At 34.3% G+C, this 287,606-nt stretch overlaps 3 protein-coding genes and 2 long non-coding RNA genes across 15 annotated transcripts; 2 read left to right on the plus strand and 3 right to left on the minus strand.

Annotated features, from left to right (window-relative positions):
* Positions 1–15,480: 15,480 nt before the first annotated feature.
* Positions 15,481–57,752, plus strand: LOC143233349 (retinoblastoma-binding protein 5 homolog). Of its 4 annotated transcripts, none has more exons than XM_076469510.1 (15): positions 15,481–15,550; positions 17,393–17,418; positions 20,260–20,432; positions 24,996–25,136; positions 26,524–26,611; positions 31,404–31,475; positions 32,133–32,242; positions 35,246–35,365; positions 35,847–36,000; positions 43,170–43,241; positions 45,476–45,660; positions 48,515–48,614; positions 49,321–49,432; positions 54,132–54,287; positions 56,248–57,752. In XM_076469510.1, the coding sequence occupies exons 1-15, from the start codon at positions 15,532–15,534 to the stop codon at positions 56,256–56,258; spliced, it is 1,539 nt and encodes a 512-aa protein (XP_076325625.1). In that variant the 5' UTR covers positions 15,481–15,531; the 3' UTR covers positions 56,259–57,752. The 4 variants fall into 4 exon arrangements, with proteins under 4 accessions (XP_076325625.1, XP_076325626.1, XP_076325624.1 ...); XM_076469511.1 differs by having other exon boundaries at positions 54,132–54,260; XM_076469509.1 differs by lacking the exon at positions 15,481–15,550 and adding an exon at positions 15,811–15,909 and having other exon boundaries at positions 54,132–54,260.
* Positions 57,753–79,561: 21,809 nt separating this feature from the next.
* Positions 79,562–211,708, plus strand: LOC143233347 (neural cell adhesion molecule 2-like). The gene is made up of 13 exons (XM_076469506.1): positions 79,562–79,895; positions 153,765–154,091; positions 155,024–155,134; positions 157,910–158,113; positions 172,555–172,851; positions 176,780–177,070; positions 178,113–178,400; positions 184,575–184,877; positions 189,359–189,478; positions 198,572–198,602; positions 202,125–202,198; positions 205,535–205,653; positions 210,975–211,708. Exons 1-13 carry the CDS (start codon positions 79,814–79,816, stop codon positions 211,143–211,145), a joined length of 2,418 nt encoding a protein of 805 aa, XP_076325621.1. The 5' UTR covers positions 79,562–79,813; the 3' UTR covers positions 211,146–211,708.
* LOC143233348 (uncharacterized) lies at positions 172,712–176,871 on the minus strand. Of its 2 annotated transcripts, none has more exons than XR_013018105.1 (3): positions 176,741–176,871; positions 174,180–175,021; positions 172,712–172,849 (listed from the first exon to the last, which is right to left on the minus strand). It is a non-coding gene; the product is annotated as an uncharacterized LOC143233348 (long non-coding RNA). The 2 variants fall into 2 exon arrangements; XR_013018106.1 differs by having other exon boundaries at positions 174,180–174,268; positions 176,741–176,870.
* A 5,059-nt stretch (positions 211,709–216,767) lies between the features above and the next one.
* On the minus strand, positions 216,768–226,971 carry LOC143233336 (uncharacterized). The gene is made up of 2 exons (XR_013018103.1): positions 226,859–226,971; positions 216,768–217,326 (listed from the first exon to the last, which is right to left on the minus strand). It is a non-coding gene; the product is annotated as an uncharacterized LOC143233336 (long non-coding RNA).
* A 44,023-nt stretch (positions 226,972–270,994) lies between these two features.
* Positions 270,995–281,860, minus strand: LOC143233350 (protein C-ets-1-like). 7 transcript variants are annotated; one of them, XM_076469517.1, is made up of 3 exons: positions 281,722–281,860; positions 274,363–274,546; positions 270,995–273,345 (listed from the first exon to the last, which is right to left on the minus strand). In XM_076469517.1, exons 2-3 carry the CDS (start codon positions 274,487–274,489, stop codon positions 273,131–273,133), a joined length of 342 nt encoding a protein of 113 aa, XP_076325632.1. In that variant the 5' UTR covers positions 274,490–274,546; positions 281,722–281,860; the 3' UTR covers positions 270,995–273,130. The 7 variants fall into 7 exon arrangements, with proteins under 7 accessions (XP_076325632.1, XP_076325629.1, XP_076325630.1 ...); XM_076469514.1 differs by having other exon boundaries at positions 281,657–281,786; XM_076469515.1 differs by having other exon boundaries at positions 281,596–281,734.
* Between the last annotated feature and the right edge of the window lie 5,746 nt (positions 281,861–287,606).

The following is a 287,606-nucleotide window of genomic DNA, read 5'->3' on the forward strand; positions in this document are numbered from 1 at the left end:
TTGAAGTAATAGATTCTCAAAAATTGTATGCAACTTGTAACCCTTATTTATCAACTATTTTGATATTGGTTGTCAATTGTATACAACTTGTAACCCTTATTTATCAACTATTTTGATATTGGTTGTCAATTGTATACAATTTGTGACCCTTATTTATCAACTATTTTGATATTGGTTGTCAATTGTATACACTTTGTGACCCTTATTTATCAACTATTTTGATATTGGTTGTCAATTGTATACACTTTGTGACCCTTATTTATCAACTATTTTGATATTGGTTGTCAATTGTATACAACTTGTGACCCTTATTTATCAACTATTTTGATATTGGTTGTCAATTGTATACAATATGTGACCCTTATTTATCAACTATTTTGATATTGGTTGTCAATTGTATACAATTTGTGACCCTTATTTATCAACTATTTTGATATTGGTTGTCAATTGTATACAACTTGTGACCCTTATTTATCAACTATTTTGATATTGGTTGTCAATTGTATACAACTTGTGATCCTTATTTATCAACTATTTTGATATTGGTTGTCAATTGTATACAACTTGTGATCCTTATTTATCAACTATTTTGATATTGGTTGAAGAATATTATAGACAATGATACAGAAGGACAGAGTAAAGCATTTTTAGAAACACATTTCTGGATACTTAGTAAGCTTTACATTTTTGTTTTCCTTTAGGTTTCACTTCTCACCCACTATGTTGTGCACGTGTAATATCTTGGAATAATTAGCAATTTACCATTAGAATTTTTCAACATACACAAATAATACATACATTTTGTATGTGTAAGTTTAATTTTCAAATCTCGTGGTTTCCCTCTGATAATATTCAACATACTGCATTTTATAAAGACTTTATAAGTTCCTCTGTGTATCTACTTAGAATAAGTAGAAGCAATTATTTTAGAGGTATGATTAAAAGTAGAATAAATTCTTTTGTATATATTATTTTGCCATTCTATAAGCTATTTTAGAAACCCATTCACTTGTCAGAGAAAGAAACTAAATTAATTAATCATTTCTGAAAACCAAAATAATCTCAACATTACAAATACACCTAAATGTACTTAAGTGACCATCACCAGAACATTTTGTATATATTATTTTGCCATTCTATAAGCTGTTTTAGAAACCCATTCACTTGTCAGAGAAAGAAACTAAATTAATTAATCATTTCTGAAAACCAAAATAATCTCAACATTACAAATACACCTAAATGTACTTAAGTGACCATCAGCAGAACATTTTGTATATATTATTTTGCCATTCTATAAGCTGTTTTAGAAACCCATTCACTTGTCAGATAAAGAAACTAAATTAATTAATCATTTCTGAAAACCAAAATAATCTCAACATTACAAATACACCTAAATGTACTTAAGTGACCATCAGCAGAACATTTTGTATATATTATTTTGCCATTCTATAAGCTGTTTTAGAAACCCATTCACTTGTCAGAGAAGTTCAGATAAAGAAACTAAATTAATTAATCATTTCTGAAAACCAAAATAATCTCAACATTACAAATACACCTAAATGTACTTAAGTGACCATCAGCAGAACATTTTGTATATATTATTTTGCCATTCTATAAGCTATTTTAGAAACCCATTCACTTGTCAGAGAAGTTCAGATAAAGAAACTAAATTAATTAATCATTTTTGAAAACCAAAATAATCTCAACATTACAAATACACCTAAATGTACTTAAGTGACCATCAGCAGAACATTATGAAAGTTTACTAAAAGCTAAACTTTTCCCTAATATTTAAGAGAAAACACTAACGTAAAATTCAGGTACAACCATAGAAGGCATAATGTAAAATGTACCAGAAGAAGAAAAACATTTGGAGATTAAAAGAATGTCAGCAGGTCAAAAAACCATCAATTGTAAACCCTTGTAGAATACCTCCGTGAAAGAAAAACTAACACAACAGGTCTACCAGCATACATAGGTAATGCCAATGTAATTGTAGACATAAATAATACACCATCAAGTTCAAACCTATTTGAAAGAGATGGCTACTACAGAAAGGCAAAGTATAATCCAATGTATGAAATGGAGATAAAGATTTATTAACATTTTGAGGAACATCAGAAAGAACTTGGAAAAGAAACAGTAAAACAACGGTAAGCCATAACACAACCACATGAACTAGGCCAAGATATCCTTTAGATTTATTATCACCGTTAACAGGTGAAACATCCTTTTATGTTAATAACTCAATCCATACTGTAAAGATTATATAAGCAACCATGCTAACCTCACTAGGACTAATGATCAGTTTTAATGTGCCCTACTTGTTCACTAAAGGTCTTGAAATATTGCAGATACTCAACTAATAGCTTGAAAGTGATATAATTTGTCAAGAAACATGTCTAACAGACAAACAACTTATAAAATGAAGATAAATATTTCCAACAACAAGAGGGCTTAGTCTTGCACTCACTCCTGTCACCAGTAATTGGTAATTTCTATGTGAAATATTGTGAAGATAATGCCCTCAAAACAGTCAGGATTGGGTTAAAATATGTTGACAATAAAGACCTAATATGGCTATGTATCACAGATAAACATCCATAATTCATGAACCATCTGAACAAGCAACATCCAGAAATGCAATTGACACTTTAAATAGATAAAAGATATGAATTTCTTTCTATTGATGTGATTGTTAACAAGTGATAGGTTGTATACCACAGGAAACCTTAATGTCTGTACAATAAATCAAGACATCCCAACAGTATAAGGATGGATTTCACAGGCTCCCTGGTTTCCAGAATTTTAATACAGAAGATGCTAAGAGAATGAAAGAAAAACACCACTACAGTCCTTTTTAACAATGGATGCTCTGAATGCTTGTTTCCTGTATATACCAAGAATATGCAGGAACTAAACTACTAATAAACAGCCATATTTCTGTATGGAGAAACAACGTTCCATAAAAGCTAGAGTCCAAGAGCATGATATATATACAGAGCTTTGTTATACATGGTACACTGCTGTTTCTGTAAGAGCTCATCAAAGACCATACAATAAAACTGAATAATGAAACGTGAACCACAAATGAGTAAAAAATAGCTATCTGTATCCATTTAACTGATAACACAGTCAATCTGATATTGAAAGTAGCAATCTGTATCCACTTAACTGATAACACAGTCAATTTGATATTGAAGGTAACCATCTGCATCCATTTAACTGATAACACAGTCAATCTGATATTAAAGGTAGCCATCTGTATCCATTTAACTGATAACACAGTCAATCTAATATTGAAGGTAGCCATCTGTATCCACTTAACTGATAACACAGTCAATCTAATATTGAAATATTGAAGGTAGCCATCTGTATCCATTTAACTGATAACACAGTCAATCTAATATTGAAGGTAGCCATCTATATCCACTTAACTGATAATGCAGTCAATCTAATATTGAAGGTAATAAAATTTGGATAACCATCCTGAAAGCATCAAATAGTTAGTTGATTCAAAACCTGGGTACCATTCTTAAAGGCATTCAAACAGATGGTTCAGTCTTGTGGTAAAAATCTCGGGACACTGTCACAGTTGTAACAATTATAAATTTTGCCATTTCACAAGTAGATTAGAATAATCTAACAAAGTATATTTAGTTGATCTGTCTAAATTTCGGTTAAGGTGTTCTGAATGTAGGTGTGACATTCTTGTAAACCAAATGTCTAAAGATCACAACATATATTTTTGCATAACTCTACAAAGTTATTTACAATAAGGAATATCCCACAGAAGCTTGTGTCTTTATCAATTTCTTGCAGTGGGGCATATGCAAGTGAGTACAAATTGATGATATTTAGAATAGTTGCTGACAAAGGTAATCTAAAGATTAGACCCTTTCGATTGACTTGAAAGTGTAGGATAGCATTATTTTTTCTATCTTAGCCCATTGTAAGTGTTTTTGGAAGACCTCTTTTACTGAAGGATGTAGTTGAACTTAAAAAACATGAAAAACAATGACAGGTAGCTGATATCTTACACAAATAATTTAGTGAATAAAGATTGTTTGCTTGTTTCTAACTTTGCTGTTTGCATTCAATTTATTTTTTACATCGTATTTTCTGAACCTGCATTTTTGCTGAAATTTTTGGCAAACAATTAGATTTCAGGAATTTAATTATGATAGATTAGTTAAAAGTAGCATTTTGCCATGATCAAAGAATTTGTTATTGTGGAGTTTATATTTAATTAGTGATTATTTATTTATAACATTAGTAGAACATGATTAAGTAAGAGCAGTTTCTGAGTGTGCAAAACTTAAGGCAGGGAGGAGGAAGCTGCAGCTAGAATGAGGACTTAAACCTAGAATTCAGTAAGGATCAGAGGCACTCTCTAAAACTAAGAGCTTTAAGTGACAATACCGAGAGTTTTATCCACATCCTCACTTCATTTCTTAGACGAAGATATTGATGGGTTCCTAGCAGATGCTGTCAAGATGTACTTGAAGTGACATCTGATGGCTGATATATAATGATCTTGAACTTTGGGAGTCACAGGAGTGTTAACATTAAGCAATCTGGATGCCCCAAGACTTAATGATGTGGTCTCTGAAGAACTCAACAGTGTTTGTTAAAACTTACAGGCTTAACAAGATACTGGTTTAGATCATCCGTATACAAGCTGATTGATAAAATCTGTGAGCTGGTCTGCATCTCAAATTTTCATTGTAACACCTGGGGGTGGAAAATGCAGTATCTAGGTATAATTAAGTAAGACAAGAAGTTAGGCAGTAGCCTTTCAAGCCAGAAAAGCATATTGAAGGTGCTCAAAACCCTTGATTGAAGGCCAAAGTTCCTCGGTGTGGATTCCTGTATGAGGTGAGGGGACCTCCTAGGGGAAAGTTCTGTTCTTTCAGTTTATCTCCTCTGTGGTCTAAATATTCATCCATGTGTTTGCCGTGCATTGAAACCCGTGAAGGGGAAGAGCGAATCCTGGTGGTTGAGGGATCCAACCTTAAAACACCACTCTGGCCTTGAATTCCTGTAAACGGGCAGCCTTGGGGTGACCCCCTTTGGTCAATTGCTGGTCGCCTCGGTTTAGGGTCAACCAAGCACCAGTGTTGGATGTTCTTAAAGGTGTTGTGGACATTATATCTGATGATGGTGTTTGGGTATAGTGCTCACGAAACCCTGGCATTGCTGCAGTGTCTTTGTTTGACATTGTAGTGCGTCCCCTCGTAGGGCTACATGGTGGGTGGGGTCAGTGAGCACTAAAATTTCCCTTTCTTTATTACGGATACTCCAATTAAAATTCTTAATAAAATAGTCTATAAATAAACAATCACGTCTTGAAGATTTTGAGCAGTAATCCTCACCATCCGTACCACCTGTTGTACCTCATTTTTTATATTGCACTCACTTTCAGACAAACCTTTAGGGCAAATGTCTCCCTTTTTCATTCAGAAGGGACTAGAGGGACTTGCTGGCTCTCCAAAGTCAGTAAAAAAGCTATCTTGTGGCATATTGGTGGAAACATCGATATCTCAACACAGTGAACTTCTGTTGCATTCAAAGGCGATTGGGAATATACCTATTGAAGTTACATCTTATGCTACTTTGAATTCATCAGGAGGTGTTATTGTTGAGAGGGAGTTGAAGAACATCCCAGAGTCGGAGATTCTCACTGGTTTCTTCACCCAAGGAGTTTCTCCAGTGAGGCATATCTCCAATTGCAAAGATGGAATTATGGTGCCGACAAATGTCTTCATTCTGACATTTACGTAACCACGTCCACCTGCCACCATCAAGACAGGTTATCTTAATTGCAGAGTACAGCCATACACTCTAAACCCTCTAAGATGTTTTCAATGTCAGCAGTTCAGTCACTCAAAGATGTCGTGTCATGGTTCCTTGACGTGTGATTGTTGAGGTGGTAAGGACCATGATGCATTAACTGCAATGACTCTCACCCGTCCTACTTTCATTCTTGCCCTAAATGGTTGGAAGAAAAAGAGGTGCAGCATTTAAACCAATGATTCATAACATTACCTATCCTGAGCCTCGAAAATTGCTGTCCACCACTTCATCTCGGACATATGCTGCTGCACTTCATTCCACAGCTATTGTGGGAGTGCAGACAGATCTCTCTGTGTCTCCTAAAGAATCGTTCTCCAAACAAATGAAAAGTCTTTTGACCTCCATGGTTAAAAAGTTGATGAATCAACTTCAACACTTATCTCTGTCCCTTATATGCATTTCATCAAATCACAAGATCTGCATCCTTTGGTTCCATGTACAGGCATTTCCTTAGATCCATCTTCCTCTTTCACCCCAAGATACAAAACAATCATTCGTTCACATCCTCAGTCTCTGGAATCACCTTCCAACAGCAAAGACCTGCCCAGTCAACCCAGGGCAGAATCCATGGAGGTCGATAGACCTCCCTCAAATAAGGAAGGTAAGAAAAAAAGACGTGGTCGCAAACAGAAGGGTTCTCCACCCAATTCGCCTACACCTAAATAGCATTGGCCACCCTGATACAATGGAAGTATTAGGGTTTATGTTTTAATCTGGATGATATCAAAACACTGATTGCTTCCTATAATCATGTTTGTCTTTCCTTACAGGAAACATTTCTGAAACCTGCTGATACAGTCACCATTCGGCAGTTTTTTTTTATACAGAAATGACAGGCTGTGTGATGAATGAGTGCATGGAGGGGTGTCACTGTTGGTTGATCAACATGTGCCTACCCTGTCTTTGCCACTCGACACACCCATGGAGGCCGTAGCCATCCGTGTTTCTTTGGGTCACACCATCACTGTTTGTTCTCTCTATCTGTCACCTGGAGAGACATATGATCAATCAGACCTTGATGCTCTCGTTGAACAGTTGCCGTTTCCATTTCTAATCCTGGGGGACTTTAATGGACATCCTCCCCTCTGGGGAGGTGCTGATATTGATAGTTAGGGTCGCTCTGTAGAGCATATGCTCTCTGATCACGACCTTTCTCTTTTTAATACTGGTTTTTCTGTTTATTTTCATGCACCTGATCAGTTCTTTACTGCTATTGATCTCTCAAGTTGCTCCCCTTCATTATTTTCCCATTTTTCATGGAGGGTTGACAATAATCCACGAGCCAGTGGTCATTTTCCTATAATCTTGAGAGAGACTGGCCGTGGTCGATGCCACCCGACCCACATGCCCCAGTGGAAGCTGGATCAAGGAAACTGGCCTTCTTTCACTGCTCTTGCAGAACTTGATCTTGCCATTGTCTAAAAGCCATCAAAATACGACTGTGCAGCAGCAGTAACTGACTGTATTATACAAGCAGCTGCTTAATGTATTCCTAAAACCTCGAAACGTATTCCACTATATCCTCGTCCATGGTGGAATCCTACCTGCCACATGGCATGGAGGGCTCATAAACGAGCCTGGGATATTTTCCGTGAATATCCCACACTCTCGAACCTCATCGCTTTCCAGCAAGCCTGTGCACATGCTTGATGGGTAAGATGTCAAAGCCAAAAGGAATCTTAGATTAAGTTCACAACCAGCATATCCTCTACCACCAGTTACAAAGTCATTTGGGACAAGATTCGAAAGGTCAGTGGACAATATCACTCTGTCCCCCTCTCGATTTTGCTCTCTGATGGTCAGGAAGTGGCTGATACCCAGACTATTGCCGATACTCTAGGAGAAAGCTTTTGCCGGGTATCTAGCACTTCTGCTTCTCCTTCCACTTTTTTAACCATCAAGACTCGGGCAGAGCAATCACCTCTTTCCTTTTGAGCTGATTGTCTGTATGACAAAAATCGTCCCTTTACACTGGTGGAACTCAAACTGGCCCTTCATCGGTCTGGTAGTACATTGGTTGGACCTGATGATATACACTATGAGATGCTGTGCCATCTATCTCCTGCTTTTCTTGTTATTTTGGTTGTTTTTAACTGGATCTAGCAGGAAAATGTTTTTCCTAATACCTGGCACCAGGCTATGGTCCTGCCTTTCTCCAAGCCTGGGAAGGATCCCAAGATTCCTTCAAACTACCATCTAATTGCTTTGACGAGCTGTCTCTGTAAGACCTTATAGAGGATAGTTAATCCTCGTTTTGTTTGGTTCCTCGAATCAAACAACCTCCTCTCGCCCACCCAGTGTGAGTTCCGACGACAGTGCTCCACCATTGACCACCTCATTCGACTTGAAACGTCAACCATAGAAGCCTTTCTCAAACGATATCTTCTATCAATATTCTTTGACATTGAGAAGGCTTATGATACAACATGGAGATGTGGCATTTTGCGAGACCTCCATATATATGGGTTACGTGGCCATTTGTCCATTTTTATTAAAATCTTCTCAATGGACAGGAGTTTCCAAGTTTGTGTGGGTTCGACACTTTCCCATTCTTTTCTACAGGAACTTGGATTCCCTCTGGGCTGTGTTTGAATGTCACACTCTTCAGTATAAAAATTAATGTCATCACTGAACAACTCCCTCTCACTGTTGCAAACGGGTTCTATATCAACGACTTTCACATCTCATGTCAGTGGTCAAAGATGAGGTATATTGAGCAGCAGCTACAGACTGTCCTCAATCATTTACTGAAGTGGACGACCTTCTCTCTCTCTAAAACCGTTTGCATGCACTTTTGCTACCAATGGGGAATTCACCCTGATCCTGAACTCCGTATCGGTGAAGTTGTGCTGCCTGTGGTCTCTGAGACTAAGTTCTTGGGACTTATCTTTGACCATAAGCTAACCTTTATACCACACATCAAGCAGCTACGGGTCAAATGTACAAGAGCACTGAGTATCCTCTGTGTTATCTGTTCCACCACTTGGGGAGCAGATCGACATTCTTTGCTTAAGATATATCGTGCTCTCATTCGATCGAAACTTGATTTATGGCTCTGCCAGACCATCGGCCTTAAAGATGCCAGACTTTATTCATCATCAAGGACTTCGACTCTACACTGAGGCTTTCTGCTCTTCTCCAGTTCAGAGCTTATACATAGTCTCATGAACCTTTTTTGCACTTCTGACGTTTGCAACTGTCTTTACTATATGCTTCGAAACTTCGTTCCTCACCAAAGCATCCCACCTGGGGTTGTGTTTTCCTTCCTGGATGGGCCATGCTTTTTCAGACCAGATGGTCTGCCATTGCTCCTTTTGGCCTTCGTATCCAAGCACAGTTGGATGAATTGGGTCTGTCCTTGAATAACATTGCTGCATCCACTGGTCATCTCATCCAACCATGGCTTTTTACAGTGCCCAAATGTGACCTATCTTTAAGTCATCTGAGACAAATAGACACTCCTGATTGGAAATACTGTCTGCTATTTGCTGAACATCTTTCGAATCATTCTTCCATTCCTATTTATACAGATGGTTTGAAATCAGGTGACTGTGTGGGCTCTGCCATGGTTTGTTGTGGTTTGGTGGTTGTGCACAGAATCTCCTCTATAGTTTCTGTGTTCACTGCTGAACTATATGCCATTTCTTTTGCTATGTATCACATAGAAGCTGAGCAGTACTCAAACTGCACGATTTATACTGACTCGCTTAGTTCTTTACTGGCCCTGGAATCGCTCCACGTTGGCTCACACTCTGTTCTCGCTGATATTCAAAACCGACTGGCCCATTTTTCTTTAACATCTACTTCTATCCAGTTTTTCTGGATACTGGGTCACGATGGTATTCGCGAGAAGCAGCACGTCGACACTGCAGCTAAGTCTATCTGCTCTGGCACTATCACCGCTGTGCTTGTCCCATACATGGACTATGGTCCTATATTCCAGGCTCTGCTCCGTGCCAGCTGACAGTCGACAAGGAGTAAGTAACGTGAAAACAAGCTTTTCCAAAAAAAAAACCTATATTGGACTTTGGCCTCTTGCTACCGTAAGGATCGGAAAAAGGAAGCTGTTCTAACTGGACTACACATTTATCACAGTTTTCTAACTCATCGTTTTATTTTATCTGGAACTGATGCACCAGTGTGTAGTTTGTGTAACACTCAGATCACAATAAGCCAGATTTTACTTTCTTTTCATCATTATGATTCACAACGACGGCACCATTTTAAACATGTTCTGTCCCAAGGTTTGTCCATAACGTTAGACAATGTTATTGGTGATGGTGACACTGTCCACCTTGGTAATGTTTCTAGTTTTTTAAAGGCCATTAATCTCTTTAATGCCATTTAAGTTTTTTTAATTTATATATTACACCTTTTTAATGTGGCTCCCTTTTAAAAATCACACTTCATCTAGTTCGAATTGAAATTAGAAACTGGCTGTAACATTAAATAACTCGAAACCAGGACTTAAAAGGCCAACTTCAGGTGACTGACGGTGGCTTATGTACTAACCTGTTAGTCTTCCTAGCGAGTTATGATTATTACAGTGACGCTACAGAAAGTCCTTTACTGTAGTTTTTCTCTTGACGTTGTAGACTAGATGTACACATTAGTTTTATGCTATTTATTTATTATTTTTGTTAACTTTGTTTTGTTCTACCTTAATTTCCTGTTATGAATATTACTGAATTTACTTTTACCTTTTTACCGAACGTTTGGCGCAGATAGCCTAGCTGCTCTGTGCCATAAAACACTAAATCAATCAACCAACCAAGGCCAAAGACAATGTGGAATGAGTTTCATAACACGTTAAAATACAATGGCAAGAACTCCTGTGCAGTTTGCCATCTCATTGTTTTCTTTTTATGAAGTTGTTGGATATTAACAGAATGAATATTCCTGTGTTTCTAGAGAAAGAAAAAGACCTATCTGGAATTTATTGGCAGCAAGACTGTCAGCATCACAATTTGACCTTGCACATACAGACCTTGGCTCTTTTGTGGTAGTAGTGACGGTTTACAATTTTAGACTCATACTTTGATGAAGAAATTTATTATCCGTGATGACGAGAAAACCCACTTGTAGAGAAAAATATATATGTTAAAAGGGCTGGTATGGATAGAGAAAACTCTATGTAGAGGAGCAAACAACATTTTGACCTTCTGGCCACATGTTTGAAGGCGGTTGTGTAATTGAGTGTAGGAAGGTAGAGAGCGTGCTTAAATGTTTGGTTATATTTATTAATATAGGTATAAAGGTGTTCCTTTGTATTGGTTTATTTGGGCTTGAGTTGTTGTATAAGTAAGGCTTCTTTAATTTTGCGTTTATTTATGTTTGTTTCTTTATTTAATGTTTGGGTGTTTTCTATGGTTATGTTATGTTTACTTCATTTGCAATGCTCGAAAATTTGTGAAGGTGACTTTCTGTGTTCTTTGAATCTGGTTTTCATTTTTCTACTTGTTTCTCCAATATAGAAGTCGTGTCAGTTATCACATTGTATTTTATAAATAATGTTGGTGTGGTGTTTGTCAGTGTAGTTTTTACATAGTATAGACCTCAATTTTGTGCCTGGTTTTTGAATAAATTTGGTATTAACTGGAATGTCATATTTTGTTACTAGTTTTTGCCAAATGTTGGTTATTTTTCTGATGATGTCGGAAATATATGGTATGCAGCAGTATATGGTTTTGTGAATTTTTAAATCGTGGGGTATGTTTACTTTTGTCTGTTGACTTTGCTTTTTGTTTAGGTGTGGGCGTACGATGTTTTCTATGGCTTGTAGAGGAAACTTATTGATGTTAATGAAGTATTGTTATGTACTTCATCAACATCAATAAGTTTCCACTGCATACCATATATTCCCGACATCAGCAGAAAAATAACCAACATTTGGCAAAAACTAGTAACAAAACATGACATTCCAGTCAATCCCACTAGTCCATGGTAAAATAGTAGCCCAAGAGTTGACGGTAGGTGGTGATGACTAGCTACCCTCCCTACAGTCTTACACTGCTAAATTAGGGACGGCTAGCGCAGATAATCTTCATATAGAATTGTGCTAAATTCAAAAACAAAACAAACGTAGAAGAATGACAGGATTGCTATATGATAATACCGACTGATTATCTTGCTGTAAAGCAATACTATCCATTTGTTGAAAGCCATACCTTGGATACCATATGTAGGTTAAAGCCATTTCTACTATAGTGACATTACCTTTTAACGTAGGAGATTCCACATGCAACTGCATACCATAATTAATACTTTATGGACTCTGATTAGAGTAATTAAATGACTCAGAACTGGACCTGGCATGGTCAGGTAGTTAGAATACTCCATTCATAATTTGAGTGTCGTGAGTTCGAATAATCGTCATACGAAACATGCTTGCTCTTTCAGCTGTGGGGACATATAATGTGAATGTCAACACCACTATTTGTTGGTAAAAGAGTAGCCCAAGAGTTGGCGAAGAAGTGATGACTAGTTAGCTTTCTTCCTTCTTGTCCTACATTGTTAGATTCGGGACGGACAGCACAGACAGCCCTCGTGCAGCTTTGAGCGAAACTTAAAAAACAAAACAACAACAATGACCCAGAACTAGTGAATATTCTTTGTCATGTGATAAGGTGAAGCATGGCTAGCACAAATTGAGAAATGTAAAAGACATGAACGTAGCTGGGACAGTTGTAAAAATAGTTATAAATACTAGAAAATGTTTCTTACTGCTTTTATCAACTACCAAGACGTCGTTCTCAAGTTGTGTTGGTAGTCGCCACAGCTTTTAAGAAAAAAAATTCCTCAGACATTAAAAAGTGTAAAGGCTGTAAAAATCCCAGTAAGTTATATGTGACTCTGTATGCTAATTTTGTATTCAGAAGAACCAGGAAGTGTCACACACTATTGTTAAATATTTAAATGTATTTTGTTACCATATTCACAGGTAAATTTTGGTCATTGGTATAGAAAATGGACTTCATATGTTTCATAGAAAAAACTGTCCTAATCACTAAAAGCTATAACATTACTATATTATATACAGGCTCCTTGTATATAATATCACCTTGGATATAATTGGTTTTTTGACGAAAACTGTGGTTGGCAATAGAATGTACTTGTCGTTGTTAATCACTTCACAAAGTGAGCTGAAGCTTATCCATTGGCTTACACTTTAGTGCAGGTAGTCACAGATATGTTAGCTAAACAATATATATCATGTAACATATTTTAGCATGTCTGGAGAAATGCACTCATACAATGGAACTAACTCCAACAGCTAGTTGTTTGTAGAGTTGGATGAAGCGTTCAGTGTGATGAAAAACTGAGTTTCACATTCAGTCTGAAGTCTCAGTTGAAAACGCGGTGGAAACAGTGAAGATGAGAACCTACGTATCATATGTCATGTTGGCAAAACATGAAACCAAGCAACAGTTAACTGGTTACTTTCCAAATCTCTTGATGTTCAAGTGATAAATAAACTCTCTGTGTATTCGGTGTATAGCCTTTTATTTAATTCAGAAATATCGAAGTGTACACAGAAGTATGTGAAATAGCTACATTCTGCAATACTCAGCACGTTGTAAAATTAATAAATTGGATGTATATCAAAAGGTATTTGATGCAAATATAATAAAGAACGAAAGTTGGATCCTGGCGGGTGGGTATATTTGTGGTATGCAGATGCACCATAGAAACAATATAGTTAGGGCTAGACTGATCTGTAGCTTATTTGTTAAACAACTTTATAAAGTGATTTATGACTTTCCAAGAATTTGTTGTGTGGTATATATATTTATACGAAAATCTATCAAAAGGCTTAAACCTATACCACTTGAACTCTTCTTCGAGAAACATCATTTTTCACTGTGTTGAATACTATTGTTTGGGACGCGTGGATTTTATCTGCATCTGCAACTGATTTTTTGTTCGTAAACTCTCACCTGTTTCAATATGGTAGGTATTGTTTATCACGGTAGGGTACGAATTTCTGTAGGTCTCTTTTGGATAGTTCTAGTTTCTCGTATTGAATCACAGATATATATTTCAATTTCATTGAGTATAACGGTATACCCATCTTGGAAAATCTAAATATCTTATATTAATACATCTGTACGATCAGAGTGTATGAATATTTTGAATTAAAATCGGTTGGCACCTGTTCTTTCCAAAAATGATTAATTTTCAGTGGCATATCATTAACTTACGAACAATGAAAAAAATAAATATACAGATAAATATATATTTGTAATTCATTCAGTTTCATTGCAAGTTTTGTCGTTTGTGTTTGTTTTGTCATATGGATGTCTGAGCTGCATATTCAAAATCATTGTACTAAATCATAACCAGCCAGTAAATGAATTGCATTACATTTGTAAAATAGTAGAAATATCTTGCTTGCTTTCGAGTCCTCACCTCGTACGAGGTCTGTTAAAAAATACGCGGACTGTTTGAATTGCGCGGCTCCAGTTGATTCCAGGAGAATCCGCTTGGTGTCGCTAGGTTCGCACAGATCAGCTGATTACGACGCCATTTCCCCGATTGCAGATATCTTCATTTGTATATTAGCTACGCGGTTTTAAGTGAAGTGCGATTTTTTCGTTTGGCGGATTTCAGAATGAATGACCTGAAGGAGCAACGACTTGCTGCGAAATTTTGTGTTAAACTTGGAAAATCTGCGACTGAAACTTTTGCCATGCTTAACACGGCTTACGGTGATGTTGCTATGAAGCGTGGCATGAACGTTTTAAGGATGGTCGACAGTCCATTGAAGATGATGAGCGTCCTGGACGTCCTTCCACGTCAACTGACGACCCACACGTCGACAAAATCAACACCTTGGTGCGGGCAAATCGACGTCTGACTGTCAGGGAGCTTGCTGAATTGTGTGGGATATCAGTTGGATCTTGTTACGAGATTTTGACCGAAAAATTGAAGATGCACCGCGTTGCTGCGAAATTTGTGCCTCAGAACTCGTGAGTTTTTGGCCAAATACTCGATCACTGTTCTTCCCCACCCACGTACTCACCTGACCTTGCTCCTTGCGATTTTTCTTGTTCCCCAAACTCAAAAGACCCTTGAAAGGAAGAAGATTTGAGACGATTCCCGAGATTAAAGCAAACGCGACGAAGGAGCTGGAGGACATTACAAAAAGAAGCGTACCAGGACTGTTTCAACAAGTGGAAACACCGTTGGGATAAGTGTGTGCGTTGGGGAGGAGAGTACTTTGAAGGAGTTCCAGACCTGTAACTTCTAAGTAAAGTACATTTTGATTTATGACGTCAGTCCGCGTATTTTTTTGAACAGCCCTCGTATACACGTACCCATACTAGCTAAACGGTCAGTCTGGAGGTTTATAACGTTAAAAACTGACCTTCGATACCTGTGATGATCTTATTGTGTAGCTTTACACCTAACAACAAACCAAATAGCTGAAGAATACTGGAATAATTAATTGTAAAAATAAATACATTTAACTTTAAGTTTTTGCTGATAATAAAACAAATGTATTTTAAAATAAATCAAATATTGAATTAAATCGTATAAAAATCATATAAAATAATACCGTCTTTGGTTCTAAATATGAATCACATTTTATTGGTATTGCTGATTTAGTGTTATGCAGTAGAAAATTACACACGAGATGGCGATAGGTTCGCGTGATATGTTTGAAAGAGGATCATGAATTTGGAATTGCTTGGTAAAGTTTAGTTCCTAACTCAATTACTTTTGTTGAATATCATAATTAAGTTTAAATACATTAGAGTTTTTATTTGCTGTTTAATTTCAAAATGTAAATTATCTTGAACACTGTAGAGTTGTTAGAATGTGTTACTTTTTACAGTTCGAAGCTAATAGTAATAATTAATATACACCAAATGTATTATGAAATTAATAATATAAATACAGTTTTTATAATTATGTTAATACAAGTACTAATAGTCATCAGCACTTCATATTCTTATGGGGTTGTTGTCGTACTAATGAAAAGTAAATGCGTTTATTTAAGATTTGGTTACAGGAGAGATTTATCTGTTAGAATTGCGTGTTGTTTAAATAGTAAGTAGATACAAGTTATAGCCTTTTAAACTTAGAAGTTTAATTGAATCTGCTAAAATAAATTAACAACAAAGGTTAAAAAAATTATTTTCATCAGAATACAAATTAAATTAATTTGCTTTATTAGCACACAATTTTTACAAAACCTAGAAATGTTGAAAACTTTGTCATGTATATTGTTTATTAGTATTTAGACTAATTGCAAGATTAATTACGTTAATGACATGATTGATGAAACCTTAAATTGTACCCATTGTTAGAGTACAGAAAGATTACACTCTGAATGCAAAGTTTTAAAATGTAAAATGTATAAAATGATGAATTAGATACAGAATCAAATATAAAAGTAATTAGTATTGCATCTATATCTGTTGTATGGACACCTGAATATCTTTTACTTTTGTTAATGTTTGTAAATTTAGGAGAAAAACCTTGAGCCATCACTTAATTACAGTATTAAATTTTTCAGTTGAAATATTCTTAAAGTAACAGGGATATTTTGAGTTATTGTGCAGTTTAGTTTTGAAAGTAATAGCCAAGAATAATTACAATACATTTAATAAACCTACAACCACTGCTAATAGTGTAAGTTTATCGTTTATTTTGAGTTATAAATCTTAATACTGCTATTTTTGTGTGTGTGATGAATGTACTCCAAAAGAGTAAGTAATTTATGTAACAGTGCAATGAATACAAATAATAATTAACAGAGGTTGCCAAATATCTAGGATAGTAGCTTAACTTTAAGGGGTAAGTGTGTTTATAAGTTGAGTGTTTGAGACATAAACTACAAACATGGCTTTTTTCTGCAGTGTGATATTGAAGATAAAAGATGCATTATTTTTTGCATGATACATAAAGAGATTCAAAATGCTTGTGAAAAGCTTCATATTTTAGTAAAATCCACACATTTTGTTACTTTGGTGACATTGTTATGTTTTCAATGTTTCAAAATATGAAGCTTCTCATAGTAAATCAAAATTAAATTGTTTCAATATTTATTCATTAATGTGTATAAACCTAGTTTTGTGTTCATTGTTTGAAGTTGTATTGAAATGACTTCTGTAAAGAATTTCTGTTGGAATTAAAATTGTAATGTTAATTATTCACATCAATCTGAAGTATATATTTTTATTTTACTTTTTTAGTGGCTCAATGCTAAGCCAATGGACTTTTGAGGCTAAAAATTGTTTTTTTTTTTTATATCGTAATAAGCAGATCATTGTGTAGCTTTGGAATTTTCAACAAGCAAATCTTACTGAAGCTCTGAATTTGATTAATCAAGCAAGCAAGCAAAAATATGTTCTAAGAAATCTCATGTTGATAGATTTAGAAGTTGTATTAGTATGAAGTTAGATAATTATATATGTATCATGTTAATAAGCACTGTGAGTTCACACATAATCAAATAAAATAACATGTTTTATAAAGTATAGTTTGTTTTCAGCAGTACAATGAATATTTTGATTTTTTTGAATTTCAGAATCTTTTGGCCAGAATTTTCCAGAGGTAAGAAATTAATGATTCTTAAACAAAAACTTGAATTTAAACCAAGGTGCTGTTATTCGTCTATACAGTGACTAACTGGACTTATAATAATTTTAAAGTATTAAGCTTTATCATTGAAATTTTTGGTGAGAATTTCAGTAATACTTTACAGCATTTAGTCTGCTTAAGTATAAGATTAACTATCTCTGGAATTTATCTGTTGTTTATTATTACATATAACTTAACCTTGGAATAAACACATTATTTACATTGTCTTCAAATTAAAAATTTTAAACAATGTTCTAAAGTGTACATGATGGTTTTAAATCTTAATTTTGTAATGAACAAAAAATAAGGTTTCAAAATATAATTTTTTTCAGCCATGCATTATGTAAGATAAAGATTTTTTTTTTCTTTCTGATAAATGTGTTTTACTTTGAGATATGACATATTTGTATTTTATATTAGCATTATAATATTTTTCCTACATCTTTTATATTATGGGTGTTACTTATGCACTCATAAGTAAAAATAAAAGCGTTATTAAGCTGACCTAAAGTGAAGATATAGGTGTGGTCAACTTCGTTTTATCTTTGCATTTTGCTTGAGCACTGTGATGTTGCATGCAAATTATATTGTGAGTTTATGGGTGACAATTTTTCTAATCTTCTCTAATCTTATTTCATTATGTAAAAGACTGTTTGTAATAGTAAGTTTTTCTTAACTACACCACGCTGTTATTAATTTTTAGATTTGACATTTTGTTTAACTCCTATTTTTATTTTGGTAAATGATGTTTATACTTTAAAGCCAACTTTTAAGTCTGATTGTGTTTATTTAACATGGCTTTGAGGGCAAATGTACAATGAATGTAACCGTTTCACTTTGTGTTAGTATAACTTCCCATGTGATTGTTTGCACTTTTCTGATCACGTCTGACTGAAAGAGCTTTTTTTTTTTTAGGATTTTAGGGCAACACAAATAAGAGTTACATAAATTCACTAGTATTCAAAAGTAGTGATTTTAGCTTATGGTAAATCACTGAGTTTCATTCGTTAGATAAAGGTAAATAAATTATAATAATGGTGCAAAACAAATTATACAACAACATGTGATAGGCTTTATCAATATGGATTTTGTTTAGCAACAGTGGGGTCACGGGTTGAGAAAATTAGTAAGTGAAAAGTTAAGAGAGGCATAATTAAAAAATATGGACTTTTCAGTGAAAAAAAAGAAAACTGCACAAATTTTAAAATATTTTTTGAAAGGTTAAGAATTTATTGTAGACCTGTTATGATTCATTGATGTATTACAGTACTAAGGTTTTGAGATGCATATTGATACAGGAAACCTGAATTTGTGAATAGTGGTATTGATCTGTAATAGTTTGTTCTTTACTTTAGGCTCAAAAAATTTAAAGTTAATAATTCAGTTATTATATTCTGATTCTCCTTCTTTCATAGAAGTCTACAAATATTTAAGAAATTGAATGTGGCTTTTCTGGTCAGTTTCTGTGTTTTTCTTGAAAGACGGTTGTGTTATCTGAGGGCTGTTCAAAAAATACGCTGACTGTTTGAATTGTGCGGCTCCAGTTGGTTCCAGGGGAATCCACTTGGTGTCGCTAGGTTCACAGATCAGCTGATTACGACGCCATTTCCGATTGCAGATATCTTCATTTGTGTATTAGCTACGCAGTTTTAAGTGAAGTGCAATTTTTTCGTTTGGCGGATTTCAGAATGAATGACCTGAAGGAGTAACGACTTGCTGTGAAATTTTGTGTTAAACTTGGAAAATCTGTGACTGAAACTTTAGCTATGCTTAACACGGCTTACGGTGATGTTGCTATGAAGCGTACGGCATGTTTCAAGTGGCATGAACGTTTTAAGAATGGTCGACAGTCCATTGAAGATGATGAGCGTCCTAGACGTCCTTCCACGTCAACTGACGACCCACACGTCGACAAAATCAACACCTTGGTGCAGGCAAATCGACGTCTAACTGTCAGGGAGCTTGCTGAAGAGTGTGGGATATCAGTTGGATCTTGTTACGAGATTTTGATTGAAAAATTGAAGATGCACCGCATTGCTGCAAATTCAGCTCTCAGAACTCGTAAGTTTTGGCCAAACACTCGATCACTGTTCTTCCCCACCCTCCCTACTCACCTGACCTTGCTCCTTGCGATTTTTTCTTGTTCCCCAAACTCAAAAGACCCTTGAAAGGAAGAAGATTTGAGACGATTCCCGAGATTAAGGCAAATGCGACGAAAGAGCTGGAGGACATTACAAAAGAAGCGTACCAGGACTGTTTCAACAAGTGGAAACACCGTTGGGATAAGTGTGTGCGTTGGGGAGGAGAGTACTTTGAAGGAGTCCCAGACCTGTAACTTCTAAATAAAGTACATTTTGTTTTATGACGTCAGTCCAGCGTATTTTAGAACAGACCTCAGATAGAGTATCAGATTATGACTGAGGTCGTGGTATCATACTTTGCCAGTGTATATTGTAAATCAGGGCAAGGAGCAAGCAACAAAATTGTTTTAAATTTTTATTAACATGATTGTGTGGTGATAAGAGACAAAAAGTACTTGAATGTATTACTAATCTGTAGTTCCATAAAGCACAAAAAAACCCCAACAAATTCCAGAAACATCAAAAAACTTGTATCTGATGGCAACATACAAACATGGAATAATGAACTGTTACTACAGTCTTTACAGTTTACGCTGCTGTTTGTAAAACATTTATTTGTATTATTAAGATAATACAGTACAGAATTTTTGTAAGCTGTATTTAGTTTTCTGCAAAAGTTTGCTATAAAGTTGACAAAAAAATTTTGAATGGAAACTTTTACATTTATTTTCAGGAGTTTGATGGAGCCTTAGACTGTATCAGTCTGGCTGTTACTTGTGCCTTCAACAAACGGGGGACTCTACTGGCTGTTGGTTGCAATGATGGCCGTGTTGTTATTTGGGATTTTCTAACAAGAGGAATAGCCAAAATAGTTAGTGCTCATGTCCATCCAGTTTGTTCCCTGAGGTCAGTACAATTAGGTCAAATAAGGTGTTGCTCTATTTCCAACATCAACCAGTTGTGAAACTATGCTCCGTGATACTCACATACAAAATTCTGATAAAACAATTACATGTTAATTTATAGCATGTACATGAAATGTATAATTTTCCATAGCTAGATATGGAGAGTACAAACGTAATTGTTAAATAAATTATCTAATTATATGAACCGTATCTCAATGGGTCATGGACTACAGACCATTGCATTGTTGACTTGCATTCAAAATGTAACTACTATTCTATGAATTTACATCAATACGTTTTATATCAAATTATAGAGTATAATTCAAATTATTGTATTATATATTAACTGATTTCTTAATTTATAAATAAATATTAGAAAAACACTTAAATACAGAGTTTTTTTTTCTGCATGTCATAAGATATTTTTAATGCACCACTAGTTGCAGTTAGATGTTTGTGATGTCAAAATACAAAATTTGTAGTTCTTTAGGAAGTACGAATCAAATTGCTAATATTGTCAAGCTGAAATGTAAGAACTCTATTTTTCCTATATGCTGAGATATTTCTTACGTACTGAATCAATTACAGTGGCCCCATTTATCTCTTTCTGTTTTTGGAAATAGTCCCTTATATAAAGTACTTTAATATATGACATGTCAATAGCCAGTCAGAAACTCAGAAAGTCCCTGTAGACACTTTCTCAATGATTTGAAAGTGCTTGAAAGCCATCTTCTTTTAAAGTAAGATTTCAAGCAAGTAGGTTGTATCTTTAGTCTGCTCAAATTACATATTGTTTTAGACAAAAGACAGGTTTATTATTAAGCTTGATTAACTATTGTGGAATTTTATGGTATTGATACAGTTATTTATGATATTTTTAGTTATTTCAAGATGTGAGGTTTAGCAACCTACAGCAAGTAGCAAATGAATACAAAGGTTATCGTAACTACAGGGTGTTCGGAAAGTCACTGTGCACTTATATATTTATTAACAGACATGTTTCAATATAGAATACAGGAGGTAAATATGAATGACAATTATAAACAATGTTGAAAGTGACCCCCATTGGCATCAGTACAGGCTTGGATCCTTCTTATTTTGTTTCTAAACACCGCTATCACTTGCTGGCTTGAAATAGACTGAACAGACATATGATTACAAAACTGCACAGTGACTTTCCGAACACCCTGTATTAGATGTAATTGTTTGCTACATTTATTAACTTTTCTGTGTTTTAATAAAAATTAATTTAAGACCTTATTTGTGAATTTAATAATTTATATACATAAACAATGTATAATAATTGAAATGTGACTGTATATTACAAAATACTAGTCCATTGTAACATAGCCAAGATTGGTCACTTTATAAAGACTAAAGTTCAGTTTTATATTATTGGATATGGTAACATGAGTGCAAATGCAACTCGTCAATACAAGTTATGTAATTTTAACCAAACATGACTGGAAGGTTAATATAATAAAAATAATAAATTTATAATGTTATGAGATTTAAGTTATTGATATTAAATGTATGTATTTTTGTGTTATAATATGTGGTCATTCTAGAACAAAAATAGCAAAGTTTGTTAATTTTTTTATGATGGTTACAAGATTGGTCAAATTTACAGACCCCATAGAGTTAGGGTAAAGAAAATAACAGACAAAATATGAAGTATAATTGAAAACAAACAGCTGAAATGTATTTAGGAGGATTTAGAGATTGATTGCACAAATAATATTTGAGCTTGTTTGGATGAAGAATGGATTTTTAATCACAACATTAAAATCAGTTCATACTCTGACTAGAAACAGACTCAATAGTTTTATAAACAAATCTTCAGTAAAAAGTTCTGTGTTAAAAAATTTTATTTTTTATGCACAACAGACTTGCTATCTTTTCAAAAAGCCTAAAACATTTATGAAGGTACACATATTGCATCAAAAGTTACAGTATAAATACTTAATTTATGTATATTATGCCGAGCTCATTGGGAAACAGTTAACTTGTGATTACAAGTAAAGTTATCACTGAATAACATTTGCCTTTTTCCGTAAAATCAAACTCTAAAGTAGAGCATAGTATTTACAACTTAGTATTAAGACTGTTACGTTATATTAAAGTTATTGCTACTTGTAAATAAACAGTTGGTAAATTTAAAAATTCTTGTTAGTGCTGTTTCATGTATTATTTGTATTGTTATACACATTGACTTGGCTACAACATTACAAAGGAGTTAAAACACGTGGGCTGTTGCTTTACATGTGAAACATACTGTATGTGGTAAAGAAAAGTTACCAGTACATCTTAAACAGAACAGATATATTTTCATATTTGCAACTTTCACAATTGATTTGTGTACCGAGCATCTAAGTGTATGAAGTGTTTACAACCACTAGACCTTAATGATCGGTTCTTTACTATCTAGATTGCCATCCATTGCTCAGAAAAATCTTTGTAGTGTCCACCTGTTCAATTTGATTAGTAAATACTGTATTTGAGCCTTAATAATGAATGCTCTCTTGCATCTCAGAATAGCTCGTATGGTTGTTAACCTGAAGATGACCTAAGGAGGTTGAAATGTTCTCTGCTTTATGAGTAAAAGTGTTAATACCCATACCAGCCATCCTGAGATACATTTTTACTTCAAGTGGGTTTCTGGACATCATGAATCTCTTGTATATTGTCTACCAAATACATATTGCAGGCTTAGTGATGCTGAGTCAAAACCCCAAATTCAGTTTAGCACATGCAGGGTAAAAACAAATCAAAACACTCGTTTACAGTGTATGTGTAATTTAAAAAAATACACCAAAATAGTGTAAATCATACATATGGGGTAAGTATCTGCAGCTATTCTATTATGATTGTAATTCAACAATTTATGTGAGCATAGTCTGTATGAATGACAAAAATTTATACAAGGTAATGTTTCATCAATTGAATACAGTCATTTCTTGTTATTTGAGATTATTTGTATAATCTTAATGAAATGTATAGGGTCTTTAGATGTTCAATGTACAGCTGTTTTTATCTGCTGTAATTACAGACTGATGATTCTACACTGTGATGTACTTTTACCAAGCATGAACATTACAGTGATCATAAGAAAGTTAAACAGTGAATTTAACTACCGTGTTTCTCCGAAAATAAGACAGGGCTTATATTAATTTTCACTCCAAAATATGACACTAGGGCTTATTTTCGGGGGATGTCTTATTTTGATATATTAAAAAAATGAAGTTATAAAGTAAAACTATTAAACTAACCATTTAAAATAAACTATTATTAAACTATTAAACTAACTGATTAATACTTAAACAAACTAATTAACTAACTATTAAACTAATTAATAAATTAATTTTTTTTATTTCTTTCCTCTTCCTGCCACTCTTAACTAGGGCTTATATTGAAACTATCCCCAAAAATCACACTAGGTCTTATTTTATGGGTAGGTCTTATTATCGGAGAAACATGGTATTAAAAATTCATAATTATCTGTAGGTGTGTATATGTATAAAAAAAATTCATGTAATTTACCTAAATATATGTATAAAGAGGGTTAATAATTACTTGTTATATATTTTAATTCTTATAGACATGACAGAGTTCACCTGCACGTTAGTATTTGTTTTGCATTAGACATTTTGATAATCTCATAGTTTGTGATATTTGAGAAAGTTCTGGAAATATAAAGTATTTTTAGTAAGTTTCAAATACATAATGTATTTCTATAAAGAATTTACAAGATTATTAACCAAATTTCATTATCAAAGTTACTGTTCATGTAATATCTTGGTGAAATACATAGAACCAATGGCATTGTTTGATACCAGTTTTTGTTTTATAAAATTGTTAATTCCGTGGGACAATTCTGTTCCTGGACAGTGGGTACACTTCTTCAGTTGCCACAGCACGAAATTCTGAATTTCATTTGTACAGAAAGTACTGTATTGTGCTACCACATTATGTTGAGACAAGTTATTTTATCTTTGGCCCTTGTATTGTGGTCCTCTTCAGCTCAGTTTGTGTTTTCCAGGTATGTAACATGTCAAGTATTGTATAAATGTGTTTTTTTTATTGAAGACTAGTCAGAACACTCGAGGATGGGATTTGGCATTTTGATTAGAAAATTCTGGCATTTGGTTTTACCTTTTTAATAGTAGCTTTTGCTTTGCTATTTTTTTTTCAAGAAATAAAATACTGTAAAAAATCAAAATATTCAAATATAATCACAATTTGTATGAAATTCTCTTATAGCTAAAGTGTTCAAACAAGATAAAGTGACATTTTAAAATACTTTTACTTGGGCATGAAGAATATTTTTTGTAAAAAGCACCACTCTCTCAGTACAAAACATGAATGTCCATTTTGTTTTTATTGACCCAATGGAGTTGATATTAATGTTTAAAAAAGTGAATACTTTTCTGTGTATTTCAGTGAGATATATTTTTGGATATTATCTTTTAACAGTGATTTTTGATTAATAATCTTTTCTGGTGTCTTCTGTATATTTTTTTTATGTGGTTAAATAAAAATAAATCTTGAAGTATTTGTTTAACAGCTGGAATCGTAGTGGACATAAGTTATTAAGTGCTTCTACAGATAACACTGTCTGCATATGGGATATCATGACTGGAGAGTCAGAATACAGATATCGCTTTCCATCCCCTATATTGAAAGTCCAGTTTAATCCACGGAATGAGTAAGTAAAAAAAACTTAAGGTTTGATGTCAGTGTTTGTTTTTTTCAATTTTGCGCAAAGCTATACGAGGGCTATTTGCACCAGCCGTCCCTTATTTAGCAGTGTAAGACTAGAGGGAAGGCAGCTAGTCATCACCACCAACTACCAACTCTTGGGCTACTCTTTTACTAACAAATAGTTGGATTGACCATCACATTATAATTCCTCCATGGCTAAAAGGGCAAGCATGCTTGGTGCAATAGGATGAACCCACGGCCCTTAAATTACCAGTTGAATGCCTTAACCCACGTGACCATGCTGGGCCTAATGTCGGTGATCAAAATTGAAAATTGAACAGAAATCTCAGTTGTATGCTTTAAAATTTTGAAAACATAAGGTGACTTATCTCTTAAAATATAAGCTTGACAATTTTAAAAGGGCAGCATCATTCTTTTTAAACTGTAAGTTAAAAAGTTTAAGTTTTCTAGCAAATATCACAAAGAACCACTGTAGTAAACACATTTCTTATCAGGACTTGTAGGCATGATTAAATATTTGAAATATTCATAGACATTTTTATTCATATTACTTAGTTTATTTTCTTTTAGGATGACACTTCAGTTGAACCATAAAATATAAAACAATTATCTGGTGATGATATTTTTATATGTAACTTTATTATGTTTGAATTTATGGGTAGAACTTAATTTACAATTTTCAGGTAATTTTTCAAATACTCTTTGTGTCACTAACAAAATGAACATTGTGGATATACAACTCATTTCATTCAATAAAATACTCTTTGTGTCACTAACAAAATGAACATTGTGGATATACAACTCATTTCATTCAATAAAATACTCTTTGTGTCACTAACAAAATGAACATTGTGGATATACAACTCATTTCATTCAATAAAGTACTCTTTGTGTCACTAACAAAATGAACATTGTGGATATACAACTCGTTTCATTCAATATACGAAACTCATTATGTTTACATTTTTTCATGTAGAAAGTGTTGTAATTTTTAATACTATTTGAAGTGTCCCCTGTTGGCTCAGAGGTAAGTTTGAGGGCTTATTATGTTGAAATTGGGTTTAGATAGTCATTTTGGACAGATTACAGATAATCTGTAGTGTAGCCTTGTGTTTAACAACAAACAAATATTTGATATCCACGTATCTAGAACCCTTCCATTTTAATAGTGCATGTTGGTATATTTTGTAATTGTTTTGTCATATGATGTTTTTCTTGTGGTCGTTAGGAATGTTGATGATTTTTCCATTATATTTATACAGTTAGCTCCATGCTATAAATTATTTCTTTTTCTGATTGTTTTGAGCAGATGTTTTTTTTACATTTTTCGTAATACTGATACATTTTTTCTATGTAAAACTGCATTGTAGGAACATGTTTTTGGTTTGTCCAATGAAACATGCTGCTGTCCTAGTCAGTGTCGAGGGGAGTCATTCTGTTGTTCCTTTGGATGATGAGGTAAACAGCTGTTCTGTTCTGAGTTTTAGTAATTCAAAAAGTTTATATTTTTTGTCTCTTTTAGTTTATGTTTTAAAACAATCTGCTTGAATCAGTGATATCGAGAAAACCCACTTGTAGAGAGATATATATGTAAAAATGGCTCGTTTGGGTTGAGAAAATATTTTGCGTAGAGTAGTGAACAACGTTTCGACCTCCTTCGGTCATCATCAGGTTCACAAAGAAAGTGAGAGGTAACTGACCGGAAGCTGACCACATGTTTGAAAGGGGTTGTGTAACTGAGTGTTGGAATGTAGAGGGCAGGCTTAGATGTTTGAATATATAATTTTATATTATTTATTTTATTCTTTATTATGTTATTTTTTAATATAGATATAGAGGTGTTCCTTTGTATTGGTTTATTTTGGGTTTAAGTTGTTGTATAAGTAAGGCTTCTTTAATTTTGCATTTGTTTATGTTTGATTCTTTATTTAGTATTTGAGTGTTTTCTATGGTTATGTTGTGTTTATTTGATTTGCAGTGTTCGAAAACGTGTGAAGGTAACTTTTCGTGTTCTTTGAATCTGGTTTCCATTTATTTACTTGTTTCTCCAATATAGAAGTCGTGGCAGTTATTACATTGTATTTTATAAATAATGTTGGTATGATGTTGATCAGTGTAGTTTTTACATAGTATAGACCTCAGTTTTGTGCCTGGTTTTTGAATAAATTTAGTATTAACTGGAATGTCATATTTTGTTACTAGTTTTTGCCAAATGTTGGTTATTTGTCTGCTGATGTCGGGAATATATGGTATGCAGCAGTATACGGTTTTGTGATTTTTTGATTCGTAAGATATATTTAATTTTGTTGGTTGATTTTGCTTTATGTCTAGGTGTGTGTATAATGTTTTTATGGTTTGTGGAGGAAACTTATTGATGTTGATGAAGTATTGTTTTATTTTGTCTAATTCATCGTTAATTTTATCTGGTGAGCATAGTTTTATGGCTGTGTTTATTTAGTTCCTTAGTATGTTGAGTTTGTGTTATGTTTCATGTGCTGAGTCCCAAGGAATATATAGTCCAGTATGGGTGATTTTTCAGTGGATTTCTGTATTAAATTGTGTATCGGTTCTCGTAATTTTGAGGTTAAGAAAAGTTATTTGGTTGCTTTCTTCCTGTTCACATGTGAAGTTGATGTTGGGATGTAAAACTTTTCTCAACCCAAACAAGCCATTGTTACATATATAAATCTGCTTGAATGCAAAATCCAGCAAAGCATGAACCATTTGAAACCTGAAGTGTGATAATATAGATCAGTATGACTGTCTTGATACATTTCATTATCTTCTGGTCTTGATTAATTGGATCAGTAAGTTATAAATAATATGTAATACAAACTCAAATAATTAGCTCAACAACTGGCTAACGCATTGAATTGGATTAAGAATTATGTGTTTTCTGAAATATGTTTTTGACTTCTTATAACTGTAAGTGTTAATACAAATAGTAGAAATAACATTTTTGGACATCATGGGACCTGTTGGTTCCTCTCAGTTGTTTCATCCTTTAAAGTAAATTAAAATACTTTAAAAAAGATCGCAAAGCCAGTACTTGTCATTCATATAATTATGAAGTCTTTTAATAAACTCACTTAAATTCACTGCCTCTAAAACATCCAAAGGCCAATCACCCTGATTAAAAAATGAAACTTTCGTAGTTGAAGATGATTCCTACATTGTTAAAACTTGTATTCGTGACCCCTAGCCCAACTATCTTTATTATTAAATATGAAAAAAGATGTTGCATCAACACTGTCAGTTCCCTTCACAAACTTAAACACTTCAACAGATCCCCCTAACTCTGCTTTTCTCAAGTGAGAAGAGAAATTTCAACCTCTGCTCGTATGACAACCCCTCCATTTCAGGCACTGTACATGTACATATTTGTTATAGTCTCTTTTTATTTTTAGACTTAAAAGAACCTCAATCTGCATCGAATAAACTCTAATTTTTTGGATTTTTGAATCTGTTTCTTTGGCATTCAGTTTCTGTATTTTTCTTTATTTGTTTCTAAATTTACCAACAAGCAGATCTTGAGGTAATATTCCTTATTGTTTAGATATTATGGTCATGTCATTCACCTTTTTCCTTTATCACAATGCCAACACTGGATGGCATCAAGCCTTTTACACATCACATGTAGCTTTGGGACAAAGCTATCACCACCATCAGTTTCCTTTACAATCTTAACTATCTCAACCAGTTCTCTAACCATTTTTATCAAAATAAAACATTTTAAGAGTTCTCATCCTCCTCATATGACAACCCCTTCATCCCAGGCACTATTCTATTTACCCATTTCTGAATTCATTTCAACAATTCAAGGTTTTTTCTAAGTTAAGGAACCCAATATTCCAAATGTGGCCGAACCAGTGACATTACAATGAAATTATTACGTCTTTATATTTGTATTCAATTTTTCAGTAGATACAACTTAAAATCCTTTTTACCCTACCACAATTAACAGAACACTGCTTAGATGGCTTTCGAGATTGATTTATTATTATACCAAGATCTGTCCTTCATAACAATGGTTTGGTTACATTACCTTGCATTTATTATAATCAAAACACATCTTCCATTTATTTATCCAACTCACTAAATGATCTAAATCGTTTTGTAAATCAGCAGGATCCTCTTCAAACCTCAAGATCTTAATAATATCATCTGCCAATTCTTTCATTTGTGTCATTGATGTATATCAGAAAGAGCAAAGTTCCAAATACTGAAGCCTGAGGTACCTCACTTGTGACACTAATCCAGTTTTACTGAACTCCATTTCAAACACTGCTTTCTTCAATGCAGCCACTCTTCTGTCCAATTTGCTAACCTATCCCCCACACATATTGAGATAATTGTTTTACAAGCTTTTTATGTGTTGCCTTGTCAAATGCTTTCTGAAAATGCAGATGTACCAAAACTACACTGTAATCCTCATCTCCATATGCAGCAAAACATCAAACCTAATGGAGCAATAATCACTTGCACCCATGTATTCCCCTTTTCCCACACCCTCAATCATTTCTATGTTTGAAGTTAACAACATCAAACCTAATGGAGCAATAATCACTTGCACCCATGTATTCCCCTTTTCCCACACTCTCAATCATTTCTATGTTTGAAGTTAACAACATCAAACCTAATGGAGCAATAATCACTTGCACCGACGTGTTCCCCTTTTCCCACACTCTCAATCATTTCTATGTTTGAAGTTAACAACATCAAACCTAATGGAGCAATAATCACTTGCACCGACGTGTTCCCCTTTTCCCACACTCTCAATCATTTCTATGTTTGAAGTTAACAACATCAAACCTAATGGAGCAATAATCATTTGCACCCACGTGTTCCCCTTTTCCCACACTCTCAATCATTTCTATGTTTGAAGTTAACAGTAAATCTAAAACAGTATTAGTACTTGTAGGTTCCTTAACTAATTTGTGAAGAAAGTCATACCGAATAGCTTCCAAAAACCTTTTTCCCTGATAGTTTGACTCTAGCATTTCCCATTTTATGTGTGAAATTAAAACTACCCATAATTATGACTTCATTTACAGCTAAAGTCTTAATCTCATTGCAAAGATTCTCACTAATTTCTTTTACCATAGGCATATGTAACCAAATTACTTGAAACTAAATACAAGTTGCTAAACTTAAAATTCATATAACTTTAGTTTTCTGTAGTTGTTTGTCTAAAAACTTTGTTGTGAGAGACTGTATTGAAACAAAACATTAAAAACACTTTTTCATAGAACTTATAATTATTTTTTGTTAATCAGAATGTTTCATTTTATGCATTCAGTTAGTTTCAATGTAATTGATTTTCATTAGCATACTTCTGTTAATATTCTGGTTAAATGATTGTCACAGCCACCTCTTCCACCCATAAATAAAGAGGGCATCAAATCAGGTATATTTACTTACAATATTCTTGGCGGAAATCAACTTATGTCTGACAAGTATAGTTTATTTTCAATAAATAGTTGTTTGTGTACTGTTTGAATATGATAAATTTGACAATAATGTTAACATGTCTTGTCATAGAAGAAGATGTAATTTAAGATGAAAACATTTTCAGAAAAGAAAATAATATTTAAAGAGATTATACAGAATTGCCAGATCTGTGATTGTTTTTCAAAATATTCCAAAATTCCAATTAGATTTTAATACTCTTTTCAGCAGTAGCTGTGACTTTTCATTTTCTCACAAATTTGTAAATCACTTAACCACCTTGTTTACTTTATGTTGACATATATAACTTATCTGTTTTTACATTGTATGAAATGTTACCAAATTAACACAGTATGATTCATAAAACATCTTTGCATTAACAATTTTGAAATAGTTAGATTTTTGTTATTTTGAGTTAGATTTTGATATCTGGTGTGCAGATGTGTATTCAACATCTAAACGGTGTGCTTTGGCCTCGAAATGGTTAAAGCTGCTTTTAAAGTACAATAAATTTTTTTGTAAATTCCACAAGTCTTTTCTAATATTGAATTACAATGAACATGTACTCAAGATATTACTGTCAGATAAACACAATATTTTAACTGTTTGGTTGAATAACATTCATTAAAAGTATTCTGAGCAGCCTGAAACTTCATTTTTACATGTGTTTTATTAAAAATAATTTATGGTTTTTCATAATTTTTTTGTTCTTTATTAAATGCTGTTCAATTCTGTAAACTTATGTTTTTATTTTGTTTTGTAGATTTTTAGTAGAGTAAAATATATGTGTATGTTTTTGTAGTCTGATGTCAACATAGTTGCTGCTTTTGATAGACGTGGAAAATATGTTTATACTGGAAATGCCAAGGGAAAGGTATTTATTCATGTTGTTTTGTCTCAGAATTTGAAATTAGATGTAATTTCCCATATTTTCTGAATTAATTTAGTAATTATCAATTTGTGTTTTCATAAATTCGCATGTTTACAGTATTGTAAGTGAGTATATGGATTCGTGTTTTGGTCAGTCAGTTTGTTGTTCCTTTGACGTTGCTAATGAAAGATGTATGAAAAAATTCATTAAATGTTTATGTAGTGCATTATTTTAGTTAAGATGTGTGAGCAGCGAGCTGAGAGAATGAAATGGTTTACTGATTTCAAGTGTTTAATTATGTTCTAACACGTGTTGTTCTCTTACATCTGATTTTTTACTTAAAAAAACATTGAAATTGTAACGTCCATAAGTAACAAAATAATCTTTATTAATATTACCAAAAAAGTATAATTCTTTCATATACTCATACAATACTGTGTGTTGTGTAAAATGTTGTTTGTTTACCTTACAGTCAGCTGTACCATTCTGCAAACTAAGTGCACATTTGTGCAGAGTAATTAGAATATGTTTAGACACACTGAAATGTGAGGTTAAGCTTACCATAAAACAGTGAGTAGGATCCATTCATTGCTGGCACTCATGTATGTTATTTTGTGTGATTTTTAGCTATGTTTAAAACCTGCTGTGCATTTCACATAGATCCTTGTTCTATCAGTTGACAATTTGGAACTGGCTGCATCATTTCGAGTGACAACAGGTACTTCCAACACAACAGCTATCAAATCTATTGAATTTGCCAGACGTGGAGAGTAAGTAATAGTTGTTGCTTTTTGAATACATGTTCAAATGTTATCTGTAGTTACTTTTGTTAACCACATGCATTGCATATTATTAAATCTTGCTTGATGTTTGCATCTGGTGTGATTATTTTTACAAGTAGTTAGAAGTAAAAACCTTTCAAATTATTGTTATTCTTTGTAATGACATGCTAACATATGACTGCATTTGTGATGCATTTAATCAAAGCTGTCTTTTACTTATCAGATGGTAAGTGAAAAGTGATATTGTGTAAAATCACTTAAGGAACTTTTGTCAAACATATTAGAAAAATGTACCTCTAGTTAGTAATGTTTCTGTTGACACTATGGTGTACAGTAACTTCAGGTTTATGAACATTATTAGCTTCCAAGAATGTATCTCAGAATGGCTGGAATGACTATTGACACTTTTACTGATAAGCAGTGAATAACCTTTTGACCTTCCTAGGTCGTCTTATTGGTTAACCTGAAGGTGACCTAGGAAGGTTGAAATGTTGTTCACCGTTTATCAGTTAAAGTGTTAGCCATACCAGCCGTTCTGAGATACATTTTTATGTCAAGTGGGTTTCTTGTCATTAAGAGCTTCCAGGAATAATCATTTTGAGTAAAGATGCCCCAAGAAAAGAACCTACAAACAGTGTTTTGTTAGTTAAAATTAGGCTTATGTGTGTGCCATATAAATATTCTATTTCAACTTTATTCTAGTTTGTTATTTGGTTTAGAAAGAGGAAATTCTGCTGCATCAAGTTTTAAATAAAGAACCTTGAAATAAAAATTGTAGACAAGGACAAATGGATGTGATATAAATGAATATTTTGCCAGTTGACAGTCAGCATTGAAAAGTTAGCTTTTGTGACAGATTTGTTGTAGAATTAGTAAACACACAATAATGGTCAACATTTTAGTTAACTTTAATACCATTGTGGTGTCTTGTGTTTCAAGAATTTTCTCATTATTTTCTTTAAAATAAACTTAAAGTGTGGTCTAGATAATTAACACCATTCATCTGGGCTCTTAATCTAAACATGCCATAAAGATTATACATTGTAGCCAAACTTTTGGACTGTGTAATGTAGGTTGATAAAATGTAAAGTATTTTGCTTTCCTATAGTTTTTTTTCAGGTTGAGAGTTGTTAAAAGTATAGATACTGATGTTTACTTGCAACAGGGTTATAAATGATAGAAGAACTTGTATTCTGTAACCATTATTAAAAGTGACAGTCACATCTAGAAATAGTACCACATGTCAGAGTAGGTAATACAAAATATTTTTTGTTTAATCAAATCACAAATGAGTTGTTTCATTTTTATCAGTACACTATACTTACAATAAAAGGTAAAATATATTAGCTTAATAAACCACAGCTCACAGCATATGTGCTTCTATAACTGAAGCCATGTTTTTTTTTGGTTATTGCTCACCAAATGTACCAATCATGTACATGTATCTAGAAGATGTTTTGTTTATTAGCTTTTCTTAAATTTACCCAAGATCACGTTTTCATACATTTAAGAATGTTGTGAGTTAGGCCAGTTATTAGCAGATCAGCTAAATGAACCATTGTAACTACCACCATCCTTAACTGGTCAACATATTTTTTTTAATTGAGTGGTCTACATTTGTACTCAACTTTGATTCCATTTGTTCAATCAAGTGCATCCAGACATTAAAGTTTTCTTTGAAAGAACTGTTTTTGGATGAGTGGGCGAGGATACTTTAAAATCTTATGAGCACATTAATTTTAAGTATGAAACACCTGTGCTATACTGATTTCAAAATCAAATGGTTATGTGTCTGGAAGTGCTGAATGACCAATTATTTGTTTTTCTGAATAAGTTACAAATCATCATATGCCTGATTTGCATACTACAAATCTTGGAAAGTTTACTGACATCATTTTAAAATGGTAATTTTGGCTTGTAGCAGCTAGATTTTTATAAACTTCAGTTGTTTCCAAACATTTTCTGCAGTGCGTGCACCCAGGATAAAACATCATGAAAGTTTGTACATGGACTTACTGTATGAAACTCATGCTTAAAGTTCTGTTTGTTTTCACTTAAAGGTTGTACTAGAATATGAAATGTTTTTATGTTATGCTCGGAAAGATAACAGAATTATTAACAAGGGTAAAATTTGGATGGACATACAGTAAATAGTTGTTTTTGCATCATAGTTTGTTTTTAACACCACATAGTGTAACAATTTAGAAGTATTATTCCTAAGATTGGCATCTGTGAAATTAATTTCTACTGGCTTTGACTTAAGTTATAAAGAAAATACTTTTTGTTTCTTTGTTTGTTAAGGCTGAGTTTTAACGTTTTGTAAAGGCAATTTTATATTGTTGCGTCTAACTTGTATTCTTGAAACAACCAGCAAACAATAAGGCTTTAAGTTATGGATTGACTTAATAAAATGAAAATTACTTATTTCAGTAACCAAGGAAATATCTGATAATTAATGGGAACATAAATATTAATAAAAATGTATGAACTTGTCATTTTACTGAAATTTAATTTTTTTAAAATCTTAACATGAATAGGCCAAAAACAATATATAGTTTAATATTTGACACAAAAATCAGACATTGCTGTGGGTTAAGGTTTCTGAACATTGAGTGGTTTTAAGTTTATTAGTTTCTTTATGATTGTAGGAGCATGTACTGTTCATAGTGGTGTGAGGTATGTTAGTTCAGACATAATGGTTACATAGATAAGTACAAATACAAATTTTATACCTATATTACTAAATATAATCAAACATGTAAGCATGCCCTCTACATTCCTACACTCAGTAACACAACCTCCTTTAAACATGTGGTCAGCTATCGGTCAGTTACCTTTTTCTTTCTTTGTGAACCTGAAGATGACCGAAGAAGATTGAAACATTGTTTGCTCCTGTACATAAAAAATTTTCTCCACGCAAACAGCTGTTTTTACACACAAATTGAGTTGTTTTGTTTTTATATAAATGGCTTGATTTTTAACTTCTTTTAGCTGTTTTCTGGTGAATACAGCAGACAGAGTGATTAGAGTGTATGAAAGTGGAGAAGTCTTAGCTTGTGGTAAGGATGGAGAACCAGAACCAATACAAAGACTACAAGACTTGGTCAACAAGTATGCTTAATTAAAGACTTTTATTTCTTTACATTTCAGAACTAGAATATTACAAGCAATATGGTATATCAGTTTTAAACATGTTACAAACAAAACTAAAAAAAAAAAGATTGTCAAATAAACGGCTTTTTTTTTTAACTAATGTCGTAGGAAATTCTGATAAGTAGATCGTGTATAGGATTTCATTCAAGAATCTTAATGTGATATTTCTGGAATCTAAATCGTAAAGAAAATTTTGAAATAATAATTATTTATAAAGTATCAGGGTGGTTAGTTACTTGACTGTAACTTTTAACAAGAATCTTGCTTTTGTAGTGCTGATAAATGTTTTTTCTTTTTTCTAAATATAGTAGCACAATTTCTTTGAAGAAAAGTATTAATGTGTTAGTTGTATCAAGAAGAATAGCATTATGTGTAGAAAAGTATGTTATGTCTTGTGGTGCTAAAACACGTTTCTAAAAGCCTTTGTTTAACCACCCAGGACAATGTGGAAAAAATGTTGTTTCTCTGGAGATGGTGAGTTCATCTGTGCTGGTTCAGCGAGACAACACGCTTTATACATCTGGGAAAAAGGTGTGGGAAACTTGGTGAAAATTCTCCATGGAACAAAAGGAGAATTATTACTCGATGTTGTGGTGAGTACAATATATATTATATACATAACTGAACTCATAATTTTAAAGTACTGACACTCATGTTTTCTTGAAAAATTGCTTAAGTGTTATTTTGGTGTTCATATTTAAAATTTTTCAATTGTAGAAGTGTTATAACTGTGATTTTTAATTTTCTGTTTGATTGAGAGTAACTTGTAAGGTGCTAGGTGCTACTGACTGGCTGCACTTCTGGTCAGTGGCTTTAAATGTAATGTAGTTATGCCTAGGACACTCAGTTTCTCTGACTGAGCTGTTTATCTCTTGTGTTGTGTTAGATACCATTTAGGTTGTAAATACCTTCACCCACAGCTTTATGATTCTTTAAAATTGACATGGATTAGTGTCTCTTTTGCAACATTAATTTAACCATCTCACAAGTTCCCCTCGGTGTGGATTCCTATACGTGGGAAGGGGATCTCCCAGGGAAGGTTCTGTTTTACAGTTTACCTCCTCTACGATCTAAATATCCACCCATGTGTTTGCCATGTGTGATGATCTGTGAAGGGAAGGAGAGGATCCTGATGGTTGAGGGTTCCAACCTTAACACAACACTTTGGCCTTGAATTCCTGTAGATAGGGGGGCCTAGGGGTGGCCCCCCTTGGGTCAGTCGGCTGATTCACCTGGGTTATGGTCAGCCAAGTACCAGTGTTGGATGTTCTCAACAGGTATTGTGGACATTGTATCTGATGCTGGTGTTTGGGTATAGTGCTCATGAAACCCTGGCATTGCTGCAGTGTCTTTGCTTGACATTGTAGTGTGTCCCCTCATAGGGCTCCATGGTGGGTGGGGTCAGTTGGCACCAAAATGCCATTTTTTTATGGATCCTCCAAATAAAAACTCAAATAAAATAGTAAAAAAACAGTTCATAGGTAAACGGCCACATCTTGAAGAGACTGAGCAGCAATCTTCAACATCTGTAACACCTGTACCTTGTTTTCTTACACTTTTTTATTCAGAAGGGACTAGAGGGACTCACTGGTTCTCCAAAGTAGGTAAAGAAGCTTCGATCTGGTGACATATTGGTGGAAACATCCACATCTCAACACAGTTAACTCCTTGCATTCAAGAGCAGTTGGGGATATACCTATTGAGGTTATACCTCATGCTACTTTAAATTTATCATGAGGAGTTATTGTTGAGAGTGATTTGAAGAACATCTCCAAGTCAGAGATTCTTGTTGGTTTTTCCACCCAAGGAGTTTCTGGACTGAAGTGTATCTCCACTCGTAAAGATGGAATTACAATGCTGATTAGTGTCCTCACTTCTGACATTTACATCACCATGTTCACCTTCTACCATCAAGGCAGGTTATCTTAATTGCAGGGTTCAGCCGTACATTCCAAACCCTCTCAGATGTTTCCAGTGTCAGCAGTTCAGTCACTTGAAGATGTCATATCGTGTTTCCTTGACGTGTGCTCATTGCATTGGCAAGTACCATGATGCCTATGAGTGTGAAACGAACCCTCATTGCATCAACTACAATGGCTCTCACCCGTCCTACTTTCTTTCTTGCCGTAAATGGTTGGAAGAAGAAGAGATGCAGCATTTGAAAATGATTAAAAGCATTACTTATCCCGAGGCTTGAAAATTGCGGTCCACCATTTCATCTTGGACATATGCTTCTGCACTTTGTTCCACAACTACAGTGGGAATGAAGACAGATCTCTCTGTGCCTACAAAAAAATCGTTCTCAAAACAAATGAAAAGGCTTTTGACCTCCATGGTGTAAAAGGTTGATGAATCAACATCACCCATCTCTGTCCATTACATACATTCCAGCAAATCCCAAGATCCACTTCCTTTGGTTCCGGGTGTGAGCATTTCCTTGGATACATTTTCTTCTCCCACATCAAATTGCAAAACGATCATTCATTTATGTCCTCAGTCACTGGAATCCTCTTCCAACAGCAAAGACCTGCCCTATCAACCCATGGAAAGTTCCATTGAGGTTGATAGACCCCCCCCTCAAATAAAGACAGTAATGAAAAAAAGACATTGTAGTAAACAGAGGGTTCTCCACCCAGTTCACCTACATATAAATAAAAATGGCCACTTTGATACAATGGAACTGTCGAGGTTTACGTTCTAATCTGGATGATATCAAAACACTGATTGCTTACTACCATCCTGTGTATCTCTCCATATAGGAAACATTTCTGAAACCTGCCAATACAGTCACCTTTTGGCAGTTTCTTTGAACAAAAAGGACAGGCTGTGTGATGGACAAGTGCACTAAATCAGTCATCCAACCAACCTCACAAGTTTTCAGTATGTCTGACATCAGGAAGGTGACCATTTCATTATTGTGAGGAAATTCATAGTCAGAACCAGTTATGTGTTGTCTGTTGGTTATGGACAAGGGTATTGTGGTACTATTTTTTACTTTATCCTAATGAAATTCAAAACCAGAACTAATTATGTGTTGTCTGTTGGACAAGGGTATTGTGGTACTATTTTTTTACTTTATCCTGGTGAAATTTAAAACCAGAACTAATTATGTGTTGTCTGTTGGACAAGGGTATTGTGGTACTTATTTTTACTTTATCCTGGTGAAATTCAAAACCAGAACTAATTATGTGTTGTCTGTTGGACAAGGGTATTGTGGTTCTATTTTTTTACTTTATCCTGGTGAAATTCAAAACCAGAACTAATTGTGTTGTCTGTTGGACAAGGGTATTGTGGTACTTTTTTTTTACTTTATCCTGGTGAAATTCAAACCCAGAACTAATTGTGTTGTCTGTTGGACAAGGGTATTGTGGTACTATTTTTTACTTTATTCTGGTGAAATTCAAAACTAGAACTAATTATGTGTTGTCTGTTGGACAAGGGTATTGTGGTACTATTTTTTTACTTTATCCTGGTGAAATTCAAACCCAGAACTAATTATGTGTTGTCTGTTGGACAAGGGTATTGTGGTACTATTTTTTTACTTTATCCTGGTGAAATTCAAAACCAGAACTAATTGTGTTGTCTGTTGGACAAGGGTATTGTGGTACTTTTTTTTTACTTTATCCTGGTGAAATTCAAAACCAGAACTAATTTTGTGTTGTCTGTTGGACAAGGGTATTGTGGTACTATTTTTTTACTTTATCCTGGTGAAATTCAAACCCAGAACTAATGTGTTGTCTGTTGGACAAAGGTATTGTGATACTATTTTTTTACTTTATCCTGGTGAAATTCAAAACCAGAACTAATTATGTGTTGTCTGTTGGACAAGGGTATTGTGGTACACTTTTTTTACTTTATCCTGGTGAAATTTAAACCCAGACCTAATTATGTGTTGTCTGTTGGACAAGGGTATTGTGGTACACTTTTTTTACTTTATCCTGGTGAAATTCAAACCCAGAACTAATTGTGTTGTCTGTTGGACAAGGGTATTGTGGTACTATTTTTTTACTTTATCCTGGTGAAATTCAAACCCAGAACTAATTGTGTTGTCTGTTGGACAAGGGTATTGTGGTACTATTTTTTTACTTTATTTTTGTGAAATTCAAAACCAGAACTAATTGTGTTGTCTGTTGGACAAGGGTATTGTGGTACACTTTTTTTTTACTTTATCCTGGTGAAATTCAAACCCAGACCTAATTATGTGTTGTCTGTTGGATAAGGGTATTGTGGTACTATTTTTTTACTTTATCCTGGTGAAATTCAAAAGCAGAACTAATTATGTGTTGGCTATGGACAAGGGTATTGTGGTACTTATTTTTACTTTATCCTGGTGAAATTCAAACCCAGAACTAATTATGTGTCGTCTGTTGGATAAGGGTATTGTGGTACTCTTTTTTACTTTATCCTGGTGAAATTCAAAACCAGAACTAATTATGTGTTGGCTATGGACAAGGGTATTGTGGTACTTATTTTTACTTTATCCTGGTGAAATTCAAACCCAGAACTAATTATGTGTCGTCTGTTGGATAAGGGTATTGTGGTACTCTTTTTTACTTTATCCTGGTGAAATTCAAAACCAGAACTAATTATGTGTTGTCTGTTGGACAAGGGTATTGTGGTTCTATTTTTTTCCTTTATCCTGGTGAAATTCAAATCCAGAACTAATTGTGTTGTCTGTTGGACAAGGGTATTATGGTACTATTTTTTTTTACTTTATCCTGGTGAAATTCAAACTCAGAACTAATTGTGTTGTCTGTTGGATAAGGGTATTGTGGTACTATCTTTTTACTTTATCCTGGTGAAATTCAAACCCAGAACTAATTGTGTTGTCTGTTGGACAAGGATATTGTGGTACATTTTTTACTTTATTTTGGTGAAATTCAAACCCAGAACTAATTGTGTGTTGTGTGTTGGACAAGGGTATTGTGGTACTATTTTTTTACTTTATCCTGGTGAAATTCAAAACCAGAACTAATTGTGTTGTCTGTTGGACAAGGGTATTGTGGTACTATTTTTTTACTTTATCCTGGTGAAATTCAAAAATTGAACTAATTATGTGTTGTCTGTTGGACAAGGGTATTGTGGTACTATTTTTTTTACTTTTTCCTGGTGAAATTCAAACCCAGAACTAATGTGTTGTCTGTTGGATAAGGGTATTGTGGTACTATTTTTTTACTTTATCCTGGTGAAATTCAAAACCAGAACTAATAATGTGTTGTCTGTTGGACAAGGGTATTGTGGTACTTTTTTTTACTTTATCCTGGTGAAATTCAAACCCAGAACCAATTGTGTTGTCTGTTGGACAAGGGTATTGTGGTACTATTTTTTTACTTTATCCTGGTGAAATTCAAAACCAGAACTAATAATGTGTTGTCTGTTGGACAAGGGTATTGTGGTACACTTTTTTTACTTTATCCTGGTGAAATTCAAAACCAGAACTAATTGTGTTGTCTGTTGGACAAGGGTATTGTGGTACTTTTTTTTTTACTTTATCCTGGTGAAATTCAAACCCAAAACTAATTGTGTTGTCTGTTGGACAAGGGTATTGTGGTACTATTTTTTTACTTTATCCTGGTGAAATTCAAAACCAGAACTAATTATGTGTTGTCTGTTGGACAACGGTATTGTGGTACACTTTTTTACTTGATCCTGGTGAAATTCAAACCCAGACCTAATTATGTGTTGTCTGTTGGACAAGGGTATTGTGGTACTATTTTTTTACTTTATCCTGGTGAAATTCAAACCCAGAACCAATTGTGTTGTCTGTTGGACAAGGGTATTGTGGTACTATTTTTTTACTTTATCCTGGTGAAATTCAAACCCAAAACTAATGTGTTGTCTGTTTGATAAAGGTATTGTGGTACACTTTTTTTACTTTATCCTGGTGAAATTCAAAACCAGAACTAATTGTGTTGTCTGTTGGACAATTGTATTGTGGTACACTGTTTTTACTTTATCCTGGTGAAATTCAAAACCAGAACTAATTATGTGTTGTCTGTTGGACAAGGGTATTGTGGTACACTTTTTTTACTTTATCCTGGTGAAATTCAAACCCAGACCTAATTATGTGTTGTCTGTTGGACAAGGGTATTGTGGTACGTTTTTTTACTTTATCTTGGTGAAATTCAAAACCAGAACTAATTGTGTTGTCTGTTTGATAAGGGTATTATGGTACTTTTTTTTTTTTACTTTATCCTGGTGAAACTCAAACGCAGAACTAATTATGTGTTGTCTGTTGGATAAGGGTATTATGGTACTTTTTTTTTTTACTTTATCCTGGTGAAACTCAAACGCAGAACTAATTATGTGTTGTCTGTTGGATAAGGGTATTATGGTACTTTTTTTTTTACTTTATCCTGGTGAAATTCAAAACCAGAACTAATTATGTGTTGTCTGTTGGATAAGGGTATTATGGTACTGTTACTTGTTTTTATGATGTCAGTTTTTTTACTGGAGCAACCAAATATTCCCACACTGTTATACATTTGTTACCATATTTCATTGTTTTGTTTAAACCTCTGTTGGTCACATACAGTTTAAAAGTAGTCCTGGAGTTTCCTGAAATGTTTATAGTTTGCTTCATGGCAAGTTATCCATTCTCCATTGTCTGTTTTAATTAGTCTTTATTAAATCATGAAAGGTTATGCTTTTTGGCTGCAATTTTTCCAAGGTGACTAGATTTTTAATAAAATGTTAGTATGTTTTTTATTAGATATGGAATTTTTACACATATCCATGCTTTAAATACAGTTGTATATATTTTTTAACTTAAATTTTCTACTAAATGTTGATGCAATGTTTATTTATCAGTTTTTTTCTAACAGATTTTTAATGCACTTTAAAAATGATGTTTTTGTTATGACTAATAAAGTTTGATAATAATAGTTTGGATAATTAATGAATATTTTTAGTTTTATTATGTTATATTTGTAGAGTATGAGACTGCATGGTAATCTTTTTATCTTTATAAAAAGGGAAATACATATAAATTAAATATATTCTAATGTACTTAAAAATACATACGTTATGGTAAGTATATCATATGCAATATTTGCTCTAAACTTGAAGTTATAAAGCAAAGTAGTCAATTTAGGGTGTGGAAACCCAAGCAAGTATAGTAAATAACATTATAGTATTAGATTGGTTGTGAAAAATCAGAAACCATGATTATGTCTTACACTGTTATAAGGTTTAAGGCAGTGTTTCTCTAATAATGGATAGTTGGATGCACGGTTATGGGCTGCCTCTGGTCTGGACACCTGTGAATGCCCTAAATTAATTAAATTAATAAGAGATAAGCTGTATGCATGAGCCTTTATTACTGTGCCACTAAACTAGCTGGGCCTTGACATGCAAAAGCTTGAGAAACTCTGATTTAAAAAATGTTTTCCAACCAAATTTAAATGTTAAATAAACTTTGAAGAACTTGATTTGATTACTAGTTTGTATATCAATTAGTATTTTGTTTCTGACTTAGTGTGTTCTAGTATTTGTTTCCAGTCAGTGTCAACATCTGTAATCGTTTAAGAGTTCTATGAAGTTATGTATGTATTCTATTTTCAAAATTACCTTAAATAAACACGTATGATTTTGATATACCTTTCTAGCAACAAAATTGATCATAAGGTTTTGATTAAATTCAACAATAATTTAATTATTAAAGCAAATTTATTATTTTTTATTAGTTCTTTAAGAATGATTTTTAAGTTAGAATCTGCACTGAAATATCCATATGTGTGTATATATCTTTGTACATGTTTAGTGGCATCCAGTTCGTCCGATCATTGCTTCAATATCCAGTGGTGTGGTATCTATCTGGGCACAGCCTCAAGTTGTAAGATTCATATATTTCTACAATAAATAATTGCTTGATGTCTTATTGTGTTTATTATATTTCCATAGCTGTTTTAATATATATTATTGAATTAAGATGTCTTAATATTAGGAAAAGTAGCTTTATTAAAGATTATAATCTAATCAAAAACACCTTTGGTGTGAAAAAATGATTCAGCCAGAAAAGAATTGAGCAGTATTTTGTTTTATGCACTATAGTGTCCCAAGTTGGACACAAAATACAGATTAAATAACTACTGAATGAATATTTGCTGTAAAATTCTACCAGTGCTATAAGTGGTAGCTGTTAATTTGTCCATCAGTTTTGGTTTAATTTCTTTATGTTGCATGGCCAGTCCCTTGTTCCTTAAACTAATATCATGTGATGCTGATTGTTCTTTAATTAGAAGAATTTCTTAAAATTTAGTTAATTTGTGCTTAAAAGTTGGCAGTGGATAATAACTGTCCATCCATGATTCTTTTGAAAACTTGAGCTAGAAACTGCTTATCTAGTTTGCTTGGCCTAACCAATACCTTTATGTATCTGCACATGCTTTGACCTTATAGTTTTGCTGCTGTAAATCAGGTATCTTTAATCCAAATGAGCAAAAAAAACTAAGAACTATCTACTTTTACTCTTAGGTGAAGTGATAATAAAAAGTTCAGACTGATAGCTCACATGACTGTGTGTACATATGTGAAAAGATTTTGGTCAAAACTGAATGCTTTTTTGTTGAATAATTTTTAACATGTGGCTTATATTTAGACTAAATTTGACGTATAATTGTAGATTACGAAGATCTATAATGTTCCAAAATAAAAAAAACTATAAAAGTTAAGTGTGGTTTTTATCATATGAAGTTTTCATAATTTTGGTGCAAAGAAATAGGGGAAAGATGTTTAATCACAATTGGAAACTTTAGATACAGATTTTTTAATGAATTATCTTGAAATTTGGTACATATAGAAAGAGTTCACTGAAAATGTGATAATTTGGTTTACCACAGTCTGAGTTACAGAAAGTGGAAAAAAATCACTGAACTGTCACTTCTCAAAATAACACTGTGTTTTGATTGCAGAACACACTACCAAGTGTCTGGATTGTTTTTTTTTGTGACGTACAGTGATGGAAATAATGGTGGAAGTCTAAAAGAAATAGACACACAGGAGCTACAAGCAATGAACAGTTAAAACTAGATGGTACAAAACTTTATTACAAAACTACAGAAGAAAAGTGAGGAAGTTGTATAGTGCACTAGTATCTTTAAGATTGTTGTCTTACTCAAACATCAATTCCCTTCAAATGAGTTGTGCATGTGAGTGAATAGCATCGTGAATCAAACCTTGCCTGTACTTATCAGCAGACAGTGTGCCATCAGTTAGTTACCTGTGGATTATTGGCACTGTTTGTTGAGATGTAGTCCCAAACTTTTACTGATGAAACTTTACATTTCATTGTAGATATTTTACATTGAGTACGATAGTATTGTCACAATCCTCTCTTTACCATTGAACAAAGTGTTAATAGTAATGGTGGTTGAGGTTTTGTATTCTGCTCGCTTGCTATATGATTATTTAGTCCCGTTCACTGTTACTACTGCACATAGTGAACTGCCACTGTATTTTATAGGCCTTACTCTGATTTAGTCATTTTTAACTTGTTGGATGACAACCAATCACAATGTATATCATCAACAATTCACTCTGCTCTGGTACAGTTTATGATAAAGTGATGACATTTGCATTTATTTATTTCTGTACCTTTTTCCCTCACCATTTTCATGATTATTTCTAGTACTTTGACTTGTGTTTGACATCTGGAAGCTAAAGCCAGCATTGATATGTGTGGTTGGTGGTTAAAAATTCCAACTTGTAGGTTATAATATATTGAATGACTTATATTTTGGGATTTAAAATGCTTAGAAAGTAGTAGGTGAATTAACATTTATTAATAAGACAGGTCTAGACTGCAAGAGAAATGAAACTTACTATTTAATTGAAGATTAATGTAATTGAATTTTGGTATTTTAAATTGTAAGTGATTGAACTGTAACATTAAGTAATGCTTTGGATTGATGAAAAGCTATAGGTTGATGATCCAATCAGATGTTTTCATTACATCACAGGAATTATATAAAAGGACAAGTAATTATAAGAGAATATGACTTGGGTTCAGAATGAATTGCTTCTTAATGAATCAAAGAAATATCCATTTATTTGATGTTGCATTAATAGGAAAATTGGAGCGCTTTTGCTCCAGACTTCAAAGAACTTGATGAAAATGTTGAGTACGAAGAACGTGAAAGTGAATTTGATCAAGAAGACGAAGATTGCAGCCCACAACTTCATCCGGAAACTCAGGAAGATGATGAGGAGGTTGATGTTGTCACAGTGGAACCAATAGCTGCCTTCTGCAGCAGGTAAGGTTTCAAAGTAACTGTACAACAGCCAAATATTTGTGTCTGTCGTGCTTTATATCTCTGTATGTGTAACTTGTGATGAATTGATGGTTGAGAAAAATTGGCCTATACAACCACCTAAGTATTGCTAACTTAGTAACTTATTAATTTTGTTGTAACTTTTACAAACTAATTATTAACTAGCATCAATTCATCATTCTGTTGTATGTGTTGAATGGTCATTCTGAGAAAAAACTTATTAAGAATGGAAATGTTTCTTTTCTGCGAGGGAATTTCAAAACAAAATGCAATTTTGTCCATTGACTGATTGAAAGGAATGTTTTGAAAATGGTAGCATGAATAGAAAGAAATACTTTGAGAGGAACATATTTGAGTACATATTTGTTGTTTTTTGGTTTATATTATTTTTTTTATGTAGGTATTACATGCATGAATTATTTTATTGTATTATGCTAAGATGTTGGTTTGATAAGCTCCTCTGTGACTTTTCATAAAGGAACAACAACAGTCAAAATGTGCTTACTTCTTTAGTGGTTTTTCCTTGCTCTAAGTGAAACGACAAGGATGGTGGCATCTAGGAAAACAAGCAATTCCTGTGGATACTTAGTAAGCCTCATTGCCCTAAGTGTGCTGGATGTACCCATTGCTTCAAGAAACAAATATCTCTGACAGTGATGTAGTTGTTCAGTCTCCTTTGCTTAAAAAATCAAATGCAGTATAATTTTCTTTATTGAAATAAGATGCAGAAAGACAAAAGAGGGTTGTAAACAGATTTGCTCAAATCTGAGGGTTAATTACACACTTTATTTATCACTGTTTTTAAGAAAATTTCTGTTGAAATGTTTCAGTAGTTATCTGTGAGTAAATAAATACAGCTAGATAAAATCATGTAGTGCTTTGTTCAGATTGCACTCACATATTTTTTGTATTTTTAATCAAACATTGAAATTTAACTAGCTAACAAACAACTTATAATAAAAAAAATCAAAGAATCAAGTCTCATTTGGGTAAAGTTTCATTACTTGAGTAAGTTTATGACTAAATAAATTGATGGCCTTGTGAGAATAGCTGTACCGAGGATTTGATAAGTACAGTTGTTTAGTACTGCTTCTACAGAGTTGTTGAAGCTAGAGACATAAACTGCTATGACCATTTACAGAGTGCATGCACATCTTTGAAAGTCCATGAAAAATGGCCTCTTTTGCAAAAGCACTTTTAAATATTATAATAGCAGAATACATTGATATTTCTTACTCTAATTCATGTTCCAGAGTTGAGAACAATAAATGTTCCTTCTTTTCTTTTTGGTCTACATTTATGTGTTGAACAAATAAATAGGAACTTTATAAAATTTCAGTAGAATCTGATTTATTTTGAGGTAGATCTTACCTTTCAAAAAGTGCTTTAAAAACACCAAGAGTACTTAGAAAGTTCTTAAAAAGTGTTTGAAATTGATCCTCGCAATTCACAATGAACTGTTTCTTCAGGAAACACATTCCTGGTGCATTATTGATAATAATCTGGGCAATGATATAAATGCAACAAAATGAGAAATTCCTGATATGTTAAAAAAATGTCTTTAAGCCTGATTTCTGTAATATGTATTGCAAGCTGAGGTACTTGTTCTTCATTTCGGGTTATGAACTTGAGAAAAAAAAATTGTGAACGGATGTTATGATAAATAACACAGAAATCCTAACTTTAACTTTTACACAGTTTATTTATGACATATTATTACAGTATTCATTACTACATCACCAAACGTTTTGTATGAGCTTTAATAAATCAAAACATTGATGGTCAGGGTGACTTTTAAGGAAGAGGTAGTGACCAAAATAGAAGTGGTAGGGTTGCTTTCTTTTACCTGCTTCCAATGCTCAGTTCTTAATGTCCTCCAACAGTACTTCACGTGATTAATTAACAGATGGTCATTGGCTGCAGAAGTAACTTACAGGTCAAAGTTGAAAGGTTATAGCTAAAAAGTTGGTATAACTCATAGAAACAGATCTTTGTATCAACCTTATGGCTGTTGTTGGTGTATAAATTTCATCTTCATTTATGTATCAGTTGAAATAGTGTTGGCAGTTTTGTTTTATTGTATTCTTCCAAAAAGAGTGACACAGCACTCTCTGAGATACTTGTATGCCCTTCCCACACACTGTGTATGTGTAGTGTTATAGAGAATTTTAACAGTTTTCGTTGTTTTTTTGTGTATTGATGTGGCATGTAGTTAACTTGCATTAAAAATAATAAATGCTCAACAACAGCAATAATATCAACTGTAAGGGAATTTGAATCCCCTATTAACGTACTCCTTGTTTCAAACTATCATCCCACAAAATTTGGTTGAAATTGGCCTAGTGACCTAAGAGTAGTTAAATAATGAACAAACGGAGAGATGCACAGGTTTTTGTTCTTTATAGGTAGATATGTGCAAAGAATAAAGATTGTCACTGTTTTTAAGTTTTTTAGGTATTTCTGCTTCTCATATTTCTTATCCATTGCTGGATGAACTACCTTTGAATCATTTCTTCTTTTTGAGTATAAGCATCTAGTGTTTGAAATGAATAATAATAATAATAAAAAAAGTAAACTGTTACTTGATGATTTTCCAGCCTTTTGTAGGTTGCTTGGGAGAGCAAAAGCATCTCCATCCCAGTTGTAAAATACTTTGACTCATGTAATCAAAGCTCACTTTATTTTTTATTTATTTCTCTTTAGTGTTAAACTAAGTGCATTATAGCATTTATGTGAACAATTAATGATTTGTGGTGGTAAGCATCTTACAATTATGAGTACAGAGTTTCAACAAGTGACAAGGTTCTAGAAAATTACTCGATTATCTATTTATCAGTGATGAAGATGAAGCGGACGATGAAGAGGCCTTAATGTATCTACCAATTTCTCCAGAGATTGATGAGCCAGAAGAAGGCTGGGGACCTTTACATGACCAGGTATTAATAAGAGAGTTTTGTTATGCATTTTTCTTAACAAATTAAATATTGTCACTCAATTTTTTGTTTCTTAAATGAGAGATTTTTTTTGTGTTACATGATGCTGTATTTCCAACCTTTTGGTATATAGTTGAATTAAAACTTTTTCTTCAAAAATAACACAAATGTAAGCTAAGAGGAGAATATTATAAGGCTGTGTCTATATATAAATAAAGATGATTTTATTGTTCACAAGCTTTAACATTGTATTGGTACAAACTTTATTTTTACATTAATTTATCTTTGTGTTTTTAAAATTACTTTTAAGTGCCTTAATAATTTGTTTGTTTAAATTGCTAGTGTTGTTATCTCATACAGGAATTTCTGTATGATTTTATAACACATCTACTTTTCAATAATTCATACTTTTTAGTGAAAAATTGTGTAGTTACAGATGACATTATATATTGTTAGTGCTAAGGTCCATGAGTACAACATAAACATTAACTGCTTTGATTTCAAGGTACCTTTATCATAACAGAATAATTTATAATTAACCCCTGAAAAAATTAATCACAGTGTAATGTTGGGCACCCAAGTAAAGTGTCTGGAGTTTTTGGTTTTGTAATGAACCCTAAAAAGGTTCAGTGTAATATTTGGAGTTTGTAGTTATGTAATATATCTTAGCATAATTTCTATTAAATGTGTATATTTTTTTATCTTGTAGCCTCTAGAAGAGTCTAACTTAAAGCGACCACCATCATCAACAGATCATCACAGCACCAAAAAGAAGAAATTAAAGACAGTAGAAATTGAGTTAAAAGATGCCCCTAAAGATGGCAAGTTTTTTTAACTATTTTTTTTTCCATTTGAGCATTTTGCTTACTTGTTTGAATTAAATTTATTGTAGAAAATATATTTTTTTCCAACACGTTTCAAAAATTAGGATTTGAATATCAGTCAGTGAAATTTTTAACTGCTCTTATTGTGTACATAAATTTATGACCCAGAGATTTTTTTTTATGTAGATTCTCTGAAAATATATAATAAAATGAAACAGTTAAACATGTATATCTTTCTTTCTCTCTCCTGTTCCATGGTGGCTTAGTGGTAAGTCAGCAAGCTTATCAACCTAAATGTTGGATATCAATACCAATTGTAGTCACAGCACAGATAACTCCTCGCATAACACACAGAATCTTTCTTTTTTTGATAAATTTATCGGAGTGTTTGATACATCAGTATTCCTTTTTGACACCTGAGGTAGTGGATTACTTGTGACGCACTTAACACGTGTAACAACTAACACTGGGCTGATTGTTTCTGTAACTAAGTTACGATGTCCTTTTCTCTCATTTCTTATTGACTTTACTATCATTTTGGTTAATTCAGTCATGCAAATGGAACTTTTATGCTTTTTAAGTTTGTGAGTGACTAATTTACAGACATTTTTTTAATAGGTAGAGTAAATTAGAATGCTAATATTAATTTAAACAAACAGTTATGTATTTATTGCACATGCACAGGTGTTTGTGTAACTTACTGAGTTGTTTTTTTCAATAGTTGCTGGTTTCTTTTTGGTTCTACACCTGAAAGTAACATACATGAAGAATGTACAAAACTATTTGTAAATAACTTAAAAATAAAAGCAAGTTTTTAATTTTCTGTTTGCTTTTTGATTGTCAAAAAAATTAAAGCTTGGTTAAGTTTCTTTCTGTAATTTATTTGGTGTAATACCAAGTTCATACCACAGAGAGAATTAGGTTACAGTTATTGTAATACATTTTCTGATTAGTAAGTCTTTGTAATTCGCTGTATTTAGTATCACAAAGTAATAATGGTTTAGAGATACTTTTAAAAATGAGTCACCTGAAAGTTATATATAAGGTATAAAAACTTAGTGTGTTTTTAAAGTGACGTTATTGTATCTGTACAGTTGCTTCTGTTCACTGTCAAATTGATTTTGAAGTAGTTTGGTTACTGTTAGTTGTACATATTAACACAATTAAAATTATTTTAAAATATGTGGTTTTCTGTGTTGTTAAGATAATGCTTATTTATCTTGTATGAAACTCATTTTACAAGGTGCAAAATTAAGATATGTGGTTGTTATTCTTTCATTTGTTAGTGTGTATTGAATCATTAAACAACACATATATTACAATATGTAGATGATTCTGCTGTTTCTTTTAATTGTAAAACATTTCACTGTTTACTTCTTACGTTATAAAATTGTCTCTTTCTTTACTTATTTGCAGAGTGTCATCCTTTATTAACATTTCACTGTTTACTTCTTACATTATAAAATTGTCTCTTTCTTTACTTATTTACAGAGTGTCATCCTTTATTAACATTTCACTGTTTACTTCTTACGTTATAAAATTGTCTTTTTCTTTACTTATTTACATACTGTCATCCTTTACTAACATTTCACTGTTTACTTCTTACGTTATAAAATTGTCTCTTTCTTTACTTATTTACAGAGTGTCATCCTTTATTAACATTTCACTGTTTATTTCTTACGTTATAAAATTGTCTCTTTCTTTCCTTATTTACAGAGTGTCATCCTTTATTAACATTTCACTGTTTACTTCTTACGTTATAAAATTGTCTTTTTCTTTACTTATTTACATACTGTCATCCTTTACTAACATTTCACTGTTTACTTCTTACGTTATAAAGTTGTCTCTTTCTTTACTTATTTACAGAGTGTCATCCTTTATTAACATTTCACTGTTTACTTCTTACGTTATAAAATTGTCTCTTTCTTTCCTTATTTACAGAGTGTCATCCTTTATTAACATTTCACTGTTTACTTCTTACGTTATAAAATTGTCTCTTTCTTTACTTATTTACAGAGTGTCATCCTTTATTAACATTTCACTGTTTACTTCTTACATTATAAAATTGTCTCTTTCTTTACTTATTTACAGAGTGTCATCCTTTATTAACATTTCACTGTTTACTTCTTACGTTATAAAATTGTCTTTTTCTTTACTTATTTACAGACTGTCATCCTTTACTAACATTTCACTGTTTACTTCTTACGTTATAAAATTGTCTCTTTCTTTACTTATTTACAGAGTGTCATCCTTTATTAACATTTCACTGTTTACTTCTTACGTTATAAAATTGTCTCTTTCTTTCCTTATTTACAGAGTGTCATCCTTTATTAACATTTCACTGTTTACTTCTTACGTTATAAAATTGTCTCTTTCTTTACTTATTTACAGAGTGTCATCCTTATTAACATTTCACTGTTTACTTCTTACGTTATAAAATTGTCTCTTTCTTTACTTATTTACAGAGTGTCATCCTTTACTAACATTTCACTGTTTACTTCTTACATTATAAAATTGTCTCTTTCTTTCCTTATTTACAGAGTGTCATCCTTTATTAACATTTCACTGTTTACTTCTTACGTTATAAAATTGTCTCTTTCTTTACTTATATACAGAGTGTCATCCTTTATTAACATTTCACTGTTTACTTCTTACATTATAAAATTGTCTCTTTCTTTACTTATTTACAGAGTGTCATCCTTTATTAACATTTCACTGTTTACTTCTTACGTTATAAAATTGTCTCTTTCTTTACTTATTTACAGAGTGTCATCCTTATTAACATTTCACTGTTTACTTCTTACGTTATAAAATTGTCTCTTTCTTTACTTATTTACAGAGTGTCATCCTTATTAACATTTCACTGTTTACTTCTTATGTTATAAAATTGTCTCTTTCTTTACTTATTTACAGAGTGTCATCCTTTACTAACATTTCACTGTTTACTTCTTACGTTATAAAATTGTCTCTTTCTTTACTTATTTACAGAGTGTCATCCTTATTAACATTTCACTGTTTACTTCTTACGTTATAAAATTGTCTCTTTCTTTACTTATATACAGAGTGTCATCCTTATTAACATTTCACTGTTTACTTCTTACGTTATAAAATTGTCTCTTTCTTTACTTATTTACAGAGTGTCATCCTTATTAACATTTCACTGTTTACTTCTTACGTTATAAAATTGTCTCTTTCTTTACTTATTTACAGAGTGTCATCCTTATTAACATTTCACTGTTTACTTCTTACGTTATAAAATTGTCTCTTTCTTTACTTATTTACAGAGTGTCATCCTTATTAACATTTCACTGTTTACTTCTTACGTTATAAAATTGTCTCTTTCTTTACTTATTTACAGAGTGTCATCCTTTACTAACATTTCACTGTTTACTTCTTACGTTATAAAATTGTCTCTTTCTTTACTTATTTACAGAGTGTCATCCTTATTAACATTTCACTGTTTACTTCTTATGTTATAAAATTGTCTCTTTCTTTACTTATTTACAGAGTGTCATCCTTTACTAACATTTCACTGTTTACTTCTTACGTTATAAAATTGTCTCTTTCTTTACTTATTTACAGAGTGTCATCCTTTATTAACATTTCACTGTTTACTTCTTACGTTATAAAATTGTCTCTTTCTTTACTTATATACGGAGTGTCATCCTTATTAACATTTCACTGTTTACTTCTTACGTTATAAAATTGTCTCTTTCTTTACTTATTTACAGAGTGTCATCCTTATTAACATTTCACTGTTTACTTCTTACGTTATAAAATTGTCTCTTTCTTTACTTATTTACAGAGTGTCATCCTTATTAACATTTCACTGTTTACTTCTTACGTTATAAAATTGTCTCTTTCTTTACTTATTTACAGAGTGTCATCCTTATTAACATTTCACTGTTTACTTCTTACGTTATAAAATTGTCTCTTTCTTTACTTATTTACAGAGTGTCATCCTTTACTAACATTTCACTGTTTACTTCTTACGTTATAAAATTGTCTCTTTCTTTACTTATTTACAGAGTGTCATCCTTTATTAACATTTCACTGTTTACTTCTTACGTTATAAAATTGTCTCTTTCTTTACTTATATACAGTGTCATCCTTATTAACATTTCACTGTTTACTTCTTACGTTATAAAATTCTCTTTCTTTACTTATTTACAGTGTCATCCTTTACTAACATTTCACTGTTTACTTCTTACATTATAAAATTATCTCTTTCTTTACTTATTTACAGAGTGTCATCTCTTACTAACATTTCACTGTTTACTTCTTACATTATAAAATTGTCTCTTTCTTTACTTATTTACAGAGTGTCATCCTTTATTAACATTTCACTGTTTACTTCTTACATTATAAAATTGTCTCTTTCTTTACTTATTTACAGAGTGTCATCCTTTACTAACATTTCACTGTTTACTTCTTACATTATAAAATTGTCTCTTTCTTTACTTATTTACAGAGTGTCACCCTTTACTAACATTTCACTGTTTACTTCTTACGTTATAAAATTGTCTCTTTCTTTACTTATTTACAGAGTGTCACCCTTTACTAACATTTCACTGTTTACTTCTTACGTTATAAAATTGTCTCTTTCTTTACTTATTTACAGAGTGTCATCCTTTACTAACATTTCACTGTTTACTTCTTACGTTATAAAATTGTCTCTTTCTTTACTTATTTACAGAGTGTCATCCTTTACTGAATCCTCGTTCAAAAGAAAAACCTCAACAACCAAAAAAAGCAGGTCGTCAGAAAACCCACAAAAGTGGAGCAGGATCTGAAGGAAAATTTCATCACAGGTCAAAACACAGAGGTGATAAAATGAGAGAAAAGTACCATGGTAATAACTAGACCTCATGTCACAAACTACATATGTATTGAAGGTTTTAGTTTCAGAAATTGACTATTTTGTTTCAATTATATGAAAATTTTATATGTAAAATAAATGTGTCTTATGTAAATAAACAGAATAAAATGTAATTATGTAGGAGATTGGTGTCAGACAGTTTTTTTGTGATTATTATTTTGTAAATTAATTTTTGTTTTTTGAGGAGCCACTTTGAAGGAAACAAGCAAAAGAATGTGAAATTGTGAAAAAAAAAATCGTATATCAATGTTGAATGAAACTTTTTTAGTGTTTGATTTTTGGGAAAAGTTTTTCCATTCTTGATTTTGGTAATGTTACTTCTAATATTAACTCCTCACAATTAAATATTGATTGGCTACGGAGAACATCCATGAAAACTTTGCCAATATGTTTAATTTTTTTGCTTGCTTTATATAATGGTGTTTTCAGTTGGTGTACGAACTAATAAATTTCTATATTTAACCCTTCATCCATAAAACATTTGCCGTGTAAGAAGTCTTCATGGTGTCACCGTGATGTTTTTCAAACTTTTTGGGTTCCTTGAAGCTGGTACTTGCATTATCAAACTTCAGAATAACTTTTAAAAGTCATTTCATCAGATGCAATGTACGTTGTTTATTATCAGATATTATTTTAAACTTTTTGGTGGAGAGTTTCAAAATGGAGTGTGACAGCTCTTAAATTCGTTTTATTAAATGCAAAGTTTGAAAGTGGAGTCTGAAATTTGGTTTTGAAGAAATATATCTTATTTCTCATTGGATGGTTCAAACAGAAGACAATTTGAGTAATTGGGTTAATATTCCATAAGTTCATTATTACCATTACATCTGTATCTGTATTGGTCTGTCCTTGTTACTGCTTTTGAGTGATAAACATTTACAACAATTTTTGAGGGAAATGATTTGTTATCCTAAGTTATTTTATTGTGTTTTCATCTTATTCAGTTTTTTTTAATCTTTCATGACTCTTTTATCCATTGATTCTTTTCTCATTTAAAGTTTCCTTAATACATCATTCTGTAAAATGAGGAAATACTAATGTAATGTTCACATCTGTATTTGTGTATTTTTATGTATGTATTATAAAGCATCCAGAATTGAACTGCAAATCTTGACAGTTTCAATCTGAAATTTAGAAACATACAAAGTATTTATTTCTGACTCCTGGCTAATTAACATGAAACTAAAATCAATGGTATCCATTGTTAACTTAATTTTTACTTTTTGAGACTTACGATAGACTTGCGACTTTCATAAAGTTATTACTTTGTTATTAATATGAGAGAAAATAAAACTAAATACAATGAAAGAAATCTAAGCCTATCCAATAATATATCATATTTTTCAATTTCATCATAACTCTGATTATAATATTGATTGTATTTAGTAAAATCCAAATTAATGTTCATAATGTAGTATCTTAACTTCAGTTTCATTTAGATATTAAATTGTAGGTTGCCAATCTATGTGTGGGCCTACATATATTGTTAATTATTAACAGAACTAATCAGGTTTCAAAACAGAATAAAAAATTATATCTGGCCTTTAATTCCTCTTTGGGATTAGGAAAAAGCCTGTTTCTTTCCACTGTGATGTGCTGATTAGTGCAATTAAAAGAAGAACAGTAAGCATCACTGTGATTGTGTTAATTATTAACAGGAACATCTATCTTTTTTTTTTTTAAACCAGCTCAGCAAATTTTGAAGTTAATAACATGAAGAGAAAATAGTATCTTTTATTATGAACTCATAAGAGTGATATTTATAAGTTAGTATATGCATAAACAACACATACATTAGATTATTAATTTTATGTATTTAAAGGTGAGGAAACTGTAAATATGTCGTACTGGGTCTGTCACTTTAAATATTTGAAACATTAATATTTATATATATATGTGTGTTTAACTTTTTTTTTCTTTTTCTCAAATCTAGAGATACTGTAACATTAACACTGTGCCATGTTTCATTGGAGTTCACCTGGAATCCCATGGAGTTGAACAAAATGTTGGGAAAACTGGAACCTGCTAAGTATGAAATTCCAGGCTCCTAAGTATTTTCACTGCAGTTTAACTTGCAGGTTTTGTTTTGTTATTCATAAAAATTGTAAACTTAGGTACTGCTTGCAGAAGCTGTATGGTGTACATTTGGTGTAATTTCTAATATGAGATTCAACATTAAATATAAAAGAAGTACTGAGAAATGGGTAGATTCAAGGTTTATGAAATATAACTCTTCACAACATTATTTGTTATTGTTCAACTTACGCTGTTGATATTTTCAAGTGTGATATGTATGACAACACTCAGTCCAAATACCTCTGGAATAGAGGGTGACACTTTGTGTGTAGTTTCAGTCCAAATACCTCTGGAATAGAGGGTGACACTTTGTGTGTAGTTCATCCAACTATTCATTTCTCATGAGATTAATTTCAAGGCTGTTAGAAATATCCACCTTATATTCTTGAGGTATGGTTTTAATTAATGTTTTTAGTCCTGTTTTATCTCTACTTTTGAAGAAAAATGAATTATGTACACACACACACACATGTATATATACACACTGTTGTTAATTTCAACTATTTGAGACTGCTAAATGCAAAATGTATAATTTTCTCACCTCTTAAATACTTAAAATTAACAATTTAATTTTTTATGGTAATGCTTTGAATTCTGTTTGTTAATTAATATTACAAGTGCATAAAGGACATCATTTTTTATTCACATAACCAACTTTGTTTAACATGTAACAGTAAAATAACTTTTATGGTCCAACATAGGCTCGGCATGGCCAGGTGGATAAGGCATTCGTCTTGTAATGCGAGGGTCGCGGGTTTGAATCCTCGTTGCACCAAACATGCTCACCCTTTCAGCTGTGGGGCATTATATGTGACAGTCAATCCCACTATTCCTTGGTAAAAGAGTAGCCCAAGAGAGTTGGCGGTGGGTGGTGATGACTAGTTGCCTTCCCTCTAGTCTTACACTGCAAAATTAGGGACGGCTAGCACAGATAGCCCTCGAGTAGCTTTGTGCGAAATTCAGAACAAAACCAAACCAATGTTCCCACATTTTTTTCACTCTTGCGGTTATTGATGTAAAACCCTAAACTGGCCATAGCCAGGGTTAAGTAATAACCAAAGGGAATAATTTATTATTATGATTTTTGTTTCTGCTTTATTAATGTACTTTAATTTTAGTACTTTCTCACCACTCAAACCAGCAAAACTCCATGTGGTTTTGTACGTGTATTTTTTAAAGAACTATAGCTGGCTCTATGTGGTTTTGTACATGTATTTTTAAAGCACAATAGCTGGATCGTATGAATTGGTACATTAAAAATAAAATGAAACTATATACAGCTGTAAATGGTTTTTGGTTATACATTTTTGAGTGTGTTTTGATTTTCAAGTAAAAATAAATTTGTACTTAAAATGTGTTTCACTCTGTTTGATTGAGCATTTAATTCAGCAACGAAAAAAAAATCTTAAAAGTAAGAAGCGAATGTTTGAAATGTAAATATAAACTGATTGATAAGGTTAACACACACTGCACGTTTCAGTGACGCAGCACTGAACGTTCCAGTAGTCTTACATTGATGTCATCTATGAAACTATTCACCTGTAGAGTTATTGTTTTGGCTAAAAGAACAGCAGCTGGATTAACTCTAAAGTAATACAGAATAATATTTTTAGAACAGATCTTGGTAATTACGAAAAATATCTGAACAGTCACACAGTGGTAACATTTATGTATGTGTAACTCTACTTGTACAGATACAGTGTTAGCTGAAGAACTAAAATAGTTTGGAAAAAGATTTTTCCATGCCGTGTATTGTTATCTAAAGGTAAATTGAAGGTATTAACATGAACAATATTAGGCCAACTTTAGATACCTGCATGCTAAGAAATTTAATAGAATACAAGTTTAAAAAATATCTGGCAATGTGTGGAATAAGTTGTGTAAGATCTCATGATGAATTTGTCATAAAAAACAAAGGGATTTGCTTAAATCTAAGAATAAATTACCTTACAACATCAAATTTCTTGTATTTCTTTAATTGGACACCACAGAATTTGATAGTAGTACTTGTTTAATTTTGCCATGACTAGTGTGGTTGTGGCAGAGGGGTTTCTCAAATGTACATTTTTAGTTTACCTGAATCATAGAACTCTGAGCATCTACAGGTCTAATTATTAAGTTCAGGTCAAAAGTGAGATAATTATATACCTTATGATTAAAATGTAGTGTAGTAATGTAGAATACTGAAAACCAAAATCATTGAAAAATGTAAGAATAAAAAAATTGTCACAGCATACAATAGTACATAAAACACCTGTAAGACGAGTAGTAAAATGTTTATTTGCTATCCAGTTGAAAGATTTGTTCTGTTTAACCTTGTGTAATCATTTTTAAGTAATTTATTTTAAGATTAGACCAGTCCTTTAATTACATGTATGAATAAGTTAGTGAAAAGCTCTTGAAAGTAAAGATATTGTTTTATCTAGTTATGCACCAGTTCTGCAATTTGTTATAAATTAGGCAGCCTGTTTGTAAATAAAGACCTAAATGTTTAATGAACAGGCACTTTCGAGCTTTTGTATCACAATGGCTCAGCATGGCCAGGTGGCTAAGGCACTTAACTCGTAATCTGAGGATCATGGGTTCGAATTCCCATTGCACCAAACTTGCTTGCTACCTTTCAGCAATGGGGGAATTATAATGTAACAGTCAATCTCACTATTCCTTGGTAAAAGAGTAGCACAAGAGCTGGCAGTGCACGCTAATGATTAGCTGCATTCCTTCTAGTCTTACACTGCTAAATTAGGGACGTGTAGCACAAATAACCCTTGTGTAGCTTTACTCAACATTTAAGAAAAAACAAACGTTACAATATTTGTTTTATTACTACGTAGTTATCAGGCATTTTTAAGAAACCATTTTGTGATTTTGCAAAAAGTTTTATAAATATAAGAACTGATAAAAATCAACTTTTTATGTTGTAAATTTTTGATACTTTTAAAGGTGACACAATAGCATGTGTTAGTAAAAAGGAAAAGTGCTATTTATTGAGTATGACCAGCGCTGATAATGATATATGTACAAAGTCAAAATTTATAAAATCTTTTGTTTGTAATAACCCTCTGAACTCTGAAACATGGCACATTATCAAGATTTCTTTTATTTTGTGGAAATTAGGGTTAAATTTTGACACCCCATGATTTTACTGAAGTGGCACCACTGGTTGATAAAGTCATAGATTCCAAAAACGTACTCTTCAGCATCATTGAATTGAAAATCCAAACACTAGCTTTCCCATGTTTTTTTGATCTTGTAATGAATGCAAATTAAGTTCTGAAGTCTTATCCTGGTGGTTGATGTGCATGTTCAAATTCACATCAACCGTTGAATTTCTCATAAAACTACACGAGACCTATAAGTACCAATTGTTCTAAATTTAGCGGTTGATGTGAATTTGAACATCAACCTTTTTATAAAGTACTGGTCTCTGTTATTTAAACTTTGCAGTCCGAGATGTATTTATTTTTCAGTTACAGAAATATTTCTAGCAAATGGAAAACTTAATGAATGTAAACAGAAGTAGTTCTGTAGGTATGGATGGCATAATACCTCAGACCCTGGTGCCAGCCCAAAAACTCGGGAGTCATGTGCACCTCACTGAACTCCACTACTATTTGTTCTGAGAAATGGGGGATACGAATATTTATTTACGTTCATAGCAACTAGTGAATGTAACTATCACATGATATCAACAACCGCTTGATAGTATTGCCTGAACTAACTGTCTTTGGTCCCATGTGAATCTAAATACGAGCACTAATTAGTTGACTTGAGAGAATAAGAAAAACAAAATGATCTGAAGTTGTTTTGTGTAACTGCAGCTCTTCGTTTCTGAAAAAGAATATGAAATGTTGAATTTGTCATTAAAATCCGAGAAACAGAGTTGGATTTAGGATTCAAAGAACATGAAGATAGTTCCAAACTTCCAAGAATCCAAAACTGTTCTAGATTCGAATTCTATTTAGCATAGCCCTACGAGAGAATAGAATGAGAAAAAAAAATACTAGACGCCATAATAAAATTGTTAGTCGCCATGGCTACATGGTGTCTGGGATTTGTCTACGAACGAATAAAATGATGAATCCTTTCTAATAGGGTAATTACAAGATTAATGTGTTAAATATCTGGTTTACACTTTATTATGTGGTTTGTCATAGGAATGAGAGTTGTAAAGCTATAATGCCTACTGAAGTTTATTATATTCATTTCATTTTTATTATATCTTCACATAATTCCAGGTTCTAAATGTATATGTGGGATACAGCAAATAATATATATTGAACACAGCCGTATTTATTATTGGACTATTTAATTAATTATGATTTCAGTTTGGCAACTACTATTTACTGTAAAGAAAAATTAAATGATCATATCATTGCTTTCAAAGCAAAATGCTATAATTATTCTGTAACATTTTAGTAACAAACACTATATAATTATTTCTAAGGCCTGTAACAACAGCATGTAGTGTGTACGGCAGTGGAATGTCACTTGTAACAACAACATGTAGTGTGTACGGCAGTAGAATGTCACTTGAGAATACTTGCGGTGTTGTCTTGGTTTACATTAATGCTTTGTTTTGTATTTTAAATACAAAATTTATTTGAAGACTATTTAATATTAGTTGCTTGTAACGATAATGAAAAGGAACTGTTTAATGAACTAGAAATCTACTTGGTCAGATGTAAAATTCGTCAAAGATTTGATCTTTATAAATTATTTATATGTTAAATGGTTTGTGATGAAAACGGTTTTAACATTGAAATTGGTGCATGTTTCTGATTTGACCTACAGATGCTGGAAAAATAACGGATTTAACTTTCAAATGATTAGCAAGTTGAGCATTTTTGAAATAAAATATAAAACATTTTAAAACATTTTAAATATAAAGAAAAGAACCCTTTCTTTGCTTATATATTTTTCAAATTTTTTTTTCTGTTAAATATTTATTTAATGGAACAACTTAAGTTGTTTTTTAAACAATATTTCACGCCTTTATAACACCAACTACACTAACTTAAAGTACTTAATAAAAATGCTAAGTCATGAGATCACGAAAGTAAGTCTAGCCGTTTGATATTTTACAAGTAATTTCTGTAGTGCAGCTTCTCAGTGGTACGCAAAATTGCTTTTATTGGAAAACTAATAAAATTATGCAGGCGTGCTGGCAATCATTAGAGTTTTATCGAAATTTGCTCTATTTATATGAACGGTTTAATGGATAGAGCCGTGTAAAGTTTGAGAGATTTTTTAAGGTGTCTAATAATATATATATATATATATATCCCTTTCACACAAAAAACCTACTATTATTTAGCGAAATACGAAGCAATTGTTAAGAAGGTAAAGCAGGTCGCATCTGGATGTTTAAATGCATTTTTAAATGATCCGCGGCGGCTGAGTGTTAATTAAGTTTGAAAAACTAATCAGGTAACAACAACAACTTGGATATTTCGATATCCGCAGTGGAACTGCGCTGATAGCCCACGTTGCATTTAAAAAAACGAAACAAAAACACAGTAAAACGTCACAGATTTATGAAGTAGTACAAATCTGATAAATTTAGGGAGGGGCCCGGCATGGCCAGGTGGGTTACGACGCTCAACTCATATACCGAGGGTCATGGGTTCTAATCCCCGTCGCATCAACCATGTTTGGCCTTTTAGCAGTGGGGTCGTTATAAAGTGACGGGCAATCCCACTATTCATTAGTAAAAGAGTAGTCCAAGAGTTGGCGGCGGGTGGTGATGATTAGCTGCCTTCTCTCTAGTCTGTGAAATTATGGACGGCTAGCGCAGACAGCCCTCTTGTAGCTTTGTGCAAAAACAAAACTTCCGAGAAAAATAAAAGAATATATATGTTACACCCAGTAGCACAGCGATAAGTCTGCGGACGCAAACTTTAGAAACCGGGCTTCGATACCTGTGATGAGCAGAACTCAGATAATCCATTGCGTAGTTTTGTGCTTAACTTCAAATATTTTTTTTTCGTTTTGGAAATAAAGTTAGGGTATTAATTTTTATCCAAGTTTTCATATATCACACATGAAAAGGTTTTTTACTGTGTACACTGTGATCTGTTATTAACCGTATTTATTTACATTGTTAATTGCGATTGTTTTTATATATTTTTTTATTATTCATATATTTTACAACAATTTAGTTTGTTTAGAATTTCGCGCAAAGCTACACCGGGGCTACGTGCACGAGCCGTCCCTAATTTTGCAGTGTAAGACTAGAGCGAAGGCAGCACAGTCATCACCACCTACCGCCAACTCTTATACCAACGAACAGTGGGATTGACAGTTACATAATAACGCCCCCACGGCTGAAAGGGCGAGCATATTTGGTGTGACGGAGATTCGAACCCGCGCCCCTCGAATTACGAGTCGAGTGCCTTAACCACCTGGCCAACAAGTTCATAAAGAAAAAAAAAACAACTAAATAATGTTTAATCAATAGTATTTATTTATTGATATATACGGTATTTCCGCGTCTTAGCTATTATCATTATTTGTACGTGATGTATCACTTCTCGTCGTCCTATGCTGAATCAACAATGCTAACATCTGGGATTATTTAATGAGTTATTGGATGTCAACTTACTAACTTATTTCTCTCGTATGTATGTATGTATGTTTAGTCGGTGGGAAGTAATATCACAAGCTAGGAAACTTTTTGAAAATATTTGAAACGTATATTTTGGGGATGGAGGGGGGTAATTGCATCAGAAAAGCAGGGCCTTCGAGAGTCATTACGGGCTCTGGGGCAGTAAACATTTAGGGTCTTTCCCCACATCAAGTGGTAAAGCATTATATATATATTCTCCCGGACCCCGGGACATTGGGCACCCGATCCCACCTCGTCGGGCCTACAACAAAGGGATTATATTTCCTGTTTTTACAGGAATCTTTCATCACAACTTGAAAATTTCCGAAATAAGTTATCGTATGTCTGTTTCATCCTTACCTTTGCTTTATGAAATAAACTATATTTGTTATGCAAAAAAAATTATTCTATCTTGTCATGCTAGATGTAAATTTTACACTTTCATAGTTTCTTCCCACGTGCATGGCACGGTACCCATACATATAAAATGGAATAGTCAGTGATGGTAACGTTAAAAAAGTACGAATTCTTCAACACGCATTTTTTATCTTTTGTTCCAATTATTTCAATTTCAAAGCCGTATTTGCATCATTAGGATGATATATTATCTTTGACACAACGTGTAAAAAAATGGTAACGCCTTTCAGCAGTAATGGGCCCTCTTCCCTCTTACTGGCAACAACTAAATTAGTAGAGCAAATCCTCTTTTTTTTCTCTTTTTTTTTTTTTACAGTCTATGCCTGGAAACATTTACAATATCGGCAAAAGGCAGCGAATGAAATAAGTCCTCAATGAAAATTTTAACCATAGATGTTATTCTTCGAAAGAATTCTATTGGTTGCACAATAAACAAGGCTTAAGATAATAACGTTTTCTTTTTATGTCTTATGATTAATGAAATGAAATGAGAACTTATGTAAATTTTATAGAAGTCTGAACCACGCTAATCTTCGAGTTTTTTAAATCTTAAGATTCTACTCACTCAATTGAACACAGTTAAAAGGAGGAATTAATATGAGCTTTGAATAGATAAGTTCTATGTCTCTCCTTTCGTATCCATTTCTATGAATATTTAACGTGTTTTTTTTTCAGAAAAAAAAACTTTTACGGGCTTCAACAAGATGGGAATAAAAACAATTAAATAAAGGAAATGAATTCTAGTACCATTTCGATTATGTGCCGTGCGTAATGACTTTATGTTTTTTCTCTTCCAGGTAGAGCTAATCTAGTTCTTTAGTAAGACGTCTCGTTCGAAAACGTCGCTGGTATGTTTGGTCCAGATGAAGAAAAATCGATCTTCATAAACATTCCGGAATTTCTCATAGTTAGCGAAAGCGTTATGAAAACAGAAATTATAGGTTATCGAAATTTAGGACGTAATAGAAATGATGGTTAATTGGATTGGATTTGTGCAAAATGTACTGGGTATATTTCAACAGACGTGTGCTTAATTTAAAATATTATACATGTTATTCACTAAATCGAAGTAGCCAAGCGAACAGTTTTAATGCATGTATTAAACTTGTTGTTAACACAGATTCTTGAGCGAAGTAAGTCAGAGTTACAGAAGTGTTATTTCCGTTAGATGAAAAGTAATAAACTTGATTTAATCACTCAAGAACCTAAATTTTTTAGAATAACGTTAATTGGGTTTGGTCTGAACGTCGATAGAATAAAGTTTTCATTTTGTCTACTTCTGTAAGACATATCATAACTTTTTTGTGTATATAGTCAACCTAATTAGAAAGTGGATATCACATATGCATTTCAAAAACCCTTTGGAGTGTAAGCCATTCCACTTGCTTTCCAATATCTAGCATTAAATTTTAATGACGTGAGGTGGTCGTATTATAAGACACTATTCAATTGTAGAAGCCAAAGAATTTGTGGTGGATGCTATTGACTGGCTGTTTTCCTGCTAACTTATTAGTTCAAAATTAGTGAAGACAAACGAAGAAAGCCATTGTATAGTCCTGTGTAAATTTCTAAAACAAACGTTCATGTCAGTCTGTACGTCTATCATTCCATCGAAAATTATCAAGGAAACGCGAAAACTATGGTTACATTGATAAAGCATCTGTGATAACACTTACTAGGCTTCAAGTTTAATTAAACCTGAATAAACGAAAGATCAGAGGATCGAAACTTCGTCGCTTTGAGATCAAAAATTAATGTACACCGTATTTGCTTTCTTCAGTGAATTCAGACATTTTGCAGTGGTCGTAGCAACCGTTTCCCACTGGCTCAGTGGCAAGGTTGAGGACTTATAACGCTAAAAACCGAGCTTCGATACCTGTGGTAGGCATACCATGATTATTCCATTTTATAGCTTTGTGATTAAGAACAAACAAAGACTGCGGAGAAAAATGTCTTCTTTTTTTTTTCTGATCGTGAAATAGGAAATTTGGTAACTCGTGAATTTTTATGTACCTCATGAAATGAGTTTGATTAAAAACTCAACTGAGTGCATTTTTAAAATGCGTAGTTAAGTGCTTCATAAAAACTAAAATATAACTTATTTACCACAGAAAACAAGTCAGTTACGAAGATAAAACAATAAATGGATACGTATCAGTACGAAATTAATGTGTGTGCTGTGGGCTCAGCAAAACAACAATTCATTTTACACGTTTTTTATTCCACACTTAGTGCACTTATATTTGAAGCATCAATATTCAATATCTGATATTACGTCTAAAATATTCAAACGTCAAAACCTGTTCAGTAATTCTTTGACACTGGTGATTACTACAACTTCATACTGAAACTGAAAACAAATTCTCGTCAGAATTTTTATCAAATATTCATCACACACTCACATCAATATTCATTTATGATTAATTCAGCAAGAACACAATATAATGTACACGCTATGCATAAAGAAATTTTAGGAAGATACTCAATTTGCAGATTAGGAGCAAGTCTCAGCAGGGAAAAAAACATCAGACAAGAAAATTTTGTGGAAAATTGTTTGAGGAAAGAACATGTAAAAATATCTAATTATTACGTTAACTAAGGTAAGCCTACATGTTTCCGCTATTATTTTTAGAACTATAGAGCAACTCTCAGTATTCGAGAGACCCTTAGCACAAAGGTAATTAGATAGCACAGCCCATCGTTGACAGAAGACTTGTGACCCTAAGAAGATGTTTTAAAGTAAGGCTTAATTAGGTACGTAACTGTCTTGAATTAGAATAAGCAAAAACAAAATATGTTCTTTCTTATTTTTGTTTTTAATAGTGCGAAAACCTAAATTCAGTCTTGTTTTATTTGTGTTGGTCATGATTATCTTTCTACTAGAAGGAAGATCTGTCGTAATAATTTATATGTTAAATTTCTAAGTTAGGTGGCGTTAAATGTTTTTGTTTCTTACACATGTATGCTTTATTTGAGCAATTTAATAATAGTATAAAACAGTACGAAACATAAAAACGGTTCTTTAGTTTATCGAGTTATAAAATATATGATAAAACATTGGCACTTTGGGCAAGTGAAACTGTCGTTTCTTATGTAACCATGAACGAAATAGGACTACTTATCTGAAGTACTACTGTATCCCTGGGTTTCTCTGAATTTGATTTATTAAGTTTTATTACGGGACAAAACTCATGAGAGAACGTGTTATGAAATTTGATTCTCTTTTTTGAACACGACTGAGTTTAGTACAAACATAAAGACTGAAAACAAATGGTACGTAGTACAACAATATTCACTTCAACATACAAACAAACAACAATGTTACAGGCAAGTATAAAATATGGAATTTTTTTAAAAAGTTAAATGTGGTTTTAGGAAAAGTGTTCTGGTCCTTATAAGTTCTGAAAAGTTATTCGAGGCTGATATAGCATGGTATTATTTATGAAAAACAACAATGTTATGTGTTATTCTCAGAGAGCAGGCGCTACCCACGTGTCTGGCGGTTACTTTCGCTTCAAAACAAGAAATGTTTTATCTTAGGGACATTACTTATCTTACGAGTGGAAAAGAAAATTTCCGATTTATATGCAGAATGTTTGACATTACAGTAGTCGTTCGTATAAGAAAGTGCACGTGACATCCTATTTGATTCACCTATTTCTGTGAGTAATTAGAGTTAATAGAGCATAGTGTCGTCCCTGAAAGATTTTCTACATTAAGAATAAATACACGATATTTTAAAATATATATATATATATATTAACTAAGGAGTTAGGAAACATATGGTATGATTAACTACCACAGTTATAAAGTATATTTTGCCAACTTCTCAGTATAACCATGATGACGTATAACAAACACTAGGAAACATTTTCAGCACCATATAAGACCTGTAGAGAACTAACAAAGTTCTATGCTTCACAGAGGTACATTTAAAATGAGTAGTAAAAAAACGATATCAAATTTACAGAATGATGAAATGGAAAATGATGGAACTAATTACTGTTCTGTCGATCGAGTTTTCGCGTGTAAATAAAAACGTTTTTCTGTTTTTCAGGTTAACGGTTTTTATTCTATCGAGATTTGTCATTATGAATACAAACGAAGTTCCAGATTAAAGTCACCTTAGATATGTTCTCTTTATATCGTGCTTGCGTGCATAATTTATGAAAGTTAAAAGTAAGAAAAGGGTTGAATATTTTCTTCTTTTTAACACTTGGTGGATATTAATATTAATAAATTAAAAATATCGGGCTGGAAGGTAAATACGTTTGTTTTTTTTTATAAAGGGCATGGCTATTTTATATTTCCCAATAGTTCATATATAGTATATAATAATACTATATTAAATCCAGATGATCAAGGTGGGATAACGAAATTAATTATGTACAATTTACATATAACATGTCAGCTATTCGGGAACTACCAACTTGTAATCGTAATGGTCTTGTAATTAACTGCACACAAAATATCCTCAGCATTTCTGGATAAATTAAGCAACAAGAATGTTTGTATAACGTTCGTAGAAAGTCATGTAAAAAATGTACTTGTAAATTTTCTGTTTCAACTCGGCCTAAAGCCCAGATTTAACAAGCACTACATTGTTGAAAAAACAAATATAAATTATTTATATTAAATATTAGAAAAAGGTCCATAGAAGTTTGTTGTATAGAGAACTTATATGTAAAATAATTACATAGAATTTTAATAAGAGAAATAGCTAATGCAATAAGATGACCACTGAATAAAATAATAAAAAAACAACATTATTAACGAACTCAATAGTACAGTAATAATGGAAAAATTATCTTGGAATATGCAGTTTTTTTCTTTTTTATTAACATTGAGCGTTTTAGCAAATATTGGAGAAATAATGCATTCCAACAATTTTGGAAAGTTTTAATTACAGGTAGGTTCTAAAGAAAATATTACTATAAACATTCTTTGTACTTGTTACTCGAGAATGCATATATGTTTTTGGCTTTAATAATTAAAGTCGTTTTTACTTCCTACAGAATTATCTCTCAAGTTTTATCTTGTCATCTCTCAGACGTGCATGCTCCATTATTTTTTAATTTTATTTTGTTTGTTTAAATAAAGTTTTGACATCCTGGACTTTAAAAGTTTTAGGTTATACAAGCTGGTTTGGCCACGTTGCCTTCCGTTTTTTTTTTCTTCTGTCTATACTTTGCACAAATGTTATCTCATCGTATATGTTATGAGCACGCATGAGTTAGTTTTCAAAATCACGTTTAGGCTAAGAAAAAACTCCATTGGAGCTGATTAGGAGGTTTGACGTGTATGTGGTCAAACTAAACTGTTGTGTCACCAGCTTCTGTTGTCTTTCTCACGAAAAACAAGCAAACAAAGAAGACACGTTCCAGATGTGACTGGAATATAGTGTATTCGTAGCTTTAACTCATAGCTTGTTACCTTGCTAAAAACACTTGAAGCTACCCACCTTTACTAAAATAGCATTTTGGTTTGAAAGATTCAGTTTTAGTGGTTTACAACATTCACTTTATGGATGAAATGTTATTCCCGGTTGTTCAGACGAAATACTTCTCAATGAATCGTAAAATATCAAAGCTTAATAAACAGTACGGCGCGTGTTTATAAACTGAAACATTTTGTTTGTTACAAATACTTTTCTCACTCGTAAAACCAATAATTCTGGGTAATGTCAATGACTGTTTATGTGACATTTCGAATACTGTAAATTCTAGCGCCTGACATACAAGAAACAAAAAATCGTAATTTGTTTTTTTATAAAATTAAAACATAAGAGAACCTAATCCATGTTTGATCTTTATAAAACCATATAATTTATACATAATTGATTACAAATACGAAGATAAAAATATGGTCAGGGTTGTTTGTATGTATTCTTATTGCAGACCGAATTAATTCGATAAATGAACAAATAAAATTTCAAAGAAAAACCTGCACAACGAAGATGCTTGTAAATTGCACCTAAAATAACATAAGTAGAACAGCCCCATCTTATTCCAAGCATGCTTTTGAGTTGAAAGTTGCAGCTTGTCTGGAAAATTTCAACTGGTGTTATCTGATGTTTACCTCTGCATAATTTCGTTGCTAGTCAAGTTAGCATGTAATTACAGATGACTTCTATCATGGTAGGGCAGTGTTTCAAGAATCGTTTAGTAGAGAGCCACGAACAATGAATGTATCTTCAAAGGAATTTTTTAGAACGATTCGGTTTGTTTTGAATTTCTCGCAAAGCTACTCGAGGGCTAGCGCAGATGGTCTTACACTGCTAAATTAGGAAAGGCAGCTAGTCATCACCACCCACCGCCAACTCTTGAGCTACTCTTTTAACAAAGAATAGTGGGATTGACCATCACATTATAACGCCCTCACACCTGAAAGGGTGAGCAGGTTTAACATGACGAGGATTCGAACCCTCGAGCTTCGGATTAAAAGTCGAGTGCTTTAACCATTTGGCCATATCGGGCTCTTTTTACAATGACGTCAGTAAATAAACCATTGCTACTATAATCACTATTTCAGTTTCCTTAAAGCGCAGATTGTTTAACAAAATAGGGGTAGACTTCGTAACTATTAATTAATAGCAAAGCTACATCGGGCTACCTGCTGAGTTCACCGGGCTATTAATATAAGTTAAAAATGAAATTGTTCATACCTTTAGTATGAAGTCCTGTTTTTAGGCTCCGCTTACATTTGTGACTTAGGTTTTAATTAAGTCTTTAATTCCTTTTGGGCCAATCTATTATCAAAATCAGTGGATCCTGTCACTTTTCCCAAGCCCGTCCTTGCAACAGAGTGTCAGAATATTTATTTAGAATAATAAATAGTCACGTCTTTCAAAATTATACAAGTTATGTCATGTTGTTTTGGTTGAATTACGCGAAAGGTTACTTATGACAAATTTATGTTGATTCTTATTTGTTCGTTAAGCACAAAACTTTAAACAAATCAATATAAACAATTAGTTGTTATTTAGTAAAGTTTGAAATGTATTAAAATTACGCAGAATAAATAAATAGCAAACTGTAAGAAAAAAAGTTAATGAATATTCACGTTTGGTTTGTTTTAAATTTCGCGCAAAGCTGCTCGAGGGCTATCTGCGCTAGCCGTCCCTAATTTAGCAGTGTAAGACTGGAGGGAAGGCAGCTAGTCATCACCACGCACCGCCAACTCTTGGACTACTCTTTTACCAACGAATAGTGGGATTTACCGTAACATTACAACGCCCCCACAGCTTAGAGGGCGAGCATGTTTAGTGCGACGGGGAGAATATACACAGAATAGAGATGATTGTTTGTATTACAAGCGCTTAAGTTTGTGTTAAATTACACAAAGTGTATCTCTATGTGCACTTCTTGACTATATATACATATTTAAATACTATATTGAAGTTTAAAACACTTACAAAGGTATTCTTTATCGTTTCACCGACTTTCGTATGAGGCCGGTGACATTATAAAGTTTTTATGTTTACATAAACCTTAGCGTTGATATCAACGACTAAAACAGTCTTATTTTAAATCAAGCAAATTGAGTTTACTTTGTGCTAGTAAAGTCATTTGGAAGCTCATAAACAAGGTACACTAGGGACTCTGTAGATTATTCATGACCGAACCGAATTTATTTTGAAAAAAGAAATTTTTTTTTGCTTCTTCCATACCACAAATTTCCACCTCGTCGAATGGAACTACCCAAGAATAAGCAAACAAAAAACCATTAGGGTCCAAGTCAATAATGAAGGATATTTATACTCGTTTTAAACTGAACTAGGACATTTCTATAATATTTGAGTTTCTCTGAAGAGCCGAAACCAGAAGTTGGAGAGATGGATTGAAATGTAGAATGTTTAAGAGCAGCAAACCGTTCTATATTGTTAAGTTTTATCTGAACATCAGAAAAGAGAGTTCTATCTAGACTAGAACGAACGAATTAATTCGTGGATTAAACACGTTTATTTACAACTAAGCTACTAAGTAAATGGAATTAGTATGATTCACGTCTATATTTTTTCTTAATTGACAGAAATTTTGAGAGGACGCTTATGGTTTTTCTCTGAACGATTGCTAGATGCGTCTAAACTAGTATAGAGTTAAGTATAACTCACTTCTTTTGCACCATTGTCTCTCGTCCAATTGAAATTTAACTACGTATTCAAGTAAAGATCCTTTATGGGTGTTTTAATAAAATTTTGAGAGATCAGGTAACAAAACTTGTTTAAAAAAAAACATACTTTCACCATACTTTTGGGAAACTGTCATCCTCTTCTTTTTGTGGCTCAGTGGTAAGCTTACGGGCTTATAACGTAATAATTCAGGTTCGGTATTTTGTGTGGGTATAGGACAAATAGTCCATAGTTTAACACTTCTACGAAAAGTGGGGCCTAATAGGCCCCAGAGCTACTTGAAAGGTTATTAATATTAGGCTAATAATTTTGTATTTAAATGAAATTGCCATTTAAATCCATTAATGAATGGATTAACGAGATTCCCACTGTCCCTATCTACTATCTAGCGAAACCACAGCCAGGGGAACGGGCTTGGAGAAATCAGGACTAGAAACGACTTTTCGTAGGAGTGTTAACTTTGGGCTTAACGTCTAACAAAATCGATATGAATGTGTTACCAAACCTGCGCCCTCTATTGAGAAATTATTCAACTTCATTCTTTAGAAAAAGAGAACTTCTCTTGTCAAAAGGTTTTATTTTGCATTTTTAAGTTTATAATCCTGTTCTTAGCCAACCTAACCTATTCATTATCTGCCGATCTTAATGTGGCCTTCAGGTAACGTTATAAACACTAACATTTCAGAATCACTTCCGTGAAGCAAATTTATAAATCTAAATCCGAAACTAAATTTAAACTTTTTTTTTTATCGAACTTTTTATTTTATTAAAAGTATTGTGATTGCCGGTGTTTATTTTATATACGCCATGTTAAGATTATTCAAAACTAATACGAGTTGAATTACATTGCTGCTATCCAAAGTAAAACCCTTTCAAACTTACTGGCGGTAAGTATGAAGAGCAACCCCAGCTACGAAAGCAAACTTGCTTATTTTCGACTCTTTCACTGTTTTTTTTTCTAACTTGGAAACAACACCTAAATTACACTTTTCGCCTGTGAACAATTAACTTATTTGCTCTAGAACAGGGTTTCTCCATCATTTTGCATCTCAAGGCATGCTGATTTGGCACAATAATAAAGGCCTAATTCGTTAGCTTAGTGCAATCACTGTCGTCTCATGGTGGGGCCCGGCATGGCCAGGTGGTTAAGGCACTCGAATCGTAATCCGAGTGTAGTGGGCTTAAATCCCCATCACACCAAAGATGCTCGCCCTTTCAGCTGTGGGGGCGTTATAATTTGACGGTCAATCCAACTGTTCGTCGGTAAAAGAGTAGTCCAAGAGATTGCGGTGTGTAGTGATAACTAGTTGCTTTCCCTTTAGTCTTACATTGCAAAATTAAGAACTGCTAGCTCAGATAGCCCTCGTGTAGCTTTGCGCGAAATTCAAAACAAAACAAACTCATGGAGGTTTATAACTGCACATATCACGGCCCACCAATTAAGAATTACTATATTAGTGTACGTGATGACTGTCTTTAGAAATAATGAAAATAATCACCACTAGGAGATACCTCAATAAAATTCACTATCTTTACCTCGATGACAAAATAATACCGAATATACAACATTGTATTCTACACATCTTTGTACACTCCTACAAAGGACTCACCTGAGCTAAGTTTCAATGTAACGAAAGGAAAGAAAACATTTTACACTGATGAAACCTATTGACGTTTAAGCTTGGGTTAGATAAACCCTTAATTAATTACAGTCTTGATGGATTTTTAAAGATACTTGTTATTAAAGATACTAGTTAAGTTAACTATATATACAACATTAAGATTGTTTGCTTGTCTTTTTGAATTTCGCGCAAAGATACACGAGGGTTATCTGCGTTAGCCGTCCTTAATTTAGCAGGGTAAAACTAGAGGGAGCGCAGATAGCCCTCGTGTAGCTTTGCGCGAAATTCAAAAACAAACAAACAATACTAGAGGAAAAGCAGAAACAAAAACAAGATAAATGGAACAACTACTGCTCAAAACTAAATGATAAAACTGACCCGAAAAAATTCTGGTCACATCTTAAAAGACTCACCAATGAAAATACAGACACAAAGAAATATCCTTCACTTGAACATAATAATACTATAGCACACACGAATAAAGAAATAGCCGAAGCTTCCAAAGATCAACTTCAAAATACTTTTAAAACCCACACTGATCCAGATATGGATACATATTTCTACAATAAAGTCACTAATCACATATCAAACAATAAACATCAATTTAAACCAATTTTCCCAATACACATAACTGAGACAAACACAAGACCTATCACAAACTATAAGAACACGATAATAACGAAAGAAATATCCCTACAAGAACTACTTGAAGCAATAAAAAACACAAAAACAAATCTCCGTGTGAAGATGAAATACAAGCTATCCTTCTAAAAATGGGCACTCCAAAATTGTTTGACCACCTAAAAACACTTATTAACCTACCTCTATCCTCAGGATACATCCCAGTTTCTTGGAAGCTTGCAAATATGTTAATGTTCAATAAGGAAGGAAAGCCAGCCAATAAACCTAATAGCTACCGACCAATCAGCCTGACCAGCTGTGTAGGCAAAATTCTTGAAAGAATAATCAGTAATAGACTCTCCACATTCTTGGAGATAACATCAAAATTTCCAAAAGAACAAAATGGATTCAGGAAATTTAGACAAACGAAAGACCACCTAATCAGATTAACCGAAACCATAATAGATAGCTTCAATAAGAAAGAATGTACTGTCGCTTGCTTCCTTGATATCGAGAAAGCATTCGACACTGTATGGTACGATGGTCTAAGGTTCCGAATGAATGAAATGGAACTACCGCGAGGAATTATTCGCTGGTTATCTAACTTTTTGAAAATAGAAAATGTAGAATAAATGTTGAAGGAACATTTTCTGAATACTTTACTCCACCAGCCGGTGTCCCTCAGGGAGGGGTGGTTAGCCCTATACTCTTCATCATGTATGTAAACAATATGCCAATCAGGGATCCAAATCATGGATTCTCTTCACAGTTCGCAGATGATGTGGCAGTCTGGAAAAGTGCCGCAACACCCACGATAGCAGCCACTAACATACAACCACAACTAAATAGAATAAGTGAATACAGTAGAAAATATAGAATAAAAATAAACACAGCAAAAACACAACTCGTGTATATAAAAATAAATAAAATATATATATATATATATTAAATAATAAAAATAATAATAAAAGAATAAATATATATATACATATATGTATTAAATAATAATAAAAAAAAATGCCACCAACAAACTTGACATTCTGCTGATAGAATAAAATAATCACTATATACGAGCCACAATACATGGACATTGCCCTGAAAAGGATCAAAATAATATTCAGTTCTACAATTATAAATACCAATCCGTCAAGAACATAAGTACGTGCAGGAGGAAGAGGTCACAGAGAACCTGACCCTCCAGGGTATGAACTTTTCCCAAACATCGACAGACATTCAGGAAAGGCAGTTACTCATCACTATCCACTGCCAGCTCTTGAGCTACGAATAGTGGGATTAACTGTAACATATATCGACCCCACGGCTGAATGGACGAGCATGATTGTTGTGACGCGTATTAAAACCCACAACCGTCAGATTACAAGTTGAGCGCTATGACCAACTACCCTCTAGGAATATAATTTTAGAGCAACTATTTCATTATTCCACTGCATTGTTAGGCATTTTGTTAATTATTCTAGGTTTGGTTTGGTGGTTTGAATTTCGCGCAAAGCTACACGATGCCTATCTGCGCTAGCCGTCCCTAATTTAGCAGAGTAAGAACAGAGTGAAGGCAGTTAGTCATCACCACCTACTGCCAGCTCTTGGGCTACTCTTTTACCAACGAAATAGTAAAATTGACCGTCACATTATAACGTCCCCGCGACTGAAAGGGGAACATGTTTGGTGTAACGGGGATTCGAACCCGCGATCCCTGGTAAATGCATATGTTATAATTATGTTACATTTTGAAATATGTGATTAATTCCTAACAAGTTAGTGTATAATATTCTGCTTGCTAAATCAAATTTGACATTAACGTTACTCAAGCCTGTTCTACCGTCATTTCAAAAGTGAATGTTGGGCTTTGTCTCCGTGCACAGCTTTTCAAACGAAAAACAAATGCATGCTCGGACATACACCACTCACTGTTCGCAATATACATATATATGACAAGGAATCGAATTTGGTAGAAATTTTTAAACTATGCCAACAATGTTATAAATCTCAGATAACTTAAATAAAAAAATAACTAATCTGTAATTTAAAAAAAAATAATAAAAAGACAGTGAACTGATTCCAAATTTAACAAGCCAAGTTTCTTCTCTAATTTTATTTCAAATTTGTAATTTTTCACTGTATTCTAATATCAAAAGTATTATTACTAGTCGAATGATTTCCAATCAAATCGGCCCGGCATGGCCAAGCGTGTTAAGGCGTGCGACTCGTAATCTGAGGGTCGCGGGTTCGTATCCCGGTCGCGCCAAACATGCTCGCCCTTTCAGCCGTGGAGGCGTTATAATTTGACGGTCAATCCCACTATTCGTTGGTAAAAGAGTAGCCCAAAAGTTAGCGGTGGGTGGTGATGACTAGCTGTCTTCCCTCTAGTCTTACACTGCTAAATTGGGGACGGCTAGCACAGATAGCCCTCGAGTAGCTTTGTGCGAAATTCAAAAAACAAACAAACAAACAAACAAACAATCCAATCAAAACTGCCTCCAATGAACGAAACAAACTACCAGATTGATGATAAAGTGCAACAAGAATTTGCACAAATACACAGATGTCGCTCTCTCATCACTAAAACTGTTTCACCGAAGAGGATTTTCTAGAACTGTATAGCTGGAGGGGTTAGGTATTAAGCACAAATCGACATAATGGTTGTTTGTGCTGTGTTTATTGCAAGTATTAAAACCCTTACAATCCTACCAGGCTTACAGCTGAACCACCTGAGAGGAGGATACGGCGCCCTATTTTTTCTTGCGGAATGAAGAGTTACGTTGTTAGTGGCATATGTTCCTCTGCACACAGACTTTCTCACTCAAGAATAGACTGACTTGGGATACGTCTTGACCTGATTGAGGATTGTTTGTTCATTTATCGAACGTTAGTGTCTTGTGTCTTTGTACATTCGTTCTTCACACTTTCTTTTACACTCATTCAGTCAGAAATTCAGTTTAATTCCATGATACGATTTGTGTTTTCCCTCTCGTGATTTGCGCTTACTATTCTTTTACAGTGAAATCATTTTACCTGAGAACATCACGACCACACTGTGTAGGATCTTATATTTTTATGCTTACCTCTAATTTTATTTTTACTTTTTATCAAGACGTAGGAAGTATATAGTAATTTGTTAAATAGTTTTAAATGGACTGTCTTCAGGCGAAATGTTTTAATACTTCTTTGTTTGCCGACAGGGGGAAAAAAACGCTACATAGTGAGCTCTGTTGTGTGTACCATCGGTATCAAAACCTAGTTTTTAGAACTATGTCTTCACACGTAACCCTGAGCAACTGGTTTGGAGGGACGTGTTTCGATACAGTGAAGTCTTTTTAGCTACATCCTATGTGCCATTAGTGAACGTCAGTTATTCAAAAACGTTAAACTGTGGTGCGCTACAGTTTCGCAAAGTGACAATTTAACTCATTTAATATTATATAAAATGTTTGTTTTCAACAGAAACCAAACATTTATCATAACACAATATAGTTGTAAAATAGTAACAAACATTTATAGCACGATGAATATTGGAATTAAAATGTGTGACCTGTAAATGTCTTACTTTTTCTTTCCAAGGTTTATAAAAAAAATACAAAAGCATCACAAAAAGAAAAGGTCTTAGAAAACAAATTGTCTTTTATGCTCACGTAAATACGAAGTAATTCTAACATTGTTCGTAGTTAGTCAAAGTTTGTGTTGATAGCGAAAAATTTCCTTAGAGACTTGAAACACGAAATGACTAGTAGGGTAATATTTCATCCTATATTATGTTCACTTATTTAGTTTGCTAAAATAAAAACATTATAGTTCGAGTGTGTATAGAGAGTATTCTCACCAAGGGTGTTTGTGAAATTGGTTTGCCGTTTTAACAACTCAAACATCTTGTGTTTTTTTTTAAGAAACAAAATGAAATTCCATTCGATCGTTACCTGTACTTGAATGAGTTTGTTTGAATTTCGCGCAAAGCTACACGAGGGCTATCTGCGCTAGCCGTCCCTAATTTAGCAGAGTAATACTAGAGGGAAGGCAGCTAGTTATCACCACCAACCGCCAACTCTTAGGCTACTCTTTTACCAACGAATAGTGGGATTGATCATCACATTATAACGTCCCCATGGCTGAAAGTGTGAGCATGTTCAGTGTGAATTCGAGCCCGTGACCCTTAGCTTACGACTCGAGTGCCTTAACCACCTGGCCATGCCGGGGCCTGAATGAAAGTGAAATAAAGTATTTTTAATCAACATACATACATGAGATTAATGCTAGAGTACAATCTTCTCTTCTATATATTTAAAGGTAAGGGATTGCAATTACATAATTTCGTTCGTAAGTGCATTGCCAATGGAAAATGACTTGTGCTTCAACAAAAATAATAGTATTGTTTTACCATAAGGCAAACAAAGTAAAGGCTGAAACATTTTATGAACAAGATGTATACAATTTGCACATTCACAAAAGTTTAAGTACTATTGTATGTGAGAGTTTTAACAGGCGTTAAACGGAAACACATAAACTTCACTTAAAGGTAAATCGTAAAGCTAGGAAATGTATTTGTTTCTTCAAATGTCCTTCCTTGTATTTATAAAAGTAGTGATAAAGAAATAATATACTCATTACAGTATTTCAATTAATTTCACAAATGTTTACTTTTCAATTACCCAATGTCTCACGAATTTTGTGAATTAATCCGTTATCATTTATTATTCCTAACGACAATATGTTTAGAAGTAACTGATTATGACGTGTTTTATTTGTGTGAATCTAAACAATAAGCTATCTACTCTATTTCTTGTTCCCTGTTGGGACAGCGGTAAGCCTTTGGATTTACAACGCTAAAATCAGGGGTTCGATTGCTCTAGGTGGACACAGCAAATAACCCTATGTGGCTTTGCTATAAGAAAACACGCTTACACAGGCACTCTTTCTATCGAAGAAAACGAACCTCGTATTTTTGTGTTATAAGTCTGTAGGCTTACGGTTGACTCTCCTGTAGACCACATTTCGCGATGGTAAAAAAGAAATTCTATTATTTTGATCTGTTAAGATGGCTTATGTTTTATATAAAAATTCATGTGGCCTAAATAATAATAATAATAAAAGATAAATATGATAATGTCATGATGTAAATTAATTAAAGTGTTTCTTGTTTCATGAAAATTTCACTAATTATATAATTAATTAATTTCAGTTATCCACACCGTATTGAGTTCAAAAATCGGTACATGTATATATTTCCTGTCTTCGTATTTTAATATTGATGAATTTTGCAATAAATGGATTTATTTTTTATATCTTGGATATTTAAGAATTACTTCTTCCACTTTCCTGAATAACTGGAAATAAATATAAAGTTTTATTGTGGATATTTATTGCACTGAGTTTAATTACAGTGTTTGAGTAAAATGCGTGACTCAGTTGCCTGGAATACCTGACAATATAGATTTTGTGTAGGGCACTGAGTTTATCTATTTATTGCCTTGTGTTTTCGACCTGAGTTCACACGATGTGAAGAAAAGATATTCATTCGTTTATCATTTGATCGATCCTTTTTAAACGTTCTAAGAAACGAAACTTTTAAATATCCGAAAAGAGTAACAATAATTAATTTCAAAATTTCGTAAACCAACCAACAATATAAATTTTGCTCTCAAATGATTCAAGCTTCTAGTCATAGGTGTCCAACATATACACACTTGCGTGCGATATCGACGAATTTTTAATAATGCCGGGAATGTTGGTAGAGGGCGCTTAAGTACTTAAAGTGGTGAGCGCGGCGGTAACACAGTTTATCAGCTTGGGATCATAGGCCTACGCAAGGAACACGAGGAGCTTCCTGAGATGATAAAATTTGATGGTTTGAGCCATTGATGGGTACTTCTATATTGTAGTTGAGCTTACCATTCGCACTTTATGACTTTCACTCCGTCATAAATTAAAGAGCAACTTTTTATGGATTGCTTTGGAGTTGGCTCACTTTTGAAAGTTAGTATCACGATATGTGTGTAGCATAAGAAGCAAGTCAATCATGGGAAGACTAAACACAGCCTTTTTATGCTTTGGGTATATTTTAGGATATGTTGCCGGAAACTGGATTGAAGGTGGACGAGGTAAGCTCGTGCCCTGTAATTTTATATCTTCTGAGACAACCATATGTTTGAATACCAATCTGGTCGTATACAATTTTTTTATCATACAGAATTATACATATGATCTTAGTTACAAAAATATTTTCCCTCTGAAGTCGAAACCAGAAAGACAGCTTCTTTTTGTTTTCGATTCAAGTGTTTTTTTTTTCTATTTTCAAAGATAATGTTTTCCAATATTTGAGATTGAAGTGGCAGTATATACCGACCATTAGTTTTAATTTATATAAAATAATTGATGAGTCACTTATAATAAACGACCGCTTGTAAAAAATTGGTTAATAGCATCTAGCCCATTGAGCTGGATAACTTATACTAATTGTTGCCATTATTCTATGTGTTTTTAAATAAATAAAAGTGTACAAGATGTGTTTTGTAGTGCATGGTTAGTGTCATTAAAATCAAACTTGGATTGTTGAATGAGACTCACACAGTTTACGATAAACTCAAAGTTACTTAAACTTTAGAAACGAAGCTTTCCTTGCAATCAGTCGATTGCTGTAAGACGGTGTTTCTGAAACGGTGGGTTGTGAGCCATGCGACTAGCGGGTCATCGAGAGATACACATATTACCTTTGTTGTGCACTCTTTTATATTCTCATTGAGGTAAGGGGGAGGGAGTCGTGACATTCAAATCTGGCAAATCCAGCTGAGAAACACTGTTATAGGGGATTTGTTTAGCAGTTACTCGTTACCTTTACAGCAGAAACGAGGGGGTTAGAGACATAGAGAAAACTAAAAGAATGTTTTACGAAAAATATGAATATATAAAGAAACCTTGACTGTAAGTTTGCACTAAGGACATCGTGCGTGTTAAATGCATGCGATAGGAATTTAGTACTGCTTATAGGGGTTGTTAATGATTATGAAATGTCCTCGCACTGACAAACCAAATACAATTCATAAAACGTATTCGTCTTTCAGAAGTATTTGAAAGATGCTTATTAGGTTTAAGTTACGATAAAGTAAAAGATGATAAGAGAAACGTTATTGGCTGCCGCAAACAACAACAACAACATATATATCTTTAAATATATGTTATATGGAAAAGGGAACGTATGATCGAAAGCATCGCCTAAACGAGGGTGAAATAACTGTAAATTAATTATTTTTCACACTTAAACTTCATCACATTTCCAAGGCAAGACAAAAGTAACCTAAGCTAGCTCTCTGGATTAGAGTGCGTTGACCAAGTGGTTTAGTTTTAGTATTTTGCCTGCATTGCTTGCGAGATACACAAAGTCCCAGAATTCAATATTCAAAATATAAAACATGAATTAAAATGAACTTATTTGTTATATTATTAAACTATTAATTTAATAAGAGTTTCCTTTTTATATTTTGTATTTAAAATAATATTGTAAAATCATATAAATTAAGTTTGATTCCAGAAATTCAAGTAGTGCATAACAAATATAATGCATAACAAAAAATAGTGCATAAGATGAATTACTTAAGAATGACTAGAATATTAACTACAGCAGATTAAACTGTACGATTCGTGGGATTCAAAAATACGATACAAATGTATAGGCCCGACATGGTTAAGTGTGTTAAGGTGTTCGACTCGTAATCCGAGGGTCGCGGGTTCGAATCTCCGTCGCACCAAACATGCTCGCTCCATTCAGCCGTGGGAACGTTATAATTTTACGGTCAATCCCACTATTTGTTGGTAAAAGAGTAGCCCAAGAGTTGGCGGTGGGTGGTGATGACTAGCTGCCTTCTCTCTAGCGCAGATGGCCATCGAGTAGCTTTGCGCGAAATTCAAAACACACAAACATACAAATGTATATAAGGTACTAGGTATATTTAACTTTGAGATTTTTATTCTCCTGCTTAATAGAAGAAATTTGAGCTCTATGCCAAATTAATTATAACTATAATAATAATTATTATGTTCTTGCTGCTGTGAATATCCTACACGTATAGGACATAAAGTACAATAATCCTATCTTGAACTCGTATTGTCATTCGTAATAATCACCGAAAGAATAGAAGCCTTGTCATCCACAATTCATTTAATTACACATTTACTTTAGTGTTTTAATAAAGGGTATTTTAAAAGTAAAATAGAAATTCTTCGTATTAGTTCACCGCCTCTCATTCAGCGTTATATAGGAAAACTATTCCGGCTAGCGCTGTTTTAGAAACCTCAGCTTTTCTCTCACCTTTAAAACCGGCATAGTATCGGTAAAATGTTCGAGTCCCTCTTAATGTAAGATCGTTTTAACAAAGGATTTCTTTTATTCTTGTCACCGCTATTGAAATCTAACGAACAGGAAGAAGCAATTAATCGTGTGTCTTATGCAATTTAATACATAAGAGGTTTTAACGATTAACTATAAGAAATAAATTAATATTTTCGGTACAAATCATACCTCATTTCCCTAAATATTGACTCACTCTATTGATTAAGTCATTAGTTGTATTATATTGATCATATATAGTGAGACACACTTCTTACTGCAGTTGTAGATCAGGTTGTAATATTCTGTGACTTTCAAATGTTAACCATTTATATTTTCCGTTGTGTGTCTCGTGTTTTTCTATCTCGTGTTTACTTAAAACACTAGTGTCGTAACGACTGCGGGTGAGCTTTAATAATTATTGTCCTGGAGGCAGGTTTATTTGTATAGTATTTTTAAAAAATGCGAGCACGAACTGTTTAACATACGGTTGTTACAAGACAGTAGAACGTCAGTTAGAAATATCGATGTTAAACGTATTGGAACACTGTGTGTATAAACAGTTGATAATTTCAAGCTGTTTAGGTGATAACGTCTTTTGGGATTTGTTATTAAGTGTTTTTTTCAGTCGTTATCGAATGAAATGTATGAACGATCAAAACCAATTTAACATAACTTGATAGTTTCGATTAGAGTAAGATTAATATTAGATTCTTTCTGTGTTCTGACTATGCATTGTATGTTAAAATGCGTGTGTGTCTGTGCACGTTTGAGTTTGTTTGTTTTGAATTTCGCGCAGAGCTACTCAAGGGCTATATGCGCTAGCCTTCCCTAATTTAACAGTGTAAGAATAGAGGGAAGGCAGCTTGTCATCACCACCCACCGCCAACTCTCGTGCTACTATTTCACCAAAGTGGGGTTGACCGTTACATTATAACACTCCCATGGCTGAAATGGCGAGCATGTTTGGTGTGACGTGGAGTCGAACCTGTAACGCTCGGATTACGAGTCTAGTGTTTTAATCACCTGGCCATGCCGGGTTTCCCTAATTTTGAAGAGATGGAATACAGGAAGGGCATCCAGTGAACAATACTCATCTCCAACTCTTGGATTACTTTTCACCAACGAATAGTGGAATTGACCATAGCATTATAACAACTTAAATTTGAAAAGTGGAGCATTTTCGTTGACGGGTTTCGAACTCGCGATTTGTGGACTAAGAACGCCCTAAGCACCAAGGCAAGCCAGGCCCATGGCAATCACAATTCGAAGCAAATATTTTTATTTTTATTCAAGTATAAAATTAAAATAATGTAATTTTTGTAAACACTGTTCAGAAAAAAGGTAAAAGGACGATTAATGTTCTTAAGTAAGTATCAGATAATGGAATCACTTGGAAATGGATTTCATTTTCCGAGACATAATGAGTGAATAATAGTTGTTGCTAGGTAACACTGTAATTAGAAAGCTTTGCATACTGGGAAGTTTGGTAACTGAAAATTTAAGCCTGTAGTGCGACAACTGAACCATACACACGTGCAACGAGCGGTAATTCTTTTCTCACGTTATTGTATATCGGGGTCCTGTGCACTTACCGTTAAAACTCTGCGATATGTGGTCACATGATTACATTAAGAACAGTTATTAATAAAAATCAGAGCGGGAACGAGAATATGAACAGGTTAATTGAGAACGTTAATTATAAAGTAACGTTATCCAGTGACAATGATAACGTTATCCAGTGACAATGAGAAAGAAGGGTGTAAAATGAGTGTATCAAAAACTGTAAAAAAAACTATTTAAACAGATTAAAATATTAGTTATGTTTATTACGTTTATGTTTCTTTGTATTATGATGCTTAATAAAGGAAAACAAACTTTTTGAACATTGTACATATGTTATCCATTTGCAAGTTTATCACTGGATATAGTTAAGCGCATAGTTTGTTTGCTTTGAATTTCGCGCATAGCTACACGAGGGTTATCTGCGCTCACCGTCCCTAATTTAACAGTGTAAGAATAGAGGGAAGGCAGCTAGTCATCACCACATATCGCCAACTCTTGGACTACTCTTTTACCAACGAATAGTGGGATTGACCGTAATGTTATAACGCCCCCACGGCTGAAAGGGCGAGCATGTTTGGTACGACGGGGATTCGGACCAGCGACCCTCAGACTACGAGTCGAAAAGCGCATGGATTCCAAACATACACGTCGAATGTTAAAATATACTTATTTGTCTGTCTACTCTTTTCTTTGTTAATGCCTAATGAAAAACTAGTTCAAGCAAAAACATAATTAACGTTTTAAGAATCTGACGTGGCCTAGACCACTTAGCGTGTGGGCTGCATATCGGAAGGTTCATGGTATGCCCCTCAACAAACCAATTTGAGTTTTCCTGTATTCTGAACAAACCACTGTAGTAATATTTTACAAACGACGAAAATAATAAACAACATAAATCGTGCACTTTTAAAAGGTATTTTTTTTTTATGAAGAGCAAAGCAGGTCTGACAAGGCTTAGTAAAAAATGTGAGAAAACGGAAGTGACGTCATGGTAGACTATCATGGCAACTCGGAAGTTTTCTGCTTATCTGGCGATGGAATATTGCAGAATGGACTTAATTTCCGTTATGCAATACAACAAGAGTAAATCGAAAATGAAAGTGTCAGATATTAAGAGTCTTTCAAACAAGTAATCCTTAACAGGGAAACTCTAATGAGAATTAATAGATGAAATAAAAATATATGAAAATCGAGTAGCTTGAAAAAAATTAAAAAGAAAGAACTCAAAAGATATGAAAAGATTATGGGTAATAGTAAATAAGCTACCCTTCACATGAGAAGTAGTAATTTTTCATTTATTTGACAAACGGAGAGCGTCAAAAAAGTTAATCTGAGTGGGGAAGCAACTGCGTTTGTTTTTTTTTTTAATTTCGCGCAAAGCTACACGAGGGTTATCTGCGCTAGCCGTCCCTAATTTAGCAATGTAAGACTAGAGGGAAGGCAGCTAGTCATCACCACCCACCGCCAACTCATGGGCTACTCTTTTACCAACGAATAGTGGGATTGACGGGACATTATAACGCCCCCACGGCTGAAAGGGCGAGCATGTTTGGTGCGACAGGGATTCGAGTCCCTGACCCGCGGATTACGAGTCAAACGCCTTAACCCACCTGGCCATGCCAGCGCCTGATCCTATCAATTACATGGGCCTTATACCACTTTCTTTCAATCCATAAATTGTTAGAGTAATATCCATATGATTGAAATAATCCATTACTATGGACACCATGTTACGATTTCAGTTATGGACCAAGGTTTCTATTCGTGTATATGAAAACATTGGTATTTTTATTCGGCTTAGTTTAGCTAAACGTTTCAGCCCCGTATTACCGTATCGATTTGCAAACAGAACATTTTTCTATCTCCATGTTTTTTAGGTCGGTTTTATAAGTCTAAATTGTGTTTTCTTTCAAGAGTGGATGTTTTATCAACGGTGTGCAAATGGTTACGTGATACATGACGCCTTTATCAGCTGCACAGCATATTTTAGTTAATATTTTATCATGTATTACACTGGACGTTTGCTGGTCTCTTCACTTTGGCCACATTATTTTATTCTATGAATAATGACTTATTGACCTTTATTTTGAATAGTTCACAGGAAAGTATTAGCCTTTTGCTCAGCCTGTATTTCTGAGCTGCATGCAATATTTTAATGAAACAGTATATGTGCAAACATCTAAAGGAAAAGTAAAAACACAATCTTAATATTTACTTAAAATAACATGTATTAAGTGGTTAAAATCAAAATATTCTTATCTCTAAAACGAAGGCTTGTGAGCAGGCAAGGTTACACTGTTAACTTTGGAAACACTATCCACTGTCTTATGTGATTAGAACGTTCTGTGTTGTTTAATGGCGAAACGCAAGCCAAACATCATTATTTTCCGAACACACGAACGACTAAGTCTACAGTTGTTAAAAAAAAAAAAAGTTTGAAGATGTCACCGTCACCTTTCTGCCTCTTTCTTCAGTTCCTGGTCAAAAGTTATCTTAAACTATTAGAATATTTATTGGCTTATTGAGCCATGATCGACATTTGTTTTGAAGTAAACTCATATTAAGAGTGAGTATATGGGTAATAATTGATTTTGTGTTGGTGCAATATACATACAACAAATACTTCCAAGTGAACATAAATGCTTTCGATATGTTTTTCGTTGATCAAATAAGATAACAAATCGGTTCGTGTCTAAATTAAATGAACAATATATTGTTCATTTGAAGTTTCAAATAAGTAATTTGTTCGAGAAGTGCATTTTCACTCGAAGATTTCTTTTCAGTAGATCCAATGTACAATGTATACCAGTGGCGACCGTAATGTAAATACCACGAACAGCTGCAACGTAATAATAGCTCTGTAACCAACAGTGGGCTTAATAAGTTGGTGATGTGTTTTATCGAATTTGTTAGGCAAAATCCACGACTTGATGATATAGTAGGAAATTAGAATATTTGAACTTCAATAACTTGCTTAGTCAAAATTGCTTTGTACTTGGATAAATCTTTTATAATTGCTGTTTTCCACTGTCCAGAATCTCTTCTAGACTGTTTACAAGAGTGGTAAATCTTCAAAAAATTAAAAAAAAAAGACATATATTAAAGCTTTGTTGGCATGATCTTTTACACAGCATTGCAAAGGAATTTACAAACCTTTTTCATATATTTCTTGAAAATAGTTCGATATTCGCGTAAGAATAATCTCCTAAACATCCCATTTTCGTGGGTAAATACATCTTAAACAGTTTACACTCTCGTTTCGATACTTGGTTAATACGATAAAAATATTTTCAGGTTTACACTTAAAAGGATAGACTTTAAAAGTATAAGCTTGTACAACTTAATTTATTCAACCTCACATGTAGGTGCTTGTGATTATCATATTAATTTAAAATGATAGTTTAATCAATAATTTTATTAAGATGCTTCAAGGAAGAAGGAGATTTTGTTTTTAAGTAAAAAACAAATTTAAACTTGATTACAAAAGCATCCTTGTACACGATTAACTTAAAAATTCATAGTTAAAGATAGAAAAAAAGTTTATCGGCTTGATAAGAAAGGTAAGTTAATGCATATAATTAGTTTTCAAAATAACACGAAACTAAAACACCAGGGTTTACTGTTATTTTCAATTGCTCTGAATGTCGAATATTAAATAAAACATGAATTTTATTTCGATGTCGTTATTTCTTCTTTTCCTTCTCAGAAATCGTTTATTTCTCCACAGGATGATTACTATTATATTTAGTTATATTACTGAATAAATCCCGTGACGGTGAATGGAAAGGCTTGTAATCCACTTAAGTGCAACATAAAACAGAACTCAAGGGGTAAAACTTATGCACTGTGAATTTTAGTTTATAAATTTTTTTTGCACTTTTGCACCGGATTGTGTTGCATTTTGCAACAGAAAAAAAAATTAAAACTGGAATTCTCCAAGTTATAAAATAAGAAGTCTTTTTAACTAACTCTTTAGTTTACTAACGTTCCTTTCTACTTCGGACCGACATGACCAGGTGGTTAAGGCACTCGACTAGTAATCTGAAGGTCGAGGATTCGAATCCCAGTCACACCAAACATGCTCGTCCTTTCAACCGTGGGGGCGTTATAATGAGACGGTCAATTCCACTGTTCGTTGGTAATAGAGTAGCCCAAGAGTTGGCGGTGGGTGGTGATGACTAGCAGCCTTCCTCTAGTCTTACACTGCCACATTAGGGACGGCTAGCGCAGATAGCCCTCTTGCAGCTTTGCTCGAAATTCAAAACCAAACTTTTCTAATTTTGTGCTACTCAGTGGTTCAGCGATGTCTTTGGACTCCCACAGTTAGAAACGGGGTTTCGATACGTGTGATGGGTAGAGCACTGTATAGCTTTGTGCTTAATTTCAAAACATACGGATTTCTAAATTTGCATTGGACAACTTTTGTTTTGCTGAAACTGGCGAAGCATAAACTTTATAGATACCACAATTTATTTTGTTCAATTGCAACTTCTTCGTGTGTATTGTTGCATGTAAGTGTTAACTTTTTGGCTTTGTTTTTGAGTGTAAAGATACAAAATCTTTTTTGATATCACCATGGGTATTAAGCCTATATTTTAAACACATAAGCCTTCAAGTTTAGAGCTGGGCCACGAGGGTTTAAAGGTTCTACTAATTTATTATTACTGTGTTTGTTTGTTTTTTGGAATTTCGCACAAAGCTACTCGAGGGCTATCTATGCTAGCCGTCCCTAATTTAGCAGTGTAAGACTGGAGGGAAGGCAGCTCGTCATCACCACCCACCGCCAACTCTTGGGCTACTCTTTTACCAACGAATAGTGGGATTGACCGTAACATTATAACGCCCCCACGGCTGGGAGGGCGACATGTTTGGCGCGAACCTGCGACCCTCAGATTACAAAGCGCACGCCTTAACGCGCTAGGCCACGCCAGGCCTATTATTACTGTGACACATGAAACACCAAAGTTGATCACGTGCTTATATATGCAAAAACTGCTCGTTTGGGTTGAGAAAATATTTTACATAGAACCCAAACGAGCCGTTTTTGCATATATATTTCTCTCTACAAGTGGGTTTTCTCGACATCACTGATCACGTGCTTAGTTAAATTGAGAATCATTGACTGCGCAGGAGAAGAAAGATATCTAATGGTTCGTTTTGAATTTCGCGCAAAGCTACACGAGGGCTATCTGCGCTACATATCCCTAACTTAACAGTGCAAGACTAGAGGGAAGGCAGATAGTCACCACTACCCACCGCTAACTCTTGGGCTACTCTTTTACCAACGAATAGTGGGATTGACTCTAACATTTATGACGTCCACACGGCTGAAAGGGCGAGCATTTGGTGTGACTTGGATTCGAATCCTTGACCCTCAGATTACGAGTCGAGTGCCTTAACCACCTGGCCATGCCGGGGCTTTATCTAATGTCACTGTATCAGTGCGAATGAAAGCTTATTATCATCTTTGAAGAGGCATCGCCAGTCAGGGTGCAACACTGCCACATCATTGACAAAAAGTGTTCATGTTAAGTCCCTTCTTAAGGAATAAGGTTCTCTAAACTCTGTTTTCAATATTGAAATAACACGAACAGGATCAAGTGTCTCATGTGATTATTCTCACACTTTCACTTTTCCGTCAAATAAAACAAATATTTTTGGACAGATTTTCAGATGCAATATCGCGAGTTTTGCATGGTATTGTTTGAAATATTCGAATCCTACCCACTGTGAAAGAAATCGATAAACTGGAACACATTGTGTTGTATCTTAAAACCCTTTCACTTTGGTCAGTAACTACTTGTTGTTGGCCACAGTTTTAATATGTGGCAGCCATATTCTGTTGCTATTAACCATGGTAATAGACTCTGATTATAAAAGTTTTTGGACAGCCAGGCGTAGAAACGGTACTTAAAAACAACGTTCATGTTAGATAAGCTATGCTCTACCCTTTGCGGGTATTAAAATCCGAATTTTAGCGTTAAATATCCTTAAGCTTACCGCTGAGTCAAGGGTGGTTACTAGAAGAAATGTAGAAGTCCTTGGTTATCTTGGATTATCCATGATATGACTACGTCGCTTCATCTATTGAGTTCAAAAAGTCACTTAACACATCACATCACCAATATGTTTTACGTATGTAAATAGCTGAGCTCGCTACAGTTGTGTGGGCGATTTCCTAGCAAAGTGGTTACTTACTGTAGGCCTGGCATGGCCTAGCGCGTTAAGGCATGCGCTTCGTAATCTGAGGGTCGCGGGTTCGCGCCCGAGTCGCGCCAAACATGCTCGCCCTCCCAGCCGTGGGGGCGTTATAATGTTGCGGTCAATCCCACTTTTCGTTGGTAAAAGAGTAGCCCAAGAGTTGGCGGTGGGTGGTGATGACTAGCTGCCTTCTCTCTAGTCTTACACTGCTAAATTAGGGACGGCTAGCACAGATAGCCCTCGAGTAGCTTTGTGCGAAATTCCAAAACAAACAATACTTACTGTAAATGCTATGAAATTATTTTTTTTTGCTGTTACAGTCAGATAGCGCATATTTTGCGATACATCAGTTTTTAGTTTGTTACTAAGCATGCGCGTCAGTGTACTTTCTATATTTTACGTTGAAGAGTACTGGTATTTATAGTAGTGCAGTTTTGGGCTGTGTTACAAGGAGCCCTGGAGTGTTACGAAGTACGTACAGTGATGTACTTGAAGCTATAAAATTAAATTTGTTATACTACAAAATGGATGTCGTGATGTACTTTTTGCAAACCTCCCAAAAAGTTAAACTGTTAGCATACAGGCCAGTTACATTTACCCATTTCAGCTATTTTAGTACTAGAGTCACATTCAAGATCCAGCTTGTTTGTTTTTACGCTAATGGTGTATGTGTATTTTGATACTTTTTCTGTTGTTCTTGTAGTACAGTCCTATTAATGTCATTTTCTCATTATAATTTCCTTTTCTGTTTGATTTTATTATTGTTCTTTTCACTTTTAACTTCATACAATATTGATTTTTTATTACTTTTATTATTTTTACGAGTGTTATTTATAAATAATTTGTTGTGGTATATTGTATCTTGATGTTTGATATCGTTAGACAAAAGTAACTTGACCTTTCATATTGTTAGACAAAATTATTTTGATGCTTGATATTTTTAGACAAAATTATCTTTATGTTTCTTATTGTTAGACAAAAGTAAATTGACATTTCATATTGTTAGACAAAAGTATTTTTATGTTTCATATTGTTAGACAAAAGTAACTTTATGTTTCATCCCTCGATATGGATTCCTATACATGGTGAAGGGACCTGCCAGAGAAAGTTCTGTTCTTTCAGTTTGCTTCCTCTGGGATCTAAACATCTACCCACGTGTTTGTTGTGCGTGGCCACTCGTGAAGGGGAGGAGAGGACCTTGGTGGTTTAGAGGTCCAACCTTAACACACCACTTTGGTCTTGAATTCCTGTAGACGTGCGGCCTTGGGGTGGCCCCCACAGGGTTACGCGGGTGGTCCACTTGGACTAGGGTCAACCAAGTACCAGTGCTAGATATTCTCAACGGGTGTTGTGGACATTGCTTCTGATGCTGGTGTTTGGGAAAAGTGCTTACGACACTTTAGCAGTGTCCTTGTTTGGCACAGTAGGGCGTCTTCTTGTAGGGCTTCATGGTGGGTGGGGTCAATGGGCACCAAAACATTATTTCTTTATAATGGATCCCCCTCATCAAATTAAAAAAATTGTGAAAAACAGGCCATTGGTAAACGACCACGTCTTGAAGATTCTGATTAGCAATCTTCAACTTTTTCAACACCTACACCTCATTTTTTGATATTACACTCTTTATTAGACAAATCTTTTGGGCAAATGTCTCCCGTTTTTATTCAGAAGGTACTAGAGGAACTTGCTGGCTCTCCTTAGTCAGTCAAAGAGCTTCGTTATGGTGACATATTGGTGGAAACATCTACTCCTAAACACAATGAACTCCTCTTGCATTCATAGGCCATTGGGGATATACTCATTGAGGTTACTCTCCGTGCTACTTTGAATTCGTCACGAGGAGTTATTGTTGAGAGGGATTTGAAGAACATCCCCTAGTCAGAGATTCTTGCTGGTTTCTCCACCTAAGGAGTTTCTGCAATGAGGCGTATCTCTACTTGTAGAGATGGAATTATAATACTGACCAATATCCTAATTTTGACGTTTGCATCACTTTTTACCTGCCACCGTCAAGGCAGGTCATCTTAATTGCAAGGTATAGTCATATATTCCAAGCTCTCTCAGATGTTTCCAATGTCAGTGGTTCGGTCATTCAAAGACATAATGTTGTAGTTCCTTGACGTGTGCTCGTTGAGATGGGAAGGATCACGACGCCTATTAGTGTGAAATAGACCCTCATTGCGTTAATTGTAGTGACTCTCATCCATCTTACTTTCATTCATCAAAAAGAGGTACAGCATTTAGAAACGATTCGCAACATTTCTTACCCCGAGGCTCGAATGTTGCTGTCCACCACTCCATCTCGGACGTATGCTGCTATGCTTCACTCCACTGCTACAGTGGATGTGCATAAGGATCTATCCGTGCCTTCCTCGAATAGAGAAGAAACGCGTAGTCGAAAAGAGAAGAGAAGAGCTCTCCACCCAGTTTGCCTACACATAAGTAAAAATGGCCACTTTGATGCAGTGGAACTGTCGAGGTTTACGTTCTTATCTGCATGACATCAAAACTCTGATTGCTTCCTACCATCATGTATGTCTTTTCTTACAGGAAACATTTCTAAAACCTGCCAATACAGTCACCGTTTGGCAGTTTTCTTTGTACAGAAGTGAGAGGTTTTGTGATGGACGAGTGCATGGAGGTGTGGCACTACTGGTTTATCAGCATGTGCCCACCCTGCCTTTGCCACTCGACACACCCTTGGAGACCGTAGCCATCCGTGTTTCCTTGGGTCGTACCATCACTATTTGTCCTCTCTATCTGGCTCGTGGACAGACATATGATCAATCAGATATTGATGGTCTCGTTGAATAGTTTCCATCTCCATTTTTAATCCTGGAGGACTTTAATGGATATAGTCCCCTTTGGGAAGGTGGTAATATTGATGGGAGGGGTCATTTTTTGGCATGTATTTCACAGATGACCACCATTCTCTTTTCAATACTGGTTCTTATACTTATTTTCATGCACCTGGTCAGTCTTTTACTGCTATTGATCTCTTAATCTGCTCTCCTTCACTATTCTTCCACTTTTCATGGAGGGTTGATAGTATCCTACGGGACAGTGGTCATTTTCCTTTAATTTTGAGAGAGACAGGCCGTGATCGACGCCACCCAACCCGCGGGCCCCGGTGGAAGCTGAATCAAACAAACTGGATCTCTTTCACTGCTCTCGCAGAATATGATCCTGCTATCGTCTGCAAGCCATCAATAGATGTCTGCGTGGCAGCAGTGACTGACTCTGTTATACAGGGAACTGCTCAGTGTATTCCTAAAACCTAGATACATTTTCCATGATATTCTCGTTCGTGGTGGGATCCTTCATGCCACTTGGCACGGAAGGCTAAAAAAATGGGCCTGGAGTACCTTTCATATGTGTCCCACATTTTCGAACCGCATTGCTCTTTAGCGGGCCCGTGCACATTCTTGGCATGAAAGACTTCAAACCCAGAAGGAATCTCGGATTAAATTCACAACCAGCATCTCTTCTACCACCAGTTTCAAAGTCATGGGACAATATTCGGGAGGTCAGTGAGAAGTATAATTTTGTCCCCCTTCTGCTTCATCCTTCATCTTCTTAGCCATCAAGACTCGGGCAGAGCGATCACCTCTTTTCTTTAGGGCTGATCGTCCCTGTGACTATAATCACCCCTTTACATTGATCGGACCTGATGATATACATTACGAGATTCTGCGTCATCTCTCTCCTGCTTCTCTTGCTATTCTTTTGATTGTTTTAAACCTGATCTGACAGGAGAATGTTTTTCTTGATGCATGGCGCCAGGTTATTGTCCTACCTTTTTCTAAGCTTGGGAAGGATCCCAAGATCCCTTCAAACTACCGTCCGATTTCTTTGACGAGTTGTCTCTGTAAGACCTTAGAGAGGATGGTTAATGCTCGACTTGTTTGGTTACTCGAGTCAAAGAACCTCATTTCCCTCACCCAGTGTGAGTTTCAACGACAGCGCTCCACCGTGGACCACCTGATTCGACTTGAAACGTCGATCAGAGAAGCTATTCTCAAGCGACAACATCTTGTGTCAGTATTCTTCCATCTTCAAAAGGATTATGATACTACGTGGAAGTATGATATTTTACGAGACCTCCACTTATATGAGTTGCGTGGCCACTTACCTGTTTTTAGTAAAAATATTTTAATGGGCAGACGATTCTAAATTTGTGTTGGTTCGACACTTTCCCGTTCTTTCTTACAGGAATGCCACACTTTTAGTATAAAGATTAATACCATCACTGGACAACGCCCTCTTACTGTTGCAAAAGTGGTCTATGTCGACGACTTCCACATAAGTCGTTGAACATGAGGTTTATTGAGCGGCAGTTACAGACTGCCCTCAAGCGTTTACTGAAGTTGACCAGAGCAAACGATTTTAACTTTTCTCTCTCTAAAACCGTTTGCATGCACTTTTGCTGCCAGTCGGTTATTTCACGATCCTGAACTCCGTGTAGGTGAAGTTGTCTTCCCATGATCTCTGAGGCAATGTTCTTGGGGTTTATCTTTGACTATAAGCTGAGCTTTATACCACACATCAAGCAGCTACGAATCAAATGTAAAAGAGCGCTGAACATTTTTCGTGTCCTCTCTACCACCACATGGGGAGCAGATTGATCTTCTATGCTAAAGAGATATCGTACTCTTAGTTGACAGAAACTGGACAATGGGTCTCTGGCCTATGACTCTGTCAGGACCTCGGCCTTCAAGATGCTGGACTCTGTTCATTATCAGGGGCTTTCCACACTTTTCCAGTATAGAGTTTTTACATAGAGTCTTATGAACCTCCTATACACCTCCGCCGTTTGCAACTTTCTTTACTATATGTTTCGAAACTTCGTGCCTTACCAAAGCATCCCACCTGGGGTTGTGATTTCCTTCCTCAGTGGGCCATACTTTTTCAGAACAGATGATCTGTCATTTATCCTTTTAGCCTTCGTATCTAGGTGCAGTTGGATAAATTGGGTCTGTCCTTGGATAAGACTGCTGTATCCATTGGTCAGCCCTTCTCACCATAGTTTATTACAGTCCCCAAATGTTACCTTTCTTTAAGTCATCTGAGAAAAGCAGATACTCCCGATTGGAAGTACCATCTTTCGAATCATCCTTCCATTTCTATTTATACAGATGGTTCGAAATCAGGTGACTATGTGGGATCTGCCATGGTTTGTTGTGGTTCGGTTGTTGCACACATAATCCTTTCTGCAGCTTCCGCCATTTCTCTTGCCCTGGATCACATAGTAGCTAAGCAATACTATTTATACCGAGTCACTTAGTTCTCGACTGGCCCTAGAATCGCTTCTCGTTAGTTCTCACCGTGTTCTCGCCGATATTCAAAACCTACTAGCCCATTTCTCTTTAACATATACTTCTATCCAGTTCTTCTGGATGCGAGGCCACGTTGGTATATTGCTGGAATGAGCTCGCTGATACCGCAGCTAAGTCAGTCTGCTTTGGCACTATCACCGCTGTGCCTGTTTCATACATAGACTATGGTCCTGTATTTAAGGCTCGGCTCTGTGCCAGTTGGCAGTCGACTTGGATTGAGCAAAGTGCAAACAAGCTTTTCCAGATAAAACTCTTTATTGGACTTTGGCCGTCTTGTTTCCGTAAGGAACGGAAACAGGAAGTTGTCCTAACTACACTAGGCATTGGTCACAGATTTTAACTCATCGTTTTCTTTTATCTAGGACTTTTGCACCAATGTGTGGTGTGTGTGACACTCAGATCACAATAGTCCACATTTTACTGTCATGCCGTCGTTACGACTCTCAACGGTGGCATTATTTTAGACATATTTTGTCCCAAGGTTTACCTTTGACGCTGGACAGTGTCATTGGCGATAGTGTCAGTGCTCACCTTACAGATGTTTTAGTTTTTCAGAGTCACTGGTCTTTCTAACGATATTTAAGTTTTTAATTCAAAGATTATACTTTGTTTTGTTTTAATATGATTCATTTTCAGGAATTTTGATAATTTTACTTTATTTTTAATTTGTTTACCGGTTGTTTGGCGCAGATAGCCTAGTTGCGTTGCGCCATAGAACGCCAACCAACCAATCAGCTAACATTATGTTTCATATTACTAGATAAAAGTATCTTGATGTTTGATGTTGTCAAGCAAAAGTAACTTGATGTTTCACATTGTTAGAAAAAATATCTTGATATTTGATATTGCTAGACAAAAGTAACTTGATTTTTTTATTGTTAGACAAAATTATCTTGATGCTTGATATTGTCAGAGAAAAGTATCTTTATATTTGATATTGTTTGACAAAAGTATCTTTATGTTTGATATTGTTAGATAAAAGTATATTGATGTTTGATATTGTTAGATAAAAGTTTCTTGATGTTTGATATTGTTAGATAAAAGTTTCTTGATGTTTGATACTGTTAGACAAAAGTAACTTGATGTTTGATATTGTTAGACAAAAATAACTTGATGTTTGATTTTGTTGGACAAAATATCTTTATGTTTTAAAAGGTTTAAGAAAATTTTTATTAGTTAAATAGCTTTAACCAAATAGAAACTACCATCGAACAATATTCTAACTATATTTTTCGCTCTGGACCCAAATATCATCAAGGAAAGTTTCTTTGTTTGTTGGAAAACACAAAGCTACACAATGGGCTATATGTGGTGTGCCCATCCCTAGTGTCGAAATCAGGTTTGTTAGTATTATAAGCCTTCAGACTTACCTATGATCCAAAATGGGGCGTACCAAGGTAAGACAGTGGCTTTTTACATAAGAGTATTTAAAAAGAAAATGGTTATTTCTCTAGTCAGTTGCAGTTAAATTATCTTTGGTTTTCTGTATTTTTTCTGTGATCAAGTGAAATGGTTTAAAGAACGACACCTGAAGGATAAATTTTCTGTAATCATGTTAGATAGTGCGATTAATCAGTGATCCAAAGTTTACCAATGGAGGTGCCATGGTGTTTCGTGTTCTTTAACTGCTCTTCCAAGCGGACAATTTCTGAAACAAAACCCAAGATTGTGAACAACATGACTTACGTTTAATGTGACATAAACTTTATTTATGAGTCACGCTTAAAGCTTAAATAATTATTTAATGTGACACTTGATTTAATCGCTTGAACACTCCCGAGTTATTAGCTAATTATTTTATTCTCGTACGATTCAGGGTAGGTTGTATCAACAATAAAACCCATGGTGACCCGCATAAAGGGATATTGTAATAAGATTAGAGATCAGATAACTCCTTTTTTATATTTCAAAACTGCCTTTTAAGCTTCCTTGTTTAAAACATAGAAGGTGCGGATGGAGGATAGTTCTAGACTACAATAATTAAACAGATGTTTACCTTTCGTGTTCAGAGAGTTTCTTTCATTTTCACTTCATATTAGAAGTGACAAACATTGAGTAAGATATAAAACAGTAAAATCAAAAATAACCCAGATCTAACACACACTAACTGGAGGATCTGGTAACCTTTTCCGGACTGTGAACCTCAAGATTCATGGTTTGCGACCTGTTGCTATAAAATCGAGATTCACACTTTCAAGTCGTGGCTGCGTCACAGAAGGTTGAGTACGTTATAACAAAACGATATTTGAACCTCACCACGTTGTTACGGTCTATGTTGCCGTGTCCGCTCATACTCTATCTGACGACTCTGCATCGTTACTGTAGCCATGAAAGATAGATTCAATTACAAAAACTTTGTTGTAGAGTTGTTATATCTAAATCATACTATTCATTTCTTTTTCGCTTTTCATAATATCATCTAGTATGGAAACATAAATACTTATTTCATTTTCCAGTTCCTTGAGGTATGAAATAGTTGAATGGATATGTCGTGGAAACAACTTATGTAAACTGAAGAACACATGGACAGATTTTACCATTGATTTTTGTGTTTGTGGATTCTTATCTGTTACTAAACACTGCACTTTGTTTATTACGATTGGATTATGACCTAATGCAGATCTCTTTATGGTTGGTTTTGGTGACCGAACTTGATCCATATTCCTTTGTTTTCCAATTACATTACGCACGAAGGATATCTTAATCTTGCACTCCAAATTTTCATTATAAACATATCTTTATGGCCTGAGTAGACCTCTGATAGTACAGCGGTAAGTCTACGGATTTACAACGCTAAAATCATGGGTTCAATTTCCCTCGGTGGGCTCAGCAGATTGCCCAATGTGGCTTTGCCCTAAGAAAACACACACATGATCTGAGCGTACAAATTTTTTATGTTGAAAAGAGGTGTTACATATCCTATCCAACTAACGATTAATTTCCGGTGACGTTCTATTACGCAAGCTAAATAAAACGTCAAAATTAAGTTCTTATACATTCTTTCCACGTGACTTTATATCGGCTGTGCTCGTCACATGACATGTTCAATTGCATATTCAAATTCCTGTATAAGAGTGGCGGCCATGTTATACTTATCAATCAGACAAGAGTAGCCCAAGATTTGACGGATGGTGCTGTTGTCCAGCGACATTTTTTTCAGACTGTCCATTCACAATTAGGGATGGTTATGCGCAAACAGATTTTATATAATGATACAACCTGAATCATTAACCCGAGAGCACGAGTGTCTCGTGTAAAGTGTTTTATAAATTTGGGATTAAATTCCACGCGGTAGACAGAGTGCAAAGAGCCCATTGTGTAGCCTTACGCTAGGAAAATAACAATAATAATATTGTTCTGAATGAAGAACCACGATTTAGTTTAAAAAAGAAACATTAATTGATTTTTTGGTCTACATTTTATCATTCAGTAGTATTTTGAAACGTTGAATTTTACCTTTTGTTTTCTGACCACTCAAAAATGAAGCTGTACATTATTACACTGTTTGTTCAAGCTACTGAAACTTTAAACAAACTCACTTACTAGCCTTTGACAGCATGAACGACCGGACATCAGCTGCGTCTATGACTGATACATTCTTCTTGAAAATACTTTGAAATTCTCATTTTACATAATTTTAGAACCAGTTTATATAGCATTATATAACAATGTCAAACGAGAACCCTTCCCTCTTATAGTAAACAATAGGAAACAAGTAAGTTGAAACATATAACAATCTCTGGTTTTGTATTATTTAACAATGGTAAACAATTACCCCTCTTGTAGTAAACAATGGGAAAATAGTGAAAAACGAACACCTCTCTTATAGTAAACAATAGGAAACAAGTAAGTTTAAATATGTCACAATATCTGCTTTTGTATTATTTAACAATGGTAAACTATTACCTCCCTAGTAAAGAATAGGAAACAAGTATGCTTGAGATATAATGCAATCGCATCCGTAGAACGTTACGTGTTTAATTTTAACTGTAAACTTCTCGTTTGTTTTGTATTATTATTGTTTTAACGCAAAGCTACGATGGTATATTTGTGCTGTTTACTGGGGGGAATAAAGCCTCGGAACTCAGCATGGTAAGTCCGCAAACTTACTGCTGATCAACCAGGGTGGCAAAATTTCCAACTGCCTGCTTCATTTTTTATTGTCATTGTGTTAGTGTTATATTTAATCTACTGATATATTGTAAAATCCAACTGAAGAATTAGTTAGCATCCTTTGTTATAGCTTGATATCAAGCGATTTGTTATTTACGTGTAAATACCCTCAGTAATTCATGTCCTGGTAACTCAGGAAGATGATGAATTTTCATGTTGTTTTTATTTGCATATTTGTATTCCTAAACTCGTCGTCAGAATAAGGAAAGCTAGTTAATGGGTTGAAAACACAAGTTGAATTATTAGTTGTAATATCATGTAACAAATTTAAAAAAATATATCGTTGCATGACAAGAGGAAAGAAAGAAATTTTTGACCAGTCAAGAAACATTACGGCAAGACTCCCTGTTTAGTGGATGTTGCACGTTTGACTCTGAAGAGAGTACGTTAAACAATCATTGATAATAACAATAATAATAAAACATTTAAGGTGGAAAACCAAATCGAAACTTTCCATAGGTTAAGAGTCTCAGAACATGTTCTTTACCAGACAGACGATGGTGAGGCACAGAACTCGCCATTGACCATGTAGTAAATAGAGGTGTGAAGGTTATCTTGACAACTGTGAGATATATGATAGCGTGAAATGGTTGTGATGGGTCTGTGCCAACTCTTAAATCGATACTAAAACTATATAAACACATCAGAAGGTCGAAATGAGCATCAGACCATAACCAATGGAATGAACAAAGTTTTAATTGTATGGCAACTATCAAAGACAATATGTTTGATGACAGAGAGGAGAGTCAATTTGCAATGTTTTCAGTGGAGAATCAGAACAAGTTTGTTTGATGACAGAGAGGAGAGTCAATTTGCAATGTTTTCAGTGGAGAATCAGAACAAGTTTGTTTGATGACAGAGAGGAGAGTCAATTTGCAATGTTTTCAGTGGAGAATCAGAACAAGTTTGTTTGATGACAGAGAGGAGAGTCAATTTGCAATGTTTTCAGTGGAGAATCAGAACAAGTTTATTTGATGACAGAGAGGAGAGTCAATATGCAATGTTTTTAGTGGAGAATCAGAACAAGTTTGTTTGATGACAGAGAGGAGAGTCAATTTGCAATGTTTTTAGTGGAGAATCAAAACAAGTTTGTTTGATGACAGAGAGGAGAGTCAATTTGCAATGTTTTCAGTGGAGAATCAGAACAAGTTTATTTGATGACAGAGAGGAGAGTCAATTTGCAATGTTTTCAGTGGAGAATCAGAACAAGTTTGTTTGATAACAGAGAGGAGAGTCAATTTGCAATGTTTTTAGTGGAGAATCAGAACAAGTTTGTTTGATGACAGAGAGGAGAGTCAATTTGCAATGTTTTCAGTGGAGAATCAGAACAAGTTTGTTTGATGACAGAGAGGAGAGTCAATTTGCAATGTTTTCAGTGGAGAATCAGAACAAGTTTATTTGATGACAGAGAGGAGAGTCAATTTGCAATGTTTTCAGTGGAGAATCAGAACAAGTTTGTTTGATGACAGAGAGGAGAGTCAATTTGCAATGTTTTCAGTGGAGAATCAGAACAAGTTTGTTTGATGACAGAGAGGAGAGTCAATTTGCAATGTTTTCAGTGGAGAATCAAAACAAGTTTGTTTGATGACAGAGAGGAGAGTCAATTTGCAATGTTTTCAGTGGAGAATCAGAACAAGTTTATTTGATGACAGAGAGGAGAGTCAATTTGCAATGTTTTCAGTGGAGAATCAGAACAAGTTTATTTGATGACAGAAAGAGAGAGTCAATTTGCAATGTTTTCAGTGGAGAATCAGAACAAGTTTGTTCGATGAGAGAAAGAAGAATCAGTGTGTAATATTTACAGTGGAGAATCAGAACACATTTGGGCTGTGTCTCAGTCAACTGTATTAGTGATCTTTACGAAATTGATGACACTCTGACTACTGACTGATACATGTATATCCGAACACGACTCACTGGACGTGGATTCTCAATCAACAAGACAATGATCTCAGGCATAGAACAAGTATAGTGAAACAGTATATCGATGATGTAGATGCAGATAAAACACTAACAAACATTGTATTGTGGCACGAAAACCGTGTATAAAATAGAAGGCTCACGTACAGAATAGTGGTGAATTGAACGAATCATTTTTTCTGTATTTTGTTTTGTAATCATAATGATTTGTACCATTAACCTATGTGTTAACCGTGTAGTATAAGGTCCGCCTCCGGCAATTGGAATGCAGTTCTGGGACCAAAAGTTATCCAGAGTCACCATCATTTGCGGACCGAGGTCCGATTGGCCTTGGATGTTTAGGCCAGGAAGTAACCGCCAAAGCGGACCCCCTGTCTAGAACTGAGATCCAACTACGAGCTTTTTAACCGCAACAACTTTAATATACGCTATTGGAGCTGGAATTACCGCGGCTGCTGGCACCAGACTTGCCCTCCAATAGATCCTCGTTAAAGGATTTAGAGTGTACAAATAATTTGTACAAATTATTTGTACAAATGATTTGATCTGAACTTGAATGAATTACATTCATGTTCACATCTACCCAACTTTTTCTTTTCGAGACAGGTCCCGACCTTTCCTTCTTTCCACTGCTACCTTTGCCTCCACCCAAAAGACCATTTAGTGAGACATTCCCCACCCAAAAAGTCAAGAATAATAACGATAATTAATTTATTAAAATAATAATAAAAAAAAAAAAACCACCACTTAATCCTAATAACAATCCACGAAAGGGGACGAAGAGGAACTACAAAGTTCCTGAACACCCCAGTTGGAGAGAGAACTCTTCGGATTTCTCTCTCTCTAAACTGAACCCCTGCCACGTTAGTTTAGTTTAGTTAGTCATGCCTCCACAACAAGCGTCAGGGAGTTTTTGGGGACCTGAGCTAGCCACCGAGCAAGTCAGACGTGCCAATATGCTATTCAAAACGAAACGTTCATCCTCGCCAGTCAGGCCGTTAGTGCCGCCTGTAATCGTCGACGGCTTACCGCCGAACCTCACGCCGTACCAAGTCGCCACGTTGATCGCCCGAGCCAAGCCTGGGGCAACCATCGAACCGTCCAGGACCCGTATTTTACGCCGGGGAGGAATCCTCATCCAACCAGCCACTATTGCAGACCAAACCTATCTGTGCCAGCCATGGAACACTGAATTTAAAGTAAGTTGTTCCCCAACGAAAAGTCCAGTCAATCTTTTTTCTGTATTCCTCAGGGGCGTCGACCCATCAATTCAACCAGAAGAAATTAGACAAACCATAGAACCCCAAATACAAGCCAAGGTATACGCAGTTCATCGAATTTATTCTAAGAACAGTAATCATCCCACACACTTCATGAAGATAGTGACAACATCGAAGTACAGTGCCGACTGTATTTTACGAGATGGCTGCTATTATCATATATTTCATTTTAGAGCCGAACGCCCACATCGACGACCACTCAAGAATGGTTCAAACCAAGCACCCAGATATCGTAAACAACCAACGGAAATCTTCCAACAGGAAAATACCAAAATACCGCCGATTCCAGACCGTATTAGAAGAAACACGAAGACGGATTCAGACAACCCGACTCAGAAGAAGACAACACCCATTGTTGGCAACACGCCAAGTTGCAGTAATTCAAGAAAGAAAAAGGACAGTTCCTGCCAGACTTCAATCCCAGTTCCACAGAACTCAACGACCAGCCAGACTCAAACCATTACGAAGATAACCATCGACGCGACAGCACAAACTGAAAAACAATCTACCTCCACGCAGAAATTTCAAACCAAAATCTCGAGAAGAAACAAAGCATCACAGACCAGCGAAGAACAACTCACCGAAGAACAGCCAGTAGTTCCACCACCAAGGCCACGTTTCTCAGTTGCACCAATGGGCTTCAAGTGTGGAAACAAGTTCATGATGAAGTTGCCACCCGATCTACAAGACTGCAGCTAACAGTTTTCATGTACACCATCAACGTAGTTCATCAGTTTTTTTTTGTTTGTTTTTTTATTAATTTTGTGTTGTTGTTTTTTTTTGTTGTTTTTTTTCTTTCCCAGCTACTTCCGGGCACGGTCTGGGTAGACTATTCGGCGCCCAGGCCGTGAAAGTGGGTTTTCTCGGGGTACTCCCGTTTCCCCCCACAGCAAAATCTCTGGCATCGGACCTGTAGGTCCCAGCCTCATTCTGAAAAGGGCCGTTTACCCAGTCAAGGGTATCTAATCAATTACAGTAAATTTTAAAAAACCAATTCGCCAGCCGCTAGGGTTCTCCATCCTCGAGCCAAAGTCTGGCTCACTTCACTTTCGCTGCTTTCGTCCAGTTCTCCCGTCCTTCCTCTCACTCACAAATATTTTTGAAATGTTAAAAATAAAGTAAAAACTCCATGGATATTTTAAAACATTTCTCACGTAAGGGGACGAAGAGGAACTATAAAGTTCCTGAACACCCCAGTTGGAGAGAGAACTCTTCTGATTTCTCTCTCTCTAAACTGAACCCCTGCCACGTTAGTTTAGTTTAGTTTAGGAATGCAGTGGTAATGTGTGCAGTGTACAACTAGCAACATTTCTGCTCCAGTTCAAATCAACCGCAGTCAAAGGGCTAATAAACTCACCACCTGGTTGCCATTTTTCGTTCCTTGTTGTTTTTGTAATTGTGTCACTTGTGCTTTTCTATACTTATTTCCACAAGCAAGTTGCCAAATTTCTTAACTGAACAGACATCTAAGCTATCATTAAAGTTGTTAAAGTTGAAATAAGGAAACAGTCGTTGTATAGAGTATCTTTAAATAGTCCACATGAGCTGACCTTGATGAGATTTAATTAAACTGTAGAAGAGAAGAAGACCTTGGAAATGTTGGTTTTGAAACCACTCTTGCCAAATAACAAGATGCTTTATCAGAGAAGTCCTATCTGTTGATTTCCGTATTCAACCACAGCAGTCAGAGAATATAAATACATTCGTTTTGCGAAGATGTATTCTGTATATGATATTTATCACTGAGTTTATTAGAAACCATAAAATGTTCACGAAGCTTCATTCAGACCAGTATTGAGGTGTGTAAGAATTTGGAACTGGTGACATATATAGTGAATTATACAGATCGTAATATAACGAAACACCTGTACCTTTCACTTGGTAACTCCAACATATCCTAGGAAACAGCCTAATAATCGTCGCTAAATGTCGTTCTATGAAAAAAGTTTAAATCATGCATCAAGCAAATAACGAGGAAATGACCTTTGACGTGACCTCTAACAGTAAATCTTAAGCATATCCATCAAAACTTCAGCATAAGGGGAAAATATTCAGTGGAGAAGGTACTTAAAGCATTTTAAAACTGATAAATAAAATATCCAAATGCTGTTATAATTTTGAATACAATAATGTCTTTCTTGTTTGTTTGTTTGTTTGTTTTTTGGAATTTCGCCCAAAATTACTCGAGGGCTATCTGTGCTAGCCGTCCCTAATTTAGCAGTGTAAGACTAGAGGGAAGGCAGCTAGTCATCACCACCCACCGCCAACTCTTGGGCTACTCTTTTACCAACGAATAGTGGGATTGACCGTCACATTATAACGCTTCCACGGCTGGGAAGGCGATCACGTTTGGCGCGACGGGGATGCGAACCCGCGACCCTCAGATTACGAGTCGCACGTCTTAACACTTTTGGCCATGCCAGGCCAAATGTCTTTCTACGACAAATTTAATCCAGAAGAGAAAATATGATTATGAATTAGAAGCTACAAAATGTAAAAAAAATTATAATATTTCTTCAAAATACTTTGTGTTTTTTTTTGGGGGGGGGGAGGGAGAAGTATTTTTATCAAAAAGTAGTATATCAAATTGTGACTATGTAAAAACTGTTACATTGCCAAACGCGATTCTTTCTTTTTTATGATCTACAAACTTACTGAATAAGTTTCTAAATGTGTGTTGAAAGTTGTAAGCAGAGAGCATACGACGAATACACTGGAATGGATTGATTGATTATTTGGAATTAAACGCAAGGCTATACAATGGGCTATTTGTGCCCTGCCCACCACGGGTATCGAAATCCGGTTTATAGCAGAGTGAGTCCGTAGACATAGCACTGTGTCACCAGGGGTGGGGAGCATTGGAATGAAAGGCAACTAACTGCTCATTGTGGAAAAAAGAAAACACTTGTATAACAGGGAGATGCCGCTCATTGCAAAACACTTGTATAACAGGGAGATGCCGCTCGTCATGAATATTCTCCTTAAACAGTTTATCAAATAATAGAGTGAGGCATAATTTTGTGTCATATTTTGTTTGTTACGTACAAGGCTACACAATGAGCAATCCGTGCTCTAACGCTGTACCATGATGTGGCTATATGATGCTTTTCGTTAACTTAACTAGAAACTTTTCACCAGTTGTTAATAAAATTTTGTGCGAGACTCAAATGATGTATATCAAAGTCTTAAAGAGATGATGATGAAGATAAGTTTAATTATGAACTACAGTGTTTAGAACGTTATCAGTAAATTAATTCACGAGACACGCTGAAATCCGCGTGTCTTATGTTTGGTAATTCGATTACTTGTTGTTCAGGGTGAGGGCTGTTAAAATTGCTTGTTTGCTAATAATAATTGTGTTAGATTAAGAGACGTTGGTGAGCGAAGAAATGTAAATATATGTAGTGCTATATTTTCTGTACAGACACATTAAGTTTGCCATCTGCAAATAGCTTATTAATCAACCCTCGATAATAGAACATTTACTACGAAGAAAGAGCAAATGAGTTCGTAAGAATATAAACAGAAGAACTGTAAGGAACTACTGGTCATTTGTTTAGTATTCTTTTATTTTTTTGACAAATGTCTTTTTAAATAGCTAAAGTAACAGAAATCTGCTGGTAACCTAGCGCTGATTTACAAGGAATGAGCTGTGTCTGTTTCACATAAAAACAACAACTATTGATAATCCAATACAACAACGTTTGTTTTGTTTTTTTTAATTTCGTGCAAAGCTACACGAGGGCTACCTGCGCTAACCGTCCCTTATTTAGCGGTGTAAGACTAGAGGGAAGGCAGCTATTTATCACCACTTACTGCCAACTGTTGGGCTACTCTTTTACCAACGAATATCGGGATTGGCCGTCACATTGTAACGCTCCAACGGCAGAAAGGGCGAGAATGTTTGGTGTGACGGGGATGGATTCGAATCCGCGACCCTCAGATGACAAGTCGAATGCCTTAACCCACCTGGCCATGCCGGACCTATACAACAACGAAAACTAAAATGATAACTAAATATAACGCTATTAAAGTGCTAAATATGTACATGTGCATTTTAAAAATACGAACACGATGTATAAATTTACATGATCACTATGATTTGATCTTGGATACTTTGAGCCCTCACAAACCCCCAATCTCCAATGACAGTGTAGTAATGCTACTGGCTTATAACACTAAAAACCGGGTTTCCGTACTTTACAACACAAAACATGATAGAAAGTCCTTCCTTGATGGTTCACTGTTAAGTTTGAGAAATATAATTCCGTGGGGGCGTTATAATGTTACGGTCAATCCCACTATTCGTTGGTAAAAGAGTTGGCGGTGGGTGGTGATGACAAGCTGCCTTCTCTCTAGTCTTACACTGCTAAATTAGGGACGGCTAGCGCAGATAGCCCTTGAGTAGCTTTGCGCGAAATTAAAAAAAAGATAAATATTGTAGTTTGATACTCGAGGTGGACAAAGTTCAGATAAGGTCTTGTGTATATTTATGTTTAATAACAAGAGAAAGAAACACTATGAAGGCTTCCTTCAAATTTTTCCCCTTAAAATAAAAATGTATCGATCATTTTCTTGCATATCAGTTAGTATCCCAAATCTTTTGAAATATACTCTTGGGGCAGATTCGTTTTATAAGCTCACATTTGTTTTAAATTTTTTTATAATATAAAGGATATATATTAACCACTTTAAAAACTGAGTAAAATTATAGCCAGAACATATATTTTTTCGATGAATTATTGTCCTAATAGAACACTTAATTTTCCACCGCTGTTCTTAAGTTATATATTCATGTAACTGGTCATAACTTATTACATTAAATTTTGTGACAAAATGATGTATTTTTAAAGTTTTTCTGAAGTTGTTAAATGTTGAGCTATTATCAAAACTATTACTTTAAACTTATGGTTTTTTATGGGACTAATAAGTTACGCTTGGGGTATCGGGAGTGATCCAGAGGTTTAAATTTTTCAATTGGGCGATTTATTTTCATTTTGATTATTTGCTTCTTACTCGTTCTGAGAGAGGTTAGCAGTAAGTTTGAGGTTTAAATCATGCGATGGACGAAACGTAAAGAGCCTATTGGGTAATTTTGGATAACAAACAAATGAAAGATGGAATGTGATATTCGAGCATGAATATTAGCATTTCTAAATAATTATATATATATCAAGCTATATTTTTAGAAATGTTTTATAATTTAGAATCGTTTGATCTTTAAATTCTCGAACTTGACATAGAATAACAATGAAACGTGGTAAATTCATCAGAAGTACATCTTAAGTGATTCGAAGTTTAGCTATATGTAATAAAAGTAATTTTGAAGACATTTTTTTTTACTTTATGTTTACATCATAATTCTGCATTTCTACAAACATAAAAATCTATAATTCTTTAAAAGTGCAACCATAATTTCGACTGAATTTTCTAGATCGTTGCATAATTTTGTTTATACTATCAACCATTTTCCCTGGATCAAAATATTTGCTCATTAGGTTGCATTATTACACAAATACGTAAAGAAACAATTAACGCTGTATTAACAAAGATTTCTGACGTGAGTTAAGTTTTTAAATTTAAAGGTGAACATATGATTCAAAGTGTGATAAAATGTTTTACAGCCTGGTTTCCTTCTTTATTCTGAAAATCTGAATTTTCTATATTATATTCTGAAATGTAAGAGAAAATAAATATAAGAGAATTTAATATTGAATGTAGAGGAACATTTTATGATAATGTAAGTTAATCTGAACAAATGTTTTATATCTCAAGAAGATTCATTCAGTGAACAAAACTTTTTAATGTGTTTGGTGTTGATATATCAAAAGAGAATCAAAGGCTTGTAATTCAAGAAAAATCTCTTTTCGCTCTAATTAATACGGTGTCTGTACATGTTTCTATTGTGCTTTTGTATCCAAACAGCGAGTTGTGTTCGTCAAATTATTCTGATAACGAAATTAAAATTGGTTGATTATAATACAGAGAGTGAGTCGAATTTTATTTTACCAATTTGTTTATGTTAATGCAGTGTTTTATGTCCATGGAGCTTCAAAGGATAAATTTAACACCGATACATTTAATTCCTCTGAGTTCCAGACCACTTAATAGCAAAATGCCACTTCGTGAGAACGTGTGAATAAATGTTTATCGTACAGTTTTATTTTCAAAAAAGAAATGAAATATCCGTACAAAAAGATTTTTAAACGATAAAGAGCCAAAAGACTCAACATTTCGAATAAAGGAGACTCCATAGAAGCGAAAAAGAAAATTTAGCATAACAGAAAGTTCGAGGGACTCTAGAACCACAAATCAACTCAACCATCATCTGCAAAATAAAGGTTATGATGATGAAAGGAAATTTTCCCATCTAATAAATCATCATTATGAATATAACGAAAGAGAATCTTCCCACCCAAAATATCATTGTGAGGAATATAACGAAAGAGAATCTTCTCACCCAAATTTTAATTGTGAAGAATATAACGAAAGAGAATCTTTTCACCCAAAATATCATTGTGAGGAATATAACGAAAGAGAATCTTCCCACCCAAAATCAAAATTAAAGATTTGAGATTTACTAAGGCTCACTTGTTTCTGGTTATAACTCGAGATCAGGATATTTCCCAAGAAAGATAGCCGTTGAATGGAGGAGTCTTATATGTCCACAGTTCAATCAAGATATATCTGTTGGACTTTTATGTCTTTGGTCTTCTTAAGTGTGACCTTCGTAACCTACGTTCAAGTGCGATGTAGAGTTTTTAGAAAGTTTGTCAAGACATGTGGTCTATAACTGACCAAAGTATTCTTTGTAGAAGATTGATAGAGTGGAAATTACTGCATGATGTAATTATACTCTATCAGCTCAAAATTAACAGAGACTATCGTACGAATATCCAAAACTTTCAAACGAAAACCAATTATATAGCATGCCTACACACCTCAAAGGCCCGACATGGCTGGGTGGGTTAAGACGTTCGCCTCGTGATTTGAGGGTCACGAGTTTGAATCCCCATCGCACCAAACATGCTCGTCCATTCAGCCGTGGGGTCGTTATAATGTGACGGTCAATCCCACTATTCGTTGGTAAAAGAGTAGCTCAAGAGTTGGCGGTGGGTCGTGATGACTAGCTGCCTTCCCCCTAGTCTTACACTGCTAAATTAGGGACGGCTAGCGCAGATAGCCCTTGTATAGCTTTGCGTGAAATTCAAAAAAAACAAACAAACAAACCTCGAAACTTCCCAATTTTAAAAAAATTGTGATAAAAATTGCAAAATTATTGAGTTTCACTTTTATGTTTATAACATTTATAAATTTTTATTTTTTGGGAAGGGTTTCCGACGCATGAGCGGCAGGTTTTTGGCCTCAGTAAAATTCTGGGTTCGAGTATTTGCAGAAGACAATGAGCGGGCAACCTATTGTGCAGTTTTACTCTAAAACCACGTAGAAAAAACAAACAAATTTTACGAAGAAAGGGTTCCCTCCTGGTACCGATTTACAACACTAAAATCAGGGGTTCGATTCCCCTAGGTGGACTCAGCAGATAGCCCGATGCGGCTTTACTGTAAGGAAAACACACACGAAGAAACGACTTATAAATTAATGATTGAAACGTACCTTGAAAAACAACTGTTCATCCTGTGAGGCGATATAATAGAAAACCATAAAGACAGAATTTAATCCAGAGAATAGAAACATAGCAAAGGAAGTGAACATACTAACATAATGAAGATGGAAAGTGAGACATGTCTTACTAAAAAAACAACAACATAAAAACATTTTTATTGCTGACGTGAGACTTATATGTATTCTATATTGGAACAGAGAAATTAGATATTTTTATAACTAATGTGAGACTTTTTGTATCACATATTGTGATAGAGAAACAAGACGTTTATTTTAGGTCACGTGTGACTTATCTCTATTACATATTGTGACAGAGAAACATGACGTTTATTATAGTTAAAGTGTGACTTATCTCTATTACATATTGGGACAGAGAAACTGGTATAAAAAGTAAAAGAGGACGCATGAATTTGGCATCAGTTTTTGATGTAAAAATGTCAAGGCAGAACCCTTGTATGTCTATATATTAAGTTTTCTAACTTAATGAATTATTTCTTACCCAAAGTTTGTATGCAGCTGACAACATAGCACGAACAGAAGTTGCTGATAAAATGTCGTATGAACTGCTAATAGATATTATGCACGAAAGGCACATTTTGTTTTACGTGTATCTTATCCTTATTTATATCCTTTATAAATATAACAGCACTACTGACTGTTGTATGTCCACGGAACTACTTCGCAGGGTGTGAATGGATATTTACCAGTATTAACACTGAGGATAATTAGGTCCATGTAGTGGTGCATACAAATCTTCAATTTTGTATTTTGCGTTTTGCATGTTTTTATATGTATTTTTTTTACCAATACTTCGTTCCATTTTTAATGACCTTCACCGTGACATGAAGGTTTCCTAGGTCCATGTGAAGATATATGTAAGTATGTGGTTTAACATTTTTGTATTTTGTAGTTTTTATAACCGTTTTTGCGTTTTTTACAATAACATAATAGGGAATCAATTCATGCCCTAAGATAACCTTTCATTAATCGTGAATCTACAGAACTGCCGTCTAGGGGACGAGTACTCTAGCTAATATGAAAAAAAAAGAATTCTTTTTTAAAAGTCTCATACAGTGCATTTAGTTGATTAACCTAGATTTTTTATCCTAATTGTTTTTATAATAGGGTTTCTCTCGGAGCAGGACAATCTACTGGTAAGATAAATGGGACGAACATCCGGCTGGTTTCTAAAACAAACTTGATGTTGCATACATTTTTTTGTTTGTTTGTCTGTTGGGCTCTGTCCACCGTTGGGTCTCGAACAGTATGAAAGATATAAACGAATATTTTTTGTTAAGTAAAGTAATCAACTTATCAAGTACATAACACTTCTTTAATTATTGTATGGATTGGTTTGGTTTTTTTTAATCTCGCGCAAAGCTACACGAGGGCTATCTGCGCTAGCCGTGTCTAATTTAGCAGTGTAAGACTAGAGGGAAGGCGGCTAGTCATCACCACCCACCGCCAACTCTTGGGCTACTCTTTTACTAACGAATAGTGGGATTGACCGTCACATTATAACGTCCCCACGGCTGAAAGGGCGAGCATATTTGGTGCGGCCGCGATTCGAACCTGCGACCCTCAGATTACGAGTCGAACGCCTTAACCCACCTGGCCATGCCGGGCCCAAGCTTAAATTACACTGTGTAACACATATTTTGTTCCTGAATAGTATATGTTATTTCTTAATTGCTTATGTTATAAAAGTACAGAAAATGGCCATTATTCCCTTCAAACTTTGCTTTTGTGACCTGGATAATGAAATTTAGACATTAATCTATTTTTTATGTAAAACCGAGCAAATTTGCACATTTTCATTTACATAAGGTCTGAATAAAAGAACATATGAATGAAGATTTTTATGTATTTATACTAAAGTTATACAAAAATGAACAAAAGTGTTTAGAAGTGAGTGGTTTCTCGCGATTTGCGACTGTAATGTAAATCAATTTCATGTATCAGCCCCCATATATAATATTGGCATTCGACTTTGTAAGATCAAGATCTCTGATCAAGTCATTAAGGTCTTCTTTGTTTGGGTAGTGTGGGTTTTCCTCACTAGCTGCACCTCTGAAATTGTAATCTGGATCTTCAACATCTACCTCCTCTTCTGATTTGCTGCTCTCTTCTGAGGATGGCTGCTTTCTCTCTGGCAGAGTGGGTACAGAGATGCCAACCATTACGACTTGAGCGTAATCATTACGATTTTGGTGTATACATTACGACTATACTCTCATACAGACAAATATTACGACTTCTTGCAACTTCCAAATTATTATATATTATATAGGCCTATACAATACAGTGTTAAATTGTTTCCCCCCGGGCTTGAAAGGGGTGAAAAGAAAATTTCTAGTGAGATACAAATAAATTTTGATAATAAATAAAAGACATAGTCCACATGGCTACTTGCGATAATCATGTTTGTACTTGAAATAATAAAAAATATTTGTATCTCCGACGTCTTCCAATAGTTTGAGTGCAGTGCTTCTCCATACTGGGTATGTGGGGGTATCCATAGTTACGTCATCAGTGCTTTTCAGCCAATCAGCGCCATCGTAAATGGGTATTTCTCGTATTCTAAGCGGCATAGAAACATCAATGCGATCGTTCACAAGATGGAAAAACGAGGCCTCGTTCACCAAATCGTCTCGTTTCTGGCAAATCTAAAAGGACTAAAACTGTGAATCAAAAATATAGGAAAGAGTATAGTGCAAAAATCCGATCATTGCACCAAATGTCAGTGACAGTCATGCGTTTTGTACAGTTTGTCACATCGATTTTTCTGTGGCACATGGCGGGATAAACGATTGTTACAGACATACAAAATCGCCATCTCACCAACGAAAGGCTGAGGCGAAGACAAAAACGATGCAGATAACGACATTTATGAGTAAGAATTCAGAATATGAAACCATAAATGCAGAAGTGATGTTCACGCAATTCGTCATTGCTCATAATTTACCCCTATATGTAGCTGATCATGCAGGACATCTATTCAGAAAAATGTTCCCAGACTCTGATATGGCTATGCTAGAACCAAAACTACAGCCATTGTACCAATGTTGGGTTGTGAAGATGACAAAATGATTTCAAGCATTTTTTATAACAGTGTTTACAGTTTAGCCACAGATGGATCCACAGACATGGATGACTCAAAACTGTATCCAGTGGTTGTACGATATCTTGACCCTTTGCTTGGAAAAATTGTTTGTTCTATTTTGATAATGGTGGAATGGAAAGAAGCTTCAACGGAAGGGAATATTTTCAAGCTTTTGGACCACAAACTGACAAAGAGGAAAATTCCATGGGAAAACTATCTTAGTTTTTCTTCAGACAATGCCTCAGTTATGTCTAGTATAGGTAAAGGTGTGATGGGACACATCTCAAGACGACAGCCTAGCATTTACTTCATGGGCTGTGCCTGTCACCTCATGAATATTGCTGTCCAGAAAGCTTCCAGAGAACTGCCCTGCGCAGTTTCTGATATATTGATAGATATCTATTATTTTCTGGACAAACGTGCTAGCAGAAAACAACATTTCAAAGAGTTTCAAGGATTGTGTGACAAAGAAACAAGAAAAATTCTACAACTTGTTAACACAAGATGGCTATCACTTGGGGTGTGCCTCAACAGAATATTGGACATGTGGAAGCCATTGAAGAAGTATTTTCACTGTGAAAAGGAAAAACTAGTTTCAAAAGGATCTAAATGTGCAGCTCAGTCAGGCAGCAAGACTTTAATAGTCAGGATATCCTCTCAGCCACACAGGGACACAGTCAAGACACCCTCTCAGCCACACAGGGACACAGTCAAGACACTCTCTCAGCCACACAGGCACACAGTTAAGACATCCACTCAGCCACACAGGGACACAAGACAACAGTCTCCAAAAGCAGACAAAGAAACATTTGATATAATTCAATATATGTTTAGGCAGTCTGACCTTGAACTAAAAAAGAGAAGAAAACGAAAGCTAGTAAGGAAGTAACCAAGAAAAGTTATGCGCAGAGCAAGTTAGATAAGTTAACAGTTTTCTTGGACAACGTAATTAACTTGTTATTTTATCTTTTTCTTCAGTCTGCAATTCCTTTATTTGAGCAAGCCAATTTGATATTGTAAAGAGAAGAACCTTGCATACACATTATGCATAGAACTCTGATTACACAAGTTAAAAATATACTTGTCAGATACATCAAGCCAGTGAAGGCAACATCACTGAACTTGACTACAACAATGAATCCTTACACAAATCTGATGAGGTAGTTTCTATTGGAAATGCTGCCAAGGAATACATTGTTAAATATGAAAAGGACCTGGACCTGATCAGCTTCTACACCAATGTCAAGAAATACTATATTGCAGTTACAAATTACATGATGAAACATTTCCCTCTAAATGATGAACTTTTGATTCACGCAGAGGTTGCTGATCCAAAACTGAAAGTCAGCAAAGATTTTTCTTCTCTACGCTTCTTCACAGACAGGTGTCCTGTCCTTGTCAATACACATGAGCACGACACTATTGACAAGTTGGAATGGCAATATTTGAACTATCAAATTGATACTTTCTCAGAAACTGTCCTTCAGTTGAATGTTGACAAGTTTTGGGTTCAGCTGTCTGCAGTTAAGGATAGAAATGGCAACCAGAAGTATAACATTCTGTGTAGGGTTATGCTTGGAATTCTTACAATCTTCCATTCTAATGCAGACAGTGAAATAATATTTAGTTTAGTGACTAAAAACAAAAGCAAGTTTAGACCAAACTTGAGCACCTCAGTTTTGAGCAGTATTATAATATGCAGTCAAATGGACAATGTTGTTATAACTCCCAACCATCCAGAGACATGCTTATGAAAGCAAAGGCTGCAACAGCTGCAAAATTATTACAATAAGCATCATAAACATGATATAAACTAGTCCTTACACAAAGGCTTTTTCTGCTTACTGTTTGTGCATGTTCAATGTTGTTTTACCGGTATGTTACTCTGAACTAAATGAAAGACATAATTTTAAAATAAGTTTTTAAATTTATTTATCAAATACACAAAACACAGTAATAAATTAGCAATCTATAGTAGTAATAAATAATAATAGTTATAATAATAATTTTATAATAAACAACTTAGAGTCATTGGTCAGGCCTAGTAGTCGCAAATGATAAAGGGCTCTGTCTACAATCATTACGTTCAATCATTTGAAATAGTTGGCATCTCTGGGAATGTTCTGGAAAATGGGTAAATTTGAAAATGTCATTACCCAGGTCACAAAAGCAAAGTTTGAAGACAAAAACAGGTCTTTTCCATTTACTTTAGACATAAGCAATTGGGAAATAACAACACTTTCTGCCGAGGAACAAGAAAAAGTAAAAATTTTGTTACATTGTGTAATTTGGATGTTGTCTGTTTAATAGAAATCAAGAGATTTGATCTAAATAAAGATTAGTGAGGTTTATTGTTTAACATATTCTTTACTTGTTAAATCTGTTTTTGTTTTAACAGACAAATGTTAAAGAGAGAATGTTATATAATTATAAACGTTATTGACCAAATTAGGTCTTAACGTTTAGAGCAAATCAGAGATATACAAGGTCTTGCATTTTAATGAATTAATTTTACACGGCAATCTAATTTACCTGAAAGAAAGATAGATCGTGTAATGGATATTACGAGGAAATATGCCAAAACATCTATACCAAACCTACGCGTACTAATGGAATACTTTATTATATCACATCTTATTGATTATAAAACTGTGAAATCCTAAATCGATTGCGATCATAATCTTAACGTGTTTTTTTTTCCCCCAATTTTCTTGTAATTAAAGGATAACTTACCCCAATTAAGATAAACTTATTGTCCTGTCCAAAGGTTTGTCTTACACCCTTACCGAAAAGCATCTTAAAATATGCATTGCTGATAAATCTTAACTTCCGTTATTGGAATTAGTGGTCGCTTAACTTCAATAAAATCATGAAGTAACTTTTACTTGAATATCACTTTGTATTTCGTGTATCACTGCAAAGCACCACAATGCCAAACCTTCAAGACACAAGTTTCAAATGACTGTGCCTACTGTTGCTCTGTCCACCGCTGGTATCGATATATGATTTTTAACGTTATAAGCCCTGAGATTTATTGGTAAGTTACTGGTGGGAGGGGATTGCGGAGAGGGGCTTATTTTAGTGTTTAAAAACATCTTTATTCTGTCTTGGAAATAAACAGCATATTTTATGCATAGTACGTAAATATAAACGTCTTTCAACATCTCATGGAGGACAATAGACATATTAATATGCAAACAACTGTTATTGTTCGAATATTCACGGAATATTCTTGTAAGAATTATATCAGTGGAAGGTATTTATTTTCATCGTCGGAGTAAACATTCAGAGAAAGATTTGAAATCTTCTGAATAACCATAGAGTTCACTGGTGTCAATTGAAGCTTTTTAAGTGTGGTCAAACCTAATTAAGATGGTCCGGCATGGCCAGGTGGTTAAGGCACTCTACTCGTAAGCTGAGGTCGCGGGTTCGAATCCCCGTTACACCAAACATCCTCGCCCTTTCAGCCGTGGGGGCGTTATAATGTGACGGTCAATCCACCCATTCCTTGGTAAAAGAGTAGCCCAACAGTTGGTGGTGGGTGGTGATGACTAGCTGCCTTCCCTCTAGTCTTACACTGCTAAATTAGGGACGGCTAGCGCAGATAGCCCTCGAGTAGCTTTGCACGAAATTCAAAATAAACCAAACCTAATTAGGATAAAATGACAACAGAAGAAGACAACGAAATAAGTGCATTAATATATTTTATTTTAAATAAAATATATAACGTCTGTTGAACGTGCTTTTAAACTAAGCCTTGATAATTAATTTAGTCGCAAATATAAATATATTACTATTGATTCATAAATCAAGATTTAACCCCGAGAGAGAAATTCAAGTTAAATTGCAAACCTCTTCCGTTAAGGAGTTATTTATGATTAGCCACCCTATGCTTTTGACTTCAAAGAAATTCTTATTTAGAGCCATAGCAGTAATGTCAGTTGTTTTCCTAATTCAATTTAACGGCATCGAAAATCTTGAGTTAACGTCTTCTATTGCTGACACTCCTGGTGATAGTCTGCGAAATGTTAATGTACACATTCGCTAATGGTTATGTATTACATATTCCAGAAGTCTCTTATTTTACTGCTGCTGAGTGTTAATCTGATGACATTTGTTGCTTTTGATTTGGATTTTCGCGCAAAGCTAAACGAGGGCTATCTGCGCTAGCCGTCCCTAATTTAGCAGAGTAATACTAGAGGGAAGGCAGCTAGTTATCACCACCAACCGCCAACTCTTGAGCTACTACTCTTTTACCAACGAATAGTGGGATTGATCATAACATTATAACGCACCCACGGCTGAATAGGCAATTGTGTTTGATGCGACGGGGATGCGAACCTGCGACCCTCAGATTACGATTTAGGCTTTGAGATCATATTTGAACAGACCTCGTCTGGTATGTTCTGAAAACATATAGTTTTACATGTTTTTATCTTATATCTTTTATTATATATATATCGATCGTGAATTTTTTCCTCACCTTATTTATGTACTAAATTGTATACAGTAAACCTGTATAGCATCGAAACATTTGTATACAACCAAATCTTGCAAAATTTATAAAATTATGTAACGTCTTTGTTTCCTCTTTTTGTAAAACGAATAATTTCAATACATGAAGAGGTTTGAACAGTTTCACACTTAAATATTTTTGTAATATATATGTTAAATAAATATTGTAAACTGAAAGGTGAGAGGAAAGCAAACAATATCACTTATAGATCCACAGATAACATAACACAATAGCCATATTTACCGATAAGACTAAATAATTGTAATTCTTAGAAATAGAGCGTAGAGTTCTAAAAGTTTCAAATTGAATTTGCAGAATGTACAATTTAGGATATTATCTGAATGTTTAGTTTTCACGAATCAATAATACGTCACTCGACACGTCACTTGTTAAAATAAGTGTCTTTGTGTTTTTTTAGCAGTGATTTTTCATCTTATTGCATAAGTTTTGTTTGTTTTAAATTTCGCGCAAAGGTACACGAGGGTTATCTGCGCTAGCCGTCTCTAATTTTGTAGTGTAAGACTAGAGGGAGGGCAGCTAGTCATCACTCACTGCCAACTATTGAAGAAGACTTATCACTAAAATGTTTTTCACAATATAATAAAATTTACTACGAAAAAAAAAGACACAAAGTGTTTTATTTCGCAAGGTAATTTTACTCATAGTGCTCTGCTGTATATGCAATTACTGTTATAGCGCTATTCAGCAACGAAACTGGAATATATTTGCTTGTATCATTAAGTTTATATTTGCTTAGCTTCTTCATCATTCCTTGATAATGTAAAAATTACTGTATTCACATGTTATTATAAATTACAACCTTCACTGAGTATCCTTGTATGTGTCTCGGCGGGTTTATAACCCAGGAGAAACTGGTGATATGTAATTTGTAATAAAATAGAGTAAGCTGTTTCTTCTTGCTTTAATTTTTCAGATTTTGTTTAAGTAGTCTGATGTACGTGACTTAAAATAGTAAGTGTTAAAGAAGAAAATGGAGGTTTGTGTTTGCAGCTGATATACATCGCTTTGACATCTGAGATCTGGTACAGATGTTCTTCTATAAAAACGTATCACGAAGATGTTTACGTATTGAAACCTAAGTCAACTTAATCAGTTTTCTCGAATATGGTTGAAACCGTTGAAATTTATTATTTTTCTTGTACGTTTAGTATAAAAGTGATTTGGAACTTTATAGCTAATAAAAAGGCGCAGGCAGTAGAATTATAAGTCTGTGATAGGAGTCCCTCAAGAAAAGCTATATATATATGAAGTAGTAAAGTGGAACGAACGTACAATATAAGACCAAAGTTAAGTAGACACAATAATACTGCAGTCTTTCAACAGTAAAGCCTTCATCTCAAGGAACTAAAACTATAATACTGTTTCACATTTTCAATTGTTCATTTGATGAAATAGCAAAAAATGTTTCTTTATTTTTATTAAATTTTGTTAGATATTTGTTAAAATTACCTTCAGTCCATATGCCCAAATTCCGAATAATATCGAAACAATAAATTGAGGAAACTATCTTAACCTTTTGTTTGTGGCATTAACTTCATGCAGGTATAAGTTGTTGTTATTATTTCTTAATGTGACAACAGTTTTCTCTTGACTTTATATTTCGACCGATTTGTCATTTTGGAAACGACTTACTTTTCTATTCCAATTTATATAAGGTGTATTTTTTTTTTACGAATACGAACCAACAGTAACAAATGAATAATGGGCAGAAGAAATGATCTAAATCTTATACAAAATACATGGAATTTGTTGAGGACGTTCTTCTAGAACAAGACGGGCTATTAATGTTTCCATTCAAGGAAAACTTCATATTTTTGTGAGTGAGTGTGAAAATCTCTTTCTTCAACAGTATTGTGTATTTAAAGGTCTAAATACAAAACTTTTGTATACGTTTTTGTACGGGTAATGTTAAGCCTTCTTAATTTTGAGTAATTCGTCATAGGCGATCATAAGAATATCGACTAAGTTCTAGAGTCTGATATCAAATATTTAGTTTTTATTAAATTTAAGATTGAAAATATAAGATAATCTACATCAGATGAATCTACGCCTAGTACCTGTAAATATATTTATGACTAATGTGTAAAGTTATGGTAGTAAACTAATCGGTATAACTGGATGAAACTTGGAAAATAATGTGCCGTAATAAAGAAACTAAATTCATGTGAAGCTCTCTAGAACATCGTAAGTAAGCTTACCTCAAACTATGTTGATAACATTTGTTTGTTCTTGAATTTCGCGCAAAGCTACTCGAGGGCTATCTGCGCTAGCCGTCCCTAATTTAGCAGTGTAAGACTAGAGAGAAGGCAGTTAGTCATCACCACCCATCGTCAAATAGTGGGATTGACCATTACATTATAACGTCCCCACAGCTGAAAGGACGAGCATGTTTGGTGCGATCGGGATTCGAACCCGCGACGCTCGGATTACGAGTCGAACGCCTTAATGCGCTTGGCTATGCCGGGCTGTGTTGATAACGTCAACGATATAATGTAAAATCTCTCAGTAGTATGGGACCTTAAGAATTGTTTGTTTTTTTTGAATTTTGAACAAAGCTACTCGAGGGCTATCTGTGCTAGCCGTCCCTAATTTAGCAGTGTAAGACTAGAGGGAAGGCAGCTAGTCATCACCACCCACCGCCAACTCTTGGGCTACTCTTTTACCAACGAATAGTGGGATTGACCGTCACATTATAACGCCCCCACGGCTGACCTTAAGAAAACAGAATTAGTGTTAAGTGTTGTACAACATAACAACTGATGATCTTTGGTCTTGTGTTTTATGAAAATAAAATTTAATAACAGTGATGTCGAGAAAACCCACTTTTAGAGAAAAATATATATGTAAAAACGGCTCGTTTGGGTTGAGAAAACTTACCTCTCTCTTTCTTTGTGAGGCCTGGCATGGCCAAGCGCGTAAGGCGTGCGACTCGTAATCCGAGGGTCGCGAGTTCGCGCCCGCGTCGCGCTAAACATGCTCGTCCTCCCAGCCGTGGGGGCGTTATAATGTGACGGTCAATCCCACTATTCGTTGGTAAAAGAGTAGCCCAAGAGTTGGCGGTGGGTGGTGATGACTAGCTGCCTTCCCTCTAGTCTTACACTGCTAAATTAGGGACGGCTAGCACAGATAGCCCTCGTGTAGCTTTGTGCGAAATTCCAAAACAAACAAACAAATTTTCTTTGTGAACCTGACGACGACCGAAGAAGGTCGAAATGTTGTTCGCTCCTCTACGTAAAAAAATTTTTCAACCCAAACGAACCGTTTTTAGATATATAAAATTTAGTAGCGCTCGTCTAACTATAGTATATATAAAAACAACTTGAATGTGCAAAATCAGCAAGTCACGTGACAACCACAGTCAATATAAAGTTGCGGTGGAAGGATATGTTTTAAAATTATCTGTTGCCATCAAATAATGAGCACTTTTGAAATGGGTATGTAACATTTCTTTCCGATGCAAAATATTCACACACTCAAATAATAAAGATGTGTTTAAAAAGGGTATTTATAATTTCAAAGACGGCGATATCTTTTATATTTAATTGTTTTGAGAAACGAAAGAATATGGATCAACTTTGGGTACCAGAACTATCCAAAAAGGTATCTGCAACAAGTCGTACCTTCGCCGTGGTAAGCATGGCGCAGTTTCTGGTAACAGATTATAATCCAAGAACATAAAAGGTCAGTGGTGAAAACCGTCCACGTGTCCTTCCAGGTAACACTACGCCACATAATCAATAAAGATCTCCTTCTGGAAAAGCGACACAAGCCATGTGCAAACAAGTTGCTTCCACGACATATTTATACAGTTTTCGAATACTTTAAACAACTGGTGAATGAAATGGACCTTCGTACTATTCTACATGATGACATACCGATGAAACCGTGGAAACAACTCCTATGAATTTCTTTGCGATCAAACTGTTGAAGAAAACTGTTAGGAAACCGTCGTACGTATACATTAGGTGAATTTTGGAAAGCCCACAAAGAGATGTGGTGTGCATTGGACATGACACACTTAAAACTTGGCCTTTTGTAAGGCTAGTGTGGCGATATGACGTCATGGACAGTAATGATGTGATGAGGCTTTAAACCCATTTTCCTATAACGTAATTTAGTTATACACTGCTGGCCAAAATCTTAAGGCCAATGAACATAAAGACAAAATGTGCATTTTGCGTTGTTAGACTCAACCACTTATTTAAGTAGAGCTTGGAAAGATGAAAATAAGAAAAGGAAAAATAAAAGACTTTTTAGCATTTAATAGGGAAAATGTGAACACTATGAGATTAGCCTAAATACTAGCTGGTCAAAAGTTTAAGACCATACTGAAACGAAACGTTAATCGGTAAACACGTAACGAAATTTAGTCATTTGTGTTCAAGCATTAGCGTTGTCAATATCTCCCACTGACATCTCCTGTGTTACATTGGGTAAAAACATGACAAAGGCTTAAAAGTTGACAGAGTTTGAACGTGGCAGAATTGTCGAGCTGCGAAAGCAAGGTCTCTCTCAACGTGCCATCGCTGGTGAGATTGGGTGCAGTAAAACTGATGTTGGAAATTTCTTAAAAGACCCTGAGGGATACGGAGCGAGAATTTCAAGTTGTTGGCCCAAGAAAATTTCACCAGCGTTGAGTAGGAGAATTCAACGGATTGTCCGGCAAGACAGCAGCCGATCGTCGAATCAGATTAAGGCCCTTACGGACGCAGAATGCAGCTCAAGAACGATAAGATGGCATTTACGAGAGAAAGGCTTTAAAAACCGTAAACGTCTTCAAAGGCCACGCCTCCTTCCACACCACGAAACAGCTCGGTTAAACTTTGCTGAGAAGCACCAAACATGGGACGTAGAAAAGTAGAAGAAGATTTTGTTCTGTGGTGAGAAACAATTTAACTTGGACGGTTCAGATGGCTTCCAACGTTACTGGCAGGATAAGGATATCCAACTGGAGACATTTTCTACACGACACAGTGGAGGAGGTTCCATCATGATCTGGGGTACTTTCTCCTTCCATGGAACAATGGAACTTCAGGTTATACAGGGGCGTCAAACAGCAGCTGGTTACATTGGCATGTTGAAGAGAGCATCTTTATTGACTGAAGACCCTCGCTTGTGTAGAAATGACTGAATCTTTCAGCAGGACAACGCTGTAATCCACAATGCCGGCAGGACAAAGGACTTTTTTCTGACGAATAACGTGATATTTTGTACCATCCAACGTGTTTGCCCGCACTGAACCCCATTGAAAATGTTTGGGGGTGGATGGCAAGGGAAGTCTATAGAAATGGACGTCAATTCCAAACAAGGCATGATCTTCGTGAAGCCATCTTTAACATTTGGAATAACATTCCAGCCAGCTTTCTGCAAACACTTATATCGACCATTCCAAAATGAATGTTTGCGGTTATTCGCAATGACGGCCGTGCAGCTCACTACTGAGACCTCTTGTTGGGCATTTCCTACCCTGTTTAGAACTTCTTTTTGGTTAGGTCTTAAACTTTTGACCAGCTAGTATTTAGGCTAATTTCATAGTGTTCACATTTTCCCCATTAAATGTTGAAATGTTTTTTATTTTTATTTTCCCTTTTCTTATTTTCATTTTTCGAAGCTCTACTCAGATAAGTGGTTGAGTCTAACAACGCAAAATGCATATTTTGTCTTTATGTTCATTGGCCAGCAGTGTATATCATTCCGTTTACGTTAACATTTCAATTATGTTCAGGTAGTAATTTAATTTAATAAAATATAAGAAGAGTAACTAAACAGTATTTTACATTATGAAGATGAATAATTAGGCTTTAATATTATCCAGTAATATAATATGAGATTTCAAATGTATTTTTGTTTCAAAAAACAAAATTGTAGTTTTCAAAAAGTAAGAATTTTATAATACTCAAGAAACTTTTGCTGTTAGAATCTTGTCACTATGGAAAACTTAGAAACTTCATTGTACTAATACTTTGTCTGTTTGGGAGACAATATCAATATATGGATTATAAAATGAGATTTTAAATCATTTATTTTCAAAGTTTTAGAAAGTTTTTATAATCGGCCAAGCGTGTTAAGGCGCTCGATTCATAATCCGAGGGTCGCGGGTTAGAATCCCGGTTGCACCAAACATGCTCGCTCTCCCAGCCGTGGGGGCGTTATAATATGACGGTCAATCCCACTATTCTCTGGTAAAAGAGTAGCCCAAAAGTTGGCGGTGAGTGGTGATGACTAGCTGCCTTCCCTCTAGTCTTACACTGCTAAATTAGGGACGGCTAGCACAGATAGCCCTCGAGTAGCTTTGAGCGAAATTCAAAAACAAAACAATTATAATCCGCAGTTTAGTCACTAACTCACCCCGTAAAATTATGTTAGTTTTTTTAAACATTAAGCACAAAGCTACACGGTGCTGTGCTAACTACGGGTATCGAAAACCGATTTTTAGCGCTGAAAAACTGTGGGGTCAATACTGGTAAAATAAAAAGAAGAAATTGACCACATAAAAGCATGATACGCATGAAAAAACACAACATAAACGAGTTTGCAACATTCGAGGTTTTTCTATTACGACAACATAAAATTGTATTAAATCCGGATAATGTTATACTGAAAACCAGAAAACGTTTCTCGTAGTAGAGAGAGAGAGAAAAAAAAAAGAGAGAAAATTAAGTAGTTATCAGCGATGCACTCACTTTCAAGTACAAGCTATAAGAACGCCCGTGTGTTGCATAGAATCCAATACCAAGAAACCGTCTCTATTGTACTCAGTTTTAGCAATCAAGTGAAATCCAGACACTGGGCATAAGAAACACAATGCGAAATGCAGTATGCATAGAATAAAGTGAAACTTTATTTATTACCGTGAATGTAGAGTATACGTCTTATCAGATTCAGTGAAAACTTCAAAATATTCATTCTTAAATAAAAGAACAAAATAGCTTTATTATTTCCTTGAATGCCCGCTTTACGTAGCGTCGGAACATATTCTTGTCTTATGGTCTATGTCTTCCATTTTCATTCTAAATAAAACTACTTACACTGTCTGTCAGCGTTATGATACACAATATTCTATTGGTGCTGTGGTGATACAGGGTGCTGTTTACATTGTTTGGTTACGTAGCAGTTGAAACACGAGATTCGTTATTAAGAATCTAACGATTGTATATCTCAGAACAGCTGGTATGGGTATTAACACTTTTATTGATAAGGAGAGAACAACGTTTTGACCTTCCTTTTTAACCTGATGGTGACCTAGGAAGGTCAAAACGTTGTTCTCTCCTTATCAGTAAAAGTGTTAATACCCATACTAGCCGTTCTCAGATACATTTTTATATCAAGTGGGTTTCTCGTCATCAAGAATTTAACGATTGCTTCTACTCCATATTATAAATAGATGGTATATTTATAACAAGTGTTATTACAACCAAATTATGTTTGTTTGTTTCTGAATTTTGCTCAAAGCTACACGAGGGCTGTCTGCACTAGCCGTCCCTAATTTAGCACTGTAAAACTAGAGGGAAGGCAGCTATTCATCACCACCCACCGCCAACTATTGGGCTACCCCTTTGCCAACGAATAGTGGGATTGACCGTCACATTATAACGCTCTCACGGCTGAAAGGATGAGCATGTTTGGTGTGACTGGCCAAATTAAGTAGAGAGTTCTATAAAATGCAACACTTCAATTATTAGCTATAATCAGCCCCCTAGTGGCACAGCGGGGTTTCGATAACAGTGGTGGGTTGAACACAGACAGCCCATTGTGCAGCTTTGTGCTTCATTCCAAATGTTACAAACAAACGTTATAATCAATCTAATTTTGACCCCCAGTGGCTCAGCGGTATGTCTGCGGACTTACCACACTAAAAACCGGCTTTCGATACCTGTGGTGGGCAGAGCACAGATAGCCCATTGTGTAGCTTTGTGCTTAATGCAAAGCAACAACTTTCCTTCCTTGATTCCTACCGACTAAAGGTCTTCGGTCGGTGTTTTTTATTATAATTACGGTATATGCACGGACGTCCGCAGGGGGCTTGTGGGATAAGGGAGACATGCCTTCTAGAAAAAGTTGAGAAACGTAATTTTTTCTCAATTTATCCAGCATATTTGTATGCATTTACAACTTTTCTATGCATTTCACAATTATGGCCCGGCATGGCCAGGTGTGTTAAGGCGTTCGAATCGTAATCCGAGGGTCGTGGGTTCGAATCCCGGTCGCACCAGACATGCTCGCCCTTTCAGCCGTGGGGGCGTTATAATGTTACGGTCAATCCCACTATTCGTTGGTAAAAGAGTAGCCCAAGAGTTGGCGGTGGGTGGTGATGACTAGCTGCCTTCCCTCTGGTCTTACACTGCTAAATTAGGGACGGCTAGCGCAGATAGCCCTCGAGTAGTTTTGCGCGAAATTCCAAAAACAAACAAACATTTCACAATTTCGCACCACTTTGCTTTACTTTTTGAAAACATTTCCGGTGACACCCACGGGTATATATACTCTTCAAAAAAAGAAACGCAAAAGGGATATTTTTGTTATTTTAAAGAGAAATATATGTAATAACGTGACAAGCTCAGAGTATGTGATGTTACACGTGTTAAGGCACTGATTGTCAGACCAAAATGACAATAAAAGTTGTGCACTTTGAAAACGGAGGAAAACATCGGATTTTTTGCCAAAACGCATTCGTGTTCAATAAATTTGTTTGAGAGATCTGCATGTTCTCTAAGTGCTACATGTGCAAAATCCCTATAAAAGTGACGGGTTCTCGGTTTCTACAGCTCAGTGTTAAGCCACCGACACGCAATAAAGTTACGCCAAGACTGACTGAAGCTCAACGCAACAACGCCATTAGTCGCTATGAAGCAGGCGAATCTCGATCAGATGTTGCCAGAGCTGTGAATGTCCACCCAAGCACCATCACAAGGCTATGGAATCTTCACCAACAACATGGATCAATTTGTGACCGTCCACGATCTGGCAGACCTCGTGTGACCACGCCCGCACAAGATCGCTACATCCGGTTACGTCACATTCGGGATAGGACCACCACTGCGACGTCTACTGCCTCAACCATACCAGGGCTGCATAGGATTTCCGGTCAGACTGTACGCAACCGTCGACGAGATTCTTAGGCCCCATGTGCAACCCATCATGGTGAACGTCAACGACGTTTTTCAACATGACAACGCCCGTCCTCATACAGCCCGACTCACCACTGTCTTCTTGGGACACCACAACATCAACGTTCTTCCCTGGCCCTCCAGATCAAAAGATTTAAACCCCATCGAACATCTTTGGGACGAGTTGGACCAACGTCTGCGACGGCGACAACCTCAACCGCAGGCTCTACCTCAGCTTGCAGCAGCTTTGCAGGCTGAGTGGACAGCCATTCCACAGGATGTGATTCGTCATCTCATTGCTTCCACGGGCAGGAGATGCCAAACAGTTATTGATGCTCACGGGGTCATGATCGTTATTGACGTTGAGTGACGTTAAACTTCAACAAGTGAGCGTGGACTTCGCCTTTGCAGACTTTGGATGTTCAACAGTGAATGTGCGAAGTTTCACACATGTCATACAAAACTACCCGGAATAATCTTGTTTACAATATGTCTCAAATTTTGCCTTTTGCGTTTCTTTTTTTGAAGAGTATATTTGCTGAACAATTTTATTGCTAAACAACTATCATGGTTCAGCTAAAAGAAATTCTCGCGCGATTTTTATTAGTGAACTAAGATTAAATTAATACTTCAGGGAGAAATAGTTTAAATAGAACGTTTATTGTCGTTGCGTACAACGATTATTTACGTTAATCCAGAATCATAAAAGGAAAATAAATCCACATAAAACCTCTTATTCTGTTTAACTTACAAACTGATTGACTGAGCGAATAGCGATCTGCTCCAGCTGAATGTAACTTGTGAAAGAATATAACAATATTTGTCACGCTTTCGCCATCTTGGATTAACTGTTCATCTATGTTTATCGTTAATTATCCTTATTTTAATATTAGTTATCAGTAACTCAGGTTGCTCTTAGTGTTTTAGGGCTTTTTACACTAAAACCTAGGGCTCGATGTCTGCGGTGGTCACTGCAGATAGCTCATGAAACTTAAATCAGCCAACTAACCAACCGAAAAAATATTTTGTCGTAACTTCTAAACGAATAAAACTCGTACATAATAAGCACAACAATAAAAGATTCAATTTTACATATCTTAATTTTTTTTTTGTTTGTCTGAGTTTCGCGCAAAACTATTCGTCGGCTATTTGCACTAGCCGTCCCTAATTTATCAGTGATTGAATAGAGGGAAGGCAGCTAGTAAACACCACCCACCTTATATTCTTGGTCTGGTTTTTGTTTGTCAAAAGAAAGTGACCTCACGATATGATGTTTCCATGGTTAAAAGGGCGAGAATGTTTGGTAATCAAATTCGAAACCACAACCCGTAGATTGCAAACGAAACGTCCTAAACAGCTGGAAATACCACGCCCTCCCATTTAACTTAAAATTTACTTCAACCCGTGCTACATACTGACTATGAAATGTAAATCGATACAAGACGAAATGTTTTTACACCTATTTCAATCGCTATGTAAATTCTGTGTTTATGGTAGGCAAGCAAGAAGATAGCATTTCGGAAAGTTATGCTCTTCAGTTGCCGATCACCAATCTATTGGTAAGTTTGTTTAGCTTGCTTTGAATTTCGCGCAAAGCTACACGAGGGCTATCTGCGCTGGCCGTCCCTAATTTAGCAGTGTAAGACTAGAAGGAAGGCAGCTTGTCATCACCACCCACCGCCAACTCTTGGGCTATTCTTGTACCAACGAATAGTAGGATTGACCGTAACGTTATAACGCTCCCACGGCTGAAAGGGCGATCATGTTTGGTGCAACGGGGATTCCAACCCGCGACCTTCAGGTCATGAGTCAAACGCTTTAACACACTTAGCCATGCCGGGCTTTTGAGGTTTGTAGGCATACTATACAATTGCTTTGCGCTCAACAATAACCAATCGGTTATCTATAATAGTTGTTTTGAATTATTTTTAATTGCTGAAAGTGAAAAATTTTCGATGATATACTGGTGTATCCGAAAACTGTTAAAGAAACAATTACTAAATCGACAGTTTCTTCACTGATTTTTTAAAATTAACTGGCACATTAATTAAATAAGGAAAATTAATTGATTCTATGCCATAAAATAATTTCTAGTACGGGAATTTAATTACTTCATTGTAGAATAACAAAAGTCAACAAAGCAGCAGATATTTCGACACATTTTGTATCATAAGAATATACAACAAAATAGGGTAAAAAATACTAAAAATACCTATTAGTTGTGGCCAGGTGGTTAAAGCACTGGACTCGTAATCCGAGGGTCGCGGGTTTCAATCCCAGTCACACCAAACATGCTTGCCCCTTTCAGCCGTGGGGGCGTTATAATGTGACGATCAATCCACTATTCATTGGTAAAAGAGTAGTCCTAGAGTTGGCGGTGGGTGATGATGACTAGCTGCGTTTCCTCTAGTCTTACACTGCTAAATTAGGGACGGCTACCGCAGATAACCCTGGTGTAGGTTTGCGCGAAATTCGAAACAAACCAAACCAAAACCTATTAGTTGTCGGCGAAGCGACTTTTGACGCAAATTAACAACAGTTGTTTAAACTGGTCCATTGCTTTCTAGTAAGAAAACGTAAGTTATGCGAATAAGATGTTAATGCGACATTTCTACCCAAGAAGCTGGCATGGTTCCACAATTTCACTAGATGTTGATTTGATGAATAGAAAGTCTTCATAGCCTGTCCGTAACTGTTCTGCTATTTCAGAGACATTATTGGCGTAGGCTTTTCAGTAATAAATTGCGCAAAATGATGTTATATGGACAATTATCAGTTAAACATTCCGTTGTTTTTGTTAAATACTAAAGTACCAGGTTTAACATGGAACAGTATGATGTATCTTATTGAATAACGAAGTCTTGTAGTTTCGGTTATCTAATGCTTGATTTTCATTACGATTCTATTGAATGTATTCAGTAGGAACAACCTTTCGCAAATGCGCGTCACGAAAAAATTATAATGGCCCCGCATGAAGAGAAGGTTAAGGCACTCGACTCATAATCCGAGGGTCGCGGGTTCGAATCCCCGTCACACCAAACATGTTCGCCCTTTCACCCATGGAGGCGTTATAATATGACGGTCAATCCAACTATTCATTGGTAAAAGAGTAGCCCAGAAGTTGGCGGTAGGTGGTGATGACTAGCTGCCTTCCCTCTGGTCTCTATACTGCTAAATTAGGGTCGGCTAGCGCAGATAGCCCTCGTGTAGCTTGGCGCGAAATTTAAACAAAACCAGTAAATTAGGTTTGGAAGTAGAGGTAAAACGGAGGGATGGGGGAACAAATCATGTTAATACGTTGTATTTTGGACTAAAATACAGCTGGGATTTTAACATACCTTTAATAGGAAAGCTTACTCTGTGTTACTATTATTTATAGAGCACGCAATACTATAGTTATATTATATTTTAGAATACTGGAGGCTTCCAAAATAAACCCGTACAAGTTCTCTTAGAAGTATTCGAAGAAACACAAACACATTTTGTGGGTTTCTTAGAAATTAACCAGCATTGTTCTAAATAATCGAGTGGATAATGCAGAAGGACTTGATAAAGCTGTTGAACGAAAACATTTCTATACCAATTTAATCTGACAAGGTAGATCGCTCAACCAAAGATTCGTTTATTTTCAGGACTAACGTGCATTTTTACGAACACACAGTCTGTATTCTGAAATTCGATTACATTCAACTATAATCTTTGTTGTTGTTGTTGTTTTTTTGTAAACTAACCTAGCCTTTATGATTAATGCCAAAACAGTATTCGAGACACGAAAGGTTTCGAATTTTTAAAAAATTTCTGTAGGGGTCTAATGAGTTGATGTAGTTCTGGTTTTATTTTTCTTTATAATTTTTGTTTAGATGCAATGCCCTCCACAGTGGCTCAGCGGTATGTCTGCGGACTTACAACGCCAAAATCCGGGTTTCGATACCCGTAGCGTGCAAAGCACGGATAGCCCATTGAGTAGTTTTGTGCTTAATTCAAAACAAGAATTACAATTTTTATATGTAATGCTCTTAACATACATCGATACTGACTGTGTTTCGAGGTTTGTAAAGTGAGTCACTGATAATACAATTGTCATACTGTGGACATGATATAAAGATAAGATAAACATATAACATAAGAAAGTAATATACGTGTTTGCTATTGGCCTGGCATGGCGAGGTGGGCTTAAGGCGTTCGAGTCGCAATCTGAGTCCCTGTCGCACCAAATATGCTCGCCCTTTTAGCCATGGGGGCGTTACAATATGGCTGTAAATCCCACTATTCGTTGGTAAAAGAGTAGCCCAAGAGTTGGCAGTGGGTGGTGATGACTAGCTGCCTTCCCTCTAGTCTTACACTGCTAAATTAGGGATGGCTAGTGCAGATAGCCCCCGTGTAGCTTTGTGCGAAATTCAAAACAAACAAACAAGTGTTTGATTTATTTATATTTCTGATTATTTTAATGTAAGATAGTGTTTAGATGATACTTAATGTACCTAAAAATATCGAGATTTTGGTAACTAAAACCCGTTAGTGACTGAATACGTTAACAAACATGAGTTAAGCAAGGGAAAATAATAATTAGAATAATGTGATTTAGACAAGATGATTGTTTGTCTGTTTGTTTTTGAATTTCACACAAAGCTACTCGAGGACTATCTGTGCTAGCCGTTCCTAATTTAGCAGTGAAAGACGAGAGGGAAGGCAACCAGTCATCATCACCCACCGCCAACTCTTGGCCTACTCTTTTACTAACGAATATTGGGATTGACCGTCACATTATAACGCCCCCACGGTTGAAAGGGCGAACATGTTTGGCGCGACGTGGATGCGAACCCGCGACCTTCAGATTATAAGTCGCACGCCTTAACGCGCTTGGCCATGCCAGGCCCGAGACAAGATGATTTGAAAACAGAGAATGTATGATTTCGGTGGTTAAGAAATAAATATGAACGTGAAGAAAATGCACAGAACATAAATCTGAATTACAAACATGTATTTAATTCGTATGATATTTTTAAAAAGGGAAATTTCAAATGAAATAACATTATTTATTAAAGCTCCCCGGGATTAAATAAGCTGTTGAACTTAACAACTTGGTCTAGAGAGACTCGTGCATATAAAGCATTCAAACGAATTGGACCGATGATTTAATGGTGTAAGCGCAATCTGCTGACCGTCTATATTTATGTTTATGAAACCGATCTTGGCTCATTGACCAATGGGCCGTACTGAACTTCTGCTTAAGAGTTCCTAGTGAGCACTATTGACTTGATGCCTTCCTTCTAATCTGTTAGTTTAAAATTAGAAAGAGCTAACGCAAATAGATCTCTAATAACTTACCGCGAGCATCTGAAAACAAACGAACGGTTTTACGTTTAAATTTCAAACTTTTTGTTATTAGTGTCTCGATGTCACCCAGTGGCACAGCGGAATGTCTGCGGACTTACAAGTCTATGAACGGGGTTTCGATAGGCGTGGTGAACTGAGCACAAATAGCACATTGTGTAGGCTCCAGATGGACAGGTGGATAAGGCTCTTGATTTGCAATGTGAGGGTCGCGGGCTCGAATTCCCATTTTACTAAACATGTTCGCTCTGTCAGCCGTGGTGAACTTACAATCAATCCCACTATTTGTTGGTAAAAGAGTAGCCCAAGAGTTGGCGGTGGGTTGTGATCACTAGCTGCCTTCCCTCTAGTCTTACACTGTTAAATCGGGAACCGTATTTAAATGCTTTCGTTTCATAGCAAAGCCACACTTGGCAATCTGCTGAGTCCACCGAGGGAAACAGTATTTATATAAACAGAAAAACAATATTTTCCAATTCTTTGTTTTTTCAAAGCTTCTGACAGATTTTTCAGAAGTCCCTGTATAACAAGTCTGGTTGCTGCTATCGATGATTTGTTACTTTTAGAAGACGAAAATTGTTATCTTTAAAACGAAGTTTCATAACTCCTACAGTTTAATTTTCTTACTTACACGAAAATTAAATGTATTGTCGTTAGTTTTTACTATCCTTTTAAGGGCTATATCTCTCTTTTTAGGCCTGGCATGGCCTAGCGCGTTGAGGCGTGCGCTTCGTAATCTGAGGGTCGCGGGTTTGCGCCCGAGTCGCGCCAAACATGCTCGCCCTCCCAGCCGTCGGGGCGTTATAATGTAACGGCCAATCCCACTTTTCGTTGGTAAAAGAGTAGCCCAAGAGTTGGCGGTGGCTGGTGATGACTAGCTGCCTTCCCTCTAGTCTTACACTGCTAAATTAGGGACGGCTCGGTGCAGTGGGCTTACAACCTATTTAAATACCTGTTCATGAAACCGCAAGTGATTGCGGTCCTATGTTCCTTTTTATATAGAGAGACCTGGAGAAGATATTAGATTTTTTTGTCACCTTGATACTGACTGTTTAGGGAAGTTTGTTGTTTTACTTACTATTTTATGCGAAAATTATATCTGTCTATTGAACGGAAACCGATTAACCTACTAAACCAGAATCTGGATTAAAGGAAGGCTTTCCTTCTGAAAAGTATGTTCTAAGATGTTCATTATTTGTTTGTGAATTTGTATCTGGATTAAAGGAAGGCTTTCCTTCTGAAAAGTTTGTTCTAAGATGGTCATTATTTGTTTGTGAATTTGTATCTGGATTAAAGGAAGGCTTTCCTTCTGAAAAGTATGTTCTAAGATGGTTATTATTTGTTTGTGAATCTGTTTGCTTGTAATTAAACACAAAGCTCAAAAATAGGATATCTGTTCTCTGCCCACCGTGGCTATCGAAACCCGGTTCCTATCGTTCTATGTCCGAAGATATACCAACTGTGCCTCCCCAGGGGGGCTGTTGGTGAATTGGTTTGGTTTGTTTTGAATTTCGTACAAAGCTACTCTAGGGCTATCTGTGCTAACCGTCCCTAATTTATCAGTGTAAGACTAGAGGGAAGGCAGCTTGTCATCACCACCCACCACCAACTCTTGGGCTACTCTTTTAACAACAAATGGTGGGATTGACCGTCACATTATAATGCTCCCGCATCTGAAAGGGCGAGCATGTTTATTATGGTGAGGATCTGTTGGTGAAGAATTTTTCGAGAATAACCATGTAAAAACCGTCTTTCATTGTATTGAAAATTGTAAAAATACATTATTATTCATGTCAAGTTATCGTTCCACGTTATGCCAAAATGTGATAAGGTTTTAAAGAACTCTGTTTAACATCTTGAAATGTAATGCTCAACAGAACTATAAAATTCCATTATATGTTTTATAATTATATGGCTGTGATTTGTGATGCACAATGAAATCTTTCCAATGAGAAAAAGGCCCGGCATGGCCAGGGGCTTAAGGCGCTCGACCCGTAATCTGAGGGTCGCAGTTTTGAATCGCCATCACACCAAACATGCTCGCCCTTTCAGCCGTGGAGGCATTATAAGTGACGGTCAATTTCACTATTCGTTGGTTAAAGAGTAGCCCAAGACTTAGTGGTAGGTGGTGATGACTAGCTGTCTTCTCTCTAGTCTTGCACTTCTAAATTATGGACGGCTAGCGTAGATAGCCCTCGAGTAGCTTTGCGCAAAATTCAAAACAATCTTCCATGAAGAAAACGTATTTCGCAGCATGTACAACCACAATCGAACGGAATACACATTGAAAGGTGTGTTAAAGAAAAACCGTTTTTTTTTAATGTAAGAAAAATGGTAAACTACTCTAATCGATTCAAACGAACACCCAGTCTAAACATTCCGAGTAGGATATTACATATAATTACTCAGAAAACTGTTAGATAATTGTATGTTGATCTTATAATCAATAACGTGCACAAACACCCGAAGCAGATGACGGACGTGTTTACTGATTTGTAAAAACTTGTTGCTGAAATAAATGTTTAAATCGTATTACTGTAACTACTTCTGCGAAACTGATGATTTGGTTTTCCTTATTTTACTGTTTTCTTAGCGTGCTGATAAATGTGCCTTTTTGTGTCTGGGGATTGAAGTGTACTAAGTCGAAAATTCGAAGCACTAACTTCCAATCATTAACATAAACACAGTAATAATATATGGTTAGGCCAAACATGGCCAGGGGGGTTAAGGCATTCAACTCGTAACCTGAGTTTGAATTCCTGTCACACCAAATATGCTTGCTTTTTCAGCAGTGAGAGCGTTTTATAATGTGACGGTCAATCCCTTTATTTGTTGGTAAAAGAGTAGCCCAAGAGTTGCTAGTGGGTGGTGATGACTAGTTGCCTTCCGTCTAGTCTTACACTGCTAAATTAGGGACGGCCAGCGCAGATAGCCTTCGTGTAGCTTTGGGCGAAATTCAAACAAACAAGACATTGTTATAATGTAAGTAATAATAAATTTTGTCAAAAATAGTGTAACTCTTAGCGAGTTTGTTTCAAGATGTTGTTATTATAGGCCGATGACGTGGAAATGTGTGTACACACAGAATTTGTTTGTTTTGAATTTTTGCGCAAAGCTACACAACGGCTATCTGCGTTAGCTGTCCTTAATTTAACAGTGTAAGACTAGAGGGAAGGCAACTACTCATCACCACCCACCGCCAACGCTTTAGCTACTCTTTTACCAACGAAAAGGGGGGCTGACCGAACGTTATAATGCCCACACGGCAGAAAGGACAAGCTTGTTTGATGTAATGGGAATTCGAACCCGCGACCCTCCTATTACGAGTCGAGTGCCCTAACTACACAGAGGAGGGCTGGTGTTTTTAAAAGTGAGATTTGCTTTTTAGTTAGCACTGATGCATCATTTAGGAATTTTGAGAGATTTAACAATATAATTTTGTCTTGGAAGCAGTTTTATGTTTGAAACTCATTAGACTTTCATAATTTTGATAAGTATAAATATAGTGACTCTTACGCTCAACTTATCATTTAACTGTATTTGTTTTTGTTGTATTTTAAACTCTCAGTGAGATATTTTCTACCTCATGTTAGTCATTCGAATTCAGCTCTTTTTCCACTTTCTCGACGCCAATAATTTAAGATTTTTATTTTATTTAACAATACCTGTCTACAAAGGTTCCGTAAGTTATATTAAAACGATTTTGTAGACTCAAAACGTTGTCATGGTCCACGTCGCCACGTTCAGCTTATTTTCCATTGCAAAATACTCCATGATAAGACTATGTGACGTCCAAAGCACACACTCTCTTTCCTGTCTGCTTTCCATAAGCTACTTAGTATACAAGAATGACGGACTTTCGTCATTTCAACAATCTGATGGCAAATAAATCTTAAGGTGCTTTATATGATGGGTTCACCGTCCTGTGACTTGAGCGATATATCTTCTTATAGAATAGAATGAATGCCTGTTTCATTATTTAACTTCTTGAGGAACGTGATAGTTGTGGAAGAAGCTTTTGTACACGTCTCTTTTGCTTTCTTCTAGAGATATATCCTTCTTGATTGTGTTTCGTAAAGTTACTTCGGACATATGGACAGCCTTTTACATCAATCCCTGTGTCTGGGGATTCTCACTTTGCTTACCACGGCTAGGGGAATGCTTATTGTAGCCCTTTTTCTGGATGGTTCTGATTCCCCAAGTAGATCGACATTTCTTTGTTTTTCATTTCCATTAAGCACAAGAGTTATTTTTGTCTTGGAAATACCAAATCTCCAAATTAAACACATTATTATGATCTCAATATGTGAATATTTGACTTCGGAAAAGGCTGTTCCATACCCTATGGAAACACGATCAGTTTTCGGTGACATCACACTACCTGTTAAATACTAGACAGGTTGAATTGTGGTTCTGATAGATTACGTTTCTCTGAAACTTTGTAACATCTATGGTTATCACGTGACTTACTGATAAGGATATTCGCAATCGTTCTAATATATCGTATTCAGCCCTGTGTACACCCGTAATTTTCTTTTAACTGGATAGCACTTTTCTACTTCTATAATCATTTCACAGCTACTTCCTTGACATTGTTTCTGTCTGCTCATTCTCACTGAATCTATTAGCTGACACTGTATTAATTTGATCTAAGTACAGTATTGTGCTTGCAATCTTTGCTTGTCCTTGGATGATATGGTTCTTCCTGTTGTCAGCAGGGATAAGTCGTTCACTTGACATTCTATCACTTGTCTACACCATTCTTAGTGACATATTCTGCACGTTCAGTAATTATTTTTAACTTTATAACAGGTTTATACTTTGAATTCCTCTAGTCTTTACGCAGTTCTTCTGTTCTTAATAAACCACTTGTAACTACTACTTGACATTTTATGAATTATTTGGCATCAAATTACTACTTTATACGTGACATTATTGTTGACACTCTAACTTTACACGTACCATTATTGTTGACATTCTAACTTTATATGTGGACACTCTATCTTTATATGTGGCATTATTGGTGACACTCTAACTTTATATGTGGCGTTATTGTTGACACTCTAACTTTATATCTGTCATTATTGTTGACACCCTAACTTTATACGTGGCATTACTGTTGACAGTCTAACTTTTAAGTGCCATTATTGTTGACATTCTAACTTTATACGTGACATTATTGGTGACACTCTAACTTTATACCTGTCATTATTGTTGACATCCTAACTTTATACGTGGTATTATTGTTGACACTCTAACCTTTTACGTGACATTATTGTTGACACCCTAACTTTATACGTGGCATTATTGTTGACACTCTAACCTTTTACGTGACATTATTGTTGACACTCTAACTTTATACGTGGCATTATTGTTGACACTCTAACCTTATACGTGGCATTATTGTTGACACTCTATCCTTTTACGTGACATTATTGTTTACACCCTAACTTTATACGTGGCATTATTGTTGACACTCTAACCTTATACGTGACATTATTGTTCACACTCTAACTTTATACGTGGCATTCGTTTTGTCTTTCAACAACAACGAAATTATCTTGGGACCACGTTTTACCACTTGATACCCTTTTTGTAATTCAGTATTTTTCTACCCGAATTTTGCATTGTACATTTTATTGATAAATACCATTCTTATTATTTTAAAACATCTTACATCATGATATTGTTATTATTATTACACAACATCTTACTACTTGATATTGTTATAGTTATAACTCATCTAACTACTTGATATTGTTATTGTCATTACACATCTTACTACTTGATATTGTTATTGTCATTACACATCTTACTACTTGATATTGTTATTATTACACAACATCTTACTACTTGATATTGTTATTGTTATTACACATCTTACTACTTGATATTGTTGTTGTTATTACACATCTTACTACTTGATATTGTTGTTGTTATTACACATCTTACTACTTGATATTGTTGTTGTTATTACACAACATCTTACTACTTGATATTGTTGTTGTTATTACACATCTTACTACTTGATATTGTTATTGTTATTACACATCTTACTACTTGATATTGTTGTTGTTATTACACATCTTACTACTTGATATTGTTGTTGTTATTACACATCTTACTACTTGATATTGTTGTTGTTATTACACATCTTACTACTTGATATTGTTGTTGTTATTACACATCTTACTACTTGATATTGTTGTTGTTATTACACATCTTACTACTTGATATTGTTGTTGTTATTACACATCTTACTACTTGATATTGTTATTGTTATTACACATCTTACTACTTGATATTGTTGTTGTTATTACACATCTTACTACTTGATATTGTTGTTGTTATTACACATCTTACTACTTGATATTGTTATTACACAACATCTTACTACTTGATGTTGTTGTTGTTATTACACATCTTACTACTTGATATTGTTGTTGTTATTACACATCTTACTACTTGATATTGTTGTTGTTATTACACATCTTACTACTTGATATTGTTGTTGTTATTACACATCTTACTACTTTATTACACATCTTACTATATTGTTGTTGTTATTACACATCTTACTACTTGATATTGTTGTTGTTATTACACATCTTACTACTTGATATTGTTGTTGTTATTACACAACATCTTACTACTTGATATTGTTGTTGTTATTACACATCTTACTACTTGATATTGTTGTTGTTATTACACATCTTACTACTTGATATTGTTGTTGTTATTACACATCTTACTACTTGATATTGTTGTTGTTATTACACATCTTACTACTTGATATTGTTGTTGTTATTACACATCTTACTACTTGATATTGTTGTTGTTACACACATCTTACTACTTGATATTGTTGTTGTTATTACACATCTTACTACTTGATATTGTTGTTGTTATTACACATCTTACTACTTGATATTGTTGTTGTTATTACACATCTTACTACTTGATATTGTTGTTGTTATTACACATCTTACTACTTGATATTGTTGTTGTTATTACACATCTTACTACTTGATATTGTTATTGTTATTACACATCTTACTACTTGATATTGTTGTTGTTATTACACAACATCTTACTACTTGATATTGTTGTTGTTATTACACATCTTACTCTTGATATTGTTATTGTTATTACACATCTTACTACTTGATATTGTTATTGTTATTACACATCTTACTACTTGATATTGTTGTTGTTATTACACATCTTACTACTTGATATTGTTGTTGTTATTACACATCTTACTACTTGATATTGTTGTTGTTATTACACATCTTACTACTTGATATTGTTGTTGTTATTACACATCTTACTACTTGATATTGTTGTTGTTATTACACATCTTACTACTTGATATTGTTGTTGTTATTACACATCTTACTACTTGATATTGTTATTGTTATTACACATCTTACTACTTGATATTGTTATTGTTATTACACATCTTACTACTTGATATTGTTGTTGTTATTACACATCTTACTACTTGATATTGTTGTTGTTATTACACATCTTACTACTTGATATTGTTATTGTTATTACACATCTTACTACTTGATATTGTTGTTGTTACTACATCTTATACTTGTTTGTTGTTGTTATTACACATCTTACTACTTGATATTGTTGTTGTTATTACACATCTTACTACTTGATATTGTTGTTGTTATTACACATCTTACTACTTGATATTGTTGTTGTTATTACACATCTTACTACTTGATATTGTTGTTGTTATTACACATCTTACTACTTGATATTGTTGTTGTTATTACACATCTTACTACTTGATATTGTTGTTGTTATTACACATCTTACTACTTGATATTGTTGTTGTTATTACACATCTTACTACTTGATATTGTTGTTGTTATTACACATCTTACTACTTGATATTGTTGTTGTTATTACACATCTTACTACTTGATATTGTTGTTGTTATTACACATCTTACTACTTGATATTGTTGTTGTTATTACACATCTTACTACTTGATATTGTTGTTGTTATTACACATCTTACTACTTGATATTGTTGTTGTTATTACACATCTTACTACTTGATATTGTTGTTGTTATTACACATCTTACTACTTGATATTGTTGTTGTTATTACACATCTTACTACTTGATATTGTTGTTGTTATTACACATCTTACTACTTGATATTGTTGTTGTTATTACACATCTTACTACTTGATATTGTTGTTGTTATTACACATCTTACTACTTGATATTGTTGTTGTTATTACACATCTTACTACTTGATATTGTTGTTGTTATTACACATCTTACTACTTGATATTGTTGTTGTTATTACACATCTTACTACTTGATATTGTTGTTGTTATTACACATCTTACTACTTGATATTGTTGTTGTTATTACACATCTTACTACTTGATATTGTTGTTGTTATTACACATCTTACTACTTGATATTGTTGTTGTTATTACACATCTTACTACTTGATATTGTTGTTGTTATTACACATCTTACTACTTGATATTGTTGTTGTTATTACACATCTTACTACTTGATATTGTTGTTGTTATTACACAACATCTTACTACTTGATATTGTTGTTGTTATTACACATCTTACTACTTGATATTGTTGTTGTTATTACACATCTTACTACTTGATATTGTTGTTGTTATTACACATCTTACTACTTGATATTGTTGTTGTTATTACACATCTTACTACTTGATATTGTTGTTGTTATTACACATCTTACTACTTGATATTGTTGTTGTTATTACACATCTTACTACTTGATATTGTTGTTGTTATTACACATCTTACTACTTGATATTGTTATTGTTATTACACATCTTACTACTTGATTGTTGTTGTACACATCTTACTACTTGATATTGTTGTTGTTATTACACATCTTACTACTTGATATTGTTGTTGTTATTACACATCTTACTACTTGATATTGTTGTTGTTATTACACATCTTACTACTTGATATTGTTGTTGTTATTACACATCTTACTACTTGATATTGTTGTTGTTATTACACATCTTACTACTTGATATTGTTGTTGTTATTACACATCTTACTACTTGATATTGTTGTTGTTATTACACATCTTACTACTTGATATTGTTGTTGTTATTACACATCTTACTACTTGATATTGTTGTTGTTATTACACATCTTACTACTTGATATTGTTGTTGTTATTACACATCTTACTACTTGATATTGTTGTTGTTATTACACAACATCTTACTACTTGATATTGTTATTACACATCTTACTACTTGATATTGTTATTGTTATTACACATCTTACTACTTGATATTGTTATTGTTATTACACATCTTACTACTTGATATTGTTGTTGTTATTACACATCTTACTACTTGATATTGTTGTTGTTATTACACATCTTACTACTTGATATTGTTATTGTTATTACACATCTTTTACTTGACTTTGTTATTGTTATTACACATCTTACTACTTGATATTGTTGTTGTTATTACACATCTTACTACTTGATATTGTTGTTGTTATTACACATCTTACTACTTGATATTGTTGTTGTTATTACACATCTTACTACTTGATATTGTTATTACACATCTTACTACTTGATATTGTTGTTGTTATTACACATCTTACTACTTGATATTGTTATTGTTATTACACATCTTACTACTTGATATTGTTGTTGTTATTACACATCTTACTACTTGATGATTACACATCTTACTACTTGATATTGTTGTTGTTATTACACATCTTACTACTTGATATTGTTGTTGTTATTACACATCTTACTACTTGATATTGTTGTTGTTATTACACATCTTACTACTTGATATTGTTATTGTTATTACACATCTTACTACTTGATATTGTTGTTGTTATTACACATCTTACTACTTGATATTGTTATTACACATCTTACTACTTGATATTGTTATTGTTATTACACATCTTACTACTTGATATTGTTGTTGTTATTACACAACATCTTACTACTTGATATTGTTGTTGTTATTACACATCTTACTACTTGATATTGTTATTGTTATTACACATCTTACTACTTGATATTGTTATTGTCATTACACATCTTACTACTTGATATTGTTATTACACATCTTACTACTTGATATTGTTATTGTCATTACACATCTTACTACTTGATATTGTTATTGTTATTACACAACATCTTACTACTTGATATTGTTATTGTTATTACACATCTTACTACTTGATATTGTTGTTGTTATTACACATCTTACTACTTGATATTGTTGTTGTCATTACACATCTTACTACTTGATATTGTTATTACACATCTTACTACTTGATATTGTTATTGTCATTACACATCTTACTACTTGATATTGTTGTTGTTATTACACATCTTACTACTTGATATTGTTGTTGTTATTACACATCTTACTACTTGATATTGTTATTGTTATTACACATCTTACTACTTGATATTGTTGTTGTTATTACACGTCTTACTACTTGATATTGTTATTGTTATTACACAACATCTTACTACTTGATATTGTTATTGTTATTACACATCTTACTACTTGATATTGTTATTGTCATTACACATCTTACTACTTGATATTGTTATTACACATCTTACTACTTGATATTGTTATTGTCATTACACATCTTACTACTTGATATTGTTGTTGTTATTACACATCTTACTTCTTGATATTGTTATTGTTATTACACATCTTACTACTTGATATTGTTGTTGTTATTACACATATTACTACTTGATATTGTTATTGTAATTACACAACATCTTACTACTTGATATTGTTATTGTTATTACACATCTTACTACTTGATATTGTTATTGTCATTACACATGTTACTACTTGATATTGTAATTACACATCTTACTACTTGATATTGTTATTGTCATTACACATCTTACTACTTGATATTGTTATTGTTATTACACATCTTACTACTTGATATTCTTATTGTCATTAGACATCTTACTACTTGATATTGTTATTACACCTCTTACTACTTGATATTGTTATTGTTATTACACATCTTACTACTTGATATTGTAATTGTTATTACACATCTTACTACTTGATATTGTTATTGTTATTACACATCTTACTACTTGATATTGTTATTGTTATTACACATCTTACTACTTGATATTGTTATTACACATCTTACTACTTGATATTGTTATTGTCATTACACATCTTACAACTTGATATTGTTATTGTTATTACACAACATCTTACTACTTGATATTGTTATTGTCATTACACATCTTACTACTTGATATTGTTATTGTTATTACACATCTTACTACTTGATATTGTTGTTGTAATTACACATCTTACTACTTGATATTGTTATTGTTATTACACAACATCTTACTACTTGATATTGTTATTGTTATTACACATCTTACTACTTGATATTGTTGTTGTTGTTACACATATTACTACTTGATATTGTAATTACACATCTTACTACTTGATATTGTTATTGTCATTACACATCTTACTACTTGATATTGTTATTGTTATTACACATCTTACTACTTGATATTGTTATTGTCATTAGACATCTTACTACTTGATATTGTTATTACACCTCTTACTACTTGATATTGTTATTGTTATTACACATCTTACTACTTGATATTGTAATTGTTATTACACATCTTACTACTTGATATTGTTATTGTTATTACACATCTTACTACTTGATATTGTTATTACACATCTTACTACTTGATATTGTTATTGTCATTACACATCTTACAACTTGATATTGTTGTTGTTATTACACAACATCTTACTACTTGATATTGTTATTGTCATTACACATCTTACTACTTGATATTGTTATTGTTATTACACATCTTACTACTTGATATTGTTATTGTTATTACACATCTTACTACTTGATATTGTTATTGTTATTACACATCTTACTACTTGATATTGTTATTGTTGTTACACATCTTACTACTTGATATTGTTATTGTTATTACACAACATCTTACTACTTGATATTGTTATTGTTATTACACATCTTACTACTTGATATTGTTGTTGTTATTACACATCTTACTACTTGATATTGTTATTGTCATTACAGATCTTACTACTTGATATTGTTTTTACACATCTTACTACTTGATATTGTTATTGTCATTACACATCTTACTACTTGATATTGTTGTTGTTATTACACATCTTACTACTTGATATTGTTATTGTTATTACACATCTTACTACTTGATATTGTTGTTGTTATTACACATCTTACTACTTGATATTGTTATTGTTATTACACAACATCTTACTACTTGATATTGTTATTGTTATTACACATCTTACTACTTGATATTGTTATTGTCATTACACATCTTACTACTTGATATTGTTATTACACATCTTACTACTTGATATTGTTATTACACATCTTACTACTAGATATTGTTATTGTTATTACACAACATCTTACTACTTGTTATTGTCATTACACATCTTACTACTTGACATTGTTATTGTCATTACACATCTTACTACTTGATATTGTTATTACACATCTTACTACTTGATATTGTTATTGTCATTACACATCTTACTACTTGATATTGTTGTTGTTATTACACATCTTACTACTTGATATTGTTATTGTTATTACACATCTTACTACTTGATATTGTTGTTGTTATTACACATCTTACTACTTGATATTGTTATTGTTATTACACATCTTACTACTTGATATTGTTGTTGTTATTACACATCTTACTACTTGATATTGTTATTGTTATTACACAACATCTTACTACTTGATATTGTTATTGTTATTACACATCTTACTATTTGATATTGTTATTGTCATTACACATCTTACTACTTGATATTGTTATTACACATCTTACTACTTGATATTGTTATTGTTATTACACATCTTACTACTTGATATTGTTATTGTCATTACACATCTTACTACTTGATATTGTTATTGTTATTACACATCTTACTACTTGATATTGTTATTGTCATTACACATCTTACTACTTGATATTGTTATTGTCATTACACATCTTACTACTTGATATTGTTATTACACCTCTTACTACTTGATATTGTTATTGTTATTACACATCTTACTACTTGATATTGTAATTGTTATTACACATCTTACTACTTGATATTGTTATTGTTATTACACATCTTACTACTTGATATTGTTATTACACATCTTACTACTTGATATTGTTATTGTTATTACAAATCTTACTACTTGATATTGTTATTACACATCTTACTATTTGATATTGTTATTGTCATTACACATCTTACTACTTGATATTGTTATTGTTATTACACAACATTTTACTACTTGATATTGTTATTGTCATTACACATCTTACTACTTGATATTGTTATTGTTATTACACATCTTACTACTTGATATTGTTATTGTCATTACATATCTTACTACTTGATATTGTTATTACACATCTTACTACTTGATATTGTTATTACACATCTTACTACTTGATATTGTTATTGTTATTACACATCTTACTACTTGATATTGTTATTACACATATTAATACTTGATATTGTTATTGTCATTACACATCTTACTACTTGATATTGTTATTGTTATTACACATCTTACTACTTGATATTGTTGTTGTTATTACACATCTTACTACTTGATATTGTTATTGTTATTACACATCTTACTACTTGATATTGTTGTTGTTATTACACATCTTACTACTTGATATTGTTATTGTTATTACACATCTTACTACTTGATATTGTTATTGTTATTACACATCTTACTACTTGATATTGTTATTGTTATTACACATCGTACTACTTGATATTGTTATTGTTATTACACAACATCTTACTACTTGATATTGTTGTTGTTATTACACATCTTACTACTTGATATTGTTGTTGTTATTACACATCTTACTACTTGATATTGTTGTTGTTATTACACATCTTACTACTTGATATTGTTGTTGTTATTACACATCTTGATGTTGTGTTTTTCGTTACACACCTTTCTACTTTACATGATATTTTACCATCAACAACAGTTTTCAGCTTGTTGTTTCGTGATATACTTTATTTTTAAAAGATTTCTTGTCATTTAACCTAGATTCCTTCCATTCTCTGTCCACTAGAATACCTCATTATATAACACTTGGTATCCATTTTGTTACTACATCTTTCATTTCCTAATCACCAGTTGGTCACAATATTTTTGATATTTTTGCTGTTGCTCCTCTACGTTTTATACCTTATTGCTCTACATATATTTTTAATCTGTTTATTTTTACCCTAGTTTAACTTTGACGTCTCTCTCCTTTATATCGCTTAATAAAGAAATATTACCGTATAAAAATTGTTTGACTTTTTGTATTTTCCCTACACTTTATCTTCTTCCTTCATCATGGTTTAATCATTGACGTTTTTTGTTTATTTTCACATTATCTTTGATATCTTATGTTCCTCAGTGGCTCAGCGTTACATCTGTAGTAACTTTGTTTTCTTCTTCAGATTATATTTGATATCTAATGTCTCTCAGTGTCTCGGTGATACACCTGTACTGACGTATGTTTTCTTCACATTAGTGTTTAGTTAGTTTTCTAAACAGATTAAATATATTATTGGCTATTTTTCTGGGGGCGGACATGGTGCGTGATTGGTGTACCGAAGTGTGAATCGTGAAGAGACCACGATTGCCACAAAATTGCACTTCTCATTTTGAGGCAAGAGATGTGTTATAAGAGGGCCCGGCATGGCCAAGCGTGTTAAGGCGAGCGACTCGTAATCTGAGGGTCGCGGGTTCGCATCCCGGTCGCGCCAAACATTCTCGACCTTTTAGCCGTGGGGGCGTTATAATGTGACGGTCAATCCCACTAGTCGTTGGTAAAAGAGTAGCCCAAGAGTTGGCGGTGGGTGATATGACTAGCTGCCTTCCCTCTAGCCTTACATTGCGAAATTAGGGACGGCTAGCACAGATAGCCCTCGAGTAGCTTTGTACGAAATTCCAAAACAAACAAACAAACGTGTTATAAGAGTGAGGATCTAATTTCAATATGCGATTAAAGATTATAAAGAGTCAGCGGTGGGTGAATTTTTTACCGGTTATTTCTCCTCTGGTTTATCAATTGAAGTTTAAGGGCATCTTACAAAGAAAGCGTGAAAATAGTAAATAAATATACCTTTTATTCAAATAACTGCTCGCCTATAGTACATACTTTTTTAAGATAGCATTTAAGAGTGGGCTAACTTCTACGACTATGCTTGAAGTAACTGTGTTCTACAGTTTTCAGTGAATCTCGTATTTCTAAGCTAATTCATTATTTCTTATAAGCACCCGTCTAATGGTTTATACGTAAAATTACTTTTCAATGGTTTTTATAATATATTATAATTTTAAGACAAAGTACAACTTCACGTTTTCCAATTTCATAAAATCTATGAATGTAGCGTTGTAACACCCTTAATATTTTTTTCACGACCAAGTGTTGTCAATTTTGAGGCGTAGTTGCCACATTTCTCAATATTCCATCTCCACGTGGGTAGCCACAAATACAATGTGGTACTAATCTTAAGTACACTCATTCTTGAACGTATGCTCTTATTTAAATTTGTCATTAACGTTACGAGTTTAAGCGTTGACAACGATGGCCGTACATTATGAAGTTACATGTCAAACTCATATTCCGAACTTTTAATAAAACTAAACTTCTAATGAAGTAAAATTAATACAAAACTACTCTGAACATTAATACCATTATCATTTCAATATTTCATATTAATCCCTACCATCTTACTCAAAATATTTTGTAATAGTAAATTCAGAAACTTCATCAGTATGTTAGATGCATAATGTTAATAACAATTAATGAGGACTTTATGAATTATAATCTTTCAAAACAAGTTCTCGTAACAATTTAAAGGTTCACAAAGTGACCAACGCTTAAATTAAATTTCAAAATTTCTTTTCCATTAGGACCAGGAAAAAACAAACACCCTAAAAAAAAACAGCAAATGAAAGTCAGAGTCACTTAAACAGTTGTGTTTTTAGACTACAAAAAGCGCGAGAAACTTTTGAAAATGAACAGATGGTCCAAAATTATGAATGAATTTTTTTTTTTGCTGGAGCAAAACGTACTTGAAAGTGCTGTGCAGGCAATGAACCATCTTTGTTCAAACGTTTGCTATGAGAATGTTTTTAGTAACGGCTTTGTGTTCAGCGCTGTAATCCAATTATACATTAAGTTAGCGAAATAGAGCGAATGATTCTTTTACCGATGGACGAGGATGGATAAATGTAAAGTGTTACAACATTATGGTTAATTCCCTACACATAAGAATAGCACATGCTCTAACTAGAGGTTCGACAACATATGTATTGTGTGGTTAAGTCTGATTTCCCCACTTGACCGAAATGGAATAAAGCTGGAAATAAGTAAATAAGTTCAATATCCAAAGATGGATGAAGAGGTCCAGCAAAACATGTATACACAGGACGAAAAAAAAGGTATTTTTCTAATCGTTGTGAGTCCAAAATAAATTTGAATAAGATTGAAAGAGTTAATCTTTATATACATATTACCATAATATTAACTCCACCAGAGTGCTTTTGTCACCTAGGTCACTTGGTCAATACATGAGTATAGGTAAGGACGTATTCTCTAGGTAATTTTTTTATTTCTTCAGTATTACTGATACAAGAGAATATTTCTTTTAAATTTCTAATAGTAGAGAAGTCTATACATTCAAAAACTAAACGTTAATTGTACTGTACACGTTGACGTAAATGTGTAAAGTCTGGTGAATAAGCCCGTTAACCTATGATCCAAAGACAATGTAGCTATTCGACATGTACAAATGTCCTTGTTCTACCTGTGCTGTTGTATATTTGTTTTAAAAACATAAAAATCCAGGTGGACAAGACATGTATTTAGTCAAAAGTAATTGTTTTGATTCAGTTTTTTTAAAATGACCAGTGATGTTGAACTTTTGTAAACTCTTGACCTATGATCTTTTACCAAAGTCTTGGTGTTGTTTATTTTTACCTCGAAGCTCAGCGGCAAATCAAGAACTTTATAAAGGTAAAAAACTGGGTTTTGATACTCTTGGTGAGAACAGTACAGATAGCCCGCAGTGCTTGATAGAAAGCAAACAACAACAATCTTGTTAAAAAGGCCAACAGACATTCTCTTTTTTGTCAAAATGTTTTTTTGAGTACTATGGTTCTCTATCGTAACGACAATTTCATTTTGTCCACGATGACGTTACTACCGATTGGATTGAGTTATGGCTAATGATTTCTGTGGTGTCTTAAATGCTTTATTATACAAATATTTCCACTTCCATGAAGGCTTCATTCTTCAAAATGGTATGATTTTGATTCGCCATCATTTACAATTTTGCTCGTAACTTTGGTGACATGGTACTGCATTGTTTGTTTTGTTTTAGAATTTCGCACAAAGCTACTCGAGGGCTATCTGTGCTAGCCGTCCCTAATTTAGTGTAAGACTAGAGGGAAGGCAGCTAGTCATCACCACCCACCGCCAACTCTTGGGCTACTCTTTTACCAACGAATAGTGGGATTGACCGTTACATTATAACACCCCCACGGCTGAAAGGGCGAGCATGTTTGGCGCGACTGGGATGCAAACCCGCGACCTTTGGATTACGAGTCGCACGCCTTAACACGCTTGGCCATGCCGGGCCGGTACTGCATTAACAAACGCAAGTCATTTTCACACGGTGCGATTAAATTCATATACTTATTAGTTCAAAGTAGCTAAAATATTTTGACTACCTTTCTCTCCATATAGAATCAAAGCCAGTAGTGGCCTAGTGGTCAGCATGCCGAACTGTGAATCCTCTAGCCATGATAACGTACTCTGAGACCATAGATGTGCTATATGGGTGACGATCAAAGATCATAGATGTAATATATGTGCAAATTGCCAAGACGTACATTAAGAACTGGCAGTGGTTCATTTTGCCTCAATGCCTTTTCTTTGATCTATCAGTTCACAGTCAGGGTGTATGGGCGTGTTTGGCGTTTTATGGCGCAAAGTGACTAGGCTACCTGCGTCAAACATCCGGCACAGTTCGGGACAGCCAGCACTTGTATTGATGTATATTTGGAATAATTTTATTTGTTCAAAGTATTGTATTTCTGAACTCTCAAACAACTTTATTTACAAATCGTCTTAATAAATTACCAGTTTCCTGTTATTGTATGAGAGGTAACGTGATTTGGTTGTTTACATATTTTTTTGGTTTCGCATACATTGTGGTTTACAGCGCATTTACTCGAAAAAATGATGCTATAATATGTAAGTACTAAGTGAGATTGGAAAAAAATAGGAAGCTTGCCATAATCCTAGAAAACTGGATCAGGAGTTTTGTGTATATGATGGACTTTTTTTATGGAATAGTTGTTGTTGTTTAACAAACTATTTATCAGATAAATGTTTTATTTTGATTACACAGTTAAAAAAGTTCACACATACTTTTAATTCTATAAATAAAAACGTTTGCAAGAATAGAGTCTGTAAGACAGACACGTTTGTTTGTTGTTTTAAGTACCATAGAAATGGAGTTTATAAGCTCTCGAGATTACTACCGTTACACCGAGAGGCCATTTATCAGGAGAATATATGATTTTTAATCTTTAACCCAGGGTTTTTATAGGGGGTAATATTAACATGGGAAAAATTTAAGGACTATGAGTGTGAGAATTGTGTTTTATCTGTTCATGGTATAGTGTGCGTTTGTTTGTTTTGAATTTCGCGCAAAGTTACACGTGAGCTATCTGCGCTAACAGTTCTTTACTTATAGCAAAGCCACATCGGGCTATTTGCTGGGTCCATCGAGGGGAATCGAACCCCTGATTTTAGCATTATAAAGCTGAAGACATACCGCTGTACTAGCGGGGGGACTATCTGCGCTAACCGTCCCTATCTTAGCAGTATAAGACTAGAGGGAAGGCAACTAGTCATCATCACCCACCGCCAACTCTTGGGCTACTCTTTTACCAACGCATAGTGGGATTGACCATCACATCATCCTGGATTCTGATGCATCCTTGGCAATTCTTCGGCATATTTAGCTGGTGACACCCATCTCTTCTCTAGGCTGAAAGGCGGATTGCGAGGATGTTTGGTGTGTTCCGCGGAGGCCATGATGCCTTGAGGTATATTTATAATACATTCGTGTTAACCTGGTTTCTTTGTTTGTTTTGAATTTCACGCAAAGCTACACCAGGGCGCGTTACCCTAATTTAGCAGATTACATCACCATCCACTCCCAACTCTTGGGCTAGTCGAATGCCTTAACCATCTGGCCATGCTGGGCCTAAAACTGAACTGGAAACGCGTTTTGTTTACGTGAAAGTTTGTTGCTTTGATGAACATGTAACGTATGCTTAGATTTATTTCTATTTTAACTCAACCATCTGTAACATACGTCAGCGGTAAACCGGGTTTGTGCTACTGTGTGATATTAATTAAGCCTTGACGTACTTTTAATATTATTAATCATTATTTCCGCTAGGTCAGTTCGACTTAAACTCCGTTTACAAATGAGCGGATGATAATTATCAAATTTCAAAATATTTCCTGAATTAAAAATTGACTGTCAGTATATTTCAACAGTCCAGCAAAAGAAAGTTCTATGATTGTTGTGTTGCTAACGGTACTCAAGGGCGTCTATGTAGGAATACCTTTTGCTAGTGAATACCTTATTAAACATGAAAAACACGCATTAAATATTAAATTAATTTAATATTGTTCAATTTTTGTCTCTCTTTTATTTAATGCTCAAATTATTTAGCATTTGTTTTCGTATATTTAAATGGATTTTTTTTTTTCGTCATACTTGGAGCAAATGAGGTAAATATTAACACATACATAAAATATTTAACTATTGTCTCTGCTCTGTAGTTAATCTGTAGTACCCCAAAATAATTTTGGTAAATATAAATGCGAAGAGAGACATGACAAGATACCTGAATATTAGTTCATATGCTTCAGTTACTCAGCAATGAGAGAGGGCTTGTGTAACTTATTTGTTTTTCTTTGTTGTTGTTTTTTTTATTTTGCGCAAAGCTACACGAGGACTATCTGCGCTAGCCGTCCCTAATTTAGCAGTGTAAGACTACGGGGAAGGCAGCTAGTCTCCATCCACCCACCGCCAAGTCTTGGGCTACTTTTTTACCAACGAATAGTGGGATTGACCGTCATATTGTAACGCCCTCACGGCTGAAAGGGCGAGCATGTTTGGATTCGAACCCTCAACCCTCAGATTACGAGTCGAACACCGTAACCACAAGCCATGCCGGGCCAAAAAGGGGCAAAGGAAGAGAAAGATGAAATAACTCCCAAAGAATGTTTGTTTGTTTGTTTTCTGAATTTCGCGCAAAGCTACTCGAGGTCTATCTGCGCTAGCCGTCCCTAATTTAGCAGTGTAAGACTAGAGGGAAGGCAGCTAGTCATCACCACCCACCGCCAACTCTTGGGCTACTCTTTTACCAACGCATAGTGGGATTGACCGTCACATTATAACGTCCCCACGGCTGAAAGGGCGAGCATGTTTAGCGCGACGGGGATGCGAACCCGCGACCCTCAGATTACGAGTCGCACGCCTTAACACGCTTGGCCATGCCGGGCCATGATGAAATGAGTAAAATGACTTTGTTTTCCACAATCAGAGATTAAATTCTGCGACATTGACGTGGTGACTAAGAAGTGCATGTGGGAAACGGTCATAGTAATGTAGACACAGGAAGATGTGTAAAGATAAATACACAATGAATAAAAACGTGAAGGACATTAAAGGGTTTTAAATAAGTTTTAATCCAGACAGTTATGGTTTGGGGAACAACAATATATATGTTAAATATTGAGCTGTCCATTGGAATACCTTATGTATGCCCACCGCAATAATTTAGCCCCGAACTTTCCATAAGTCCTCGAGCTCACCACTGGGCCACTGAGGAGTAATGTCGCGAAAAACTATGTACGTGAATTATAACACCATAAAATAAAATTAACTTTAATGAGGGATATATGTCATAAAATGTTATAATAGAGAAAAACTACAATAGAAAATAAAATTCTTGATACTTTCTTCTTTTTTTTGTAATTTTACGTCATAATATGAAAGCTAAAAATAATTCTTTAGTGTTGTTCTCAATTATATGTTCGTTGTTAAAGCTGACATTTCGTCTATTATATGTTTCACTAGTTTATTTTTAATCATTCTGTCACGGGTCATATTTTAAGATATGATCAACTGAAAACATTCTGACATATTAAGTGATAATCAATTATGATTTATCAATTGTCAATTTATACATTGCGTTTTCCTGCCTTTTAACATGCCTTTTTAGAAAACGTTGCAGTTGCCGGTGGAAAGATGACTCTACCTTGTAATATTACACCCATATTATCAGATGACAGAGCCGTTTTGGTCCTCTGGTATAAAGACGACTTTTCTAAGCCAGTTTACAGCTTAGATTCGAGAAAAGGAGAGATATCCCAGGCACGACATGCCACAAGTGAGACCTTCACTGGACGAGCCTATTTCAGTACAGTCGACAGACCAGCAGTTCTTGTCTTGGAGCCTTTGGTGCCAGAGGACGAGGGCCGCTATAGATGTAGAGTAGACTTTGAGCGGGAGAGGACTAGACATAGCGAATTTTATCTTGTGGTGATTGGTTGGTAGCTGAAGTGTATTGTTTTCATTTGTTTCTGCTTCTATAATGTCATATGTTCTTCATTTGGCTGGTAACCACAATTAATGACATTCATAATTTAAGCAAGGGCAATTTAAGACAAGAAGTAACTAAAGCTCATCAGAGCTGGTCATAAAATTCGTGAAATCATTGTTTAGGTAAATAAAGTAGCAGAAACGTACATTATTGTTTTTTTTTCTGTACTTACACTAGAATTAAAAGAATTTATGTGTCATTTCCACAGAATGTTTAATATGATACAAGCAACATCTGAGACTGTCTTCTAATATCAAAACCAATTCTAACTCTTAAATAATCATTTATACTGCAGACTGTTGAATACAAATACACTAAATATTACGAAACAGAATAAAAATGACAAGTATTTTGTTTTACTCAGTAATCGTTAAACAGAGATAAACGAGAGAGAGAGAGGGTACAAAACGTCATTAAAGACGAGAAAAGTTGTTTTAATTTGTTATGTTTGTCCTTTCATTTCTTATTGCTGACGAAAAGGAATCACGCTTTGAGTCATGTTGTAGGATGTTCACATGTTCCTTCCAAACCGTTTTGTCAGTTCGTATCTTGAACACGAAATGACATTCTGTTCCTTATATCTGTGTTTGTTGTTTACTGCTACTCTTTTAACTCTTTAATACTCTCACTTTTAACTCTTAAAACATCCTTTTTTTTTTTTTTTTACAGTCATTTACAAGATGTTTTCATTAAAATAAGTACTTGTTATATTTATTGTCTTAATTAGTGTTTACTGTAATTCCACCGGGGATTAAAAGTAACGTGCTAATAATTGAAAATTCGTGTCTTGATGATAATAAAAGTTTTTGCTTAATTTATCAAAAATATTATTCAGGAGTGTGATATCAAAGACACTTTTTTGTTTGTTTCTGGTTCAGTGCCTCCTAAAAGACTACAGATTACAGACGAGCGAGGCGATAGTGTTCAGAGTCTAATAGGTCCTTACAACGAAGGAGATCGTCTCACGTTGACGTGTCATGTTGAAGGAGGTATGGAGAACTATATGACATTAAAGCTGAAACTTAACAAGTTTGAATTACTGATTGCAATCTTATGAAAGCTGATGAGAGGAAAACTCGACACAACTGTGACGTCACAAGGTTGAAAAATTGTTGTCGTGATTTGCAAAATATAATGACTTTTATTATCACATAATTAAAAATTTACCAAATGAAATAAGAATTTTCAAACATTTTCTAATTTGCTAAAAATAAGATTATTGCACCGATGGCTCATCCTATAGGCATATAACACTAAAATTCTGAGCTCGATCCAGGTGATGAGCAAGACAGAGATAGCCCGTTGTGTAGCTTTCTGTTTAACAGCATGTAAACAAATGACAATAATAGAATTAGAAAAATATTATTTATCCGTACATAAACATTCCTTTTTTTAACATTTATTATTTCAAAACTGGGAATATTTTCCTATTACTTGGCACGACTTTGCTTAGTAAAAAGGGAAGACCAATTAATGTTGGGTTTAATATAGTAATGTTTATTAGATTACATTTTAACTAATATATTACAATAGTTTACAAGAACAATAGATTTCCAACCATCAATTAGCTAAACAAAGTATTAAAGTACTTTGGCAACCTGAAATTAATTAAATTAGACTTTTGGTAATTAAAGGTGTTTCGCGTGACTGTGCACACGAACTCTTTTTTAAACTTCTTGTTTTAACAGGTAAGTAGTTAACTTCTGGCAGCATTATGGTAAGTAATCGTGCAGCAACTCAGCATCCAGTTTTTCTCAGTTCATTAGAAATAAGTTGGTATCACCTGGACGTGACATTATCTTCAGTGTTGGTTTTTATATGTATAAAACCAAGTTTGTATTAGTAATGTCTTGGTTTGTTTTGGATTGGAAATCTGAAATCACAAAACGTAATAAAGAAATGATCAAAATAGTACTGCCTCTTATAGCTAGCCCTCTCTGTAGCTTCATTTGTTTTGAATTTCGCGCAAAGCTACACGAGGTCTATCGGCGGTAGCCGTCCATAATTTAGCAGTGTAAGACTAGAGGGAAGGCAGCTAGTCATCACCAACCACTGGTCCAACTCTCGGGCTACTCTTTTACCACCGAATAGTGGGATTTACCGTAACATTATAACGCCCCCACGGCTGAAAGGGCGATTATGTTTGGTGTGACGGGGATTCGAACCCGCGACCCTCGGATTACGAATCGAGTGCCGTAACCATCCAGCTATGCCGGGCCGATAGTAATGTCTTATGACATTGTTTTCATTGATTATCCAATAGGTTCTATTTGTGGTTTATGCGTAAGTTTACAAATTAACGATATTAAAAAGCAGTTTAATGACCTAAGGATATTTAATTGTTGTATTTGCTAAGTAGTGGTATCACCAAGCCGATTTTGTGATGTGTTTTAATATAAAAAGTATGCTATATAAACACTGTTAATAAGTATGCATATATAGGATAAAATTATCATAGATATTCATTAGACATTAATTAATTAAATAAATAAACAATGGGATACGCCAAATTCTTCAACATAAAGACGGACTAACCCATTTATTTAAGGACGTGACATGATATTTTGAGATAAATCTGCTTGTCAAAGCGATAGAAATAAGATAGTTTGATACTGAACAACTTTTGTGTCTGTAAGAAACATCTTTATCTAGATAAAATGAAAATTGATAAATCAAATAATGTAAATGTTTTATCAAGAATTCTTGGAAAAACGACTTCTAAGAAGTACAACATTATTAAACGAATGTGGGAAAATATGGCGGAATATAGGTTTCTTTGTTTTTGTCTATTGTCACGAAGCGTTTTCTTTTTAGCTACCTCAGTTGGCTAACGTGATGCTAATATGATGAAACTGAATAAATAATAAGGCTTACATTCTACAACTTCTACTCACACAGGTCAGTTGCATATGAATGATTAAATAGTAAATGTAGTTGTAATCACGCAGCAGGGAGAGAAAAACGTATTCTTCTACTATTAAGTAAATTCTTAATCTGTAAGATCCACGTGTAGAAATAGGTACAGGGTATGAATAGTTTTTATCTTTGAGATGAAAATGAACATGATTTAAAGTCTAAACTCATTATATTACTTGCTAAGTTTCTGTAGACACATTAAGCTTGATATTGGAATTAGAAAACTTTATGCAGGCACAAAGATTGTTTGTTTGTTTTTGAATTTTGCACAAAGCTACTCGAGGGCTATCTGTGCTAGCCGTCCCTAATTTAGCAGTGTAAGACTAGAGGGAAGGCAGCTACTAATCATCACCACCCACCGCCAACTCTTGGGCTACTCTTTTACCAACGAATAGTGGGATTGACCGTCATATTATAACGCCCCCCACGGCTGGGAGGGCGAGCATGTTTGGCGCGACGGGGATGCGAATCCGCGACCCTCAGATTACAAGTCGCACGCCTTAACACGCTTGGCCATGCCGGGCCGGTTGGATTGACAGTCACTACATAACGCCCACACGGCTGGGAGGGCGAGCATGTTGTTTGGCGCGACGGGGATGCGAACCCGCGACCCTCAGATTACGAGTCTCACGCCTTAACACGTTTGGCCATGCCGGCCCTGGCACAAAGAGAAAGAAAAGAGTGGAGAACCACAGCTTTTGACCATCAGGAATAAATATGACACCATGGTTGATTGAAAAATTTGATTCGTGTTTAAATATAGTTATGTAGGCGATTTATATGTGCATAAGATTCAGCATGCAACCCAAATTTGTTATTAACGTTGCATTAGCATGTTTCTTTGCCAGGTAAACCTACACCATCGGTCACCTGGTGGCGAGAGTCTGTACTACTGGATGACAGTTACGATACCACAATTTTCGGTGAAGTTCGAAACAAGCTGGATATCAAACATCTTCAGAGACATGACCTTATGGCGACGTTCACGTGTCAGGCCTCTAATAACAACATTTCTCTTCCAATAACTTCAACCGTTACGATAGACATGAATTGTGAGTACCAGTTCAATATATAAATTTGATTCCACAATAATTAACTTCTAAGTGTTACCGTTCTTATTAGTGGAAATATTTTCCCAAAAATAATTAATGTATAAGCATTATTACTAGCAGGTATTTGTTATCTAATGGAGATATTTCTCAAAGATAAAAATGTTTCCTTTGTATTATACATTTTTTATTCTTAGTTTATTTCTTACAGAGGTAATGGCATATGAATAATTATCTTTTATTATTTCCGCAATGCAAAACTTTACATAAACAGATGACCATTTATTATGTGGTTTTAGTGTGAAGATAGCATTGTCTGACATCAGTACAAAAATGTTTCCACAGTATTAAGAGTATGGATTATTCAGTACTAACGTGTTACCAAGTGCACGAAAGGTATTACCATAAGGTATTGTGAACGATCCGTCATGGAAATGCTTCTCGTATTATCCTTCTTGGAACAAGGTCATTAAATACCAATTGCTAACTCTAACGATACTTCACCAAAATCCATTTTTCAGAGTTTACACCTGTTTGTTTGTCTGTTTTTCAATTTCGCGCAAAGCTACACGAGGGCTATCTGCGCTAGCCGTCCCTAATTTAGCAGTGTAAGACTAGATGGAAGGCAGCTAGCTAGTCATCACCACCCACCGCCACCTCTTGGGCTACTCTTTTACCAACGAATAGTGGGATTGACCGTCACATTATAACGCTCCCACGGCTTAAAGGGAGAGGATGTTTGGTGTGAGGAGGATTGGAACCCGCGACCCTCCGATTAGGAGTTGAGCACCTTAACCCATCTGGCCATGCCGGGCCAGTTTACATATGAGCTTGCTCTATGTTTAATTACGTAATTCACAATATAATTACTTATTATTATTGTAATATTTTATTTTAATAAAGGCAGGTTTAAGTTCAGAGAATTAGCTCTACTAAGTGCATTATTTATGATGAGAAGGTTACCATCTAAAATAATACTTTGTGTTACACCTAATTCTTGACTGATATCTCTAAATATTTAGAACAAAGATGGTTCGCACTGAAACCTGTAATGTTCAATATTCAGTCTTCTGATATGTTTGTTTGTTTTTAATTTCATTCAAAGCTACACGATGGCTATCTGCGCTTGCCGTCTCTAATAATAAGAATGATAATGAAAAACTAGAAGAAAGACAGCTAGTTATCACCACCAAACGCCAACTACTGGTCTACTTTTGTACCATCGAATATTGGGATTGACTATATCATTATAACGTACTCAAGGCTGAAAGGGCGAGCATGTTTGGTGAACCCGCAACCCTCAGATTTGGAGTGAAGCTTCCTAATCACTGATACGTATTATTCGTATGTTGTAAAGAGAAGAGGTTTATATGTAGCCTACTTGTAATGGATAAATCTTTATTTTTACACGCATTTGACATTGAACGATTTATTTCTGATATTTGAACGTACAACAAACGAGTTCAACCACTTCTACTGTGTAACTGGAATTGTCCGTATCTTTTAAGAAAAACCCTAAATAAAATACTCTTCATCCACTGAAAGTGGAAGATATTGCAATTATATTGCATAATTTATGATGAATTATAATTTCAATAATAGCCCCGGAAATTTAATAACTTGAAATATTTTTTTTGGAACAAACTCGATTATTGTAAGTGCATTAGACACTATAAAGAGTCGAGTGTTCTCTACGTTGCAGTTTCAAAACTGTTCAGCTACATCGAGTAAATCCGATCTCGGGGAAAAGAAAAACGCGCTGTGAGTAATGAACTAATACTGCTGGGATATTGTCTGTCTTATTTCTACCCACTTTTAACGTAACTTACGAGGTAGCAGTAGGCACTTGACCGTACTACACGTAGAGCTACAGACGCGGCCCAGTATGGCACAATTGTGCGAGAGAATAAACACGTTGTTTATCAATCACACGTCTTCTTTTTGTGTCTGAGTTTATTATAATGTTATCCTAAGAATACTCTCACTGAGCAAACTCAGTCTGAATGTTTCCGATTATTCAGACTTGCAGAAAGGCGACAGATGAGGTAATTAAACGAGGTATTTTATGATATGAACGTGAAGGATGTTTACCAAATGGATTAACCTCATCTTTATGCTACTGTTCTCGGTTCTACAGAGGCAGTGTCTGCAAGTTCGTTCGTTTGTTTGTTTTGTTTTGGAATTTCGCACAAAGCTACTCGAGGGCTATCTGTGCTAGCCGTCCCTAATTTAGCAGTGTAAGACTAGAGGGAAGGCAGCTAGTCATCACCACCCACCGCCAACTCTTGGGCTACTCTTTTACCAACGAAAAGTGGGATTGACCGTCACATTATAACGCCCCCACGGCTGGGAGGGCGAGCATGTTTAGCGCGACGCGGGCGCGAACCCGCGACCCTCGGATTACGAGTCGCGCGCCTTACGCGCTTGGCCATGCAGGGCCAAAGTTCGTTCGTAAACTTTTTAAAGCGTCTGAGAATTGTAGAATTTCTCAGAATCAAACTTAAACACATCGGTGTATTGAGCCGTTTTAACACGAAAACAAAGACGTGCTTTATTGGACGCAATTTTGATATATGTGTCTGTCACATCAGGCGTTGTATATGTTGAAACAAAACTTCGTTAATCTCTTGGTGTGTTAGTGAAAACTAATTCAGTGTTTTACATTTAAAACGAAATAATATAAGTGTTACATGGCACCGGCGTGGTAGGCGGCCTCCAATTCTCTGTATTTGTTCCAAAAACATACGTTTACGTGTTAAACGAGAACATTCCAGATTCAAGTTTGTGCTTGTTTTTGGTAACAGTTATAGATTAGAAACGTATGGTGATCCTAATGATTCGAAACAAAAGCTAAAATAAAGCTCTGTTAGTGTGGAAAGTACAATTACATCAATAGTGTTATCGAAAATACGATATCAAAGTGAAAAGGCTGTTAGAACGATTGTATTATATAATCTTAAATTTTGGATTACACAATAAACATTCCTTCTCGTGTACACGTAACAATTAAATGAAATTCTATATTTCAGTTTAATAGGAAGAGTAATAATAATAACTTGAAAAGACAAAGTCGTAGTTTTGTTTAATTCTGCTTTTGATTATGGTTATTTTGGTTAATAATTAAACAGTCTATATGTTCTTCTACAAGCAAAACAGTTAAAGGTAAAAGTAATTTATTGGATTATACTCTGACAATGCAAAAAATCACTGTTATAAAAATATTTTTTTTATAAATAAAGCAAAATAGTTAAAGGTAAAAATAATTTGTTGGATTATACTGTAACAATGTAAAAATCACTGTTATAAAGATATATGTTTTTACAAATAAAGTAAAATAGTTAAAGAGAAAAGTAATTGTTGGATTTTACTGTGACAATGTAAAAAAATCACTGTTATAAATTAACCTTCTTCAGTTCACTGTTTTGTAAATCGGTCATTTAATGACCATTCATGTAACCTGCAGTGCAAATGATTCGTCATTCACTTCATGAAACCTACTGTGGCTTTCAGGTAGTTCATGGAATTTAAAATACTACAAGTTATTCGTATGTTTTATTATGTTGAAAGCCAACAGACAAATGGAAGCCGGCTAATTGTTGATAGCTCATAACGATTCTTTCAAGCGTCAATTGTCGCGTATGGGACCAAATAACACTGCACAACAATTTTTTAAAAACGTTTCGCTTCCTGAAAAGTTTTTGCTGATTGTGACAGGTACCTGGTGGGTATGCACAAATATAGTTTTGGTTTTGCTTCATTACCTAGGAACTCTGAGAAATAGACAGTTAACTGTTTACCGGCAATAACGTATTTAATTGCGTTTATGTTTCTAATACGCTATTAAGTTCAACATAATTAAACGTGTTTTGCTCCTGATTTTCGTTTGTATTTAATGTCCGGTGCATCACGTTGTAGTGTCCAACAGTAGTCAGCAAGCACTAACGGATTCCAGTTACCCTGATATCGTTTTTCCATTGTAGCAATATCCTGGTGAAACTGAAGATTCCGATGAAACGGTACATGATGGGCAAATTTGGATGTGATTTGCATGATCAGCAGCCAAATATCTATAAGGAACACCTAACAGTGTTCAAGAAGCAAAAACTTTGTTGTGCATTGATATTAAAGAATATACCTTATTGCGCAAAACGTAAAACATTCCTTTGTTGTCCGAAACGAAATCATTTTCATATCCATAATACGGTTGCAAGAACACCTGAACTAAATAGTCCACCTTGTACGGTCCATGTAAACAACTGTTATTGATTCTGGCTTATTAAAGTTACAAGGTATCTGTTACGAGGTTGAATCAAGTATTGGCAAAAAATAAGCATTTGTAGACATACAAATACGTACATTCTCAGATCGAATGTAACACAATGTCTAGTAACAAAGACCTCAATCCTTCCATGTTCTTCATGCACAGTGTCTGCACGAATACGTGCGACGGATGAAATCTGTATTAGTAGAGAGCTTGTGGTATTAATCTCTTATGCGAGGAATCAGTGAGCTGAGCTTTGGTTAGTGATTAGAATGCTTGAATTGTGTATATAATTTTTAATGGTTTTCCTACTGTTACCATAAAATACAAAATGCACTGTACTTATTAGTCAGACAGGAGTAGTCCTAGAGTTGGCGGTGGGTACTGTTGGCTAGTTGTGTGTTCTTTAGCTAATCGGCTCAAAATTAAAGATGGTTATATTTACGTGCTAATAGCCCTAGCATAGTTCTAAAACAAATAAGGTCTCAAAAATACAAACATTGTCACGAAATCTGAAAATTACATAATAAATTGTAGCAACCTGCAAATTGAGAATTAATAATAATTAGCTTTAATTACGATTCAGGGGTTTATTTGTTTTTGAATTTCGCGCAAAACTACACGAGGGCTATTTGCGCTAGCCGTCCCTAATTTAGCAGTGTAAGATTAGATGGAAGGCAGCTAGTCTTCACCACCCACCGCCAACTATTGGGCTACTCTTTTACCAACGAATAGTGGGATTGACCTCACACATTATGATGCCCCCAAGACTGAAAGGGTGAGCATGTTTGATGCGAAAGGGGTTTGAACCTGCGACCCTCGGATTATGAGTCGAGCACCTTAACCACCTGGCCATGCCGGGCCAGGGTTCACGGAAAGACCACAGAATGCTTTTATGACATCTTTACTATAGACCATCAATTGGGTTTCATCGCTGTTAGCAGTGTTTTCGACACATATACTTGCTCCGGTGGTACAGCGGTACGTCTGCGGACTTACAACGCTAGAAATCAGATTTCGATACCCGTGGTGGGCAGAGCACAGATAGCCCATTGTGTAGCTTTGTGCTTAACTTCAAACAAACGATACCCATACCAAATGCTCATTTATAGATTAATTGGTTCACAGTTATTTGAATTTAAACTAATATCATGCGATCAGATACTCGATAATAACAGTTTTAACTTGTACTAGCTAAAATATATATTCCCATCATCCTTTGCGAGAAATTGAACAAAAAACAACAAGAAAATGCTCTAGGCAACAACACGAAACACGAAGTTTCAAGATGCAAGCGAAGATTGTCTCTCCTCTGATGAACATAAGTTCGAAACTTTGTCCGACACTTCTCTAAAATAATAAAAGGGTTAACAGAAAGGTAACTGACTGTTTGGAATGTAGCACAAAGCTACAGAATGGGCCATCTATGTTCTGCCCACTATAGGTATAGAAATCCGGTTTCTAGCAATGTGAGTCTGCAGACGTACCGCTGTGTCACTGTGGGCGAAAAGAAAAAGAAAGTTAACATTAAATGTTAATATAATTAAACCAACTTTAATAAATCATGTAATTCGTGTAAAAGTTAAGATTTCTTTATATGATACACAGTTTTCTAGAGATATACGGTTTTTAAAGCACATTGCAGTCAGACCCCTGACTGTAATGTTTCAAAACAACTAAAAGGTAACTGCCTCTCTTCACGAAAGCTGTCAAGTTTATTTCTCATTGTTTGTAGTTTTGTTTATAATCAGTAAATGTTTCTTTTAACGTTCTATTCCCCGAGAACAGCAAAAGCTAGTTGTTGTTTTTTCTAGTTGGTCCGATGGCATCTTTATTTACCCACGAGACCAAATGGCCGAATGGTTAAAAGACAGTGTAAGAGTCCAGTCACGCTATTTTGAGAAATATAGTAACATAGATGATGGCTGTTGCTAGCTGGTTACCATCGTTTGGGTAGCAATTCTGAATTAGGAAAGGCTATTTCTAAACCATAAGGGACTATGGCCGTTTTACCCAAGCAGTTAAAATCACACACACACACAAAAAGTACAAAATTATTCAATGGTAAGCAGTAGAAAATACAGTTGTGTAGTCCTGCCTATGCCTGCTGAGAAAGTTCACTTACTGACAAGTAAAATGCAATGTTTCAAATATCGCATCATCTAGGGGTCCCAAAATACCCATTGTTCCTTCCTCAACAATGAGACCATAGAAACGACTCCATATACTAATAATAGTCTAGTCTAGACTAATAATAATAAAAAGATTTTTTTCACTATTTCAGCTTAGAAAAATTACATCACATAGAGTGAAAATCAATCTTTATAACAAGCGGAACATGTAAATCAACGGCCTACAAAATGTATATTGTTCACTAAACTACAGTGAGTTACGTTTTAGTGTTTTTTACTTGTACGAAATGGAAGGCTCGAGCATTAAAAAAACAAAACGAAATCTTGAAATAATTAGAAATCACGTTCGTTGTCCGAGCTAAGTGTAAAAACCCCGATCAGAACACCTATAACAATAATACTAAAATATTTGAAAGCTGAACGAACCGCATCGTTTTAGTCTTCTGCTATCGCGAAACGATTCAAAGTATTGGAACTTAATTAGCAATGCTGCAATTTGAAACAAAAATTGAGATAATTAACTTGTAACTTTTAATTACCCAATAATAATGATAAAACCATCATTAAAAAAGGGACATTGATACACTATCATTGGATATGAATGATTATAAGTAATACACACACATCCATTTATATCATACCCTGTTATTTTAATCAGTTTTTAAATAAATTGAACATTTATCATGGAGATCTCTATGGTGACCAACACGGTTGCAAAGTAATGATTGTTTGTTTGTTTTTTTGAATTTCGCACAAAGCTACACGAGGGCTATCTATGCTAGCCGTCCCTAATTTAGCAGTGTAAGACCAGAGGGAAGGCAGTTAGTCATCACCACCCACCGCTAGCTCTTGGGTTACTCTTTTACCAACGATTAGTGGGATTGACCGTCACATTATAACTTCCATACGGCTGAAAGGGCAAGCATGTATGGTGCGACGGGGATTCGAACCCGCGACCCTCAGATTACGGGTTGAATGCCTTAACCCACCTGGCCATGCCGACCCCACGCACAAAGCTACACAAGGGCTATCTGCTCTATCCGTCTCTAATTTAGCAGTGTAAGACTAGAGGAAAGGCAGTTAGTATTCACCACCCACCGCCAACTTTTGGGTTGCTCTTTTACCGATATTATAACGCCCCTACGGCTGAAAGGGCAAGCATGTTTGGTATGATGGAGATTCGAATCTGCGACCCTCAGATTACGAGTTAAGTGCTCTAACAACCTGGCAATGCTGGGCTATTGTGATAAGTTTTAATACAAAAGCTCGAAAGTGCCTGTTCATTAAACATTGAAGTCTTTTTTTTTACAAACAGGCTGTCTAATTTATAACAAATTGCAGAACCAGATAAAACAATATCTTTTCAATTGCTTTTCGTATATTTCATATAGTCATTTTCTGACGGAAACACAGTCATAATGAAGAACGGAAAAGACTTTTTGACTAAAGTTACGAAGTGCGTGCTGTTTATAGATACATATATTCTCCAGTTCTGATTCCATCTATTATTCACTAAAGTACCTTTGATCAAAGAAATCTCAATCACTCAATTTAAATTTGAAACCTATTCCTCTGTTCAATAAAGTTAATTCCAGAACTCTGATAGAAAGAAAATATTTAGCAAATAAACGATGGAATAGTTGGAAGCTCTTCTTAAATGTCTATAGCACGTGAGCTTTCAATTCGGGAACTAAAAAACAAGTGTACAGTTTTCTACTGCATATGAACTTCTATGCGAGACTTGGACACATCTTTGACGTCTGCTATGGTGAAAAAGGAAAAACCTTAACGTATTATTCAGGCATTTAAACAATCGGTCTTCGTCAAGTCAGTTTATTTCACAAACACGGGATAAAGGAAAACCAGCACACCTTGAAACACTAGTGACCAAAGACAGACATCGTCTTTTCCGAACAAAAACAAAACTTTTGAGTAAGTACGACTGGTAATCACTCCCAACTTACTGGAGCTGAACGACAATTTTTGAAGAGGAAGAGTCCTAAAAGCACGTGAATCTTAGTTTAACAATGTTGAGAAAGAGAGAAACGTGTTAGAACAGTCTAGATTTTTAACATCTAACACTAAATCCGCCACAAACAACAGGACTGTTTAAAGAAAAAAACAAATTTGGTGATGGCGTTATATTTTGCAGTCCAACCTGAAACATACTTGCAAAAATAGTGACATGAAAAAAATTACACTACACAACAAAGTGTTTGCTTCTTGAACACTGTTGGGTCTTCCTTATAGATTTTTAGCTGCTGATCACGAAAATCACATCCAAATTTTCCCATCACGTACCGTTTCATCGAAATCATTGGTTTCATCGGGATATTGCTACAATGGAAAAACGATATCAGGGCAACTGGAATCCGGCAATCCTTGCTGACTACTGTTGGACATTGCAACGTGATTCACCGGACATTGAATACAAATGAAAATCATGAGCAAAACACTTTTAATTATGTTGAACTTAACAGCGTATTAAAAACATAATCGCAATTAAATACGTTATTGCCGGTAAACAGTTAACTGTCTATTTCTCAGAGTTCCTGCGTGATGAAGCAAAACCAAAACCATATTTGTGCATACCCACCAGGTACCTATCACAATCAGCAAAAACTTTTCAGGAAGCGAAACGTTTTTAAAAAAATTGTTGTGCAGTATTATCGAAGGGAATAGTACAGTTAGAAAACATTTTATACGAGTTAATAAGAATCTGCAACAAAACAGGTACATGGAAGAATAGGCCCCAGCATGGCCAGGTGGGTTAAGTCGTTCGACTTCTAATCCGACGGTCGCGGATTCAAATACACGTCACACCAAACATGATCGATCTTTCAGCCATGGGGGCGTCATAATGTGACGGTCAATCCAACTATTCGTTAGTAAAAGACTAGCCCAAGAGTTGGTGGTGGGTGGTGATGACTAGCTGCCTTCCCTCTAGTCTTACACTGCTAAATTAGGGACGGCTAGCGCAGATAGCCCTCGAATAATTTTGTGTGAAGTTCAAAAACAAACATGGAAGAATATATTTATTACACCGCTGACGTAATGTCTGTGTTGGCAAATGAAAGAAACAACAACAACAACAAAAACTGCCAGTGAAACGAAAAGATCATTGCAAAAATATTGATTACATAATGATTATCAGAGAATAACTACACCCTAGATTATTGGAATCATGAAATCATTCATGGGTATCAAAATATTAGTCAGCTTTTCATGGCTGAAAGAAAAAAAAACAGTTTCTAGTTTCCACTGGTGCATATCGTCAGTGTGTTTTACATGACTGCTATCCAGTTTGTAGAAGACAAAAATAAGAAATTCATCATAATGTGCAATTTTAAATGTAAGCCTTTATTCACCAGGGGTATCGATAAATAAAGGTTCACATTTCGAAAAAGCTTCAGCAATAGGGTTTCTTATTTCTATTTTTCGTTGAATTTTTGAACTGAATATTTTTCTTAACGATATCATTTTATAGAAATGGAAGTTTCTCAAAGAAGAATTTGTTTGATGTCATTGTTGTTTTTTAATTAAAAGCCGGAAAAAATACATGGAAGAATAGGCCCCGGCATGGCTAGGAGGGTTAAGGCGTGCGACTTGTAATCTGAGGGTCGCGGGGTCGCATCCCCATCGCACCAAACATGCTCGCCCTTTCAGCCGTGGGGGGCGTTATAATGTGACGGTCAATCCAACTATTCGTTGGTAAAAGAGTAGCCCAAGAGTTGGCGGTGGGCGGTGAGTACTTGCTGCTTTCCCTCTGGACTTACGCTGCTAAATTAGGGACGGCTAGTGCAGATAGCCCTCGAATAGCTTTGCGCAAACTTCAAAAAAGAAACAAACAGTATTACTTCTAAGGCCCCTTGTAAATCAGCAGTGAGCTTAAGGACGTACAACGTTAAATTCCTTGGCTCGATTCCCCATGGTAGAGTGCGCAGATGGCTTCTTGTGTAAGTTTGAGTTGAAACAAAACGATAACCTTACTTTGCAATGAGTTGAAACGTGAGAAAGTATAAAGAAACTATATGAAGCAGGTTTATATCGTACTAAAACTAGTTTAATAACAAGCTTCTAGGTTCATTTTAAGGAACTAAAGTTTGATATCAAAACTGTATTGAAATGGTGTTAACCCCTTTTGTAAAAGGTTGTTTTTTTTTTTGGAATTTCGCACAAAGCTACTCGAGGGCTATCTGTCCCTAATTTAGTAGTGTAAGACTAGAGGGAAGGCAGCTAGTCATCACCACCCACCGCCAACTCTTGGGCTACTCTTTTACCAACGAATAGTGGGATTGACCGTCACATTATAACGCCCCCACGGCTGGGAGGGCGAGCAAGTTTAGCGCGACGCGGACGCGAACCCGCGACCCTCGGATTACGAGCCGCGCGCCTTACGCGCTTGGCCATGCCGGGCCGTTTGTAAAAGGTGTTACTACAGTTAAACTTAATGTGCCAAATTTATACGTAAGGGAATTTACTGATTTTGTACCTTATACGAAGTAGAAGTTCATGAAAATATTCAAAATGCTTAGAAATTATACGTTTTTTTATCGAATTAATGTAATTGTATTAAGATAACGTTAATTTCCTCAATTGTTGTTAACTTACGTGTACCTTTTTCCACATCTTTTGGTGTAGCCGACAATTTAAATATTTGGAAATTAACACATAAATTAACGTACGTTACTGACTTAATGGTAACGCATTAGTCTTTCAGTAGGAAAAAAAAACTATTACAGTACGCTACTTAACATCAATTTCGATATAATTTAATAATTCCAAAGCCTTGTTTCGTCACTGTTACCAAATATCTTTTCTTGGCGTATCTAAAAGTCTAATACGCATACTTTGTTATGCACAATCATCTTAATTAATCTTAAAAAAGATTCTGATCATGAACTAAAACATCTTTCACCCTTGTTTATCATTTCAAGAAAATATTTCAGAATTAATTATTTTGTTTTTCTTTTGAATGTCTAGAAATTACAAGTAAAGACAATAAGTTGTAATTAAAACAGAGGCCTTGACAAAAATTGTTTGTTTGTTTGCTTTAGAATTTCGTACAAAGCTACTCCAGGGCTATCTGCGCTAGCCGTCCCTAATTTAGCAGCGTAAGACTAGAGGGAAGGCAGCTAGTCATCACCACCCACCGCCAACTCTTGGGCTACTCTTTTACCAACGAATAGTGGGATTGATCGTCACTTTATAACGCCCCGACGGCTGAAAGGGCGAGCATGTTTGGTGAGACGGGGATTCGAACCCGCGACTCTCAAATTACGAGTCGAACGCCTTAACCCACTTGGTCGTGCCGGGCCTTTGAAAAAATTGCCAAACTGTATTTGAGAAGTTTCGACTACGGGAAATAAATTATTTTTCAATTGTTTGTGCGACAAGAAACATATTTTATAAAGTTAATTTCGTTCAGTGCATTTTTAATAAAACAAACTTATTTTTGCAACTGGCGTCAAGTGAGTCAGCAACACGCTTTCGGACTTACTAAAATCCGTGTTCGATTCTACACTGTGGACAAAGTGCAGATATCTCACTGTAAAAGTTTGCGCTAAGACAATATATATATATTTTTTTTTTACATCAAAAACCATTTAGTATATTGTGATTTATGAATTATCGTTTGTACTTGTAGTTAACTTTCAGGTTTCGTTACACAGAATTTAAATCTACCGTCGTATGTACGTAATGTATATCACGAGTTGAAGAAACAGCACTACATTCTAGTGTTCTTGTACGTCTTAGGTAGTCATTTCTAATAAGAAAATTTCTACACGCTTGACAGATGAACGTATGTGGCCGAGTCATTCTTCATTTCTTTGAGTGCTCGAATGAAGTGGTAGAGCAAATTCCCACAAAAACGAAAAATCGTTTTGGCTACCAACTCTGGACTTATCCCATCTTTAACTATGTTCATCATCATGGATCTTAGAATTTTTTTTATGTATATTTTCTTTCCAAAAAAGAATGAAGGATACCTTCTGTTTGAATAATGTAATTTGATATCATGATAAAGTTGTTGTTGTTTGGCATTAAACACAAAACCACACAAAGGGGTATCTATGCTCTGCCTACCACTGGTATAAAAACCTGGTTTTTAGCGGTATAAGTTCGTAGGCATACCACTGTGCTGCGCAATAATAAAGAACGAAACTAAAGAAAAATACGCCTGGAGAAAAGAGACAGTCCATTTTTTTTACGTTTTTAACCAATAGGAAAACTACGTTGTTTCCAATCACATTTCATATGTAGGAATTACCAATTTGAAAACACAATACTAACTTAGAATACAGTGCATTTTGGTGGAGTTAGTCTGCATATATATATATATATATATGTGTGTGTTGTATTTTAACAAGGAACCAATAAAGTACGACATTGCGTGGTGCACGTAACAACAGAGGGATGAGTACATCAAATGTGAAAACGAGTTTGAATACGTAAATAAGTAAGTCTTGTGGTATCGACAACAAATATACGGTTATGTGGAATGGCATATATCAGAAGCGAGTTTAGACATTGTTTATATATAATGCGGTGCCACCGAAAATTCGGCGCTTTTGAAAAGTATATGTAACAGCTCTTCCGATCATAAAGATATAATCATATATGGAGTTTATAATTTTCAAGATTGGGATATCCTTCGTGCTTAATGTCATTGGAAAAGAAAGAATATGTATCAACTTAGGGCACCAGGAACAACCAGAAATAGAGAATGGTCATTTTCAAAAGTCGTCAATGTACCCCAGACATCATTATTTAATACAATTAAGAAAAATCTGAGACTGGGGGAAAAATAAAAGAGAGACAAAATAAAACAAATCTAGAGGCACTGGTCACATGTACATAAGTTATTTTTATGACATGTCTGTTTAATTGTTGTATATTTCAAACACCGGAGAATAGAATGGGTATTCATTCTACTCCATGTAAATATATATTAGTCAAACAGCCACTCACAGAACCTATCGCTATTTGTGCGATCAGACTGTTGAAGGGCCCGGCATGGTCAAGCGTGTTAAGGCGTTCGACTCATAATCCAAGGGTCACGGGTTTGAATCCCGGTAGCACCAAACATGCCCGCCCTTTCAGTCGCGGGGGCGTTATAATGTTATGATCAATCCCACTATTCGTTCGTAAAAGAGTAGCTCAAGAATTGGCGGTGGGTGATGGTGATTAGCTGCCTTCCCTCTAGTCTTACACTGCTAAATTAGGAACGGCTAGCACAGATAGCCCTCGAGTAGCTTTGCGCGAAATCCAAAAACAAACAAATAAACAGACTGTTGAAACAGGTGTTGGAGAACCGTCATTCTCATATATTAGATAAAAACAAACATGAAGAATGCAGGGAACATTTAGGACTTACTAGCATAACAAACTAACAACAGCCTTTTGGAATAAAATACACGTTACAGGGCTATTGTTAAGAAGTGATCAAATATGACTGGACTTGGCGACGTAGCATGTAACGATGTGGGAGACTCCAAAGTCATTTTGTTAAACTGCACTTTGTGTTATGTGGAAGCTGTACCAGTTCAGAACGTTCAATTTATGGGCTCTTATGTAGATTATGTAATTCACAAACACTTTTCGAACAGTATATTAAAATTTTTTTAATATATCTTGAAGCTCCATTTTAGCACTAAAGTTTTAATGCGTTTCGTTAGTACCATAATTATTTAGCATCCTTTCTTGGATTCTTAAGTTTTTATATGATATAAAAAGGCAGAAAACGCCCTTACTGTTAGAGCTTTAACAAGGAAATAAAATTGGTAGAATACTATAACTGTGAACAAAGATCAGAATACTTATTGCCGATATAAATTAATAAAATGAACAATAGCTAAATTAAGTTTTAACTGAATATAATTTAAATTTTAACATTATTTGTATAGACGTATGTTAAAAATCTCAGTTTAAAAAAATATGTTATCTTTTATTAATAAAATTCGTCAACTGCATCTTAATTTTCGTTCTTTTCGAGTCAAATTGCAAGTAAAAACTTGTTTCCACCAATGTAATTCTTGAACCACTTCTAGTTAGACCTCTGACCGTTAGGATACAAAACGATCGGAAACCCCTTTCCACTGGTGATACGATTCGGTTTGAATGTGTGACAATGGGCTCGCGCCCTCCTGCTGAAATTACTTGGTGGAAAGGAAACACTCAACTTCGAAGAACCAAGACCAGGTCTTCTGGTGATGGTAACTACACATCTAGTGTACTTACCATGAAGCCGTCTAGTGAAGATAGCGGAAAGTTACTAACGTGTAGAGGTGTCAATCCGCTGATGCCAAATAGTGCAGTTGAAGACAACTTGAAACTTGAAGTACACTGTAAGTAAAAACTAATAAGTAAACAAAAGTTAAAATGTTTAAATTACGTTTGTTCCAGTAAACTAGTTGCTTTATCCAGTCTGTAAAAAATTCATTTTGGAAATGAAATGTTTATCATAACTAAAATTAATGTAATTCTTTTAGCAGCAAAGAGAAGACTAAAGTGTTTGAGTTGCAATAACAGCTAGTCCTTAAAGATTTAGTAAATGTCTGATAGGGACACTAGGGTTCCTTCTGTTTGATTTATAAACTTTACATGTGTACTATGCAGAAATAGTATTCTTTACAACTTTTATAGCTAAAACTTGAAAATAATATGATTTAGCTCGTCTCCAGCGTCCCTCGATAGTTTGCAAAGCTACTCGAGGTCTATCTGTGCTAGCCGTCCCTAATTTAGCAGTGTAAGACTAGAGGGAAGGCAGCTAGTCATCACCACCCACCGCCAACTCTTGGGCTACTCTTTTACCAGCGAATAGTTGGATTTACCGCTACAATATAACGCCCCCATGGCTGAAAGGGCGAGCATGTTTGGTGCGACCTGGATTCGAACCCGCGACCCCCAGATTACGAGTCGAACGCCTCAACCCACCTGACCATGCCAGGCCTACAAAAATTCTCGGTGGTACAGCGTTAAATTTACAGACTTACAACTCCAAAATCCAGATTTCGACTCCCGCAAAGATCACAGCAGATAGCTCAATGTGGCTTTTTTCGCGGACGGTTTTCATTTCTTCGGTAGATTGGTACGGTAAAGTACGACACCTTGTTGCTTTTTAGCAAAACGTTCGATCATAAAATATGTGTAAATATTTTGTAAATAAACTGGTGGTTCTGGAGGTTGCCACAGTACCAATTTTCCATATTGTTAACTGGTTTGAAAAACTCAGTCAATCGCATAGAAATTTATTGGGTTTGCTTCATGAAGTAATACGTTCAAAGGACAAGAAGAAAACCTTTTTTGTTACATAATCCGTAAAACCAAAAAGAACGAATTTGGCTAGCATGTTCGCTCGTGGTGAAACACTTACAGAAACAAAATGATTTAAGTTGTTAAGATAACGTATCCATCATATTGCTACATACATTTTAAAACAAAGTTTCCTTCAAGAACAGCTAGATGAGGAAACGCTAAAGTTTCCCGGATTTACAACGCTAAAATGAGCGGTTCGATTCCCCTTCCACGACCACAGCAGATAATCCGATGTGGCTTTGCTATAAGAAAGTCCACAATTTAGTAAAACAAGAAAACATTATTGTTAATTGTCCTACTTAAACAACACGTAATATAAAATATTCTAAATATTAAATTAGAAAAAAAAAGTGTTTACCTTGATTAGTGCTTTAAACAGTCAACTCTGTTGTTATAATATTCCGATAACTCTGAAGGAACATGGTGCCAAACATTGGGTTTCGATACCTGTGGTGGTCAGAGTACACACAGTCTATTGTGTAACTTTATTCGTTATAACAAACAAACCTATAGATTATTGTGAGAATATAATTGGAACCTATAGTGCGCTTAAATAAATCATTAGAGGCTTATCCAAATATTTCAAAATAAGAGCGCACGAAATATAACCCATATATTACATACGTGTGTGTTTTTTTTATAGTAAACCCACACGAAGTTATCTTGACTGTGTTCACTGAAGGGAATCGAACCCCTAATTTTGGCAGTATAAATTCGACGACTTAGCGCTGTCCTAGCTGTGTTACGATAAGCACCTTAAAACCAGATGTTTTCATAGAAAAAGAAGAAATTCCCTAAGTTCTACTGAGATTTATTAACTTCAGCGATTTGCTGAGATCATAAAAACACAAAAACTCTGTTTTCTTAACATATTTACTCTCTAATTCTAAAACAAAAACAAAAATAATCAAATAAATAAATAAGCCAATCGACGCTTGTTGTTGTACCACATCTGCCATTTACTGGAACAGTATTTTATTGTATGGATGGTATATTACTTGGTATTTGCATTTAATAGACTTCAAATAAAAACGTTTGATATATATTTTGAGAAAATTTATTTATAAAAGAAGTTGTTGTTGTTTTGAATTAAGCACAAAGCTACACAATGGGCTATATATGCTCTGCCCACCACGAGTATCGAAACGCGGTTTTTAGCGTTGTAAGTCCGCAGACATACCGCTGAGCCACTAGGGGGGGCTATAAAAGAAGAAAAATGTTTCCAGTTAGAACACTGTGCAGCCAATGACGTAAAGCGCTGTGGATCAGAATACTGAGTGTGGTTGTGATTAAATTTGTAAATATTTGGATCATTATTGGTCCAGAAGTTTTTCAATTAAACTTCCCTATTTTTACAATGATTTAAAATAAAAAACAAACATGAAAGACGTTCTTTCTTAACGCTTGAACAAGTTAGGTTAATTATTTCTGTCACATAGAAAATGGATTGAACGTATTCGCACTTTTATTATAATTACATTTTAGCGGAAGACTTTATCGTGTATATCAAGCAGAATAATCTAAAATTATTGTAAATCATTTATCCGATATCTTAATTTTTAATTATAATTTTTAATGAATCAACTCGTTTGCAATTTTATTATTACGTGTCAATTCTAAACATGTATTTTTATGAACCCTAAGTTCACAGGGAAATGTGTCAAAACCTTTGCATTAGATTATTGTTCGTTTGTTTGTTTTTGGATTTCGTACAAAGCTACACGAAGGCTATCTTCGCTAGCCGTCCCTAATTTAGCAGTGTAAGACGAGAGAGAAGGCAGCTTGTCATCATTACCCATCGCCAATTCTTGGGCTACTCTTTTGCCAACGAATAGTGGGATTGACCGTCACATTATAACGCATTATTGTTCGATTTATGCTTAATATTTATTTTCTAAGATCTTACACTTTGTGATACACAAGTAATAAACATAATTTCCAAAATTCATTAGGTCAGTAATTATGTATACGTTTCATGCGTCCTGTTTTTGGTGCACGTATAATTTATCAGGCCTGAAAAAACAGCTGCCCCATTGCATTTTTAAATATAGTCACTTGCTAATTTAGTGTTTTTACGTGATTATTTTCCTTTATTTCACGACAACTTTCACATGTTAGTGGTGGCGTTTTGATTTTAACAGAAGCATAGACTTTCGGAGTTCTTCAAAGGTCAGTTGATACACGATCTGTCTACAGCTGTATGGACTAGACAACCTGAGAAAGGTCACAAAAGGCCAACTATGCTATTTAATAATCAAACATTAACATTTGAGGAGATTATCAGTGACCAGATTTCACATCTTGTTTTAATAACCAGAAGACTCGTTTCAAATCTGTAGTTCATATTATAACGTTTGTACTTCTCTGTTCGTTTCATATTTGTGGTTGATATAACACGTAACTCGTTTCTACTTCTGTTCATTTGCAATTCTCTCAAAATACCAGAATTGACTTTGGGCGCATGCGCTCTTCACGCACGAGAAACTTTTTTTTTCTTTTTTCACGAGTTCGCGTCTCGAGCAAGAGGTGAATAAACACAGTTAGAGCAACATCACTGAATATGAAAGTTCTGATGGTTGTTTATTTAATAAATATATAGTTCTGTGGCTTGGCTACAGTCATATGTTTCCACACACACATTTTTTTTAAGCCAAGTTATGTTAAATTTTTCACCTTTATCAGATGTCGTTTGTAAACGTTGGCAACTTATGACTAGGTAGCGTTAATAATTACACTCGAGGCAGCTTATTTCATGCTAACCAGCTGGGCTGAATAAACCTTGTTGCAGAATGTCTCACGTAACTAATCGATTTTCAGTTATACAAACACGAAGACTTATTAAACTTATCCATAACTTATATTGCACGGCCACTAATGATGGATGTTTCATCAGTCAGGTGTATTTTAAAAGTGACTTACCTCGAATACTACTTCCTACAAACTTATTTATTTTTTCAGATCCTCCTCAACTCAGCCTGAGGCTCGGCAGCAAACTTCGCCACACTCACATTCAGGAAAATAATGACGTTTATCTGGAATGTAAAGTTCGGGCCAACCCATGGATTACAGAAGTCACGTGGAAGTTCGAAAGGAAAGACTTAGTAACAAACACATCAGCTGGTATCATAGTCAGCAATCAGTCTTTGGTATTGCAAAAAGTTAAACGGTCCAGTAGAGGGCACTACCTCTGCGCAGCAATAAATCCAGAAGGGTACGGAGAGAGCAATTCCATTTTTCTTCGAGTGCAGTGTAAGAATTATACATATTTTTTGTTCTGAAAGCAGTAAACATTCTCATCAAGTGTTAATGGTTAATAACAATGCGCGTAGATTTTTATTGACACTTGTAAATGTGACGTTAGATTTAAATATCATTTATACCGAACTAAATATATTTATATTTTATTGAAAACAGTCATCAACCCTCAATATTTAGTTGCATTTAAACAAAAATGTGCTAAACTCTAATAAACGTTTCTAAAGTTTCGTAATATTTGTGAGACGGGAAACATGGCTAACGAATCCATAAAGTTAGGTCTGAATAACTGTTTCCCACTGTTAGCTTAACCATAAATAGACTTAATTCAATAGAAAGACCTTAATACACGTAATTCATTTTTGAGATAAGTAATTCTGAGTAATTTATAATGGCCTGTAATTTACTACTAATAACACGCTTAGGCTGCTATCAATCTTAATCTGAGTCTTATGACTTTTCATTAAAGTTTAAGAAACTATATATAAAATGTTGCATATACACCTAACTTAGGATGCCCTGAGTGCCATTCAAATTATTTTCAAACTAAAAATAAAATCCACAGACAAATAACATACAAATATTGGTATATACTTTCAAAATAAAATCATAACAAGTAAATCAACAACGATGTTGCGTGATTGATATAGAACCACGAACTTGCAATCTTTCTAATCCCCTAGTCAGTGACATTTTTGTATTTTTTTTTTGTTATATACAAATAATTTGTTTTTCAAGTAACATGCCAGAAAATATGAAAAATATGGTGACACAGAACAACGATAGTGCTAATAATTTATGATATTTCTTGATGGACACTCCTTGGGCACCAAAGTAGAACAAAGTTTCGTTGAAAAACGATTAATGCAGTTTTTATTTCTAAGAACTAGTGATGTGTGAGCTAAGAGGTTTTGAGTCTTATTGTGTTTAGCTATTTCACTTTTCGATGATGTTTTATGAAAAGGATAGGGGAAGACAAATAAAAAGGGAAGTTAACTTATCGGTCAATTTCGTCTTTTGTTGTTCTTGATGCTAGACGCTCCAGTCTGCAAACCTAATCAGAAGTTAACGTATGGGGTTCCTCAATACAACAACGTTAGGGTTCTGTGCCAGGTAGAAGCTGACCCCCCGGAGGTCACGTTTCGCTGGAATTTTAACAACTCTTTGGACAAATTAGAAATCTTCACCTTCGAAAATAGCGGTTTATCAAGTATGGCCACTTTTACTCCCAGGAATAACCAAGACTTCGGTTCTTTGCTCTGCTGGGCAACCAATGATGTGGGAACACAGCGAGAACCTTGTGTCTACACAGTGATTCCCGCAGGTGGGCTGTTATATCATGAAATTGTGTTTTATTTTCTTTTTATCTTTTAATAAAGCTGAAATGTTAAGTATGTTTTTGTTACTAAGAGTTACACGTGGATAACTGCAAATTAAAATGGTTTCAAAGAGGTACATTAGGTACTCAGGTTGATTTAAATAATCCCAAATGAATCACATGTAGAATTATGACCGAGTAAATGTTTTTTTTTTTGTACATACGGGCATAAAATATTTTGTAAAAAGGTTTTCCGGTATCATATAGAGTATCAAAATCAGTATGGTCATAGTTACTATTGTTGAGCAAAATCTACAACCTACAGAACTCTGACATCACCTAAATCAGTAAAGAGAAAACTGTTAATAGTTTCGTTGCTGTCAGCAAATATTTCTTACGATTTCGATATTAAAGGGCAATGCTTAAATGAATTTTCAGCGGACATTACGGATGTATATATGTGTGTGTATTTAAATAGCTCTGCAGCATGGTTTTCATTGCAAAAAACTCTGTCATAAAGCTAAATCTGTCACGTCAAAAGCATACCATTTCTTCCTTCATGGTTTCCATAAGCCATTTATTGAAGAAGAAAATACTTTTCTAGTGTCTATTTCAACTGTACGACCACACAGAACTCTATAGGCGTTACGTTCAGCGATTTGACCAGTATGTCTCTGTTTGTAATAATAGGAATACCAGTTTCATTTTATTTTTACCACTGAATTTTGTGTTACAAGATAACACACTTTGCTCACCACCGCTGTGGTGCGACTTGTTAAGTGTTTTTTTTTTCTGCAGGTTTTTGGTGCCCCAAGTTGATCCATATTCCTTTGTTTTCCAATGCAATATATTCCATTTTGGAAATTCCAAATTTCCGATATGAGCACATGCTTATGGTCTGTTTGTTCACCAGTGTGCTTCTATAAAAAGCAGTTACGAAATCGACCAGCTTTTAGTAGCAACACTCTATGTATGCAACGGAAAACAACGTCAAGAGACAGATGCAGTGTATTCTGTCCTATCGCTATTTTATATTAACTGTGTTTGTCACACGACTTTCTGATTTTCTTATTTAAAATCGTTTTATTATAAGTTACTCAACCCTCTGCAAAACAAAATAACAATGTTTGCTTGATACTGACTTTATAATAAACTACTGAATCACGTGCAGTAAAGGGACCTCTCAGGGTGTCTCGCACTGTGTTCGATTGGATCTATTTCCAGTAAGCATACTGGCCAGTATGTTTAACCAAAAGTTGCTAATCTGTTCTACACGTTATCTATTAGGGGGAAGTCTTAACCAGTTGTTTCTGCATATAACAACATTAATGATTCTAAGTTTGCATCCATTTACCTTTCGTCACTACCTGTCATATTACGTTGCACATGAGAATGACTGTGGCCTCTAGCACTAATTCCTGTCTAGATCAGAATGTCAACACCGCCACATACGTGTTTTCTTTCGTAAAATTGGAAACTGGATATTGCTCCAGCTACTTTCCAAAGGCGTAGTGAAAAGCTTGATTCATTTATGAGCAAGATGTTCACTGTTTGGATAATGCACGTGTTCCTTACACCCCTGAGGCTCACCGGTTGTTTGGAGTCCATACTGTAGTCGCGCGGAATTTTCAACATCGGTCTGATCTGTCTAAATCTCCAGTCAACTATAATGAAAGCTAGTTCCTACTCTGTGAGACTTTTAGCTGTATTTTCCAATGGCTGCCCAATTATTCTTCTTATCATGAAAATGTCTGGATATACGCTTTATCTGGATTGCTTTACACGGTTTGATGTTGTCCAAACTATGAAATGTGAAATATCGTTTTCCTCCGCTCTTTTGTGCCACGGAAATTTATGTGATCACACGACTATTCACTTAAATCTTATTTTGCGTAAAAATGAACACATGTTGTTATATATAACTTATGTGAATAAAATAATGTGTTCTTACGTTTAAGATGGTTTGAAATTATCAAGCATTAGAAATGACTTTTACTGTACATTTTGAATATTCCTAAATATTTTGTCTTCACTAGAAATAGTCAGCATGTAACTAGAAATGTCCGGCTGACTTGCATTTCACTCGGGCTTCATGAAATTATTTTTGAATTTCTTACGAACATTTCAAGCACATTATCATAATAAGCAGGAAGCTTTCATGAGTTTCAATGGTTTTATTGTTTTCGTTTATGTTGAATTATCAGAAGTTTTGACTAACTATACAGAGTAGAAATATTTTCCATAGCTTGTTTCTCCTGTTAGTAAACTGTGAGCAAGTTCTTGGTATTATTCTGCTGGTTAATATCCAACTATATTTCTAAGCATCTACTGTATTTAATAAATATTCCTATAGACGTTAATCACTATAAATAACTTATTTAAGTTTTCTTTTGCCAAAAATGAAATTTGATATCAATATTTTTCTGAGAATAATTATTTTGTTTGTTTTGAATTTTGCGCAAAGCTACATGGGGGTTATCTGCGCCAGCCGTCCCTAATTTAGCAGTGTAAGACTAGAGGGAAGGCAGCTAGTCATCACCGTCCACTGCCAATTCTGGGGTTACTTTTTTTTATTAAAGCGACCGTATCATCATAACACCCACACAAGTGAAAAGACGATCATGTTTTGTGGGATGGGATTCGAACCCGGGACTCCCGAATCGCGAGCCTTAACCATCTGGCCATGCCATGTGTAAAGCTATTAGATAATCTGTTTTAACCTTGTGTAGGAATTTTTAACAATATACGTCAAATAAAAACAGATCGCTATATTTCACAGACTGTTTATATCAAATAGATAAAAAGCTGTAGTGCACTAGAACAAAATTAATTTTCTTCGAATATTTAGTAGTTTATAACCATTAATATGTAGATTAGATCCCAAAGAATTCTGAAATTTAAATTATAATAAGAAACAAGTTTCTTAATTTTCAAATCATCTACAGTGCTTCACACTTCAAATATAAACTATTAAAAGTTAGACTAAAAGAAAAGCATTAGGGCTCATTTATCAGTATTACTCTCTTCGCACGATATTATTTTCATAATTTAAATTACGCGTTAAATAAAACATTATTCTTATGATAATAAAGGTTCGCTTGTTCTGATCAAATATTTTTTTCTTATTTACCAAGCATAATAGCTTTTACTAATTAAAGGGCCCGGCATGGCCAAACGTGTTAAGGCGTTCGATTCATAATGTGAGGGTCGCGGGTTCGAAACCCCTCGTACTAAACATGCTCGTCCTTTCAACGGGGGGGGAGGTTGGGGGCGTTATAATGTTACGGTCAATCCCATTATTCGTTGGTAAAAGAGTAGCCCAAAAGTTGGTGGTGGGTGGTGATGACTAGCTGCCTTCCCTCTAGTCTTACACTGCTAAATTACGGACGGCTAGCGCAGATAGTCTTCGTGTAGCTTTGCGCGAAATTCAAAAACAAAATCAAACTAGTTAAAGACAAGCCAAAAGAAAAAAAAAACGGTAACGTAACCCACTTGCGGTCTAACTTATTGTTAACCCAGTTTCAAGTGTCGAAAATCAAATGCCAGGATTAATGTCACTCCGCTCCGTGTAAGTTGGGTTCAACACAAAGAATTTTCTAGAGTGTTACGAGCGTGTACATCTACATCACCCTAACGTGATCTTGCACTTGTTTCTTGCATGCTCTACTTAAGTTAGCTGAGAACCCTAAATTCTGCATACAGTAAATGAAGGAACGTTTTTTGTAGCACCAGTTTTGGTATAATCTCTTTTCTTTCCTAAGATTTATACAGTATAAAATTTATTTATATATGACAGTCCAGAAGAATTTTTGTGAATATAGAGCAAATGTATTTTATGTGTTCTACTAAGAAGCTCGGTAACACGATTACACTTTATTACACGTAGTTCTATAACAAGTTAATTATTTATATGTATAACAAAACAGTTCTATAACATTATTACGGCCCGACATGACCAGGTGGTTAAGGCACTCGACTCGAAATCCGCTGGTTTGAATCCCCGTCATACTAAACATGCTCGTTCTTTCAGCTGTGTGGGCGTTATAATGTGACGATCAATCCCACTATTCGTTGGTAAAAGAGTAGTCCAAGAGTTGACGGTGGGTGGTGATGACTAGCTGCCTTCCTTCTAGTCCTACACTGCTAAATTAGGGACGGCTAGCGCAGATAGCCCTCGAGTAGCTTTGCGCGAAATTCAAACAAACAAACAGAAGCTAATGTATAGTGGCTAAATGTTTCTAGAAATTCGTATCTACCCGATTCTGCAATATCTGGAAACCCATTACTCAAAACCGTTCTTATGCCGTTAAGTTAAACATTTCCTGCAAACTACGAAGACAAGTGAATCTGAAGCGAGTATATTACACTTTGGATAATACGTTGCTGCAAGTTTTATGAACACGAACTAGAAACTATACAGTGGGAATCACAAGCCCTAACAGTTTTAAATCTTTATTTCCATTGCATTTTAAAATTGTGGATACCGTATTATAATAATGATAATTTTAAATAAATATTTAACAATATACATGTATTTTTTCTACTTTTAGAACAATATATCAAACCCCTATTATTTGATTCTAAACTTTATTATTGTTTTGTCTTTAGAATTTCGTGCAAAGCTATACGAGGGCTATCTGAACTATCCGTCCCTAATTTAGCAGTGTAAGACTAGAGGGAAGGCAGCTAGTCATCACCACCCACCGCCAACTCTTGGATTCTCTTTTACCAATGAATAGTTGGATTGACCGCCACATATAACGCCTCCACGGCTGAAAGGGCGAGCATGTTTGGTGTAACGGGAATTTGAACCCGTGACCCTCAGATTACGAGTCGAACGCTTTAACCCACCTGGCCATGCCAGGGCCTATACACTTTATTAAAAAAAAAAGCATCATATCTGAGCTTGTGCTACATTTATGTTTGATTTTATGTTGGAAACATGTAATGTACTAATAACTTTTTAATTATTATTGGTTTTATATGTTGTTGTTTTTTTACTTTTTACTTGGAGGCACCGGAGTTGCGTTAATATAAATAAGTTGGATTACTTTTATATTATAAATAGACTCTTACTAACTTAAACACAGTAGGTATATGATGTAACCAATTAGTAGAGTACGAACGCACATTAGGCTAAAATAATAATACCTAAGGAAACAACGATTCATCAATGTTTCAAGTTAAGCACAAAGTTAACATAATGGGCTATCTGCGCTCTGCCCACCACGTGTATTGGAGCCCGGTTTCTTGCATTGTAAGTCCGGAGACATAACACTGTGCCGCTAAGTTCTTCCTCACAATAAATCACTTCATTGTACTTACAAATCGTTGTTTGCCAACTTATTATTATAACCCAATGGCCATGAAAAATCATGGACTAGCTAGTGGCATTCTTAAATTTTCTGCAACAATTCATTAATTTGTTTGTTTGTTTTGAATTTCGTGCAAAGTTACTCGAGGGCTATTTGCGCTAGCCGTCCCTAATTTAGCAGTATAAGACTAGAGGAAAAGCAGCTAGTCATCACCACCCACCGCCAACTCTCGGGCTACTCTTTTACCAATGAATAGTGGGATTGACCATCACATCATAACGCCCCCACGGCTGAAAGGGCGAGTATGTTTGGTGCGACCGGGATTCGAACCCTCGACCCTCGGATTACGAGTCGAACGCTTTAACACGCTTGGCCATGCCGGGCTGCTCATTAATTTGAAAAGCAATCTATGATTCATAATTTGTATCAATGACTGCCCTTTTGAAATTTGGAGAACAGTTAACCCTTCTACAAGGTTAAATAATCTTCCAAGAAATTTAAACAAATATAATATTTTGTTTCACGTATACTTTACAATTAAAAACAATTAAACAATTAAAATAGAACTAGTTATGTTACTTACGTACAGGTTTGTGTACAACGCGAAACTTAAAATGATTCTAGTCTAAGCGTATATTTATTATAAAACAAGAATAAACTGTTACGTGTTTTGTTACTTTACAAAGTAGATCAGTAATTTTGTTTGTTCCAAATCAAAACTGATATAATAAAATGTTTTTAAATTTTATTCAGTGAAAATGCTGGTAAGTCGATAGACCAGTATCGAACACTCGGCTATTTGTATCACTCACAGTGGAGTTCCTGCAGTGCGCTCGTTTAATCTCGTGTATTTAACTTGTTCTAGGTGTGCCTGACCCAGTGACCAGCTGTGTCGTCTTCAATCAAACAGATCACAGTTTTTATGTTCGGTGCGAACCTGGTTATGATGGTGGTCTCCAACAACATTTTGTTATGGAAGTGCACGATATGGCTTACCAACGGCTACGAGCTAATATGACAGCAACAGTTTCACTTTTTCTGGCTCGTGATCTTCCAGCATCATCAAGTTTTCTTGTGGTGGTCTATGCTGTGAACTCTAAAGGAAGAAGTCAGACTAAGGTCCTTACAGCCAAAACCTCACACAACCCAGAGACTCAACCTCACAATGGTACGCTATTCAACACATAAATCTCGAACCGTTAGTAATATCTGACATTTTGAGTCAATACATGAAACTGAACAGTTAGTAATAACTGACATTTTAAGGCAATGCGTGAAACCGAACCGTTAGTGATAACTGACATTTTAAGTCAATACATGAAACCGAACTGTTAGTAATAACTGACCTTTTAAGTCAATACATGAAACCGAACCGTTAGTAATAACTGACCTTTTAAATCAATACATGAAACCGAACCGTTAGTGATAACTGACATTTTAAGGCAATACATGAAACCGAACCGTTAGTAATAACTGACATTTTGAGTCAGTACATAAAACCGAACCGTAAGTAATAACTGACATTTTGTTTAATTCTTTAAAAAAGGAAGGATATACACATTTTGATAACTAGTTTAGAAAAAAAAGACCATTACACTCCAGATATGTATAAAAGAATGTGTTCTTTTTTTGTATTAACCAACGTTTCGCCAAATTCGTTTATATATATATCTGAAGTGTAATGTTCGTTTTTTTTCTAAACTTTTTATCAAAATGCATAAGTCCCTCCAGTATTCACTATAAATTTTGAAATAAGTAAACAAAATGTCAGTTATTGCTAGGCCAGGCATAGTCAGGTGGTTAAGGCACTTGACTCGTAATCTGAGGGTTGCGGGTTCAAGGCCCCATCACACTAAACATGCTTGCCATTTCAGTCGTGGTGGTGTTAAGATGTTACGATCAATCCCACTTTCCGTTGGTAAAAGAGCAGCCCAAGAGTTGGCGGTCGCTGGAGATGACTAGCTGCCTTCCCTTTAGTCTTACACTGCTAAATTAGGGACGGCTAGCGCAGATAGCCCTCGAGTTGCTTTGCGCGAAATTCAAAACAAACCAAACCAGTTATTGCTAAAGGTTCGGTTTCATGTGTTGAGTTGTATATATCAACCGTGATGTTGCCGCAAAGGCGAAACGTTGGTTAAATATGATATATATATATATCTGGACTATAAAGGCAGCTTTTTAAAACTTTTTATCGAAAATTTTTGAATGTTTTTCGCTATTTTATAGTAAAGAAGTGAGGTTGTGAGTTCCTATTTTGTTTTAATAACATTTTTTTTTAGTTAACTTATATCAGGGAACATTGCTTTTGTTAAGAGACACGTACGTTAAAATTAGTTAGATACTCCGAAGATAAAACTATACTGTGAATCTCAAATGCCATTAAGTTTTTATATCCAGTAACTTAATTACTGCATTAACTGGCCGTGTTGTTAGGCTAGTTGATTGTAGCTAAGCACAAAACTACGCAGTGTGCTCACTGTGCTATTTCACTACAGGTATCAAAACCCGATTTTTAGTGTTTAAACCTGCAGATTTGCTGCTAAGCTACTGGGGGGGGGGTGTACTTTGTTAGAACAAACGCATATAATCGGTTTGACGTTTGATAATAGCTGTGCCATGTGGCTTATTAGATTGTAACCCATTCGTTAAGGTGAGTGACGTATTGTACTTCATCGTGTCTGTAGAGGGATAAAGTGGCGAACTGACGTTCATATTAATAAACAAAGGAAAATCCTCAATAGACGCGACATTTGAGATTTGTTATTAGACGAAGTTAGAGTAAATTAATTTATAGGGCCTTCACCCCTCCCTATTTATTAGGCAAGTATTTATGCGCCAGCGCAATAATACCAAGTGTGGAATGTGCACATACCCGATTTGATTTTATTACTCATCACTATCTCTACAAACCTACCCTCAACTTGAAATTTTCTTGGGAAAGATTAGAATAAATTAATCTATGAGACCTTTTGCATGATCATGTACACCAGTCGAAAGGGTTTGAGTTCCTGAGTCCAAAACTGTAATCTGACCTCAAATCGCTCAATAGATGACGGAGCAATGAGGTAAAAGTTTGCACTTGAAACAAACAAAGTCACATGGATATGATGGTTGTGCTTACCAAGGAAGTTACGGTTGTCAGAATGTATTCTCAAGACGGCTGGTGAAGGTATTAAAACTTTAATTAAAATAAAGTACAGAACAACGTTTCGACTTTCTTAGGTCATCTCGTTACAAGGTATTAAAACTTTAATTAAAATAAAGTACAGAACAACGTTTCGACTTTCTTAGGTCATCTCGTTACAAGGTATTAAAACTTTAATTAAAATAAAGTACAGAACAACGTTTCGACTTTCTTAGGTCATCTCGTTACAAGGTATTAAAACTTTAATTAAAATAAAGTACAGAACAACGTTTCGACTTTCTTAGGTCATCTCGTTACAAGGTATTAAAACTTTAATTAAAATAAAGTACAGAACAACGTTTCGACTTTCTTAGGTCATCTCGTTACAAGGTATTAAAACTTTAATTAAAATAAAGTACAGAACAACGTTTCGACCTTCCTAGGTCATCTTCACGTTAACAAAGATTATTTTCAGGTTAACTTGAAGATGGCCTAAAAGGTATTGAAACTAATTAAAATAAAGTATAAAACAACGTTTCGACCTTCCTAGGTCATCTTCAGGTTAACAAAGATTTTCTTCAGATTAACCTGAAGATGCCCTAAGAAGGTATTAAAACTTTAATTAAAATAGCGTACAGAACAACATTTCGACCTTCTCAGGCCGTCTTCAGGTTAAAAAAGGTTATGTTAATATATTATGTCATGTAAAAGTTTTAATACCCTCAACAGTCGTTTTAAGAATGCATTTTTACTTCACGAATTACTTCACAGTCATAAAGTGTTTGAAAATACCTCCTTGTCTCTAGGGTAGATACGCAGCATTTTAGGGGTAGGCATACTCGGAACCGACGTTTATATTCACTTTCTAAAAGAATCAAAGGATCCAACCCAAACTACGAGAATGCTCCACACGCCATTGGATTACCACCTCCACATTACATTAGATTACCATATCCACACGCCATTGGATTACCATCTCCACACACCATATTCACATTGGATTACCACCTCCACACGCCATTGGATTACCACCTCCACACGCCATTAGATTACCACCTCCACACACCATTAGATTACCATATTCACACACCATTGGATTACCACCTCCACACACCATTGGATTACCATATCCACATGCCATTGGATTACCACCTCCACACACCATTGGATTACCACCTCCACACGCCATTGGATTACCACCTCCACACACCATTGGATTACCACCTCCACACGCCATTGGATTACCACCTCCACACGCCATTAGATTACCATATCCACACGCCATTGGATTACCATCTCCACACACCATTGGATTACCATCTCCACACGCCATTGGATTACCACCTCCACACACCATTAAATTACCACCTTCACACACCATTAGATAACCGCAAGCAATTTGCACAATCGGAAGAACCAGGAGGTAGAAGTCCTTCGTGTGGCTTTCTACGTTTTACTCTATTCGTTTTAGGGAAGAAGGTAAAATGCCACTTAATGTAATTATTTCTTTAATAATAAGAAATATTTATATCTTTTGTTTGGGGTTTTCCACTTCACGCTGTTTGATAGGAAGAAACATTCTCCATATTTCTTTGTTATTTTCCGAATTTAACAAAACCTTTCATTTAAGTAACTGAAACGCAGTTTCGCGTAGTCAAGAAACATAGGCTCCTCAAGTGGCACAGCGGCATGTCTGCGGACTTACAACGTTAGAAACCAGGTTTCGATACCCGTGATAGGTAGAACACAGGTGTAGCTTTGTGCTCAACTTCAAAGAAACAAATAATTCTAGAGAAAATAAGTGACAATATTGTAAAAGACGTGGTTCAAATGGAAAGTTTAAATTCTACAGTCAAAACAACAATTTTTATTTAGAACAGCTTTGACGAAGACGATAATTTCTCTATTGTGCAATTCCTTTGCATTCCATCTCATTATTACAGTATTTAAAAACTAACTGAAGGAAAGTGGCAACCCACGAAAACATGAGACACAGAACGTTTATGTAAATTTTATTGTAATAATGGTAGGCAGTGACGCAGTTCTGGAATAACAATTTAAACGTGGGAGTCAAAATAGAAATTAACAAAAATGAATTTAGGTCACTTGTATAATACTTTAATTATAATTACTGATGTGGTACAGGCAAGTTTTCACATGGTATTACTTCAGATATCACACATGTGTACATTTATATCAAATAAATAAAACAATGTTTGCGTTTAATAAAACTATTTCGAGGAGTTTAATACAAATAGAATACCCTATATATGAATTATTTTGTAAAGAACTACATTGAAAATAATTTTTTATAGTGTTTTGATCTGTTAGTTTCTTGTTAAAGGCAAAATGTACAATGGGCTACCACCACAGATCTCAAAACGCAGTTTTTAGCGTATAATCCTTTCAGATTTACCTTTGAACCGCTGGAGGATACTTTTTATAAACAGTCGATTTTTGTAGGTTTTTATTTTGTCATAAACACTGAGGATAGATAACTATTTATTGTGGGATTTTCTTTCCAGATAAAAGTAGTTGGAAACCGACCTTCAGTCCAGTCCTGGTGGTGCTAATATCTGTGACATTGGGACTCATTATTATATCTGTAGTTATTGTCCTGGTGGTCAAATGTAGGAGAAGAAGAGGTAATGTTTTCATAAGAATTAATATTTTATACGTACTACAGGGTGACCCGTAAGTACCTACCCATCCATATATCTTATGTATCCAGTGTATCTGTGTGCTGTCCCTCATTCTTGCTGCATAATATTATGCGACGCCATGTTCTGTGAGACGTTTTCCTCAACATGGGCTTACATCGGCTATATTTCTCTGAAGAAAAAGAAACAACTTTATAATACATGCGTAATTGAATAAAACATAATAACATATGGACGGGTGGGGACTTACGGGCCACTCTGTACATAAGGTGGAGACGCATTCCGTTACATTCGGGTCGTAAATTATTTTTCTCCATTTGCCTAACTTTCTTTCTTGGAAGTACCTCATTAAGTGTTGCATGTTTTTTTTTATTTTAGTAGTTTTAAGAAGCCCGAAAAATATTATCTTAAAAATGGGTTGTATTTATAAGAGGTTTGAAGGTAATAAGAAACGTAATGTATCAACCATTTGTGTGGCAGGGAAATATGTTTGATATTCACTGGTATAATATATACATATATTTATTCAGTACGTAACAAGTAGTAAAACACATTATAAAACATGAATTTTAAGTTTTATTATAGCAATGCCTACTGTTTCTTGATGGGCGTTTAGAAACAAGTATGTTATAGTACACGTGCTTTTTGTTTGTTTGTTTTCTTATAGCAAAGCCACGTCGGGCTATCTGCTGAGCCCACCGAGGGGAATCGAACCCCTGATTTTGCGTTGTAAGTCCGAAGACATACCGCTGTACTAGCGGGGGGCTCCCACGTGCTTTTATTCACTCATTTAAAATTCTGCAGGACCGAGGAATAATTTGAAATGTCTGGATCTGATATTTTCTTATAGCCTGTTGAATGCAATAGAATTATATTAATTAGTATCAAGTTAAGCATTTCATCAATTGACAACGTAATAGCTGTATCTTATTCTTAGAGACAAGTGGTTTAAGTTTTGTCTGTTTTAACATTTTTGAAAATCTGTAATATTTTAAAATATGGCTTATAGAAGAAAATATAATTCTCTTTTAGATAATTACTGAGTTATTTATACCATTCTCTGATGTAATTAGGAAGGGTTCACAGTCGTGAACTTTAATAGAAGCTATTAGAATAGAAACTTTCAACCATCAACATATTGTATGGTAAAATTAGTAGTTCTGTCCCAGCGGTACACTTTGAGTTTGTTGATTACTTAATTTAGTGAAATACGTTGTAAGATTTTATAAACATATTTTAATTTTCATTAACAGATTGGTATGTTTTAAAATTAATATATGTACATATATAACAGTGTTGTATTTTTGCCATCTTACATAATACATACATATATGTCAGCTAAACTTTTCCTAAGTAGGTACTGATTTAGTGTTTGCTTTATTTGCTTGAAGCCTATATAAAGTAAACTTTTGTTTTGATTATAGCTCGTAAACTCTTAATGGTCTGTACTGCAAAATACAAATCATACATATCAGAAATGTCTGGCATGGCCAGTTATTAGCGAACTCTATTCGTAATCTGAGGGTCGCATGTTAGAATTCCCATCCCACCGTATACCATGGGGTGCTGTAAGGTGACAGCCAATCCCACTATTGGTTGGTAAAAAGAGTATCCCAATGAATAAAATGCAAGGGCAATTTTGACCCCAAAAACTTAACGATAGAGCAAGGAAAACAGTTTACACCAACAGGCGAAGACATTCCATGTAGAGTGATTTATACCTATCTCTACCTGTTCCTTTCAGAGAACATTGCAACAAAATATGATGCCAGTAGGATATTATTGGATAAACCACTAGCCTTGATTACCAACTATAAAAAAAATTCATCTCGTGTGACCACAACTGTCTCAGACCTCTGATGGTGAAGTCATGGTTTGAGCCGCATTTTCCTGGCTTACCTTAAGCCACAGCTGACTTAAGTATAATTTCTGATCAGGTACATTTATGTATACCCTGATGGGGAGGACTACTTCAAATAAGACCATCCAGAGGCACGCATGGTTGAGGAGTATGACCTATGATCATTGTTATTCACGAATCTCAATCCAATTGAGGAACTTAGGATGACTTTGAAATATGCATTTGAAACAAAAATTTTCTTCACTACATGAATTGAATACAATATCATAAATGAGTAAAGGTTAAAAAAATCCCTCAAAGTTTAACCATGGAAATTTTTCTGGCAAATATATGGATCAATCAGTTATTATATTTAGCTTCTAATAAAGTGGATAGCCAGTGTACTTCTTATATGTTAGGGCCCGGCATGGCCAAGCGTGTTAAGGCGTTCAACTCGTAATCCGAGGGTTGCGGGTTCGAATCCCGGTCGCACCGAACATGCCCTTTCAGCCGTGTGGGCGTTACAATGTTACGGTCAATCCCATTATTCGTTGGTAAAAGAGTAACCCTAGAGTTGGCGGTGGGTGGTGATGACTAGCTGCCTTCCCTCTGGTCTTACACTGCTAAATTAGGAACGGCTAGCGCAGATAGCCCTCGAGTAGCTTTGCGCGAAATTCAAAACAAACAAATCTTATGGGTTCTTAATCTACGCGCTCTGAACAAGACATTTAAACACCAAATTCAGGAGGATATAGAACACTTGTTACGTTGTCTTGGTTACACTTCAAAACTTTTGTACTATACTACAAATTTATAGTTTTCGACGGCTGGATTTTAATATTATCTTTTTTGTTCATTTTACTCAAAGGTAACAAGTAACCTACCGAAATGATTTTGTGAAGTAACTATTTATGTTTTGGTGTGTGTTAATCTTCCTAAAACGTTACTAACTGTACAATTGCGTGCATTTATGTGCTGATAATTTCAAGAACGTGCTGTTTTGATTTTACTCTTACAAAATTACAATAATTAAAATAAGATGTCTACAAACCTAACAATTTCGAAATCGATTCTTAACGAGACCATGATTTAATTGCACGAATCAACATCAAACAACGCTTGTATGATATTGGGTTTTTATGTTGTTTTAATGTCGAATATATGGTTCAAAACCCTCGTAAAAACTAACTAGATAACTATTAGGGAATTTATAGGGTGATTGCAAATGAAACCTCGTGCTTAATGTAATCATTTCTTTGAAACAAAACTATTTGTAACTGGGAATGTTGAGAATGGCAGATTTTAATCGGAAAGATATGGAAATAGTTTGCAGTATGTTTTTCGTCTCCGTAAGTCCGTAACTGACCTCACTACAAGCATCGTCTGTTCTTGGTGCGTCTATTGATTCTTGGCGTATGCTACATATTAACACACACTTTACTGGAATAACAATCTCGTGTTGTTAAGAAAAACAAACAAAAACCTCCAGGGTAAACAAAATTAGGCTCATTTACGAGAAAATCATTGTGTAAGGCAATATAATACGGTTTTAGAATACGGGTTGCTAAATGCAATATTTATTGAATAAAACTTATGATTGTCAATGTGTTTCTTGTGAAATTGTGTTCCTCTCAGATGAGAAGTTTTTTAAGGTATAATCTTTCAAAATACGAAGTTTTATTCGTGACCATCGTGTATATTGTTTGAAGGTAATAAACTTACTTAAACTTAAGAATGCAATGCAACAGGGTTTAAGCCTTTCTTGATTGAAACTTAAGACTGTCGATGCACATTTGGTGAAATATTGTTCCTCTAAAACAGACCCGGCATGGCCAGGAGGCTAAGGTACTCAACTCGTAATCCAAGGGTAGCGGTTTCGAACCTTCGTCACACCAAACATGCTCGCCCTTTCAGCCGTGGGGGCGTTATAATGTTACGGTCAATCCTACTATTTGTTGGCAAAAGAGTAGCCTAAGAGTTCGCAGTGGGTGGTGTTGACTAGCTGCCTTCCCTCTAGTCTTACACTGCTAAATTAGGGAAAGCTAGCGCAGATAGCCCTCGTATAGCTTCGCGCGAGATTCAAAACAGACCAAATCTCTACAAGAGCTTTTTTAACGTGTAATCAGTTTTGTTTATTAGAGTTTCTTTACAATTATCGCGTCTGTTACATAACACACTGGTTAATTTTACTTGTTCTCACTTGATGTTATAGAAATCGTATTAGAAGAAACTTCTAAAATGTGTATTTATTTTGGAATTAATATAATTCTAAAGATTTCAACACTTCGTTTACAGATTCACGAGTCGGTTGTTGTATTGCACGAAGTTTTCTTTACTTTATTAATGATTTTCTAAAGCACGTTCGACGAAACTTGTTCTTTCAATGTATATCACAGAACGTTCTTTCTTTCTGCCTTTCACTAATCTATATTGCTGGCTGTGTTTGTAATCCATTTTGACCGTCTGGTCACGTGTGTTGATGTGAACAAATAGTATGGTTACAACACTGGCAGGTTTGCATGACGTAGTGTGAACATTAGCTGTTATACTGAGAAAAAGACATTACAGTAGAAATGGGAACACTTCTACCGACAGTAATGTTAGCGAGTGCTTAACGTAGTCATCAAAGCTGAATAATAGTCATAAAATTGACAATGATTCTACCTCGTGGTGGACGTTTTAAAAGTTGTCTGAGACAATAGAGGGCATCGTCACTATGTCCATTCGTAAAAGTGTGGAAAACTAACACGACAGTTGACCATTTAAATAAGATGAAAACTTACTTACTGTCAAATTGTTTCAAGGAAGACAGCTTTAAGCCATTGTTGATTATACTGAACTTGTATCAATAAATATAATTTCTTTGAAGTATGCGGTATCTTGTGGTAACACGTGGTAAGAAAAGAGTTTTTTTTACAACCAGTTTCTGATGTCGCGGAAGGAAACTCCATAGAGTAAGACCTAATTATTCAGAAACACATAAAACGATAGAAAACATATCAAATTGTTACTTTCATGTTAAGATGAACAAAAATTAGTTTCATAAACAAGCTAGAATTATTCTTCAATTTCATAAATCAATATCATATTTAATAGAACATGCAGCACATTAATATATGCTAGATAAAATCTAAACCGTTTTATGATATGGCTATTTGATTGTGTGACCGTTGAAAGTAACAACATACATAAAGCTGTTGCATATTAACGGTAAACACGGTAATATAAATGCCTGTTTATTTTTTTCTAACCAGTAATGGATTATAAATAATTATATGTGCAAACTCTCCAGCGAACCTTTAATAATCAACAGTAATATATATATACGTGTGTGTGTTAGAAATGCAACTCTCTGCCACAAATAATTAACGCTGATACGTTCTTAAAGTACATTCAAGTACCGATTCATGTACGTGTTTAAGTGGCATGTCTTTCGTTGTTGCTCAAGTTGCTGGCTTGTTCTGTCACCTGAAGCAGAAGGAATATCGTCTAATCGTTGTTTTAGGTTTTAGTTTCACATGATTAGACTTTGGCTGAACAAATTTAGATCGTACGACATGATTCCACACCGATCATGTCACTTTTAGTGTAATGTGAACGAAGAGACTTGAAACTCATGTTTATGGGCTTGATTGTAGATTGACTGTTGACAGCTATGTATATACATATATCCAAATGTTCACTGTAAGTTGGCCCGGCATGGCCAAGCGTGTTAAGGCGTGCGACTCGTAAGGTGAGGGTCGCGGGGTCGCATCCCCGTCGCGCCAAACATGCTCGCCCTTTCAGCTGTGGGGGCGTTATAATGTGACGGTCAATCCCACTATTCGTTGGTGAAAGAGTAGCCCAAGAGTTGGCGGTGGGTGGTGATGACTAGCTGTCTTCCCTCTAGTATTACACTGCTAAATTAAGGACGGCTAGCACAGATAGCCCTCGAGTAGCTTTGTGTTAAATTCACAACAACAAACAAACAAACAGTGTAAGTTGACAACATCAAAACATACGAATAATTTAACTATTTAGAAATTTTGGAAAAATAATTTCATTGATAACTGTTTTTTGGTTACATAATTCAAATAACTAGCTAATAGAATCTATATCTTAATTTAATATGCATCAACTATTATGCATAGGTCTGTAACAGTGCTTCCTGTGCAATCTACTGCGCAAAAGGTTACGCTTCCGTTTCTCATTGCGACACCTCACCGTTTGAAACTAATGGATTTTAATGGGAATTGCAATGACTGGAATGGAAAGTTCGTTAACTCCGGAAGATGTTTTTTTCTTCTTTGCATTCACGTTTCATATCCAGATAAAGGTGTGTGTGTACATGTAATAAAACAGCATAGAGAACAGCATTTACACTATTTTCAATGTGTTTGTTGAGAGTCAAAAAATTACCTTTATGGGTATGTTCCACACTACGAAATAAGTAGCTATTTTATTCAAAAGAAGTTCTATACTTTGATCAATTAATGATCATAGACAAAGATTCACAATTCTTAATAGGTAAGAACGGATGATGCAAAATTAAGCTAATGAGTAAGAGTAGAATAAGAACACAAAAATTAAAGATAGAAAAATGTGTAATATTAAAATAATGAATAAAGATAAATGACTGTGAGAATAAACATAGACGGTGATTCAACATTCAATTAGAATAGAAGGATACATTTCTATCGGATCCAAACAAGGTGATAAAGGGAACATAAGTTATACGTGAGAAATAAAAAGACAAGAGGTCGTCAAATGTAGTAAAATCGTTTGACCAATTAATGACCAAAGAAGCTTGTGTTTGTCCCTTTATTGTGACCGTGGTATTGCTGTCCTTTAATATAAAATTACAACCATAAAAATGAAGAATATTAAGTTACATACGTTTTATATGTAAATAAGAAGAGATAAAATATATAAGATAGAAGTGTAAAATATATCAAAATAACATTCTCTTTAATTTGAAGTTCCGGAACTAGCCACCAGGATAAAAAAGTTAATCTCAAAACTGCGTATATGTAACAAGAGATAGTCCCCTGATGGGTCAGCGATAAATTCACTGATTTACTTCTATAAAAGCGTGGTTCGATTCTCCGCACCTGACAGAGTGCAGCCAGATCGTTGTGCTAAAAAAATGATAGCAACACGAGCATTTTTATCTTTTAATACTTGACTGGCGGGTAAGAAAAGCAACTAATATTGGTTCTCAAGATCAACTATAGATGACAGATATCTTGTAAACTTTTTTAACCAAACTGAAAAACAAGAAGCCCCCCCCCCCGGTGGCTCAGCGGTATGTCTGCGGACTTACAACGCTAAAAACCGGGTTTCGATACCCGTTGTGGGCAGAGCACAGATAGCCCATTGAGTAGCTTTGTACTTAATTCAAAACAAGAAAAAGAGAGACAGAACAAGATAAGATAGAAATATACGGAACTATCAAATAAAGTAGTGATTATTCTTTCTCAGTACAAACTCTCTGTAATAAATCCATTTCTTTCTTTTAACTTTAAGATCATTGAATGTTTATTTAATTTTTCAGGGGTTTTCTTTATGTTCTATTTCCATTGAAAATAGTGTTCCAACCCAAAGGAATGGAAAAAAATAGGTCAAGTCTGGCTCTCACTGAATAGTAGCCCCCGCTAGTACAGCGGTAAGTCTACGGATTTATAATGCTAAAATCAGGGATTCGATTCCCCTCGGTGAGCTCAGCAGATAGCCCGATGTGGCTTTGCTATAAGAAAACACACAGACACTGAATACCAGTAAACAGAGCACAACTTTACTGTCACGTCTCCAAACTGACGCTTAAATTCCGTAATTCAAAAAAACACACAAAAAACATGGATCTGAGTTAACAGTAAGGTAGTCCAAAGAAGGTGAGCTCTGTCTCAGTCTCGTTCGTTAAGGTATTGGTTTACATTTTAGCCAAATTTCTCAGATGACGTATACACGACAGTTTAGTGTTAAAGAAAAAAAAACAACTCATGTTTTACTGTAGGTTTTACTTTAAAATAGAACGTTTTGTGACTCTTGACAAGGTATGGGCTGTCGTTAGTATAGAAAACGGCGAATGAGAAAGTCCAGTGTTCGAGCAGCGATATACCGCTGAAAACTTGTTATTGTACAGCTGATTGAGGTACTTAGCGATTGAACTGAGAATGTGGGTAGAAGCTTAAAATGTGTTCTCAAGACGGCTGATATAGATATTAGCACTTTAAATAAAGCAAAGTACAGAACAACGTTTCGACAGGTTAACAAAAAGGAATTATCTTACTGAACATAAATCTGGCTGATCTCCTTGATTATGTTGCGTACTGGAGATTGGGACACGTGTACGGCTTTTGCTACTGACCTTTGTGTTTATGACGTTCCACTTATTACAAGATTACTTATTACACTTTATTAACCAGATTTGGAGTATGATATTTTGTCATTCTCTTTCTGGGTGTCCATGATGCCCCAAGCTAATCCATATTTCTTTGCTTACCACTTACGTTACAAACAAGGGTTATATTCATCTGGAGGTTTATAAATTTATGATCTAAGTGTTTGAAAATTTATATCTGAAAAGGTTGTCACACAGACAATTCAAAAGCAACCAGTTTTCGGTAGCACCACGCTGTAAACCCCCCCCCCTAAAAAAAAAAAAAGTCAAAATGTAGTTGTAATGCGTACCTTCCCATCGTAACTGTATATCGGCTGTGGCTGTCACGTGAATTGCTGACATACGTGTTCAAAATGGTTTCAGTAACGCATATTCAACCAGTTGTAAATAACAAAAATGGAAACTTAACAAAACAAGGTTATACGTTAGTACTTCAACCACTGAAGAGAAGAATTATTTGTTCATCTGTTTGAAAATTATCCATAACCCTGTTTAGTAATTGTGAAAAACTATGGCTGAATTAACCATCTCGTGTGTGTTTTCCTATAGCAAAGTCATAGCAGGCTATCCGCTGTGTTCACCGAGGGGAACTGACCCCCCATTGATATTAGCTTTGTAAATCTGTAGAATTAAAGCTGTTCCAGCTGGGGACTAACTGTCTCGACCCGTACTGTGTCTATATATAATATTTTTATTTATTTAGGTTCTCAGTAACGTCAGCGTTATCACAAGAAATATATTGATGTAATACACTCCAGTTATATATATATTTCGAAGCACAGACAATATGTATATACGTAGAGAAAGAAAGTCATATATATATATATATGTATAATTAATTATTTAATATCTTCTCCAGGCACAACCCAAAAGCTTGAACCTACTTCAAGGTAAGAACATGTCACTATACAAATAGTTAATTTTAAATTCAACTAAAATATTGCATGTCAACGACATAAAGAATCTTTCAGTGTAAGTTTCAATGTTTTCTGTCAAACAATTAATTTTAAAATCATTATCATTGAATATATACGATCATGAAGGGAGGTAAAAAAGTTCCATCTTTTAATTTAACACTCGCTGAAAATTTGTTCTATCGTATAATAGAAATGTAGTGCATATGAACTTCGGTGTTATATATATATACATATATTGTTGATGTCTGAATATTTGCTACATACTGAATACAACAATAGCTACAACAACACACTGTTCACACAATATGGTCAATGAATTATTAATAAAAGCTATAATTAAGATTCTTGAAAAAGTTTGTATATTCCTCACATGTATATATATTAAATTGTTGGAAATAAATAAGTATCTTGATATAAGCAAGTTTACGTTTTCTCTACCACTAAGTAAATTGTCCAGGGCTTTGTGAAAATAGTTCTGTACTGACATCTGGTACTGTGTTCCGAGTTGTCTTTCTCAAAATATTTACCGAAATTACCACCAGGTAATTTTTTTTTTTTTTACTTTAGCAAGCACCAATAAAACAACGTGTTTTTTTTTAATTTGGCAAGCACCAATGATCCACATTTTTCTTAATTTGGCAATCACCAATGATCCACATTTTTTTAATTTGGCGAGCACCAATGATCCACATTTTTATTAATTTCCCGAGCACCAATGATCCACATTTTTTTTTAATTTGACGAGCACCAATGAACCATGTATTGTTTTATTTTGGCAAACAAAGTGACACATGTATTTTAATTTGACAAGCACCAATGATCCACATTTTTTTAATTTAACGAGCACCAATGATCCACATTTTTTTTATTTGACGAGCACCAGTGATCCACATTTTTATTAATTTCACGAGCACCAATGATCCACATTTTTGTTAATTTGACGAGCACCAATGAACCATGTATTGTTTTATTTTGGCAAACAAAGTGACACGTGTATTTTTAATTTGACAAGCACCAATGATCCACATTTTTTTAATTTGACGAGCACCAATGAACCATGTATTGTTTTATTTTGCAAACAAAGTGATATATGTATTTGTTAGCTTGAGAAGCACCAGTGATCCACGTGTTTTTTATTTTGACGAGCACCAATGATCCACATTTTTTTAATTTGACGAGCACCAATGAACCATGTATTGTTTTATTTTGCAAACAAAGTGATACATGTATTTGTTAGCTTGACAAGCACCAGTGATCCACGTGTTTTTTATTTTGACGAGCACCAATGATCCACATTTTTGTTAATTTGACGAGCACCAATGAACCATGTATTGTTTTATTTTGCAAACAAAGTGATACATGTATTTGTTAGCTTGACAAGCACCAGTGATCCACGTGTTTTTTATTTTGACAAACAAAGTGATACACGTATGTTTAATTTGGCAAGCACTAGTGATACACGCATTCTTTCAAAAAAGGTATGGCAGTGTTTTCAGTATATTTTATAACGACCCCTAGTAACTATCTTAATATGAAGATTTCTATTATTGTATTCAGTACGATTTTATTGTAGCCCCTGAAGAAAAAAAAATAATGTTTTATCTGACAAGTCATGTTTTAGCGCCATAAACGTATTTTGAGACCAACTTCGGCATTGTATTTTTGCCTTCTTGTCCACAATTTAGACTGTTAATAAATTTAAAACTATCTTAACAAGAATTCCCAATAAACGTGTACAAAATATTCGTAGGGAGTTATAGTAATCTAACGTGTATGTATTTACAAGTACATAATTGTGAATATATACGCGCACAGGGTAATATATTTGTTTCTCGAGCGTAGACTAAGTTACTGATCACCTACTTACCACATATTTGTGTAATACTTTAAGCTCACGATTGTCCTATAATTCACTTACTCGTGGCTACGATGATTTTTATAAATAATAATAACTTCCGATCAGAGTAAACTACGTAATCAGAGCGAAACTAAAAATCAAATTAGACACAAGAAAAAAACTAAACAAATATACCGTTCTTACGTTTATACTTGTAGATATTAGAATACATTGTTTCTTTAGTATTGTACTTTTCGTGTTAACAATATTTTGGCCGTAAATCCAATAACAACTCGCGATGTTCGTCCAGCCTATGAGATTTAGGTTATTCCTAACTAGAAACTAACAATGCAAAATAATGTTTACAATAAAACTATAATAATCAGTGACAGATGAAAATAGAAAATAATGGCATTCAGTATATTAACTAGTTTAACCAATTAACGTGGCTACTTGAGCTAATTCTCCACAATATATGTAAGAAACTTAAAAGGAACAAGTAAAATGTTATCATTAACCAAGATATATTATTTAGGTTGTTTAAGTTTCGGAGTTATGGATGAATCAGTACGCCATGCTTTCCACAGTTAATTTCTTGTTTTATTAAACATACGAACACGTTCCTTGTTCCTACACATAGTTCTCAACGAATGATGTTTATTTATTGTAATATTTCAGTTAATGTGATGTTTTAAAACATCTCTGTTTTATGATAATTAGTTTCAAACTTGGACACTAAGAAAATTTATTATATATTCTGCCTTTATTATATGAAGCAAAATCCGTGGACGTAGAGATGTTATATGTGTAGTCCAAACTCATAAACTTTGTTTCATTTCATTTGTTTATTGTTTCACATGCAATTTCAGTTAATGCAAATTTCGAATTATCTGGTAAAGTGAGCCCTATTTTCTATGTTTTTCTTTAAACATATATTAGGGTAAATTTAAAATGGTAGCATCACAAAGCGAGACTATGTATGTGAAAACATAAGCTCGTACGTATTGATGAAACCGTTTACAGTTATATTACAGCAGAGCTCTCAGTAGTACAACACAAAGTGACCTTTCAGCGAGACTATGTATGTGAAAACATAAGCTCGTACGTATTGATGAAACCGTTTACAGTTATATTACAGCAAAACTCTCAGTAGTTCAACACGAAGTGACCTTTCAGCGAGGCTATGTATGTGAAAACATAAGCTCGTACGTATTGATGAAACCGTTTACAGTTATATTACAGCAGAACCCTCAGTAGTTCAACACAAAGTGACCTTTCAGCGAGACTATGTATGTGAAAACATAAGCTCGTACGTATTGATGAAACCGTTTACAGTTATATTACAGCAGAGCTCTCAGTAGTTCAACACAAAGTGACCTTTCAGCGAGACTATGTATGTGAAAACATAAGCTCGTACGTATTGATGAAACCGTTTACAGTTATATTACAGCAGAGCTCTCAGTAGTTCACATACTCTTTTTGCTGCCTCTAACGTTCTTTTTTCGTATAATTACTTTTTATTCAGGTAATTTACTTCGACAAAATGGATTTAGATTTTTTTGTTGCTGAAGTAAAAATCTGCATAAACTTAAAAAAAATATATCTCGTGTAAGGAACTGAAACATTTTAATCGGAGTTATTATCTATTCTTTTTATAGAACAGAAAAATACGAATCTCCACGTGATCAAATGATGACGTTACCTGAAGAAAAATGCCCGGATATTATTCCAGGTATGAAAAGTTTCACAAGTACAGCTGGCGGACTGTTTGTTTTGTTTCTTTTATTTCGCGCAAAGCTACACGAGGGCTATCTGCGCTAATTTAGCAGTGTAAGACCAGAGGGAAGGCAGCTAGTCATCACCACCCACCGCCAACTCTTGGGCTACTCTTTTACCAATGAATAGTGGGATTTACCGTCACATTATAATGCCCCCTGTCTGAAAGGGCGAACATATTTTGTGCGATGGGGATTCGAACCCGTGACCCTCAAATTACGAGGCGAACGCCTTAATCCACCTGGCCATGCCGAGCCCTGGCGGGCTGAATTTAAGTATAGTTTTATCATCTACATTTTTTAAATCTCTCTCTCGCGAGGGAGCAAATATTCAAATTATGATAAAAATATAATTATTGTAATATATTATCCGAATATAAAGAGATACAAACAGACATAGAAATAGTTACGTCTTTAAATTTTTACTTTTGTTTTATTATTATGCATGTCGTCAAGGCAACATTAAATCCCACCTTCTCTAATTATCTATAACGGCAAACAATTTTCGTTAAGTATTATTTCATTAGAAGGTACAACTTTTACAGTTAATAAAAATTAACAACAATTATAAACTGATTTTATTATGTCAATTTAACGTTGGGATGTATTGTTTATGTTGTAATAATGAATGCCTACAATATTCGAACGTAACAACGAAGAATGTTAATATTCTTACAATTATCACTCGGAAACAGGGTTCAGATCCAACATTACAATCCAACAAGATCTGGTATATGTACCTATAAAAGAGTGTAACTGGAAAAGATCATGACATTAAATCAAACTAGGCTCCTAGGCTTGACGACTTGGTTACAGGAGGAAATATTACATAGGATCGCGCATGCACACTTTTTCAAATACAGCAGTCTTTCTTATAGAGCGAGATAAAATAATCATTTTTTTATGTTTTTAGACAGATGTGAATAAAGAAAAAGGTAGGAGATGGATAGATATTGTACTAAAATCTTATAAAAATTGTATACAGTGTTGCATGTATGTTGAATATCGGATTGAGCGCTTCCATTCTAAAACACTGGTTCGCAAGGTGACCGTTTTCGTAAAATGAAGAAAAAAGATACCAGATGTATTAAACACGATTTCTATCGCTACGTGGAATATCGATAAAACAACAGAATTTCACTGAAAATTGAAAATCCAACATAAGAAGTAACTTATAATGGATAAAGCCATCATAGAAAGAATGGTTTGGTTTCTTTTGAATTTCGCGCAAAGCTACTCGAGGGCTATCTGCGCTGGCCGTCAATAATTAGCAGTGTAAGATTAGAGGGAAGGCAACTAGTTATCGCCACCCACCGCCAACTCGTGAGCTACTCTTTTACCAACGAATAGTGGGACTGACATTATAACGCCCCCACGGCTGAAAGGGCAAGCATGTTTGGTGTTACGGAGATTCGAACCCGCAACCATCTGATTACGAGCCGAGTACCTTAACCGCCTTGCCATGCCGGACCCATAGAAAGAATGAGGGCAAGCTTCTGCAGATAATTAACACGCAAGCTCCAAGTGGCAGTTTGATAGGTTCCCTTCAGCCAAATTGTCAAAATCCTTTTGCATTCAAGAGACAAAGAAACGAGTGGTAACTCGCAGTTTTCACATTCTCAACTCTAGAACTATATACAATAAGCACAATACAGATTTACGATTAAGTATAACAGTATTTTTTAATACATTCATAAGATTATGGCAAAATTGTATTGTGTATAATAAGGCACGTTATTCAACTGGTTCTCATGATTTCACCAAATAAGTGTCACTTGAAAACGAACAATGTTCTTATAGGAACCAGAAATTAACCTGAGCACGCCTTATTGTTATTGTGTTTATTTTTTAAAGGTCACTAAATAACTAAACGTAGAAAGTTAAACCAGAGATTTGGATAACACGATCTCTTGAGGATAAAACTTGGGGGATAGGGTGTATGAAAACTAACTTGCAACTGACCGATGTAATTTTATCTTTGCTAAAAACTCAAAACAACAGATAACAATTGTTTTCTGCCCCACTTGGTTATTTTCCGAGTCAATCAGAGACAAATTTATTTGACGTGAGCTGTTAAATCGAGAGGTTAAAAACAAACTACTTTCACCTCTTAATTAATTAAACACAGAAATATGTAATATTCTTGCGTAGAGAAACCTAATATAATATGGACTAAGGTTATAGAAGTAATTTATTGAACAAAAAGATCGCTAAGAGTAAAAATAGTGGATGGATCAATAGGTTATCTATATGGGGCAGTATTTAAACTATAGAGGTGTAAAATTCTTTCTGGGGAGAGAATGTGTACGTCATTAATGAGTTTTACAGAAATAGACTCAAACTTTCTGTGATGTCGAGAAAACCCACTTGTAGAGAAATATATATGTAAAAACGGCTCGTTTGGGTTGAGAAAATATTTTACGTAGAAGAGCGAACAACGTTTCGACCTTCTTCGGTCATCGTCAGGTTCACAAAAAAAGAAAGAGGTAACTGACCGCGAGCTGGCCACATGTTTGAAAGGGGTTGTGTAACTGAGTGTAGGAATGTAGAGGGCGGTGTTAGATGTTTGAATATATAATTTTATATTATGTATTTTATTAATTTTAATATAAGTATAAAGGTGTTCCTTTGTTTTAACTTAAACCCAAAATAAACCAATACAGGGTACGACAATTTTAAGTTTATGAAACAAGGTATGGAACCGGGCATAGAGAGCGGTTATCGCGCCCGGACTGTAAATCCAAAGATTCAAGATTCACGACCCACTATAACAAACACTGGCCTCACACTTTTGGGCCGTGGGAACGCTTTTAGATGAAGTTCTAATACTTGATTAGACCAATGATTTTTGCTTATCTGTTAGAACATGGACGTGATTAGTATATATATATACACACAGTGTTCCTCAATAAGATGTTTTTTATTCCTGTTTATCAAACAGTTTACTTCGCATACACAAGAATGGTGGTTAAAACGATTCGAAATAAAATGTGACACGTAATTTTTGTACTAGACATAAAAAAAGTTTTCAAAATACGTTTTCTAAATTCTTTGTTGTGAGGAGAGAAAAACCACTATAGACGGTCGTCAGTTTCCTGACGATAGCCACACGAGTAGTCGAAACGTTGTGATTACGTTAAACAAATAAAAAATAAACCAACGCACTCGAAAGATGTATGTCTGGAGTTGGACTTTTAGTTAAAGTTTATTCATTTGTTAAAAGTATAGAAATTTTGTTCGACATAATGATTAAAGAAAAATCGAGTTTGAATTTGAGATTTCGGGAATTTTAGGGAATAGTGTAAAAATGAAGCCAACGATTTCGCTTCCATTTCAAGACTACGAAATTGAGGAATACAAGATTCCAGATTCGCCCTTGGATTCTCAGTTCTCTTCTACGTCTCCCACAAATGTAAGTTTGAGCCTTTGCGACTTTTCTGTTTGGTATTAAATAAACGAACCAATTTTATATCAACATACACATAACTACATTTATAACTATGTAACACTAAGTTTACCCTTGCTGTTTGTGGAAGGGTGAAACATGTTAACATGCTAGCGAAATACAATTGGAAAGGATATTTTTTACAACAAACCTACAATCCCGTTCCATAGTTTTATACTAACACTAACAAACTTTTAAATGCATTCTGTTTGTTTTTTCTTTCCCAGGTCAAAAAATTAATTAATTGCAATAACTGTGTGTTAGAATAACATACGGTATTTTTTATCAACAGATAACAAAATAAACGTTTCAGTTATGTGTTTTCTACAAGAAAGTAAGTGTATTTAATAATTAATTATTTTACATGAAATTTAATTAATGTATTGTTAGTTAATATATTCACACTAATACAATTAAATTTCTTAAGCAATCAACTATTAAAATAGACTTAGATTCTTTGGAGTTTCTAGTTTACTACATTTCTGTATCTAAGTTATGATGTCAACTGTTAGATATGTTTTCCTTATACACTACATGGCCATAAGTATGTGGACTCCCCTTCCAATCAGTGGGTTCGACTATTTCAGCTAAACCCCTTGCTAACAGGTTGGTAATATCAAACATACAGCCATGCATTCTCCATAGACAAATATTGGCAGTGGAATGGGTTATACTGAAGAGCTCAGTGACTTTCAAGGTGGCACTGTCGCAGGATGCCACCTTTCCAACAGATCAGTTTGCCAAGTTTCTGCCCAATTTTGATGAGTTACAGCCCCGGTCAACTGTAAATACTGTTATTGTGAAGTGAAAACGTCTGAGAGCGACAACAGCTCAACTAAGAAGCAGTAGGCTGCACAAACTCACAGAACTGGACCGCCGAGTGCTCAAGCCCGTAACAATCGTCTATCCACAATTGCAATACCCACTACCAAGTTCCAAACTGCTTCTGGAAGCAGCGTCAGTACAAGAACTGTTCGTCGGGAGCTTCATGAAATGGGTTTCCATGGCCGAACAGCCACACACAAGCCTAAGATCACCATGCACAACGTCAAGCATCAGCTGGAATGATATAAAGCACACCGCCTTTAGACCCTGGAGCAGTAGAACCGCGTTCTCTGGAGTGATGAATCACGCTTCACTATCTGGCAGTATGACGGACGAAACTGGGGTTGGCGGGTGCCAGGAGAACGCTACCTGCCTGAATGCACTTGCCAACTATAAAGTTTTGTGGAGGATGAACATGGTCTTGGGCTGTTTATTTATGGTTTGGTTTAGGCTCTAAAGTTCCAGTGAAAGGAAATCTTAATGCTACAGCATACGACATTCTAGAGAATTGTGTGCTTTCAACTTTGTGTCAACAGTTTGAGGAAGGTCCGTTTTTGTTTCAGCATGACAATGCCTCCGTGCACAAAGCGAATTTCATAAAGACATGATTTACCAAGGTTGGTGTGGAAGAATTTGACTGGTCTGCACAGAGCCCTGACCTCAACCCCGTCGAACACCTTTGGGATGAATTGCCCGACCTCACTGATGCTCTTGTGGCTGAAGAGGAGCCAATCCCAGCAGCCATGTTCCAAAATCTAACGCCCATAGTTTTGGAGTGAGATGTTCAACAAACACATATGGGTCGGGTGTCCACATTTTTTTTCGGCCATGTAGTGTATCTCAATATAGAAATTAAAACCGATGTTGCTAGTTGTATTTGAATGTTCTTCACTCTATAGCTTCCATATATGGTGTGACATCGATAAATGTTTGTGTCAGTAAATGTTCTCGAAGCATCTTGTTTAGCAGTTTGGTTTCGCTGTTCGTCTATGCTAATGTCAAGGTAAATTAAATAATAAAGTACATACGTTTCGTGAAATTAATGGTACGAATTCACACCTCAGTACTATTATTTGCGAACAATATTTCTATCGAATTAATTCCACTTTTAACGTAGACGAAACGTCTTTATGTAATATATTTTTATATTAGCCACAAACTATAGAAATGTTTCTAACTGTACCAGTATCTCCTCATAATTAGTTATGAAATAATAACAGTAAACAAAGTATTATTCAGAATAAAGTGTATACGTAGTACTTGTTATAGATTATACTTCTAAAACGCAGAATTTTGTTTTCAGTTAAGGTCATTCTTTGTCTGAAAATTATTCAAATAACTTTGTGACGAAGGTGATGTTACAGAAAGGATTGGTTTGTTTTGAATTTCGCTACACGAGAACTATCTGCGCTAACCGTCCCTAATTTAGCACTGTAAGACTAGAGGGAAGGTAGCTAGTCATCACCACCCACCGCCAACGCTTGAGCTATTCTTTTACCAACGAATAGTGGGATTGGCCGTAATATTATAACGCCCCACGGCTGAAAGGGCGAGCATGTTTGGTGCGACGGGGATTCCAACCCACGACCCTCGGATTACGAGTTGAGTGCCTTAACCGCCTGGCCATGTGCGACATCAACGAAGGTTTCTATAACAACATCAAACAAAATATCCATTTACAAGAAAACCAAACGTAATTACATAAATAGCATTTCAAACATTTGTTGTTTGTTGTTGGCCAAGCGTGTTAAGGCGTTCGACTCGTAATCCGAGGGTCGCGGGTTCGAATCCAGCTCGTACCAAACAGCTCGCCCTTTCAGCCGTGGGGGCGTTATAATATTATGGCAAATCCCACTATTCGTTGGTAAAAGAATAGCTCAAGCGTTGGCGGTGGGTGGTAGTGACTAGCTGCCTTCCCTCTAGTCTTACACTGCTAAATTAGGGACGGCTAGCACAGATAGCCCTCGAGTAGCTTTGTGCGAAATTCCAAAAAAAACAAAAACAAAACAAACAAACGAAATTAAAAAAAACAACAGTGTCAATTTCTTTTTCTGGAAATGAACTTAAAAAAGGTTTTTTTTTTAATTTCGCGTTTTGATAGCGTAACGTAATACATGATAACATGTTAATAAGTTTGGGCAATTAATTAAAAATACAAAGTGAAATATTTTGCCCGAATAAGTCGAGAAAATATATTTTTGTAACATAGAGAACACTCTGGTCGACTCGAGTGGATCAATGAAACAACTGAAATGACCTTCCCGGGTGTTACAGTTTGGCGGGTGTTTTGGATACGCAAGTTTCCTACAAATTTTCTTTTCACATATTTTCTAGTTTTATATATAAAAATAAAATAAGCTGGCGATGTAATTATTACGCAAGCAAAATTTGGACTGAAGAAGACACGTGAAAGCGTCGAACCTTGTGTTCCATAAAAACGAATATTAACTTAATTTCAGACTACTTTACGCGGTACTTTGTATTTAGTTACTGTATGATATTTGGTGTTACATGTCTAAGCTGGCGAAAATAATGACTCTTTTTAGTCTTGACGAAAATTAATATGGTCATGCTTGGCTGCAGACGTGTCTTGTCACATTTCAATTAGTTACATCAGGTATGTATTTCAAGTTATAGGTTTGTAAAAACAGCATTTCACACCTGTCTTTTATCCACGAGTGCCTTGTGACTCTTGGCAAACAAAAGCTGAATCTGAAATATTAAATTTACTCAGTTAGGATTCGAACCAAAAAACACGATTTTAATGTATAAAAGAATCACTGTTCCCGTCCTTATGGAATATTAAATCTATAGACCTTAGGTGACACTTATAGTAGGCTCACATGTTTTTATATTATATCCTATGATACGAAATAAATCAAGGTATTAATAAGATAGTGTTAAAAATGTCTTTAAAACAAAGATCCACATTAATATACAGTGAAAGATACGTACAATAGGATTGAAAAAATAATGAAATAAAAGAAGTGATACGAAATTTATATAATATTTGGAACATTATAAATATAGATCAACTTACATATAATTAAAGTTCTATCTGATGAGAGAGACCAGTTACGCAGGTATGTCAATGGTAAATGACATATAATCCATCCGCTCAACTTGTCATCAGCTTACGTTCTCTTTCATTGTCTCTAAGATCTTGATAGATTAATTACTAAGTTAATAGGTACTATTAGAACATTAGTACAGTAACTTTAACTGGTGAGAAGCGATATAACTAAAATTAACACTTTCTCAGTTTCCATTTTCATTGGTTTGTTTTGAGTTTTCGCGCAAAGCTACACGAGGGCTATCTGCGCTATCCGTCCCTAATTTAGCAGTGTAAGACTAGAAGGAAAGCAGCTAGTCATCACCACCCACCGCCAACTCTTGGGCTACTCTTTTCCCAATTAATAGTGGGATTGACTGTAACATTATAACGCCCCCACCGCTGCATCCATTTCTATTGTCCTAATGCCTTATATGGCAAGAAATCGACTCTACATGTAAATATTTTATTGCTTCATTTTACAAGTTCTATAAAAGAAAGAAAATACAGTTAACTACATAGGCGTCAGATACACAGAAATAAATAAATAGTTCATAAATCGCCAAAAGCGTTTTCTATAAGGTGAAGTTTCGAATTAGCGCTTTTGATTTTAAGCTTTACGATTTGACAAAGAGCGCTAACTCGATTTTCTTTTGGGTTTTTCTTTTGTTACTAAGCACAAAGCTACACAATGGGCTATATATGATCTGCGGACAGCGTGTAAAAAAACCCGATATTTTAGCATTTCATATTCTCAGGGGGTGCACTTCCTTGAAACGTCTCTATTTAGGAATAAATATATATATATATATATTTTTTGGCGATCTGTGACCCATTCATATATAACTGAAAGGAAGTTTTGAATGAAATACATCTTTTTTGTAAAAGCGGTATTCTACAAAAACAGGTTTGTTTTCTTGCACACTTATATAAAACTGGCTTTAGCTAGTTATTGCTCTGATAATGAGCTATCTGTTTTCTCTCACGGTTGACAGAACCCTGAATTCTAGAGTAGACTTATCAATAACTCACTGGAAATTTTTACGAGTGATATCAAGTTGTTTTTCACCATTATTTTGGGTCTCTCACATTTATCTTTTTTTTTATTCCATCAAGCTCCCAGTGACATAGCGAAATGTCTTCGGACTTACAGTGCCAGAAACAGGATTTCGATACTCGTGGTGGCCAGATCACAGATAGCCCATCGCATAGCTTTGTGCTTAAGTCCAAACAGACAAACGAAACTCCTCCATCAAAATTACAACATAAAAAATAAAAATACATTTTCTCCCATGTCTTTTAAGCTCTCTCTTTAAACTCTTGTTTAAACAACAACAAATGTTTGAAATGCTATTCGTGTAATTACGTTTCGTTTTCTTGTAAATGGATATTTTGTTTGATGTTGTTATAGAAACCTTCGTTGATGTCTTACGGAAAATACAGTCAACAAGATAAAGAAATGTATCCTCCAGCACAGCAAGATTTCTCTAATAAAAGTTGCCAGCGACTAATCAAGGTGCTACCAACTAATCTACCAGGGCGGTGCCATCGAGAGCCGATTTGTGATGACACTGACGTGTGAAAACGTCAATGTAATCGTAAAAGTTAACCACACCCTCTAAAAGGAAGAGTCAAAAAACAGAAACAATGCTCCTAGGCAAGTTTACGTAAATTCATTTGTTCCCTCCATAACAATATCGAGAACAATTTCCACGTTTTTCTATAAATTTTAAAACTTAAGGAAAACCACGCTATCAATTCGTTGAAACTTTCAATAAACCCTTTGTATTATTTTGATTTATACGTAACCGTCGACAAGAAGAGTATCCGACAACAAAGAGAATTGGGACTCGACTGTTCTACCTCAGTTTTCAAGAATTACTTCCACATCAAATTGCTATTTTACGACAACGTTGCTTTAACGTTTCGCTTCTTTTCTCTTTCTCCACATTCCTGGTATCACTATTTTTTAATAATACACTGATCTGATGAATATTCGTCTATTAATAGTGTTTTTTTGTGTGAAAGTATTCTCAGTAATAATGGTATTTATTTCCATCACGTTGGCGTATTTCGATATTATATGTAAAACAAATAAAACTGTGTAATTTTCAATTAATAAATACTGACGTTATCCCTATTCATCACACACCGTATTTGTTATAGTATTAACATAACAGGAATTATTTACGTGGTATGGCCAAAAGACAAGGCGAGTGTAATATAACGTAAGTAATTATAGGAAGAAGCATTTAATTCGGTTTTGAAAATCACGTGTTATTGCATTAAAGAAAAACGTTCTTTGTATTTCATTTATCGTCATGCAATCATTTGAAATTCATAACACAATGTAACACAAATTTTGTTCCTGGATAGTATGTGTTGTTTCTTAATTGCTTATGTTGTAAAAGTACAGAAAACGGCCATTATTCCCTTCAAACGTTGCTTTTGTAACCTGGATAATGAAATTTAGAAATTAACCTATTTTATATGTAAAAACGGGCAAATTTGCACATTTTCATTTACATGAGGTCTCAATAAAACAACATATGAATCAAGATTTACATATATTTATACTAAAGTTACACAAAAATGTTTAGAAGTGAGTAGTTTTTCGAGATTTGCGACTGTAATCTAAATCACTTTCACGTATCAGTCCCCAAATATAGTCTCCCATCATGTTTTCGTTATACGCTGCTAGGTCACAAAAGCAAAGTTTGAAGAGAAAAATAGGTTTTTCCATTTACTTTAGGCGTAATCGACTGGGAAATAACACTTGCTGCCCAGGAAAAAACTAAGTAACATTTTTTTTACATAGTGTGATAAATATGACACAGTGGCATGTCTGCGGACTCTCAAAATTAAAAATCGGGTTTCAATATCCGTGTTTTGCAGAGAGCAGATAGGTCTTTACGTAGTAGCTTTGTGCTACTAATCTGTCCAATTAACAGTTGAAATATTTCTACCTCTAACGTTTTATTGTACGAACTTTATCACGTGATTCATTTCCTTTATCATATTATAAAATGAATAATGCAGTAAGTGGATATGGCTGGTAAAGCAAAACGTGGGAAACAAACAAAGGAAACGTATATGATTGCTATCCGTATTTATTGCGTTTCATATGTTGTTGTTTGTGTGTTACGTTTCGCATGTCCTGTCCTGAACAAGTTTAGTGTCTTTCGCACTCATTACCTGCACCTCATTCCATGTTCTGATTTGACTGATTATCGGTTTCGCTGTTTTGCGAATCGCTTTATTTCGATTGCCTTTTTTGTATAACTGTAGGGGAGGGGAGCAGAAATCTTAATAGAAGTACAGATTTAGAGAGTTTTGATGCCAGACTAACTATTGTTCAGATGAGTGACAAGATGTTAGGCACACTAGACAGTCTGTATTAAGCCATAGAACATTAAGTACACTTAATGATGACTCCATATGCATAACACCGCTGTTAGGAATCACCAGTTCACGACTCGGAATTTTATATGACATCAGTAGCGAAACGACAAGAAAGGGGACTTCATGAATAAGGCTTCAAATTAAAAAGGCCTTTTACTATCTTGCAGCTGACTGAAAGTCATTCACCCATCGTTTAGACATCTGTTGGCCTTTCTGAATCGACGGTAATGCCTTTTTCTCTCTTCGCGTATGAGTCAAGGTTTCATTCCTTTATTGACAATCAATGTGTTTCTATCGGGAAAGCTAAAGATAAGCGATGTGGCTCGGTTCAATATAGTTGAATATATCAATTTTGATTGAAGTCAGGCCATAAAGTCGAAAGACAACAGTGTAAATAAACGTATAAACCTCAATGTGCTTACTAGGCATGCGACGCTATTTTGACGTGTTTTGGACTCGGTTGTGTGGCCTTTTGCTGGCGTAATCGAGTCGTATTCTTTTGATGCACGATCCTGTTTAATGTCAGGATTTCGATGAGCTATGTACATTGTCGAATCAAGAGGACACAGTCTTCAACGCTTTAACTCTATTTATGACCAGATCAGAAAGCTCAACGTTGCACTGATAGAGTAGAGATACAAGACCTAACATAAAGTCTTTGTCGATTAGTATGCACTGCAGATGTAACAGTCAGTAACTTTTTTGTCCTTACAAAATTTGACACTTCTAGTCCTTTGAATTTGAAAATGCTCTTGCTTCAAGCGGTGTATTGTCAATGAAACTGATTCTTGGTAGTTTAAAACATGGCGATTTTCGTCTATGTTACTGACTTGGTTGTAAAGTATTTTCACAAACAGTCTTATCTTTAAAGTAATTTATCTTTACATTAAGTGAATACACTTTATTTAAACTATTATTACAATGTTAGAAGAAATACTTTTCTGATTATAATATTTATAATTGAACTTGACAAAATGGAGTAAATTACAAATTTCCTGACACATATTTTTTTTTCCAACAAAACGTTTCATTAATTCTTAAGACACCCAAAAAGTGCAACGTTTAATGTACAAACCAGTATTTCCATTTTAAAAGACACAATGAAAAGTGTTACTATGGGAAAGAAAAAATATAATTAACTTGCTAGTATCAAACTTTTTCTTAGGTCGGTCTCGTCCATTAAACGTATAGATATAATGCTAGAGCCATAAAAATGTCACAGACTCAGTCCGCTCACGTAACCCGGCAAATTAGAGTTAAAATTGAATTATAAATATCTGAATCGACATGCTTTGCAGACAAAGTAAAAATAAAACATCAAGCTAAAAGTCGAAAAACATTTTAGCAAGTAGAAGCCACTAGCAGGTTTGGTTTAATAGACAATTAATACAGAGAACCAGCTATGAATACAAACAAGCATTAGTGTCCTTGATTCTTAATGACGAGAAAGTATCGGTGTCCTCCTAGTCAATTTTTCAGTAAGAGGTTTTCATCGATGCCTTCCATGTAACTGTAAGGCCTGAAAAACAAGAGAATTACAGCGTGTAAGTTCTTTGAAGAAGAAGTATTTATTTACTTGCACTAAAATTTAAAGCTATCGACAGAAAGTTTTAGTGATAAATGTCTTACGAATCACACTCATGGACCACATATCAAACAAAGTCTATAAAAAAATACATCCGTTAACCACTTCATTAACCAAGAGGGTAACGTCTTCAAACACACTTAATAGAAACCAATGTACGAGGGTAGAGTTATTCAGCTAAAGAATAATAAAAAAAAAAACGTTGTAATATCTTTATATCATTTTTTCCGTCTGTTTATTACTTTGCAAAAAACAAAATATCTCGCCGACTGCACTTACCAGTCCTAACCCGCATTTGTTCTCTCATATGGTTTCTGCTGTGGCGTTGAGCATTAGTGGCTTGTGTTTGAAACCAGTGGGCGTAGTATCATAGTTGTGAGAAGCGTTGCACTAATCATACAAGAAGCCAAAAATATCCATTAGTTTTAATAAATCGGACTGTTTACAGAGAGTTTGTTTATTTCTTTGCTTCGAGAAGTCGTACAAAATTGCGTAAGTTATCTGTACATCGTTTATTTATAATCTTGAACTGATAGCTTAGAATAGCTATTGTCAACTTCTGAGCAACTGAACGAGCAGCCTGGTTTGTTCTTTAGTTGGAGCTGAGCGTGTTTTTACAGACGTAAGACACGAATCATGGATCATACAACACCTATGAGACAATCTAACTGTCATGTTATGCCTGTTTCAGCTGGTAGAAATGAAACAGAACTGTAATAAAATGATTTCGTCTGATTGTAACAGCATAGATTAAAATTCGTTAAGTAATTAATAGTAACAAGGAACCAATGTTGTCTAATGACAACAACAGAAATCAGTACTTGCAGCCTTGTTACAGTAGCGAAAAATGAATAAGAATCAAACTCTGTCGTGTCATGATAAAAATAAAACTATATATTTTTAAGACGGTTGGTATGGGTATTAGAACTTTAATTAAAATAAAGTACGGAACAACGTTTTGACTTTTTTAGGTCATCTTCACGTTAACTGATCGTTTCAAACTCTCTTTGTTAACCTGAAGATGACGAAAGAAAGCCAAAACGTTGTTCTGTACTTTATTTTAATTAAATTTTTAACACCCATACCAACCGTCTTGAAAATACATTTTAAACTCTACCGTTCAGTTGTCAAAGAAAAATTAATTCGAGTTAAACTATACCGCTTGGAGTTAGTAATGAAAAATCACTTAATACCAAATTGTGCCGTTGGTGGTAATAAGGAAAAGAGCAACAAGAGTGAAGGAAACCGTTTAGTGAAATATCACGTGAGGCCATTAGAAGAGAACGAAGCAAGTCTTCATAAGTTACGTAAGTCATTCTTAAGGACAAGGAGATAAGAGAGGTGGGGCCAAATTTTGTCACTTAATGGTAGAAAAATGGCATTGTAGTTATGTAAGATCATTTAGAATTAAACAAGAATACTTGATGATAAAAATCTTTGTTCAACTAGAACAAAAAACGATGTCAAAATAGGATGTATTCTTCACTCGAGTGGAAACCGTTGAATATTGAAACAAAACCTAAAATCCCAATAAAAGAAGTTTACAGCAAATCAACTAGAACGAATCTATACACCCTGGTGTAAAGACGGTGAAGTCGATTAGAGTTAATTCTTGACAAACTAAAGACGGAAAAGAGTTATGATCCCAGTAAGAACGTGTGGTGGTAGAAATGTTAGGTACGACTAGCTGACAATAGTCTGTTTACTCGACTGAGTCAATAATTCCATTTAATAATAGAAAATAGAGAATGCAAAATAATGAGATGAAATCATAGAATATTCTATGCCAGTAAAGTGAAATTGAATCGTCAGGTTTTTGTGTTGAATTTCACGTAAAACTATAAAACTGTACCCATAACTTTGTTTGTTTGTTTTTGAATTTTGCGCAAAGCTACTCGAGAGCTATCTACGCTAGCCGTTCCTAATTTAGCAGTGTAAGACTAGAGGGAAGGCAGCTAGCCATCACCACCCACCGCCAACTCTTGGGCTACTCTTGTACCAACCAATAGTGGAATTGACCGTCACATTATAACGCCCTCACAACTAAAAGGGCGAGCATATTTGGCGCGACGGGGATGCGAACCTGCGATCCTCAGATTACGAGTCGCACGCCTTAACCCACTTGGTCATCCCGGGCCTATCCCTAACTTTGAAGTGATGGACTAGAGGAAAGACAGCTAGTAAACATCACCCATCGACAACTCTTGGGCTACTCTTGCCAAACAGAATATTTGGATTTGACAGTCTCTCTTATAATGCATAAACAACACCAAAGTAACAGGACTCGAAAGAGGAGGCCTGCTCTCAGTCCGGTCTGTTAACCATTGTACCACACTCAGTACAGTCACACTAGATAGTCCAATGTTAACAAAGCGAAACAAAATTAAATTCATGTAAAATTCTTTATTTACACCATAAAACATTAAGAACTAAGTGACATAAGTTGCATAAAATAGTCTAAAAATAGTATACCATCTAGTGCGACAAATTAAGTCAATTACAGCACACAATGGTACCTAGTGACGACAAAGCAGAGTTGTGTATCATGTTTCATTAGACCTTAATCTACTTGCATTGTTGTATAATATAGTCACACATCTATCTCACGTTCCTTGTTTAATGCAACTGTTTTATGTTTGAATGTTGTTTTTTTCCCGCGCTTAATAGAATGTCTTCTCGTATGTTCTTCTTTTCTATGCTGAAATTGTTGTAGATCACCGAAGTTTCTCTAACTTCTTCATGGGTAAGGTTATGCAAGTAATCCTGGCAAACGTTCCTGGAGAAAAATGAAAAAGGTGAGATTAAGGAGAGTAGAAAAACGAATCATTTATTTAAAAAAAAAAAAAGACATCTCTCATCTCCTACACGTTACATCGTCTGAAGAAATGAAATGAATTGCCTGATAAAAGAGAGCGGGTGAGTTTTAACATAAGTTAACAACAAGAAGCGTGGTTAGAAATGGTAGTTTCAGATTAAAACTATTGGCAAAATAAGACGTTCATGGACGCAGATTATTTCTAATTGTGTCCGAGATTAAAGCTTCGATAATCACCAATCTACAAAGAATGAATGGAACAAGATTATCTGAAGGAACTCCACTTCTTAAAAGACGTAAATTTTAAAATTTTGATTTCTGCTGTTGTGGTGTTATTTTCAGAATTTTCACTACTTAAGCCATGGTCTACTCATGTCTTCAGCCTATCATATTTCTTCAAGGAGGTTGAATACATATATTTTGTGTTTAGAACGCTCAACTTGTAAGTTAGAGGGTTCAATTCCCATTGCTGAAAATTCCCGTCTTTTTAGCCGGAAGTACGTGTCATAATGTTACGGTCAATCACATTCTTCGTTAGTAAACAATGTATCTCAAGAGTTGGCGGTAAGTGTGTTAAATACCTGCTATTTGTTTAGTCTATCACTTCTATATTAGAGACCTAATGCAGACAGTTCTCGAGTAGTTTCCCGCGAAATGCAACCGATCAAACAATTAAGAGAAAAGGATCATGGAGTTTTACCATTACAGTCAGTGGGAAAAAACCTAGAATCACCTGTTTAAGCCTTCTGTTTATTTTTTCTTAATCAGTTGACTGATTATTTCTACAACCCAATAAAAAATAGTTATGTGAACGAACACAACTTGCAGAAGTCCTACCATAATGAAATAAACTAGTGGTTCTTACAGTCAATGAATGAACAATACGTTAGTAGGCTGATTCCATTGGTTATCCGAATATGTTTGTCTAGTTCTGTGCGTTATTGTTGGATAGTATTCAACCAATAATACCAACGAAACCTTTGCTTAATAACGTTACTCGTTGGACAGAAAGAACCATGTAAGAAGAAAGGTTGAGCAGTTTTTATCAGGTTTAAATACCCCAAACTTTTATATAAAAAAAAAAAAGGCGTTAGCTCTATGAGTTCCTTGATCTTATAAGATTTTCAACAAAATTATTTTTTCACTCTAGCTCATTTCAGTCTGTATAATATAGATAAATACCAGTATATGACTGATAAAAGTCTTTTATTAAAATGTATTATTGAGATATGTCACGTAAAAGCAGAAATTAATTTTGTTTTAATTTGAGAAGAAATATTTGGAAAATATTTATGTAAACAATTTAACATTTCGAAGCAACAAGGGTATTCATTTCGTGCGAATAGTTTGCAATTGCATTTCGAAAAAAAACTACTTAATTTTGGTGAATTCATATTGGGTGTTTATTCTTTGTTTATAAGTCAAAAAATGACTTTATATTAATAACTTGATTTTAAAGAGTAATTATAACGATTATTATTTTAAATTTAAGCGTGACAGATTCGTTAAAATATACAGTTGAGGTTTCAAGACCTTTTGTTTTTTAAATTAGTGATTTTTAAAACGGTTATGAACATAACACTACTTGTTAGAGTTGATTGAAGACGATTTGCGAACAAAGAACCATTTGTAATATAGCACTAAATGTTTATAGTGAATGGTTTATAGTGGAGTAGTAGTTTGGTGAGGAATAATAATAATTCTGGTTGTAATCTCAGTAATATCTGCACAAAAAGCCAAAAATACAGAATTATCTATGTAAGTATCATTTTGTTGTCTATCAGTAGGTTTTACTTTCGCTGGAACCTCCAAAACCTAGGGTACATTTTATATCCCATATTATAGCCTGTACCCTGAGATCATTTCAACTTGTGCAGCATTTTTGATATTTGTTTCAGCTTCTTTATAACAAAGTAACATTAGTCAGAGGTTTGGATTTGCTCTTTTTAACGCAGTCCTTGCTTTTTATCTTAATTTATTCTACTTGATTGTCCAGTATTAAAATTCTATGTATAAGTATTCTTTTATATATATTTTAACAAGTATAGTGTTGGTCCAGATTATTGGTGTTTGTAGACGAAAGAAAACACCATTGTAACTAGGATGCAATTAGGTTGTACAGAAATAAATGTCGTTTTTGATTTTTGAAGTTTGGAAAAGTGTAAACCAGTTTTGTAAAACATGCTTTAATCAAAGTAAGCACCATTTACACTAGCACACTTTTGCCAACTTCTAATGGTGCTGTTTACGCCTCTCTTGTAAAAATTACAGTTTCTATGGTCAATGAACCCCCTGAAAGCTTTTTCTGTGTCTGCCTTGTTTTGAAAGCGATTATTGTTCAAAAAGTTGTCAAAGTGCTTTGAAAAATGAAAATCTGTAGGGGAATTTGTTCAATTTTTGGAGCGTCATCCTTGATAGGTCCCATAATGCCGATTTCGTTGATCTTCAGTCAGCTCACGCAGAACCCACTTATCCAACTTTTTCATCTTTACAATCACACTCAGGTGGTTGACAATACTTGATTTGTTTGTGCCTAATTTTTCTACAAGCTCACGTACTGTTGTACGAGGGCCTGTATCAACTGCTTCCCTTAATCTGTTTTCATTTAAAACGGCTTCTTTCCACGACTTTCATCTCCATGTTGTTACCTTTAGAACCAACAATGAACTGTACGTTCAGTAACAGATCCGTGGCTGATGTTCCGTGTAGTTTCGGTAGCTTTTTGTCCAAGTTTAAAGTCGTAGAACAAAATTAGACGAAAGTTTTTCTCGTCCGTGTTGTCTTGAGGGTTGCGAAACTTACTCAGCAGAGAATTGAGACACCTTAGAAGTGACAAACGTTGGATTTAAACCAACAAACGATAAGTGACTCAATATTTAGCTTCTAAATGTCATCGTGAGAATTCCTACATCTATTTCTGGACAACCTAATACTTAGTTACATTAAAAGGAAAAGGTACTTGTACTATTCTGAAAACTAACATCAGTTCGAGCTCAATGATATTTTAAATAAAGGTTGTGAATCTTTGTTTGGAGACAGGGAGTGAAGACGTTAAAGCTATGAGTAGAACCGTACACAGTATTTCAGATTTAATTTGAAAAATATACAAATGTTTAGTGCAAAAGTTAAGGTTTTGTCTTGAAACGAAATTCAGGACTATAGAATGTCAAACTTTCAAAAACTTCCTGCTAAAACCACAAGCAGTAATAGCATTTTTATTGTATATGAAACAAATATGAACCTCAAGACGGCTGGTATGGGTATTAAATCTTTTATTAAAGTAAAGTAGAGAACAACGTTTTGACCTTCTTAGGTCATCTTGAGGTTAACAAAGTTGCAAACTCTCTTTGTTAACGTGAAGATGACCTAAGAAATCGAAATGTTGTTTTCTACTTTATTTTAATAAAAGTTTAAATACTCATACCAGCCGTATTGAGATACATTTTTATTTCAAGTTGGTTTCTCGTCATCACGAAATACCAGCCTCTAGCAATATGTAAACTATGGGTATTTTCTTTCCTTTCGATACATACAACTTTTTATTCCTTACCAAACTTTTCGATTCGTAAAATACTGTGGGAATTTCCGTCAGTGTCAATAAGGCTGCTAATACTTATTTCACTGAAGAACAAGGTAGTATTTATTTATAAACTGTTACATTGATTTAATATTGATGTGACAACAATTTAGTAAAATGGAATCTCACCGATATATCGAATTCAGAAGTTCTATAAACACAATTCTTTAATTATTCAAGATGACATAAAAATATCAGAATAATTTATTTATTGTTATTTCATGAACCTGTTTGCAAAATCTTTATTGCCTCCATAGAATACATTAGCATGTGAGCACAAAAAATAATTCAGTATTTTGTTTTGGTATTTCTATTGGGTTAAGACTTTCTATTACACATATTTTTTTAACAATCGATGTTTTGATAACAAAGGATAATAAAGAAACATTAATAAAATAATTCATCATAATGAAATAATGACAATGTTGAAGTTTGGTATCTATCTTTGATTCGTATCTGGCAAACATATTGTTATAATATATTATATCAAGCAGGCTGAGCCTCTAAAGAATCTGTTAAAAAATAACGAGAAAAATATAAATTACTAATAAAATAATAGATAAAATTTGACATTGTGTGATTTGATTGCATAATAATATATGTGTTTAAGAATACAAATGGACTTATTTAGAACCCCAAGAAACATGACCAATGTATATAATAATCCACCGGTTTTTATTTGCTGACTAATTTTGTCAGCAACTAAGCCTTTCTGGTCCGTTATTAATACTTAATTTTATCCATACATACTGTGGACTCGAATTCTCTTGGTGGAACCAGAGCCTAACAAACGTGTCTGGAAACAACATTCAAGCACAGATTTGACTATTTACATTAATGACAACACTAAATGAAATAAAGGTTATTGTAACCGTTACTATATTAAGATACTAGAGCTGTGTCATCAAAACAGAGCCATTCGGATCACTTTACTATGTGGTTTGACCAAACAAGGGGCAAATTTATAAGTCCAAACGAATGTCATATACATTTTTTTAGGGGAGTTGGTTTTCGTTGTACATTACACATCCTTTTAATATTAATAAGTTTAGACAGTGTTTCTATTTACCAACAGCGTATGTTTTGCACTTTTATTGAGATATTTATGTGTTAGAATTCAACCTGATTACCGAGAAACAAGGTGCTAACTTCCCACATTTATGTTTCTAGCGGGTGTAATAGCGATAGCGTCCTTGAGTGTTGTGCAACCTGGTTGTTCACAAGAGTACATGTTTCAGGCAACTAAAAATAAAATTGTTAGCTCCTAGTACAATTTACAAACTTATCTCCCTCTCTTGTTCTATTTGTCGCTTTATTCTTTTGTTTTCAAACAATGCATCGTGTATTTATTTAACACTATGTTTCACGCAGTTTTCGTGTATTCTTTAATGTATTATACAGAATATTTAGTTTCATCTTTAATAAATAATATGAAAAAAAGCAAACCATATATTCCAAGGTAAACATTAATTATTATTATCCGATAAATTTGTAAATGTATTCTAAGATACATCTTCAATATATGATGTCTTATCTTATAGGATACTATTCTACTGATACCTATTTAGGGAGGTAGGATTAACCATTATCAGATATTCAACGATCAGATTCGTTCATGTGCTTGGATAGTTACCGTTCTAATGGAAGAAGAATGTGAGGTTACTCTGTTATATCTCGCATATGGAACACAAAAAATACTTGAAACCATTATGTTTACTTAAGTTGTGGATACATAAGGCGTCACTGAATACTTTCTAGTTTTCTGAAGGATATTACTAGGGCAAAAAACACACAACAAAATGTCCTTTTAATACTCTCGAATACATACACATATATATATATATAGCGAGACAGAGAGAGAAAGGATATTAATATGCTGTATTATAGAAGAGCTTACTTGTATATACATCTGCACAATTTGTTACACCAGGTTTTAGCTATCTTGGTGATATGTTTTGTTATGTTCCTAGTAGTGGTATTTTTTGTTATGTTTCTTGTAATATAGTTTTTATAACTTTCCTAGTGAAAATATACCTGTGTTTTTAGTGGTACTATTTTGTTACGTTCCATGTGATGTTATTTTACTACGTTCCTAGTGGTAATATTGTTATTGCTTTTCTAGAAAAATTATTTATATGATTTTAGTGGCACTATTTTGTTATGTTCCGTGTAATATTATATTATTATGTTCTGTGTAGTATTATATTATTATGTTCCATGTAGTATTATATTATTATGTTTCGTGTGGTATTATATTATTATGTTTCGTGTGGTATTATATTATCATATTCCTAGTAGAAGTATTTTATGTCGCTTTTGTGATAATAATATTATTATTTTTCTAGTGGTAATATTTTTATTACAACCCGAGAGGTAGTATTTTTGTTGTTTTCAGTAACTGCATCTCAGTGTTTCTCCCAGTAGTATTTTGTTACGTTCTTGGTATTCTTAATGAAATCCATAACACTAGACTTTAATTGCGTTCTTATGAGTCTTTTTTTCAATGTATTACTAATGGAAGTATTTTATTATGTTCCTAGTGGGCGTATTTGTATTATGTTTATAGTATTTCTTCGTTATGTTCTCAGTAATAGTAGTTTATCATATTCTTTGAGGAAGTGTTTTTATTTTTTCTTGTGATAGTGTATTCACTACGTTCTTTATTGACAGTGACTTTATTCCAACATTCGTTTTAATGAAGTGTGGTGAATACGTTGGTAAAACAAAGCAACTGTTAAAAAATTCCTCACAGCGGTTGATGGTTTACGCAATTCACTTGTTGCTTTTCAAGTCAAGATATTGCTGGCACGAGATTTGAAACAGAAATGTGGACGAAAGAATGTTGTCTTGAACATTCCGTTTAACAACCAGATTATTTTTGTCTCGGTCCAACATGATGAACAAAATTTATTTGACTATAATCTTTATTTAACTGAAATGAAACCAACTAAATATAATGGTAAAAGTGCAAACTTTTCATTCTACTCGGAACACGTTTCTTGGAAACTTAAGTGTTAACAATGAATATTGCATATTAGGTGCACGGTCGCGAAACCAAGTTCATTATACTGCAGCTGAGCATTTCGTGAAACTTGCTTTGTAAAAGAAAGGACGTTTTCTTAAATCTGAGTTTGTTTATTTTTTGTATGTTGTGCCAGTTCCTATGTTTGAGTTTAACACTCGCAGGTTTGCCATGTGTCATTGCAGTCTCTTCGTAATGTTAACAGTTAAACAAACTGAAGAACTTTATTTAGCCTGACGAGAGGAAAACACCAAAATGTTATTCTTTTGGTAAGTTGCCAATTCTCTTAACATGCAGGATGAGTGAACCCTAAAAGCGTTCTGTACAAGGTGTTGAAAGCAAAAACACAAAAGAAAAATCATACAAAATAAGATATAATAAAGAATGGTTGTTCAAAATAATCAAGTAAAACAGCATTCATTGAGCGATATATTATAAATATTGTGGTCTCTTAACGGTTTACATTGATAGCAATGAGATTTTCAACATCTTGCAAAACGTTTGCATCATTTGAAACTTTACCAATAATTCGATTTAGGCTGAAATGCATTGACATATCTTTGACAAACAGTCCACAAGTTAAACAGTAGAAACGTGCGTGAAGTAATAACCTTAAGATACTTACGTGTGCTAAAACAATAAGAAAAGAAACAAAAGGAAAAAACACGACAAAACAAAATAGTATTTTTTCATAAATATTTTGTATTTTATGAAGCTCCTCAAGTTATTGATGTAACAGAATAGCATTTACCACATGTTAATCTATAAAGTTATTGATATAACAGAATAGCATTTACCACAGGTTAATTTGTAAAGTTATTGATGTAACAGAATAGCACTTACCACACGTTAATTTGTAAAGTTATTGATGTAACAGAATAGCATTTACCATACGTTAATTTGTAAAGTTATTGATATAACAGAATAGCATTTACCACAGGTTAATTTGTAAAGTTATTGATGTAACAGAATAACACTTACCACACGTTAATTTGTAAAGTTATTGATGTAACAGAATAGCATTTACCACAGGTTAATTTGTAAAGTTATTAATATAACAGAATAACATTTACCACACGTTAATTTGTAAAGTTATTGATATAACAGAATAGCATTTACCACAGGTTAATTTGTAAAGTTATTGATGTAACGGAATAACATTTACCACACGTTAATTTGTAAAGTTATTGATGTAACAGAATAGCACTTACCACACGTTAATTTGTAAAGTTATTGATGTAACAGAATAACATTTACCACAGGTTAATTTGTAAAGTTATTGATATAACAGAATAACATTTACCACAGGTTAATTTGTAAATAACATTTCATAGAATCCAGATTAATATCAGTTTATAAATTTTTCATCCATTCTAATATAACCGGCCAGGCATGGACAGGTGGATAAGGCACTCGACTTGTAATCTGAGGGTCTCATGTTCGAATCCCCGTCACACCAAACATGCTCGCTCTTTCAGCCGTGAGGGCGTTATAATGTAACGGTCAATTCCATTATTCGTTGGTAAAAGAGTAGCCCAAGAGTTGGCGGTGGGTGGTGATGACTAGCTGCTGCTTTTCCTCTAGTCTTACACTGTTAAATTAGTGACGGCTAGCGCAGATAGCCCTCGAGTAGCTTTGCGTGAAGTTCAAAACAAACCAAAAAAACCCATTCTAATATAACCATACACATAGAATCACAGAACATTTCTATTCAGTAGCGGTAAATTAATAGAACAAAATAATTTATGCAAATATGCAACATCTTCAAAAATCTTTAACCAACAGAAAAGTTCCAAAGTAAAGTTAAACGTTATGCTTTATCAATGACTTGTTTGACCAGAAATAAATTCAAATAACAAAGAGAAACGGAATATTTTTTTCTCATTTTTAGTTTAAAGTACTCGAAAGCATTCAAAAGAAATATCTTGACAATAATTATTTCGTTAGTTGCAGGGAAGCGTATAATCCAGAACCTTCCAACCAACAAATAGCGTATTAAATTTAATGTCGTGGTCAGCTTTAAAGCGCAAATAACTTTAGTTTTTATAAAGCAAATAAAAGTGCGACGTTTCAACCCATAGGTTAACAGCAAAGTCGAAGTGTAACAGTTATTCTCGGCAATGTACAAGTTGAATTATATATATATATATCTAACAGAAGTAGAGATAATTATTTCCAAAAGGTATAAGAATATTAAATCTATAGAAATTTAAAAAAATAGCATGAAAATATATGGACTATAATTAGTAGAGAGAGATGGATTTCTGAGATATTGTGGAAAGAAGGTTTTAATGTTTTGATCTGTATAGTTTCTGCAGAAAGAAATCAAATAATTTTGTGTAGGTGTTGGACAGGCCCCGGCATGGCCAGGTGGGTTAAAGCGTTCGACTCGTAATCCGAGGGTCGCAGGTTCAAATCCCCGTCTCACCAAAGATGCTCGCCCTTTCAGCCGTGAAGTCATTATTATGTGACGGTCAATCCCACTATTCGTTGGTAAAAAGAGTAGCCCAAGATTTGGCGGTGGGTGGTGATAACGAACTGCCTTCCCTCTAGTCTTACACTGCTAAATTAGGAAGGCCTAGCACAGATAGCCCTCGTGTAGCTTTGCGCAAAATTGAAAAATTAAACAAACTAAAAACTACTGGACAGTGCTTTGTACACAATAAGAATAGCTTTTTTTGAATCTTTCCTATACAGTTTTATTTATATTACATGAAATATTTGTTCATTAAAATATCAAATCATAAAATAGTAATTCGGTGGCTAGTGATACTTGTTTTTGTTAATTTAAATGTAAATGTATGTTAACTTCATTAACGTTTCTTATCTGCGACATCTCTTTGCTTAACACAAAGTAGGTAAATGAGTTCTAAATAAGTAAACTTTGCACTGACCCACTGGGGATAGTGACCATCTTCATGCCTCGTGCAATGAGAACTGGGGTAGTGACCATCTTCATGTCTCGTGCCCTGAGAACTGGGGGTAGTGACCATCTTCATGCCTCGTGCCCTGAGGAATTGAGGGTAGTGACCATCTTCATGTCTCGTGCCCTGAGGAATTGAGGGTAGTGACCATCTTCATGTCTCGTGCCCTGAGAACTGGGGGTAGTGACCATCTTCATGCCTCGTGCCCTGAGAACTGGGGGTAGTGATCATCTTCATGTCTTGTGCCCTGAGATTAATTTCTTACATTTTTTTTTGTTAACGTAATCAATAAACTTTACTGTGTTTAATTAACTTTCGCTAAATTATAGTAATTAGATTTAAAACTGCTTCCAATGATTGTATTTTAGACTACTAGGCTTAACTACATGTAGCAGTGTTTTAGCTTTATTATAGAAGTTATTGATTTTATGCTAGTAAAGCCTTTTCAGAGCTCTCTGACTAGACATTTACTTTCTGAACCTACCTAATTTTTTTTACGTTAAATAAGGGCCAAAGTGCTCAACGAAAGTGTCAACAACATTTTCACCCGGAAACAACAAAAATGTACGTCGAGAATATTGACATTTCTCATTCCAGTCTATCTTGTGAGTTTTTGACATCAATGTAGTTCTTTTTCCTTTAGTCTATCTTAGAGTTATCAACATTGATGGGCCCAGGCGTGGCCTAATGGCTAGTATATCGGATCGAGGTACCTAGGTTTTAGAAATGTTGGTACCAAACCCTCTTAACTCTTTTAGTGGTGGGTGTGTTGTAAGAATGACAGTTAGTTCCGTTATTCAGTTCAAAATAAGTGTTTTAAGCGGCAGGAATTTCCTGCTGCTGGCATATATATATATATAAGGGCTTTATACCCGCCCGATTAGATCCTCTTTCTGGTGAACATATAAACACACAATTCACAATAATACAAGCTATTGTGTTATAACGATACCGTGTAATTATCTTTCTATAAAACGACCCTCGGATGATTTGGTTCCCGTTTTCAAATTAAAATAACGCAATAGTTTAGTAAAACTACCACATAGCTCTTACAGGATTTAAATTGCCAACGAAGGCTGTGATTGCTTAGAATATGTAAAACGATGTAAAACTTTGAAATCACTGCTTTCAAGTTTTCGTCCAGAGAGTTTTTCTTTTTTGTTTCCTTTCAAAAATAAACAATATTTATTAAAGTGCACATTACAGTTTCCTTCGCTTTCAAAATGAATAGGTTTTATTAATGTGCAGGTGTATGGGAATTTGAAGTTGTTACGAAACCTAAGTGATGTTATTATTATTATTTGTTACAATAGTGTACGTTGTGCTTAGAACTTACTCGAAATTCAGTTCGTGTTTAGCGTTTATATAAAATAAAACGTTCATGATTATATTGCAAGAATACTGTTTTACTACTTGGAATCGTATATCGATAATGTTATGTAAGAAACACTGAAACTAAAATGAACAAAACGTATGTTTTATGTTATTATAAACCAGATAAGCATACATTTTACTATAAATGACTGAATAATGCCGCATGACTGAGTGCGCTGTTTAATATCGCGAATAATCCCTTTAAATAAGTATGTGGTGTGAAACGAATTTATTTGCCCCCCAGTGGCTCAACGTCATGTCTGCGGACTCATATCGCTAAAAACCGGGCTTCGATACCGGTGGTGGGAAGAGAACAGAGGAGCCCATTGTGTATCTTTGTGTTTAATTACAAACAAACAAACTTAGTTAATGAGTGTCCGTTTTAAGAGGTTTTTTCTGAACTGATACAAGTAATCCATTTTCCCAACGTATGATAACAGTATACATAGAATGTTGCAAATGTTTGTCACGTCTTTGTACAGAATGTATCGCACCCGATTCACTTCTAACCGTAAACATTATGCAACACCTTAAAAAATTCGATCAAAGGGGAAATGTTAATGTCACAAAATATGTTTTCTCAATAATAAAAAAACAATAAGATAGAAATCATTATCAGGTTAACTATATTCTAACCTATACATGAAAATTGTTAAGGTTGTTAACTGTATTCTAGCCTACACCACACTTACACTGTTAAGATATTCTATCTTGAATCAGCTATCGATGGTAAATATATGTTGTGATGAGCTTCTTTTACTTATTAGTTTATAAAAAATACGGCCTGGCATGGCCAAGCGTGTTAAGGCGTGTGACTCGTGATCTGAGGGTCGCGGGTTCGCATACCCGTAGCGCCAAAACATGCTCGCCCTTTCAGCCGTGGAGGTGTTTTAATGTGACGGTCAATCCCACTATTCGTTAGTAAAAGAGTAACCCAGGAGTTAGCGGTGGGTGGTGATGACTAGCTGCCTTCCCTCTAGTCTTACACTGCTAAATTAGGGATAGCTAGCACAGATAGCACTAGAGTAGCTTTGTGCAAAAACAAAATAAAATTATTTTGATTCATTTCTTTTTTAACAATTAATTTTGGCTCAAACAAAATGTAGTTGACATCTGCTCTTTAAAAAAAGCGCAGATTTACAACTTAGCGTTTTACGTAATTACAGTTACATTTGTTACATTTTCAATTTTTTTTTTTTAAAATATTTCTAATCCCTTCCACCAGTTTTGATGAAACATATAAAAATATTTAGATACATTCCTTTTTGGATATAAACCAGTTATAAGGTTCAAGCTTCAAAATCAATACATCCAAAGAACAGTGTATTTTCAACTACACCATTCACATAAATATATAAATGTTTGTAATTTTAACTTAATATTTTTCAAAATCACTAGTTAATATTCGATCATATTTTTGTATGCAAAGACTGTGTACCTAAAACTAATATAAATACACTCTTATTCATATTATATTTTCAATATTCGAACAACATGATGTTTTATTTGTAACACTTGCCATTTTTATAACACCGAATTACATTTTAGAAAACGAAAGAAACACATTTTTTATGTTAACTATAAAAACATTTAAGTTAGTAGCCATATTTTAGAACTATAAACTAAATTTGAAATCACTATACAACTGATTTGTTTGTTTTAGAGACAAACCACATTCTGCTGTGTCCATAGAGAGGAGTCGAGACTCGTAGTTTAGTGTTGTGAGTTTGTAAACTTATCGCTGTACTACTGGGGACAATACTATACATTACACCAAATATCACTAAACATGTCGTTAGTTATAGAGAATTATAAACAACTCAAAATAATAATTCTCTGTTATAGTACAGTTTTTAGTTTAGATACTTTTTGTTACGAAGACTTTTGAAGTATGTTTGTCCTAAAATTTTGTTCCTAATTCTGAATTGATTGGTTAAAGGGAAGATAGTTAGTCAACGGAACCCACCCTTATACTTGGGTTACTTTAATCAAACTTGACAGCCTTTTCGATATAGAATCCACATCCCTAAATTGCAAAGCGCAGTTTTACTTTAATGGGTTGCGAGCCAAGTACTCTCGGATCCATAATACGATATACTAACCATTGAACCAGGTCTGACCTCTAATGCATTATGATCACCGTGTTTGTAGTGTAAACTAATGAAAACGTATTACAAAATGATGAAATACACGTTATGATTTCTTATTCGAACGATTCTGTGGGAAGTTCGTGTTCAAAGACTTTTCACGCTCGTTTTCCAGTAAAAACACCAATACGTTGATAAATGTATTAAACAGGATTGTTTCATTAGTTTATATACATATCTTTTCATTATAGAAATATTAAAGAAGAACTGGTGGCGAATATTTATTGCAGTCTATTTCAGCATATGACAAAAGAAAGAACGCAACATAACGAACTACTAGCAGCACGTTGCTTATACTTAAAACTATTTAAGTGCACAAACTAGAAGCAGAACTTCATACTTACCCAACACTTCAGAAAAATATCCCCAACAGGAACTTTAAGTTTTCGAATAAGTCTGAGGATAGTACTTTGGTTGGTTAGCAGTGTGTCTACAAAGTTAATATCTAAAATCCAGGTTTTGATCTTCTGCAGTGGACAGAGAGAAGCTGGTCAACTGTGTAACTCTGCGCTAAAACAACTAGAACTTTAACTAAAGACTTATCAGATGTCGAATTTGTTGCGGACTTTTAGCTTTAACAGTAAAGACATTATAATATTGTATTGACTGAAACTGGCTTCATTGAATGTTTGGTATTCTACACCACATGCCTGTTGTTATCAAACACGATTTGAAAGTCACTTGTATATCGAAGACTGATTGAATTTCTTCTGTGTTTGTTCGCTTCATTGAACACAAGTTCCTGAGTTACGTACGGATAGTTTTACTGTAAAACGTAATATAACATACACGTGCTTTCATGTAGCAGAAAATGAGACAAAAATATCACAAAAGAGGAAACCTACATTTAAAGAACGAACACTCATTCCTACGGCAAATATAAACCAAAACTTAATCTTCTCATGTCTATAAAGGACTTTAATTATTTAAATGAAAATAGTCTGTTACTCCCCAAAAATTCTCATAATTGTTGTTACGTGTTACGCTATATTTCGGACGATTTCCCGATTTATTATGCTCCTTACGTTACGCACTACTATTTCAAATAACCAGAAATTTGAATTTGAATTTAAAAGTTAATTAAATGCTAATATGTTTCAAATTTATGATATTTTCCAACAAGATTGATACATACAAAATATAGTTCAATATACAAAAAAGTACAATTTATAATAACAGTTATTACTAACAGTTATTACAAATGAGGTTAATGTATACAACAGTTTTACAAACCTACAGACAATATTGAATCTTATATCCGGTCTAGAACTAAGTATTTTATCGACGTTCTAGATCCACGACTCGCAAATTTATTCTGAGTTGATAATGTCACACCTCGTTTAAGCTAGCAAGCTTAATTGGCCTCACACCGCTGACTTGTACCGATGATGAAATTTAACGTCCTCGTAGAAATTCACTGAAATCGAAAGGTTTGTAATGTTCGAAATCTATAAATGTTCCTGGCCAAATTCTGTAGTTTTTTCCAATTAACAGACGTTAAACACAGTTATAGCTTCCTATACTTATAGCTTACTGACTGTATCTGTCGTATAATAACACTCTTCTTCTGGCTCTCGAGCTTCCTTTCATATGAATCACGCGAGATTCTAGGCACACAGTTTGCTTGGCAACAATATTGTCAATCATCAGTATTACATACACACCTAGTACATTGTTGATTCTTACGCTCAAGAAATTTCTACAAAGTTCGAGAATAGGCGGAACTTGCGCAATACGCAGTGAAGAATATACATCTCATGCAAAAAAGAAAACTATACAGAAAAAAGCGTAGGTACTAAAATAAATATACAACAAAAAATCCATTGAACTTTCAAGCGCTTTGGTTAAAATAAGTCAGTACAATCTAGATATATATTTTTTTAAAATATCAAAGAATTTTTAGCTGAAGAATAAACTCTTCCAACAAATCGAAATAAGTAATCGTTGATAACAATTTATAGCATTTTACGAACTGTGTTATTGCTTTTGTTACAGGAAAATGTATTGGTTTATGAGAGAATGTGTATAGTACTGTATCGCCTGTTGTCGAGAGGAAGTGAACCAGAAAATAAAGGAAACGGGCAAAGCGTTTTTGAGTTTTGTTTGTGCTACACGATTTGTTTTTTCAGTTTCGAAATCCTGTTATAGTTTAACGGTAATTTGTGAAAATACCATTGTTTGCTTTGTTGTGAGCCATATCATAAAGAGCCTTTCTTTCTTTCTTTTTAGTAAAAAAATTGTTAGAAAAAATTCGAGTATACTGATCAGTCAATTAGCAGCGTTGATAAACTGATTCGAGTATACTGATTAGTCAGTTAGCAGCGTTGATAAACTGATTCGAGTATACTGATTAGTCAGTTAGCAGTGAGCCAGGTATGACCAAGTGTGTTAAGGCGTGTGACTCGTAATCCGAGGGTCGCGGGTTCGAATCCCGGTCGCACCAAACATGCTCGCCCTTTCAGCCGTGGGGGCGTTATGATGTGATGGTCAATCCCTCTATTAGTTGGTAAAAGAACCGCCCAAGAGTTGGAGGTGGGTGGTGATGATTAGCTGCCTTTCCTCTAGTCTTACACTGTTAAATTAGGGACGGCTGGTGTAGATAACCCTGGCGTAGCTTTGCGCGAAATTCAAAACAAACTCTACTCTCGGCTAGTTTACACCAGTCGTGTTTCTGACGTGAACTTAGTTAGTTGAGATTCGAATTTCAGTTGTGCCCCGCAGCGTGAAGTTATAATAAACGTTCAAATATATATGTAATACTATATGTATAACTAATAAGTTTTATTCGATACAAGTACATGTACAAACAAACAGAAGAGACTTTTCTGAAGAAAACATAATGAAGCCGATAAAATGCGTTTTAAATCCATGTCATTGACACAATGGTAATGGTAAAATACATCATCGATAGCTGTAATTATATAAAAGACGACAATGACATTTTAAAAAGGAGTAATCCTACATGAAACTACTAACATTTGCTAATTATTATAACATTACGCGTTCGATTTATCGACATTAATTTATTAATTGTAATAGAATAGTCTAAATTAAGTAATTTTGCATTGAAATAACAGTACGTTTCACCTAATGCACCTACTGCAGAATGTGGTGCCCATGCACATAGGCATTAGTTGATTACGTATTGAAGATTTCTTCTCTTTTGGCCCGGCATGGCCAAGCGTGCGACTCGTAATCTGAGGGTCGCGGGTTCGCATCCCCGTCGCGCCAAACATGCTCGCCCTTTCAGCCGTGGGGGCGTTATAATGTGACGGTCAATCCCACTATTCGTTGATAAAAGAGTAGCCCAAGAGTTAGCGGTGGGTGGTGATGACTAGCTGCCTTGCCTCTAGTCTTACACTGCTAAATTAGGGACGGCTAGCACAGATAGCCCTCGAGTAGCTTTGTGTGAAATTTCAAAATAAACAAACAAATCTTCTCTTTTAGAATACTATTTCTTGCGCGCGCGCACGCACGCACATACATATTTATAAGAGCTTCTGAGAAATTTAAAAATGTATATTTCATTTCATAGAATATGTTTAAATCATGCAAGTGTTTCAAGATATAAGCATACTTACAGACTAAGCTGTTTATTTTAATCAGTTATGTGTCACACTTATTTCTTATAGATTGAAATAAGTACTGATTTGTTGTTTACTTACACCAGAAAACTGACATCCAAAATTGTATTAACGTCATACTCAATTTATTTACAGGTACTTTCGTCACATCTATTTATAATAATGTGTGAAGTACCTTTGAATATCATTGTTTTCTATTAATATTATATTTTACACTTAAGAATGTTATTTTTACATCGTCAGCTCGGTATAAGGATCTAGGACTAACTTAATACTTCATAAAACAGTCGATCTTCATATGGTACTATTGGGTTTGCGGCCTAAAATACTGTTCATGGCGACGGTATAAAAGTAATGATTCATTGCATTCTAATCACTATAGTAATCACTTAAGTAAAATAACGACCTATATCTCCAGAATGTAACTTTATTAGCTCATCATGTCGTTATTACAGCTTTATCACGAACTATCGATTTCCTATTAGTTCTCACAAAGTCAAGAATAATTATTAATGGGTTTAGTTTTGGTAAGTGTTTACTATGTATAGCACAAGCTTAATTATGTTATACATTGCTTTGTTTAGTACTGAGTTTATTTTTTGTTATCAAAAATTGCTAATAATTAGTAAATATCCTTTGGAAACAGTGAAGCAATCACAGCCTCATTTTTTGATACATCTTACAAATGGAAAGCTAAATATATTAAAATTGAAAATCTATTGGAACAAGAAACATTAGCGTCTCTGTTAAAGAAGTTAGATATTTATAAAATGTTTTTAATGTTAATTTTTAAATAGTTCGTAGGAGTAACAACGTTTTGTTTTTTTGTAATGATGGTCCAATCTCATCTATAATATCTGTTCAAATAAAGTAGTTCTTAGACCAGAACGTGAGCTTCACGATAGCATAAACTGCCAATGACTATTAATCACAATTAATAAATACGAAGACTGCTTTATCGATATACTTCATGTTATTTGTTATACGAGAAAACTGTTCATTCACAAACACTACTACAGTCATGTATCTTGAATGAAAAACATAGTAGTGTGTCACTGTTTTCATAATTCTTAAAGGCTTTTCTGCGTTACTTCAGATTACTTAAAGAATCAAATAGCTGTGTATTATGTATGTTCTATTTTTGGAAGTGCAGTGTTGTTTGACCTCCTTAATTAGCCAAATTTGGAACCTATTTTCCAAGCATGGTTAGGAAAGTATGTTAATAACGTATATTTCTAGGTCACCGTTATCTCGTTTTCAAAAATAAGTAACTGAATTTACGTCTCTAATATACTAAATTTTTTATATGTTACAGTTTGAAGAGCTTGTCTCGTACACTGGGTGTAAAATTTTGTTATACGTAAGCGGACGTATATAAAGTATAAGGTTATTTATAACTGATTGTATATCAGTTATACGTTGTACGTTCGCGGATGTAGCGCTGTATTATTGAGGGGGGGGAGAGAAAGATGACATCATAAAATTTGTTTGTTTTTGAAATTCGCGAAAAACTACATAAGGGCTATCTACGCTAACAGTCCCTAATTTAGCAGTGTAAGACTAGAGAAAAGGCAGCTGGTCATCACCTCTCACCGCCAACACTTGGGCTACTCATTTACCAACAAATATTGGGATTAACCATCACATTATAACGCACCCACGACTGAAAGAGCGAGCATGTTTGGTGTGATGGGGATTTGAACCCACGACCCTCAGATTACGAGTCGAGTGCCTTAACTACAGGGCTTTGTCGGGCTCGAATTATTACGTACAGAGCTGTAAAGAGATTTGAACTGGGTGTTTACTTTGGTGACATTGTTAATATATTATTATTTTATTCTACATTAATAGTTTCTTTTGCGTAAGTGTACGTAATTTTAACACTTGAATTTACTTATTACTGAATCTGGGTTTGTCAATAAATTTATGAACATACCTGATATAAATAGCATATTTTGGTAATTATCAAATTATAATTTTAAATTTAATGTTTTTGGTTGAAACTTTCCTGTAGAATCGATTTAAAGAAAATTCTTTATGACTAAATGACTTAGGGTCAACTTCTTTGAAAATCATAAACAAACATTAAGAACTCGGAGATTCAACATCTTTCACTGTCCAAACAACCAGACAAACATTTATAATATTTTGTTCAATTTCACTTCCAGTGATAATAACACGAACAAGTGAATTTTATCTTGAATTGAATTTCTTTGACAGTTCAAAAGCGAATGTTAAAATCGAATCTGAACATGTAAGTGCCTGAAATTCTTTTCATGGCAGTATTTATACCACCACGCTTACGTCGATAAAAGTCACTTTTATCTACAAATTAGTGGACCTGAGCTGAACTGATACCATTCTAGTCTTATTAAAAACTACATAACTGGCTATTATTGGTCAGTAATAATCATTTTTACATCCTATATGAACCCTAACGATTTCTTATTTTTACCAGATCTGGACTTTTACTTGATTCTAAAAAAACATTCAAGTTCTTTGCTAGTAGTCTGAAAGATTCAACTACATATTCAAGTAATACAGACCAAGAATCCGCCATTTAATAAAGTTTTACATTGATTATAGACGTAGTAAATAATACAACTAAAGTTTTATATTAATTATAGACGTAGTAAATAATACAACTAAAGTTTTGCATTGATTATAGGCGTAGTATATAATACAACTAAAGTTTTATATTAATTATAGACGTAGTAAATAACAAAACTAAAGTTTTACATTGATTATAGATATAGTAAATAATACAACTAAAGTTTTACATTGATTATAGACGTAGTAAATAATACAACTAAAGTTTTATATTAATTATAGACGTAGTAAATAATACAACCAAAGTTTTACATTGATTATAGGCGTAGTATATAATACAACTAAAGTTTTATATTAATTATAGACGTAGTAAATAACACAACTAAAGTTTTACATTGATTATAGATATAGTAAATAACACAACTAAAGTTTTACATTGATTATAGATATAGTAAATAATACAACTAAAGTTTTACATTGATTATAGACGTAGTAAATAATACAACTAAAGTTTTATATTAATTATAGACGTAGTAAATAATACAACCAAAGTTTTACATTGATTATAGGCGTAGTATATAATACAACTAAAGTTTTATATTAATTATAGACGTAGTAAATAACACAACTAAAGTTTTACATTTATTATAGATATAGTAAATAATACAACTAAAGTTTTACATTGATTATAGACGTAGTAAATAATACAACTAAAGTTTTATATTAATTATAGACGTAGTAAATAATACAACCAAAGTTTTACATTGATTATAGGCGTAGTATATAATACAACTAAAGTTTTATATTAATTATAGACGTAGTAAATAACACAACTAAAGTTTTACATTTATTATAGATATAGTAAATAATACAACTAAAGTTTTACATTGATTATAGACGTAGTAAATAATACAACTAAAGTTTTATATTGATTATAGACGTAGTAAATAATACAACTAAAGTTTTATATTGATTATAGACGTAGTAAATAATACAACTAAAGTTTTATATTGATTATAGACGTAGTAAATAATACAACTAAAGTTTTATATTAATTATAGACGTAGTAAATAATACAACTAAAGTTTTGCATTGATTATAGACGTAGTAAATAATACAACCAAAGTTTTACATTGATTATAGGCGTAGTATATAATACAACTAAAGTTTTATATTAATTATAGACGTAGTAAATAATACAACTAAAGTTTTACATTGATTATAGACGTAGTAAATAATACAACTAAAGTTTTATATTAATTATAGACGTAGTAAATAATACAACTAAAGTTTTGCATTGATTATAGGCGTAGTATATAATACAACTAAAGTTTTATATTAATTATAGACGTAGTAAATAACAAAACTAAAGTTTTACATTGATTATAGATATAGTAAATAATACAACTAAAGTTTTACATTGATTATAGACGTAGTAAATAATACAACTAAAGTTTTATATTAATTATAGACGTAGTAAATAATACAACCAAAGTTTTACATTGATTATAGGCGTAGTATATAATACAACTAAAGTTTTATATTAATTATAGACGTAGTAAATAACACAACTAAAGTTTTACATTTATTATAGATATAGTAAATAATACAACTAAAGTTTTACATTGATTATAGACGTAGTAAATAATACAACTAAAGTTTTATATTGATTATAGACGTAGTAAATAATACAACTAAAGTTTTATATTGATTATAGACGTAGTAAATAATACAACTAAAGTTTTATATTGATTATAGACGTAGTAAATAATACAACTAAAGTTTTATATTAATTATAGACGTAGTAAATAATACAACTAAAGTTTTGCATTGATTATAGACGTAGTAAATAATACAACCAAAGTTTTACATTGATTATAGGCGTAGTATATAATACAACTAAAGTTTTATATTAATTATAGACGTAGTAAATAATACAACTAAAGTTTTACATTGATTATAGACGTAGTAAATAATACAACTAAAGTTTTATATTAATTATAGACGTAGTAAATAATACAACTAAAGTTTTGCATTGATTATAGGCGTAGTATATAATACAACTAAAGTTTTATATTAATTATAGACGTAGTAAATAACAAAACTAAAGTTTTACATTGATTATAGATATAGTAAATAATACAACTAAAGTTTTACATTGATTATAGACGTAGTAAATAATACAACTAAAGTTTTATATTAATTATAGACGTAGTAAATAATACAACCAAAGTTTTACATTGATTATAGGCGTAGTATATAATACAACTAAAGTTTTATATTAATTATAGACGTAGTAAATAACACAACTAAAGTTTTACATTTATTATAGATATAGTAAATAATACAACTAAAGTTTTACATTGATTATAGACGTAGTAAATAATACAACTAAAGTTTTATATTGATTATAGACGTAGTAAATAATACAACTAAAGTTTTATATTGATTATAGACGTAGTAAATAATACAACTAAAGTTTTATATTAATTATAGACGTAGTAAATAATACAACTAAAGTTTTGCATTGATTATAGACGTAGTAAATAATACAACCAAAGTTTTACATTGATTATAGGCGTAGTATATAATACAACTAAAGTTTTATATTAATTATAGACGTAGTAAATAATACAACTAAAGTTTTACATTGATTATAGACGTAGTAAATAATACAACTAAAGTTTTATATTAATTATAGACGTAGTAAATAATACAACTAAAGTTTTGCATTGATTATAGGCGTAGTATATAATACAACTAAAGTTTTATATTAATTATAGACGTAGTAAATAACAAAACTAAAGTTTTACATTGATTATAGATATAGTAAATAATACAACTAAAGTTTTACATTGATTATAGACGTAGTAAATAATACAACTAAAGTTTTATATTAATTATAGACGTAGTAAATAATACAACCAAAGTTTTATATTGATTATAGGCGTAGTATATAATACAACTAAAGTTTTATATTAATTATAGACGTAGTAAATAACACAACTAAAGTTTTACATTGATTATATATATAGTAAATAATACAACTAAAGTTTTACATTGATTATAGACGTAGTAAATAATACAACTAAAGTTTTATATTAATTATAGACGTAGTAAATAATACAACTAAAGTTTTACATTGATTATAGACGTAGTAAATAATACAACTAAAGTTTTATATTAATTATAGACGTAGTAAATAATACAACTAAAGTTTCACATTGATTATAGACGTAGTAAATAATACAACTAAAGTTTTATATTAATTATAGACGTAGTAAATAATACAACTAAAGTTTTGCATTGATTACAGACGTAGTAAATAATACAACCAAAGTTTTACATTGATTATAGGCGTAGTATATAATACAACTAAAGTTTTATATTAATTATAGACGTAGTAAATAATACAACCAAAGTTTTACATTGATTATAGGCGTAGTATATAATACAACTAAAGTTTTACATTGATTATAGGCGTAGTATATAATACAACCAAAGTTTTACATTGATTATAGATGTAGTAAATAATACAACTAAAGTTTTGTATTGATTATGAACGTAATAAATAATACAACCAAAGTTTTACATTGATTATAGACGTAATAAATAATACAACTAAAGTTTCACATTGATTATAGACGTAATAAATAATACAACTAAAGTTTCACATTGATTATAGACGTAGTAAATAATACAACTGAAGTTTTATATTGATTATAGACGTAATAAATAATACAATTAAAGTTTCACATTGATTACAGACGTAGTAAATAACATAACTAACTCATTTTATATTAATTATAGACATTGCAGAATAATAAATAATACAATTAAAGAATGAAGCGTAGTAAATAACTCAACTAACTCATTTTTCATTGCAGAATGAATGAAGCCTACTTCCGTTCTCCAGTTCAAATATAAATTATATACTCGGAACATTAATCAGCAGAAATACGAATGAGACGCAAATAAATAAATAAAAGAAACACTGAAGAGTTCCCAAACATTTCTTCAGTTTATTTGTCATCATGTCAAACTAATTACCAGATAATTACTACAATGTGTAGAAATGACAGATTAATGAAAACTTTCAACAATATATGTTTTTAGATATTTTATACAGTGTTACTTTTGGATGACTTAACACTAATTTATTAATAAGTTGTATTTACTCTTGTCCTTCTCGTTATTAAGAAAGATTTCCATCAAAGCACGCAGGGGTAAAGGAAACGTGTTTAGACAACAGTTTCATTTTAGGCTAATTTCATAATATAAAAGGACGTTTATATTTCCTAACAACGACGTGTGCTTGAAGCGTGGGTAAATATTTCTACCAAATGGCTAAAAGTTATATATGGATATGTTTATTTGCTTCTCCAAGCAATATGTACAATTAGAGACGAGAGTCTCAAACATATGTGTTGAATAAACTTATAATATTCCTGTTTTTCTTACTAAATTAAGCCTACTACATTACTGTTTGGGTTTTAATCACCAATTAACAGGTAGGAGACGATTAAATTGTTAGAATACAATAACATGGTATAGAGGAAGAAAAAAACGAGCCAGAGAGTAAACCATTATGACAAAAGAAGCGAATAAAAAGGCGTGTTTTATTATTGGTCTTTGCCAAAAGCAATATAAATATTTAATCTCTGTTGTAATAGCGATTGATAAATATATACATATACAAAAATATATGAACATATATACAAATAAAAGTTTATTCATTTAACAAATAGACGATTGTTTAGAAACGGAACAAAACGTCTGTAGAAGACAAACGTTACCACTCGATAATTGTGAATATTTATTTAACATGAACATCAAAGTACAACATGAAACATACATGACTTAACTTTGAACAAGAATTATTTCAATTAAAAATTACTTTTAATAATGATAATTAGCCTATAAAATCCCATTATTGAGCTACAAAGCGTCATATTATTATTAATATAATTCCTTTCTATACAGCTCGATTTTCGCTTTTCGAAATCTCTGACGTCAGCATTGTATTGCAGTCTATTCAATACAGGAAGAAACAGTAATATTTTTATTATTCATATCCAAAGGGAACAACATGAACATGAGTTATCATGTTTATGTTCTAGAATGATATCTTCCACGCGATATAACTATATATCGATTCGTAGTTTCCTCGCACGAAAAACGACTAGATATATACGTAAGAGGTTGATTGAATAAGTAACTGATCATTTGCAAGCAGTCGAGCAAACAGTCAGTAATACTATTTTCGTTATAACATTTATATTTCGCTGTTATAAAGTATAATAGATCTCGTATAAAATAAATAACACCTAAATATATTACTATGTTCTGAAATGAAATTTAATGTATTTATGTGTTCGAGACACTTTGGTTTATAGGAAAACAAAACCTGTCGATAAATATTTAAAGTTTCTAAGACAAACTCTTAATTCCACAGAATTTTATGAATCAATACGTAAACACTGTCACCTTTAAATTTGAGGATTTTTAATTAGCTGTTTCCGAGATATAAAATGAGCTTCAAATTGAAATTAACGTGTAAAAATGAACCTATTTTGAGCCGAATTATTGACAATACAAGTAGTGGATCCAATATTAAAGCTAGCCCCTCGCTAGTACGGATTTACAATGCTAAAATCAGGGGTTCGATTCTCCTCGGTGGGCTCAGCAGATAGCCCGATGTGGCTTTGCTATAAGAAAAACACAAACACACATTAAAGCTAAATCTGAGGTGTACAAAGGGATAGTTATTTTACTTGCAGAAGCTTATAATAATATATTTCGTACTTGTTTTTTCTAGAAATGAGCCTATCGGGTATAGAAAACAATAATGTTTGTTTTTTATAAATGAGTGATTTTATTTCTTGAAAAAAAACAATCGCAGAACAGTTTTAATTTTGTTGAAAAGTTACTTGAAATTGTTAGAACTTAATTTTTTTCACTGATTTAATTTCCTGGAAATAATACTCACAGAGCAGATCTAATACCTTTGAAAAAGTACAATATTATTAAAAGTAAAATGAAACATATATATATATATATATATATATGTTTTAATCCAACTGAAGTTCGCAGTAAGCAATACTAAATCACCGTGAGGTTTAGTGTTTGACTCATATAGTGCAAAATCACATGTAAAAACTTATCGGGAAGTGGAAAAATCCCCAAATCGTATTTTATTAAATTACGTATGTTACGTAAATAATATATGACGTTTTCCTCTTGCCACTTGGACACAGTTTTATCCTTTTAGTTCTTTAAAAATCTGTGATAAAACAAAAAGTATATTCTTTGTTTTGAGCACTAACTTATCGATTATTCTAGACTTTCATCGTAACACTTTGACATGTCAACTTCCACAGGCTATATTTTGTAACTGAAGTAATTTGATAATTAACATCACGCTACACTATTGTATCTACTACCTATATTTATTTAGAATCATTGTCTATGTTATGAAGTCTTAGGTTTTATGATTCATTTTTGACAAATCTAGATTTAAACTAAAAAAATTAAAACTAATTACCGTAGTTTTGTCTAATTTTTATAGTGCTTGGTTTGAAATTGTCCACCGCTGGTACAGCGGTAAGTCTACGGATTTACAACGCTAAAATCAGGGGCTCGATTCCCCTCGTTGGACTCAGCAGATAGTCCAATGTGACACTGCTATAAGAAAACACATACACTGGTTTGAATTTCGCCCAAAGCTACAAGTGGTCTAGTGTTTTAGTAATAAAGAGTGAGATTGACAGTAACATAACAGTTGATAGGACGTGGATGTTTGGTGTGACGTTTCAAGGGTATTTTAATACGTGCTTGTATGAAAAGCATGAAAACTTGTTGCCATATTTGATATTTTCATTTTACAATTCGCATTACTTTCTGAAATAGAAAAAAAATCATTTTCAAATAAGAATAAACTTTAAAATCATAATAAATAAATTATGAATATTTTTGCATACATAAGCTTACATTTTTAACTAAAGTAGCGCAAAAAATATCCGATTTCAGGTATGTTAATGTCTAACGATTTTAATCACAGGTTTTTATGCTGTGAACTAAACGTTTTTGATCGATATTTTTTATTTGAATGATTTCTCGTGATAAGAACATGACACATTTTAAAAACTGTTTTTAGCTACTTCACAATGACCACCAGTAACACTCTATTCCATTCGTTTATTTAGTTTTTAAGTTATAACACGAAACTGAAATAATAAACCTCAGAATATTATACCCAAAATATTAATCTTAAGTTGAGATTTCATCACTTAGTGTGCCGGGACGACCCGGCATGGCCAAGCGTGTTAAGGAGTTCGACTCGTAATCCCAGGGTCGCGGCTTCGAATCCCCGTCGCACCAAACATGCTCGCCCTTTTATTCGTGAGGGCGTTATAATGTGACGGTCAATCTCACTATTCGCTGGTAAAAGAGTAGCCCAAGAGTTAGCGGTGGGTGGTGATGATTAGCTGCCTTCCCTCTAGTCTTACACTGCTAAATTATGGACGGCTAGAGCAGATAGCCCTCAAGTAGCTTTGTGCAAAATTCAAAAACAAACATTGTGCCGGGTAAGCTCTAAGTTTCAGTATTTTAAAAAAAAGAGGTCAATATATTAGTACAAGGTAGTTTTCAAATACTTGCATAAAAAGTGTAGAATCTATTAGTATGCAACTCATATTTAACGAGACTTAAAATTAAAGGTATATTTAATGAAAATGTGTATATTTATTTTCACAGTTTGGAATTTCGTTATATTTTACAAATGATTTATATCTTCTCATAATTAATTCTCTACTTTCTGAAATATCTTAGTTTTAATATTCCCTTTTTATGAGAAAAAAGCAGATTTTTGAAAAGTCTTTAACTCCAACAAAATAAAACTATATTTCCGGTGGATGAATATTTTTCTGTAATTTACCTTACGTAAGTAACGTTACAGTGTATTGAAAAAGAGAAACGGAACTGGTGAACCAAGTGTCTTCGTTATTAGAGAAACACGAGAAAGAATATATTTCCATTTGAAAGTAGTGCCTAGATGGAGTACAGTCAAATATATAACTTCTAAACGTAAAATTACCAAACTTAGATTCGTTTTTTTTAACAAGTGTGTGAATGAGTGTATAAATGTTTCAAAAGTGAAAAAAAAAACACTTAGAAAAAGTTACACTTATCTAGAAAAGTTCTGAGTGCCATTAGAAGTTATTTGGCACCTTGTTTTTTTCTTGAAATCAATTCAACTGTCAGAAAGTTCTTTTCCAGAGTATCGCTTAAAAAATTTTCACATGAAAAGTTGAAACAGTTTGGAGAGAAAACAGTAGCCTGGGGGACAGAATGTTGCTTTATTAATGATTATAGAACAAGGCTCAATGTTAAATAAAAATTTACTAGCTTTGATTCAATAAAACTCGAATTACTTAGTAGACTATAATAGGTTATAATACAATGATTTTACTTCATGTTATAGATATCTATGACTCTTTGTTTGCTATAGAAAATAATTAAAAACAGAGATTTTTCAAGTGTGATTTCTGGTGTTTTTACGAATAATCTGTTTTGTTTTATTAGGAAATTACCAATAATTTTATTTTTTGGTCAGCGTTAATCATTTTATTTGTGCACAAAGTTACACAACGTGTAAACTGCTCTGTGTCCGCCACAGGCATCGAAACTCGATTCTTGAGGATTGAGATTCAGCATCGAGTCAGTGTAGAGAGGAGCGTCTCGGTATGCACTTGTGTTCAAACATTCACATATCCCGTTCTATTTGCTTACACTGAATTGAAACTAAAATAGAATTAAAATAACATTGATGGAAAGTAGAATTTGTGTATGTTATATCTATATTAACATCCTCCCAGTGGCAGAAAGGTATGCCTGTGGACCCACACCTCTAAAAACTGGGCTTCGATATTCGTGGTGAGCATGAGCAGAGATAGCCTTGTAAACATACAATCACGAAGTATGTGAATATTTTTCAGTCATTAAAGTGAAAGTTAGTTTACAAGTATGTGGTCTTCACGGTGAGTTGGCAGTAAGACTATAGACTTACAACGGTAAAAATCTGAGTTCGATTTCTGCAGTGTAGAGAGATCATATAGCTATAGCGCAGCTTTACGCTTAGGCACAAAAGGTGAACAACGTCAAATATGTAACTCTGTCCCTAACATATTGTTAACCAATAATTTACAGAATAGCAGAAATTTAACTCATATTGTTAGGGATATCGGTACGTTCAAAGAATCAATGAAAGAGGAAACAAAGAAACTCACTCACTCTCTTTTAAAACGAAGATCTTTCTCTATTAACAGAAAACTGGTAGTTTTGAGACATTAGCTGGTAGATAACTTGAATTTTCTGTGCGAAAAGAATCTGCCAGCTAATGTCTCAAAAATACCAGATTTACCCCTCTTCTGTTTTTAACCAGGCGTGGTCTAATGATTAGGGTGTCGGGTTGTTGATTAAAGGGTCTGCAAGACAAGACGCGAGAACACTAATTCTAAATTGAAAGTTAAACCTGAATAAAATATTTTGCATGAAAAACTTTTAAAAAGTTTAAAATAAGTTGGTGCGACAAGTAGCAATATGAATATGAAAAGGAGCCAATTTTTTAATAAAATGTTCAGTCATACCGACTGTGACAAGCAGCAATATGAATATAAAAAGGGAGCCAATTTTTTAATAAAATGTTCAGTCATACCGACTGTGACAAGTAGCAATATGAATATAAAAAGGGAGCCAATTTTTTAATAAAATGTTCAGTCATACCGACTGTGACAAGTAGCAATATGAATATGAAAAGGAGCCAATTTTTTAATAAAATGTTCAGTCATACCGACTGTGACAAGCAGCAATATGAATATAGAGCCAATTTTTTAATAAAATGTTCAGTCATACCGACTGTGACAAGCAGCAATATGAATATAAAAAGGGAGCCAATTTTTTAATAAAATGTTCAGTCATACCGACTGTGACAAGTAGCAATATGAATATAAAAAGGAAGCCAATTTTTTAATAAAATATTTAGACATATTAACTGAGACAAGTAGCAATATAAAAATAAAATTAGAGCCAACTTTTTAATAAAATGATCAGCCATTCCAACTAGGACAAGTAGGAATATAAATATAAAAGAGGAGCCAACTTTTAAATAAAATGTTCAGCCATATCAACTGGGACAAGTAGCAATATCAATATAAAAAGGAAACCAACTTTTGAATAAAATATTTAGACATATTAACTGAGACAAGTAGCAACATAAATATAAAAAGGAAACCAACGTTTTAATAAAATGTTCAGCCATACCAACTGGGACAAGTAGCAATAAAAATATAAAATTAGAGCCAACATTTTTAATAAAATGTTCAAAATGTTAAGCCATACCAACTGGTACAAGTAACAATAGGAATATAAAAAGGAGCCAACTTTTTAATAAAATGTTCAGCCATATCAACTGGGAAAGTAGCAATATGAATATAAAAAGATAGCTAACTTTTCTCTGTTTTCCTTTATATGACTGACCCCCACAGCCTAAGGTGTTTCTGTTTTGCATATTAAAACTGTTTTAATTAGATATCATTACTTTTTGTTTTGGTTAAGAAATTTCAAAAACGCAAAACCTGAGTTTAGTATATACATGTTATTCGTTATACATACGCACACACACATACACACTTTTGACTTTTAATTTAATATTGCTGCATGCCAAATTTAATGAAATACTAAAAAAACAGAAATCTAAGCTAATACGAAATTTGAAATTACATGACTATTTACCATTATATTCCAGATCACTCTTTTATTTTAGCTTTTCCATCTCTCATGAATGTTAAATTTGTTTTATTTTGGTCCGACATGGCCAGGTGGTTAGAGCGCTTGACAAGTAATTCGAGGGTGGCGGGTTTCAATCCCAGTCACACCAAACATGCTCCCCTTTCAACCGAGGGGGCGTTATAATGTGACGATCAATCCACTATTCATTGGTAAAAGAGTAGCCCAAGAGTTGCGGTGGGTGATAATGACTAGCTGCCTTCCCTCTAGTCTTGCACTGCTAAATTAGAACCGGCTAGCGCAGATGGCCCTCGTGTAGCTTTCCGCGAAAATAAAAAGCAAAGAAACAAATTGTTTTGTTTTCATTCTGATTGCATTCGTATTCTTTAGCTGCTTTAGGTCCATTGAAAAGTATATTTTTTTTTCTCAATTACAATACAAGCTACATATATCAAATCAGTAGTATTCCCTAGTTCAAATCAATATCTATCTGTGTAATGTTTTATATGACATTATGTGTTAACTCCACAACAGGAAGTGAAAACTGAAGGAAGATGACAATTAAGTTACGTATTGATAGTTAACTTCTATTGATCCAGATATGTTCAAAAACACAAGAACAGTGGTGTTTAAGAATTAGGAAGACATTTAACATCGCCCCAGATTTGTTCAAAAACACAAGAACAGTGGTGTTTAAGAATTAGGAAGACATTTGACACCGCCCCAGATATGTTCAAAAACACAATAACAGTGGTGTTTAAGAATTAGGAAGACATTTAACATCGCCCCAGATTTGTTCAAAAACACAAGAACAGTGGTGTTTAAGAATTAGGAAGACATTTGACACCGCCCCAGATATGTTCAAAAACACAATAACAGTGGTGTTTAAGAATTAGGATGACATTTAACATCGCCCCAGATATGTTCAAAAACACAATAACAGTGGTGTTTAAGAATTAGGAAGACATTTAACATCGCCCCAGATTTGTTCAAAAACACAAGAACAGTGGTGTTTAAGAATTAGGAAGACATTTGACACCGCCCCAGATATGTTCAAAACACAAGAACAGTGGTGTTTAAGAATTAGGAAGACATTTGACACCGCCCCAGATATGTTCAAAAACACAATAACAGTGGTGTTTAAGAATTAGGATGACATTTAACATCGCCCCAGATATGTTCAAAAACACAATAACAGTGGTGTTTAAAAATTAGGAAGACATTTAACATCGCCCCAGATTTGTTCAAAAACACAAGAACAGTGGTGTTTAAGAATTAGGAAGACATTTGACACCGCCCCAGATATGTTCAAAAACACAAGAACAGTGGTGTTTAAGAATTAGGAAGACATTTGACACCGCCCCAGATATGTTCAAAAACACAAGAACAGTGGTGTTTAAGAATTAGGAAGACATTTGACACCGCCCCAGATTTGTTCAAAAGTCTAATATTAAATGTTACACCAGCTTTTTTTCTGCAACATGATTTGACTCTCTATTGTACCTCTAAATATCTAGTACATGCATTTCATACTGACACATGGGGCTCGTACCCCGATTCTATTTCACAGTCACTTGAATTTCCAATTGGTTTCTTGAAAAATCAAAACATAAAACCATGATCGACATCACATTGAAACGCCAAAAACATTTTGCTTCTATTGGTCCGCGAATATTTGTAGCACTTAGCGACACCTCTGTTATCTAGTAAAACTATTTTCTATGTTAATTTAATTTTATTTTTATCTTGGTGAAAACCTAAACACACTAAGTTCATTTTAAGGATGATGTCTTTATTATTAGAAATAGCAAGAGACAATTGTTAAAAAAAACAATATTTTACCAATCTTTGTAAGCTTATATAACAGATATAATACATTTTTATGTGATGTATTGTTTTAAAATCAGTTGAAAATAATATCTCAACTAAGCTGAATTCGAACACTAAGTGACAGGGGGGTGGGTGGTAAAAACAGCTATCAACATAAATTTAGTGTATAATGCCATTACGATTTTCTCTAACTTCAGGCTTAGCGTCTACTGTTAGTTTTATCGTAAAGCAATTCGATACTTGTTTTATAAACACATATTAGCAAAATATATTAATACATGTGTTGCATTTGTCAGACACGCAGCATTCTCTAGTTCAGGTTAATAACCATCGGTTGAATTTCGTATCGTGCAAGTCCTTTGTATAACCACATTTTACCTCTTACACAAAAAGAAATAACATTTTCCCCACTTATTTTTACTTCTCATTTCTCTAAATCTAACAAGTATGCAACCGCTATTTTCAATGAAAGTTAATAGTAGTTTTAGATCTGATCAGGACAAAAAGAACAGTGGGATTTCGATATTTGGACAAAAAAGATTATTTATATATAACGGGAGTTCTACTCTATCCTTCTAACCTTATTATAGTGCCTTTAGGTAAATATCTTTTTCTTCTCAGCCTGAACCTGAGTTCAATTTCAAAGTTTATAATTCAAATGTCTATCCTGCTGCTCTGGCTATATCTAAGAATGCCTTCACATATCGTCAATGAAACTGTGAGAACATGTATCACAGCGTGGGATATATATAACTTCGACGTTTCTTTACGTGTGAACTCTTTGTTATGGAAAAAACTTTGCAGCACGAGACGTTCGCTCACAGATTCAACATGGCAAAAGAAACACGAGGTCCACACGTGTTATTCTTATACATAAGAATAAACCTTTTTTTTTTTCTGAGACAGAGAAAACAATTTTAAATGAATAGAAAACTTAAGAGAAGTAAAAACAAGTTGAAGTTAAACAAACTAATAATTATTTAAATCAGCAAAACGTTGTGTTCTTTGGTAAGCCCGAGAACAAAACTCAAAGGTAAAATAAGAAGGTTTTTGGTTCTCATTAATCTGTCTGACTTCAAAGCTCCAAACGTCGTTTATGTTTCCACTTGACGTCAGCCTTACCAGGTCGACTTGGTTCTGTCTAACGTACAACAAACGAGTGAGAAGATAAACATAGTCTAGAATAGCAAAAACCAGAATGGTGGTTAGCCCCGATTGTCATCAGTAGCTTCATGCCTAACCAAAAATAATATAAAGTTATAAAATATGATATAAACAAGTACATGAGTCATGTGCTCAGCATAAGTGTAACTCATAAGAATATATTACTTTTCAAAGTAAGTAAAAATGTTAAGTACTTCCATAAGTAAACATATTATACCTTTCTTTACTATACTACTTATAAAATCTGGAATACCACAACTTGCAATGAAAACACACTTGTGATTTATCATTAGAAACATAAAATCAAAATACTGAATATGACGCCATTTTGTAATAAATCTCTTTGTTTTGTATGACGTAATAAATTGTAGACAAGTCTTTCAAGATTTACCGCCATAAACTCAATAATAACAACAACAATATTTGATTTTATCAGTTTAAATCCAATATTTTAACGATCTTGTGTTGAAACGAGATTTTGTAACCAACGTTTTTCTGTTTATTGTTTGTTTGTTTCCGTTTATCATTGTCACGTATTTTATTGTCGTATTTAGGAAGAATGAATGTTTTGTTATATGATCATAACAAAATTTAGGTGTGATTATAAACGATGCGAAGGTCTTTGTATCTATATCTACTAACACAAAATGTTTATAACGTATAAACATGCATATATATGAATTCGTTCTGTGCTAAGCACGATCACGCTTCATAAACGTGCATTTAAATATATTCAAAATAAAACTTATAGATGTTCACCACAGTAAATCCTATTTGTCAGTAACATATAAATATAGACCAGTGTACTTATATAGAAAGTAGGTGTATTATAAAGTATTATATCCCTCTCATTCTCACAAGCTCTATCACACGAAATGTCATGACATTAAATGCTAAATATTTAATTTGCTGTTATACAAACAAACTAACATTATTTCTGTTACGTTCATGTGAATATCATTCCTGTTCTCAATTATCATTTCAAAAGCACGTGGTACAGTGATTAATTTTTAAGAACTGCTTAATGTCAGCCATCGCTACAAGATTATGTGTTTTAATGTAAACTTTAATATTAATAATTTACAATATTTTAATTTATAATTTATTTATTTATTAATATTAATAAATAACAATGTCTTCAAATCTAAACAAAAGACTATTTCTTAAATAATCGTCATCCAACTGTTCAGATTATTACATTATATACTTCCGAGTTATCAGGTTGAAGACATTATCTCTGTCTGATTCTGAGCACAAGATCAGATAATGTGATAACCTCTCATTTATCATAATTAATGACTTTACTTCTAAAACTCAACTGAAGAAAACGGAAACTGATATTTAATGTGCACTAATTCTAATACGTGCTTGGAACTTGATAACTATTAAATTCCATCTTTATTTTCATTGTATTTATCGACCATAAACGACTTTTAAAGATTCATTTCTGTTGCAAAATTTAAATAATTCATTCGGAAGAAGAATGGCTGATTGAATTTTTTTTTGTGATATAAGAGACGCACCCTTTTCCCACTTTAAAAGTGTGTTATTTTACTCACTCAATACCAGCGCTTGTCAAAAGTGCTCACAACAAGGAAAGCATTTGTACACCATATGAAGTCGTTATTAATTTTATATTTAATCCCCCTCCAGTGGCTCAGCGGTATGTCTGCGGACTTCCAACGCAAAAACCGGGTTTCGATACCTGTGGTGGGTAGAGCACAGATAGCCCATTGTGTAGCTTTGTGCTTAATTCAAAACAACAAGTTTTATATTTGCTATTCAAGGACTATCTACCCTTAATTTTGAACTTATAAACCCACTGGCAACTAACTATTCAGCTACTCAAACTGAATAATTGTAATTAATAACACTCTTATAACGCGCTGACAGTTCCAAACTGCGGAGTGCGTTGCATTTTTTTTATATAAAAACGGTCCATGAACCCCCGGATTCACATTCCGGCACTCTATCCGCCAGGTTTTCCGCGATTCCTTTTTTTGTTTGGTCATCCTTTGCTAATCCGGTCATCGATTATCTACTCACGCGCAGAAATCAAACAAGAAAGAAAAATACTACATCTCATAACAGCTTGCCTTGTCTTACCGACCACGGTAGAAAACACTATAAGCCATTAACTGGTACTTATTTGAAGAACATCACCGACAATGTACCTGGCGTTGGTCCAGTGGTCAGCTTCCCGGGTCGTGAATCAGGACTCATTACTCGCTGCTTATTGCCGTAAAAATGCGCTCCGCGCTATGGCGCCTTAAGCACACTATAAAGTGAGGATAAAATTCAATCAGACAAGGGCTGGAGAGGGACGATGTCGATTAATTGCCTTTCCTTTAGTCTATCAGGACAAAATTAATGGTTTGGGGCCTTGCGCGAGGAGTCTAGAACAAACAAAGAACGTTTTAATTCTCTAAAGGCATAATTGAAACTAAATAAATGATTTTGTTAAAATCGTTCCTTTTCGGCAATGATTGTTCCTTGAAATACAAATATGATATTTGAAAACAAAATTCCAATTAACTTACAACATGAATTTTTAATAATATGTTAAATTAGTTTGGTCTCTTAAATAATTCGCACGCCGTAAGTAAAAACTATAAACTAAATATTTCAGTCTCGTAAATTGACTTGTTTGCCACAAGTTGGAGTAGGTTTGTATGGGTGCAGCCTGAAGGAAAATTTTAAATTATGTTTCTTAATTATTTTTACCTGTTCAATAAAGACTCTCTTTTCACTTTTCTTCAGATTTTATCAGACGGCAAAAACCTCATAAACGAAGAAATATTCAAGTTGGTTTGGTTTGTTTTGAATTTCGTGGAAAGCTGCACGAGGGCTATCTGCGATAGACGTCCCTAATTTAGCAGTGTAAGACTAGCGGGAAGACAGCTAGTCATCACACCCACCACCAACTCTTTCACCAACGAATAGTGGGATTGACCGTTACATTATAAAGCCACACGGTTAAAAGGGCGAGCATGTTTGGTGTGACAGCTATTCGAACCCACCCATACTAGTTGGTAATTGTGATATTTAATGTTTAGTGTATTTGATATTTAAAGAATGTTTAAACATGTTAGTTCTCCATCGAATAGCTACTAAATCAGTATTATTACTTACTATGCCTAAGACTATTTTATTAAAATCTAGGGTTTGTATCAGAGTAAACCAGGTTTTCAGGAATAATTTTATTAATTCTTAAAAAAAATGCTTTTTTATTCTTTATCGTATTATGTCCTCTCCGTGGTTTCTAAATACTTTTAGTGCTTCTAAGAAATGGTGTTATTTCCATCATGTTTTTAATGGGACCTAAGTTTTGTTTTTTAATTTCGCGCAGAGCTACTCTAGGGCTATCTTCGCTAGCCGTCCCTAATTTAGCAGTGTAAAATTAGAGGGAAGGCAGCCAGTCATCACCACCCACCGTCAACTCTTGGACTACTCTTTCACCAACGAATAGTGGGAATTGATCGAACATTATAACGCCCACACGGCTGAAAAGGCGAGCATATCTGGTGCGACCGGGATTCGAACCCGCCACCCTGGGTTTATAAGTCGAACGCCTTAACACACTTGGCCATGTCGGGCCCGGGACCTAACTTTTAACAGCCAACGTATAAAAACATGCGACACTGTTCTCAACTTATTCTTACCTCTACCTGGCTTTAGGCCGGTTATACAAAATTAATGCAATATATTGTGATGTACTATTGACTGGGTTCTTGGTTTATGGCAATGAGAAAAATGTGAAGCATCGGGTAGAACATCGCAAGGTAAAAAAATTGTAATAAACAATTGACGATCACGAATTTACATACATGATGTATACATCATGTTCAGTTTTTGGGAGAATTTATTAGCTTTCAGCATAAGCTTTTCTTCGGCTTTAACCATAATTAAGAACATACATATGTAAAAGTACTACTACTACTGATTTTTGTTATTTATATAGAAAAGCATGCAGGGACAGCTGACTCATACACTTTTAATACTGTGATCTGCACTGGAAGTTTCTCACATATACAGTCTTGTAAAAAGTGAATTACGTAGAAATATAAACGAATTTTAGCCTCTAACACCTTCGTTATTTCAAAAAAATATAATTTAAAATGCGACGAATGTTTAAATACGTTAAGATCTCCATCTGAGAAGATGAAACTATGCTTTCACATAGGGGTATTAAACGTTCTGTGACAATTAAACGAAAACAACATGAAAGTATTTTAAAATTCCTACTTAGACAGAAAGGGAAAATTCCTAAACTTTACATTAAATCGTTGTAATTAGCAAAACTATTTCGAATTATCATACTCTAAGAGAAAGGTTCTTGGTAACAATATTTCTGCAAAACCATTAAGAGGAGTTTTTTTTTATCAGACTCTTTAAAACCCAGAAAATTTATATACATGTCAAAGATAATAGACATACACTGTTTATCTTACATAAATCTGAGTTTTTATGGTAGTAATCGGTTTGGTTTGTTTCGAATGACGCACGAAGCTACACGAGGGCTATCTGCGCTAGCCGTCCATAATTTAGCAGTGTAAGACTAGAGGGAAGGCAGTTAGTCATCATCACCCACTGTCAACTCTTGGACTACTCTTTTACCAACGAATAGTGGGATTGACCGACACGTTATAACGCCACCACGGCTGAAAGGGCAAGCATGTTTGGTGTAACGGGAATTCGAACTTGCGACCCTGGGGTTACGAGTCGAACGCCTTAAGCACCTGGCCTTGCCGGACCTGTTTATAATAATAGCTTTGGGAATACTAAGCTGTTCTACAACACAGTTTGATAGAAACCAAAGAAAAAATGGGAACGAAAACCCTTGGAAGGTAATAATCACTCCCCCTCCCAACAACACCAGTTGTAACAGTTAACCAGAAGCAATAGCGGTCGGAGAGGAATATGTGAGGAATTTCAGAAAGACGGACTATGAGAATGTTCACGTGAAGGTTGATTGATTGTCTTAGAATTAACCACAAAGCAGAGCTATTTGTGTTCTGTCCACCACGGGTATCGAAACACTGTTTCTAGCGGTGTGAATCAGCAGACATACCTCCGTGCTACTAGGGGGCGCACGTGAATGTAAGAATTGTGCAGGTGCATTCATTGCAATAAAAACAAAAATTAATTTTAATTGCATTGTTTCTACTTTGTTCTAACCGGGATTCTATAGAAAAACACAAAACAATAGACTTCCAAATACACTTTGAACTTGCTCATTTAAAGGCCTTTCTTTTATTACCAAACAAAAACAGATAGAATAGATTATAACACATACGGCTATGGCTATGAATCGAGTTTAACTTAAGTTCTTATTCTTTGTAACTCAGCAGATCTGATAAGTTCTGGTTATTCTGGCAATGGTGTCTCATCATTCGCTTCAGCTTAAATTCAATAAAACCTACTTTTATCATTAGCCAAAAGGCATTAAATTGGTCTAAGTGAACTAACTGCTCACATAATAAAGTATTTGATCGAGTAATAGTTTAATCTTTCTTTGTTCGTTCATCGATGTCAAAGATATAATTGCTTCAGGACGCTAAGAGAGCAATAATTTCTTGCATCTATCTGTAGCTAGAAGGCCAACTAAACTTAATCTGTTAACAAATAAAGTAAAGCTATCGATTTGAATTGAATCTTTAATAAAGTGGCTGTTTAATTTCAAAACATTTCAATTTAAGATTAGGCCTAAGAGGTTCTTTCTTTCGTTATCTCTCTACCTTTTTTTTTTCATTAAGCAAGGAATGTAGGTGTAAGCCTAAATCCAAATATTTCACTTATTTTAAAGCATTTAATGTTAAAATGACTGAAGTATACCTTGTGTTGTTAATCATGTTAATTATTATTCTGTTGTCTTTGACTTGGTGACCACAGAAATTCCATTTATTAAGTCTGATGTCAATTTAAATTCCGTATTGTGTCCGTCACTATCTTCACTTTCTTGAGTAGTTCATATGTATTTCAAGCAGAAGAAACTAAATGTTATTGAAGTCATAACATCATCGTTGTTGATTTGTGATAAACGTCACGATAATTCAGTTTCTACCAAAAGTAAAAATTTGTTTTCATTTTATTAAAACGAAATTATTTTGCTTAACATCGCAGTGGTATTCAGAGGTTCGACAAGTTCGTCTTTTTTATTAACATTTAAAAGCATTTTTTCTCTCTAGGAACGTATAAAATAGTAAGTGAAATGTTTATATATATTATGGTCGTGGACGACGGTACTTTTTGAAGATACCTAAAACTTCTCGTAGCTGATTGGATGAGCAATTTGTCAATATAGATAAGTATAATTTAATGAAACCTGGTATTGAAATAAACTTTATTCGTTGTATAATAATGCGCGATTAAAAATAAATCATTGAATGATTTTTAAAAGAAAGCGGTTTCAAAGAAAATTGTAATTTGTAATGAAAAAAATAGTGTGCAATTATGGAATATTTGACTGAAGTTAAATGACAAAGATTAAAGAAGTCACATGCAATTATGTTGTGTTTCATGCACACCATTCAATGTCAGCCTGGCATGGCTAAGCGTGTTAAGTCGTGCGACTCGTAATCTGAGGGTCCCCGGTTCGCATCCCCGTCGCGCCAAACATGCTCGCCCCTTTCAGCCATGGAAGCGTTATAATGTGATGGTCAATCTCACTATTCATTGTTAAAAGAGTAGCCCAACAGTTGGCGGCGGGTGGTGATGACTAGCTGCCTTCCCTCTCGTCTTACACTGCTAAATTAGGCCGGCTAGCGCAGATAGCCCTCGAGTAGCTTCGTGCGAAATTAAAACAAACCATTTAAAAAAAATAGTGTGCAATTATGGAATATTTGACTGAAGTTAAATGACAAAGATTAAAGAAGTCACATGCAATTATGTTGTGTTTCATGCACACCATTCAATGTCAGCCTGGCATGGCTAAGCGTGTTAAGTCGTGCGACTCGTAATCTGAGGGTCCCCGGTTCGCATCCCCGTCGCGCCAAACATGCTCGCCCCTTTCAGCCATGGAAGCGTTATAATGTGATGGTCAATCTCACTATTCATTGTTAAAAGAGTAGCCCAACAGTTGGCGGCGGGTGGTGATGACTAGCTGCCTTCCCTCTCGTCTTACACTGCTAAATTAGGGCCGGCTAGCGCAGATAGCCCTCGAGTAGCTTCGTGCGAAATTAAAACAAACCATTTAATGTCTTAAAAAAGCTGTTTATTTTTTTACGCAGTAATGACCAACATTTTTGCTTATTTGCGTGTAAGGAAAGATCTACACCATGGACTATCTGAGCAGTGCCCACCACAGGTGTAATTATCTATAATCGACGGCTTTGAAATACGATATAGATCCAATGAATGTCTTTTACCTATTAGTCCTTTAGCATGTGTAACGGGAAGTGGCTTGCAAGCTAAAGTCAGGCCTTATGAAATAAACATTTATCTCTTCTATAAAGTAGCATAAGAAACCGAAAACATCTGTTTCGAAATGACTGACGTAACAAACTGAATAAAGTTCGTGACTGGACGTTTCTGATGAGATGGAAGCATCTTGAGTGAACTCCCTATCTCTGATGCACGTGAGCACCTAATGAATCTGTTGTGTGATGCATCAAAAAAAAACTTTGTCTGAAAAAGATTCGCATGAAAAAGAAAGACGAATAAAAAAACCGGTTTAATATTCTAGAAACTGAATTTTAGACAAATTTTAAATACCCTGTAAATGTGATATGTGATAAAAATTACAACTATATGCGGAATAAGTACAAACATTTAACATAGAAAAAGTTTTTGGTTTTTTTCTGGAAACTTGATTCTGCTTTATCATTGGTTGGTTGTTCGAAGATATAAGATTTCAAAGAAACGGACGCACAGAAAGTATTATTTAGTTTGGCCCGGCATGGCCAGGTGGGTTAAGGCGTTCGACTCGTAATCTGAGGGTTGCGGGTTCGAATCCTCGTCGCACCAAACATGCTCGTCCTTTCAGCCGTGGGGGCGTTATAATGTGACGGTCAATCTCATTATTCGTTGATAATAGAGTAGCCCAAGAGTTGGCGGTGGGTGATGATGATTAGCTGCCGCCTCTCTAGTCTTACACTACTAAATTAGGGACGGCTAGCGCAGATAGCCTTCGTGTAGCTTTGCGCGAAATTTCAAAACAAACAAAAGTTATTTAGTTTATCAATTTTGAAAGTCAAAAAGCCTAAAACAGTGTATTAGGGTGTGCTTCCTGTATTCTACGACTGGAGAACACAAGCAATTTTGTATATTTGTAGAAGGCTTTGATATTTGGAAGTTTTAGAGTGAAAATATTATTGTAGAAAGCTCTAAATTGTAAAAATTATGTTTACCGTGCGCATAAATAACGTCTAGTCATCCAGAGCTTAGTTTTAGTTCAAATTTTCATTTGTCTGTGTGTTCGTTTGTTGTTTTGCTTATTTGTTACTTGATTAATATAACCTCCATTTTTTTTTTAAATTTTGGTATTAGATAAAATAGTTTCTGAGTAATCTTTTTTTCCACGAGAGGGCAAGAATGAATTTTGTAGATGTTTCAGAAAAACTGACATCCGTGGTGGGAAGGAAATAACACAAACCGTAGAGACAACCAGCCAAACAATAAGATAAATTATATTTAACACTAAATAATATAATGTGATTGCTTTTCTTTCTGTCCACCAATAACACATGAATGTTCTAATTTTACAAAATAAGCGTGGAATTAAAAATGTATTTAATTATTTTGTTTCACTAGCTATTAGTGGTTTAATTTTCCTTGTTTTTAAATACACAAAACACGTAGAGTATCACAAACTGTAAGTAAACCCGAATGTGTGATTTCATGCCATGCTCTCTTGGCTTTTGTGGTTTCTGTTTCTTTGTGAGAGAAAGAGTCCAATGATCCAAGTTTAAAGGAGGTAGAAAATGATTAGTTCCCCTGGGGCACAGCAGGCTTACAATGCTAGAAATGGAGTTCCAATACCCGTGGTGGGCAGATCACAGCTAGTCCATTGTGTAGCTTTGTGTACACTTCACACACAGACACAAACAAACAAACAAACAGAAAGCGATGAAAAATAGACACTTTATTTCTCTTTTATCTGAGTCTCCTAGCACATTCAAAAAGCTGACCAGTAACCTAGTAGTTGCTGAGTAGCATGGAAAATAAATGAATGGAACTTGATAAAAGAGATATTTAAACTGTCGTACGCTAGTATTTTGTGGACTTCAGTTACAGTTTCGAAATGGGAAATCAAGTAAGCTTACTTTTGTAATTGAATAATATTCAGTTTTATTTTTTATAAAATTTTTAAAGCTTCGCACGTTTCACATTTATATAATTCGAAGACTACTCTTAATCTTTTGCGCTTCTTGCTCTGCTCATGGTTTAAATTTCAGGATTGTGCAATACAAAGTGTAAGGATTGAGTTCTATGTAGTCCTCTAAATACATTTTATACCTCTAGTTGCTGGAGTGTTATAAAGTGATAATTAATCACCCTATTCGATCAAGGTGTATCAAATATATGTTTAGACGCTGTTTATTTGCTGTCTTTCTTTTGATCAACATCTCTGATATTTTGAAGTTAGGAAATGCTAGGTCTTACCTTTGCGATCTCCGACCTGGATGTTTAGTCTATGTTCATAAAAGATTGAAAATGTCAAAGGATAAATTATTTACCACAAAATGTATAATGATCCTGACTTATTCTTCGGTTGTCACACACACTAACCAACATGCTAAACTCTGCGTTATAAAGTTTGATGCACAAATTGGTTAGAATGGAAAGAAGTGAGAAAGAAGCCAAAGTTTGTTTAGCCCCTAAGAGACTAGTGGACTACCTGAAGAAGATAGACCAACGTTCTGTCGAAACATGTGGTATCCGTTACCATCAATAAAACTCTTCCTTATGTTTATATGTCATTGTTTGTCTGCCTAGTGTTAAGTCGAGTAGATTTGGAGGAATAAAATTCCTATCTTATTCGTACGGCGTAGTTTTGAGTAAATAGCTATAAAAAGATAGGCGTTTATCAGACGAGAGAAACAGGAAGATGTGAGAGCAAACGAATAATCCGAGAGAGGCGAAGAACGAAAGTAAGTTACTGCCAATAGGGAACAAAACAAGGTTTTCTTATGTGTTATCCGCATACTAAAAAATAGAAAATTGCTATGTTTAAATTTGATATTATTCAGTTCTTAGTAGAAATAAGTAAAACCTTGACAATGTTGAAAGGAAAACGAAGTGGGAAGTTAGCACGATCGTAACAAAGTGGTTTCAGAAACGAATACAACACTTTGGAATCGATACATAACACATACGTTTTACGCATATATCAAGGAAAAATAAAAACAACACAACTTTTGAAGTAAACAAAAAATTAGTGTTTGGATATTTAATGTTTATCTGCTTCTACTATTTCCTAGTAATCTTACATCAACTCAGGAGTATTCTAAAACGTGTGGTTAGTTTTTAATATTAGGAACGCTGAACCAGAAGAGGCTCATCAGATACAAATTTCAGTTTAGAGAATCGTGAGGCTATATACAAGAACACCAGAAATGTACAAGAGCCAACTTCCATTACACTGAGAAAGGAAAGAGGACACATATCTTTCGAAATGATACTATAAATTTTTTATGACTTTCAAATTACCGTCTGATAACGTGCCAAGACGGGTGTTCCAGAAACAAAAAAAAACCCACAAGAATCACCTGTCAGTGTCTATTTGTACTATTTTCTCATCCTTGTACTGTGTTAGAATCTTTAGTCTAAAGAATGAAAGCGAAAGGTAATGGAAGCATAAAGAATCTAGAAGACACTTGAGGCTTAGTAATTGAACAGTAAAGATAAAATGTACAAGTAGCAAAGTAAAATGTTGCCATACAACTTTGGCTGATTGTCGTGTCTATGGAGATTAAACCACTATAACGACCAGTCGTTTAGAACGAAAACTTGCTGCTTTTTATCACTAAACACCGGGAAAGTGCCAAGTCAGTTCACTGGTTTCTATCATGGTTACTAAGAAAATGTTTTCACTAGGTTTATCAAACCTAGAAGAAGCAAGTTCAATAACACGTGCTGTCGATTCTGAATGAATAATGTATTTAACTACAACAGAACATCACTTTCTCAACTGAGAAGGAAACATGCGTGTATAATATGTCTGATGGTACTCCACGAGACGTTACTTCACGAGATGTTACTCCACGAGACGTTACTCCACGAGACGAACTAATAAATTTACATTAGAAGAATATATTTCCTTTCATCGTTACATGCATTTATTTTCTAATACGCACAAATTTCGAATAACTGATTTTTGTGTAGCATATAATCTACGCAAACCCTTATTCTAACTAGAAACACCCAGGAACACAATTATGTACATGTTACTGAGTTTAATTGTCAGTGGATGAGCATTACGTTTTGTGTAAGAACTATTTGTACTGTGCAAGACACTCATCACTCTAATTTAATTCTCTTTTCCAAATGTAGTACCGGAATTAAGCCATTAAGAGATCGAATTGTGTCCATAAATATGTCTTTCACAAAGATACGTTCAGACATAATGTTCAGGTTAATATTTGAAAAGAACTTTGTTACGAGCCCAAAACACCGTTAAGAACGAAGTTACTCAGCCAGCCAGTGATTCAATTGATCTATCTCTGTTTGTTTCTTAAACTTCGCTCAAAGCTAGTTGAGCGCTAACTACACTAAGCGTCCTTAATTTTGGAGTAACAGGGCCAGAGGGGAAGTCAGCTAGTCATCACGATTACAACTTCCAACCCTTGGGTTCCACTTTGCCAACGAACATTGGAATCAGCCGTCCACGTAGCTAAAAGGGCGAGCACGTTCAACGACGAGATTCGATTCCACGACACGCAGATTGCGAGCAGAGCACTAGAGCTACCAAGCCATGACAGGCCTCGATGCTCTCTAAATCATTACATGTTTTAGTTTTTTAGCACATTGATAACATGTTTTAGTTTTTAAGCACATTGATAACATGTTTTAGTTTTTAAGCACATTGATAACATGTTTTAGATTTTAAGCACATTGATAACATGTTTTAGATTTTAAGCACATTGATAATATGTTTTAGTTTTTCAGCACATTGATAACATGTTTTAGTTTTTAAGCACATTGATAACATGTTTTAGTTTTAAAGCACATTGATAACATGTTTTAGTTTTTAAGCACATTGATAACATGTTTTAGATTTTAAGCACATTGATAATATGTTTTAGTTTTTCAGCACATTGATAACATATTTTAGTTTTAAAGCACATTGATAACATGTTTTAGATTTTAAGCACATTGATAACATGCTTTAGTTTTAAAGCACATTGATAACATGTTTTAGTTTTTAAGCACATTGATAACATGTTTTAGATTTTAAGCACATTGATAACATGTTTTAGTTTTTAAGCACATTGATAACATGTTTTAGTTTTTAAGCACATTGATAACATGTTTTAGATTTTAAGCACATTGATAACATGTTTTAAATTTTAAGCACATTGATAACATGTTTAGATTTTAAGCACATTGATAACATGTTTTAGTTTTTAAGCACATTGATAACATGTTTTAGATTTTAAGCACATTGATAACATGTTTTAGTTTTTAAGCACATTGATAACATGTTTTAGATTTTAAGCACATTGATAACATGTTTTAGTTTTTAAGCACATTGATAATATGTTTTAGTTTTTAAGCACATTGATAACATGTTTTAGTTTTAAAACACATTGATAACATATTTTAGTTTTAAAGCACATTGATAACATGTTTTAGATTTTAAGCACATTGATAACATGCTTTAGTTTTAAAGCACATTGATAACATGTTTTAGTTTTTAAGCACATTGATAACATGTTTTAGTTTTTAAGCACATTGATAACATGTTTTAGTTTTTAAGCACATTGATAACGTTTTAGTTTTTAAGCACATTGATAACATGTTTTAGTTTTTAAGCACATTGATAACATGTTTTAGATTTTAAGCACATTGATAACATGTTTTAGATTTTAAGCACATTGATAACATGTTTTAGATTTTAAGCACATTGATAACATGTTTTAGATTTTAAGCACATTGATAACATGTTTTAGTTTTTAAGCACATCGATAACATGTTTTAGATTTTAAGCACATTGATAACATGTTTTAGTTTTTAAGCACATTGATAACATGTTTTAGTTTTTAAGCACATTGATAACATGTTTTAGTTTTAAAGCACATTGATATTCTCCATTAAACATTTCAAGTGAGTTTGTCCTACTCGATTATCTTCATTAATCTTAAGATTAATTAACTATTTTAGATCTTTTTATGTAATTAAGTGACGTTTGATGAACAGTTAATAATTTAATGAAATAAATCCACATTTCCTTGGCTAAATTATAAGAGCAGTTTAATGGTCTTAATGAATGAAACAAATGACATTTTGACATAACCAATACCTTATGGAAAATCATAAACACAAGACTGTAAGAAGAAGGATAAGATATTGTAAAATACAAGGATAAAAAGATTAGTCAGGAGGGCTAATCATATTTATTTAAAGTCTAGATCCGTATAGGCAAGGCAGTCTGATATACTGATGTCTAGATCGATAGAGAAATAAGTTAACATTATTGTTTCTAGTCCATATAGAGTAAATATCTTCCGGCACTGTAAGGAAAAAAACTCTAAAACACCTAAGTTCTCTACTTATTAGAGCTACTATACATGAGTTGTGTCTGTATATTTACACCAACATTGAATAAAATATTCGAAGCATTATATTAGAAAGATGGTTACTTTTCCAGCCACACGGGTTTATGAAGAGTCTATTAGTGGCAATAGCCAGAAAACTTGAGTTATCCGTGAGTTTTCTTAAGAAATAATCTGGTGGTGATGTATCTTAATAATAAGTAAAGGAGCAAATCAGTAAGTTCGTCAAAACTGGCTCACGGGCTTTACATGTATTTTGTTTGTTTTGAATTTCGCGCAAAGCTTGTTTTGGAATTTCGCACAAAACTACTCGAGGGCTATCTGTGCTAGCCGTCCCTAATTTAGTAGTGTAAGACTAGAGGGAAGGCAAGCTAGTCATCACCACCCACCGCCAATTTTTGGACTACTCTTTTTCCAACGCCCACATTATAACGCCTACGCGGCTATAAGGACGAGCATGTTTAGTGTGACGGGAATTCGAACCCGCGACCCCTGGATTAGGAGTCGAATGCTTCAACCACCTGGCCATGACGGGCCCCTTTATGCAACAAACCTAGAATAAACTTAATATCAAAATAGTCGAAGTTCAAGCATGAACACTTTACTTAAGTGTAGTTTCTATTCTCTGCTTTACAACACATATTGCAATTATGATTTTAAAATCATATTTGTTTGTTTTCGCGCGCCCCCCAGTGGCTCAGCGGTATGTCTGCGGACTTACAACGCTGAAATCCGGGTTTCGATACCCATGGTGGGCAGAGCACAGATAGCCCATTGTGTAGCTTTGTGCTTAATTCGAAAAACAAAACAACAACAATTGTTTTCGCGCAGAGGCACACATTTGTTTTTTGTTGTTTTTTGTGCTATGTCCACCACAAAAAATCGAGCCTCAGGTTTTAGTGTTGTTAGTCCGTGTAAAACGATGAAAGATATGCGATCAAATGTTTCTGAAATAAAATGGCAAGAACTTGGGATTAGAGCAATCGTTTTTCGCTTTCTTTGTCGTTGTGGAAATATTAGGCTTCAGTTAAATATACGTGGTTTTGTTTATTTTTTAGTGAATTTTGCACAGAGCTACTCATATACTCTTGGTTTATTCTTTATCGACAAATAGTGGATTGGCTGTCACATTATAACGTCTACACTGTTGAAGTAGCTATCATGTAATGTTGTGCATAATAACTGTTCTTATTAATGTGTATAAGTGAAACTGTCATTAAAACAGTAATTACCTATTAAATGAACTGGTGCTCCTTTGAAAACAAACGAACGCACTTAGAATATTAAATGGATAATTAAACTAACGTCACAAAGACATCTCTGTGTTCTTATGGCTTATAGAAGATAAAATAATGTCTGCAGACATTTTCAAAGTTCAAAAACAGAACTGATATTTTAATGTCTTTTATGTTTTTCTGACATATGATGTTGTTTTCAATTAAACACAAAGCTACACAATGGGCTATCTGTGCTCTGCTTACCACGGGTATCGAAACCCGTATTTTACCGTTGTAAGTCCGCAGACACACCGCTGAGCCACTGGGGGCACTCTGACATATGAGTGAGTAAAACAAAATAAAAATGACCTAAGAATGAGTCTACAAGAACTCAAAATAGAACGTATAAAGAAGTAGATTTTGGTTAGTTTTGACTTCTGCAAAGTGTCTATTTTGTTTAGTTTTGACTTCTGCAAAGTGTCAACACTCAGGATTAATATCTTTTTTGTTTTGGAGTAAAATGTGGATTATATTTTCACAGTACTTTGACTCTACAGTTCAAAGAAGACAGTAATAATTACCTGCATACGTTATATAAGTTTGGAACAATACTTAAATATGGTTATCATGCCTGACTGAAAACACTTCGAAATTTCAGCTATGGACGCGTTATAAGAGAGACCGTCAATCTCTTTATTAAGAACAAAAGACTATTGTACCGCGGGTACTCCTGAGTAATTGCATACCTTTCTTCTAATCGGTAATTTAATATTAGTGCCGAATATATCAATAACCTATAATTGTCTCATATGGTCGTATGGACAATGTACCACATAAGGTATATTTACAATACCAATACAATAACTAAAATTATCGCAGAATAGAATTTATTATATCTTAAATTACTGCAGTTACACCCGATTAATTTATCACGAGAAAATATTATGTTTGCTACAAATCCACTAAATTTGATGTCACTAGTTCAGTGTCCAATTTTGGGACATCTGGCAACTGGTACTTGAATATACCATAATCTTATACTGGGGTCGATTTTGTAAACTTAATGATACAAATTTACAACGGTGTAAAACACATTAGGTTTTAATTTGACCTTTAATAAGCATTGAATGCCAAATAATCAAAGGAATTCAAAAGAAAACTATTAAAATATAATCTGAAATGTCTGCTTGTAACAATATGCTTGAAATATTAAGCCTTAAGGGATTCGTTAGTGAAGCTAATTTTCTCCTCACCAAAGGTTCATATAGGCTATAACAAATCATCTGTAGCCTAGCTACTAAAATCCATTAAATATTTCATTTTTTGGTTAAAGACAATTAATTCTATTCTTTCACGTTTGCCGAAACAAAAGGTGTATCAGCTTTCACATACTTTTAATTTGAGGTGCAAATGTATTTGGTAAGTCGCCCCATCTATTGTCTGAAACTATTACTTCTAATAGATTCGGTCGATTTCATTTTTATTTTTCTGATTTTTGTTCAATGCTTTTGTATGTTTGTTGTCAAGTGAAAAGTTACACAATACGCTATGTGTGCTGCACTCGCCGCGAGTATCAAAACTGATTAGTAGGGTTGTGAGCCTTTAGGCCTGCTACTGAACCACCAGAGGCCATTGATGATAAATTGGGCTAAGTGACGTTCAGGCTTCACGGTTTTAGATGTGTATTGTTCCGTATTCCCCAAATTAGTAAAAATGCAATAAAAATTTGGTTTAAAGCTGCAAAATATGTCGGCCAGACATTTTTGTTGAACTGGCTAATCATAGTATGACCTTTTCTATACGCATATAAATGATAGTAAAACTTGGGAAGAAAAAAAAAACACAATGTTAAAAGTGCTGAGTTTACTAAACATTATCCTTAAAAAATAAACTAAATAAACAAATTGCAAAATAGTTGGGAAGGTAATGTTTAGACGACGTGCAATAAAAAAGATGAATTTGAAAAGAAATGTAACATTACCTTTGCCCATTTTGTAAGCAGAACAAAGACCATTTTCAATATTTGTTTGTTTTGAATTTCGCGCAAAACTACTCGAGGGCTATCTGTGCTAGCCGTATCTAATTTAGGAACGTAAGACTAAAAGAACGGCAGCTAGTCATCACCACCCACCGCCAACTATTGGGCTACTCTTTTACCAACGAATAGTGGGATTGACCGTAACATTATGACGCCCCCACGGCTGAAAGAGCGAGTATGTTTGGTGCGACCGGGATTCGAACCTGCGACCCTCGGATTACGAGTCGAATTCCTTAACACGCTTGGCCATGCCGGGCCCCATTTTCAATGAAGACAAGACACAATGTTTTTTTTTAATGTTTATTTATTCTACTCGACGTTTCGGCTTACGTCTTTTCAAGGAGCTATGAACTTTACAGGTCACAAAACTACCATTTAAAATCAGTTTTGTAATCTCTGACTCTTACAGGCAAAATAAATTCCATTTATTTCTTGGTACGGGTGAATTGTTAATATTAGTGTATTGCCCCCAATCACAAAAATCAGAGATTAATTCACCAATTTAATAGTATTGATAAAAATAAAGAGAAAACCAGACGATTATTTTACATTGATCGAATTTTAAGCTTTTTGTAAATTAGACTGTGAATAGGTTTATTTCATTTTTTCCCCCAAAACAACACGCCCAGCCCTCCAGTGGCTCAGCGGTATGTCTGCGGACATACAACCCTAAAAACCGGATTTCGATACCCGTGATGGGCAAAGCACAGATAGCCCATTGTGTAGCCTTGTGCTTAATTCAAAACAACAACAACTACACGCCCTCCAGTGTCACAACGGCATGTCTGCGGACTTACAATGCTAGAATTTAGGTTTTGATATCCATGGTGGGCAGAGAACACATAGTCCTTTGTGTAGATTTGCGCTTAGCTACAAACAAACAACCAAAGCTATACATCTGTGTATAGCCGTCCATAACTCTGAATATTGATGGAATAAAGAAAAGGTAGATTGTCAACAGCACACACCGCTAACTCTTGGACTACTATTGCATGGTCTCGTAGTGGGACTCGATTGAAACATTGGAAGCGACATCACGACCTCAACGTCTGTAGCGCGTTTATACAATAAGAGATTATGAATCGTGAATCTTTTTATCGCCAATCTGTTTTCGCGAACCAACCATTAGCCCACATTGAGTCTTTGCGATCATGAGCTTGGTTCTTGCTTGAGTTTAAGAGTTCACTTTTAACTTGCTAGTGAGATATAAATATTTTTTTCTTGTCAATAAACTGAGAGTTGATTTGACAGCTAGTCTTTCGGTGTTTCTACATGACTATTTAACAGGTTTTCGTGAATGTTTCAGATTAAAACTGATATCATCTTGTCAAATTTAGGCTATTTTTTACTTCTATTGGCAGATGTTTGTATCCTAATAGTTATCATGGTGGGCTAGCGTCGGATGATTCAACTTTTGCATCAAGATGTCACTTCATACATTCCACATTTTCAACTGTAGATGCATTATAAATGTAACAGTCGACTCTGTTATCCGGTTCAAAGCTGAATAAAGTCTTTATATCCGCATGTGACTTTCAGTCTTTCTTATAGCTATCGATTCACCTTCGGTACCTCTCTGACCTATTAGTCGATTAGCCCATATGTAAAATCAGGTATCTTTCAGGTTAAAAATACACCAAAGCATATAGTTTATATTTCAACTTCTTACCGACAGGCGCCCTAGTAGCAGAACGATACATCTGCGGACTTAAACGCTAGAAAACGGGTTTCGAAACCCGTGTTGGGCAGAGCACAGATAACCCATTGTGTTGTTTTGTGCTTAACTCCAAACAAACAGAAATATTACTGATACAGGTTCGTTATATGTGTTCCGATTCATAAACGTACGGGTGGGGCAGACACCCTCGATTAAATTACATACAAATTCTCAGTTTTTACTCGGACAAAATTAAAAGCTGGGATTATGGTGATATGGACAGTTTTACTTTCATTCAGTAAACACTGATGGCAGAAGTTTGTTACTTCTAGCCTCTTTGGGCAAAAACTGTACAAGTATCCGCCCCTTCTGAAAAACCCCTTTACGCCGATAATTAGACTGCATGGTAATTCTGAGTTAGATTAACATTTGGTATTTCTACGTTTGTGTTTTAATGCAGTGGACTTGCTTTAAAGTGTATAATGTTGAATGTACCATGTTGCTTCTTTATTCGTAGTGGTTTAGACAAATTACAAGTGTTTAGTGCTAAAACTAAAATACCTTTTGATACAATTGAAGAAGAACACTTTATAACTCGTGAAAACGGAAAACTATTGATTTGCAATACGACGGATTTCTCGATTGCTCCAGTCTTGGATCGATGCTCTGGAGGATTAATATTTCCCGATTGCAATAGCTGGTTGCGGATCATGGATCCTTGCACCCAAAGGCCATGTACATAAACCATTAGCTTACACCCAGACTTTGCGGTTTAGGGCTTTGTTTTTTGCATGCAACCATATAACTTCAATACATTCATATCTATGTATAAGACCATTGAGAAACTGAATGTTGGGAAATTAAAGGTTAGTGATTTTGAATGTTGCTAGTTTGTTGTTCTTCTTTGAAGTTAAGAGCAAACCTATAAAATGGGCTATCTGTCTTCTGCCAATCAGGTATCGAAACGTGGTTCCTAGTGTTAAAAGTCTGCAAATACACCGCTGTGCCACTGGGGGCTTAGGAGACCAGGCCGGTGGTAATTTTAAGGATTACAATGCTAAAATCCGGGGTTCGATTCTCTACGGTAGATAGAGTACACACATAGATATTGTGTAGTTTTATTCCAAAACAATAACCTACAAGGTTCATCCTAACTGTTTAGAAGAAGTAAAGTAAGATCAAGACACAATAAGTAAGATTAAGCGAGGTTTGACTTCTGATATAAATCGAGTTGTATGCTCTTTTACATAAAAAACATTTGATTACATCAATATTTTCTTATTTTTCATAAACACAAGCTAGGCATGACTGGTCTTTTAACAATAATAAAATACACTGAAAACACAAAGTCAACTAGAAATGATAAAACACATGTGTTCATTTAACTACATCTTGAGTTTGATTTTAATTGTTTCCGTTAGGCCAAAAGCGTTTCGTGCATTAAAATACAAATACCACAGTCATATACAGACAACAAGGTAATTTAAATATAGTAATTTCGATGCATAACACCGTTTTTACTGTATGTTTATGAATAAATGCGATATTAATGTTTTGAAATTCAAGAACAAATATCTACCTTGTAACGTCCCCCAGCGGCACAGCGGTATGTCTGCGGACTCATATCGCTAAAAACGGAGTTTCGATATCCATGGTGGGTAGAGCACAGATAATCCATTGTGTAATTTTGTGTTCAATTCCAAACAAACAAACTTGTAATGCAATAAGTGAAAACTACTGACATTCTGAATACTTACACATATGTTTCTATGAAAAGATATCTCAGTGACCTAATGAAATAGGTTTAAGCCTGAAACTAAAGCTATTTTGAATTCTGGTTATTCTTAACAGTTAATAGGGTATTGTTTTGTTTTGTATACCTTTCTTAGAAGAGTGTTTACTAAGTCGTATATTATAGTGAACTAATTTCGGAAGTGAAAAAAAGAAAATTAACACTTATATTTTGGATCAAAAATAACTAAAACAAAAATGAAACAGCAAACAGTCATGAACATCCAAATCCCACAATGTCCAAACATAGAACATACAATCAAACAGATGATTTATTTTATTAAAACATCGTGTACTTTTCGAGCAACACAAACAGTTTAAAATAATTCTCTAAACTAAAAGAACATTACTTGTTGAGGAATTAATAATGTTAGAGAAACTGCGGAGATTGGTTTTGTTATGTAATAATAACAAGTAGTTTCTCATAACTTGTAAATAATACACTAGTTAACATGGTTATTTGGTCAAACTATTGTTATTCTCCATTACAGTAAACGATTTGACTTCTTGCAATCAACTGTGAAAACCATAAGAGTAACTTGACTCCCTGCAATCAACTGTGAAGAATATAACAGCAACTTGACTTCCTGTAATCAACTGTGAACAATATAAGAGCAACTTGACTTCCTGCAATCAACTGTGAACAATATAAGGGCAACTTGACTTCCTGCAATCAACTGTGAACAATATAAGAGCAACTTGACTTCCTGCAATCAACTGTGAACAATATAAGAGCAACTTGACTTCATGCAATCAACTGTAAAAACCATAAGAGCAACTTGACTCCCTGTAATCAACTGTGAACAATATAAGAGCAACTTGACTTCATGCAATCAACTGTGAACAATATAAGAGCAACTTGACTTCCTGTAATCAACTGTGAACAATATAAGAGCAACTTAACTTCATGCAATCAACTGTGAACAATATAAGAGCAACTTGACTTCATGCAATCAACTGTGAACAATATAAGAGCAACTTGACTTCCTGTAATCAACTGTGAACAATATAAGAGCAACTTAACTTCATGCAATCAACTGTGAACAATATAAGAGCAACTTGACTTCATGCAATCAACTGTGAACAATATAAGAGCAACTGGACTTCATGCAATCAACTGTGAACAATATAAGAGCAACTTGACTTCATGCAATCAACTGTAAACAATATAAGAGCAACTTGACTTCCTGTAATCAACTGTGAACAATATAAGAGCAACTTGACTTCATGCAATCAACTGTAAACAATATAAGAGCAACTTGACTTCCTGTAATCAACTGTGAACAATATAAGAGCAACTTGACTTCATGCAATCAACTGTGAACAATATAAGAGCAACTTGACTTCATTCAATCAACTGTGAACAATATAAGAGCAACTTGACTTCCTGCAATCAACTGTGAAGAATATAACAGCAACTTGACTTCCTGCAATCAACTGTGAACAATATAAGGGCAACTTGACTTCCTGCAATCAACTGTGAACAATATAAGAGCAACTTGACTTCCTGCAATCAACTGTGAACAATATAAGAGCAACTTGACTTCATGCAATCAACTGTAAAAACCATAAGAGCAACTTGACTCCCTGTAATCAACTGTGAACAATATAAGAGCAACTTGACTTCATGCAATCAACTGTGAACAATATAAGAGCAACTTGACTTCCTGTAATCAACTGTGAACAATATAAGAGCAACTTAACTTCATGCAATCAACTGTGAACAATATAAGAGCAACTTGACTTCATGCAATCAACTGTGAACAATATAAGAGCAACTGGACTTCATGCAATCAACTGTGAACAATATAAGAGCAACTTGACTTCATGCAATCAACTGTAAACAATATAAGAGCAACTTGACTTCCTGTAATCAACTGTGAACAATATAAGAGCAACTTGACTTCATGCAATCAACTGTAAACAATATAAGAGCAACTTGACTTCCTGTAATCAACTGTGAACAATATAAGAGCAACTTGACTTCATGCAATCAACTGTGAACAATATAAGAGCAACTTGACTTCATTCAATCAACTGTGAACAATATAAGAGCAACTTGACTTCCTGCAATCAACTGTGAACAATATAAGAGCAACTGGACTTCCTGTAATCAACTGTGAACAATATAAGAGCAACTTAATTTCATGCAATCAACTGTGAACAATATAAGAGCAACTTGACTTCATGCAATCAACTGTGAACAATATAAGAGCAACTGGACTTCATGCAATCAACTGTGAACAATATATAAGCAACTTTACTTCATGCAATCAACTGTGAACAATATAAGAGCAACTTTACTTCATGTAATCAACTGTGAACAATACAAGAACAACTTCGTTCTGAAAGATGTTTATTTTAGACTACACTTCGAGGTACTTTAAGTATCAACTATAAAGGGCACTACTAAGACGAAGCTGGAAGTCTTTGTAGAGCAACTTTCCTCCTAATGGTACTCTATGAACAAACATTTCTATACTCATTAAGCACAGTGCCTTCCCATTCATCAAGAAACGGTCAAGTTGAACGGAGGGCAACTGATGACGTGTAATAACGTGTTGCAGCCAACTGGCCACATGTTCTCGTGTCCACTGACGAGGATCTAAAGAAATAAAAGGTTAATTGAGTACTATGGAATAAAATACAATAATATATATGTACAAAGAGTACAGTCAAACATGTATATATATATTAACGTATTTGTGGCTTCGTATAGTATTAAATCTTGTATCAAGTAATTGAGAATATATTTCATCTGGAAGCAATGTACGGATTAATAGCCCTTAATTACATCATGACGTGGTAGATGTTTGAACTTCAGTTCTGGTTATAAAAAATATACAAGATTTAGACCAAACAAAAGTTTTTATGGACAAGAGGGTCAACAGTTCTTTGAAAGCCATGTACAATTTTCATTCAATGACGTTTTCTAAACAAATGAATAAACTGGGGGAGATCACGTTTGTTTTAACTCAGTCAGTAATAAGGAAAAATACGATGTCTCAATTTTCCGATATTTTCAGTTATTTATTTTCGTTAGAGAAACCAAAAAGAAAAGTGCTCAAGCAATGATAACACATAATGAATTTTCACTTTTTTTTTCAGTAGCAAAACCTATTTATATGAACTATTTGTATATTTTTCTCAACACAAAAAAACGTGAATCTCGATAATCATTTTACATTTTCTTTCTACAAACTTTGACCAACATTGAAAAAATTGTTTTCTTTGACCCAGCTAGAAAGAAAAATATTTATAATTTAAAATATTTCTTTTGTTTGAGCTTACATTTAAACATTTAAAACCTTCTGCGATGAGTGTTTTAACCACCCGCACCACAATACAGTAGTGTGAGTCAGTCAGTATACATTTAAACAATGTCATATATGCGAAGCCTGACAATGTAATGAATCACGAGAAAAATTATGCGTTTTATAAGCTACGACATAGCATGACATATGAACTTTCAGAGCAAGAAATAAAAATATTTGATACTCTTAATTCTGGTTTTATTCACCCTTGAAACGGAACACTTTCAGAAACGTTGCAGAAGTACAATAGTATTAGTGTTATCTAGGGTTGAATGTCCAAATATAATTATAATGAGGATAATACAAACCTTTAGGCAATAAATGATCACAGTTCGCAACCATACTTCTCCATTGCTGACGTGTGAATGAATTTTTCGGTGGTATCTTGCACTTCGGCTCAGGATAACAGACTTGACTACCATGGGTGGCTCTCATTAGGTAAGAACATGGAACAGTAAGTGAGTCTGTTCTCCAGATAGGACTGGCGAAATCCTTAGCATTAAAGTAACAGATAATAATTTGTAAAACATCATAATGCGGCTTTATGATATTGACGTGATTATTAAATTGATATTAATTAATGTTATTTTGTTAATCCATAAAATTGCCAATACTACATGCACATATAGGGAAAAAACAGCAGCAGAAACATGTGAAGGTCACAAGGTGTTCTGACATGTGAAGGTCACAAGGTGTTCTCACTTTTGAAGGTAAATCTTTCTTATATTCTTTTGTTTACTTTTCTTGCCAATATTTTGACAAAATTTTGTCTTCAAACTATTAGCGAAACATCTTCAAGAAAGTAAAAAATAAAAAAGGAATATTTGTTTTTTTGAATTTCGCACAAAGCTACTCGAGAGCTATCTACGCTAGCCGTCCTTAATTTAGCAGTGTAAGACTAGAGGGAAGGCAGCTATTCATCACCACCCACCGCCAACTCTTGGACTACTCTTTTACCAACTACAATTTCATTGACTATCACATTATAACGCCTCCACGGCTGAAAGAGCGAGCATGTTTGGCGCGACTGGGATGCGAACCATGGGATCCTCAGATTACGAGTCGCACGCCTTAACACGCTTGGCCATGCCGGGCCAAAAAGGAATATTTAAGGAGAATTATTTGAAAGAGTCTAATTACATATATATATATATTTCTGATTATGGGTTTGTTTGAAGCCACTCTCTCCTCACCATGTTGGTTTAACGATAAGTCTATGGGTTTCTAGTGCTACAAAATTGACTTTCAATACTCCCAGTGAACGGAGCAAAGATGTCAGATACCCAGTTATGAGCTCATCAACAAACGAACAAAAAATGTGCTTGATGCGAAGCAAAAAAGCTATCAGCACAGTTCTTTTGTATAACGAGGCGCAAGCTATCAGCACAGTTCTTTTGTATAACGAGGCGCAGGAAGAAAAAGATATTTCTGTAACATAACTTTTCAATTCACTAAGACTTGCGTCATGGCACGAGCGTTGATGAATATTTGGGGAATGTGTTATTTTGACCAGAAGCGACACAACAGTAAATATTTGTATTACGCTAAACTCCCATACTTAATAAATCAACAACATTAGCAAATAACATGCACTATAGTGGTTAGCTTGCTGGTGTTTTTTGACGGTCAGTATCCCCCGGTTGGTCAGCGGTAAATTTTAGCATTTGTTACACTAAAATCGAGGTTTCGATTGCCCTCGGCGGACACAGCAGATAGCCAGATGTGGTTTTGTTATAAGAAAGCACACACACAGTCAACGCTCAAATTTGGGTTTCGACATTCGTGGCGGACTGAGTATATATTTCCAAATACGTAGTTTTGCGCTTAATAACAACCAAACCAATGACATTTGCGTGCATGGTCTAAGCATCTACAGGGTGTCCAAAAAGAGGTCTGGAGCCATAGGTACTTCAATGATTATTACAGGATGCGTTCCACATGTTGTTCTTTTACTTCGAAATAAGTTTGGATTAACAGCAGGATTAACTCGACCTTCTCATGTTTTGACAGCGCAATAATCATTTGCGTATCTGAAATAAAAACAACTGCAAACCATCTATGGTTTCAAACCTTTTTGAACACTATTAATTACTCTCACGCACGTGAACTAGAAGTGACGTAAGCTTTACTGATGAAACGAATGAATCTCAACGTGCTATGCTGTTAAAAACTGTAAACTAGCCTTGATGATAAATATATATATATATAGCCTGTTTATTTCTCTTAATTTAAACACAATGTATTTTATGTCAAAGTATTTCAAAAAATCGTTTGTTTAATGCTAGAACTTGTGGGTTTTATTTGAAATGTTATGTATATATATATAACGTTTGAAATTTCAAAGTTACCATTTGAATCCCGAATTTGCCTAATATTTGTACAAACACACTTGTTTTACAGATCTCCTAATTTGTTCTGTGCATATTTCAAACCAGAAATATGTGTTTTTATTTGTTTACAAAACTTCGTGCATAGTTATTTAAGAGCTATCTGCCCTAACCGTCCCTAATTTATAAGTGATAGAGTAGACGGAAGGGAGTTAGTCTTTACTATCCATTTGCCAGCTCTTGGGCTACGTTTTTACTAACATTGACGAGATTCGATCCTGTGACCCGCATTCCGAGAGTCGTCTGACTTAACCGCCAAGCCATGTCACATCTCAGATATGTGTAACATCCAACTGATGCAGTGGTGGATTTAAGGTTGTCTGAGCCACGGTGGTAATATTTTTTTTTGTAGATTCTACGTCGCTTGTAATTTTACATAGAATAAAATTTTCAATAGACCTCCATTAAGACCATGAACCCTAAGAATGAATCCTCTTTAGCCCCTATTTAAATACGTCACTGCTCTGACGCTTAAGTTTTATTATTCTCATTACGAATGCTAGGTCTTTTCGATGTTTTTGTTGTTAAGTGCAAAGCTGTACAATAGGCTATCTGTGCTGTGCCTACCGCAAATTTTTAAAGTTGATTATTAGCTTTATAAACCCTCTTACTTACTGCTGAGCTACTGGGTGTCGTATTCTGAATATTAATTCTTCTTCAGTTATCGATGTTTAAGGAGTGAAACTGTAAACTATTCCGAAACTGTCTACCAAAGTATTAATATTAATAGTAATCTCTGCACAAAATCTGTATTTATGCTAGATGTTTTATAAACGTTTAATAATTACTATAATATTTCATGTTTAACCTTTTATAAATTTATATACATATATATACTTTTTTGCGCATATGGTGGTAAAAGAACTGTATTTTACTTTATTTCTCTATCTACATATAAAACTCAAGATCTCTGTTAGTTTTCTAGTTTGTTCACTGAGGTAATTGAGGTGGTTAAACTTTTAGGTGCGCAAAACAACTATATTTCGTTGATATGTATGTAAGTGTATGTTGTATGCCGCCAAATCGAGAATTTTATCGTTAACATATGCATTACATTCTACACAGGCTTGACAGTTTGTCGGTAAGTTTGAGTTAATATTTAATTTAGAATACAGTATTATAGGGATATTTTCTCATAGAATAAACCTTACACACATAAGAAATGTATACAGAATTAAAATGTCCTGTGTGAAAAAGCAAACAGTAGGCCTAGTCTATAAAATATAAAGTATATCGTCTGCCATAAAACAGAATACGCGGAAAGAGTAAGGCTTAATTTATATTGTGTACAGTGAGATTAAAGTCAAGTCAAAATTACTAGCATAGCGCTTGCATGAGGTGGAAGATAGTTTCAAACTGGAAACTGTATTTCTTTATTAACACTGGAATAGATAGACCTATTTAGTTATAGATTATTTATTATACAACCACTAGTACATTGCATATTTAACCTCACACTAAAGAGATATATGTAGAATGAGGCTATTGTATGGGAAAAAGCAAACAGTAGGCTTAGTCTATAAAATAAAATTATGCTGTCTACCATAAAATAGACTGAGTGAAAACAGTATGGCTTACTTTATAATAGTTATCGTGTAAAGTGAGATTAAAGACAAGTCAGCGAATTTATTTATTTATTTTTTCCCGGGTAGCTCAGTACCTGGTAGTGGATTTTTTTTATATATAATAAAGTTTAGTATAGGATTTTGTTTGTAGTACATTGCATACATCAGTGCCATAAAATATATTACATTTGCATAATAGTAAATTGAACATAACATTACATATATATATGTATGTTTGTAATTTTAATATTTGAGGAGAGATGACAGGGGAAGGAGGAAATAGAGCTAGGCTTATCGAATTCGCCTTAACGCGTACTCGTATATTAATCTAAATATTAACCATAAGGGCCTATTTTTCTTTGCCAGTGAAGAAAAAAAAACCGTTCACAAGGGAGCTCTATATAAAACAGGCTCTAGTTTCAAACCTAAGGTTATTTTTTCATAAATTCACGAAATATTTTTTACCTGTCGAAATATGGAACGGGGGAACAGAAAGTGTAGGTTCTTTTTGTTTTATTCGAAAACCAGGGCAATGCTGGGCAAGGCTGTTAGTGTTTGATAATCTGAGCCTACAATTTGCCAACAATTCTAAGAGAAACAAACGGATATGACTTCAGCATTTCACATTTTGTGAAGCAGATGCCTATATAACTTTTACAGACGGTCTAATGACGTCACGGGTTGGCGGCAGACAGGAAATTCTTGGTATAAGCACACAGTTGAGTTTTATGTGCGTAAACATACGATGACGTTGTATTCCGGTAATCACAATGTACAAATATGCTAGTCTCTTTCCCAGATGCCTATCGCATATCGTAATTTACACTTAAACCGCTGTGATGAAATAAGGCTTACTTTAACATATACGATGTCGTAACTAGCCGTAGTAACTATGAAAAGTTAAACATTTGAAAATGTGTTTTTTTCCCATCTTCGTAAATTTTCCCTTCTAATGGCTCAGCGGTACGCATGTGGACTCTTAAGGCTAAAAATCAACTTTCGATACTCGTGGTGGGCACAGCACAGATTTTCTCTTAATTACAACAAATCAAATTTCATGAAACCATAAGGTCGTGCTTCCCAAATTTTAGTGTTTCACGACGACTTTTTTGAAAGTCAGATTTCATACTCACTGCTTCTACCTATGTTGAACTTAAACGCTAGATTATAAGACATTAAATTATACTGAAAGAATGAACATAACTTAATTACTAGTAGGTTTGTTTGTTTATTTGTTTTGAATTTTGCGCAAAGATACTCGAGAGCTATCCGCGCTAGCCGTACCTGATTTAGCAGTGTGATACTAGAGAGAAGGTAGCTGGCGATCACCACCCACCGTCAACTCTTGAGCTACTCTTTTACTGACGAATAGTGGGTTTGACTGTGACTTTATAACGTACCAAAAGCTGAAAGGACTAACTTGTTTGATGTGATGGGGATTCGAACCCGTGTTCGAATACAATTTGAGCAAGATACACTAGTTTATCTTGTCACTAGACGTTGTAATTTAGTCATGCTGGACTTAATTACTGGTAGGAAGGGCGTGTCTGTTTGAATGTGTAAAGCAGTTCCATTCATGGACTGATGTATATGAAGTACATTACAAGTTATATCCAAGTAGCTTTCGATTTCTGTATGCACCCCGATTTTTATAAATACGTATTAGAGTCGCGGGAGTGAGTGACCAACTAATTTCCCTTAGATTTAAATTATTTCTGTTTATTTTAAACGACAGTAATAGCTGAAAAATTAATCGCGAACTTCTGACCAGCCTTCTCGAGTGTCCATGGGTCACAACATACAGGTTGAGAAACGTTGTCGTAGGTGACGTAATTAGAATTTTCTTCTGTGTCATGATACTAAAGTAAATTTCAATAAAATAATAATAAAATAAATTATAATATGTTATTAATTAATACCTGAAACCTAATTTTTAAATGATTTAAATACGAATTATATTAACTACAAGACACGTGCGTAATCTAATTAACACCTTAACGGTTGTTGCTCTTGAAAACTAGCCAGCCGGATGAGCCTGAATAATGGCACCTGTAATGTGGTCGACGTATTGTAACATATTCTCCTTAGCTTTCGCACATTGGTGTTTAGAAAGGCGTTACTTAGCATAATTAAAACTGATAGTTTAAAAGTGACCTCAGACTGTGAGGAAAAAAACTCTATTTGTTGTTAATTAACGGAACCAAAACAGTTGAGTAGAATGAAGAAAAAAGGGCTGAAAAACAAAATCAAAGATTAGTAAATGATTTCTCACTCCTTTAATAATAACAATAAAACAAAGAAGACATAATTATCAAAATTGCCTTTGTAACTTCATCACAATTCCCCATCATAATTATTATATATTGTGAATTAATAGTGGTGCTTCAGCTCTTGCGTTTAAATTAGCTATAAACAAAAACTCTTGTTTTCGCACATTCTACTATTGTCATGGTTAATAGGTGTTATTACGTTCACATAAAATGTTGACTCCGAGATCAGGAGTTACAGTTGCGTTCAAATAAAAGTTTGTTTGTTTGTAATTGAGCACAAAGCTGCAACATTGGGCTGTGTAATCTGCCCACCACGGGTATCGAAACCCAGATTTTAGTGTTGTAAGTATGCAAACATCCCGCTGGGCCACTGGGGGGCTTAAATGAAATTACCGTACTGCAGGCTATGTTCGGAATACTGTCCTTAAAAGTTGCAGCTACGTTTACACAGAGTGGTCGCATTGTGGTAATATTTTAGCCATGGTATATCCAACTCCATATACGAAATCTGTCATTTTTTGATATTCTAAAATGTGGGAATGAAACTCTACTCGCAATTGAAGGGGAGGGGGGTTCGAATCCCATCACCACACCTACTCACCTTTTCAGCCGTAGGGGCGTCATAATTCTTGGCCAATCCCACTGTTCGTTAGAGTCTACTATCTGCCATCACTCCTAATTCATCGCTCCAAAATTATGGAAGGCTAGCACAGATAGTTATTGAGTATCTTAGCACGAAATTCTACAAAGAAACGATGTCTTAGTAAACTGCCGATACAATTATCACAGCGTTTCGCTTACTGTTGATGGGGAAACTACACAATGGGATATCTGTGTTGTATCCACCACAAGGATCCAAATCTAATTACTACCATAATAACACTGCGCACTCCCCTCTAGACGAGCGGGTCGCTGTTATTTTGCGTCATTGCTAATGCGAAATTAATGATAACGCAGGAAGTAACATTATATATTCTAAACAAAATGAGCTTTATCACTTCATTAAAATAATTAGGAGCGTATCTTGATCTCTTAGCTACTAAACATCCAACATCTAGCGAGACTGAGTAGAGAATTACTATTTATTCTAAAACTTTTACGAAATTTCTGCTATTTACGTATATAACACTAAATCGACTGAGTTTATGAAATCATATAAAATACGCAATGAAAAGTAGCGAAACTCTTGTAATTTTCTGTAATAGATAAAAATAGTAATAACATAGAGAAAACCATCTGACATCGTTTTTAATTTATCTAAAACGTAGATAAAAAAAACATAATAAATATTATACTTGCTACTTATTCATGTTACCAACTTGAATGGTTCACACAGTGCGGCGACAGTACTGGGTTCAACTATTAGCTAAGTGTTCTAACCTTGTATAAAAATTCACCACCGAAGGGTTTCCTTACGAGGATGTGAAATCACACTGAAGGCTTACCTTCCTACGATGAAAGTAGCTCCACTAACAGTCTCTCCTACAGACTGCTACTTCAGCGCCACTAGTTTCATTTTCGTCAATTAAGAGTGAAAGTGAGTAAGATCTGGAGACGATAGGGAGAAGTTTCGTCATTCTCAAACTTTTTGAACGATAACGGAAAAAGATAAAAATAATTTTGTAGCACTGAGACCAATATTAGATCTAGTCTTATCCCCCAACTCTCCACTATCGTTGGCTGATTTTAGAAAAAAAATTGTTAAAATGAGTGACTGACCCCTCTTTTTCTCTCTGTTTAAATGTACGCCGTTCACATCTGATAAGGACGAAACATGAAAACATTTATTCAAAAGAGAAACAAAACACATGATATGGTATAATTCGCTTGATAAAGAGGTGAACTGAATTATCCATTCTTCGCTGAAGTTTTGTTTATGTGGCCAAGTTCGTATTAAAACAAAAGAAAACAGTTACACGTACGTAACAGTAGAAATATCACGGAGTAAAAGGCCTCAACACTGAAAAATCTTATTTCATCAAAAATTAAGATAGTTAAGTATCTCAGGGTATATTCTTTGTAAGATAGGTAACGGTCGACTATAGAATCTTATAAATACCTTTGCTATAAGTCCAAGTATGCATACTACCTCAACAACAGTGATATACATATTAGTATAAAGTTGTCTGAAGAGACTCGTAGATGCTAGAAAACCGATGCTGGGAGGAAGTAACCAAACCCAATGACTGAAACTGGTATCACACCATAAACGCTGAAATGGACAAAGCTGGAGATTTGTGGTTTAAAAGTTCATAATTTTCGACTTAGTCAACGACAGAGAGGATAGTGGCACCATAGTTTAAGATACAAAATCTACAGTGAAGCATGGTAGTGAGTGAAAAATAGTTTTGGATTGCAACTCAGCCAACAGTAACAGTGGTACTAAACTGTTGGCATTCTGACTGTTGACAAGTACATGCAAATTCTGATCCATCATGCCATTCCTCACTAACTGGAACACCCACGTATTGGTGCGCAATGTCCTGTTGTGAACTTTCTTCAAGGTATATGAATTTGTATAAAAAGTGAGAAGGTCAACCTGAATTGTGGGGACTGGTATCATAACAACAGGACATTTGGAGCAACATACCGTTCCTTTATAAACTTATATAAGAATAAAAACAATGCGTAACGCTGGGTTTAAAGCAAATGGCGATTACTCTTTGTATGTGATTCCTGTATGTGTATCGATCGTGTTTATATAATTGTTTTCAGTATTGTATATTCAATGCTTCCGTGGATTTTTGTGGCGGTGTAATTGGTACTTAATGATAAAAAAATAACTAATTATATAAAGGCATATGGCGCTGTATGGTGTGGCCAAAACAATTTGGTGTATAACGTATTGTGTGTTATTAAGAGGAGATATTTTTCCACCTTCTCGATCTGTAGTAATCCTAAAAAACATATATTTTCAATGGATATATTCTACTGGACTTTAACTTCACGTGCCAAATATCAAGGCAATTCATTCAGAAATACCTGAGACATAACATCTCCAATTTTTATTTTCATTGCACAAAAAATACAGAAACTATTTAATGAAAACCATACTTAACTTTTATGTTTTTTTTTTTTTTTTCAAATTTGGTACACTAATATATCTTTACAACCTACAATTAAGAGTGTTATTTGGTGTAAATACAAAGCCACACGTGTAAAGTTATTTAATAAAAACCGCTCAAATGTGACGAACATATTTGCGCACGCCTACGCAAAAAGTCACACGAGCTATCGATTTAATATTTTTACTACAGTCTCTGTAAAAGTGGACCATTTTTAGTTTTGTGTCATTCAAATTAAATACGACTGATTTAGAGCAGTAAATCTATAAAGTGAAAGGACGTGCAGATACATAAATATTGGGTAGGCCAAGCAAACTAGATTAGCAGTTTCTAGCTCAAGTTTTCAAAATTATCATTACGTGTGGAGTATTATCTTTGATTATTCATTGCTAACTTTTCAGCACAAATTAAATAAATTTTTCGAAATTATCCTAATTAAAGGTCATTTAGCATCACGTAATATTAGATTAAGCAATTAGCATAAATAATGATGCTTGATACAGCTGTACTTATTGCATGGGGGATGACAATAAACAGTTAATCTAAATTCCATGGCGTTACTGTAAATGAGGCTGCTAACACTGTTTCAGAGAGGAAAACTGCCACTATATTAAAGAATCTGGTTGGTTCTGTAAAGACCTGTTCCAAATAACAGGATTGCAGTCCTAAGACTGATGTTGGTTACTATTAAGTTACTTTCTTATTTGGTGCAAAAACATTTTAGATGCAAAAAAAAAAGAAGTGAAAAAGTGCAGCCGAAAAAGGGTTGAGCATTCGACTTAAAGGAATGAAATCAAAATTGGCGGCCAAATTGGTAACTACACTTATATGGAAATTTAGAACAAATCTTCATTCATTCGTTAGCGAAGCGTGTATTTTGTTTTACTCATTACCATGCCCTGAGCTAAAGAGAAATCGCTGCCGAGCTAACTGATGAATGAATATTTGCTGTACATTTCCTGTCAATGCTAAAAATGTAGCTACTGGTTTTATAGCCAACTTTGATTTCATTTCTTTACGTCGCACAGCGAATCCTTGTCTGATTTTAAGAAACAATTAAGATGAAAGACTGATTTTTATCTGTCTAAAGGTTTAATAGAACAAAAATAAATTGTGCGACCGAAATACCGATTTGATTTGCTGAATCATTTTTTCGCACCAAAGGTGTTTTTGATTAGATAGTAAAAGAAAATTATTTTACCTTAAGAGTTGTAAATAAACATAAGATATTGTCAAATCGTTTTTTCACCAAGCGACTGATACAATTATATGGTTAAGGCAATTATCTCCGACGTTTTTGTGGTTATCTCTTTAACTTGTACGTTTTAAATGGTTAAGGGAGGTAGCTTAAGGTTTTATGTTAGAGTTTAGTTTGTTTGTAGATAAGCACGAAGCTTCACAATGGGCTATCTGTGCATTGCCCACTACGGGTTTTAAAACCCGGTTTCTAGTGTTGAAAGTATGCAGACATACTGCTGTGCCTCTGGGTAGGGGGACTTTATGTTAGAAGTTAACATGTTTATAAAAAACGAATAGTCTCTTCCCCACAACCAATTTCATCTTTTTAAATTATATGACCATATTAAGTTCACCTTTCTCCTTTTATTGTTGCGTCGCGCTAAACATGCTCGACCTCCCAGCCGTGGGGGCGTTATAATGTTACGGTCAATCCCACTATTCGTTGGTAAAAGAGTAGCCCAAGAGTTTGCGGTGGGTGGTGATGACTAGCTGCCTTCCCTCTAGTCTTACACTGCTAAATTAGGGACGGCTAGCACAGATAGCCCTCGAGTAGCTTTGTGCGAAATTCCAAAAACAAACAAACAAAACCTTTTATTGTAAGTAAAAGAGGCATTTCTCATCGGAAACTATTTCATGTAAGTTAATGCGTTCGATTGAATCTAGAATTTTTTCACCAAATCTGTGTTGACGCAGATACATAGTCTACACAGGTATTTGAACTAACAGAACAATTAATGTTTCAAGATTTTTTCATGGATCTTGTTTATCAAGCTAATCTGATCACATCTTGTATGAATAAATACTTATTTAACAAAACGAGCTGAGAACGGTCACTGGATCAATACCAAACAAAAATATTTTATGAATAACAATAAGTTGTAAACATATTTGTTTATCAGTCTGGTTATTTCTAAATGACTAGAAGAAACTTTTTTTTTCACCAACATACAAAGTTCTTCCAATTAATTTCAGTGTTTTTGTATTATTTAAGTTCACTGTTATTGAATTTCGTACAGGGATACTCTAGGTTATCTGCACTAGTCATTTCTAATTTTGAAAGGCTAGGACTAGATGGAAGGCAGCTAGTAAACACTACATACCGTCAATTCTTTATCAACGAATAGCGGGATTGAACTTCACATTATAACGCTCCCACAGCTGAAAGGGCGAGCATGTTCTATGACAGGATTTGAACCCACGACTCGCAGATTACAAATCAACTACCCTAACCAATTCATTCAGACTTTACCATTTGGAATAGCACATATATATGTGTGTGCACATTTACACACATGTATGCACAATTTACTACTTTTGTTTTCTGTAAAAAACAAACAAGTTCGTCAGTAATACTTACAATATTAAGAATTTTATTTCGTAACTTCACAAGTCTACAACCACCGGAAAAGCAAATACATCGTGTATATTAAATTAATTAGTAATATTCTAAACGAAAAAGGTTTGGCCTGAAAATGTTGTGCTATTTACAAAATATTACACTCTGAATTTCTGGATATCAGTATTAAGGCATTTCCCCATTTCAAATGGTATTTAGAACTACAAAAAGAGAAAGAAAAACCACAGGTCATTATGAGCTCAGGATAAAATTATGACTAATAAATTTAATGTCAAGTTATTTAACCTCTCTCAAAAAGATTCTGAATTGAAAACCATGTTTACGGACAAACCAATTTGATGCACTCAACCAAAACACGACGACATCAAAAACTTACAGCTGTTGTACATTTTACATCGCTTTCAATACAACAAATATTTAACAAAGAAATCACAATCTGTATTATTAAACTAATGATCTTTCTTTGGTTGTTTTTAATGCATTCTGGCATCACAGTTTTCTGATGACAAAAGTCAACTAGGTTACTTAACACAATACTTATATTTTTATTACATTCTCAGCACTGGAGAAGCCGCATCCTATTATATACTCTAATGTTTACTGAAAAAAAGTTGTATTTTTGTGTTAACCTTTCATGTACAAGTCTCATTAAGTTTCAACTGATCACATATATATCATTGAATATCATTTGATTTGTAGTATTACAAAAATACGTGCACTTTATTATTTATATATCTAATACTCAGTCTATATGAAAAACGTTCTGCAAAGTTAATTTTCACAGTGAACACTGGTTTTAGTCAAAACCACATAAAAGCTTTCAATGTGTTGAAAATAGTATTTTCTTCACATACAAACATCCATATTTTTTAAGTTATACAATGTTAAATGCTGACAAGTGGCTGAAAGTTGGAACAAATAGGGCTAATATTCACAATCAAAAATCATGATTTACTCTAATTTTTTTCCCCATTTGTATTAGAGTCCAATACAAATTTCAAATCAGCACACTTGATATCTGTCTCTTGTCAGCCATAAGTCATTATCCAATTACTCAACCTTATACCTAGTACTTCAAAAGTAATTCATCAGTGGTTTAAGGTAATAAAGGCATACCCTGTAACAAACAAGTATTGATAAACTGTCTTGTTTATTCTTATAATTTTACTACTGTGTGTTGTTTGTAACGTCATTAAGCTTTTAGTACAAGAGCTATTCAGCTGCTTTAAGGGTATTAGTTTGTAAAATGTTAAAAACAAGCTGCCAATGTTTACAGTCTCCCTTTCTGTTCTATTTTTGTATGCTACTTTCCCACAATAGTCCAGATTAAAACCAGATTTCAACAAAATAGTTGTCTTCTTAAGACAGAAGTTAGGTTCAAATACCTATCAGAAAATTTCTTGTTCCTGTTCTGAATTCTGATCGTTACTTGTAAAATATAGAATGTAATGCTTGTATTTTTGTTGGCTGTGTATTTATTGAAAAATTTCAACAGTGTAGCTTACTCACTGGGGTTCTTCTCCATGGACATGTGATGTTCATGAGGAACAAAATTGACACTGTGTGTGTGTGTGCACGGAAATTTGCAGATTATGAACTTTTTAAATACTTCAAATGTTGTCCAAGAAAGCATTTCTGGCATTGATTTTAAGCCTTTTCTTCCTGTTCC

This window comes from Tachypleus tridentatus, chromosome 12, assembly GCF_004210375.1.
Source record: "Tachypleus tridentatus isolate NWPU-2018 chromosome 12, ASM421037v1, whole genome shotgun sequence".
Classification (NCBI taxonomy): domain Eukaryota; kingdom Metazoa; phylum Arthropoda; class Merostomata; order Xiphosura; family Limulidae; genus Tachypleus; species Tachypleus tridentatus.

What these genes read in the sequence shown, in the direction of transcription:
- LOC143233349 (XM_076469508.1), top strand. Translation starts at nt 15,834, where the DNA reads ATGAAAAGTAAATGCGTTTATTTAAGATTTGGTTACAGGAGAGATTTA. An exon ending in AATTGCGTGTTGTTTAAATA is followed by an intron (nt 15,910 to 17,392) that starts GTAAGTAGATAC and finishes TTTGAATTTCAG; the next exon opens with AATCTTTTGGCCAGAATTTT. An exon ending in CTACAAGACTTGGTCAACAA is followed by an intron (nt 35,366 to 35,846) that starts GTATGCTTAATT and finishes TTAACCACCCAG; the next exon opens with GACAATGTGGAAAAAATGTT.
- LOC143233347 (XM_076469506.1), top strand. Translation starts at nt 79,814, where the DNA reads ATGGGAAGACTAAACACAGCCTTTTTATGCTTTGGGTATATTTTAGGA. An exon ending in CTACACAGTGATTCCCGCAG is followed by an intron (nt 178,401 to 184,574) that starts GTGGGCTGTTAT and finishes AACTTGTTCTAG; the next exon opens with GTGTGCCTGACCCAGTGACC. An exon ending in AAGCTTGAACCTACTTCAAG is followed by an intron (nt 198,603 to 202,124) that starts GTAAGAACATGT and finishes TTCTTTTTATAG; the next exon opens with AACAGAAAAATACGAATCTC.
- LOC143233350 (XM_076469517.1), bottom strand. Translation starts at nt 274,489, where the DNA reads ATGAGAGCCACCCATGGTAGTCAAGTCTGTTATCCTGAGCCGAAGTGC. An exon ending in TGATCATTTATTGCCTAAAG is followed by an intron (nt 273,346 to 274,362) that starts GTTTGTATTATC and finishes TTATTTCTTTAG; the next exon opens with ATCCTCGTCAGTGGACACGA.